Source organism: Labeo rohita, chromosome 1 (genome assembly GCF_022985175.1).
Source record: "Labeo rohita strain BAU-BD-2019 chromosome 1, IGBB_LRoh.1.0, whole genome shotgun sequence".
NCBI lineage: Eukaryota > Metazoa > Chordata > Actinopteri > Cypriniformes > Cyprinidae > Labeo > Labeo rohita.
Genome location: NC_066869.1, coordinates 47,023,899 through 47,286,398, shown reverse-complemented (window position 1 = coordinate 47,286,398; position 262,500 = coordinate 47,023,899). Strand labels below are relative to the sequence as shown.

The window sequence follows — 262,500 nt, the reverse complement described above, 5'->3', positions numbered from 1 at the left end:
AATAAATTAAGTTTGACTATAATTTTAATCTTCATCAAAGTTACTTTTATTAATTAATATTTATTAATTTAATATTAATATTTTTACTATAATTTCTCATTTTAAACTTCATCATGGTTACTTTTTTATGTTTTGCACAGAAACTGGTTGCAACTGGTTACTTCAAATAAATGCAAATACATTGAAAAATTGGGAATCTCCCATTGACATTGTTAATAGATCATCGTTACAACGTTACAACAATCTAATTGGCATTAGATACATGCGTACATACAAACATACATACATACCAGTTAAACTCTTGTGAACTCCAGTAAAACTTTTTCTTGTCTTTTCCTTGGCAAGCAGTGCAAGCAATTAGACAAAATGAATGACTAAATAAATAAGTAACTTGTATATCAGATCTTCATGTGCTAATGCCCATTTACCAGAACTGTTTTATAAACCATGTTATCGCATAGCCTTTCTGATTAGCTTAACTAAAACTTCAACACTTTTATTAGCTGCCTTGCAAGCACAACATTTCCTTCAAGAAATGCAGACTAGTTGTAACGTTTGCACCTTTTCAACCAAGGTGATTTTCACGCTATAGGTGAAAGTGCAGCTTGCAGCCTGGCATTATTCTTGTGTTCTACAGCGCAGGGCGACGCAAAAACGCTGACTTCTGATGCACGTAGTGCAAGTGAATATTGCAAATGAAGTCATTCTGCACACAATGTAGAGCTGCAGGGCATGTTAATGTGAATGTGAGAGGTGCTGATCCTGCTAAAGTCACTCTTGATGGGGTCACGCTTGAGTCAACAACAACAACCCTTCATCACGTGACCAGCACAAATGCACCGAAAAATTAAGGTTTTATTATAATCGGCTGGAGAAGATGCATTTCGAGGCACATCAATTGGGCATGTGTTTGCATAAATTATGATTTTTGTTTAATTTATTACGTTTTTTTTGTACATAAATGCATTTGCATTTGCGTGTCCCTCGACTTTGCTTTTAAGATTTGTCATCAAATATAGATTATATCAAGTCACTGATTCAATAAAGTGAATCATTTATGTGTTTGTTGATCCCCCACTGTGCAAATAAAATATTCCTACCAAATGTTTGTTTGCTGATTTCTAGATACTTCCCTGAAGTTGTAAAAGACGGCCTCACGAACCAGCTCAATAACCCGGAGGTGGAAGTGGACATCACCAGACCGGACACCTTCATCAGACAGCAGATCATGACCCTGCGAGTGATGACCAACAAGCTCCGAAACGCCTACAACGGCAAAGACGTCTACTTCCAGGACTCCAGTGAGTCACTTCACTTGAAAAATCTTTCTGCGTCAGTTCAGATCATGCATCTTGATGTGCAAATAAAGCCTAAAATGCTCAAAAATATCAATAAAAACTTACTACCGTATAGAGTTTTTTCACAAAATAAGACAAAGCATATATATGTATCAGCTTTAATCCACTTATAGAAACAACAAAAGCAGTCATGTCAAAAGTTTATGGTTTAATGACAAAAAGAAGTAAGTAATTAAGTATATTTATACATACAACTACTTACTACATACGTAATAAATATTTTATCATACAAAAAATAAAAAATAAAAAAATGCATACCAGTATATATTCAGTAAATCAACTGAACATTCAGGAAATAAATACGCAGAAATATTTAATTATAAAAAAAAAATAAATGAATAATAATAAAAATAATAATAATAATAATAATTGGAAAACATTCTAAACAAAAACTAAAAATCATTCTAACATTCTAAAAAAAAAAAAATAATAATAATAAATTAATTAATAAATAAATAAATATAAATTAAAAATATATTTTATATTATATATTCATAATTTATAATATATGAAGAATTTTAAATGTAAATGTGTTACAATTGCAATTGTTAACCCATTTGTCAACACACAGTAAGTTATTTTAAAAAAGGATTTTATTTACATTGATATCAGGATGGGCAAAAAACAAACAAACAAAATATTTTAGAAGTCCTATTACTATACATATTATATATTACACGTTTGTATTATTATATTATGTTAATTTACTTAATTTAATTATAATTTAATATTTAATACTTAAACTTATAAAGAGCTTAGTGATTGCATTTTATTTTATTACAATTATTTTTATATTATCAGTTGCTAAATTTTGTATGTTTAATTTTACATTTATTTTTAATGCTCTATTATTATTATTATTATTACTACTACATGTTTTTTATCAGATCATATGTATTTGTATTAATTTCATTATTTTTAATTTACTACTGATTTCTGAATTGATTTCTTGAATGATTATTAACTGGTCCCCATATAGAGTTGATTCCTCCTGATCAACTCAAACCCCAGCAAACATAAATGACACCTGAGTAAGTGAACATTTCCAAACCATCTTGCGTCAAATGTGACCCGACCCTCCGTTATCATAATTCAGCTTCCTGTTGGTGTGGCTCGCGGGCGGCTCTCTGTTTGTGACAGACGAGGGATCTCATTTCACTGACTCTGGCAGAGGGTCTAGACGCGAGTGACGCTTTCTGACGCCGTCGTGTGATTAATGGAGTCGGCGGGCGGCCTTTTGAGGGATGGGCTGGCCTCTTTACGGGGAATAACACATGCTGGAGAGCTTTTGCATCAGAAAAGGGTGTAAATGCGCATGCCGGTTCCGGCTTATTTTTATCCGTGCAATTGAATCTATTTTCATCTATGCATTATACCGTTAAGAAAGTCAGATCTAAAGTAGGTCGAAACTAAAATAAATGTCAATAACGGAGCCTATGGTGCATGACTTAAATACTAATGTGTCTCCTTGAGAACAGAGTGCGGTGCAGTGGGGAGATGAACTTGCTGACTTTTTCACCTTTGAGTTGTTTGTGTACCTCAATATTGCACTGAAAAGTAAACACAAACTCCTATAGGCTGTGAATTTTCCAACTTACAAAACTGAACAGAACTTGGACGTTAGATGTTAGATGTGAACTTATTTTTATATTATGTAAGTAATAACACTTGCAATGCCAAGGTCATGGGTTTGATTCACACACTGAATTTATTGGATATATCATTTCTTTTGTTGAATTTGTGTCTCAAAACATAATGCAAGTTGCTTTTCATAAAAGCCAAATGCATACAGTGTAAACGTTTTCCTTGTTTGATTGATATCAGGATGCACAATATATATATTTTATATTTTATATTATATATATTATATATATATATATATATATATATATATATATATATATTTTTTGTATATTAATTTATTTTTTGTTAGACTTTTTAATGCTCCTTTATATTTTTCCTTTTTATTTTATGCTTTATACTTCTAAAATATTTTAGATGTCCTACTACTACTATACATATTATATATTACACGTTTGTATTATGATGTTAATATTATATTTTAAATATACTTGATACTTTATTTATAAAGAGCTTAATGACTGCATTTTGATTAAAAAAAAAATATAGGTTGGAAAAAATGAATTAAAAATACATTGAAAATACAAAATTTAGTAATTGATAATGTGTAAATAATAATAATAATAATAAAAAGCAAACATTAAGCCCTTTATAACACACGTTAAGGACAAAAAATAGCAAAATTATAAAGGAATATGCAAAATCTAACAAAAAGCATCAAAAAATCTATAGAAAATAAAATAGACAATTTAGCAAGTGATATAAACAATAAAATACAACCATTAAGCTATTTATAAGTGTGTTTGGTATCATATATAATTAAAAAAAATAACATATTAATATAATAAACATAATAATAAAAAAAATGTAATATTTAATATAGGGGAACATGTTTTTATTTTTTTAAATAAAAGAATAAAATCTAACAAAAAGCTTCAAAATCAATAGAAAATACAATAAAAAATGTAGCAATTGATATAAACATTAAGCTATTTATAAATATGTGTTCAGTATTATACATAAAGTAAAATATTAATATAATAAACATTAATAGAAAATATATTTAATATAAAGGAACATGTTTTATTTTTTAAATATAAAGCATAAAATAAAAAATGTAAAAATGTCAAATTTAATGAAAGCATTAAAAATTGTAAATATAAAGCAATATAAAATGTATCAATTCATAAGATGTAAATAATTTTTAAAAATTCAAATGAAATCATTAATCTCTTTATAATGCATGTTCTGTATCATATAATTTAATCATATAATCAGATATTTAATCATCTAAAATTAAATATATATATATATAATATTTTTTATGTATTTTTTTATTAATTACGTTTTGCCCCATTTTTCTACATTTTTAAGCAAATTATTATGCAGACACATTAGTTAACATTTTTTTGTTATTCTCCAATTTTTAACTGTATTGAACTTGCACTTTTCAGTCAATTTAAATGCAGTTTGTTGTCATTTCTGTGCGTTTCTTTACGACAGGCGATGAGGAGAGCGGCTCGGGCAGCGGAAGCGGCTTCACCACAGAACCCGAAGTGGTCCATACGGAGCCGCCGATGCTGGAAGCAGACAAAAGCGACCCGCAGCCACCAACAGACGCGGCGGGCCACCAGCAAACGCTTTCGCTGCAGTTACTATTCGCTGTAACGGCCCTCACATGGCTGCTGCTGCTGCTGCGGTGGAGATAATGGCAGTAGGCGGCACGCGGCCACACGAACGTTTAAGACAGACGCAGCGTAGCTCGCGCTGTTAGCCTTTCCCTAACTGGACCGGACGTTTTCCAAAAAAAATATCAAAAGCCCATGAAAAAAAGGAGAGCAAGCTAGCTAGCTAGACGCGAGGAGAAGGAAGAGCGAGCGCAAACCTTTGCATCCTGCTTGTTCCAAAGAATGCTTGGTGCAATCAGAAGCCAACTGCTCTCATTTCTAAACAAAGTTAAAGGAAAAACAAACTTTTCGGATGAAAAGCGACCACCGTGCAAACGGGATCGCTTTACTTTTTCGGGAACGAATGGGAAAATATGAAAATCTATTTTTGTTTTCCTTTTATACTGCATAAAATGACAACAAAACACGCTTTTTTTGTTTGTTTTTTTTTAGTGTTTTCGCCCCTCCCGTCTTCATTGTACGATAAAAAGCAGACGTTATACAGAAAAAAAGTACGAATAAAAAATCTATATAAATCAACTTGTTTATGTACCACTGTGAGAATGCATGGGGAGGTCATGAGTAAATGTTTTTAACTGTGATTTTCACAATTTTAATGCTTTTACTCTTTGGTTGAAGTGTTTTTGTTGTTATTTTGCTAGGCTGATGGCGGTCATTTTGTAGGACTTCAGATGGTTTTAGGTGAGCGTGAAAGTCGAGTTTTACCGAGGGCTGCTCCTGCTTAATTCTAAATAAATGATCCATATCTTAATATATAATGGTTTTAGTTATAAAATGTTTTCTTACAGAGAAAGATTTATTTATATTTCTAATATAATTATATATTTTGGCTTTACCAGTTAGCAACTTTTATTCAAAAGCGCGTCTCTAACAAAATCTAACAAAATAGCTTGTTTTTTTGCTCTTTCAGTGCAAACCCATTAATTTATTTTACTTTTTTTTTCTTTTTAGATGCACCTGATACAGGCGGTTTTAAAATACATTTCTTATTGAATAAATCAGTTTCCTTTGCCCCGTACATAATTCTGATTTGGGATTATTTCGATAGTTTCGAAAGCCAGTGTTAAACCCGACTGATTCATGTTCCTTACGCTCATTTATATACTCATCATTGTAATCGATTATGTATGCACAACCCTCATGTACTTCATTTTTTCAGTTTTTGTATGTAGCTCACCATATCAGCATTTCATGTATATTTACATTTACAAAATTACTTTGTTGTGAATCAACGGGCCTAATTTGTGAAACTAAAGCAGATTACATTTTTAATCCAATTATAAACCATATATAAAAATGTCTGTTTTATAGAATGCAACATGCAAAATGTTTTTTTTTTTTTTTTTTTGCATTTGCATTTTAATTTGCATTGAATTTGCATTTTAAACCCATTTGGAGAACTGAAGCATTGCAGTGTAGCATTGCAGTGAATGGGTGCCGTAAGAATGAGAGTCCAAACAGCTGATAAAAACATCACAATAAGTAATCCACACCACTCCAGTCCATCAATTAACATCCTGTTAGGTGAAAACCTGAGTGTTTGTAAGAAAAAATAATGTTTTTAACTAATAACAATCCATAATAACGCTTCCTCCAGTGAAAAAGTAATTTTGTCTGAATCAGGAGAGAAATCTGCACAGATCAATCACTGTTCACAAATTAAAAAAACAGTCTAAAACAGTTCTAAACAAATATGATGTGAGAGGACAATAGAAAATTGACGGCATTTATGGATGAGGCGAAAACAACGTCTTAATGATAGATTTGTTTCCTTAAAAAAAGCAGCATTTGGCTTCTGATGGACTGGAGTGGTGTGGATTACTTGTGGATTATTGTGATGTTTTTATCAGCTGTTTGGACTCTCATTCTGACGGCACCCATTCACTTCAGAGGATCCATTGATGAGCAAGTGATGGAATGCTGCATTTCTCCAAATCGGATGAGGAAGCAAACTCATCCACAATTAGGATGTCCTGAGGGTGAGTACATTTCTGCAAACATTTATTTTTGGGCTAAATGATGCCTTTATTTTAAATTGCATTAAAGAAAAAAAAAAACATTGTTTTGCTAATGTTTCACAAACGAGGCCCGATGAGTTTTAGTCGCTATGAATGTTACAAGGGCACTTTCTTGGTTTGACTTGTATCTGTAGTTATGAATGTTCCCAATCCGTTGCAATTGAAATCCGATTTACACGTTGAGCAAACTGACAGAATTACCCGTTTTAATGGCTCAGACCTCCTGCTACGAATGCTGGCATGTGTTAATGTATCGTTTTATGACAGCCTCTCCAAACAAACCCGTGGTTTATGGAAGGACGCCGTGCATTCATCCAGAACCGCAAAGCTGTGCTTTATGTTGAAAGCCGCCTGCTAAAACACTCTTTTCATCATTGAAATGCAAAGATGCTAAAAGATCCTCTAACGTCCTCTCCTCGTAGATGCGTGAAGGTTGAATTGCAGCATCAGTGAGGACGTGTTGAATATAGACACACAAACTGCTTTGAAAATGAAATGTGGAAGTGGAAGAGAGAGAATGAGAAAGAGAGAGAGAGTCCGGTGATGCTCCGCTGCGTCTGGTTTCGAAGGCAGGACAGGTAGCAGAAGACGATGTGCTTTTTGCTCATGCCTGGGTACTTTTGTCTTCCCAGAGAGGTTCAGAAAGCACCTCGGTGGGTTTTGGAAATGAGAAATTCAGTGAGCCAAGAGAGAGGGCGCGTTGAGGAAAGGTCGAACACACAGCTGTGTCTTAAAGTCAACATGAAGTCAGATTTTGATCCCTATTCACTTTGTAACATCTTCCTAGCCCTTGCGCTGTGCTGAAAATCCTTACCTAATTTGCTATTCCCAGATCAAAAAGGACTGGCCTTTTAAATATTGCTTGTAAATCTGTCATGATGCTTTATTATTATCAAAACTTTCAGTTGGCACATCTTTATGAACTGACCGATTGAATGCCTCACTGATCTGAGCTCATGCACCTTAGTTTTTGAGTAAAAATTATGCACACATAATGCTTTTTTCACTCAAAAACTGAGGTGCATAAGATAATTTTTTCTTTAAGCAACATTTTTATAAATAAATTACTTTGTTGTGAATCAACGGGCCTAATTTGTGAAACTAAAGCAGATTACATTTTTAATCCAATTATAAACCATATATAAAAATGTCTGTTTTATAGAATGCAACATGCAAAATGTTTTTTTTTTTTTTTTTTGAATTTGATTTTAAACCCATTTGGAGAACTGAAGCATTGCAGTGTAGCATTGCAGTGAATGGGTGCCGTAAGAATGAGAGTCCAAACAGCTGATAAAAACATCACAATAAGTAATCCACACCACTCCAGTCCATCAATTAACATCCTGTTAGGTGAAAACCTGAGTGTTTGTAAGAAAAAATAATGTTTTTAATAGCATCAGCCTTTTCTACGTTTGATAGTCAAGCAACCTTTAAAATATACATCATATTAAAACATTTAAAAGCATTGCAAGCAACTCATACATGATGATCGTTAATGCATTAACTTTGGCAGCCCAAAGCTAAAACTAAACTGTGACCCTGGACCACAAAACCAGTCATAGTGGTCTTTTTTTTTTTTTAATTGAGATGTATGCATCATCTGACATTGTTGAATAAATAAGCTTTCCATTGGTGCATGGTTTGTTGAGATACAATTATTTGAAAATCTGCAATCTGAGGGTGCAAAAAAATCTAAATTTTGAGGAAATCACCTTTAAAGTTGTTCAAATGATGTTTTTAGCGATGCATATTAGTAATTAAAAATTACAATTTTTAAATATTTACGGTAGGAAATTTACAAAATATCTTCATGGAGCATGATGTTAATATCCTACTGATTTTTGGCATAAAAGAAAAATCTATCATTTTGACCCATACAATGTATTGTTGGCTGTTGCTTCAAATACGCCTGTGCAGCCATGCAACGTATGACTGGTTTTGTGGTCCAGGGTCACAATTGGGAAAAAGCTAAAACAAACAGTGAACTTTGATGAAAACTAAACTGATGAAACAATTCTGAAATAGATGCAAACCTGAAAAATGTTGCCTAACGAAAAAGTGAGCTCATGCACCTCAGTTTTTTTGATTGAAAAAGCATTATTTATGGATGACTTTGTCACTGTTCACACAAAAACTGAAGTGCATAAGCTCAGATAAACAATGCATGTGATCAATCAGTTCCAAAAAGAAATACAAAACCTGCGCTAACTGAAAGAAAACAAGTTGACAAAAAGATATATCCAAGTTTTGATCAAATTAATAAAATAGCGAGAAATTTATAAGCATTTTTTGTAGGCTGGTCATTTTTGACTGGAAATACCACAAGTATAGCAAGGTTGCTGTTAGTCCAATAATTTTTCTATGTTTGATAGTCAAGCAACATTTAAATATACAATGTATGAAAACATTTGAAACCATCGCAACTCATTATACATGATGATCGTTAATGCATTAACTTTGGCAGCCCAAAGCTGAAACTAAATTGTGACCCTGGACTACAAAACCAGTCATTAGGGTCAATTTTTTAAAATTGAAATTTATGCATCATCTGAAAGCTGAATAAATAAGCTTTCCATTGATATAAAGATAGGATAATATTTGTTTGAAGAATCTGAGGGTGCAAAAAAATCAAAATATTCGCAAATCACCTTTAAATTTGTTCAAATTAAGTTCTTAGAAATGCATATTACTAATCAAAAATTAAGTTTTAATATATTTACAGTAGGACATGTATAAAATATCTTCATGGAACATGATCTTTACTTAATGATTTTTTGGCATAAAAGAAAAATTGATCATTTTGACCCATACATTGTATTTTTGGCTATTGTTACAAATATGCCCATGCAACTTACGACTAATTATGTGGTCCAGGGTCACAACTGGGAAAAAGCTAAAACTAACAGTGAACATTGATGAAAACTAAACTGATGGAACAATTCTGAAATAGATGCAAACCTGAAAAATGTTGCCTAAAGAAAAAGTGAGCTTATGCATCTCAGTTTTTTTATTATTTCTAGATAATGTTGTCACTGTTCACAGAAAAACTGAAGTGTATGAGCTCAGATCAACAAAGTCAGTTCCCAAAAAGAAATACAAAACCTGTGGCTAATTGAAAGAATACAAGTTGACAAAAAGATGCATCCAATATTTGATAAAATTATACCATGGCAAAAAAAAAAAAAAATTACAAGTAATTTTTTTTTTTTTTTTTTTTTTTTTTTGTAGGCTGGGAACACCAAAAGCATAACAAGGTTATTGTTTGTTCAGTGCTTTAACATAAACTAGCATTTGCGGAAAAAAGAAAATTCTTTCCAGGTCAAAATGACCTGAACACAACATGAGGGCTAAATGAAATATTCATTTTAAAAACATGTTTTTTTTTTTTTTTCCACTCAAAGTGAACATTACAGAGGTAAAATGGGTAATTTTATGCTGACTTTAAGTGTTGGATATGAATGCAAAGGAAATGCGGACTGATTTCCAGAAGGTACAGTTGATTAATGCTTATCAAATGCCAAGCTAACTTTATTTTAAGAAAGTCAAAAGTGGTTGAGGGTCTCAAAAAGGCTGGTCGCTATATAGACGGCAAAAGGACGCGTTAGCGCAAAAACAGACGTTTTTTCCTACGTTTTCTCTTCCGTTGCCCGTTCTTGTGCGCTCCTGTCAGAATATGAAGACAAAGCATGTCATGTAAAACTTTTCCTAATAGCTTGCGTGTTTCTACTTGTGGTCTGAATGTATTTGGCTTTTCTCTATCGTGCGGAGATGATGTCGATTCAACGGTAACGCCTGTTTTATTGGTCTCGGAGGATGCGAAGACTAAGCCGTCCATCCGTCAAATGGATTTTATTTTTCATGTTTTAATGTGTTTGATGGATACCAGGAACCAGATCCAAGCACTCGGAGTGAATCTGTTTCTATAGTTTCGATTTCTTTTTTCACATTGCACTTTGAAATTGAGTTCCACATTTAGATCTTTATATGAGTGACGAAATGAGAAAAAAAGAAAAACGTTTACAAGTACAAGCCATGTCAAATACATGTTTGAAACACTTTAAGAAAAGATTGTGGTCTGAAAGTGAACATTGTTCCTACTGAAGCACGCTGCTTTGAGCTACTATAGGTGACGTTTTAAAGCAGCGTTTATGTCGTGCAAGCAGACATGCCTTACAGTTTGTTTGTTTTTTGTTTTTTTTAAAGAAAAAAGTACTAAATGGATTGCATATTTGGATTTTGTTACTCTCTCTTATATACGGACAAGTAATGAAGGGGTGCAAATAAACATTTTATATGAAAAAAAGACATTGGTTGTTATTTTATGTGTGTGCATGTAAGCTTTAATCACATGCATTTATGAAATGAAAGCTGGTAACACTCATGCAACCTTTATTTGAGCATGCATCGTTGCTCAAGCATCCAATCTGCAGATCAAAACTGATATCGATGTAAACGCTGATGCAAATTTAGTGAAGGAAACGAAATCAATCAGGCTTTAAGAAATAATTACATGCATAAGAAGTGTTTATGGTTTAATCCGAATGAAATTGCATTTTTAAAACTGCATCATAAAACTTGATTAAATTAAGGTTTGGTGAATGAGGGAGTCATCTAAACCAAATCACTTGATTTATTAGAAAGAAAAAAATCCGCCATTTGCTTGTTTGTTTTTGTGTGCATTTTTATTTTCAATATATTGCTTTGCAGCACCCAATCTTTCTCTCTCATTGCACACAGTTCACAACTGCTAAAATATAAATATTTGTGCTGCAGCACTGCAGATTCAGAAAACGCTGCCGTAACCACCTATTCAAGTTTTAATGAACCATTTCTCCTGAAACAATTTACTGGAAACCAACGGCCTCTGTTAATGTGGAAGAAACATTAGGACAAACCTTCAACTGCAAATTTGGATCAGATACGATTTATGCGCACAGGCACAAATTGATGCATTCATGCACATTACCTTTGCTGTGAGTAATTAGAAAACAGTTTTGCTTATGCACGTTCATTGTGGGAGCATTTCACTAAATTGTTCCTACAGTAGGTGCTGCTGAATACACCTAATTAGGCTGAAAAATGTTTTGCATTGGTAAACTCAATACCCAATAGGTCAGAAACCTAAACTATTATTTCAGATGACTAATTTGACAATAAACACTTAAAATAATCCCCAGCAGTTTGCAAATGATCTTTAAGATGCAGTATTGTAGGAATAATAGCTGTTTTTTTAGATCCATTTCATATGAGCATCTGCCACTGGATATTTCCCAATTCTCACTTATGATTTTCTAGTGTTTTGGGCTCAAGGAGGGATCATCTTATATTGAAGCTGCTTTCAAAACACAGATTTTTGTATTCAGTTGCGTAGGTGATATAAAAATGTGAATGCTTATGACACAAACTTCCCACAAAACCTGTCAAGAATATGTCAGGGTCAAATCAGACTTATAATACTGTAATCATTATTATTTTAACATTTCAATCCACCAAAATAAATTACATACAATAATAAACCCAAAGACACTTTACACTGTAAAATCTAATTAGTTGGGCTTACTTAAAAAAAAGCATGCAAACCGATTGCCTTAAAAAACTAAGTAAAGTGAAATAAGAATAGTATGTTGTAGTGACAAATGCTTAGTTAGTATAGTTTACTTACACGGGAGCTCTAGTAACTAAAAAAGAACTGTAGGGGGTACTTGATCATTTACTTTAGGCTTACACTTGACTTAGTATCGCTACTCACTGACTCCCAGAGTGCATTGCGGCATGAATAAATTATGCAATTGCTTTGTTTTACTGTTGTTGTTTTTATTTGCTAATTTTATTTACTGACTTGTGTCAGCAGTAACACAACAAAAAGAGAAAATAAAATAATATAATGGTTATTGTCACAATTAATAAAAATAAATAAAATTGAATTGTTACCATCGTTGTGATTCACATGCTGAATGTTGAAGTTTGTGACTTGAGCACATTATCACAAATATTTAAGGACTGTCTCAACCCAATAAAGTTTCTCAAGGTGTTTATGAAGAACAATAAAATTGTAAAAGATCATTAATAAATCTAAAAAATACATTAGCTAAAGAATTGGAAAGATTTAGCTGATCAAAATATCAGAACTTGAAGGTTACCTTCCAAAAGCAACCTACTTATTACTTTTCTTCCCTTGAAATCAAAAACTATGACTTCATGTTGCATTGCTGCATCAATAGGAATAAAATTATAATAAGAAAAGCAAAGTTCCAAGTGCCCAACCAAATGGAACATTAATCACTATAATGGTAAGTAAAAAAAATAAATAAATAAAATAAGACACACCAACAACATTTTACGAAAATCAACATCAATTTATGAAGTCAGCTTATGTGATGTTCTCTCAAATATATAGTTGTATTGAAACAACATTCAAGATGACTTTGGGAAATGAGTGAATGTAACTAGTGAAAAATAACTGCAGATTAACAATTGCCACCTCAAAAAAAAAAATTGCTTTTCTTCTTCTTCTGTTGTTATTTTGCAAATTAGCAACATATTAGTGCACTGCTGCCTTTCACTGGTTTATTAATGTCATTGGTTTCTTTGTGGCTACTTGAATATTTTAAGTAAGCATCACTCAAAGTAGTAAGTAAACTGTTTTACTCGCTTGAAAGTAGCTGTAACAATAAAACCTAGTAAGTATAGCAACTAAGTAAAGATAACTAATTAATTATATCTAAGTAAGGTAAACTATTGGATTTTACAGTGTAGCACAGGGAACACTAATCAATGTTGACTATAATGTTTTTTTTTTTTTGTTTTGTTTTTTTCCAGGAAAAAAAAAAAATATATATATATATATATATGTATACACTCAATAGTGGTAAACATTTTTTCCCATAGTTTAATCAAGAAACAGTAAAGTGCAAACCTAATAACAGTGCTATTTAATACAAGTAGCTTATTCTAAATGTTGACTTTTTTCATCTAATGTTAGCTTTTAAAATACACAGTGTATTATAGCATTTTGTACCATTGCAACTCATTTGACATGATAATTGTTAAAGCATTAACTTTGACATGCTAAAACTAAAAAAGAAAAATCTAAATATACTAAAAAAATTAGATAACACCAGAAAAGCTAAAACTAACAGTGAATATTACTGAGATTTACTGAAACTAAACTGATGGGACACTTCAAAAATAGACAGAAATTTATATTAAAAATGTAATACTTTACCAATTAACATTTAAAAAATAGACCATAATGAGAATAAAACTAAAATAATAAATAAATAATAATAAAACTAACAGTGAACATTAACTAATAAACTAAACTGATGTGACCACAGTAAATTAGATGTGATAATTCTTTAAACATTCAAAACTGTAATACTTTACCTAGTAACATTTATAAAATAAAAAAAATAAAACTTGAAATTATTAAATTAAAAAGTGTAATGTCAACTTTTTCTATATATATATTAAATAATAATAATAATAATAATAAAAACATATTGACTGTTAATGCATTGACTTTTGGATTTGCAGTCCAGAAATACTAAAATATCTAAAATAAAATCAATATACTGTACACTAAAAGGCTAAAACTAAATTAAAAAAAAAAAATAAATAAATATATAAATCAAAACTAATTCTTTACCAGTAACATAATTACACAATATATATAGTTATATGTTTGTTTGATTTTTAATGTTGCTTATAAGACAAATTTCACCTAAACCCCACAATAAGAATAAAGGAATTACTAAAAAAATAACAATACTTAGTATATGAGGATAACCAATAAGCCAGACCATTTTAAATACCCTAAAACAGCAATGCAAATTAATAAATGTTATACTTTTTACTGAAAAGACGTTTGTGCAAAGTAAAAGTGAAAATGTCAAAATGATCACTAATCAGGTCCCTTTTTTGAAGTTTTAATCATTTAACTCAAACTGAAGTTAAATGAAACTAAAGCCAATGACTCCGTGACCCCGTCGCCCGCGTCTCATTATTTCACAGAGCACGCCTCGGCTAATGACCTCACGGGTCATAAAAATCATCAGGTGCCAGAGACCATCTGAATATTTGATATGATAAATTGGAGTTCCAGTTGAATTATACAGAGCATTACACTGGAACACCCCGTTATGAAATATTGATGACATCATTTCCTTTTTTAACAGACCCCTCAAACGACTCGAATATTTTGCTCTTGTAATAAAATTCTGAACGCATAAGCTCTCATCCAAACCTTACTCAACAGCACTGTACTCCCGTATAGACATCTGTGTCGGCAGGTAGGCAGATCTCTTTTTTTTTAAAACAGAAATGCAGAAAGTCAATATCTCTCTTGACAGCAAAAATGTTGTTAGACATTAAAATAAATTGCTTAGAATCTAATGCATTATGTTGTTGCTGTAAGGCAACACAACTATGACTTAATCAGGAGTTACAGATACTTGGCAACCCGTTGGAGCTTTGCAGTCGTTTGATGATTCCCAGTGTGTTTCTGACTGCAATCTGTTTTCCCTCAATGATTTTCCGGGTTTAACATGTATGGCGTGCCAAGTCTATTGCCTTTCCTTTTTTAAAAAGCAGCCCCCATTCCAGTTCATTTATATTCCGACTTCATTTATTTAAGAGATAGTGGGCGGTAAAAATGGAAGGGCACAATATTAAGGATATTAAGGTCAGAATGTACAAAGTGAATGCGCTTTTTCATAATACCCTTCGTTTCTAGACTAATTGGGAATGGCCTTTGACTTACAGCTAATAGCACAGGGATATTGGAGACACACTAATTCCCATGGAAATAAGGGAACGTAATAAAATTAAATCTGAGTTTTCAATTTTCCAGTCCCATTAGAGTTTACAAACTAAATGGGTACATGCAGGCTAATGAATTTCAAAAATAAGTTGGAGAGAGGAATTTTAATACGGACGCTTTCCCACTGGAAGATCGTTCCACATAAACGTGGCCTTGTTTGATCGTACACGGAAAACAAGGTGGAGGTCAGACTGATTTGAAAGAGAGTACAATTTTTTTATTCGCAATTGAAAGCATGAACAAAAAGCCAAAACCTATGAAAGACTACCGGAAGAATCATCTGATGATATGTTAAAGATGTAAAATAAAGTAGTTACTGATTTGTAGTTACTTTTTACTGCACTGTGTTTACAATAAGAAAAGAAAATAAAAAATAAAAAATTAAATTAAATTAGTTGTCTAATAATTTTTTTGCCAGACTGTTTAGTGTTTAGCAATGCCAAGAACTTTAACAAGTTTTTCTATATTTATGTTTGATTTTCAAAGTATATACTGTGATTTGGGCTTTGCATTATTTGCCTCTTAAAATTGCATGAACTAACAATAAGCAATATAATTTTACAGCATTTATTAACCTTTATTAACTTTGCTAATAAAAATATTCAAGCTCATGTCTGTGCATTGATTAACAGGTATAATACAATTAAATAACAGGTATAATGTTTGATCTTAAAAATGTAAATGCTGAAAACAAAATGAACTAAGATTAATAAATTGGTAATACTTTACAATAAGGTTCATTAGTTAACATTACTTTATTTGATTAGTTAACAAGAACTAAGAATGAACAATACGTCTACAGCATTTATTAGTTGTAATAAATGTTAATTTCAGCATTTACTAATGCATTATTAAAATCACAAGTTGTGTTTGTTAACATTAGTTGAACTAACATTGCTTTATTTAATACATTATCTAATGTTAACAAATGACACCTTATTGTAAAGTGTTACCAAATAAAGTCTGTAGATGTATTGTTCATTGTTAGTTCAGGCTAACTAACTAAAGTTAACAAATGAAACCTTTTTATTTAAGTGTTAACAAATGTTAGAAATATAAACTCTGAAATATGCTGGGAACTTGCACAACATTGTTTGGATGACTCTATTTGGAAAGCTGAACAAACATATGGACAATTTTTGTTCTGTCTACTTTAGACAAAATAATAAACTGATTTCAGCTGTTTTATATTAGTTGAGAGGAGATGCCTGCAGTGTAATAATATGCAACAAAATATGAACAAAAAGTGTTTTGCAAAATCTTTGCCAGACTGTCAGCTGTTATGTTTAAGCATTCAAATATTATTTACAATGGAAAATAGCACAATATTAAAGCCTAGTGCACTCATTTTAACATCGCTAATTGCAGTAAATGTTATTAAAGCCAAAGCTGAATATGTAAAATGCACACTTTTGCTCAAGTTTTCCCTTTAAATATATGGCATGGTGAGTTCTTTAAACATGAGCTTGTCTCATCTTTTGATTTTTATTTGATTGGTTTTTACATTTTTTCCAAAGCATCTCTTCAGAGGATGTTAAATACGTTTAGGATGCCAAAGAAAGAAAAAAAAGAAAGAAACTAGAGTAGATGAGTTGGAAACCTCAGTAAATATCCTCTATAGAAATGACAATAAATCAGTAGCATTTGTGTCTTTTTACGTCCGTTTAATTGAAGTTTTTCATCACCTACCAATAATTTCTAGTCAGGTACAAAGAAACTACTTTTAAATGAAAACTTGAGTATTGAGAATGGCTATAGCAATTGGTTTTCTCTCTGAATGCAGGTACACATATGCTATTACAGTATACTTCTACAGAGGCTCCGAACCTGGCTGTAATCAGTATTCTGTATGCATGATTCAACTTTTTTGGAAAGTTTAGCTTTTCAGTGGCAAAAAGCTATCATCATCCTGTGAATGAAGCTGAATATGTATGCGAGAACCGGCTTTGGTGGCGAATTGAGAGGCGCTCTTGTTTCGAAAAGTGCTATTCGAATAGCAGTTGAAGACATTATGATGAGCTTTTTTTTTCCGAAGTGAGATATCCATAAGAGAATATTTCTCCCAAAAGTGATTCTATCATATACTCACGACGTTCACAATGATTTTCTTTCTTTTTAGCAGGATCTCCAACCTGCACTTTTCCATTACAGTGAAAGCAAATGCAGACTGAAGCTGTCAAACCCCAAAAAAGACAAAAAGGCACCATGTGGTTCATGCGACTCGTGCGCTGTAATTTTCTCCTCCGCCGTAGCCGTCAAATCTCATTTGTGCTTCTGTAAAACTTCCAGCACATAAATGGCTGCAACTTACCAAACTACAAACTTCTTATCAGCTAAAGTAGTTCAAGAACAATTCAATCTACTCTTGTGAGAAAATTGTGAGCTATTGCTTTAGTTCACCCAAAATGAAAACTTGCTGAAAATTTACTCACCCTAAGGCAATCCAAGATGTAGATGAGTTTGTTTCTGCATTAGATTTGCTCACCAATGGATCCTCTGCAGTGAATGGGTGCCATCAGAATGAAAGTCCAAACAGCTGATAAAAACATCCACAAGTAATCCACATCACATCAGTTAACATCTTATGAAGTGAAAAGCTGTGTTTGTAAGAAACAAATCCATCATTACAAATGCCAACCCATTGCTTAAAAAACACAAGCCCTCTATTTATATATCAATATTTCTCTGCTTTAGTGAGCAGTGTGTTTTCAGGCTTGCTCTCTATCAAAATAAGCTCCTGTATGTGAAAATGACCGATATATAATGATTATATGAGCAATATCACACTCATAGCAATGTGAAATGGCCGTATATTGGCAGTAGGTAATCACAGCGTGCTGATATACAGCCATATCGCATTGAATCATGTCAAAAGGTCAAGCAGAACGTAGGCGGGTTGTAGGAGAAAATAAGATGGAGTTTCTTCGCCATACTCAGTACACAGACGATGAACTTACACATGATTCGTAGTAGCAATGGGAAGTTTGGATCATTTTACTGACTCGGACCTTTGAGTCTCGTTCAGCAAAATGAACGAATCTTTTTTGAGCCATTTCGTTCATTTTAGCAAAATATAATTTCCCTAACACATCTACTGCTTACACAAACGTTGATCACACTACAAACGAGACAAAACTATAATGCTATAAGAAACAGAAAAGATTCATTCATTGTTTACCTGGGTCTTTAGTCTAAGATTAGCTCACCTCACCTCTTATCTGACAAGTTTTCGGGTTTGAGTCGTTCGTTCATCACGTGACAGCCTCATAAGATGAACGAACGACTCGAAAAACCCAAAGACTCGAAACAGGTGAAATAATTCCAGTACAGAACCTAATAGGATGTTGCGCATGCGCGACTGAACGAATCCCTCCCCGAGACGACTCGTTCTTCCCGAGTCACATTAAAGATTCGTTCAAAATGAAAGAATCGTTCAAGAACGACCCATCACTAGTTTGTAGCAGTGTGGACGTGCATCCCAGAGCCTGTGCTACACAAGCTTTTGTGCGGATTACTTACACACAGAATATGTGTTTTCGATTAAACTTACTTCATTTAAAAGTAGACATTTCAAGCTTTCTGTAGACATATCTCTGGTGTTTGTGTGTCATGTATTCGCTGAGTTTTAGTTCATTTTAGTGACGTATTTCAACTGGATATTCACGGAGACTGAGAAGACTGAAATGACACCCTGAATATTTTCTTTATTTACAAAAACCACGAACATTTGTTGATATGTTGAGCGTAACAAATAAAAGTAAACTTTCTACAGATTCAGGTGATGTATTACTGTTATGTGTCCAATTAAAATTGAGGGAGCAATTCAAGGTCTTTTTGCTGACATCTGGAAAATATGCGCGTGCTCCCGCCTGCGGGTTAGCCGACCCCAGGAGGTTAAAAAGTATAAAAAATTTTTTTTTTCGAAAAAACGACCAATTGTTTTGCTAGATAAGACCCTTCTTCCTCGGCTGGGATCATTTAGAGCCCCTTGAAGCTGCATTTAAACTACATTTTGAAAGTCGGGGCACCAGTGACGTCCATTATATGGAGAAAAATCCTGAAATGCAACCGAAGACAAAAAGACATGAACATCTTGGATGACAAGGGGGTGAGTCAATTATTGGTAAATTGTTGTTCTGGAAGTGGACTTCTCCTTTAATGCAGTAACCGTCCCTTTAAACTGAAGCCCTGTCTCTGTTTTATTTGCTGGTCCTCTGACCTTCTAGACAGGACGTCCCTGTGTTGACATCTGAAACATGCCACTGTTACTTTCACCTGTGTGAAACGTTTAACCCAGTTCACAGTCCTGACCCTCCAGTTCCCGCAGCCGCTCCTGAATGCCGTCCATTATTCCTGTCCCGTTCCCATGACAGACTCGCTGTGTGTCCCAAACCCCGCAGCTCTCCCTCACAGCAGCTCCCGCTGGATGAGAATCCACTGAAATCAGCTACAGGCAACGAGGAAAACCCCACGGAGCATCTGAACACTGAATACTAATGAACACCAGCGAACGTGATCGCAAAGAGAAATAAACTTGCTACAACTCTGAATAATTGGACAAAGTGACCAGTTTTTTAACATTAATTTAACATCATTAAAAAAAATCTTTTGGTGTAATTTATGCTATAAATTATGTGTATGTGTGTATGAAAAAAACAAAACAAAAAAACATTTTAATCAGAGAAGAAAATATATATTAGTAAGAAGAAATATATATTATATACAGACTATTTTTATATGAATTTTAATAACATAAAATTGGCTTCGGTGTAGTTAAGGCTATGAATTACAATCTTGTGTTAAGACAGCTATTATAATTTATTCTTTATTGATTATTTATTCATTAACACTCTATCTATCTATCTAATATATAAATATCATTATTATTAAAATATATTAAATAATAACATAATATAATATGATTCTAAATATAGTTATACATTTTATATCATAAATAATGATTAACATATATGAAATAATAATCATGTTTTTAAATAAATAATAAAAAATCAATAATACACAAAAACGATAAAAAAGATATAAATAAAAACAATAATACAGAAAAATAAATAAATAAATTTTATACAAAACATTTATTTATTTACACAAATTTAATTATTATTATATTATAAATATATTATATTTATATTTTTAAATAAAGTTTATTATATAAATAATAAATCTAAAAATAACATATGAAGTAATCATCATCATCTTGAATACATAAATAATAAAAAAAAAACAATGATACACAAAAATAATAAAATAAATAAATGAATAAATTTACAAACATGAAATAAGCATCATCATAAATACATAAATAATAGGAAAAAAAATATTTATAATAATAACAATAATACACTAAATAAATAAATAAATTCTTATACAAAACATTTATTTATTTACTTACACAATTTAAATTATTACAATTGTAAAATATTTTAATGACTGTATGGAGAAATAAATATTATAGTTATACATTTTATATCATAAATAATGCATGAATGATTATGTAATAATTATTATCATAAATATATAAATAAATAAAAAACAATAATACACAAAATCAATCAATAAATAAATTCTTATACAAAACATTTATTTATTTATCTATTTATTTATTTTTACACAATTTAAATGATTAAAAAATATTAGAAATATATATTATCGTTATACATTTTATATCATAAATAATGCTTAACATATATGAAATAATCATCATCATTATCTTGAATACATAGATAATACAAAAATCAATAACACCGAAATAATAAAATAAAAAATATTAATTAATAAAAAAAAACATTTTAAATAAATAATTAAATAAGTACATAAATAAATAAATACTTTTTTAATCCCAGCTGGAAAGATCCTTCCTTTAACCCAGTTTGAACTCTGCTGAAGTCAACGAGAGAAGGCTTTACAGCGACAAGTGCCAGAGGTCACGAGAGGTCAAGTCTTAAGCATGGTGTATTAAAACAATGAGTCTATAAAGCAGCAGCAACAGGAAAGCGAGGTGCGCTGCTAAATATAGAGTGGCCTTTGAAAGCTGTGGTTCAGCGATCGCTCAGTCTGAGAAACAGCAATTAAACTCTAGCCTGACAGGCCTGTCACGCTGAACTCTAGTCTGCCTCTGGCTCATTTCACCAGACGAGGAACTGCTACTTTTGAGGAACAAAAGAACTGGCATTAAACATACATGGAGGAGCGCAGATACTTATTTGGGTGTTAAAAACTGGATTAACATGTACATGTTCACAGCTGATGCTTTCTTATCAAAGTGTTTTTGACAGTCTGTTGGAAAGTCAGGTGTATAGCAGGTCGTGTGCATAAGTAATAAGATGTAAATATGAAACTTCAAGGTGTGAAGTTATTTTCAGAGAATATTGTAACATAATGCAGCCAAACTTTCTATTTAAGTTCACCGGCGAAAAAAGAATAAAAACACCTGTGGAAACTGTCACTCAGCTAATTAACACACTGCATGTTTTATTCTTCACTGTGGATATGTGGTTCTGACAGTCAGTTTGGGGTAAAGCGCGTCGCCTGGTTAATTGTGAACTCCACTGGGTAATTCATTTGCTTCTGCAGAAACACAATAGACGTTTCATGTAGAGCAAAATGTCAAAGGAACTGTACAGCAGGTCTCCAGCGACGCTGAATAATTATAGACGGAGACTTGTTGAGTTTTAATTGAGAAAGGGAAACACTGCTCTGATTCTTCTCACTTTTTCCAGCTGCTTACGTCAATCTACTAAAAAGATCATCTTAGCATATAAGGAATAAATACAGAAAGACATCATTCATTGCAATCAATATTATGTTTAATAATATTTACAATAAAACTACTTTAAATTAAATTATTAATATAATTCAAATAATTGAATAAATAAATTATAATATAAATATAAAAAATATATTATATAAAATTATATTATATATTATATAAAAATTAAATAATAAATTATTAATCTAAAATAATATATATATATATATATATATATATATAAAGGTGATTCTGAACTGATGCTACTTCTTTGTCTGCCATTGTGAACCGTGTGGAGGACAAATATTTCTCTAGAGATCTTTCCTCAAAGCAATTTGTATTGATTTTTCAACCACCAAAATATGGTACATATTTGTTAGTGAGCAAACTTCATTTGAAACCATTTTGAGTCATATACGTTATTTGTATGTTGTGAGGAATTGCTTACATTAGTTTGAAGCCTACCAGCAATATTTGTGCAATAGCAAAATATATCTACAGTAGATTTTCCTGTGCATCTATAACCAAATATTGCTGTTGTATCTTTTAATTTAGATTTTTATTACTACTCATTGTTAAAAAGTGTATTTTTTTTTAGTGTTTATAATCAGAAAATTGACTACTTCATGACAAATACTTAAATAAAAACTCTCTAAAAAGCAATTTGTATTGATTTTTTACCCACCAAAAATACGATTCATATGTTAGTGAGTAAACTTCATTTGAAACCATCATTTTGATTTATATTTGTATTTTATGAGAACCTGCTTATATTTGAGGTGTACAATGACTTGAGGCCTGTTATGATTATTTTTTTTTTAAAAAATTTAAATATATTCTTTTTAATATTTTCAATCAGAAAATGATACATTTTATGACATATACCTGAAATAAAAAAATATATATAATAAAATATAAATAAATATAAATAAAATATAATATATATATATTTATTTATTTTTAATTAATGATTAAATTAATTTATACAATTTAATTATAAAATTTAACTATAAAAATTACAAATATAAAAAACCATATAAATAAATAAATAAATAAATAAATAAATATATAATATATATATATATATATATATATATATATATATATATATTTAAATATAATATGTATTTATTGATTTTAATTAATTAATACAGTTTAAATGATTGAGAATATTAAAATATTTTAATGACTGCATGGAGAAATATATGTTATAGTTATACATTTTATATCATAAATAATGCTTAACATATATGCAATAATAATCATCATTATTCTAAATACATAAATAATTAAAAAAATCAATAACACATAACAAAAAAATAAACGTATATGAAATCATCATAATCATAAATACACCATATTTACTTATTTTATTTATACAAAACTTAATTAAATAAAAATAATTAAATAAAAATCTCCCCAAAGCAATTTGTATTATGAATAAAATTATTGATGTTATGACATATACTTAAAAAAAAAAGTAAATTGTGTTTATTCTTCACCCACCAAAAATTATTCATATTTGTTAGTGAGCAAACTTAATTTTAAACCATTTTCATTTATATTTATTTATAATATGAGATATAGCTTATATTTATTTGATGCTTACAATGATTTGATTTGATTAGTTTTATTTTAATTTTTTTCTTTTTCTTTCGTATTTCTGTTTTTAAGCTGTTTTGTTATTAAAATATCTTTATCTTTAATATTTACATACTTAATTAAAAATTTACGTACTTAAATTTAATAGGAAATTCTGTTTAAGCAATTTGTATTGATTTTTCACCAAAAATTATTATTATTATTAAATAATAATAATAATAATAAATAAAAGAAGTTTTTTAATGAAAAATATTAAACATTTATTAAATAAAAACATAATTATACTAAATTAGAATGTTTAATTGCATATTTGTAAAATGCCAAAAAAGCTCTCCTCTAATTATAATTCTTCAAAATGTCTTTTGCATTTTTGTTATTAAACCTAGTTTATGCAAGAAAGGTGAATTTAATTTTATAATGCATAAATGGAGATAAATAAATAAATATCTCCTCAGCCTATTTGTCAGTGATCTTTCAGTTCAGGCTCTTGCAGGTCTGGGCTTTGTGGTTTGAGCACAGTATCAGACTGCACTTTTCTGACTCCAGATATCCTGGGATTTGTTTAAGCCATTCTTTCAGTCCCGGGAGCCTCTATCAATGGCAGATCTACCGCAGCTTTGACTCCAATGATTCTCTCTAGCTCTGCTTTTCTCCTTCTTCATGTGTCTGTCATGTGGGACCGAGGCACATCCACCATCACGGCCATTTACTGCAGCTTCTGCTCTGCCATTTTACCTACTTTCACGTGATGCATGTGGCTTTATATGTGCCACTACACTCTTAAAAATAAAGGTGCTTTAAGAGGTTCTTCACAGCGATGCCATAGAAGAACCATTTTTGGTTCCACAAAGAACCATTCAGTCAAAGGTTCTTTAAAGAAACATCTCTTTCTTACATTTTTATAAACAGAAAGGTTCTTCAGGTGTTAAAGGTTCTTCTACTGTATGTCACCTTTATTTTTAAGAGTGTATGTTGTTCCAGCTCCATTTTGCATGCCAGGAGCTAGAATTATTATAGTTAACCAAAAACAAACAAACAAACAAAAACAAAAACAACCACAACAACAACAAAAAAATTTAAAATAAAATGTTATTTTTTATAGACTTAAAAGAGACTTTTGATAGACTATTTTAAATAGACTTAAAAACTAATACATTTTTATAGACTTAACTAATAAAGATGATAAAACTCTAACTCAAATTTATTTAGTTCAATTCCAAATTTCTACAAATTTTAATAGTATCTCAATAATATAATAACACAAGAATCTGGACTGAATTAATTGATTACTTTCTTAATCAATATTTTATGCTTCTTTTGTAATAATGTCTAAAAGATAAAAAAAGTGTAAAATTATGTAAGACAAACTTGTTTTAATATAAAGTTTGTGAACTTTAAAATCTTGAAATTTGTTCATTTTTATTTACTCCAGTAACGTTATTGGGAAAATCTCACAAAATGTTGTGATATTTATGATTAAAACAATAAAAAAACAACAAATAAACAAACAAACCAAAAACATTATGGTAAGTAAATAAATAAATAAATAAATAAATAAATAAATAAATTAGGCAGTCAGTTTGGGGTAAAATAATTAAGTTATTGAACAAAAATTAGTGTTATTTTAGTATATTTATTACTATAGCATTTATTATTTATTTACTATGTATTATTATTGCAAAAAATAATATTATATATTAATATTAATATTAATGTATATATAATGTATTTTTATTTTATTTGTATTATTTATTTTTCAAAAATAAATTTTATAAAAATTTGTTGATTTTTATTTCCTCCATTTACGTCATTAAGAAAAATCTCACAAAATTTGAAGCTATTTATTTATATATATATATATATATATATATATTTCGATTTTTATTTATTTACAGATTATTTTTATTTCAGATTTAGCTTTAGTAATTTTAGTATTAGACTAATTTTATCCAGTATTGGACTATTTTCTTTCTTTCTTTCTTTCTTTTTTTTTTTTACTGATGTTTCATTTCTTTTATTCATTCTTTGGACTGTCCAACATTTTCTTTACTCTTTAAGCTAAAAAGATGATTTTCTTGAGGCAAGACGCCTACTTTTGCATGGCCGGCTCAGTTTATTGGGCAGATCCAGTATCTGTGGGTAAATTGAGGCGTTTAACACGGTGGGAAAGCGACAGCAGGACAGCTCAATATTGATGGGCTTGTTTTTCATTCGCTCACACCTCTGAGGAAGCCGAACAGCTGGCGACTCCGGCCGAGAGGGACCGACTCGGGCTAATAATCGGCAAACAAAAGCAAGTTTCATTTTGATGGATGGGCCTGAGTTTGCAGCTTTTAGAAGTTACTGGGTCCGCCTTGTTCTGATGAGTAACTTTAATGCAGCCAGTCTGGGTGGAACCAAACCACTAAAGCCATGAGAAAAGAACCAGAGAGAAATGATTTCCACTAATATAGACACAGAGTCTGACTGGGCCTAAAATCCCCTGCATTTTTATCAATAGTATTATTTAATATTTATAGCACTTATTTTTGTGTCATATTCTTTTAACACCTTTAATGTGAAAATCACAGCTGTTTAACGCTCGTTTGCATCTGTTCGTGGGCTGTGAGACTGCATTTAATTGCTTTTTACCTTTATATCTGCTCCTGGTCATTCTGGCACAGAAGTGGAAATAAAGCACAGGAACAGGAAACAAAAGGAAAAACAGACTTGTTTCTTAAAGGTGTAACAACACCCACCAGACCGGAACTAATGCACAACAAACCAAACACCTCGACAAAATCACAACTCAGAGGAGGAGGATCAAAGAGGAACATGAGATTACCGTACCGCAGGAGGACAAGGATGAATTTAGCAGTCGTCGCTGAGCGCTGGCCATTTCTGACACGACTCCCACACCGAACTAACTGCAGCTTTACAGCACTGACTCTCAGCCACACACAGCAGGGCAATCTAGCAATCACAGCTCTGATATCCCAGCATCCTGTGCGTGATGCTCCATTAGCTGGTAGATCATCATTGACTACTAAAAAACTAGCTATCGTGCTCCAAAAACCAGCTTGAAGGTAACACTTGATTTAGTTGTTTTTGCACCTCAAAAATGTTGTTAATTAATATTTGTCTTGTTTTTTAGTATACACAAAAGTTTAAACATATTTTGTGAAATGTTGTAGCATTAAAAAAATGGCAAAACTATGATAAAATATGATACTAAATTAAACCAAGACAAACTCAGAATCCACGAGCCTCTCCCTTTTCAAACAAAACAGGTAGTTTTATGAATTTTTAGTGCATTACTAGAAGTAAACTTTGGATTTCAGTCTCAAATGTGCAGCTTGATTATGCTGTCAGCCCTCATTTTTCTAAGCAGAAACGTGTTGCCTTCACTCAACACACAACGCATGAATGTAAGAGCAAAATATTCCATATGTGATTTCCCAAAATGCCTTCAAAAAATGCATGCAGTTTTGCGATTCATATTTCTGTCTTCCAAATTGCAAATTCATTCAGCATGTCATTGCATTAGCTGTGTTTCCACACAATAACTTGCTGGAGTAACTGGTGCTGCTTCGCTACTCCTGCATTTCAATCACAACCAAGTCAAAACAGATGAGCTATAAACTCTCAAGCTGAAAAATTAATGCATTAAATTAAAAAGTATTAGAAAAAAGTTAGTGATACATGATTAAAAGACTAAAGACTAAAAGAGCACTAGAAAAATGAACTGGTTAGTTAGCTGATTAGTAATACATCACTAAATGTCAGTGATGTAGAAAAATAAACAACCGATTAGTGACATCAGTAAATAGCATCAGAAACAATTGGTTAGTGACGTCATTAGAAAGTCCTAGTAAAAGCAACTGTTTAGTGAAATCATAAAACTGTAATACATCAATAAATGTCACTAGAAAAGTAAACAAGTGGTTAGTGGCATCACTAAATGTCACTAGACAGCACTAGAAAAAACAACAACTGGTAAGTGACATCACTAAACATCATTTGAAAAATAAGCAACTAGTTGTCGACATCACCAGAAAAAACTACTGGTAAGTAACATCAATAGAAGGCACTAGAAAAAAAAACAACGGGTTAGTGAAACATAACTAAAATAAAAAAAGGTAAGAAACAACTGATTAGTCACATCACTAAAAGGAGCTAAAAAAATAAACAACTAGTTAGCGACAACCCTAGATGTCATTAGATAAAACAACTGGTTAGCGACATCACTAAGCAGTGCTAGAAAAAACAGCTGGTTAGTGACATCGCCAAACATCAATACAAAAATGGCTGGTTAGCAACATCCCCAGAAAAAAAAATGGTTAATGACATTACTAAAGGTCATTAGAAAAATAAACAGCTTGTTAGCGACATCACTAAACATCACTAGGAAAATAAACTGTTGGCTAGAGACATCACCAGACAGCACTAGACAAACAACTGGTGGTTAGTGACATCACTAGAATGTGCTAGGAAAAAAAAAAAAAAAAAAAACTGGTTAGTGAAATGTAACTAAAAAAGCACTGGAAAAACAACTGGTTAGTCACATCATGCTAGAAAAAACAACTGGTTAGTCACATCATGCTAGAAAAAACAACTGGTTAGTGACATCACTAAACATCACTAGAAGAATAAACAACTGGTTAGTGACATCCCTAAATGTCACTAGAAGAAAAAAAAAAAAAAACTGGTTAGCAACATCACTAGAAAAAACAAAAGTTAACAACCGGTTAGGGACAACACTAGAAAAAAAACAACAACTGGTTAGTGATATCACTAAATGTCACTAAAAGAATAAACAACTGGTTAGCAACATCACTAAACGTCACTAGAAAAAACAACTGGTTAGTGAAATGTAACTAAAAAAGCACTGGAAAAAACAACTGGATAGTCACATCATGCTAGAAAAAAACAACAGGTTAGTGACATCACTAAACATCACATCAAAAATAAACAACTGGTTAGTAACATAACCAGAAACAAAAACAACAAAAGTTGGGACAAGTGGTTAGGGACAACACTAGAAAAAAAAAAAAAACAACAACAACAAAAAAAAACAACTGGTTATTGACATCACTAGAAAAAAAACAACTGGTTAGGGACAACACTGCAAAAAATAACTGGTTATTAACATCACTAGAAAAACAGCTGGTTAGTGACATCATTAAACATCCATCAAAAATAAACAACTGGTTAGCAACATCACTAGAAAAAAACAACAAAAGTTAACAACCGGTTAGGGACAACACTAGAAAAAAAACAACAACTGGTTAGTGACATCACTAAATGTCACTAGAAGAATAAACAACTGGTTAGCGACATCACTAAACGTCACTAGAAAAAACAACTGGTTAGTGAAATGTAACTAAAAAAGCACTGGATAGTCACATCATGCTAGAAAAAAACAACAGGTTAGTGACATCACTAAACGTCACTAGAAAAAACAACTGGTTAGTGAAATGTAACTAAAAAAGCACTGGATAGTCACATCATGCTAGAAAAAAACAACAGGTTAGTGACATCACTAAACGTCACTAGAAAAAAACAACTGGTTAGTGACATCACTAAACATCATATCAAAAATAAACAACCGGTTACTAACATCACCAGAAAAAAACAACAAAAGTTAACAACTGGTTAGGGACAACATTACAAAAAACAATTGGTTATTGACATCACTAGAAAAAACAACTGGTTATTGACATCACTAAAAGGTGCTAGAAAAACAATTGTGCTGTGTTTCCCAAAAGCATCGTAAGCCTACACAACGCAAGAGCATTTAAAAAAGAGAAAAGAAAAAAAAAAGATCCATTTAATCCGTTCCATACCATTCCTGTATGTATTCAACAAACAGGTGGGCTGGAGACGTCTGGAAAAAGACCTGAAAAGCCCCAGAGGTCTGGAAGCAGACTACAGTTGAGTGTCTTTCCACGGATAAATCAGTGACAGTCAGGGAGGAGATGTATCAAATGCACACATGGGGAATTACACAACAACCTTGCAGACGGTGGGCTGTTACCGCCCTGCAGTTTGAGGCCCCTGGAGAGTCCCGCAAGAACCACGCTCGCCTCCTTATGACTTGAAATACATGCGAGGGCAGAAACTGCCGTCGAGTGTCTTGGGTCGAGTGAGCTTCGGTTGTTTGTCGTAAACAAGAGCAAGAATCTGAAAGTCTCAAGCTCATCCAGTCCGACCTTAATTCCTGAGAACAGGACAGAAATCCGCTGCTTGGCTCAACTTTCAGGCATAATGTCAAATAATCCTTCATTTCTGTTGAGTCATGCATTACGCCTCCGTGACTGCTGCCGTTGAAGGGAGAGATCAGGCAAAATTACAATTCTGTCAAAAAAGACAAAAAAAAAATATATTGTAAATTGTTACATTTTATCCGTATATCAAACGAAAAATTAAGTATAAAAAATACAAATAACTTTTAAAATGTTTAAATTAAAATTATATTTTGGTTTTCACTTCAAAAAATGTAATAGTATATTTAATATAAAATATGAAATATTTTTTTATGATCATTTTTAGAAGTTTAGACATTTTAATTAATTAAATACATTTTTCTTTTCTTGTTTTTCTCAGCTTTCATTTTTGAAATGATCAAATGGTTAGAAAACATGGAGGAACATTTTAAGATTTTTAAGATGATAAATCTCTGTAAATGCGTAGGACTGGAGGTGGATATGTTCCTCGTGAAGAAAAGCTGAAAACTTAAAATGGCTAAATGTGGGAATGGTTTTAAATGTATGTCACGAGTCTTCTGCTTTTTTCATCAAAAGTGCCACAGAGTGCATAAGTAATTTGAAGATCCCGAACACTGGTAGAAAAACTCAGAAGGAAAGATCTTTCACAGTCCTCTGAGGAGCCCTTTGAAGCTCTTCAAGAAAAGATAAAAAACTAGAGCGTCCTGAGATTTGGCAGTATATTAATGAGTTCAGTTGACCGTTTTGGGCACAGTTTTCATTGTCAGAAAGAGCTGAGAGATGAAATGAGTGATTCCGCTGTATTTATCTTCTCCTGGAGCTCTGAGACTGCATTACACAGGAAGGTGTGCATTTCATAGTCTAAAAGCCTCCTTCAGTGCTGTTCTGTAGGCAAACACTGGAGAAAACTGTCTAGAGTGATAAATGATGTATTTTGTCTGGTAGAGTCAACATGAAATGACATTAATAACACATTTTACTTCCATAATGTAACATATTTCTGATAGTCACGGAGAAATAATGATGAGAAGAACCTAATACTGTACCTCACAATTTGTCCACGTTTCTCAACAGTCAAGCTTTTTGTTCATACTGTTATTTGTTTGATAATACAATTCAGCTAGGGTGACAGCATTAAAACTGAGCATGAATTTATAATAAACATCACCGATAAAACGAGAAAGCCCATTTGGAAGCCCATTTTCCACAGAACAATTTATATATAGGTAAGTGTGACTTTTTGTCTCACAGTTCGGAAATTATTTCTCAGAATTGCTAGTTATAAACTCAGAAATGCGAGACAAATGCAGAATTACAAGACGTAAATTCAGAACTACAACCTCAGACAAACTCAGAATTGTGACAAAATCTGAATTACGAGACAAGCTCGGAATATTCAAATAATAGACTCAGAATTTGTGAGCTATCAATTCAGAATTGCAAGACAAACTCAGAATTACAAGACATAAATTCAGAATGGTGAGTTATCTCAGAAGATTGAGACAAACTCAGAATTGTGAGACTAATTCAGAATTATGAGATATAAACTCAGAATTACAAGTAATAAACTCAGAATTACGAGACAAACTCAGAATTACAAGACAAATTCAGATTTATGAGATACAAACTCAGTATTGTGAGTAATAAACTCAGAATTACGAGACAATGAGATATAAATTCAGATTTAAGAGACATAAATTCAGAATTAAAAGATATAAACTAAGAATTGCAAGTTTTAAACTCAGAATTGTAACAAATTCAGAATTGCGAGACAAACTCAGAATTACAAGTTCTAAATTCAGAATTAAGAGTTCTAAATTCAGAAATGTGAGACAAACTCCGAATTACAATATAAACTCAGAATTGCGAGGTATAAACTCAGAATTAAGAGTTCTAAACTCAGAATTGCAAAACAAACTCAGAATTATGAGACATAAACTCAGAATTGAGTTGTAATAAACTCAGAATTGCAAAACAAACTCAGAATTATGAGACAAGCTCAGAATATGCAAGTAATAAGCTCAGAATTACAAGTTATAAACTCAGAATTACGAGACAAACTCAGATTTATGAGACATAAATTCAGAATTGCAAGTTATAAACTCGAGATGTAAAAAAGTTTATATCTTGCAATCCTGACATTTTTCTCTGTATTCTGAGAATATATTAAAAAAGCAATCATATTTTCTTGCATTTAACTTCTCGTGGCAGATATTTAGTTTCATTATTTGTTTAATGTCACTCTGTAACCAAGAATAAATACATAGTAAATCAACACATCTTTATACATTTTGTTAAGGTGCGTCGTACGACATTTCAGATGAAAAGAAACAACAGTACATTTAAAAATGCTGAAAAGAAGGAGGTCATTTAGGTACATGGTACCGAGATGTATTTAAAAGCAGTACATGACATCAGAAATATTGCATCATTTCTATAAAAAAAAAAAGAAAAATGCTGATATGTGCAGTGCTCATTTCAGCTCACAACTATGTTTTGAATACACATCATTAAAGATTTAAATTAATGCATTTTTCTCTGAACGTGTTACTCTGAACCCTGTAGAAAAGACATGTTCAAGGCAGTAAAGTGTTGGCAGAATGTTTAGTAGCCTGTTACGTTTATGATAGAAACTCTTTGTGATTAAAAAGGTTTATGAAAGGACAGTTTTGTTTCTCATTTTGCACTCTCAGTTCTCAATGCATCCATTTCCATTCGAGAAAATCTCCTCGCTGGAGTTTCACCCTCAATGTTTTAAAAGCTGGCACGTTTTCTTTTCTTTCCAAGAAACAGTGTGAAAAGCAGTCTTGAGACTGGGGTTCAGACCCAGTTGGCTGCCGTTACCCTGACAACAGCGCAAACGCGCATATCGAGACCAGAGCCAGCGGGGCGGTTTGTGTTCCTCTCGCGCCAGAATTTGTCTGATCAAAGCCTTTGCTTTGTGGGTGATGATATCGGTGATTGTTGGTATTTTCCGGTGTCACTGCAAGAGAAAAGAGAGAAGAATGTAAGTCATTCCACCAGCGTCAACTAATCAGATGGATTTATTCAAAGCATGTGTTTTCATTGTGATGAGGAATGAGGATAACCAGATCAAAAACAAGTCAACATCACTATCAAGAGTTCCTGGGAAGCTCCTATTTTTGTGTCGTGATGAAATGATGAAAATGCACATGAACAACTGGTAATTCTGAAGAACAGCAATAAAGCTAGTCACAAAATAAACATTTATTCAGTTTGATGAGGCAACATGACTGGATAACTAAACTAGATTTTCCATCATTTTTTATTGTAGCAGCATACAAATGATGAAATATACAGATAAAGCACCAATCACACACCTGCTGTGCATAATTTAACCATTGTGTAGTTTGTTTCTTCATCAGATTTGGATAAATCTTGCACTGCATCACTTGCTCACCAAGAGATCATCTGCAGTGAATGGGTGCCGTCAGAATGAGAGTCCAAACAGCTCGTAAAAACATCACAATAATCCATAAGTAATCTACACCACTCCAGTCCATCGGTTAACATCTTGAAAAGCCAAAGGCTACGTGTTTGCAAGAAACAAACTCACCTCATCAAACTCAAAACATTGCTAAAACAAACTCACGAGCTATAAAATTGCAAGACAAGATCAAAATATTCGAATAATAAACTCAGAATTGCGAACTTGCAAGATATTAACTAAGAATTGTGATACCAACTCACAATTGCGAGTAATAAACTCAGAATTATGAGACAAACTCATAATTATGAGATATGAAGTCAGAATTACGAGTAATAAACTCAGAATTACAAGACAAACTCATAATTATGAGATATGAAGTCAGAATTATGAGATATAAACTCAGAATTGTGAGTAATAAACTCAGGATTACAAGACAAACTCAACTGCGAGATATAAAGTCAGAATTGTGAGTAATAAACTCAGAATTATGAGACAAACTCAGAATTATGAGATATAAACTCAGAATTACAAGACAAATTCAGAATTATGAGATATAAAGTCAGAATTACGAGACATAAATTCAGAATTATGAGATATAAAGTCAGAATTACGAGACAAATTCAGAATTATGAGATATAAACTCAGAATTACAAGACAAATTCAGAATTATGAGATATAAAGTCAGAATTACGAGACATAAATTCAGAATTATGAGATATAAAGTCAGAATTACGAGACAAATTCAGAATTATGAGATATAAACTCAGAATTGAGTTATAAACTCAGAATTGCAAGACAAACTTAGAATTATGAGACAAACTAAGAAATGCGAGTTATAAACTCTGAACTGTGATAAATTCAGAATTGCGAGACAAACTTAGAAATATGAGATATAAACTCAGATTTACGATATATAAACTAAGAATTGCGAGTTATAAACTGAATTGTGACAAATTCAGAATTGCGAGGCAAACTAAGAATTACGAGGCAAATTCAGAGTTACAAGACATGAACTCAGAATTGCAAGTAATAAACTCAGAATTACGAGTTCTATTTTAATTTTCTTTATTAGATTTTCTGCATGGAATATCAACTCAACAAATTACAAATTAATTTTATAATTTTATCCTTCCATGATATTACTAATACTACCTCAATGAACACTTCCCTCCCTCAACAACCTATAACTTTCAATGGGGATAAAAAAGACAAAATTACGAGTTCTAAACTCAGAATTGCGAGACATAAACTTATGGACTTGTATTCTGGACAGAAATGATCATTTTAAAATGTCTTGATGAATTTGTTTCTTATAAACATGCAATTTTTTCACTTAGGATGTTAGTTGTTGGACTGAGGTGGTGTGGATTATTTGTGGATTATTGTGATGTTTTTATCAGCTATTTGGACTATCTTTCTGACGGCACCCATTCGCTGCAGAGAATCCACTGGTGAGCAAGTGATGGAATGCTACATTTCTCCAAACCTATTGGAAGATACAAACTCATCTACATCGTGAATGGCCTAAGGGTAAATGCATTTAGCAAATTTTCATTTTCGAGTTGAGGCTCAAATAGAATCAAATGCTTTCCGATTGCATTTACGACATTACTGGCTTGCAAATAATCATAAATAATCACATTCCAACAAGGCTTGAAAGAAACATCACGCAATTTGTTAGTTGCAAGTTGAAACCATTTTTCAACAAAAATGATGTGTGTGATTTCAACATACATTCGGCGTGTCCAGTGGGGTTTTGAAATCTCATTCTAATGGATGTACATAACGGATGCTGTCATGTACATAACAAAGTGCACATGCATAGTTTCCCAGCGTTCTTGCCAGAGAAATTTCACGAGCCAAAAACTACAACCGTTTCTCGGTAGGATCCTGTTCTCAACAAAAGAGCTGTGAAATATTTCCAACCATTTTGTTTGTACATTGCACATATTTCTTAACAGTGAAGAATCATTCAAGAATTGCTCACATTTCTTGGCATTAGACTGCCTGGGAATATTTATGTTAGAATGTGCTTGGCGAAACATAATCCATTAATAACGTGGTACGAGTTTGGAAGGGACTATACATATTCAAAAAGCACAAGGAGTTACAAAAAAAAGCGTACGGCCTTTGCTGGGGTCAGCGAAAACCACTGACGCAATTCAAATCATGTTTGAGCTTTTGTCAAATAAATCAGTGTGGACTAAAATTAAGCAGATATCGATTCGCCGCTCCGATCTCCCCAGACGCCCATTTTAAAGGGCTGATCGGAGACACACGTGGGATATTTGGCAGCCCGCTGGTCCGACTCGAGACATCGATCCTCGTGCATCTTCAGAAGCGGCTCAGTGAGAAGTGCTCGCATCCGATGTGACACTTGTGAGGGAAAACATGCCAGTGGCGGCCGAGGTACAAATCCTGCCCATGCTGGGGCTCTTCAAAGTCCAGCGCAGCTTTGAGAACATGCAGAACAAACAAAGATGAACAGAAAGGGCCGAGCGTCTGATCTCCAGCACCGCTGATTCTGATAGATCTTCAAAACACAAGAACAAAAGCTGATACAGGATGTCTTTTTGTAAACCGACTATGGGATCTGATAAACAACAACCGCACATGCTTATGTCGACTTTAAAGGTGTTTTTGTCGTTTATGTTTGCAAATGAATTCCACAACTGTCAACTCTCCTTGAAAGTTAAAATAAATGCACTGTTACTGCAAATCAACTCTGAAGTGAACGGCTTACAAAATTAATAAATTAAATAAAATAAATGTGTTGAGTTTTTATTATTCTGTGACAGTACAGTTTATACAAGCTGCAGAATTTTATTGATCTATCTATCTATATTCTAGATTTTCTCTCAGCAGTTTATTTATATATATATATATATACATATATAAGTTCAAAGATAATACTACAAATGTAAATATTATATATATAAAAAAAACATTAATGTAAATTACATGTAATTATCTTTGATCAGATTATATGGAACTAGAAAACCACATTATATATAATATAAAAATATATTTAAATTTTTACTATAATATTATATTTATATATAATCTGGTAAAAAAAAAAAAAAACAACAACAACAAAAAAAAAAACACACAGTGGAAAAAATTAAATAATAATATTTAAAAGAAAAAAAATTGTAGATAATACTACAATAATAAATATTTTAAAAATGCAATGCATGTAATGCATTGTAATGTAATTTTCATTTATCATATTATATGGAATTAGAAAACTAGAATACCAGATTATATATATAATATAAATATATTTATATTTTTAATTACATGTAATGTTATATATATATATATATAAATATATAAATATTTGAAGATAATACTACAATAGTAAATATTACACAACAATATATATATATATATATATATATATAATTTTTTTTTTTTTTTTTTTTTTTACTCAACAATCCATGTAAAATGTAAAAAATAGAGGAGAGCACTCATCTTACATCTCTGGTTGATGTCAAGGGCTGTGTGTCCAATCAAACGTGGCAATATCTGAGCAAATGAATCTGTCACTCAGTTAAATTAGACAGATGTCAACATGGACGGGTTGCATGACGTGCTTTCATCCTCAAAGTGAAACACACACAATTACGGTTCTGCGTACAATTCTGAGACGTCGCGTGACGTCCGAAGCAAAACCACATGTTTGGCTTTGAATCCAACAATTAAGATCACAAATTTAAGCCAATCCCTGCAGTCTGTGATCTGATGCAGCATGCGTGACTGTTGCGCAGCTGTGTTGGTCATTACGCTTTGCGCTGCGAGCGCTGGCCTGATTCCTCCGTCCCTCCGGACCCGTGTCAGACCCCATTAGGGGGAGGAAGACAAGAGTGATGACCCGTCTCCTCCCATGCATCCCTGCTTCCCTCCGTCTCGGCGCACGCGGCGCAGGAATGCCGATGATTGGCAGGCGTAATCTGTGAGCTCCCGCTGATTACTTTCTGGACACGGACAGAATGCATATCAGGCCGAGGGTAAAGACAAACGCGCTCAGACGAGGCCGGGGAAGCCAATAACGACAAATGGATCTCGGTGGCTGGTTAAAGGGCTCAATCAATAGCTTTCCAATTAGAATTTAGCCCAGGAGTCTGAAAGAATGGCCCATGTGATCGCATTTAATCAACCATTAATCAATTAAAGTCACATTTACATTTGTGCATTCTAAAGGGACGAAATGCATGTCTTGAAGACACACTGGGCCGCAGTCCACTTTGTTAACTACTTTGGACTAATTACAATGAACATTTTAACATTTTTCCTGAATGTTGCAAAAAGTGACATTCGTGCAAGAAAACAATAGTATTTAACAAGATTTTTGCAGTTGGATTAGCTAAACTTTGTCTAAACTACTACTACCACTAACAATGAATTATTATTAATACTAAATAATTATTATAATGATTATGATTATTACATTTAACATCTTTTATGATTATTATTCTGGCTAAATAATTATTAAAAAAATGATTATGAAATAAAATTATTAATATAATTAATTAATAATAACAGCATGATTATGATTATAATTATTAAATTTAATTATTAATATTATAAAGTTATTTAATAACAGCAACAACCACAGCAAATTTTATTATTAATAGTAAATAATTAAAAAGAAAAACAGCAACAACTGTTTTGATAAATACTAAATAATGACTATCAAATGTAATTATTAATGATCAATAATAACACATTTAATATAATATAATATATTATAATATAATTTATTAATATTAATAATATATTTTAAGTATTATACTAAATAACTGCCAATAAGAAGAGAAAGAAAAACAACATATCTTATGATTAATTAATAAATTAATAAATGAAAATATAAGTAATTATTTATTTATATAAATTATTATATTCATATTTGACAAATTATTATATTTAATACATTTTTACATTTAACAATGAATTAAATAAAAAAAATATGAATATTAATAAATACTAAACAAAATAATTAAATAAAATAAATACTACTTTAATACTAAATAACTGATAAAAAATAGAACCACAACAAATGTTCTAATGATTACTAAAGCCAAATAATTATTAAATAATGACCATCAAATATATTAATGTTATAAATACATATATAATAATATTAATAATAATAGTAGATTTTAAGTATTATTATTAATACTAAATAATTAGCAATAAGATAAGAAAGAAGAAAAACAAAAATATTTTGCGATTAATTATTGTTAGTAAATTAAAATATATTTAATTATTTATATAAATTATTATATTTAATATATTTTTATATTAAACAATTAATTAAATTACAGAGATTAATTATTATGAATATTAATACTAAACCAAAAAATAAAATAAATGATAATTCAATGATAATTCATATACTAATAATTAATAAAAAGAACAGCAACAACTGTTTTAATGATACTAAATAATTATTAAATAATGACTATCAAATGCAATTATTAATATAATAATAATTTACATATAATATGAACGATAATAGATTTCATTAAGTATTATTATTACTAAACAATTATGAACATAATTAAGAAAAACTGAAAATAATTAAGAAAAATTGTATGATAAATTATTGTTAATAAATTAAAATATATGTAATTATTTATATAAATTATTATATTTAATTATTATATAATGACTATCAAATGTAATTTTTAATATAATAAATGTACATAATAATAATAATAGATTTCATTAAGTATTATTAATATAACAATATAACAATAATCAATAAGAAGAGGAAAAACAACATTTTATGATTAATTATTAGCTTACTAATAAATTTAAATATATGTAATTTTTTTATATAAATTATTATTTTTATATTTTATATTATATATATATATTTTATATTTAACAAATCATTATTATGAACAACTATTAGGAATATTAACAAACACTAAAAATAATCAAATTAAATAAATACTAAACTAATACTAATCTAATTCTCCCTTGACATATTCACTTCGAACACATCTCATAAAGTAGTAAATTATCATAAAAAAAATAAAAATAAAAAAAAAAATTCAGAAACTATGACACAACGGTCAGTGAACAAACAAACTGTTTTGCTGTGCTTCTGTACTGATACCGTCGTCTCTGTTTATGGTTAGAGCTTGAACCTGTTGTCCTTTTAGCTCCAGCTGTTTCTCCAGTCTCTTCAGGGACAGAAACGCAAAAGCACGTGTCTGTGTCGGCCTAAACAAATGCTATAAAACGAGCATTAGCGCCAGAAGAGGCTCAGATAATGCAGCAAAGACAAAGTTGGAGGCTGATGTAAAATCAATGCAAGTTAAATCTCTCGGACCTCAGAGAACAATGATCAATAACACAACAACCGGGAGGAAAAAGAGCAGAATAAAGAGGCAGTCGTGGGTGGGGACAGAGGAAGTGAGCTGTGTCTCGCCTCACGCTTCGTGCCAATTGAGTTTACACACCCAAACACAAAAACATGCATGCAAACCTTTCATTCGAAATTTAAACAGAAAATGCATTAATGCACTCAAGTGTTTTGATCCACACATGCTTAACTGTTCATAAATTACATCAATGTCATCTAAAAACAGCATGTCCGGTTATTTCATGGGAGCAAAGTAAACGTTTCCAGCCCTGCAACTATAATCTCAAAAATGTCTTTATTGACGATGAAATTATTCATATGTTCTCCATTAAAAAACGTGCCAGAAATGGAATCTCTTGGTGTGAAACGGAAAGAAACTCCACAACTGTGAACATTTAGATACGCACAAGCCATTGAGCCAAATGAACAAAACACAAAGGGCAACATTTTTCCAAAAATCAAGCTCCTTATCGGAGAAGGAAATCATTTATGACCCATTTCATTTTAAGGGTGTGGAGGCATCCAGATTCATGTTAGCACTTTAAGTAAAAAAAAAAAAAAAATCATAATATTATTATATTATATAAATTAATTGTATAAATAATTTAATCTAATAATTATTCAACATTTATTACCAATAATATAATATATGTAATATATTGTATATTTTATATATAATAATAATGATGATAATAATAATAATAAAAATTTAAACTAAAATATTTAAATAAACAAATAAATGAATAAATAAATAAATAAATAAATAAAAAGAATTAAATATGACTACATTTATGAGCCAAACGAACAAAAAACAAAGGGCAAAATTTTTCCAGAAATCATGCTCCTTAGTGGAGAAGGAAATCATTTATGACCCATTTCATTTTAAGGGTGTGAAAGCATCCAGATTCATGTTAGCAATTTAAGTTAAAAAAAAAAAAAAAAAAAAAAAAAAAAACAAACAAAAAACAAAAAAAAAACAAAAAAATATATATATATATATATATATATTTTTTTTTATATAAAATCATTTTTTATATAAAATCATTGTATAATTGTATAAATAATTTAATCAAATAATTTTTCCACATTTATTACTGATAATATATATGCATATAATAATACATGTAATATCTAATATATTTTATACATATAATAATAATAATAATAATAATAATAATAATAATAATAATAATGTAATTAAAACAAATATTAATAAAATATTTACAAAACTAAATAAATAAACTATAAAATAAAATATATTTAAGTCATTTTACAGTACATTTTATAATTGTATAGTGTAATAAAATACAATAAATACTAAACAAAATATATGTCTTGATTTTTATGTACATTTTTGTCAAAATAATTGCCCTCTGTTGTATTTTATTTTTCCGTACGTCACTTTGTCTAGAAGCATCTCCTAAATAAATAAATGTAACATTAAGTTTATTTTCGTTGAATGTTAACATTTGTTTTGGCAATGCAAAAGAATCAAAAACAAACAAAATCTGAGTGTGTATCTTAAGAACACAGATGGTAGTGAAATGCTTTGGGAATCAGCAGTGCTGTTCTCTTAAGGTCAGAGGAATCAGTGACTGTGAGCTCAGCTGGAGAAAACACTCGCAGCACTTCCATTCAGACGCCAAACGCTATGGTGGAAAAGCTGAAAGCTGAAGTTTAGTCTGTGAGTCACTTCACTCTTTTGTGACGTCCACATGTCACTCAAAACTATACATAAATTGGTGTAAAAGAGTTAAATTATACATTTTATGTATTAAATAACTTTATGTATTTATTTAATACTATTTATATATATATATATTTTTTTCAGTTATATAATCAGAGCTTTCAATGGTTTTCAATGAAGATCAAATTTTACACAGGTTTATTAAAAGATTAAAAAATAAAATAAAATCATAAAATAAAATAAATAAAATAAGCAAGCAAGCATACTTATGGAGTAAATGGGAGTAAAAAAGTTACTTTTACTATGTATTGTTTTATATATTTATAATTATTTCAAACTGAATCAGAGAATCAGCATCAGTTTTCTTCTTTTATCATTTTTATTTATTTATTTATATTTTTAATTGTATATAAAATCTTACACAGTGGAAATAAATAAATGAATAAGTAAATAAATAAATAAATAAATAGTGGCATGAGTTTTTAATAATTTTACTATATATATATATATATATATTTTTTTTTTTTATTTTATTTTTTTTTTTTAAAGGGTTAATAAATAAATAAATTTGACCCTGGACTACAAAACCAGTTGTAACTAGCATGTGTATATCTGTGGCAAAAAAATACACTGTATGAGTCAAAATGATCGATTCTTTTATGCCAAAAATCAACAGGAAAATAAGTAAAGAACATGCTCCATGAAGATATTTAGTACATTTCCTACTGTAAATATAATATAATTTTTTTTTTTTTTGTATTAGTAATATGCATTGCTAAGAACAACTTTAAAGGTGATTTTCTCAATATTTAGATTTTTTTGTACCCTCACATTCCAGATTCTTAAATAGTTTTATCTCGGCCAAATATCGTCCTATTCTAACAAACCATACATCAATGGCTTATTTATTTATTCAGCTTTCAGATGATATGAAATCTCAGTTTCAAAAACCGTACCCTTATGAATGTTTGTGTGGTGACAAATGAATGAATGAATGAATGAATGAATGAATAACTTTCCAAAAATCTTGGGTTGGTATGAACACAAACATACCAAAGTTTTAATAAAGTAACCATAGTAACTGACATTTGAATAGAAACCATGGTTACTACGATCAATTATTGTAAGGCTTCAGTCTCATGGGCAGAAAGTGCCAGATTTTCAAAGTTGCATCTCTACTGCAGGATACCGCCGAGAACACAGCTCAGTTATACATCTATTAATTAGAAAGTATGTAACAAGCTTAAATATTTACCATCAACCATATCAGCTGCTAGAAAACAACACGCCAACCTACATTCCGCAGACTGAGGCTTGTTAATGAAGACAGCAAACACGAGGAGACGACAGAAAGAAAGGGGAGCGGTGGAGCGCCGCGCGTTTCGCTGGAGGAGGGAGTGGAGATGAAGCCATGCAGATCAAGGCCACCTGAGAGCCTCCCACTCGCCCACTCCACGGCCTCTGGAGCCCTGCTCTGTTCATTCGCACGGCCCTCGCCTCTGTCAAGTAGCGCTGGCACGCCGATGCGCTTCGTCTCCTGTGCGTGCTGCGATTCTGCTAATTCTGCTCCAGAGGTTTTGTGTTGACGCGTCGTTTACTGTAACGGGTATGAACGGAGGTTAAAATGGACGGCTAATGCTTTCCACTTGTGGCCGTGCCTTAAACTCAACAAAAAATCATCCTATTAACACCTACAATACACCTTCATGGTGTATTGTAAAAAAAGAAATTAGGAATTAGAATAAAATTAACATATTTTTATCAAAAATAAAACATAATAAACAGAAAATATAAAATTATATTAAAAATATTTTTATTTAAAATAAATAAATAAATAAATAAAATAAAATAAATAATAACAATAAAAAACTCCTAAAAATGAGCAATTTACTAAATGTCCTAAAATTACTTAAACTAAAGTAAAAATACAGTAATATTAAAAATATATTTTTATAAATATATAAAAAAAACAAACAAAATAAATAAAAAAAGAAGAAAAAGAAAATATAAATTACTGAAACTAAAACGAACAAAAATACATTCATATTAAAAATATTTTTAAATAAACACATAAATAAAAAAATAAAAAATATAGTAATACATAAATCACCTTTTTACCACCTATAATAATTATAAAAACTTACTAAATGTACTAAAATTACTAAAACTAAAATATATTTTTATAAATATATTTAAACAAGAAACAAGAAAACAATTAACATAATAACAGAAAATGAAAAATTACTGAAACTAAAACTAACAAAAATACAGTAATATTAAAAATATTTTTAATAAAAATATAAATATAAAAATAAATAAAAAATTATAAATATAGTAGAAACAAAGTATAACAATAAGAAATCATCCTGTTAAAACCTTTAATACACCTTTATGTTTATTAAATTGTGTATTTTAAAAAAAATGCCTAAAATTTAATAAAATGCCTAAAATTAAAATTCAAAAATACAGTTATGTTAAAACATAAAAAATATATATATTTATAAATACATAAACATAATATAAACATAAAAAATAACAAAAATGATGAACACATAAACTTATTAAAAATGTATTACCGAAAACTGAAAATATATAAATAAAAGCTCATTCAAAATTTTACAAAATACTATTATATTATACAAACAATATTAAAATAATAATGTGTGAAAAATCATTATTTAATAACTTGCCTTCCTCCAAAATGACTAATATAACTAATTTTTACCAAATAACTAGAAAACATTGCTAAAACATTTCCTATATGAATCCATATTATTTGTATTAATGCATATGTTTCCAAGCTAAAAGACACTTAAACTTCCATTCGATTCATTTCTGCTCCATGGTGTGTTGTCATACCATTTACCGTCAAAACGAGGTAAAAATGGACAGTTTCTCAGTCTGTTAGTTGATAGCTAATGCTTACCACTTGTGGTCGTTCTTTAAACTCATCATGAAACAACTCTATTAACACCTGTAATACACCTTCACGCTCTTATTAGCCACTTTCACACCACAAACCTGTGAAACTGCAGTAAAAACAACAGACTCTTTTGCGGTAATTGCAACACATCTGTTTTTCACACTGGCAGCAGCTTTACGTCTTTTTTCCGTATCGCCACTCTTCACACATCAGCATCACAACGCCGTTAAAACAAATGTGATGCCATTCGGAGGAAATGATCTTTAAATGCTTAAATGCTTAAACAGCTGTGCCACAAATATATTGGCCCAGCTGAAGAATCTCACACTGTTCAAGAAATATTTTCAAGACTAATTTCTTTATTCGCTGGCATGTAGAGAAGTGCTTCCGTTTCAGCATCTGATACAAGACGGCAAAAATAATATAAAATTTACAGAAAATGCTCTGTGTGATCGTTTAGATGTTGTTAACTAAAACGGAAACTATTAATTTCCATTAATGAAACAAAAAAACAAAAACAAAACAAAACAAATTGAAATAAAGCTGAAGTAAAATAAATAATAAATATTCGATTAAATATATAAAAATGTAAAAATTAGAATTTCTTAAAATGAGTATTAAAATAACTAAAACAAAAATAGAATAATATTAAAAAAAGGCAAACAAAAATGGTAAACATAATACAAACGAAATATAAATGACAAAACCACATTGCAAAAGCTTAAAAGCTTAAAATTAAAAACTAAAAAGATAAAAAAGCTAATTTGAATATTAATAAATATTATTAGTATAAACTATGAAGAACACTCCTCCCTTTTCACTTTTGAAAATGTCATTAATTAAAATAAAGCTAAAATAATATAATAAATAGAATATGAAAACGCAAAAGATAAATAATAAATAAATAAATAAAAACAAAGTAGTAAAATTACTAAAACAAAAATAAAAAAGCAATAACAAAAATTATTTTTATAAATATAGAAATGGAAAAAAAACATAAAAACATCATATAAACAAAATATAACAATAAAAATGACAAAAACATTACAAAAATACTAAAGCTTAAAATTAAAAACTAAAAAGACCAAAAAATTCAAACATTAATAAATATTTTTATGAAGAACACTACAATGATGTGTGAGAATAATTAACAATCAAACAATTAAACAAACTTAACTTTAAAAAAACATTTTATAACTTTAAAATAAACAGATAAATAAATGAATGAATAAATAAATACAACAAACAAGTAAATTCCCTTGGCATCTAATTGAAATAAAATACATTGAAGCAGTAAAATTACTAAAATAAAATGATATGAATAATTAGAATTAAATAACTTGCCTCCAAAAATGACATCACTAACCCCTCCCTTTCCCCTTTTGACAATGTCATTAATTGAAATAAAGCTGAAATAAAATAAACAATAAATATATATAATAAATAGAATATGAAAACGCAAAAGATAGAAAATAAATAAATAAATAAATAAATGTTCCCTTGGCAGCTAACTGAAATAAGCATTGTAAAAAGTAGTAAAAGGAATGCAATAACATAATATTTTATATATATATAAAGAGAGAGAGAGAGAGAGAGAGAGAGAGATAAAAAAAAAACATAATATAAACAAAATATAACAATACAAAAATGACAAAACCATATTACAAAATTACTAAAACTGAAAATAAAAAAAAAAAAAAAAAAAAAAAAAAAAAAAAAACTGACAAGAGACAAATAAAGGCTAACTCAAAATATTAATATCTACTACTAATTTGTATAAATAATACTAAAATAATGAGTGAAAAATCACTCATTATGTGTGAAATGAGCAAAAAATGTTCCCACTTTTTATAGTCTAGCCATTTCTTAATGTATAAAATTAAACATTCTTTTTTACTCTAAAAAGAAAGTCACATTAAACATGCAAAATGGCAAATGTTTCACATTTCCTATAATTATAAATAATTCCTTTACCCTTCATAAATATTCTATGTCATGTCCACAGTTTAGGCAATACTTTTTCATTAACCGGTTCGTTCATGTGTAAGAAATCCCTATTAACAAACACAACTACTCAAATACTTATACGAATCCATATTTTTTGTATAAAAGCCTATGTCTTCACACTTAAACTGACTGCATAAATATATCATGAAGAGCGGAAGGATGAATGATGCAACTCGCATGCAACAACAGACGTTCACACTGTATGGAAGCACCTATATTTGCTTGTAATGATGCGGTCGGTCACATGTTGCCAGGTCATTTGTAGTTTAAGCAGCAAAACAAAGGCGAACCGTACAATATTGATATTCCAAATACGATCTCCGCACTTTCAGCGACACGATCTGTCACGACGGCCACATTAGCAATATGGCTTTCTGCTGCTCAGGAAGTAAAGTAGGCTAGAGGTTTTCCAAAAAAACAATCCGGGCTGAATAAATACCCGGCTGCAACATGATTTTATTCAGGCGAGGTAGAGGCCGAGAGACGTGACACACATACCGCTCCGCAAGGCCATTACATCACTGTCAATCACGCGGCCCGCGCAGCCACGTTAGTCCTGACCTTGCTGATGAATATGAGAAAAATGAGCGAACTTCCAGCGTTTGATAGATGATTGAAGGGACACATCATTCACGCGGTTCTCCACTCGTGCCAGCGCAGTTTAACACGGGTCGCGTTCGCCTGAGGGAAGCGCTGAAAGGCTGTATTCAAATCCTACAGCGTGCCTCGTTTTCCCTAGGACAACATTAGTCCAGGCCCGCTGCTTGGAAATTGGAAAATCTTGGAAATTATAGACATCTGCTTACACGGACATCACAACAAGAGTCAATTTTATGAGTCAATTTCAATACAATTTCAGCTAACAACTACAAACGCAACAAGGTAACTAAACTCAATGACTCCTGCGTGCGAAATTATTGCTTACAACATGAGACATTTAAGTAGTTTTAGTGGCGATAAAACAGACACTTTAGTTGATTGAACTTTTTCACTTCTCTACAAAGACAAACAAGAAATGCAAACGATGTGCATTAGGTGTGCAGTCACAGTGCGTGATGGGAAATGTAGTCTTCGGTAAGTCTTAGGTAAGGAAAATGCCTTTTAATATATTTGAAGACTTTTTCATTTTAAAAACAGTATAAAAAAGATCAGCTTAATAAAACTGAGAAAATTTAATAAAAATGAGCAAATGAAGATTTAAATTTCAAGATGAATAGATATTTATATAAATAAATAAAAAACGTTTTGTTTTGTATTTTAGTATTCAGTGATTAAAAGCAACAATTTTAGCATGAATGGAATTAGGGCTGAAGACTTAATTTAAGTGAATAAATAAATAAATAAATGTAAAATATCTAAATAAATGTAAAAAAAAAAAAAAAATTATGTTAGCGTTAAATAAAAGTGAGTAATTATTTAAATATTTAGTCATTAAAAACAACCAAATCAATTCAGTATTAAATGGGATTCGGTTCAATTAAGATCAAAGCAAAACAAAACAAAATAACTATTACAAGTGAAATTAACAAATGAACATTTATATAAATAAAAATATATACAAAGATATAAATATAAAAAATGGGGAAAAAATCTCAATAAACAAACAAACAAACAAACAAACAAAAAAAAATCTTGTTAAAAGTTAAGTTATAGTTAATATAATATGTAGTGATTAAAACAACAAAATCAAATAAATAAATATATTTTTTATTAAAAAAAAATGAAAAAAAAAACAACAACCATCAAACAAAAAAAATAAAATAATAATAATAATAATAAATAAATAAATGAAATAAAAAAAGAACATTTAAATTAAATAAATAAATATAAAAAACGTATATAAAAAATCTAAATAAAAATTAATGAGATTAGGATCAATTAAGATCAATGCAAAGCAAAATATATACATTACAAGTAAAATTAACAAATGAACAAATTCATTCAATACATTCAATTAAAATATATATATAGGAAAAAAAATCTCAATAAACAAGTAAAAAAAAAGTTGTCAAATAAGTTAAGTTAAAAGGTAAGTTACAGTTAAATAAAGTTTGCTATTTTTTAAAATATCCAGTGATTCAGTGATTAAAACAACAAAATCAAATAAGTTAATTAAATTAAAATTTATACATATAAATTTCTACATTTTAAATTTTATATCTTTCCTTCATGTCTATAACATTTTGAAAGCTACATTTTAATACCTTTTTAGAACATTTTAATATTTTGTTTCTGGAAAAGTTTATCATTGTTCAATCAATCAATTAAAATTGTTCAATATTGACATAAAACTCACTTTCTATGCTGCCAGAAGGGAACATTCTGGAAGGAACAACGTTGTACATCATGCATCAAAAATGCATGACAATCAGTCAAATACTGAGAACACAAACACATACATTCAACAACTACAATTATTACAAGTATTTTTCTACTATTTCAGGACATGAGACACGCCTACACCTACTTGGCAAATGACCAGCTCTAAAGAAAAAGGTTTCCCCAATGAAAACTGCGACATTCAAGTGCACTCATCTCTTAAACGCAATCATTCTGACATGACTTCAAGTGTCTATGGGGGTCTAAAAGCCCGACAGCAGAAAAAAGCAGCTCTGAAAGACTCCGTGTTGGAAGGCCACGATAAAAACAAGGACCTTCAAAGGCTCTGACCCTCCCAAAAGTGGGGAAGAGCAGGAAGGTTGAGTGGTAGAGGAAAGCAGAGACGTTGCATCTTTCATGAGATGTGCTTCCTGGCAGAAGTAATCCAGGTCAAACCAGATTGACTTCCCCTGATACCGGCGCTGGCAACCCCTCCTAATCAAAAATCACATCGGACTGCAACCATCTGGGTTCAGCAGCTCCCAGCGCTCTCGTTCAGATCAACTCAACACAAAGGAACAACGCATTCATTTGTTGAAATAAAAACACCTGTGCACGCATCTAATCAATTGCTATTGCACTTTTTTCTGCACGCAGACAGAATCCAAAGGTTGAGCGTTTACACACCTGCGGTTTGCTCTGAAAGGCGCATGACTTTTTTTTCAGTATTATCAACTTTCATTTTGTTTTTAGAACCATATTAAATTACTTTTAGTTTTTCCCAAATTCAGTTTTTTTATGGGGGTATTTTTTGTTTTCTGGATTCCATTTCAGTAGTTACATTTTGGTAATCAAAAAGCATGTCTAATTAATAAAAATCTTGCAAAAAAAAATAATCATTTTTGAGACCAATGAAATTGGTTTTATTTTTTCCCAAATTCCGTTTTTCTTTTCTTTCGTTGTTTTCAATTTATCAACAATTTATTTATAGTTCATCAAAAATGACAGTTTTAGGACATGGAATCTATTTATTCTTTCCATATTTTTTTTTCTGTTTTCGTGATTAAATTAAATTTTGAAAATTAAAAAACATTAATGTCTAATAAAATGTCTAATAGTTGAAATTATTAAAGTCATACAATTTAACAACACATTCCTTCATTTGAATAATTTCATCATTAATTAAACAGCATGTGCAATTAATTTAAATCATGAAACATAAAATCTAACAAAAATTTATGTATTAAAGTTTATTAAAAAATATATTTTTAGGATGTTATGAAACCTGTTTTATTTTCCCAAAATTCTGTGTTTGTTCTAATTTTAGTGGTTTCAAGCATGTTTAATCAATTAAAATAATACAACTTTTACTATTTATTTATGTATGTATGTATGTATGAAAACACTAACAATTTAATCTTTTAAAATATAATAAATAAAAAATGTAACTTTTTTCTTTTAATTTTTGGCAAACAAAATGCTGCACAACAGAGGCTTACTGTTAAAGTTAAAACATTGGGGAAATGTTTTTTGATATTCCTGAAAGAAAAAAGTCCTGCTAATTACATTATCATGATTATTATTACTTTGAGAAGTACATTCTACTGCAATTCTGTTTTCTACATCACAGAAACGATAAAACCCGACTAACCGTGCAAAAAGTAAAAGTAAGTTTCTCTCATCACGATCCTGAGAAATACACGAGAAGCATGAAACGGCTTTTATAAAACTGCAACTCACAACAAAAGTTGAGCGTGTCTGCGAGTGTTTCATGCCGGACTGCTCTCTGAACTTCAGACGAGCAAGACGCTACTTTGGTCTTCTAAGACTTTCAGATGGTGAAACATGAAGTAAAAACTGACTACATGCACAGCTACACGAGAACTATTACAAACCCAGCGAGCACTAGAAGTGCAGCAAGTCAGAAAAGTGAAATTCTGTCATCATTTACTCAACCTCAAGTTGGTTCTGTATTGCATTTCTTTCTTCAGAAGGCATTCTGAAGAACACCCAGGTCCAAAAAAACATGTTTTTGTGAAGAAAGAAATTGTTATTTTAGTATAATTTAGAATATCATGATGTTTTCTATTTTCATATTAATTTTAGTAAAAGTTTTAGTCATTATTGTCCAGTACACGTCCAGTACAGTTTGAACACTTCATTACAGTCTCCTCTGGTCTCACATCAGAAGTGAACGTAGTTCCACCCCGAAAGATATTCATCAGCTCATTAGCATATCAGGCCTCAGCGGGATTTTTTCGCCTAAAATCACATTTGCATAATGAATGAAGGTTCTCCCATTTACTCTGTTCTTTTTCTTGTTAACCTCTCATTAACCTTTTTGTTAAACAGTCTTGGCACTCGGATCATGCCGAGACTTGTCCCAAATTCATCAAACAACGGGGCGGGTTTCTTATTCGCCTCATTAGGCTGAAATCGCTATTAAAGTTCAGTCTAATGTACTCCGGACTGATGGGAAACCGTTGGGTAAAATCGACCCGAATGTCTAGATTTATTTTCCCAAAATCCGGAAAACATTTTGTTTTTACAGGAAACCGCTCCATCAAGCATCAAAACATAAACAGCGATCGTGCCGCAGATCTCAGCTGTAATCTACTGGGTTTTAATAAACACAAGCCACTTCTTACACCTAACGCTTTGCCGTTCCAGCAAAGTTATATTTTGTGCGAGAAACGGCGTCATTTTTTATTTACTCGAACCTGATTTATTTATCTTCGCTCACCAAGTAGTCTCTCATCCTCACTCCATCTCCAGCACCAGCAAAATATCAAAAGCCTGCAATTCTGTTTCATCCTCGTAAGTTACAAAGTTGTGAATTTTAATGACGGGCAATTTCCAAGCTGCCTCGTCCGTAATGAACCCATCAGACGGTGGGCTGTAAACGCTCTCCGCTGTGTTATTTTGAGGGAAACAAACAGGACGCTTGTGCAAACAACTAAAAGCAACTAAATATGGTCTAGCTCATCTATTTCAGCTCAAATAGTTGAACGTCTGTAATGAATGTTTCATATTGTCTCTGCTGCTTTTTGAACACTTACTAAAAGTCATGAATAGATGAAAGAAATGTATGACTAACAGAAAAGTTTAAAAAGCCTTTAAGCACACAATGACGTGCAGTCTTACATATATCTATGAAGAAATGCATGTAAAAATACGGCCCTGTGTACTGTGTTAATATGAAGGAGTTTTCAATATTGATTGTTTTACCTGTATTTTGAATTATGCACTGTGCTGCGTTTTAGGGTTGAAAGAAATGTCTGAAAACTTAGCAACTAATTTAATAAATAAATTAAATATACATTTATTAATATTTATTATGTATATAAATAATATATATGTAGATATATTTAACTATTTATTTATTACTTACCAAAAAAAAAAAAAAAAAAAAATAATATAATAAACCTTTTCCCCATGACTATCTATTAAATGGATGAAAATAATCAGTGCTGCTTAGTCTTATAATATTTTGGCACCACAATTAAAGTTTGGCATATTTTCCTCCATGAAAATGAACGTAACTTTGATGCCAGGGCATTGTTAGGTGGTTGCTAGGATGTAATGTATGATGTTGCAACCACCTAGCAACACCCTGCCACTGTTGCAACACCATTCATTACAGCCTAGCAACCACCCAGCAATGCCCTGTCACTGTTGCAGCTTGCAACACCATACATTACACCCTAGGAATCACCTAGCAACAACCTTTCACTGTTCAACACCATTCATTACACCCTAGCAACCGCCTAGCAATGCCCTGTCATTGTTGCAGTTTGCAACACCATACATTACACCCTAGCAACCACCTAGCAAGACCCTGCTACTGTTGCAACACCATTCATTACACTCTAGCAACAACATAGCAACATCCTGACACTGTGGCAACACCATACATTACACCCTAGCAACCACCTAGCAACACCCTGCTACTGTTGCAGCTTGCAACACCATACATTACACCCTAGCAACACCCTTTCATTGTTGCAGCTTGCAACACCATACATTACATCCTAGCAACCACCTAGCAAAACCCTGCCAATGTAGCAACACCTTACATTACACCCTAGCAACCACCTAGCAACACCCTGCTACTGTTGCAGCTTGCAACACCATACATTACACCCTAGCAACACCCTTTCATTGTTGCAGCTTGCAACACCATACAATACACCCTAGCAACCACCTAGCAACACCCTGCCACTGTTGCAGCTTGCAACACCATACATAAATAACTCTTACATCTGCATTTAAATCAGTATTTTTAACTGTAATATATTAATTATTAATGCATTCAGAATCTCTTTTAACAAAATAAATACAAAAACAAACATTTTTCACAAGCAAAGGGCCAAACTGAATAAAACATACTGCTAACTGTTTTCAGTATATTTTTAAGAAAAACAAGATTTGTAAGAAAAACAAATAATATAATATAATATAATATAATAATGCTTCAAACATCGCAAGTTTTCCCCTTTCACTAATAAACTATTTACTGGTTGACGCATTTCTACCATCACATTTCATCCCATCCAGTCTGAACAGCCTCACACAAACACACACACACACACACACACACACAATCATATATTACTCGCACACTCTTGGAAATCCTCCTGACATTTTTGTGTTTATATACGCTTCTTTTCAGGGTCCGCAGCCGGTTTTTAGAGAGCTTGTAAACTGAAAATCCAGGCGGCCATGTTCCTGATAGCTGCCAGAGCTCTGCCTGTTATAAATAGTTGAGCTTGGTCTTCATGTAGCGCTGCCCTACAAGAGGGAATTTCAGAAGCACATAATTTGATTCATGACATTCCTTGAGAGGCCATTTATGGTGTGAGAAAGGTACGGGCCGGACCCGAGAGCTCTCGCTTTGAAGTCTGCGCAGATAGCAAATGAATTCCATATGATACAAAATCCATCCCATGCCCTCAAGTCTGACCATTTTAGGCCATGAGTGCCAGAACAAGAACTGCTGAGAGCTGCAGCGCTGCTTCATTAGTATCCAGCAGAACTGGTGTTAAAAACCATGAAAGTGCAGTGCAGAGTTACAGTGAATGATGAAGTAAGTGCTACAGATTCGGAAGAATGATCTGAGACATATCTAGAGACATACATGCAGGCAACCACCAAAAAACCAACCACAACACCCTAGCAACCTTTTTGCAACCACCCAGAAGTTAGCAGAGACATCCTAGCCAGATACCAGATACCAATGTCCTGCACCCTGTTACACCCTAGCAACCACCTAGCAATGTCCTGGCACTGTTGCAGCATCCTAGCAACCATCTAACAACTCCCTGAGACTGTTGCAACTGCAACACCATACATTACATCCTAGCATCCACCTAGCAATGACCTGGAAATGTTTCAACACCATACATTACACCCTAGTAACATCCTGGCATTGTTGCATCCTGGAACACCGTACATTACATCCTAGCAACCAAATAACTCCCTGGCACTGCTGCAACACCATACATTACACCCTAGCAACCACGTAGCAATGCCCTGGCACCGTTGCAACACCATACATTACACACTAGCAACCTCCTAGCAACGCTCTTTCATTGTTGCAGCTTGCAAAACAATACATTACACCCTAGCAACCGCGTACCAACACCCTGGGACTGTTGCAACATTACACATTACACCCTAGCAAAGCCCTGGCATTGTTGCAACTTGCAACACCATACATTACACTCTAGCAACCATGTAGCAATGCTCAGGAAGTGTTACAACACCATATATAACACTCTAGCAACCACATATCAACGCTCTGGAACTTTTGCAACACTATACATTACACCTTAGCATCAATCTAGCAATATCCTGATACAGTTGCAACATCTTTCATTACACCCTAGCCACCACCTAGCAACACTCTGGAACTGTTGCAACACCATACATTACACCTTAGCATCAATCTAGCAATACCCTGACACTTTTGCAACACCTCACATTACACCCAAGCAACCACCTAGCAACAACATGTCATTGTTGCATCTTGCAACACCATACATTACACCCTAGCAACCACCTAGCAATGCCCTGTCATCGTCATTGTTGCAGCCTGCAACACCATACATTATACCCTAGCAACCACCTAGCAACACCCTACCACTGTTGCAAAATCATACATTACACCCTAGCAATCACCTAGCAATGGCATGTCATTGATGCATCTAGCAACACCATATATTACATCCTAGCAATCATCTAGCAGCACCCTGGCACTGTTGCAACACCTTACATCACACCCTAGCAACCACCTAGCAATGATCTGTCATTTTTGCATCTTGCAACACCATACACTACACCCAAGCAACCACCTAGCAACCACACACTCCCTAGAATAGTAGCAAAACCTTACACAAAAACACATTTGGCATGCTGACATGTGTAGCGGCAAGCTGCCAGAACCTTTTAAGTGTGCATAATTAGGCAATCCAAAAATAACCATGTCAGGCACACATAAAATCACTAATAAACTTGGTTGTTTAAAAACAGCTTTTTATTATATATGATTTAAGTAAACAAATTATATTTACTGATAAAGGAGACTAAGGGAGGCTGATTTAACTTCATTGTTTGCAGCCAAAACACTTTAACTACAATTACAAAGTAATTAAAGCGCACAATTATTTCAGAAAATGTGAAATCTATTTATTTTGCTTTGGTACTATAGTTAGGTTTGCTTCTACATAAAACATTAAATAGATTAAAACAATTAGCGCTCAGTAATGTTTTAGCAACACAATTTATATTAGCTATACATTTTCCCTTCAAAACATATGAGTTTGACTATTTTATTCTATTCTATTCTATAATTTTTATATATTGCTACAAAAGCAAAACAGACATATTAACACTCGAAATACTAAAGTGACTACATCTATTTTGGTGTTAAAAAAATAACTGACTTAAAAAAAGAAAAACTTTTAATGCCTTCAGTGCCTCTTAACACAATAACACAAAATAATACATAAAAGATGTTTTCCGCAAGCAAAGGGCCAAACTGAATAAACAGACTGCTATTTGTTTTCAATATATTCGTAAGCAAGTAAAAATTTCTCCACCGCTGGCACTAAAATGCAGACTTGAAAACAGCATCTAGTGGAGGTCTGTGGGGTTTTGGGTGTCATTTCTGATCTATAAGGAGAACAGAAGAATGAAATCCCCTCTTTTACTCTCCTTCACCCTGTGCCTGATTAAAGACAGAAAAAAAATGAGACAGAGGGAGAGAATCCTTTCTCTTCCTGCTATATGAAGAGCGCAGATCAAGGAAATCTGCTCCATTATCTGACTGAATCAAAGAGAAGGAGCACGGGCTTGTGTTTGGAAGAATACAGAGGAAAAAGTCTGTAAAGAAAAGAGACGAACAGAAGAAAGGCACGCTGTACTGTAACAGGGTCAAAGGTTTTCTATAACGCAAAGAAAAGACTCCGAATTCTAGAAATCCATTACAGAGCTGGACAGCATACGTGTTTGGTTTTTGAACAGCCGCGATCCTTCAAGAAATCCTTCAGAATTGCATTCTTTAAGAAAACGTCTTTAAGAAGAAAAATGTATAGTTGAAAACATCATGCAATGTTCAGATGCTACTGAGGAATCACATGAGATGTTTGACGTCATCCTGACAAAATCAGTCAGAAATAAAGGGACATTATGATGGGAAATTGTTTGCTCCACGCGATGCACCTGCTCTACGGCTTCATGCTCCTCTGATATTATGACGATGCTAAACAATCTCCAAATCTAATGAGTCTCATGAGGCAGCAGCCAATACCATTCCAGATCTCCAGCAGTGTTAATCAGCTGGAAACAGACCTAGTTGGTTAAAGGCTTTGTTTGATTTCCGTAAATTCAGGCCGGTCCATATTAAAGATGATTCATCAAATCATAACATATATATATTAAATTTTTGGGTCTTTTAGATGTGCATAATTTATATTTATACATTTATACATTTTCCAATCTAGAGTAATTAATTTTTTTGTTAATTTTTATGTTTGTTTTTTTTTATGTAGCGATTCGTTTTTTGTTTTGTTTTGTTTGATGAGCTCTATCCGTGCAAACTTTTTACATTATACATTTTAAAATTTATTTATTTATTATTATTATTCATTTACATTTTAAATTTTAAATTTAAGCCATTATTTCCTGTAAACAACCCCTTCTGCTGCATTTAAACATCATTCACATATGGGTTCAACTAATTAACAATATATATATATATATATATATATATATAATAAATATATGTATATTTCTTAAATTCCAATAATTTAATTTAATTTAATTTATAGGGTGTAATGTATGGTATGGCAAATAACAAATTATTTATTTCTAACAATGTTTTTATTTCTAAAATTTCTATTTTTTAAAAAAATAATTTTTCTGGATTTCATTTTAACGGTTATTTTTATTTTATTTGTTTGAATAAAATATATTTGAAAAGTTTTTCAGTAAATTTTAAGTTTGTGGACCTAATTTTGTTAATTATTATAATCAGTTTTTGGGTCGTTTAGATGTTTAAAATGAACTTTGAATAGTTAATTTTTGTGACTCCTTTTTTCCTTTTTTTTTTTTTTTTTTTTTTTTTTTTCTTTTTGATGAGCTCTATCTGTGTTAGCAAGTTCTTAAGCACTTGTCCTTTTTTGCATCATACTATTTCGACTTTTTGCAATTCACATCTTGATGCTCGGAAAACCAGAACTGTCAACTAAAACATGCCGCTAATTGGAAGCTACTCAAACGTGACTTATTACATTGTTTAGTAACTTAAGTAAAACTCTTTTTCTAGTGGCACGTCTGTAAATTCCAGTTTCATCAGGCATAAAATCCAAACAGCGCGAGAAAAGCAAATTTCCTGTCTCAGGCGCAGGGATGCGAGACGGCGGGGCAGATGGCAGCGGGTTGACGAGACCACTTAGGTGCGAAGTTAAAACCACAATGCTTTCGTTTACAAACTCGGCACAAGCGAGAAGGTGCCACAAAATGAGCTTCGGGAAGCTGGCCGTGTGATGTTTAATTAATGCAGCACTGTCAAGCTTGTTTCGCTGCTCGTCTCATTCAGTATGGATGAACGCGGGGCGCTTTTGCTGTTGCAATGCACACATGTGCATGCGGTATGAAAGATCAAATGCGTTTTAAAGGGGAAACATACTTTAAGATGCGATTTTAGCGCTGAAACGTGACTAATGAGGGGCTGTAATCTGTACGTTTGGCATGTCGAACATTTTGGCGTGTAGAAAAAGCAACAACGCCCTTGATTATTTGTGGTTTTTCAAGAGCGAGTGGTAAAAATGTGAGTTCAGGCTATTTCAAATATTTATAAATGGGAATGTATTACAAGATAAACACTTCTGTTAAAGATTAATGTGCGTGTGTGTGTCGTTAGGGACTGGACGAGCGCTTCACCATCTGGTCTTAGTCATCTCTGGGGACTTCTGGAAGTGTCCGTGGCGTGCTTGTGTGGATTACAAAACGGACTAGTCATGGTTACAAGGGCCTGGTCCTGTAAACACACTGAGATGCACAAAAACTGCTGCTAATAGACTAAACAGAGCACAAGGACGGCACTGTGTCCAACACAGCTCTAATATTTGCTGAACGCTGGCCGGCTAATGTAAGCCGCTGTCGAAGCCCAGCACAAGATGATATCGAATCTGTTCACTCTTTGGAGATTCGTTCCTTCTCACAGCAGAAAATAACAAAATATTCTGAAGGAATTTGGAAAGTATATTCAGAACATCAAAGAAATGCATTAAATGCATGCATTTATAAAAATACCAATAAATGCATGCAATAATGAAATGCAGAAGTTTAATATAAATATATATTTGGCCACATTATACAAAATAATGTTTTTTGATTCATTACTTTTCATAGCAGAAAATACCAAAATATTCTTAAGAAATAATATTCAGAATATAATAACAAGAAATGCATTAAATGCATGCATTAATAAAAATACCAATAAATGCATGCAATAATAAAATACGGACTTTAACATTAATATATATTTATCCAAACTACATGATATAACAATGCCTTAGGTGAGATAACAGATTTTGAAAGAGTTTGGAGAATATATTCAGGACACAATGACAAGAAATGCATTAAATGCATAGATTAATTTTAAAAAATACCAATAAATGCATGCAATAATAAAATACTGACGTTTAATATAAATATATATATTTAGCCACATTACATGAAATAAGAAATTTTTAGATGAAAAAAAAAAAAGTAAAAATATTTTTAAAAAAAAATAAAAACATGATAACAATACAAAAACATGAGTTATCTGTTTTTGCAAATAAACTCTTAATTTGTTGTTTTACTTATTTATTGTTTATTTTTTCGATTGTATTTTCAATTATTTTAGTTAAACTAGTTGAAAATGAGGAATGTTGCCTTGGCAGTTAGCTGAAATAAAATGTCTGATTTTGTTTTAGATTTTATTTCATATCAGTTCATGTTTACTTAATGCAATGAAAATATTTTTATAAAAAGATAATTTGTTTGCGTTTTAACTTTTGGCATTTCTTTTTGAAACAAAGTGTGTGTTCACACACTGTTCACTTTATTTAAACAAATACAAATAATAAAAAGTGGAAAACCCCCCAATAAACACATGCATAAATAAATCCAGACTCTAAATTCAGATCAATAGGCATTACCAAAGAACCTAGTTATCCTCTCTATCTCGTACAGTGGTGCGGGTCGCTAGTGACGAATCACAATTACATCTTAACGGGCTGGCATGTATATTCCTGCAGACGATCGATGTGCGAGCATCAGTGAATGGCACCTTTAATCTTGAGCTCAGTGAAGTCAATAGGATTGGGTGAAGCTGCAGTGATTAAGTGATGGTCTGGCCACTGATCCAGCCTCCTCTAAAGAGAGCCAGAGCGAGTGCAAGTGCCTGTTCAATCTGTCACAGACCCAAAGCATCCCATACATCACAGCTCATCACAAGCGCCTCGTAAATGTGCTTTTGCTCAGTGGGTAACACTTCGAACAGCACCAGTATTAAGGTCAGGTGGTGAGTTCAAACGGTACTCAATGAACAGTATATAATATTAAAGTTAATTATATGCTGTATTAAAAAGAAATAAATAAATTAATAATTTCACTTAAATAAATAATTGAAATATATATATTATAGGCTGTTCACTAAGTATACAGAGAAAAGTTAGACCTTAGAAATACTCAAGACATTTCAAAAATATATTCAGAATTTAAATATATATTTAGCCACACTATGTGAACTAAAATACTGTTAGCTGAGATAATGGAGTCCGTTCTTGTGTTTTGTCTAAAGCCAACTAAGAATAATGTTTGCACCACATGAATATCGTCCACGGCACACTGATCTAGTATTATTCTTTCTTTTCCGTGCCTGGTTTGCTTTAATGACAGCGTCTGATGACTGTGTTAGATTAAATAAATGGCTCAGTGTTCTCAGCAAGCCAACAGCAGCATTATTAAGCTGCCTACCTGTGTTATGATGATGGATCTCAGCTAAAGTCAGCGCGCCCGCCACGCCACGCCATACAACACACATCCAGAACATGTCTGCGAGGACCATCAGCATGAAGAAATGAAAAAGAAACCGAGAGTGTCGAGAACAACAGGGAGGCGAGATGATGATAACAGCGAGCAATGAAATCAGCTGCTACACTTCATTAAAATAGTCATATTCTACACTTTAAATATCTTTTTAGGTTAATACGTTTTTATTTTACATTAAGCAACTGGCATGCTTTCAGGCCTATGAATTAAGCTCCTAAAGTCTTATTTTAGTATCCAGGGCTTTTGTGACTGAAAACTACTGCGTGCGACTATGAAAAGATATTTGGGTGCGACTGACCCGATCAGCATATTTGTGTTTGCGCTGAGGGGAGCTTCAAAGGTTTCTACGCATTTTTTTTTCAACTTTGAGTGATGTATCACAGACATATCTCACAAATCCATTCATAAACAAAGTGTAGAGAGAGTGTAAATAAGAGATTGATTGTGCAGCGTAGAGAGCTTTGTTGATTATAATGGAATTTGTGAGATCGCAATGAACTAAGATGAGTGACAGTTTTTAGTGATTTTTAAGGTGAGTTTGTAAATGAAATATTGATTTAATACAACAGTTAAATAAACAAGAAGTTAATATTAAGTGACTGACATTGTCTGACTATAACGCTATCGCCTGATTTTGCTCTATTGCATCGTCAAAAATAGTCTGAAACAAGTCACAACTTAGCCGCTGCGCATCTCCATTCAAACACTGCGGTGTTTCATTTATGCTTTTAAACAAATCAAATGAGTTGATTCAATTTCCTATTCATAAAGACAGTCACTAGCTTTATTCCTGAATAAATCAGCCGTTCGAACGAATCAAATGAACGAATGATTCAGTAATTCTACAGTAAACCTACTGGCAGTTTTAGTTTAATTTTTAAAGTATCTTTTCAGTTATTTAAATCATTTAATAGTTTTGTATTCAAATTTTCTATTTAAAACATTAATCTCAACATGAATTTATGAATTCGACTGCACTCATGCCACCTCTGAGCTTTATTAAACATATGAAAATACACCTACAAGCCAAGTTTGTGTTCTTCTGTGCCACCTCTGTAGTACAAATTAATTTTAATACTGATTTCATTTGACTGGTAACTTATTCTTATTCTTATTCTTATTTTGATGTTTTAATTAGAAATTGTAAAAAGCTTAAAAATTATAATTATTTAAAAAAAAAATGTGACATAAAAGATGACATGCTTTTTATAAAGTTAGAAAAATGCCATTACAAAGATAAAAACAAAATTCCCCTGTAAATTACTTTAAGTAGTCAAATATCACCCCGTAATGGAAAGGCTCATTTTTGATCAGATCTTTTGATTATTGATTAGAACCATACTATTATTTTTTGACATACTATTTAGTTTTTGTTAATATTTTGAATATTTTTTATATTTATTTTAATTGTTATTTTTTTGTCAGTCTGTATAGTTTTTTATTAATTTGTTTTTAATAATTAATTATTTCCGTTTCCATTTATTTTAGTACTAAAAATCTAAATGAAAATGAGAAATGTTTTTTTTTTTTTTTTTTTTTTAATTTAAAGTAATGGATTTTTTCATAGTTTAATTTTAGATGATAACCCTGCTACACTGTAAAAATTATTTTTTTAGAGTTGTAAATAAAACTAAGAATTATTGGAGAACATTTGACAAGAAAATACTATTTCAGTCTTTCTACATTAAAATTTCAGGTTTAATTCAATGTGTTGCTTGCCATGAAATTAACTAGCAATTTCTAAGTGAAACTTTATTTAGTGTACTGTAACTTTAAAACAGAGAATACAGAAAAAAAAAAAAAAACTTGAATATTGTGGAATATTATTGCAATTTAATATAACTGTTTTCTACTTCAATATACTTTAAAATGTAATTTATTTCTGTGATCAAGACTGAATTTTCAGCATCATTACTGCAGTCATCAGTGTCACATGATCTTTCAGAAATCATTCTAATATGCTGATTTATTATTAATGTTGGAAACAGTCGTGCTGATTTTTTTTGCAACTCTTTTATTGCAATATAAGTCTTGACTATCAATTTGTATCAATTTATCACATCCTTGCTGAATAAAAGCATTCATTTCTTACCCCATATTGATACAAAATATTTCTATTTTTAATTAAGTGCTGTTTATTTTATTTAATGTTTTCTTTCAATGTTGTAAATAAAACTAAAGATTAGTAGTACATTAGAAGTTACATTTTACAAGAAAATACTATTTTAAATGTTTTATTTTATGTCTATTTTATGTTTAATTCTGTGCTACTTGCCAATTTTTTGTGAAATTTACTAGTGATTTTTTGGAGTGAAATTATTTTTAGAGTACTGTAAGTTTAAGACATATGTAAATGATTTCTGTTATGATTTGCAAACTAATTTGTATTAGTGTATTTCACACATGCTGCATTGTGAATGTTGTCAAACTGCCGCACCTGACCTTGTTCATTTCAAAAGAGAAAAGAAAAATACAGTTCTCTGTACATTAGTATATTGCAAGATGTAGTACATACACACAAAAGTTAAAGTTGTGTACAAGAAACATGAGAACTTTGATACCTGATGGAAATTGTTCCTAATGAGATACGCGTCACACGGCAGCAGCGCTCGCATCAGAAAATGACAAAAAAAAAACAACGATGTCAAGTGTGGCATGACATTTGACAAGAAAAATCATAGGTGAACATTTATGAAGCTCAGTGGAACGTGTCAAACTTTATGAAAAGTGCTAACAAGCTCACTCATAAAACACCTGAATGCTTTTTTTGCATCTAATTAATTTGTCACTTCACGGCTGTCATACCACTTCATTTGTCACCTATCAACCTGTATCCCAAAAGAGAGCCATTACAGAAGTTACGACGCTCATAATAAACAGGAATGACGGTGAATCTCATCTGCACGAGTGTTTCAGTGCACAAGAGAAAATCTAATAGTTCATTACGGTTAGAAACATTATAATTGTGATTTTCCTACAGAAACTTAAGCTCAGTTCTCTTGCTCGATATCAAGGCGTTGTTGATGTTCAAATGTGGGTGGACGTCTTCAACTTTCTGACAGAAAGTAGTAGAAGATGGGAACGAGCCTTACGTAAACATCTCCAATTGAGATACATGCTTATTACAGCAAGGTATCAGTAGAAAGGTCATTTAGACCAAAGGAGAGACAAAACAGTCAAAGACGAAAGCTCAACGTTAGTGCAGAAGAAAAAATAGAGGCCGTAGAGCAGAGAAGTGGGTGATGTAATTAATGTGGGATGCAAACAGAGAAAGAATATGAGAGCGAGAGCTGTGGGTGGAAGAAAAGAAGAATAGATGAAGAGAAGAATGAGATTCAGGAGGAGGAGAGAGAGCACATATTGTAATTCTGGATCATAATTATCTGTACATCTGTGTACAAGGTGCCTACGTGTTTTTATCAAGTATGAATACAGTTTCCATGTATAAGATTGTTTTTTTCAGAGTGTCTAAATGTGTTTCTGTCAACTTTTGAATGTTTATGTGTTTGCAATCAGCACAATTACTACTGTTAACTCTTTCCCTGCCATTGACAGATTTTTCATGTTTTTAAAGAAGCCTGTTCTGCTCATTAAGGCTGTATTTATTAAATTAAAAATACAGAAAAGAAAAATAATATTGTGAAATATTATTACAATTTAAAATAATAGTTTTCTATTTTAATATACTTTAAAATATAGTTTATTTCTGTGATCAAAGCTGAATTTTCAGCATCATTACTCCAGTCTTCAGTGTCACATGATCCTTCAGAGATCATTCTAATATGCTGAATTATCATAAAAATAATAATTTTTATGATAATTTTTCAACAATTTCTTTAGCATTTATTCAAGAAATGTGTTTTCATTTCTTAAAAAAAAAAAAAAAAAAAAAATTAAATGTTGTTCTTTTTAGCCTTTTATTCTTCAAAAAATTCTGAAAAAAAAAAAAAAAAAAAAAACTATCACAGGTTTCAAAAAATATTAAGCATCACAACTGTTTCCAACATTGATAATAAATCGGCATATTAGAATGTTTCCGAACGATCATGTGACACTGAAGACTGGAGTAAAGATGCTGAAAATTCAGCTTTGCATCACAGAAATAAATTGCATTTTAAAGTACATTACAACAGAAAATCATTATTTTAAATTGCAATAATATTTCACAATATTACTGTTTTTTCTGGATTTTTCATTAAATAAACTGTGCCTTGAAGAGCAAATGTGGCTTCTTTATATTCCATATAGTTTACATTCAATACAAAATATTCAGTCTAACATTGAAATTCCCCTGAGCCTTTGCTCAGCTAAACGTGGTAAGGAAAAATCTAACAGATCCAATCTAATCTTTCTCACATCACTTTTGGAAATGTCAGGCTGGCACTAGTGTGGAGGTATCCTGCCAGAATGGCCATGCTCTTTGAGTTTTCTTATCTGCAAATCAAAGCAGCGGTGAATAGTTGAGTTAAATCCATTGGCCTTGCCATAGTCAGTTTTCTCGCGCACGATGAACTGAGTTTGCGGCTGATAGGAGCAATTAATCAAAAAGCCTCCAGAGCTGAGGCGACGTGAGTATAGTAATAAAACAGTCAATGCACGCACATCAACAGTCTGTAATGAGATTGTTTTGAGCGCATTCCTGCCCGATTTAGGATCTGATCTAGTGGCCAGTGCTCTATCTCTCTCTAGGGTTCATTTATTCCCTTAAAAACCAACGTGCTTCATCTACTACTAGCAATCCCACTAAACTAATTCCATTAACTTCATATCTGATTTTACACTTCAGATTTGGATGTAATTACGCTTGAATCAATACAAAATTAGCGTTTTGGTTCAGAAAGGTGCGACCAGAAAACATTGAGGTGCTTACAGACTGTCAATCATTTGTGAGTTCAATTTGACAACACATATAAAGAAAGCCGAATGAGAAGCACTTCATTCAAGTTAAACGTCACGTTCAGCATTAACACTTTGCTTTTATGCAGCATTTCAACAGATGAGAAGGCAATAATGAATTTGCTACTTTTAGCTCCACTAGCGAAAATATGTCCAAAACAGAACTATTCTCGAATGAATCAGCATTTTTTCAACTAATCAGCTGAACGAATGATTCAATGACTAGGATGATCCCTGGTTTAGTTCATGAATAAAGTATCATTTTGAAACAAATCAGTTGAATGAATGATTCAGCGACACGCTTATTAAGATGGCTACTTGTTCAGTTCCTGAATGGATTATAACTTTGGAACAAATCAGTTTAATGAAAGATTCAATGACTCTCTTAATAAGAAGGTAATTTTTTTAGTCAATAAGTTAATGTTCGTTTTAAAACAAATCGGATGACCAAATGATTCAATGACTCACTTCTTTAGATAGTTACTTGTTCAGTTCCTGAATGGATTATCACTTTGAAACAAAACAACTGAAGGAATGATTCAATAACTTACTTATTAAGATGGTAATTTGTTTAGTTAATGAATCAATTATTGTTTTGAAACAAATCAGTTGAATGAATGATTTAATGACTCTCTTATTAGGATGATAATTTGTTTAGATAAGAGATAATAAACAAATTATCATTTTTAAACAAATCGGTTGAACGAATGATTCAATGACTCACTTATTAAGATGGTTACTTGTTTAGTTCCAGAATTAATTTTCGCTTTAAAACAAATCGGCTGAACGAATTATTCAATGATGCACTTATTAAGATGGTCACTTGTTTAGTTTCTCAATGAATTATTGCTTTGCAATAAATCAGATGAACGAATGACTCAATAACTCACTTATTAAGATGGTAACTTGTTTAGTTCCTGAATTATCATTTTTAAAACAAATCGGTTGATCGAATGATTCAGTGACTCACTTATTAAGATGGTCACTTGTTTAGTTCCTGAATTAATTTTTGCTTTAAAACAAATCGGCTGAATGAATTATTCAATGATGCACTTACTAAGATGGTCACTTGTTTGGTTTCTGAATGAATTATTGCTTTGCAATAAATCAGATGAACGAATGATTCAATAACTCACTTATTAAAACACTCACTTGTTTAGTTTCTGAATGAATTATAGTTTTGAAACAAATTGGTTGAACTAATGATTCAATGACTCACTTATTAAGATGGTCACTTGTTTAGCTCCTGAATTAATTTTCGCTTTAAAACAAATTGGTTGAACAAGTGATTCAATGACTCATTTATTAAGACGGTCATTGTTTAGTTCTTGAATAAACTATTGTTTTGAAACAAACTGGTTGAACAAATGATTCAATGAATCACTTGTGGGATATCGCATTACAAAAAAAAACAAAAAACACTGAATGAAAATGCGTACATGTGCATAATTTTTAAAAATGTGCATGAAAAATGTATGTGCTCAACTGAGTCAGATGGTGTTTTAAACAAATAAGTTGAGTGAATGATTCACTCATGAAAGCAGTTACTTTGCTGCCACCTACTGGCGTATCAGTGTCAACTGCACAAAGTACCAGTAGGTCAGGATTTTTAGAAATAATTTTCTTAATAATTTTAGATTGTTATAAAAAAATCAGTTTATACCTCTGAAAATATTTATTAAATATTTTAAAGCTGATTATAAGCAGGGAAATCTAATCTAAAGATTTTACTAATTAGCATGAATTTAAATATCACCGTTTAAAAAGCTTCTGCTATTTTCATGTGTTCAGACATCCAAATCTAATACCATAATGAAAGTTTGAAACCATAACGGAAGTTTACTGTAGAAATTACTTTCAGCATCCTGTTGTGTGTCACACGTCAATAACCTGCTAACATATTTGTAATATTAGCATATGCTCATATAAATAAACAGGTACCTATCAGCAGGTACCATATGTACTGAAATTTGTGACAACAGCTTATAGCAGAATATATCTGGCAAAGCCTGATGAAACTGCAAGGAAGGTTTACTTCATTAACGCACTGTTGACAAAGTTTAACAAGATGCCGCTAGACTATAACGCTAATGTTTGCTACAGTTTGATGGACGGTTGTGTTGTCAGATAAGAGAATTCAATTAATTAAAAACAGAAAAAAATTGACAAAAACAAAGGAAGAACGTTTTATAAAAATATTACTTATGCATGAATTTAATAATATGAATATTACTTATGCAACTTAAAAAAAAAAAAAACAATTGATAAAAAAAAATGACAAAACACAACAGAAAGGCTAAAACTTAGTAAAATTAAAAATATAAAAACTAAAAATGACATGCAAAAATAAAAACTAATTTAAAATATGACTAAAAACTATAATAGTATCTCTGTACTAAATGAAAACTGCAAGTACAAACATGCACTGGTCCACCTAATCACAATGCACAATTATGTATATAAACACATTTCTAATTCATATAAATGTTGCATTATCACGAAATATCATGGTTAAATTTGCCTCTAGACCCGAGCAAACGGCGAACCCTCCCTACCGCCGAGGCCAAACACATGAATAGACGAGTGAATGGATGTGTGACACTAATCTGCGTCTGTTTAATGTCTCTGAGAGCACCAGCGGCACCCGTTGTAGGCTCATAATGAAGGGTCAAACTCAAGCCGCGCGTTACAATCCGGCTGATTGGGAGATGGCAAGTTGGAAATTGTTGCCATGGATCAATGCTGGAGCAATCTGTGAAAGGAGAGCAGTGGAATAGCTCTGCTACTAATCAATGGCTATTCATTTTCAGCCACCGCACAGCCTCGGATGAGACATTTAATAGTGCGTGGTCAGATAATTACCACCTCCAATTAAGATCTGGTGACAGGAAGGGATAAATGAAGACCATACTCGATTGACTTTAATGGAGAGACACGCCACGCACCGATCGCCATCATGTAAATGGCTGCCATTGTCACGTCCTCCACTGAAGCATGGATGCTCTCTAATCAACTTGGATGGAAATGTTCAACTTTTAAAGCGTCGGTCGGGAAGTGCAGCAAATGGGAAACTTTCTCAAACCCAGTGATCTGCAGTGTTAGCATCACAGAGGTACTACCATAGGTTTTTGTTAGTATTTTATTAATCATTTTAGTTAAAATGTTGTTAATGTGTAGTATTTTTTTATTCTTTTTATTGTTTTATTAGTTTTAATTATTTTTGTATTATTTTTTTTAGTACTTAGAGTTAAACTAATTGACAATGAGAAACGTTGGCTTTGCAACTTGCACCTATTTTAAATGATTTAATTGTAATATTTTCTGTTCTCATTTAAAGTAGTTTTAGTAAGATTTAGTAAGATTTTTATTAGGTTTACTTAGTTTGTCTATATAGTACTGTTCATTCATTTTATTTTATTATTTTTAGTTTTAGTTATTTTAGTACTTCAAGTTAAACTGAACAAAAATGAGAATTTTTGTATTAGGTTTACTTAGTTTGTCTATATAGCATTTATTTGATTTAATTTGATTTTAGTTTATTTTTCAAGTTTTAGTTTACTGAGTTTTTGTTTTTGAATTTAAATAAGAAATTTTAAACAATAAAAAAAAGACAAAATATACAACCAAATTACTGAAATTAACTAAAATTTAAAATACAAAATCGAAAAAGTGAAAACTAATTTTAAATATTAAATTAAAATATTAATAAAAACATTTCTTATTTTTCATGTAGTTTAACTTTCTGTACTAAAATAACCAAAACTTAAATAAAAAATTATAAAAACCATAAAATATACATTTTTTTTTTTCATTTAGTTTTTGTAATTTTGTTTTTGTCATTTATGTTCATCTTTTATGTGTCTATATAATATTTATTATTTTTTTATATTATTTTATTGGTTTTAGTATATTTAACTTTAGTTATTTTAGCAACTAATTTTAGGTTAAACTAAATGACAATGAGAAATATTGGCTTGGCAAATTGCACTTATTTTGAATACAATTTTATTTTAATATTTTCTCTTTTCATTGTAATTTCGTAGTTTTGGTTTTAGTTATTTTGTCGTGTTTTTGTCATTTTAAGGTTTTTTTGTATCAATGATATCATATACCTATAACTATACCATTATAGCTTTTGTTAATATGTTGAATTAGAATGTATTTTATAGATTTTATTTTTATTTTATATTTTTCACTTTAAGTTAAAGTTTGAGTATTTTGTTGTGTGTGTGTTTTAATAAGGTACTATTCATTCATTCATTCAGTTATTTATTTACTTATTTATTTATTTAGTTTATTAGTTTTGGTTAATTAAGAATTTCAAGTTAAACTAAACAAAAATTACAATGTTGGCTTGACAGTTAGATTTGTACAGGGATTTTTCATCTGTAGTAGGCCACAAAAACAAGAACAACATTCAGACAACATTTTTATGATTTATAATTTGGCTGCTCAAATACTGTTTTCAGACACCTGTGCACAAAAATATGACATTTTAAATAAAATGCAATGTTTTCCATTTCATGCACTCTTAGTCTTTCATAAATGTCTCTGTCTACAAAACCATTTTGGTTCCCATTGACTTCCATTATATTGACAAAAACTCTAAATATGCAAGTTCAGTAGGTGTTAAGACACAGGCTATAATGAGTAAGTTCTACTCCAGTAAATGTAAAGTCTACCTGTATTTACGTCTTTATTTATTTACTTATTTTAGCTTTAAAAGTTTTGTGGTTTTCAGTTAAATGAATCCTGGCAGCCGCTAAATTTGCTTGCATCCCTTTTAAGAAAAGCCAAAGAGGTAAAAGTAATTCTTGGCTACTTTCTGTGAATGCAAACAACAGGTTTTCTGTCTGAATGAGGACTCGCTTTAGCTTCACTCATTTACGTTGACTGTAACTCAAACGCTTACAGGCGTCTGTGCCAAATTCCCCACAGATGAGTGCCAGAAAGCACGCTGCTATACTGTAAAAATACATCTGATTTAATCTCGACTGCATGGCGTTTTAATTAAAACACTTTTAATGATGTAGTTCTTCAACTCTGCGCATTTCACAAGCTCCTTCCAAAAATAAACTTGGGTGAATCACACACTTGTTTGCATTACTATGAATGTCAAAAAGTGTGAAACCCTAAGTCACAAAAATTACGACTTAGGATCTCATAATAATGAACACTGTAAATATATAAATTATATAAAAAATATTTAAAAAAAAATAATAATTCTGTCTCCTAGAAGAGGTTCCTTCAGAAATCTGAGAATCTAACCAGGTTGTGTTAAATGCCTGCATGTTCTTTTTTAACCATTAAATCATTTTTGAGTATGAACGCCAAATCATGAGCGCTTTATTTCTGAGCCTATAAAACAGCAAATCTTGCATTCTAACAGTCTACAGCTCTGAAAAAATAATATTACAGAAAGTTTTATTTACAGTACGTGACCTCCCTTCTGTTTGTTAAGCAATTATATAAGAAAAACTGTTTAATATTATTTCTTGGCCGTGTTTGGAGTACTTGGCAGACGTCTGACAGCCAGAAAAGCGTGGAGTATTAAAGGAATTTCCAGCTAATCTCAAAGGGAAAGTTCACCAAAAATGAAAAATTATACATTATTATTTGCATTATCTGATCCCAATCCACTGCTTTTTTTTTTAAAATTAAATGAAAATCCTAAAACTAAACTAAATTAAATTAAATCCAGTGTCCTATACTATAAATAAAAGCAATGAATCTTAAAATCTTAAAGTTAATCCTACACTATAAATAAAGGCAAACAATCTTTAAATCAAGTTCAAAGGATGAATTTAATTTCATTTAATTTTAACTGAATTTCTTCGCCTTCATTTATAGTTTTAATTTAATTAAATTTAACACTTGTTATATTATTATATTATACTAGTATATTATTACTATATTTAGTATCTATCACTATTCTGGATAAAATAAAATAAAATAAAAATACTATAAATAAAGGGTGAAATTCCTAAAACTAAATTAATTATTAATTAAATTAATTAAATTATTATTATTTTATTTAATATAATAGTAATAATTATTATTATTATTTATATTGGCTTTATAATAGGATAAATTTAATTTAATTTAATTTAGTTTAATTTAGTTTCTTTGCCTTCATTTATAGTTTTAATCTAATTACATTATTATTTATGTAAATAATTATTTGCACTATTTATGTTATTATATTATACTACAATATTGCATTCTGGATAAAATAAAATTGTATTAAATTGTATATAATTTTATTAAAATTTAAAATTGTATAAAATAAAATAAAATAAGGAAAAAAAAACAAAAAAAAAAACATTATAATAAAATTAATTAATTATATGATGAAGGCAAATAATCCGGAAATTAAATTAAATGAATCCTTTAAACTAAATAAAATTAAACTAAATTAAAACTAAAATTAAAAATTAAAAATTAAAATAGAACAACGATTTTTACATTGAACTGACTTGATCCTGAGATTTGCAGCTCTCTGAAGAGGAAAATAAGCAGCGAATAACAATAAAATGTATTTGTATTACATGACTTCAACATAAATTGAATATAGTGCACAAGCTGTATTGACTAATTTATGAAACTTTATGGTACTTTTTGCATTGTTTTGAAGAAAGCCTCCGTCCTCACTCATTGCGAGTGAATGGAAAAGAACGAGCAGCACATCTTCATTCTCTGGTAAACGAATGGTTTAAAGACATTTGCGTGTTTGTTTGAACTCTCCCACCCAACGGCACTAAGTTATGATAACAAAGAAAAACAATTCATCCGCCACACAACGCCTCAGCACAAAGCAAACATCTGTTTCAAGTATGCGTTTTACAGCCCTCTCGTTTCAGCTCGTGCTACAGATCCGGCTCTCACGTGCCATCTGAATGGAATAAACAGAATCTATGGCTGAATTACGTCTCCTCCGAGGATAAACTGTTACTATTGGGCTCCAAGCACTCTCCTGTGGTCATTCCTTTATGTCAGGCCCATTAAACTGAAATTGTGAGTTTACGATCGCTGACTGTAAGACAAAACTTTCTCCTATAGCTGTGATATGACCCATGGGAGACATCTGCTCAACCTTAACTCTTGTACAAGACTTGATATCGCGCCAGCTTTCCATTTCTGTTTACATATACCTTACATTCCATGTTGAACTTCCCACACATACCGTGTAATGCAAATCGCACGGCGGATTTCTGCCGGTTTAACAGCAGGTGTAACGGACGGCTTCGCTGACACACATAGGCTGGTTTTAGCACGCTTTTGCCGATCGCATTTTCGGCTCCTGCGCCTGCCGGAGTCGCAGTATGAAACATATGAGAATTATTACTGAACAGCGTTGAAAGAAAAGCATCTGCCCTGAGAATCAAACGTGAAATGGGATGGATGCATGTGTCAAAACAATCATGCTGCTATTGTACTTGCCTTTACTATGTCTAATGCTTTTAAGATAAGTCTAATTGTATATCGTATGCGTAAGGATGGAAAACAGTGGCATGCTGACAAAACACCCTGATAAGAGTAGAAATAGGTAGCACATATAAATACTGGGTAATAAAGTCACTTTTTAATGATGATGGTGATGATGATGATGATTATTATATTTTTTAAATACATTTTTAAATATTTTGTTTTAGAAAATAATATTTTTAGCAATTAATTATATTTTTAATTACATTTTAAATATTTGATTTTAGAAAATAATGTTTTTTTATGATTAAAAAAAATTAATACTGTGGGTTATTTATTCATGTATTATTTATTATTCATTTTATATGCATTTTATTTTAGAAAATAATATTTTAGCAATTTTTTAATTACTAATATTTTGTTTATTATTATTATTATTATTACTATTATTATTTGTACCATTCCGAAGTGAATAATGCATGGAATGCTGGATCAGTGTTATTTTAGTATTATTTGTACTACTACACTATAGTAGCATTTATTAATATTTTAAAAAGCTTTTATTTTCATATTATTCATTTTATTTTTTGTTTTATGTTTTAGTAAATCTGTAGTGTAATTTTGATATTCAATTGCTTTTTGTTAATATTTCTATTTATTTTTATTGTAATATAAAACAATATTTTTATTAAATATTTTATTTTATAGTAGTATTTATACCACTACATTATTACTATTTTATAGTTTCTAATCATATTCTGTATAGCATTTATTTTTCTATGTTCAGTTTTCACTTAAATTTTAGTTTACATTTTAATAATTTTGTTATGTTAATGTTAATATTTTATGTTTTATTTTGCTTTTATTACTATTTTTATTTATTTTTATGTCAGTTATATTTTTAAATATCTATTATTTTTTATCAAAAGCTTTTTAAAAAGTAATAATATAAATATTTATATTGGTTTTTTTTTCACTGTCAAATAATAATAATAATAATAAATAATAAATAATAATAATGCACGCAATGCTACCTAGGATTAGTGTTCTTACTAAATAATTTGTTACTATACTATACTAAGTATTAACTAATATTTTTAATAACTTTTTTATTTCCAAATAATTAAAAAAAAATCAATTATTTTATTATTATTATTAATTTTATTTATTTATTTAGTTTTTACATGTGTTTATATTGTATTTTTACATTTAATTTTGTTATTGAAATGAAAATTAAGCTAAACAAAAATGTAGTATTTAATTTAAAGTTAACATAAAATTCCAAATTTTTAATTTTATGTTAACATCATTCATAGCATGTGTTTTTCCTCTGCATTTCTCAATGTAAATATATTTAATTTTCAGATGTACCTTGGAATAACAGTCGCATCAAGTTAATTAAGAGATTTTTCCCACGGCTTCCTGATTTTGGCACTTTCATTTGAACCAAGTCTCAAGTTCTCCTGTGAATTATTGCATGTTTCATATATCATCCGTTTTAACGCTCCTACGATTCTGAGACCAGAAACCCGTGCAATCTTCACAAAACACATATGCTTTCTATTTTTACTCTGTAACATTTCCCGTCGTAGTCTGACAGCTTTTTCATTATTTAGCTTGTATGATAAGTGTGAAATACACACTGTCATCCCTCCGGCTACACCTTGGTGTGAGGAGCCTCCGGTGCAGACGGCAGAGAAAAAACACAGTTCTCTAAAAACGCAGGTTAGATTAAGAGGTTGTCGGGTCGTGATAATACAGACGTGGTTGCGCTCGTGAGGCCGGATGACTGACAGCTGCAGGCCGAACGGATGAACGCCGCTGAATGTTGCTGCTCTGACAGCTTTTAAACAAGAGGACTTGGGGAAGTCTAGACGGCCGTCTGGACAAAGCTCACCATGGAAACACTCTGACTGACAGACATAGTTATTTACATTCTGTTCAACTCTTATTGAAAGTTTGAAATACTGAAAGTTTAAAATAACTTTGAAAAGCCAGAAGTTTGAAGAATTTATTTGAAGTACATCAAATAAACTGTTTTTAACATGTTCTGTTAATAAAACCATGTTTCTAACATGATTTAAGATGTTTTTAGCATGTTTTAACATTGCTAATGTAGTATGGCGTGATTTAACATGTTTAACATATTGTTAACATGCTTTAGCATGATTTAGCATATTCCTAACATATTTTAACATGGTTCTAGCATGAATTAGCATGTAGCTAACCTGTTTTAACACACTGGTGGCATGTTTTAAGGTTTTAGCATGATGTTGATAAAATGTTTTTAGATGTTTAGCATGTTGTTAACACATTGCTAATATATTTTCACATGTTGCTAGCATAAATTAACATGTTTTATCATGTTGCTAAAATGTTTTTACATGTTTATCATCTTGCTTGCATGTTTTAACACGTTTGCTAGCATGTTTTAGCATGTTTTAACATCGCTAACGTAGTATGACAAGATTTAACTTTTAACATATTGTTATCATGTTTTAGCATGTTGCTAGCATGATTTAGCACATCCCTAACATGTTTTTACATGTTTCTAGCATGAATTAGCATGTAGCTAACCTGTTTTAACACATTTCTAACATGTTTTAAATTTTTTAACATTATTGACCATGTTGATAAAATGTTTTTATGTTTAGCATGTTGTTAACCTGTTTTAACACACTGCTAGCATGTTGTTAACATGTAACATAACATGATTTAACATGTTTTAACATGTTTCTAGCATGAATTAGCATGTACCTAACCTGTTTTAACACATTTGCTAGCATGTTTTAGCATGTTTTAACATTTTTTGTAACATGTTAGCATGCTTTAACATGTTTTTAACATGTTTTAACTTTGTTAACGTAGTATGACAAGATTTAACGTTTACCATATTGTTAACATGTTTTAGCATGCTGCTAGCATGATTTAGCACATTCCTAACATGCTTTAACATGTTTTAACACACTGAACATGTTGCTAGCATTATTTAACACATTTGTACCATGTTTAACATGTTGCTAGTATGATTTAGCACATTGTTAACATGTTCTAACATGTTTCTAGCACTAATGAACACATTATTAACATTTTTTGTAACATGTTAGCATGCTTTAACATGTTTTTAACATGTTTTAACTTTGTTAACATTTAACATGACATGATTTAACACATTTTAACATGTTTAACATTTTGCTAGCATAAATTAGCATGTAACATAACATGATTCAACACATTTGTAACGTTTAACATGTTTTAACATGTTTTAACATTGTTAACATGACATGATTTCATGTTTAAGATGTTGCTAAATACTTTAACATGTTGCTAGCATTTAATAGCACTTGCTAACATTTTAACGTTAACATGAATTAAAACATCGCTAACATGTTTTAACATGATTTAGCATGTTGCTAAAATTACTCAACATGTTGCTAAAATGATTTAACACAAAGTTGCATAAAGTGATTTACCATATTTAACATGTTGCTGGCATGTTTTAACGTGTTTTAGTATGATTTAAAGTTGCTAAAATGTTTTAACATGTTGTTCGCATGTTTTAACATTTTAGCATATTTTAACATGTTTAATATGTTGCTAGCATTTTGTAACATGTTTTAGCATGATTTAACATGCTGCTAAAATGTTTTAACATGTTTTTTGCATGTTTTAACGTGTTTTAGCATGATTTAACATGTTACTAAAATGTTTTAAGTTGCTGGCATGATTTAATCAATTATGATTTGACAGCTTAAATACACTATAAGTTTTGTACAAAAGTTTTTAACCCCCTCAATTAAAAAAACGTATTGGGCTTTTTGTAGTTTTGATCCTCTGGTTTACAAAAACCACAAGTCAGATCAGTCTGAGGCCTGATCCGAGTTTGGCGGTTGTAGCTTGAAAACTTGGAGGAGATACTGACTAAATTTAGCTTGTTTAAATAGGATTTCAGTATGTTGGCTTTGTCAGTGTTTTCACTCCTTTTCTTGAGTGACGTGATTCAGAAGCTGAATGCGTTTGTTCTTGACTCATTCTCAATTCAGCATTCAGTCTTTCTGGAACTTGACGACTAACCAAACTAAATGGCTGAGTTTCAGTCGAACGTAAAAGTTCAACATGGACACATCAAAGTTAGGCATTAACCAAAAAAATAAATTCTTTCATGAATAAATGAACTGAAAAGTCAACTTTCACAAAAACATAAAGCCACAACAGTAAGTGAGGGAGCAGAATATAGATGCGGCGAGTCTCACGCTCTCTCGTTTGTGAAGAGCACAGCATGACACCTCATCAAAATCTCACTGCTGTTACTGCCAACTTTCTTTACATTTTGCTGTTTTATTCCAAAATCCTCAAGAAAAAAAAAACACATATAAATGATATAAATAAATAAATAACTCAAGTCATCACATGAGAAACCTGTCAAACGGAAAAGTTTGACTATCACTGGATGAATACTAAAACTATTTCATCACGTCGCTGCAGCAGACCAGAAAGAGTCGACAGCTGTGCTGTTTATACACACCTTGTTGTTTTGACCTATCAGCCTTAGGATTTAAGCAATTAAAAAATGAATCCTTTTTTAGCAAACACGACTATGCTGATATGTTCATAATGCTGCAAAGAACATATCATAGTGTATATGTGCTGTTTTCAACAACCAAACAAACAAAATAACTTAAGGGTTTTAATGCATTTCTCTCTCTCTCTCTCTTGAATGACAGTGAGATTATTAGTGTGTGCATTCTACATTAAAACAAAGTACGTTTATTTTATATTTGTTAATATGTACATTTTTTAGGTGCATTTATTTATTTTATAATATTTATTTATTTAGCATTAAAATAAAATGTTACCTGTAGTAATATTGCTTTCATTCAAAACAGAGAAAAATGCATTACATCATTCTCAATTGAAACAAAGTAAATGTATTTTATTTTAATAAAAATAAATAAGCATTTTTTTTAACAAATATTTTATTATAATTGTTTTATTTATTTTTAAAATAAAAAAATAAATATATTTTTTGTCATTCAAGAAAGAGAAAAATGCATTAAAAGGCTTCTTAACTGAAATAAAATAAATTTAGTTTTAAATAAAAAAAATAATATTTTATTATTTTTATAATTCATATTTTATATTTATATTTAAACCTACATTGTTTTAATGTACTATGGATACCTTTAAAAAATCTTAAAAAATATTTTTTATATGATTACATTTTATTTTTTTAACACTGCATTTATTTATTTATACTAAAAACTACTGTTTTAGTAAATTATGCACTCCTATAATCTCACTGTCATTCAAGACAAATGCATCAAAACCCTTAATTCCTAAAAATATATTATTTTTATATTACTTTTAAACACTGCATTTATTTATTTCTGTACTACGCACACCTATAAAAAAAACTTTAAAATAGTTTTATTTGATTAAATTAGAGTTTTAAACACTGCATTTATTTATTTATTAATACTAACAAATCTACTTTGTTTTAATGTATTATGCACACCTATAATCTCACTGTCATTCAAGACAGAGAAAAATGCAACAAAATCCTTCTTAATTCTTAAAAAAGATATTATTTTTAAACACTGCATTAATTAATCAATTAATTAATTTATTTATTTTATACTTATTTTTAAATTAAAACAACTACTTTGTTTTAATGTATTATGCACACCTATAATCTCACTGTCATTCAAGTCAGAGAGAGAAAAATGCACTAAAACCCATCTTAAATCTTAAAAATATATATTTTATTTTATTATTTTATTTTTAAAAACTGCATTTATTTATTTATAATTTTTCTATATGATTATCTACATATTTACAAAATAAAAATATATTTACAAATTTATGTATTATGCACAACTATAGCAATTTTGCTGTAAAGAGAAAAATGCAATAAACACTTCTTAATTAATGTTATAAACACCTTTAGTACTGAATGCAAAGCTTACACGCAAGTCTAAAAGTCTTTGTAAGGTAAAGTGCACATGAATCCATCTCGCACCGAAGCGAGAAAATCACTCGAACCTGCACATGCAATAAGGTCACAAGGTCAAGCGCCGGTTAAAGGTCTCAGACGTTGACGACAAACACCCAAACCTTCTCAATGTCCGCATGACTGGATCGAAAAAGAGACCTTTTGACAGAAGGGTTCAAACTCATGGGTCATGTTAAACTGCAGAAGAGGAAACATCTTCAGATTCCTTCAAATAGACATAAAAACAGTCTGAATATCATTGCATTAGATGCAAAATACACAACATTACACTTAACAAAAGAAACTTCTTTTATCAAATGTTCTGCATGTAAATCTTTTTTAATACTGTTATCTAATGCAACGACATTTGTTGATTTTAAGTGTCTCGAATGCATTTGATTGGTGCATGCAAACATGAAAGACGTCCACGCATACAAATGCGCCTCTAAACCGTCCCGTATCGCCGTCAAGGGCTCTGGAAAGCCATTCGGTTTCCAGCTGAGTGAGTTAAGCTGAAGAGAAACCCAGCGAGCGATATCAACATTCAGCTCATGTACAGTAGCTTCCCACAGTTTTATTCACAGGATTTGGCTATCCAAGCAGAATTTCCATGTTTCTCCTCCAGCCGTAGCCGTGCATTATGAGGAGACCGTTATGAACAGACCGGCAGATTAAACAAATCTCTTTACGCATTACCGTGAGGCCTGGCACCGAGCATTTATTTTACCTCTCGAGCAAAAAAAAATTAACTAAATATTCGCAATTGTACGTGCATCTCTCCAGATTACGCTGTGGCGAACAACGCGTGCGATTTAAACTCAATTAGCATGGTAAGCTTGTGCAAGAGCCGCCTCGCAAAATGGGCCAGCGCGTATGATCGCATTTCTAATTACTCATTAGTCTTGACTGTTTGGAGCAGATGAATCACAGCGCCATTATGCATGCTGAACAGATTCGATGGAGGGAAATATCATGATGAAATCTTCTTCCTAGCATTTTTGGCATGAAATGAGCGTCGGATTATGGACACTTTATCCGCTGCGAGTCCCACGTGAGAGAAGACGGCCCTGAGTAATGTAATCCTGCCACAGAAAGAGTCCAAAAGCAAAATGCTGACACTCTTTAAACAGACAAAAAAACATTGCTTTTTTTAATAAATGTACTTGCTGCTTTTAATACAGTGTATTTAATTATTTATAATGGGATTTGGATAAACAGAATGACACAATCTTTCCATGTTATTCTGAGTTTCCAATCCAAAATATTTTATTTTCAAACTGTGCAACAAATGCTTTAGTTAATCTGAGCGTTTTTTTTTTTTTTTTTTTTTTTTTTTTTGACTGTAAGAGGTGATGCAAAACAAGAAATGCTGTGAATCTCATTGGACTTCAACATGGTTATTATGGAAATAAATAAATAAATAAATAAATAAAGAGGTTAGCTGAAATAAAATAACCTTTAACTGAAATAAAATAAAATATTTTAACTAAATAAATAAATAAAAGTTACTTGAAATAAAAACCTTCAACTGAAATAAATAAAAGTTAATTGAAATAAAATAACCTTCAACTGAAATAAATAAATAAATAAATTCAGCTTATCACCAACCCAACCCAAAACAACCTTTAACTGAAATAAAATATTTTAATTCAATAAATAAATAAAACTTACTTAAAATAAAAAGCCTTCAACAGAAATAAATAAATAAATAAAAGTTAATTGAAATAAAATGAGTTAACTGAAATAAAATGTTTTAAATAAATAAATAAATAAATACAAATAAATAAAAGTTACTTGAAATAAAAACCTTCAACTGACATAAATAAATAAAAGTTATTTGAAATAAAATAACCTAAAACTGAAATAAATAAATAAATAAATAAATAAATAAATAAATAATTAACCCAACATTTCTCATTTCATTTAGTTTAACTTACTAAAATATAAGTAAAAATATTAAAATAAATAAAACTTAATGTGACAACTTAATGATATCTGGTAACTGTCTTAATGGTATCATTCAGGTTATTCAGATTCAGAAATAAATAAATAAATAAATAAATAAATAAATAAATAAAAGCAAAAACATTACATAATAAGTATTATTTTTTAGTATTTTAGTAAAGTATTATTTCTCCCAAAAAATATTGCATTTTCAATGTGAGAAACACTAAACATTTAATAATAGTCTAAGAAAACCTGGTTATTGATCTATGCAGCATTTTGCAATATTTGCATTGCATATATTTAAAAGAAAAGAAAAGAAAAGAAAAAATTGTAAGAAATAAAAAATAATTTATAAAAATAAAAATATAAATAAAATAAATATGTTTATGTTTAAATCGATTTATATAAGTTAATAAAAGAAAATATGTATTAAATAAACATCAAATTTAAATGAACAAAAAAACAAAATAAAACAAACTGTTAAAATAAAATAAAGATATATTTCAATCCATTCCACATGTCTTGTGCATAACCACATAGAAAATGTAGTGTAACTCTAATAACTATTTCTACCCAAAGTGTAATGGTCTCATCTTGACAAAAACAAATAAATAAATAAAATAATCATAACAACAACAACAACAATAATAATAATAATAATAATACAAATAATAAAATAGAAATAATAAAAAGTACATTAATAAAAAATAAGAACATTACATAAACAAAATGTAAATTATTAAAATAAAATAAAATAATATGTAATTATATTAAATAAAATAAACTATTAAAATAAAATCAAACAAAAATCCCATTTCATTTCATTCCACACACCTTAGACAAACACATAGTTTAACTCTGAAAAGCTACTTCTAGCCGAAATGTAATTGCTTCATCTCGAGAAAAACAAAAAAGCAGGAAAATGTGCTGATAAAAGTTGTTTTCTTGAGAGCATTCTTCTGACCCTTCTCAAACTTCACAAATTAAAACTCAGCCAGAAGCAGCCCGCAGCTGACCTTCCCGTTCCATTATCTCCACTGTCTCACAAAGGACAGGAGGTGATAAGTTGTTTACTGTAAGGGTCCGGAGGGATAACAGGGTCCCGGCCTGAGGAAGCGCGGCGGCCGTGCCGTTACTGAGCTGAGTGCTTTTTCGCAGCGCGGTCGCTGGATGTGAGATTTTATGCCTGGTGTGGCAGGGAGAGTCGGCCAACGACAGACACTGTCATTTGGGTTCAGTTATTGAGTCGCTGCACATTCAAGGGCAAACTGAAGTTAGATAAGTGAAGTGAGAGTTCACCAAACACACACATAAAACATCGACCAACAGCCGCTGATAGCTCTGCACCCAAGTCAACCACTTCTCCAACACCACATTTAGGTCTTGGACAAAGAAACAAACTATTAAAAGGTGTTGACAAAGACGTCATGTTACTGCTATACACTACATTATATTGACTTATTACGTTAGTATTAACTTTATTGATATTTTATATTTTTAATTTTAGTTCTAGGTTTAGTAATTTTGTTGTATATTTTGTTTTGTTTTCATTTTTATGATACTTTTTATAAATTTTATTTTCATTTTTAGTTATATTAGCCCATTAAGTATGTGTGTGTATATAGTATATATTTTAGTATATTTATTTTAATATTTTTTAAATAAATTAATACATTTTTTTATGACTAGCTTTATGATGTATTTGATATGATGTATATGATATATTATTCTCTCTCTATACATAGTAAACACATATATTTTACATACAGCAATTTACATTTATTTAATCAAGCAAAATGTATTAATGTAATGAAATAAAATATACACAATTTAATATAGAATAAATATATTACATAATAAAATATTATTAATTAATAATTAATTAATTAATGTTACATTTAACAGTGTACACATATATGTAATCTATCCAAAATATTATATAATAAATTATTATAATTTAAAATAAATTATATAATAAATATATTAGCTTGCATAAATTACAACACACAAGCAAATTCACTTTCTTTTAATTGACTGAAAGCACAATTACTCTTGTCTAAACGACGGTCTCATCTCACCAAAAGCCTCTAGTGAAGCAAATCAGCCGTCACGTATGTCCACGTGTTGAAGTGTACACAGACATCTAACGGCGCGTGCGATGATGAATCGAAGTCCTGCCGCACTGACCACAGGGAGGGAAGGACAGGTGTGGGCGTATTAGATCTTAATGGGACCTGCAGCCGCTCGGGGAATTGACTTATTTGGCTGTTGGCAGAGGGGCTGACGTATCGCCGTCACCGCGGCTGATTATAGAAGCGCTCAGCAGAATGATGTGTGCTTGGCCTTTTCATGCTTCATTAACAAAATCAGGCAACCTGCCACATGCACGCCGCAGCTCATTAAGTCAGTGAGGGGAATAATGTTGAATGCAAAGTCTGGGAGAAACCGCAGAGCTGGCCATTAATAAGAGAGCGGGAGAATACGGACTGGACCGTCGGCAACTATTTACATGCTTATTTATGAATGCAAACTCATATGTGGGGTTAGAGATCACAACAAACCTCTGAGGAGAGGCTCTGCTGCTTTTCAGAGAGATCAAACTTACCATTTTTGCTTGGCCGACAATATAGGAGAAAAAAAAATCCACTGAAGGAGGAAACACAGGTGTGTTGGCACTTAGCAACCGCACAACAATTCCTTAGCAACCATTCAGAACACCCTAGCAACAACACAGTAATTCCTTGGCAACCACCCAGACTGACCTAGCAATCAGCCACAATGGCATAGCAACCACACAGCAACATATTAAAAGCACTCAGAACTGTTAGTAACCACATAGCAATGGCCTAGCAACCATCCAGCAAATCCTAGCAACCAAATAGTAATATGCTATAAGCACTCAGAACACCTTAGTTGCTACATAAAAACACCCTAGCAAACAACCAGAAGTCCTAGAAACCACACAGAAAAGTTACAACTTATAAGCACTATGAATACCATTGCAGCACCCTAGCAACCATCCATAAAGTCCAATCAACCACATAGAAACAAGCAATAACCCTATATACACAAATATCCCTAGTAACCACATAGCAACATGTTACAACTACTCAGAATACCATAGTAACTGTATAGCAACGCCCTAGCAATCACTCTGAACGTCCTAGCAACAACACAGTAATATGATACAAGCACTCAGAACATCTTAGTAACTACTGTACATAGCAATACCCTAGCAACCACCCAAATGATTCTAACAACTACAAAGAAACACGATAAAGGCATTTAGAATACCCTAACCACACAGCAATTTCTTAGCAACTACCCAGAATACCCTAGCAACCACATGGTAATTCCTTAGCAACCACTAGACTGCACTAGCATCCACATAGCAATTCCCTACCAACCACTAGACTGCCCTAGCAACCACCCACAATGGCATAGCAACACCCTAGCAACTACCCTGAAAGTCCTAGAAATCACAGACACATGATAAAAGTATGCAAATTACAATAGCAACCACTGAATTTGCCCTAGCAACCGCATAACATGTTACAGGTACTGAAAATACCACATCAACTGCATAGCAACACCCTAGCAACCACCCTGAAAGTCCTAGCAACCACAGAAACATGCTAAAGGTACACAAATTATCTAGCAACCATTTAAAATGTCATAGCAACTACATTTCAACATGTCACAAGTACTCAGAATTTCCACTGCAACTACATAGCAATGCCCTAGCAACCACCCTGAAAGTCCTAGCAACCACATAGAAACATGCTAAAAGTACACAAATTATCTAGCAACCATTTAAAATGTCATAGCAACTACATTTCAACATGTCACAAGTACTCTGAATACCTCTGCAACTACATAGCAATGCCCTAGCAACCACCCTGAAAGTCCTAGCAACCACACAGTAACATGTTAAAAAGCACACAGATTACCCTAACAGCTGTATTGAATGCTCTAGCAACCACATTACAACATATTACAAGTACTCAAAATACCACATCAAATGCATAGCAACACCCTAGCAACCACCCTGAAAGTCCTAGCAACCACATAAACGGGTACACAGATTACCCTTGCAACCATCTAGAATGCCCTAGTAACCAAACTGAAACATGTCAAAAGTACTCAGAATACCACAGCAACTGCATAGCAATGTCCTAGCAACCACCCTGAAAGTCCTAGAAATCATATACAACGTATGCAAATTACCCTAGCAACCACATTACAACATGTTACAAGTACTCAGAATACCACAGCAGCTGCATAGCAACGCCCTAGCAACCACATAGAAACATGCTAAAAGTATGAATTACCCTAGCAACCACTCAGAATGCCCCAGCAACCACATAGAAACATGTTACAAGTACTCAAAATACCACAGCAACTGCATAGCAATGCCCTAGCAACCACCTTGAAAGTTTGAGCAACCACATAGTAACATGCTACAAGTGTTTAGAAAAAACCATAGCAACCAATTAATTTTTTTTGATAAATGCTAAGCTTGTTTTTTTTTTTTTTTTTTTTTTTTTTTTTTTTTTCCTGAAAACTCAAAAATAAACCATAAACCATTAAAAAGTCCTGCTTTATTTCATGTGACACATAATCAACAGAAAACTAGTAATTATTGATAATTAATGAAATCAGGCTTTCTATGTATAAACACACAGATATATGCATCTAAACATGTAATTTTCATAATTTTACATTTGTGTTAACTACATGTAAATGACCAAAACAATGATCAACAAAGTAAGTAATTCTGTCATCTTTGACACGGTGAGCTGAAATTCTCCTCATTACCCTGATAAACGGATGTTAACGGCGGCTTTCACAAAGTTTACGGCGGTTCAGAGCGATAAACTCCACCGACGGCTCTCGAGAGGATAAATTCTCCATTAGCGGCTGGGAAACGTCAGGTAAATTGAACGTAACAGATCAATAAGCGGCGCGTGTATTAAAAAAACCCTAAGATTCAACGTTATGAGCCAAAGATGAAGCACCTGAGACGTCCTTCAGACAAAAGAGATCAGGACAGAACATTCACCTATTATACTGTGTGTGAGTCTGAAGAAATCCAATCAATGATGTCAGGATAAATCAAAAGAATAAAAACAACAGGATTTTCTGTCTTTTATTATAAATTGGACTTTTGCTTTGTGTCGTGTCTAATACATGAAAATAAATCAAAAGTAACAGATAGTTAGAGAATAAAAGTAAGAAATGTAATAAGAAATGTTGTTGACAAAGTGTATAAACATACAGCCTTGAATGATGAATAATTTCAGTTTCATTCAGAATTGAACATCTAATGCTACAATGTATTTTTTAATGTTGTCTTCTCCCTTTAAATACTTTGGTCAGGTCAAGAATGAAACAATTTTATATTATTTATTTGAAAGGGAAAGATGTGTTTCATTTCTATCCTTGTATTGTTCAACTGGTTAAGGTTGATAAGCAATTAGTAATGAGTGATACAGTACTTTTTAAAGAGAGTAATTAGTACTGTAAGTAATTAATTAGTGTTTTAGAGTAATTTACAGTGTACTGAGCATGGTACAACACAGAAAAGTATGAGCATATTTATGAGTGCAATATTGCAATAAATTACATACTGCAGGTGAGTATTTATAATAAACACTTTTCAATATTTCACATTTCAGTCAATTTCTCTGCTATTTGCGTTTATATAGAGAGATCACGTCTGAGAGAATGAGATGAGATTTAATATTCTGCTTTCATTTGCAACATTCAGTTGCACTGACACATCTCATGTCTACATATCTTCATATTTCCAACACCCTTCAGGCATCTGCTGGAAACTTACATGGTTATTGAGTGACCGCAAGCATTGTGGAAATGAACATTTAATCAGACTGAGGTTTGAAACTGGACGGGGTGTTTAAGAGAGTGGAGAGTGTGATGAAGAACTGTTATGAACGAATGCCAAAGAATATTAGATGATATTTCAGAAACCACAGATACACAACAATTGTGGTATCGGCTAATTGATTATCATAAATAACACTGCACAATGCATCACTGGAAAGCCATATTTAATAAGCAAGAGTCGGTTAGCTGGCAGATGCTGTAACTATGCCTAGCATTTCCTCCACTGGCAGCTATTAAAAAGTGAAAAGTATTAACAATATTCTATTTTAAAGCATTTTCTTTTAATTAGCACACATAAAATGACACTACTACCTCTGTAAAACAATCTGACAGAGGTCTTTACATGTCTGTTTAACAGAAACCTTGGAGCTCTCTGTCTGTCAATCATTTTTGCTTAATTAGGTATTCTGGAAATGATTGGCTAACACATTTGTGAAGGTACTTTGACATACACTATGTTTTGGGCTTCAGTCTAGCATAAACTAACCAAACCTCTGCCAAAAAAAAAAAAAAAAAAGTTTTCAATTATTAAAATAATTTTTAAAAGAGGAACGTATAAGATTAAATTAATCTTGTATGAAAGAGGGATAAACGCATAATTTCCCAGCAGCAGTGACACACAGAGACAGCATCAGCGTTTGGGTTCCCAACATGAAGCACTTTATTTTTCTGCAGGGTGCCATAACTCATGACACACTCGGAGCTATAATGCCTGCAAATGGCCACACTAATGGCTGCCGTATCTGTGTTTGTATCCTGGACAAGTCGAGAGTAAATAAGAGAGTGTTTAGACACTCAACACTGATTTCATGTTTGACAGGGTTTTGAAAGAAGTCACTCAAAATGGGACGGTGAACCCTTAATTTACCTTAAAAAAAAGCCAGTTTGACTGGGGAAATTGTGGTTTAGTTGTTTGGATCGGCATTAAGCTGGAGTTTGTGGGTTTATTTGGGCTTTGCAACAGCTGTGAGCGAGTCTGCTCACCCGTAGAGTCTCAGTCATTCATATTTATGGGTCTGAACTCTGGCAGGTTTCCAGCTGTTCACTTTCAATAGCTGAGATACCATAATTGATTTAAAAGATTTCATGTGAGATCAATAAGAAATTGATTCAAATACATTTACAATAGATATACTAAATAGCTATGATAGGGACAATTCACCAAAAAATAAGGGATGATTTGAGGGACATAAACAACGAAATGATGATGATGGATGGATGGATGCATGGATGGACGGACAGACGATGAACGGATGATGGATGGATGGATGAATGGATGGATGGGCGAAATGATGGATGGATGGATAAATAGACAAATGGATGGATGCATAGATGGACGGATGATGGATGGATGCATGGATGGACAAAATGATGATGGATGGATGGACGGATAGATGGCTGGATGGATGGATGATGGATGGATGGATGCATGGATGGACAGAATGATGATGGATGGATGGATGGATGGATGGATGAAATGATGATGGATAGATGGATGGATGCATTGGTGGATGGACGGATGATGAATAGATGGATAGATGGACAAATGGATAGATGCATAAATAGACTAAATGATGGATGGATGAAATGATAATGGATGGATGATGGACGAAATGATAATGGATGGATGCACTGGTGGATGGACAGATGATGGATGCATGGATGCATGGATGGACAAAATGATGATGGATGGATGGACGGATAGATGGCTGGATGGATGGATATGGATGGATGGATGCATGGATGGACAGAATGATGATGGATGGATGGATGGATGCATTGGTGGATGGACGGATGATGAATAGATGGATAGATGGACAAATGATAGATGCATAGATAGACGAAATGATGGATGGATGGATGAATGGAAGGATGAAATGATAATGTATGGATGATGGACGAAATGATAATGGATGGATGCACTGGTGGATGGACAGATGATGGATGCATGGATGGATGGATAGATAGATGGAGGATGGATGGATGGACAGATCAAACAATAGGGGGATAGAATAATAGAATGAACAAAGAATGGGTGGATGGATGGAATATTATATATACTGTATAATGTATATAATATATAATATAAATGTATAATGGTTGAATGGATGGCCAGATGGATAGATGGATGGACAGAACAACAGATGAATAGATGAACTGTTGCTAAACAACAGGTTTTTTTAAAATAAAAAATGCAAATGATTAATTTGAATCAATAAATAGTTTTTTTAAGCAGCTCATTAAAATGAACCATCTGAGCGAATCGGCTTGCTTAAATGAATCAGTCTTCCTATTCTAGTAGAGCGCATTTGATTATTCAAACCTCAGATCGCTTGGTTACAAAGCTGCATGCATAATACAATGTGACATAAAAACATCACATCAGTGTAACAATTTGTCACACGAAACTGATTCTTGTTGAACTTGGGGTCTGAGAGCATGAATGAAAATACTTCTGTTGTCATTATTTAACACCAGAAGTTGTCCTTACAAATTATGATCAGCATAGTAATGAGTGTGAATTACTTGAGTTTGAAAAATGCTGTTTCTTCCCTGAACAAAATGATCATGTTCTGCAGCAAGAAAATCTAATAATCCGTACAAAGAGCCACATGATCGTTTTATTTTGATTAGAAACTTAAAAATAATGCAGAAACGTAGTTAACCTAGTACTGTCACTACATTTAGTTGTTTATAGTTTATAGAGCACAATGAGGGCGGCTCTGACAGCTAGTGAACAATCTGAGAGCGTCTCTCGAACATCTCATCAGTGATGCATAAGGATGCGTCCACCTCCAGATCCTGCTTGATTTGAAGTATCTATAAGTAATATTTTGTTGATGACAGTCCTGGTCCTATGAGGAGCTTCCCCACTATGATTCACTGAGCATCAGGGCGCTCCGACGAGGATCATTATCGTTCATTTTCATCATTCTGTGACACGACGGGTCATTTTCGGCAGGCCTCTTCAGAGCGGAGCATTAGTTAAACAAGCACAATGGCGGTGCTTCATCTGTACGTCCCCCTCGTTATCAGACGACTGGATGTGAATGTTATTTTAATTCCTGCATTGCTTAAGATTCCCTCTCCCTACCAGCTGTGACCACCGACGGCTGCGGTAATATACAGAGCTTCTTGATGTCACACAGCCAGCAGGTTTTCACCACGACGCCTCATTTAGACGAGCCGCGTGTCGTCTGGACCGCTTGGCCTCTTTTTGATTCATTAGCAGGCAGATCAAACTTTTAAAGCTCCGCTTTCGGTCGTATCTGATTTTGAGGGGCACCATTAACAAAAGAGCATCTATGCAGTCACAGTGAATAATGCATTAAACTTTCTGTTTCTGCAGAATGCCAATTAGACCTGCTTTTGAACTCTACTTGGATGAGAAAAAAAACATCTTTACAACATTGGAATGGAATTTATGTATAGTTCTGTTTATGGTTCATCAGTGACTCTGATTCTGACATGTCATCAGACTTACCAGTGTTATGCGCCTTTCAAGATTGAATTGAGAATGTCTTTCACATTTTGGTTAAATTATTCAATTTGAATTTAATTTGAACAAAAAAAAAAAGAAGAAGAAAGAAGAAGCAATACCTGAAAAAGGCCATTATTAACCAGAAAAGCAAAGTTTGTCAAGTTTGTCTTTGAATGTTAGCGTGATAAAGCCTTATTTTTGAAAGTTTACATTGAGTTACGAATGGTAGAATGTTAAATAAAACAAGAGAACAAAAGATAAAAATACCAAATGGTAGAATAAAAGATAGAATTAACGACGGATAGAATGATAGATTGAAAGATACAACAACACAGACAGAACAACAGATAATGAACAGCGGAATGAATGATAACTAACAAAAGAACTAGAGATGCAAGTAACAAAATAGATAGAATGAACAAACAATAGATAGAACAATAGAATGATAAATAGATAGATAGATATAGATAGATAGATAGATAAAACAATAGAACGATAGACAAAACGATAGAACGATACAACAACAAAGCGATAGCTAGAATGATAGACAGATATAGATAGAATGAACAAACAGATAGAATGATAGATAGATAGACAAATAGATAGATAGATAGACAAAACGATAGAACAATGCAATGAGAGAACGATGGATATAATGATAGATAATAGATAGACAGATACAGATAGATAGAATGAACAAACAGATAGAACGATAGAACAATAGATAGACAGATAGATAGACAAAACGATAGAACGATGCAACGACAGAACGATAGATAGAATGATAGATTATAGATAGACAGATATAGATAGATAGAATGAACAAACAGATAGAACGATAGAATGATAGATAGATAGATAGATAGATAGATAGATAGATAGATAGATAGACAAAACGATGCAATGACAGAACGATAGAAAGAATGATAGATAATAGATAGACACATAGATAGAATGAACAAAAAGATAGAACGACAAAACGATAGATAGATAGACAAAACGATAGAATAGATAGAATAAACAAAGATAGAATGACAGAATGAAAGAATGATGAAACGATAGACAGATAGATAGATAGATAGATAGATAGAATGATAAATAGATAAATAGATAGAATGAACAAAGACAGAACGACAGAACGATAGATAGACAGATAGATAGATGATAGAACAACAGAACGATATAACGATAGATGATAGAACGACAGAACGATCGAACGATAGAATGATAGACAGATAGATAGATAGACAGATAGATAGATATAGATAGATAGACAAAACGATAGAACGATACAACCACAGAACAACAGAACGATGGATAGAATGACAGATACACCGTCACTACTAACAAACACCGTCTATTGTTCGTTTGCAATAAATGCCATTTTATCTTTTAAAGAGCTGGTGTACCAGTGTTGTTTTTGTTTTGTATGGTTGTTAGGCTATAAAGTTAGAGCTAATTATTGCTAAGGGATGCTTCTTTAAAACCACTACACAACAGTTCCCATCTCAGCGACACTGCCTGCTGTTTTTCTGCAAGCAATCGGTTCTACAGCACCTCTCACTCTACATAACCACTGATGAGCAGCGTATCATGAGCCTCCAATGCCATAATTGGCCACTGAAGTGCCCCAAAAGCACCCCGGTCCATTAAAGGACCCATTTAAATACAACAGGATCATTACAGCTCATCAGGTGCGAAAGATCACCTTCAAGCGATAGCTCTGAATGAAGAGCCGGGGGGCGATATCATGTAATCCCGTCCTGAGACAGGCTATTAATTAACAAGTGCTCACCGAGGGACCAGCCTGCACTTCCTCTCATTGTGTCTCCTTACTGGAGATCGATGCAAATCCCTGCCGATACGTCTCGCTGACGCCTTTTGTTTTCCATACTAAGCACGCAGCGTCTGGATTCGCTGCCAAACACGAGAGAGCGCGCAGGTGACATTGACAAGGAGCTGGGTGACGCGTCCTTTTGTGCGGAGACTCCGGCGCACTGAGCCAGAATCACACGTCTTGCATCTGTTAATATTTTATTTATTACTCTCACGCTGAGGGAAGACAACGTTGGCGTTTGTTTCTGTTGCATTTCTTTATTTCCCCTCGATGTGAACCGCTAAAGCTCGGTCCAGGTGCTCACACATGTCTTTCAGGGTGACAGCGCAGGAGCTCAATACTAATCAAAAGTTTGTCTAAACTGAGTCATTTGAATCTGGTGGGTTTTAAGCATCACCAGCCAATGGTTTTAAGTGACAGGTGAGTATCGGCAAGACTGATTTTTTTTCTCCTGTGTTCTTTATTTTCTTTCTTGTACCTCAGCAGCTTTAGGGTTTGAGAGATCGAAGCAGACCAAAAACTACTGAATATTTCAATACTTCAGCAACTCCTGCTGAACAACAAACCATTTTAACTTCAACTGCACCACAACACATTGTCCTGATTAAATGATCAAATGTACAGCAGATTGTGTTTGTCTGTCAGATCTGAACTGGAAGACAGACTGAGATTTACAGAAAACTCTTTTTCTTTTTTTTATGCATTTTAAAGTGATTTGTGCATCTAAAATCACTGGTAATGATAGATAGATAGATAGATAGATAGATAGATAGATAGATAGATAGATAGATAGATAGATATGACATCAGAATTCCTACACCCTAGCAACCACCTAGAACATCTTAACAATGACTCAAAACATTACAGCAACCGCCTAGCAACCAACCAAGACACAATAGCAACCACCCAACAAACAATTTGCAAGCAACCACTTTTAAATGTCCTAAAACCACACAGAAAACCCTAGCAACCACCCAAAATGCCATAGCAACCACTTAGCAACGTCTAGATACTGTCTAGCAACCACTCTGCAATGCCCTAGCAACCATCTAAATCACCATAGCAACCATCTTGCAAACCATTTGCAAGCAACCACATTTAAATGTCATAAAAAAACACCCAGAAAACCCTAGCAACCACCCAAAACACCATAGCAACCACCTAGCAACACCTAGATACTGTCTAGCAACCACTTTGCAATGTCCTAGCAACCACCAAAACACCATAGCAACCACTTAGCAACACTTAGATACTGTCTAGCAACCACTTTGCAATGTCCTAGCAACCACCAAAACGCCATAGCACCAACCTAGCAAACAATTTGCAAGCAACCACATTTAAATGTCCTAAAACCACCCAGAAAACCTTAGTAAGTACCCAAAACACCATAGAAATCATCTAGCAACACCTACATACTGTCTAGCAACCACTTTGCAATGTCCTAGCAACCATTCAAATCACCATAGCAACCACCCAACAAACAATTACAAAAAAGCAAGCAACCACTTTTAAATGTCCTAAAACCACCTGGAAAACCACCAGAGCAACCACCTAGCTACGCACAGCAACCACTTTGCCACGTCCTAACAGCCACTCAAAACACCATAGCAACCACCTAGTAAACAATTTGCAAGCAACGGCTTTTAAAGATTTATTTTTTCGCATTTTACAACGGCGCTGTACGTCGGAGCGCAACGGCTTTTAAATGTTCTAACAATCACCCAGAAAACCCTAGCAACCATCCAAAACACCATAGCAACGCCAAGATACTTTCTAGCAATCACTTTGAAATTTCCTGGCAACCACCCAATGAACAATTTGCAAGCAACTACTTTTAAATGTTCTGACAACCACCCAAAAAACCTTAGCAACCACCAAGCACACCATCACAACCACCTAGCAACCACTCAAAACACCAAAGCAACAACCTAGCAAACAATTAGCAATCAACCACTTTTAAACCATAAAAAACACCCAGAAAATCCTAGCAATCACCTAGTAGCAATGCCTAGATATTGTCTAGCAACACCTACTAACCACTTTGCAATGTCTGAGATCCCACTGAACACCCTAGCCACATGACAGCAAGTTTTGCACAGGCAAGCAACATGATTTCATCATGCATTACTGCATTACCTGAAAATAAACAAAAGCATTACAATCTTGCTTATAATAACAGTATCTTGTTTTAATGATATTTAATGCACATATATTTACTAGAAATCAGGATGAAGACTTGCCACTTTGACTCTGTCACATAAGCAGTTGTTGTTTTGTCTCAGTATCTAGATCCAAACACAAAGCGCCACTGCTGACTGTGAGCCCCATCTGCGTGACTTATCGACAGTCGTACTGGCCGCCGCATCGACAGCTCAAGCGTGACGTGGTTTTGGACGGAGTACTGTCCAGAGGATGAGCAGGAGAGATGGTGATAAATGAGCGCGTCGTCACAGCGTCCCATGAATTATGAGAGGGGCATGAGGCGGCGCTGACACACCACGGCAGATTGACAGGAGGAAAAGGAAACACCGGCGTGATGCGACGACGCGTTTAGATGACCCGGAACGCCCCATCCAGACAAAAAGCGCGGGGCGATTAATCAGACGAGCATACGGGAGATAGAGGAGGTTTGGAGAGAGAAGCACGCGGCCCTTGAGCTTGATTTAGCGGGGCCACGGGTCAGAGATCCAATCCCCTCCGGAAGATGAAGTAATTACCAGATGGCCACTTTGATTTGTTCCACTTTTTTACAACCACGTTATTCGTGATTGCATAATTCATTTGGAGGAGGGAGGAAATGTCTGGAAAAATGTTTCTATACGCTTGACCCTAATTCCGCCTCTTAATTACACTCTGATATCAAGCGGCAATGAAAGTCTGATCTAATTCTGCCGTCCATTCAAACGTCGGATGTGGTATTTCCTACTTGTTATCTCTGACTTATGATGGTCAAACGATGATGTACACAGGAACAAAGTGACTTGCATTTGATTAGCAGGTCTACAAGTTAACAAAAGGACATTGTTTACTGTATCAAAGGAATAGTTCAGCCAAAAATGAGCAGAATAAGAGTCCAAACAGCTGATAAAAACATCACAATAATCCACAACTAACCTGGACTGGAGTGATGTGGATTACTTGTGGACTATTGTGATGTTTTTATCAGCTGTTTGGACTCTTATTCTGACGGCACCCATTCACTGCAGAGGATCCATTGGTGAGCAAGTGATGGAATGCTACATTTCTCCAAATCTGATAAAGAAACAAACTCATCTACATCTTGGATGGTCTGAGGGTGAATAAATTGTCAGCAAATCTTCATTAATGTTCAAACATTAACTGATTTCCTCTTCCATGGTGCGTCCAAGGCTCAATTTTCCAAATCCTTGAGATTACTACTTACATATAGTGACTATTCTTCTCCTCTCAGATGCTCCATTCCCTGAACCCCAGCATCCGTCCTCATCATCACAGTCTCCGCTGTATCCGTCTCCACTTCCGGTCTCGATTTGGTCCAGGGTGCCGAGCTTTGGGATTGACTTGCCCTGCAACAGCTGGAACACATACAAGACACTGATTTTAGTATTTCATTATTTATTTTCATTGCTTTTAATCAGATTTCAAACCACATGAAAGTGGGGTCCGTAATTCATCTGGTTTCATGTGCTTCTTTTGCTGTTCAGACCACAAACAACTAACCAGATTTGAGTTTTTACAAAAAGAAAAATAAATAATGAAATTAAATTAAAAAATGGTACTGTATCAGTTTCTGGCTGATACTCAAGGCTTTTGAATTATTATTATTATTATTTATCAATATTGGATATTTAATTATGCAAGCTAATTTCCTTTATTTTTGCTTTTTGAGTACTCATTAGGTTATCCATTTTTATACTGTACATTATAATGCTGTGATGCAAAAATAAATAAATAAATAAAAATAATTTTTAGAATAGTTAGTGATCGGGTATGATGTATTATTGGCAACGTATAGGTCAAAATTATCGATTTTTCTTTTATGCCAAAGATCTTGTTCCATGAAGATATTTTGTAAATTTCCTACTGTAAATATGTCAAAACTTAATTTCTGATTAGTAATATACAAAGGTGATTTTCTCAGTCTTTACATTTTTTGCACCCTCAGTTTCCAGATTTTAAATATTTGTATCTCAGCCAAATATTGTCCTATCCTAACAAACCATACACCAATAGATTTTATTCAGCTTTCAGATGATGTATAAATCTCAATTAAAAAAAATAAATAAATAAAAAATACCCCTATTACTGATTTGTGAAGATTGGACATAAGCCAGTACAACCTATTGAACAAACTGCACATTTATCTTTCAAGGCCTGGTTTTCATTGACATACACTCAAACAGGATGAGAAATAAAGGTTCATTTTGAGTCCAGACGCTATGAGTGTTCAACCTTCAATGACCAAGTTAAAAATATACTGTAAGAACACAAAACATGCATTCTCAATTGATATTATCCAAAACCATTCAAACAGACATGCATTTCCAGATACATAAAGCTTTTAATGGAAACATTTGCAAACTGAACAATTAGTTTTTAGTATCAACTGTGGATATGTTCAGCATTCAAACAATACCCACAGCAGCACAACTCCATCCCCTGAGATCCGTGCCTGGATATGATATCCTTCAATTACCAGAACTAACTTTTGCAGAGCTAGGACGGGTTAGCATCAATTACAAACTCTGAGTGCACTTGAGCCATATCCGCTCAGGGTGCAGGAACATTTAATTATCTCATTGAAATGCAAGACAGCCTCTCAGATATTGAAAGCGCTTTGTATTTATCAGGTAGAGCGCATTGGGCCGTTGCAATTGTCTGTGGTAATTAGCAGCTGTAGTGGCTCAATATCTGCCGATTAAGTGGCTGAACTAATGGATCAGCAGAGCCATGATGGATGAGTGACTGCGACTCACACGCTTAGAGGTCACACGGAATCGACACGGAAATCTACAATCAAAAATGAAGCCACTGGCGAATGGAGGACTATGATTTAGAATGGCATAATTAACATGCATAGATGACCCACTACATTTGGCAACATGTGCAATGCATTCAACTTAATAAACAACAAAATTGCTAAAGAAACACACTAAATAACCATTTTTATTTCTGGAATTGTAACTAGATGCCATTTAGAAAAGATATTAAGTTTCTTTACCTATTTCCTCTTTAAACATACTGTCAAAAATGACAGCGTTTTAAATTAATTTAAAAATTGTACACTATTTTATTTGGCAGCAAAATTGGCTTAAATGCAAAATAACCATATTTATTTCTGAAATGATATCTACATATCACTCACAATTTCCACTTTCTTGAACCATTATTTAATCAGACTGCCAAAAATTACAAGATTTGTAAACAAAATTTTGATTAAAAATGTAAAAGGCATGACATTTGGATGCCTTTTTACATGCAACATGCAACATATTGATGATATGTTACAGAAATTTATTTTGATTGGAATCAGATTTCAAACCACATAAGAAAGTGGTTTGCATCAGGTTTGTGAAAAAAAATAAAAAATAAAAAAATAATGAAAAATTTTTGCTAGTCAGAACACAAACTACTAAACAGATTTAAGTTAAATAAACCTAAATCAATAATTAAATAAATAAATAATTAGGGATACACAAAATAAAAGTATATTTCAAAAGTAAAATATATATATATATATATATATGTATATATATATATATATATATACACATTAAAAAAAATAATAATAATTTTTTTTTTTAAAAATTGTACACTTTTTTGAGTGCAAAAATGGCTTGAAAATGCAAAATAACCATAATTATTTCCAAAATTATACCTACATATCATTCAGAAGTCACAATTTCCACTTTCTTATACCAATTATGTAATCAGACTGCTAAAAAAAGTGGTTTGCATCAGGTTTGTAAACAAACAAACAAAAAAGGATTTCTTTTGCTAGTCAGACCACAAACTACCAAATAGATTTAAGTTAGATAAACCTAAATAAATAAATAAATAAATAAAGAGGGATACATAATATAAAAGTGCTATATTTAAATATTAAAAAACGATTTTAAACTTAATTTAAAAATTAACTATTTTATTTGACTGCAAAAATTGGCTTAGAAATGTGAAATAACCATATTTATTTCTAAAATTATATCTACATGTTATTCAGAAGTGATATTAATCACAATTTCCACTTTCCACAAACAAAATTTGATTAAAAACGCAAAAGGCATTACACCTGGAATGCATTAGCATATGGTAGTATTCCATTCTAAACACAGTCAATGAATAAAACAATGTCTTTTTTATTGAGCAAACATATTAATTCAGTTTATTTTACATGTATTTCATTTACTTGCTTCCATTTCACTTTGATAAAATGGTTTCTTCAAAACGACCTCAGTCTATTCCCATTGTACGGTATGTGTCCTTTACTATAAAAAGTGTTTTGAATGTTTCTCCCGAGGCACGCAGGCAGAAAAAAGAAATAATACAAAAACAGCAGAATGCTTCAAATGCATAAATTACTTTCAGTCAGGCCTGTAGCAAATATATGTTACCCTTCTGTAATTTTCTTTCCGACCGTAGCCAGAAAGCCTGAAGCACGGAAGGCCTTTATCTCGCCGAGGTAAAAATGTTCCGTCTCTTATCTGTAGAATGACCACGTTCTCCTCTAACGGTGAGGTGCATTGTTCCTCTAGGAATCCTCAATGTTCCTCCACGGTTTGATTGACCGCCCGAGGTTAGTCGGCTACCTGCAGTGGATGAAACTTCAAAATCTAGCTCCGGTGCAACTTTTCAAACACACAACACGTTTGAAATGGCAAAAAAAACAGGAAAATGACCTGCTGTAGTAGAACAATCATCTTAATCTGAATGCATCTATTTAGCTGGCAGGCAAACCTCTTCAGTTCATTATTGCTTCTAACCAGAGGCAAAGAAATAATCTGAAAAGTGTGCATAATGCAGCATTTACCAGCTTGGCTCATGAATATTAATTATGTGATCTAAGGTAGCACTTACTGATCTACTGAAAAGATGCTTGAAAACCTCTGAAATCTCATTTTCTCATTACGGTTCACTGCAGAGCACGACTCTGTCTAATGCGGTAGGTATGACAGGCATGCTGGTCACTGAGTTTATTTAAACACAGTAATCATCTGTAATCATCTCCATAAATATCAGGAATGAAACGATTCTCGTGTTTATTAGTAACCAAAACATCACGTTCACGCTATGAAACTCCTCCATTCCGTTCGTCTTTGAGATGACTTTTTGAGTTTCTGAAGAACTTGTTAAAAAAGACTAGAAACGATTTGAAGACCTGAAAGTGAAAATGATATCTCTGGAGAAGCACTGCTTAAAGACTGTCATCTTGTGTGAAGATTATGTGAATTCCAGCTACATTTCTAAGTGGTCTGGTTATCTTCCAAGAAATGCCTTTGCTTTTGGCATCACAACATTTGTGTCACTGAAACATCAACGGCAACATCAAAAAGAGGACAAGATCAAAGTTCAGCCATGAACCTTTTAGCAGCACATACATGACCAACACAAACAAGATAATGAGGCTTGTTTATGTATACCATATAAGCAGTTCAACGAATATGCATTATATAAGCTTATTTTTCTATGGACATTATGATTTTATAACAATCTTCCGTTATTAAACTAAAGGAGAAAAAGAAGAAAAAAAAATTTCTCATGTGGAGGAAACCATGAAAAGTTTATTGTCCAATCCAGCAAAAAATGAATGGGAAAGACGTTAAAAGAACAGTTCACCTAAATGTTCTAATCAATTACGAACTATTTAATGTCATTTAAACCTAAGATGATTTTTCTTTTTCTGCAGAAAGTATAGCAGGACGTCAGTACAATGAATGGGAATGGGAGTGTGAACTGTCAATCTCCACTACATAAACAGACCATAAAAGCAATTTAACACCCAGAAATATGCAACCTGTGTGCTATATAACAATATATGCTATATAGTGTATTCTATAAGCTTCAATTAGTGTATGTTTTTCTGTAGGTTAAATAGGTTTCACCAGTAGGTGGTGGCAAGTGATGATCTTTATGAGTGAATCTTTGGTTTACCGACTGAACTGATTCATTCAAATGGATGATTCACTTAGGATTCACACTTAAGAGTCATGGAATCACTCCCTTGTTAAAAACAAGTGACTGTCTAAATGAGTGCAACATTGATTCATTCAGAATTCAAACAAAAGACTTACTTTATGATTGAGTCACTGAATCACTCCCTCATCTGATACATTCAAAACACCGATTCATTCAAGATTCAAACAAAAGACTGTCTTTATGATTTAGTCGTTGAATCATTCCCTTGACTGATGTTTAAAACAGTGAGTCATTCACTAAAAAAAAAAAAAAAAAAAAACAAGTGACTGTCTTTATGGGTGCAACATTGATTCATTAGCTCACCTGATTCATTCAAAACACTGATTCATTCAGGATTTAAACAAAAGACTGTCTTTATAATTGAGTCATTGAATTACTCCCTCAACTGATATGTTCAAAACAGTGATTCATTCAGAAACAAAACAAGTGAGTGTCTTCATGACTGAATCACTCCCTCAACTGATATGTTCAAAACAGTGATTCATTCACCAAACACACACACACACACACACACACACAAACACAAAAACTGACTGTCTTTATGGGTGCAACACTGATACATTCAAATCACTGATTCATTAACGATTCAAACAAATGACTGTCTTCATTACTGAGTCATTAAATCATTGTTTTAAAGATATTTTCATAACAGTGATTCATTCAGGAACAAAACAGGTGAGTGTGTTTATGATTGAGTCAGTGAATCACTCCCTCAACATATATATTTAAAACAGTGATTCATTCACAAAAAAAAAAAAAAAAAAAAAAAAAAAAAAACAAAAAAAAAAAAAAAACAAGTGACTGTCTAAATGGGTGCAACATTGATTCATGAGCTCATCTGATTCATTCAAAACACTGATTCATTCAGGATTTAAACAAAAGACTGTCTTTATAATTGAGTCATTGAATTACTCCCTCAACTGATATGTTCAAAACAGTGATTCATTCAGAAACAAAACAAGCGAGTGTCTTCATGATTGAGTCACTGAATCACTCCCTCAACTGATATGTTCAAAACAGTGATTCATTCACCAAAACACACACACACACACACACACACACAAACAAAAAAACTGACTGTCTTTATGGGTGCAACACTGATACATTCAAATCACTGATTCATTAAGGATTCAAACAAATGACTGCCTTCATTACGGAGTCATTAAATCATTGTTTTAAAGATATTTTCATAACAGTGATTCATTCAGGAACAAAACAGGTGAGTGTGTTTATGATTGAGTCAGTGAATCACTCCCTCAACATATATATTTAAAACAGTGATTCATTCACAAAAAAAAAAAAAAAAAAAAAAACAAGTGACTGTCTAAATGGGTGCAACACTGATTCATTCACTCATCTGATTCATTCAAAACACTGATTCATTCAGGATTTAAACAAAAGACTGAATGATTGAGTCATTGAATCACTCCCTCAGCTGATATGTCCAAAACCGTGATTCATCAAGTGATTGTCTTTGTGGGTGCAACACCGATTCGTTCGCGTTACAGATTCGTTCAAAACACTGATTCATTTTATCTTTATGATTGAGTTAATTGATTATTTTGTCCTTTTCAAGCACTAAAACCTAAAATTTGAGTTCTAATATTCTTTTCATGATCAAATCAGTTTTACATAGATAAAATGAAATGTATTTTCAATTGAACATCCTGTTTTACGTGGTACAGCATCACATTAAAGTAGTAAAATGGGGTGCAAACATTGCTTTATGTGCAGGAGTGTGTTTCAGTTTCAGTATGCATGTGTATGTGCATAAAAAGAGAACAGAAAGCTAGATATTCTTGTCAAATAGCAATGAGCCAGTCTGATTAATCTATCAATTCATGCATAAGTGTACATGACCCTCAAATAATATAATTGACCAACGATTACACAAACACACAGGACATTGATTTTGAACTCTTTCTCGCCAAATGGAGACTGATGGAGAATATCTCTGTCATTATTTGAGCTAAAGGACCCAGGAAGAATAAAGGAGAGTGAAGGACAGTGGAAGAACTAGTTGAGACGCTCAATTGAGATTCAAACAAAAGTAAAAGTAATGCCTCTCTCTTTTCTCATGAAGCAAAAAAAAAAAAAAAATCCAATTCTTCTCTTCTTAGCTCTTGAGGCAGGGCTTAAATTTCTTTTTAGATTTGACGTCTGACTCAGATCTTTATGAAAACAGAACTGCACATCATGAAACGCTCAGAAGGGTTCTATACGTGTGTTCTATAATTCAGCATCCTTGTACAGCCTATTGTGTAGTATTGAGCGGTGCACTAATGCAAGTCCTGCACAACCCTACGGCCTGCCTTACTACAAAGTACTGTGGTAGTACCATGATACAGTGATAGGTTCACATGGTATTACTATGATACTTTTGAAATACTGAAATGCAGGCATCATTGCTTTTACACGGAACTACAACGTAAACATGGTAGTACCACAGTAAACAAAAAATGGTTGGGATGAATTACATTTGTGTTATGGAGAAACTTTACAACAGGCTTAAATATTAATGAAAATTATTTAATGTAAGCCAATTATTAATTATTGCTGAAATATTTGACTTTTACACATTAAAAAATACTATAATTAAATATTTGTACATTTATACTTAACAACTAACTAAATATAAGAGTTTATTGAGGCAAAAGTCATAGTCAGTAGTGAGAATTGGATTTTTAAATATCAAATAAATTTCAGTGTTATATCAATTAAAATGCAAAACAATTAACAGTTCAATTTTATTTGAAAAAATATAAAAATAATAACAAATATTTGAAATCCTAAATCAAAATTTGTGTGCCAAAAAAACATCAACAAGTCTCATTTTGGGGGGAGGGGAAGGAAAAAAACAGATTTTCCTAATGTAAAAATAATAAAAACAAATTTGCTATTAACTGAGATGCTGGCTTCTTCTCTTGAGTGGAATCATAATATTTTAATGTATTATTAATGAGGCATTAAAATCTGCTCCAGAGTAGTAGTCGGACCAAAAAAGAAGCTATTTGTCTTCATTTTAAGTCAAAGATGGTGGACGGTGCTGAACCAACAATCCCTGCAGATATAAATAATTGGAGTTTAAGGACAACATCTATGAAAAAAACAGCGTCACTTTAAGTACTATCTAATAACATACTGAAGAACAGAGTGACATTTTCCTTAAATATGATAATAAAACCTTCCAGGTCTTCTAGTATTACTGGGCTTGTAAACAAGTTAAGGCCTACAAATTTCTACCACCTTGGCCTTGACCATGCGCCCTAACATACACTTTGTAGGCCTTCGTTTGACATTTACTGTCACTAAAGCTGCTATTAGCGGGCGGTGCATGGGATGCTCTTTGTAGCCTTAATAACAGGCTGAAAATGACGAAAGGCCACCATTGACTGTCAGTCATGAAGGGCACGATGGCAAATCGCCCCTCGAATGCCTTTAAACTGCCAGCGACTGTTTGCAACTGTTTCCACATCCTGCTAATTTTACCATGAGTATCTTTCTCACGCAAAACATGAAAAATCTATGGATTTTCAGGAATGTTTGCACAACAACGATGCACTGTAAAATGCTTTTCCTTTGCGTTTTTCAAATGTTTGGAGCACAGACAATCCCTGTTCATGCACGTTCACGAAAATGACTAAAAACGCTGTATTATGCACGCAAGGCCAGTAGTTGGCGATGTCACGTAGTAAAGAAATTTGGGCATGACTATGGACTGAACACAAAATATGCATGCATACATCACAGTTTTCACAAATTGGTGTTTTTATAGTGTTTATAGATAACATATGTGACCCTGAACCACAAAACCAGTCAATAAGGGTGATTTTTTTTAAAATTAAGATTTATACATCATCTGAAAGCTGAATAAATAAGGCCAATATTTGTCCGAGATACAACTATTTGAAAATCTGGAATCTGAGGGTGCAAAAAAATCAAAATATTGACAAAATCACCTTTAAAGTCGTCCAAATTAAGTTCTTAGCAATGCCTATTACTAATCAAAAATTAAGTTTTGATATATTTACCGTAGAAAATTTACAAAATATCCTCATTGAACATGATCTTTACTTAATATCCTAATGATTTTTAGCATAAAAGAAAAATCGATAATTTTGACCAATACAATATATTTCTGCTATTGCTACAAATATACCTTTGCTACTTAAGACGGTTAATTTGTGTCATCCAGGGTCACATATAGACAAAATAATGGCATTGTTTTCAAAAACTTCAAAAGCAATTTCAGGCATCCAAACTGCCGTTGTTGTTTAAATGAACAGCAAAAATGCATAAAAACAGTGTTGTGTAAACACCCCTTTAGACCTAAAAACACTTAAAAACCACATCAGATACCTTTAATATCTCATATATGTGACCCTGGACCACAAAACCAGTCTTAAGTAACAGGGGTATATTTGTAGCAATAGCCAAAAATACATTGTATGGGTCAAAATTATGGATTTTTCTTTTAAAAATCATTAGGATATTAAGTAAAGATCATGTTACATAAAGATATTTTGTAAATTTCCTATCGTAAATACATCAAAACTTTACAACTTTAAAAGCGATTTTCTCAATACTTCTCAATACAATAAGATTTTCAAATAGTTGTATCTCCATCCATTACCATTTGTCGATTTTTCACCAAAGACATTTTGGAGAAACATCTGAGACAAAAAGAAGCATAACTGAGATCCATTAGGCCATGAAAACACAACTTCTGAGTTGAGATTTGACTAGAAACATTGACATGTTTCTCTTTTTATGTTCTTCAAAACATCTCATAACACAACAATTTTCTTCTCCAAGCACAGTGCATGTTTATTTGGCATCCAAAACGTGATTTATAATTTCACGAAATGGCTTAATTTATTAGTCTTTGTTCTTCATGAGAACAGACTAAAACTAAACACAGCTGCACCAATAAACGTTTGGCAAACCAGCAATGGGAGATTGCATAAATGTTTGTCTTATTTCGACGGAATAACTTATAAAGAACATTATGAAAAACTTGTTTCATTGTCTTCGTTGGCTATATATCAGCCTGAATAGCTCAAGCAGACTTTAATAAGTAAGAGCACAGATCGGGTGAGATGATATATAATTGTTTTCGCAACCCAACAACACGAGAGCACCTTTTGACCCAGCGCGTGTCAATCAAAGACCTAATCTCCACCCGTTTCCCCAAGGCACGAAACAAAGCTGCTTTTATTTGACAGAGGTTGATTGCGGCGGGCAGCTTTGGGAAAGCGCTCGGGTCTGACGCGGCTGACGGCTGATTTATCGTACAGTCTGACAAGCCTATTAGCCCTGCGTCTGTAAATGAAAGAGCTTCGTCAGAGCCTTAATTATAATGCTGGCCGCAGGTACATTGATTTGTTCCACAGGGTGGAGAGAGAGTTCAGAACGATCCCAACATAAAGTACACCATACAAACTACAGGTCAGCTGCTGCATTCGATTCAGATTCAGATTAGTTTTGAAGGAAGATATTGACTAGAAGTGAAATTACATACCTTGAAAGTGAACAGGCTTTAGATTGACACAACGGTGCCTGGTCATCATTATCTCCTCTAATAAGAATAACATATTTCTTCAGATATTTCTTCACTAGAATGTAGAGATATGCACTGACTTTCAGTAACACTATATATGATGTATATAATGCTTGTATGTCATTTAACATACATAAAGCACGGTACTGCTTTACCGCGTCTGAGAAATCCAGAAGCGCTGTTGGCTGATTTGTGACGTCATGATCATTTTATTTATTAACTTGGCGCCGAGTGAGAACATTGAGTTTTGGCATGACATTAGAGCAAATCTTTACTCTACAGAAAGTTTGTTCTTCCAAATCCAGTCTTTAGGGCCGACTGTCCACACTGAGAGATCCAATCGGATTGTGTGTTCAGGACGTGTCTCATTTGCTGGTCGCTGTAGTAATGATGCACACTCGAGCACGCTGCCAAGTGAGTTTTCCTCTATAAAATAAAGAAAGCTGACAGAAAGCTGGACATTTGTTGTCTTCTCGTGTGCATTATGGCTTCAAAGCGTGGTGGAAAAGGGCTTACACGAACAAACAGAAACATGTCTCCAGAAACCGGATTTCAAATCATTGTCAAATGTGGATTAGCTTGAATTTGGCACCCAATTCTGACACAATCACAAGAACATCACGATTTGAATGGCTAAAAAAAAAAAAAAAATTTTAAATAACACACACCTGGTTTGGATTGGGCTTGTAAAAATCATGGTTCATGCAATTTTCAATTTATTCAAAATGTAAACAAGAAAAATATATGATTGGATATTCCCAATTATTGCTGTTTTTATTAAGACTATGACAAAATAAATAGATTAATTAATAAATACATAAACACATAATCAATCAATTAATAAATGAATCAGAGTCATCCAATCCATTTGACTGAATTAATTGAACATTAATTCAACTTTTCTTTTTTTTTTTTTAATAAGGAATCAATACATCCAACAATCTTCCAATATATTTGAATGAATGAATAAAAAAATCCAAACATGAATGAATCAACTGAACAATCATCCAACTACCCAAATGAATGCATCTATGAATCAAAACAACCACTGAACCCATTTTAATGGAATCAACTGAACAATCATTCAACTATCTAAATGAACGATTCTATGACTCAAACAACATCCAATCCATTTGAATAAATGAATTAAACATCCATTTAACTTTCCAAATGAATGAATCAATGAATCAAAACACATGCAATTCATCTGAATTAATGAATCAAACTACTATCCAATCAGTTGAGTGATTTAATTAATTATCCAACTATCCAAATAATTTAGTCAATGAATCAAACAACCATCTAATCCATTTGAATGAATCACCTAAACAATCATCCTGTGATCTAAATGAATGAATCAAACAATCAATCCATTTGAATGAACAAACTGAACAACCACCCAACTACCCAAATGAATGAATCTCTGAATCAAACAATCATCAAATCCATTTGAATTAATCAATTGAACAAACATTCAACTATCTAAACGAATGAATCTATGAATCAAACAGCATCCAATCCATTTGAATAAATGGATTAAACAACAATCCAACCTTCCAAATGAATAGATCAATGAATCAAACAACCATGCAATTCATTTAAATTAATGAATCAAACAGCCATCCAATCATTTGACTAAATTAATTGAACAATTATCAAACTATCAAATAAATGAATCAAACAAATATCCAATCATTTGACTAAATTTATTGAACAATCGTTTAACCACCCACATGAATGAATCCATGAATTAAACAACCATCCAATCCATCTGAATGAGTCAACTTAACAATCATCAAACTATCTAAATGAATAAATCTATGAATCAAACAACACCCAATCCATTTGAATCGATGAATCAAACACCCATGCAACCTTCCAAATGAATGAATCAAACAATCATCCAATCCATTTGAACGAATAAATCAAACAACCATCTAATTTATTTGAATAATGAATCAAACAACCATTCAATCAGTTAGTAATCATCCAACTACCCGAATGAATGATTCAGTGAATCAAACAATCACCTAATCAATTGAAGGAATGAATCAAACATCTATCCAATCATTTGACTGAAAGAACTGAACAAACATCCATCCATCCAAATGAATGAATGAATCAAACAATCACCCAATCCATTTAAATGAATGAATTGAACATTCATCCGACCTTCTAAAATAAACAATGAATCAATCAACCAAAAATCCATATGAACGAATGAATGACACAAATGGATCAGTAATAAATGGATCAGTCAAACAAACAAATGACTGAATAAACCATACAAACAACAAACCAACCAACAGGATCGATGGATCAACGAAAGAATCAATTAGTGTTTTATACAGAAGTGTAACAAAATATGGGCAGGCTTTTATTACCACTAATTAAATTTACCACACTGTAAATCAACACTAGAGAACTCTAGTCTATACACTTGGCAGTGGCTATGGCTTTTCTGTGGGACAGTTCTCCATAACCTCTAAAGCCAATTCAGACATTTAGATTGCTCCTTTACTTCTCAGAAGAGCTTGATTTTCTTCGCCGGCACCTCATCAGGTCGGCCAATGGGATTTTTCTGCACCTGAAGCCAGAGCTCACGGCAATCTGGCGACAGGGTTGAGGAAAAGGAAAAAGAGAAGCAGCATAAAGAGTTTTGTGACAAATATTTAAAAAAGTGTCCTTTAAAGGCCAGCAATGATGGGACATTTGAGAATGCTATCTTCTGCAGGCACTGGCCGCTCACAGCTGCAATGAAGTAATCTAAATGCATTCCTCTTGTGATGCGCTACACTTTGAGCGGGCCTTTCATGGGGCTTATAGAAATGTCGGCTGTGTCAAAATGATCAATAACCCCATTAGCTAAGCCAAAGAGCTCTCCGAAGAGGACGTGCACCTCACAGGGCGCACGTATATGACGATTCCGGTAGGGCATGGGCTGGGATGTTTGCTGCAATGCAACCGGCCAATTAAAACTCCCAGCACAGTTGCATCCGACTCCCTCGAGGAGGCTAAATAAATGGACGAAACGTGGATCACTTTATCTTACTGTCAAGGTCTTACCTTTTACAAGAATTTTTACGAAGAGTTTGTCTATTGATGCATCAACAAATTTTGCAATATTGATTGCATCCAGCTATCAGCAACTAAATGTTTGCTTAAATAAGATCAACCGAACCTGAAAAACCTGCACTTTATTATTGTTTTAATGCAGAATCATTACATTTGTGACATCTGTAAATTGTCGGTGACACCATTCTTGTCACATTTACATCAGTGCAACAATTTATAAGGTTCCCATATTTTCTGACCAGCAGATTTTCATGATTAGAATAAGAATATTTGAAAAAAAAAAAATAAAATAAAATAAAATAAAAAGATTTGAATTTCTATAAACGTGTGTATATCTCAGTGATATTGCCCATTTTCTAGATGTTTTTCATGATTTTTCCCAGACCTGTAAATCACACTTTTATAATTACCATGTGTATATAGTGTGCAGAGTAAAACGTTTCCTATAATATAATAATATATTAGAAATATACACTACTGTGCAAAAGTTTGAAGTTTTTTTTCCCTCTCTTCTGCTCACCGAGGATATATTTATTTGATCAAAAATTTGGTAAAATCAGTAATATTGTGAAATATTATTACAATTTAAATTAACTATTTTCTATTTTAATATATTGTAAAATGTAATTTATTCCTGTGATGCAAAGCTGAATTTTCAGCATCATTACTTAAGTCTTCAGTGTCACATGATCCTTCAAAAATCATATTTATTAGGCTGATTTGCTGCTCAAGGAACATTTTTGATTATCATCAGTACTGCTGAATATTTTTGTGAAAACAAATAAAATAAATAAATAAATAAAATATTTTGTATAAAATAAAATAAAATAAAATAAAATAAAATAAAATAAAATAAAATAAAATAAAATAAAATAAAATAAAATAAAATAAAATAAAATAAAATAAAATAAAAACTGATGTCCTTAAATGAAAGGATTGGTATAAAATAAAATAAATAAAATAAAATAAAATAAAATAAAATAAAATAAAATAAAATAAAATAAAACAGAACAGTAGTTCAAGTTTGAAAAGAAAATCAGTTAGTGCCAGCATAAAATCTCATTCTCATAGTTCTGCTGTTTCTGCTGGAGCATTATTTCCTTACTATGTGTGTGCTTATCTATCTGTATTTATGTCTAAGAGAGGTAGAATAATATAAAAAGCACCACAGCGCAGTAAATCACGGTGTCTGAGTCATGATCTGTGCATTATCTCGTCTGCATGAGCTTTCACGATGCATTAAACCAGATCTACAATCCCAGATAGATAAGAAAGAGACAGAGCTGCCCTTTACATAAGCGCTAATGCAAGCAAACGGGGCCTTTCCGGTGTGTAAAACACAGTCACGTATCTCCTATATCACCCAGGGTCTCAGGGGGCCGCTATCTGTCATGTCCAGCCCCACCTTTGACAGCAAACAACAGCTGGAGAGACACGATTTTAAAGCCACATCGCCGCCCCTCTTTTTCGGCATATCTCATGAGATCTCGCTGCTTTCTCTGGTGTAATTAACAACGTGGAAGCCCGGGACTCCTGGCTGCTTATCTAGCAGGTCCTCGGGGCAAACGCAGGCCGGACGGGACGCCTCCAGGATTAGGCTGATTTGTGTAGGAAGCAGATTCACCTCCAGGGAAGCCAGGCGTGACCTCGCAACACAGCGCAAATGCAAATATAGGCCACCGGCGTTTGGGGTAACGGGGCTGACAGTGCATGAAACTGATGGCCGCTTTGGGACATGAGGGATCAAGGACCTTTTTTGAGATGTTTTTTGTTTTTTTTGTTTTTTGGAGGTGTACGAATTAAACAGCTGTGAAAGGAGAAACGAGGAATCCAGAAGCAAATAGATTCGGCACATGTGGGACTAAAAATGATTTGTACTTTCACAGAAACAGTTTACAAACATATTTGTGTAGTCGCAGATCAGTAAGTTTAAACTGCTAAATTATTTAATAAATAATTCTAATTTTTAAAATTAAAAATATTTTTCTTTGATAAGAATACTAATTTTAATATTATATAATGTTAAAAATGATGTAATATTAAATAGTGACAAAAAATTAATGAATCTCAAGTTAATTTTACCCCAAAATTATTTTCGAAATAAGGAACATATATTATTTATCTCACAATTCAATGTTTTTTTTTCTCTCTTGCAATTCTGAGTTCTGAGAAGAAAATTCTAAGAAGAAAAGTCAGAATTCTGAGACAAAGTTGCAATTACCTAAAAAAAAAAAGTATTGCGAAATCAGAATTCAGAGTAAAAAAAAAAAAAAAAAATAGTCAGAATTGTAAGACATAAACTCAAAATTTCTAGAAAGTAATTTTAGTAATTGTGGATTTCAAGATAAAAAGTCACAATAATTTTTTTTATATTTATTATTATTATTATTATTATTTTTATTACTAATTTAATTTTTAAATCTATCTATCTACCTATCTACATATATACAAAAATTTACAAACAAATACAAATAAAATTTAAAATAAATATACATTTAAAAATTATATTTTAATATATATTCTGTGGTGGAAACAGTTTCTTTAATACACTCATTAATAATAATAATAAAGTTTGTGGTCACAGGTTTCAAATCACTGGCATCATCAATCCACTTAAAAATGAGTTAAAATACACAAAAATTGCAGGTTCGGCATGCTAATACACATTCTCAAATACAAAAAAAAAAAAAAAAAAAAAAAAAAGAATTGTGAAATGCGAGATTGAAAGTCACAATTCATTTTTGTGTATTATTATTATTAATTTGATTTAATTTTTAAATTGTAAATATATGTTTTTTTTAATATATATTCCATGGTGGAAACTATTCTATAATATGCCCATTAATAATAATAAATAATAACAATAATAATAATAATTATTATTATTATTATTAATTAGTGAACATGTTTTTTATTAAAATAATACAATTTAATGGAAAATATGCATTGTATTGTATTAACATGCATTCAATTAAAGTTTGTGGTCATAGGTTTCAAACTACTGACATCATCAGTCTACTTAAAAAATAGTTAAAATACACAGAAACTGCAAGTTCAGCATGCTAATTCCACATTCTCAAATATACAAAAAAAACTGGATATGAGCAGTGACTGATAAAAAAAAAAAAAAAAGTCAGATTAATGTCACAGTCGATAAGCTTTCCCTGCTCCCGTAAATGTGTCATTAAACATTTATGATTTGTGAAAAATGGCCTCACTAAATCTAAATGGCAACAGAGGAGGTAAACACCATAAAAGCGTCCTGGTACACAAATAAATAGCTGACACATTTTCCGATGCGCAGATGTCTTCAAAGCGGCTTCGCTAACAAGACGAACGCAGTCATATTTGGAAATACCGCCTGATTTGTTTAGACTGAAACTGTATTTGATGAAGCGACTGTCGTTTGCTTTTCCTCAGGTGCATGAAAGTTCATTAACAAACCGTTTACCGGAGTCAGACTAAATGACGCGTGAATCAACACGTCTTATCAAAGTCACACAGACGCAGGATTAAACCGGACGACGTAAAACCAGAAGCTTGACGTGTTTGTTCATTCAAAGATTATGAGCGTAAATCATTTTTATGCTGAACTAGTGACACAATCTCAGCCAATGAAACGTTTCTTGTAGAACAGTGGGGGGACTTTAGACCAATGAGATCACACGGTGGGCGGGGCTAATTATCGTTTCGGATTCAGAACATTACATACATGGATTCCAGAATGAAACATTGTTTTGAATCAGCTCCAAAATTTCTTCTTCCGTGTTCCACAGAGGAAAGAAAGCAATACAAGTTATAAGAGTGAACTATTTCTTTAAGGTTAATTCTCTTCACTGTACCGAAGGATCTTGTTGTTTAGAGGCACGCGGGACTCCAGATGGTCTTCCCTGTGTCCCAAAAACAAGGTCATGTAGCACTGATTGACTGAAGACAGCTGTCTGGCCCTTATTTACCTCACGGGACACAAACACACAGACTTTCACTTTCTGGGCTCATAGAGTCGTCATCATCAGCCCTAGTCCTGAGAGAAAAGGTCACGCTGACCGTCAAGGTGTCCGCGGTGTGTACAAATCACCATCAGCAGTCTAATAAGCACATAAACATTCGCACAGCCGCCTGAATCCCAATGTGAACAGCGAGAAATTTAGACGCTGAGGTCATTCATGAGTGTTTTTGTAATTACGTGCGGGCCCTTGTGTGAGCCCACTTATATCCTGTGATTAATTCAGAATCAATTAATTCAAACTAGGTCACACAAATGTGATTTGAGATTGGTACACTGTCATATATATATATATATATATATATATATATATGTATATGTATGTATATATATACGTATATTTATAGCATTTTGTACATTTATTTACATTAATATTTATATCATAAACCACATTCATATTATTTAATAATTTAAATTTATATAACTATATAAACAATTCTCTTGTATAATTATTACTAATATTTGACATTTATTTTATTTATATAATGTATAATTTATTAATATTATGCAATCTAATTGATATTATTTTATATTTCAGAAACATTTAATATTATTATTATAAAACAGTCTATTTATATTTATATAATTATATATAATAATAACCTTATATAATAAATTATCTATAAATTTGTATTATTTAAAATAATGCAATATATAATTAATATAATATGTATTATAATAATTTATATTACTTTTCATATTTTAGACATGCATTTAACATAAATATTTAAATTATAATAAAAATATTGATATTTATAGAATAATATAAACAAGTCTCTTATATGATTACTATTATAATGTTATATATTATATAATACTCTCATTATAAATCTGCATTAGTTTTCATTTTTATTTATTTATTTTATATATGCATTTAATATTATTTATAATAAACAACATTTATATTAATAATAGATTACAATATTACATAATAATATAAACAAATGTGTGTATATATTATTATTATATATTATAATAATTAATATAAATACGCAGTTTAATTCATAATATTTTTTATATTATAGAAACATTTAATATTATTATATTATAATAAAGAAAATGTTTTTATATTTATATAATGATAAAAATAATTATATAATTACTATTAATATTATATAATAACCTCTCTATAAATTTGTATTATTTATATAACAATGCAATATATAATAACAATTAATATAACATGTATTATAATAATTTATTTTATCATATTTTAGAAATACATATATTATTTAAATTATAATAAAAAAACTTATTTATAGAATAACAAATAATTATCTTATATAATTAGTATTATAACATAGAACACATTATATAATATCTCACTATAAATTAGCATTATGTAGGTAATAATGTAATATATAATAATTATTGATATGTATTATGATAATTTAATATAATTATTTAAAACTATTTTTATTTAAAATAAAATTATTTAAAATAATTATAATAGAATTATAACATTACAATATTTATTTTAGAAATGCATTTAATAGTATTATTTATGCTATAATTATATTTTCACAAAATAATACTCTTTCACAAAATAATAGGCCTTTCGCATAGTTTAATTTCATTTTATTTCAAAAGAATGAATGGATTGCAGATAAACTACACTTATCATCTTTATATTAATGTACCTGTACAGTCTATGAAATAGTATTGACATTTTACTCCAAGGTACTTAAGAATACCATGGTATACTATTATGTTAAAGACCATGCTGAGATAATACCATGGTCCCACATTCTTCAAGAATCATGTTGCTCAGACTTCATTGTGTGTGTGTGTGTGTATCGTGGTCTCCATCGGTCCTCACATGAGCTGTGAAAAGCGATTGCGGTCCGTACAGACCTAGTTATCTCTGCTTCAGTTGCACGACTTTGGACGGCGCTCTCCCGAACCGAAGCCAATGTTCTGTCAGCACGGACGTCGCTGGAACGGCCCAGCTGCCAATCAGAATCCAGCATCTGCCATCCAGCCGACTGTGCCAAGCCTTGATCTCTGGCAGGCCGGCGCTCACTTGATGAAACTCAATAAAATTGATCCAGAATAAATGAACAGGGGTAAGCAGCCAGAGAAAGATCGCTCACTCCGCTCACCTGTGACAGCCGTGACCTGCCACATCTGTCCTTCTCTTTTGCTTGCTCGCTTTTTTTTTTTCGGAATCTCTTTCTAAATTGCTTGTAGTCTCTTCTTCACCTTCTTTGTTGTTGCTGTATTTTTCTCTTTTCAAAACAGAGGCGTATACCCTGTCTCACACACACACACACACAAACTAAAGGAAATAATACACAGCGAGCGGCTCATTATCGCAAAATAAACCCAGGCGCGAAGCAGAGGTTAAAAACAGTCCCTGCATTTTCTTGCGCTGCTTAAATCTGTTTTGAACACAGGAACACATCTTATGCAAACACCCCCTGAGAAAACCACCCGATCGGGGTCAGATGAACCCAAAACCAGTCTAATTATACTGGGCTTCCCTACGACCGATTAGTTGGCTAGTTTTGCACATTCCTAATACGGGTCACATTTAAAAGGTCAACCTCACAACCAAACTGAATGTGAGCACAGAATCAGAATCAAGCACTGGTGTTTTTGTGGTGTGAACCTGAGCTTTTCAGTCATGAGTTTTTTGCAGCCTGAATTTCTTAAAACTGTGTTGTTTTGTAGTTAAAATCCAACATTAGTCATTACCTATAAATATTTTAGTGCATATTAATTTAATATGCAGTAAGTATTCAATTATAAAGGCAAAAATTATGCAGTAACCAATATGTTTGTGTACTGTACATTTATCAGAAGGATCTCGTTTACAGAAACTTGGATTTTGGTAAAATGTTCCCTGAGACTGCATGTCACACCTGACACAACATGATAAACTGCATTAATTAAGCTCTCGTACTTATACATATTTATGTAAAAAACAAGGGCAATGGAGGTCCAGGATGCATAAGGTTATTGCAAACTATAGTTTGTAAATGGACACTAAGACACTGGAAGATTTAATTTGGAATAAAACTGGAAGTTTTATTTAAGTCATTAAAAATCAAATCAATCATTTGATAAATAAATAAACAGAAATTCAAGGATTATAACTCAGTTCTAAGTGTAAAATTTTATAAATGCAAAGTTTGTCAAGACAGACGGATGGACAGATTATAGATAGACGGAAGATAGAACGATAGAATGATAGACAGATAGACAGACAGACAGACAGATAGATAAATAGATAGATAGATAGATAGATAGATAGTAAGATAGATGAACGGACAGATGGAAGATGGATGGACAGATAGACAGACAGACATAAAATGGATGGATGGATGGATGGATGGATGGATGGATGAATGAATGGATAAATGGATGGACAGATGGACAGACAGATGGAAAATAGATGGATGGATCGATGGATGAACAGAAGATGGATAGATGGAAGGGCAGACACAAGACGGATAGATGGGTGGATGGAAAATGGATGGACAGATGGACAGACAGATGGAAAATAGATGGATGGATGGACAGACAGACAGAAGATGGATGGATGGATGGATGGATGGATGGATGGATGGACGGATGGATGGATGGATGGACGGACAAACAGATGGAAGATGGATGGATGGAAGAACAGATAGAAAATGAATGGATGGAAGGACAGACAGAAGATGGATGGATGGATGAATGGATGGACAGATGGACAGACAGATGGAAAACAGACAGATGGATGGATGGATGGATGGACAAACAGAAGATGAATGGACGGACAGACAGACAGACCTAATTAGATGGATGGACAGATGGACGGACGCATGGAAAATAGATAAGACACATGGATGGAGAGGAATGGATGGATGGATGGATGGATGGATGGACAGATGGATAGAAGATGGATGAATGGATGGACAGATAGACAGACAGATGGAAAATAGATAAGACAGATGGATGGATGGATGGAAAATAGATAAGATGGATGGATGGATGGATGGATGGATGGACAGATGGACAGACAGCTGGAAAATAGATAAGATGGATGGATGGATGGATGGATGGACAGATGGATGGATGAATGACAGACAGAAAATAGACATGGATGGATGGATGGATGAATGGATGGATAGATGGACAGACAGATGGAAAACAGACAGATGGATGGATGGACAAACAGAAAACGGATGGACAGACAGACGGACAGACCTAATTAGATGGATGGACAGACGGATGGAAAATAGACAGATGGATGGATGGATGGATGGATAGACGGATGGACAGACGGAAGATGAATGGACAGACAGATGGATAGAAGATGGACGAATGGATGGACAGACAGATGGAGCATAGATAAGACAGATGGATGGATGGATGGATGGATGGATGGATGGATAAACGGACGGACAGATGGATGGAAGATGGATAAATGGATGGACAGATTGACAGACAGTTGAAAAATAGATAAGACAGATGGATAAATGGATGGATGGACAGATGGACAGACAGAAAATAGATAGACATGAATGGATGGATGGATGGACAGACAGACAGACAGAAGATGGTACAGATCAGCGCTGTTGTGAGGACTATCAGGAGCTGTTTTATCACATGTCACTGACACCATCGTCTCTGTCAAATGAACAACAGCGTCTGTAACATTCACTGAAGTTTTTACTTTGAAAACAGTCTTAATCGGGTCTTGGGTGCGTGACAGCGGCACTGCGTTTCCATGGAAACCAACACACGGCAAACAAAGACGCTGTCTGATTCAAAGATAGCAAAATCAAGAGTCCAAGCTCTGAAATTAACTCTCAATCAATTTGATTGGAGCCTGGCCTTGTTAAACCGCAGCGATCACTCAAACATCCACAAGTACCTTGTTCAACGTCTACTTGAGGACCCTCTGTGACCTCTGACCCCAGCCTTAGGAAGTGCTCCTACGGGCTTCTCCGCTAACCAGCTCGATGAATCAAGCGCAGCCTCACACTTCCAGCCCGACACGCTCTGACATCTTAATTGCTTTTCTGTGTGTGCATTGAAGAGTGCGAGGCGTTCAGCAAATGAAGATTTGTTTGGGTTTGAGTAGAGCGACTGGGAATGGGCAGGTATCAATAATTCACCAACAAACAGGCTGGTGAGGCTGCATGTCAATGAACGGTAAATAATTCAACCCGTGGGTGATGGGAGGTTGATGGCGAGTTAGTTCAATGCAGAAACACTGGCCGGAAAGAGCTGATGGACTGTTATGATGATCTGAAATGCATTCGATGAAAGGAAACAGAAGATGTGATAATTATTGACTGTAACGCAGAAGACATGAACAAAAGGACGCAATAAAGAAAGCAGAATTTTCTCCATTTGTAAGTTGCTTTAGATAAAAGCTTCTACAAAATGAAGAAAAGTGCACTAATAATACATTCAGTAATCAGAAAAACCTACACTGTTGTATGGATTTTTCAAAATGTTTAATATTTTTAATGTTTTATGCTCAAGGATGCATTTACTTGATTAAAAATTCAGTAAAATATTTTGACAATTTAAAATGACTGTTTTCCATTTTAATGTGTTTTGGCAAAACTGGATTTTTTTTTTTTTGACTTTATATTATTTAAATGTTTTATTTAATTATTAAAAACATGCTGTTTAATCGTTTTTGTTGTTGTTGTTGTTTTAAATCACGATTTTCATGATTCTTTTATGAACAGAAGGTTCAACTAAGCAACATTTATTTGAAACAGAAATCACTAAATCATTTTCACTTTCAAACATACATATTTGTTCATTGATTAATTCATTTACCATTTCCTCAAATTACATATTTAGGTCAATAGATGGTGATAAATGAGCATCTTGTATGTGTTAGGAGTCAATGAATCATTGATTCATTAATTGATTCAGTGGCTAAATTCAGAACACTGTAGCATACTACACTATTATTCTTCTTATTATATGTCAGAAATAATAAGAGTAGAAAGCTAGTATGCTATTCTGAATCCAACAAGTATCTACAAATATTTTAAGGGACTTATAGAATGATTCATTGTCTCAAAACATACAGAGATGATTCATCTCCGACGAATGGATGGATTCAGTCTGAAGCTAAAAAAAAAAAAAAAAACCTGAGTCTGTCACCGTCATAAGGTCCGAATACTGCAAAACGGATCATGTGACCATATGTTTACACCTTTTAGCTGAGGTGAATCTCTTTGCGAAGCTACTAGTCCTCAGGAGGCGTCTTTGACCAGGGCTGGAGTTAAATCGATGGTTCCACACAGGGGCAAGAGTTGAGTCATTCAAATGAGAGAAATTGATTGGTTACCATTTCCATTTCCATATAAATGAGAGCAGTTATCGGGGCGTCCACTTGTCTGAGTTTCCTGACAGCTCTAACTTTGTTGAACTCATTTTTTGGACAGTCTCCAGTCTAGAAGAGAAAGCGTGATACATGCACGAAATAATAAATTAGCCAGTTATTATGTGGGAAATTACACTGAGAAGCTTGGAAAGCCTTGTACTGAGTTTCAAGGAGTGTGAAAATGCTTTGCTTCTTAGGTCTACAATCTTCAGTGTTTGCACAGTAGTACTGAAAGCACAATTGCATATAAGCTAAATATTTATGGAAGCTTCTGACTAGGAATAATTTAGGAATATTATGACAGAACGACTAGATTACAACAATGAGCTCATGTTTTACCTTTTAGATATATACGGTTGTTCTGAATCCTACACTTGTTTGTATTTTAAAAGATAGAACATTATGTGTATGAATGACTTCTTAGTAAATAAACCACATAAAAAAAGAACTCATAAAAAAACAATAAAATATCTATTTATAAAAATCAGATTTTTCAGGTTGCTGTATTAGGATTTTTGTATCGTTTTGACTAATAATGTAATATATATATATTTTTTTTAGATATATATTTTATTTTACATTTTATAATATAAAATTATAAAGATAATACAGAATAAATGATAATACTTATATACCTAAATAAATAATGCATATAAACATACTATTACTATTCATGCCATAGAAAGAAATGTTAAAAAAAAAATAGTAATATTAATATAAATGTAATCATTAACGCAAGAGATTCTTTTGAATCGATTCAATGAATGATTCAATGACTCACTCCCTTGTTCCCACTGACAAAATACAGCACTAATGTGATTAAATTATAAAATGTATATTAGTAAATAGTTTAAAAATACATACAAATGAGAACATAAATTGCAATACATAAACGTATGCATAAAACTTTTTTTTTTTAAACAAATTTTTTTTTGTGGACCACCCTGTATCATATAAGCTAAAATAAATGTCAGATTTTCCAGTTTAGTGCAATTTTTTTATATATTGACTCTGACTGATGTTAGATACTGCTTCTGAATATTTATTATTTACATATTTAAATGCAATTTTATTTATTTGCTGCACAATAAAATAAAATAACATAATATAATTGCACTGGAATACACTATCAAAATGCATGATCTTGATGTCTCTAGCATCATCATTAACCAATTCAGCTTCAGTAACACAGAAACAGTACTTCTATGCTATTGTTTATAATCTGCTGATGTTATATTTTGTTGTATCATAAAATTAAGCTGTGGGTCCATCATATTACACAGAGACAGAGGTACTGAGTAATTACTACACCTCAAGAATGAGATATATGCACTCAGATCCACACAAAACCGCAGCTGACACTTCACACCTCATTGTTTGATCCCTCACTGATCCCAGCGCAGTATGAGCTACAGCCATATGACAGCAAACACGCTTTAGCATGCATGTATCTAATGCACATATCTGACAAAGAGCTCTATGGATCTGCTGCACTGACACATCACAGATGGTGTGGATCAGGCTGCAATGCCAGCGCAGGTCAACAGAGACGACCTCAGCCTCTGCTCAGCCTGCTGGGAAGTCTGAGCCACAGATGAGCTCCAAGATGCTAAATTAAGATGCGTTGAAAGACTCGACATATTCAAGCCCTCTAAGGAATGAGCAACTTCTATATGCATGCATAAAGTTTCCCCGTTTCATAAACGAAAGGGCTGCGAGAGAGAATAAGAGGCAGAACATGAGAGAAATCGAGACGATCTCAGAAAGGAACCGAGACACAAAGAAAGAGAAGCAGACAGGCGAGAAGAAGATACACACATAACAGACAGAGAGAGGGTATGACTTGCATGGTGATTCGCTGCAAAATTCAGAAGTAACAACAAAAGTGCTCTGCAAAAATATTTTTAAAGGTGAAGTGTGTCATTTCTGCACCGCTAGTGGTGCAAAACTGAACTGCGGAGAACAAAAAAATAAATGACACCAAACAGGTGTCCAATCAGTTCCAACATTATTTTGTTGAACATCCCGTTTCACTTTGAAATACGTCATACTGAACAAGTTAAACGCAAATGCATCCTAAAGAAAAAAAAAAAAAAAGACTCGCAACTGTGCAACTCACAAAAAGTAAAAATTGCACGAAAATTAAGAATGTTGACTTTTTTTCTTGGAATTTACGTCTCATAATCTGTTTTTTTAGGGAAGTCAGTTTCCACCATTAAATCAAAAATAACAATAATAATAAAATAAATAATTTATTGCGACTTTTTTATCTCACAATTCAGACTTTTTTTCTCAGAATTGTGAGATATAAACTCGTAATTGTGAGTTTATATTGTGAGATATATTGTAAGATATAAACATGCAATTCTGACTTTTTTTCTCAGAATTGTCAGATAAAAACTCACAAACTTGACTTTTTTCTCGCAATTCTGACTTTTTTTTTTCTTCACGCAATTCTGACTTTTTTCTCAGAATTGCATTATATGAACTGGCAATTGTGAGAAATAAAGTTAGAATTGCGAGATAAAAAACTCGTAATTCGGACTTTTTTCTTGTAATTCTGACTTTTCATGCATATCTGACTTTTTTCTCAGTGCTGTGAGATAAAAATTAATAATTCAGATTTTCACACATTTTTTTCATCAGAATTGTCAAATAAAAACTTGCAATTCTGACTTTTTTTCTCGTAATTCTGACTTTTTCTACGCAATTCTGACTTTACGCAAATCGGACTTTTTCTCAGTACTGTGAAATAAAAAATAATAATTTAATATAAAAATAAAATTTTTTTTTTTTTTTACCTTTTTTCACTGTAAGATAAAAAGTCCAATTATAAAGTCCAGTTTTGAGGGAAAAAAAGACTGATCAAAATTGCAAGATATAAACTCACATTTCTGAGAAAAAAAAGTCACAATTGTATGTTTTTTATTACTCGATTCTGAGAAAAAATGTCAGATTTACAAGTTTGTATCATGCAATTCTGAGAGAAAAAAAAGGTCAGAATTTGCAGTTGTAGTTTTTTTCCCCGCCAAAAAATGAAGAAAAAAAAATGTAATTGTGAATTTTTCATCTCACAATGAACTTTTTTCCCCACAACTGTGCATTTATATCTTAAAAATTTCTTATATTTCTTATTTTCTGATATTTCTTCTCAAATTGCAAATTTACATCTTATAATTCTGCGTCTCAACAATTCAGATTTTTTTCTTTCAATTTTTGCAGGAAAAAGGTCAGTTACGAGATAAAAGGTCAAAATTACTATTTATTATGATTATTATTATTATTTTATCAAGTAGCAGAAACAAGCTTCCATACCAATGATATATGAACAAACCCCTGCGTAAAAATCTTCAGAATACAGACAGAAATAAAAAGGTAATGTTTGGTATATGTAAGTGCTGTTAAAGTGGAGAAAAAAAAACTCATTTTAAAAACTGAAATCCACAGATGCAAACAGATAAAGTGTATTTTGCATGTTTTCATTCCACTAGTCACATAGTTCAAATAGCCCTAAATCCCAAAATTGACTAATGCACTTCCTGTAGTCTTTTCCCCACAAAGCAACTGCACGCTTCACCTTTATGAAAGAGGCTGGACCTGAAACGGGAAAGTAATTTTTGGACAAAGTAAAGTAAAGCATTGGTGCTGAACTGACCCCTCACGGACCAGAGCTAAAGCCCTGCATTACAAGAACATTTTTGAAGGCATCATGGCTTGAAAAAGAAACCATGGGCTTCTTTTCCTAAGTCTGCGGGCCGAGCTGAAGGAGAGAAGCTCATTAGCCTGATGCTCTGGGCAAACTGAAGCTGCAGGGTGGCTTTCTGCCACAGGCAAGTTGTATTGAAAGCTTGTGTCGGCTTTGGGCCGCTCGGTATCATGGGTAATGGTTAGCCCAGAATATTGACACCATTATCCCACTGCATTCACTCATTGATTCACTACGATTCTCCCTGAAGCCTAGCATATTGGAGTAAAAAAGCTCTTTTGGAGATGTACTATGGTAATACCACAGTATTCTCTAAAATACGTTTGAATATCATAATAATACAAGACCATGGAACCCTTAAAATAATACAAAATAACACAGTGGTACAGTGATGGTAATACTACGATACTTTAAAATGATACTGAAATGGTTTTTACCGTGGTATTGTTAAAATACCACAGTAGTACCATGGTACTTTTTGGTACAGTAAGTATTGTTTGTCCTTTCTGTTGTTTTGTGTAGAGTACTGTGGTGATATACCATGGTACAGTGATGGTATGGTAATACTGTGTTACCTTTACTTACCATGGTACCAAAGTTTATATACCATGGTATTTACATAGTAAAGTAATATAACATCCAACACTCATTTCCAAAAAAGAATCAAAAATACCATGGTGGTACCGGTGTTATATTAGTAACACTAAGATGCTATTATTAATTGAGTTTTTATTAATATTTTGAGATGCTATTATTAATGGAGTTTTTATTAATATTTTGAATTTGTTTTATATTTAGTTTAAGTTAAATTAAAATTAAGGTTTTGTTTTGTGCTATTGTATATATTTTAAAATATAATCTTAAAATATATATTAAAAACAATATATTTTATAAAATATTATATAAATTAATTTATAAAATATTTGCATTTATTTTAAATAAAATAATACATTTACTTTTAATCAAATGTATTATTATAATTTTAATTGTATTATTTGTACTGCAATATTTTTTTAATGTCTACTGTATGTTTTTTTTTTATTTCAGTGTTAGTTATACATTTCAGTGTAGTTATAAATATTTAATATTTTTTATTTAAAAATATAAATTATATTCATAAAATATTTGTATTTATTTTAAATAAAATATAATACATTTACTTTTTATTTTATCTATTGTATTATTATTATTTTAATTGTATTATTTTTATTGTAATATATATTTTTTAAATGTCTACTGAGTATAGTTTTTATTATTTTTTGTTTCAGTATTTTCGATTTTATCATTTATTAATTTTTAAATATTTAATTTAATTTGAGTGCCATGGCATCCCCACACTACTCTTTCCACACCAGTGAATGTCTGATCTGCTGAAGACGACTCACGCTGCTCTCCTGAATGAGTTTTTCTTTCCGTCAATGGCACAAATCCTAGTAAGAGTCCGTAAGTGTCCAATTCAACACAATTTAATTCCTAACACCCAATCAAAATGTTCCACCAGCCCGTAATCGGATATCATCACATTTAAAAAAGTCATTGCGTCCCCCTCGAACGGTCCATTTCCACAACAGGAGGACGTTTCTCTGACTCACTCATCAAGGGCCAAATTGCTCTGGACATTGAGTCCCGCTGGATCTGTCAGAAGACCAGTGGCTTCACGCTGAGATTCCCAGCAAATGTCCTCTTCGTGTTCCAGTCATCATCAGCATTAAGGAGTACACTTTGTCGTGTTATCAGAGACGACGACGACGGCACCCCGGGCCACAAAATGATTGTGACTCCACAAAGAAAGACTGAAGTGAACCTGCTGTGAGGAAACGTCTGAAGGCCTTCTCTAAAGGTCTCTTTCAATCTCTCACCCTCTTTTTCCTCCATCAGCACCTCGAGACCATCAAGATACGGCAAGATGGCCTTGATAACGAGGAGAAATATTACAAGAGACAGAAAAGAGCTGATCCTTAAAGCTGATGTAATTTCAATCAACTCCTTAGAGGTGTGCAATTTTTCAGTGCTACAATACTTTATCTTTATCCCAGTTTAATGTGACGACTTTAAATTAAAAATATTTGTACTTTGACTTCTTGCACTTTAAATTCAAATTTTCGCTTTAAATGTATACAGTATATGAATTGCATATAAAATTTCCACCCATTTGGATTACACCAAGGTTATTATAGTCAACTAAAAATAAGATTGTTAAATCATATTTAATCATAAATGTAACCCTGGACCACAAAACCAGTCATATATTTTTTTTTAAAAATTGAGATTTATACATTATATGGCTTGTTAGGACAGGACAATATTTGGCGGAGATACAACTATTTGAAAATCTGGAATCCGAGGGTGCAAAAAAAACCTCAAAATATTGAGAAAATCATGTTTTTAGCAACACATATTACTAATCAAAAATTCAGTTTTGATATATTTACAGTAGAAAATTTACAAAATATCTTTATGGAACATGACCTTTACTTAATATCCTAATGATTTTTGGCATAAAAGAAAAATCGATCATTTAGACCCATACAATGTATTGTTGGCTATTGCTACAAATATACCTGTGCTACTTCAGACACGGTCACAAATAATATGCCAAAGCAACATTTCTCCTTTTCATTCAGTTTAACTTGGTTTACTAAAATAAACTAAAATGGAAATAAAGCTCAATAAAAACAAATAAAATAAAAATTTACAAAAATAATTTTAATATTTAAAATAAATAAATAAATAAATAAATAAATAAATAAATAAATATTACAAATGCATTTTTAAACATGTTAAAAATTATAAAAATAAATAAATATTTTTAAAATTGCACCCATCTAATCTTGAATAAAATCATATTTACAAAATGCATTTATTTAAATTGCATCTGTTCATTGTGAAAATTACATTTATTCAGTACAAACATGGTTAAAATATGGCTTGGTGGAACAAGCAATGCTTAATTAGTTAAAAATGCATAAGATTGAAACAAATTGTTGGATTTATTGATGATGAATATATAAGTCCGCTCGCTGTTTATTTAAGACGCATTCAGCTTGTGCAAAAAAAATAATAATAATTCTGACCTGTTTTATTTATGCATGACTCAAAAATGCATCACATTAAGTTGTGTTAGTTTGTGTTACAACTGTGTAATCCAAATGGATGCAAATTTTACATGCAACTCAAATCTAAATCATTTTTAGGCTGGTGGTTGATAACAATCCACCAGAACCTCACAGAGGTCAGATATTGGTTTTTTTGAAGTGTATGAATTTGTGTTCCCAAAAAAAGTGTATGAAAAGCAAAGAAGGCGATAACACCTTGTACGAAATGTTTCTCAAGATCAGAACATGCTGGACTACTTCTGACAGATCAAGACCCAACTGTATTTTATCTCGAAGCACATCCAGCAGGAAGAAAAGAAACGCGCTCTATTCCAGCAGGCAGGACGCGGCTGCTCCAGGACGGTAAAACATCATTGATTTGGCCAGCGGGTGGAACAGGGATAGAATAAATGCGAACGTGTTAAGGCTGAAAATGGATTTTTAAATATGTATTCATTGATTTCCTGGTCTCTAAGTGTTCCGCTGTGACGTGTTATTTCGCAAAACAGAGGGATATGAAAAGAAGCATAAACTAATTTGCCTTCAATCGTATTAATTAAAGCAAAACATTCAAGCGTGAGTCAGCGTTTGAGCGTTTACCGTCCTCCAAACAGAGAGTGATGACAATAATAATCACATCAATGCAGACGTTTGTTTGTTCAGGGAACGTCGGTGCTTTTGGCTCTGCAGGTTAGACAGTGACGTTTATTCATCCATACAAAAGTAGAGTTTTCCACTTACAGCTTTTGAGTCATTATTGAGAATCGCACACGCAAAAGCACAAATGACATTCATCATAAAAAGTGAATGCGAATGCATTTGCATTTATGCATTTGGCAGATGCTGGTATTCAGTGATTTGCATTGTATCCAAGGTGTATAATATATCAGAACATGCATTTACCACAATTCAAATCCATGACCTTGGTGTTGCTGACGCTAGCAACATTAGGGTCAAGGGTTCAATTCCCAGGGAATGCATGAGCTAAACTAATGCGTAACATGCATTGTGGGTCACTTTGGATAAGAGCATCTGCCAAATGTAAATGCACTGCAAAATGAGTTTATGCTTCAACAAAGAAATACTGGTTTTCCCTTTGAATTAAGAAGAAATAGTTCACTCCACAATGAAAATTTGCTGAATATTTACTCACTCACAGGCCATCCAAGATGTAGATGAGTTTGTTTCTTCATCAGATTTAAAGAAAATGTAGCATTGCATCACTTGCTCACCAATGGATGCTCTGAGGTGAATGGGTGCCGTCAGAATGAGAGTCCAAACAGCTGATAAAAACATCACAAGAAATTCATACCACTCCAGTACATCAATTAACATCTTGAGGAGCCAAAAGCAGCATGTTTGTAAGAAACAAATCTATTATTAAGACTTTTTTTAAATAATCCAAGTTTTCATCCTAAAAGTGTACGTATGCACAAAAGCTAGATTTTGCTTGCACAAAAGTTTTCAGATTTATAAAACCATGCGTATGCCAGAACCTGTGCAAAAATCCCTTTATAAATCCCAGTCAGGGGAAGATTATGCGTACGTGCATCTCCACCCCGTCTCCTCCCCCGAAATCACCATATATGGAGCTTACAACGCCTAGTTTTACTATGCATAACCTAATTTGCATATACTTTCCATGCATATTCCCATCCATGTGACACCATCGTCAAAGCTACATTAAGGAAATTAGAGATACGGACTATAAATGCCATTTGTGCCAGACACATGAATTTTTATTGCTAAAAATAATGTTTTAGAATAAATGCCTATATCAAAAAAAACATAAAAACAAAAGTATTTAAAATGGTTCTCATAAATATTTTAAAATAGAGTTGATCTCATTCTTTTCCACTGGCCAAATAGCCTATTTCAATTGTTTTAAACAATTCAAATCAAACTAAATGTATACAGTTTTGGCTGATAAGGTGAACATCTTTTAGCTATTTTTTGTGGAAACAGACAGGCCTATATTTATTGCAGTAAACGTGCAAATCGTACCGGTTTCTTCCAGTTGTATCCTTCAAACACTGGAATTTTTTCATAATGTTGTAGAGATGCCTTCACACGACATCAGCCCATTTTGTGCGTACACAACACTTATAAAAGAGACCCCTGGTCTGAATCAGGAGAGAAATATGCACAGATCAAGCAGCCAACAAATATATTTTAACAAATATATGGGTGGATTTTGATGTGAGAGACAGCAGGTGATGGACTTTTTCACTGGAGGAAGCGTCATTATAGACTCTGGATTCATATTTTGGCTGGAAACAACAGTTAAAAGTTAAAAATGCTTTAATTATGGGTTCGTTTCTTACAAACATGCATTTTTGGCTTTTCAAGATGTTAACTGATGGACTGGAGTTGTGTGGATTACTTGTGGATTATTGTGATGTTTTTATCAGCTGTTTGGACTCTCAATCTGACGGCACCCATTCGCTGCAGTGAATCCATCGGTGAGCAAGTGATGCAATGCTGCATTTTTTCAAATGTGATGAAGAAACAAACTCATCTACATCTTGGATGACCTGAGGGTAAGTAAATTTTCAGCAAATCTTCCTTTTTGGGTGAACTATTTCTTTAACTTGAGCTTGATATGTTTTGAACGTGATATGTTTTGTTTTCTGAAAAATGCATCAGTGTTAAGTGAGTTTATGCTTAAAACAAATGTGAATGATGTTTGGTTTAAGTTCTCTTTTCGCCCAGTACAGCTCATAAAACAGGCTGCTATGAAATCCTGTGACAGATTACAGTAATAGGTAATACAAGGGATGACATTTTAAAATAAACAACTACATAAATCGCACATAATGCAATGTGGCATGTGTGTTACTCCCTTCGTGAGTGAAATACACCATCCATCTGCAGCACGAAATACGATTAAAACACCAGTAGTGTGATTAAAACCACAGTGCACATATTTTAGTGTGATTATGGTTACTGTGCTTATTATGAGCATAATAACATTAACAATCACAGTATTCTGTTTACACAAGCTCCATCTTAATCACAGTACAGCCTTGATCGCATTATACGGGTGCATGCAAATATAGCCAATGATTAAAAAAATGGAAATAAGAGAAGACTAGGGTATGAATGCTTAGATGTGAAACCACAATCTAAAAGTCACCAGAATGTGATGCAAAAAGAGATTAGCAATAGCAATTCCCCTTTTTGTATGGTTTTAATTAATAATAAAAAGCCTGGTTACAAAAAAAAAAAAAAAAAAAAAAATATATATATATATATATATATATATATATATATATATATATAAAAGTCTTTGTCAATATATATATATATATATATATATATACATTGACAAAGAGGTTTTTTTTTAAGTTAACGCACCAAAATAACTAAAACTAAATAAACTAAAACTAAAAACTTAAAAGTAAAAAAAAAAAAAAAAAGTTTAAAAAAGTTACAAAAAAAATACAAAAGTTTTTTATAAAAAAGTAATTATTCAAAAATAATAAAAACGTTTATTTGCAAAAGCTGATAACTTCCCTTTTTTACATACATTTTCAAAAAACATGTTTTTATTGTGTTTTATTTTGTTAGTTTTTATATTTGTTTTAGGTTTTTTTTATAGTTACTGAAACCAAAATTTTTGATGCGATTAATCATGATAAATAAATAAATATATAAAAAAATATATATATATATATATATATATATATATATATATATATATATATATTTTTTTTTATATATATATATATATATATATATATATATAAATATCCTAGTTTCCAGGACATTTTTGTTTTTGTTAAGTTCAAGCACCAAAAAACTAAAAACTTAAAACTAATAAAAAAATATATAAATTATAATAGTACATTAATGATACTAAAATAACACATTGACCACTGAAATTCTATGAGTTTTCCTATCTTTGGGAACTACTGTTTTTTTCAATTGCTAAATTATTTATACACTTATTTTACACTTTCAATACACTTATTTCAATGTATTAAAGAATTAATGGACATTATGAACGTATTTATTTATTTGCAACATATGTTTTCATATTGATGTTATATACTGGAAACCAGAATTTCAAAATATTTTCACAACTGTCAGAACCATTCACACCAGCAAAAAAAAAAAAAAAAAAGTCTCTATCACATCTCTTACAAGCATGCTAACACGTTTTAAACACACGACGGAGAGTTTCACACACGCATGAGCGGAGCTAATGAGATCGGCTCTGATGTGCTGGCATGAAAACACAGCCACTCATGAAACAGGATTGCGTGGGACATCAAGGAGCTCGTTACATTGTTTCATTGGACGTTATTTTTCCTGGCCGGGCTCACCTGATTGATGTGCTTCAGTTTATCAATGACTTGACTGATCACCGGGTCGGCCTCCTTCACTTTGACTTCGGGGTTTTCAGCCTGGGCTTTAATCCCGTTGCCAACCACTCGGAGAGTGTAGCTGCAAAGACAAAAAAGGGTGAAGAATGAGAGACGGTTGTTCGTGGTGAGTGGGTGTCGTTTTTTTGGATTCCTTTCCAATTTTTCAGCGCAAAGGCGATTGAAGCTTTTGTTGTTGGCTTGATGAGGAAGGCCTTACATGAACCAACTACATTTATCAGCACAACAAAGAAAAAGGCGTAAAGACTCCCTGAAAAAACCCACAAGGGCCCGAAATGGGACGAATAACTCAAGCCACACTAAAAAGCGATAGGACTCCAGGCTGAGAGACAGATTGGGGTTTATGTGGGGCAGAATGGATGGGTGCCGCGATGGGCCGCAGATAAGACGCACTAGTGCAGAGCGAGCGCCGCTGACAAATGACATGAAATATTACAATTCTTTATGGGTGAATTCGTTTTACACCAATGGTAAAATCAGCCCGTCCTGTTGAGACTCACCTTGAGAAGGACACATAAAAAGTAAAGTCTTCAAACAGTGAGGAAAAATATTGGAATGAATAGGAAATTGCGCAGCGGGTTCAGGTAATCGACTTTATTTACAGGCAGTAAAAGTGTCTTTATGAAACTGAAAAACTCTTCAGCAATCCTTGTAAGAAACTGGGCCTGAGCTTTTTAAATAAACTTACTAAAGCCTATAAAGTGAACATTTTTAGTTGAAGTGGAAATTATAAATATATATATATATATCTTAAATATATTCTTTCTAATACATTTATTTGTATTATTTAGCATTACAAATAACAAATTATACAGTAACAGTAGTAACATTAAATGTAATATTACACACATAATTAAAAACATTATTATTAGTAGTAGTAGTAGTATTAACATTATAATGAATAAATCTCAAATTACTACTACTACTAATAATAATTATAATATAATTTATTATAATGTTTATCATAATTATTATTGTTTTATTATTATTACTATTAAATTATGTGTGATATTACATTTAATAACATTATACTAATACTTATAATAACACCAATAATAATAATAATTTTAATTATGTGTGTACTATTAATAAAATAATGATTGTACAACAAAGACATATCAAATGAATAATATTAATAATAATAATTATTATTATTTCCATTGTTATTGTTATTTGATATTTATTTGTTATAATGTTACTACTACTTCTAATAATAATAATTATTATTATTATTATTATTATTATTCATATTATTATTATTATTGTTGTTGTTGTTATAAGTAGTAATAACAAAAAAACATACATTATGTATAATATAGAAAATAATATCTATATCATATTACAATTAATAACATTATTGTTATTATTATTATTATTATTATTATTATTATTATTATTATTATTATTATTATTATTATTATTAAATTATGTGTGATATTACATTTAATAACACCACAAATAAATATCAAATAATAATAATAATAATAATAATAATAATAATAATAATAATAATAATAACCATAATAATAGTAATATTAATAATAACAATAATAATAATAATTTTTATTATTTAATATTTATTTGTATTACTATTATTATGGTTATTAGAAGGGTATTATGTATCATATTACAACTGATAATAATAATAATAATAATAATAATAATAATAATAATAATAATAATAACAGTTCTATTATTAACTATTATTATTATTATTATTATTATTATTAACATTCTTACTATTATTGCCAATCCCTCTTATTGTAAAAACTAAACTAAATACTATGGCACTCCTTGAAGTACACTGGAGTGCCATGCAAATACTGTTGTTTATGAATATGATATAATTTAGTACAGTAGCCAATATCAAAGTAGCATGAAACCTAAACACCAGACTAAAACTGCGGAAATAAAGGACACAAACAAACACATAGAAAAAACATGCATCTCATGTCATGCTAAGCCTCAAGTCGCGAGCTTGTAGTTTCACCTCAGCGTGCGTCTGATCGGGTTGATGTGAGACAAAAGCGCTGAGCGTCTCCTCTGCTGCTTTGATTCCAGCTTAAGGCATGAGAGGTGTGTGTTCAGTCACTGACACATACTCATCTCAACACACTCAAACCCGAGAGAAAGACGCGCACTTCACTGGAATGCAAATGCTCCAGAAATATACCGCTACGTCTCGCTGTGGGTTTTGTGCTCTTTTCAGGCTCAGAGACAAATTGATTTAAGAGGTTCGAGTGGAAAAAAATTAGGATTGAAATACAACAACAGATGAAATACTGACTTTTCAATCCTTCATTTCAAAAACCACCATCTTCATGAAGGTATAAAAACATCTCAGCTCACAGTTCATCATCAGCCTAAAATCAGTGATGGAATGGAAAATGAATACAGTGATTATGGTATTTACAACCACTCAGAACACCTTAGCAACCGCATAGCAACACACTACAATTACTGAAAACACCTTAGCTACTGCATAGCAACACACTACAATCACTCAAAACACCCTAACAACTGCATAGCAACACACTACAATTACTAGAAACACCTTGGCAGCACAATAAAATCACCCTGAACACAATAGTAACCACACAGAAACATATCAAAATCACTCAGATCACCTTAGCAACTACAATCGCCTTAGCAATTGCATGGCAACACACTAAAATCACTCAAAGTAACTTAGCAACCGCACAGAAACAACAAAATTACTTAGAGCAACTTAGCGATTGCATAGCAACACACTAAAATCACTCAGAACACTTTAGCAACCACAAAGAAACACAATAAAATCCTTCTAAACACCTTAGCAATCAAAGAAACACAATGACATCACACCTTAGCAACACTTTAAAATCACTCAGAGCACCTTAGCGACTACATGGCAACACACAGAAATTAATCCAAACACCTTAGAAACACTCTAAAATCACTCAAAGAACCTTAGTAACCACACAGAAACACTAAAATCACTCCAAACACCTAAGCAACCACAAAGAAATACAATAAAATCACACCTTAGCAACACTTTAAAATCACTTAGAACACCTTAGCAACTGTATGGCAACACACAAAAATCACTCCGAACACTTTAGTGACCGCACAGAAACACAATAAACTCACTCTGAAAACCTTAGCAACCACACAGTAACGCTAAAATAACTCTGAATACCTTAGCAACCACAAAGAAACACAATGAAATCACTCTGAACACCATAGCAACATTTTAAAATCACTAAGAACACCATAGCAACTGCTTGGCAACACACAAAAATCACTCCAAACACTTTAGTGACTGCATAGAAACATTAAAATCACTCCGAACACCTTAGTAACCACATAGCAACACATTAAAATCACTCAAAGCAACTTGGTAACGACATAGAAACACTAAACTCACTCCAAAGACCTTAGCAACTGCATAGCAACACACTAAAAACACTCAGAACAATTTGGCAACCACACAGAAACACAAAAATCACTCAGAGCACCTTAGCAACCACATGGCAACACACTAAAATCAATCAGAACACCTTAGCAACCGCATAGAAACACATGAAAATTACTATGAACACCTTAGCAACCATATGGCAACACACCAAACTCAATCAAAACACCTTAGCAACCACATAGAAACACTAAAATTACGCAGAGCACCTTAGCAACCACATGGCAACACACTAAACTCAATCAAAACACCTTAACAACCACATAGAAACACTAAAATCACTCTGAGCACCTTAGCAACTGCATGGCAACACACTAAAATCACTCAGAACACCTCAGTAACCACATCACAACGTACTAAAATCCAACAGAACACCTCAGCAACCGTATTAAAACACTAAAAATCAATCACAACACCCTAGCAACCACACAGAAACACTATAATCACTTAAAGGACCTTAACATCTACCATAACAACACCTTAGAAACTGCATGACAACATGCCAAAATCACTCAGAAAACCCTAGCAACCAAACAGAAACCTCTACATAAATAAATACCAATATCGTAGTATTTTTGTAAGCCAAATAAACAGTCAGTCTCTAAGACACTGCTAAAACACTGGCATTTTATGTATTTTTAACATTTTGGTAGTTTATTTTCATTGTTTAAAAAAACAACAACAACATCACCATGGTACTTATTTGTGAGCTGCAATGAAGAGCCATCAAACTGTTCTGCTGTGCAGATCAAGGACTTTGGTAAGCAGACGGAGTATGATATTTCTCTCTCTGACACAGTCTAATGCTTTTAAGGCTCTCGATTAACGCTCGTCTCTGTCTGACTTGATTAATACAGACTCATCAACACGCAGGTCACTCACAAACACGCTGCTAAGCACACTTCAAAAAAAATCTGCCAGGACGCCTGCACGCGCTCTCAAAAGAACAGCAGCCACGACTGGAGAGCGGATGTGTGCGGCGCACTCGCTCGCTCCATTTAAAAGGCATCTATCACTGTGCCACGGGCCGCTCCGCAGACGATTCACTAATATTTCATAACACGCTCACGGAAGACTCTCGCAGGGCAACGCGTGGCCGGGAAACACGGAGCTGCTTTTTTATAGGTGTCGACTGATAAAAACGACTAACACGCGCAACGCTCCTCCATACATGAACGTGCCATCCGCTGACTGTGAAAACACTCGCTTTTGCAAAAGAGAAAATAGATCAGAGATGGCATTTATCTGCTAAGGACTGACAGACAGCATTCGGAGGTTCTTCCAGCAAACTCGCTCCATCACGACGCTCTTCAATCGCTCTTTTGGTGTGTGCGGATCCTTCGGCGGCAGAGATGGATAATTTCAAGAAAGTGTTTTTTTATCCACAGCCTATGAATGATGGGATGGTGTGGGTGTGCATACATATGAGCAGGATTGTCTTTTTAAAGAAATCAATCATAAAACTTTACAAATTTACACTGCGGCGGCGCACAACGGCTCATTACGCATTTTACTGCTCAACAAACCACCCACCAAACGATCCGCGTAATGAGAAATGTAACTGCGGCTGACATAAGAGGCATATCACAATCAAAACCATTTCATTTGCCTCAAATAAAACACAAGCTATACGCTCGTACGGCCAAGACAGACAATGTAGAGTTTTAGAAAACTATAACTGCACTCACAAAAACTTAGCCCTGCGTAAAAAAAATAAATAAATACAAAGAAAAATAAAAAATAGCCAGTAGATGTATAAGACAGCAGACAAGAATTGAATATTATATTTTTATTATATCAAAAACATATATTATATAAATTATTATATACATGTGAAATCTATATATATCCAAGTGGACTGGCAAACATAAAGAAATATAAATTACTTTTTAAAAAATATGTTGTTTTTGTACAAACTTGTTTTGTAAATATAATATTAAAATATAATAATAATAATAATTCTTAATGCAAGGAAAATTAATGATTACTGTTTTTCTTCTAATTATAACATTAAAATTTATAATACTTATTATTATTATTATTATTATTATTATTATTATTATTATTACTATCATCGCTTGCAATTGCAAGATAAAATAATATTGTTTTTTAACTAATATTAAAATATAATAATAATCATAAATAATAACAACAATGACAACAACAACAACGACAACAACACCACCACCACCAACAATAATAATATAATAAGAAGAATAATTATTATAATTATTATTATATTATCTTGCAATGGGCAGTAATTATTATTATTATTATTATTATTGTTGTTGTTGTTGTTGTTGTTGTTGTTGTTGTTGTTGTTGTTGTTGTTGTTGTTGTTGTTGTTGTTGTTGTTGTTGTTGTTGTTGTTCTTCTTCTTCTTCTTCTTCTTCTTCTTCTTCTTCTTATTATTATTATTATTATTATTATTATTGTTATTATTATTATTATTATTATTATTATTGTTATTATTATTGCTGCCCATTGCAAGATGAAACAATTGTTTTTTTTTTCGAAATGTAAAAATGTAATATAATAATAATTAACAATTAATTATTTTAGTATTATTTTAATGTATTAATAATAATAATAATAATAATAATAATAATTATTATTATTATTATAATTAGCAAGACAAAATAATAATTACAGTTTTTCTTCTAATTATAATATAAAATTTTCTTCTTATCACTTGCAATTGCAAGATTAAATAATTATTGTTTTTTTTTCAAAATGTAAAAATGTACTATAATAATTTATTAATAATAAATTATTTTAATATATTATTTTAATTAATGATAATAATAATACTTATTATTATTATTACTTGCAAGATAAAATACTATGTTTTATAATATTAAAATATAATAATAATCATTATCATCATCATCATCATCATCATCATCTGCAGGATGAAATGAATTTTGAAATTGTAAAAATGTAATATAATAATTTTGTAATAATGCATTTTTTTATATATTTATTTATATAAGTTTATTATTATCATTATTATTATTAATGCTTGCAATTTTTTAAATTATAATATTAAAATATAATAATAATAATAATAATAATAACAATTACCTCAGACATGGTAAAATCACTGCAACACAGGGTGTCGAGTGGCTTTAATAGTGTATTACACAAGAGGCCAGCGCTGGTGAGAGATCCACACACAAGATCTATAATTGCAGAATTGTATAAGAGTTGAATCAGCGCTGCAATTCAGGAGTTGGAGACTTCGCAGAAAGCTGCCGTTACAGCAGGAGACTCTGCTCCATCTGCAGCCACATTCCCTTTCACAGCTGTGCCACTATTACGCATTTTGGACACTCCAGATGTGCTTTCAAATATTTTTTAGACAACCGCTTCCCTTTGATACAAGACAGCGTCGTGTGGAGCTTGTAATAAGGTGAACCGGGGAAGCTCTACTTTATTTTGCGTATCCGGATGTTGGTTGGACTCTGAATCACCTCCTTATTTGAGCTTTTCTAAACTGGGTCTGGATGCTCTGATGTACCTTTCACTACCCGATAATTGGGTGCAATCGTTTTGTAACATTTTTATAATTTATGCACCTATTTTATTTCATCTCTAACATCTTTCTGATAGTTTGTGGTCTTCATTTTCACCACTGTTCTTCAGATTCACACACTGAATAATGATCTGTGGGGTTTTTATGCTGAAATTGTGGTAGTTATCATAATGACTCAAAGGTACAGGAGAATTGAGAGGCAATTGTGTCCAAATGAAGGGAAATGGTTTTTCATTTGTGGAAACATAATGAGTCTGCAATACAGAGACTCATTCACCATTCGCCTTTTTATATCGGGGAACAAAATTTCAGAATAGGGTTTTTGTCATTTATGAAATACAAATGCACAATCACTACTCTATATATTGCATATCTGATAATCAGTTAGAAAGCTATAATGTTTCGAGTTTTCCGAGTAAAAACAGAGGTTCCTTTTCTTGAACTCTAAACTTGAAATATGAGTTTACAGTTATGAAATACTAAGCTATTTTTTTTTTTTTTTTTTTTTTAACATCACAACCTAAAAAGGAATTATTGATTCAGTCTTTTGACGAATAATGCAATCTAGGGCGATATACAAAGGTTAGCATATCAAAATAGAGGTTATTTACATATACTATAGTCTTAAATGAAATAACAGTTTTTAGCTTTTAGCTTTCAGTTTTAGCTTTCAGGTCATGACAGTGCACTCTTAAAAAGCTGCTAAAACAAGGAAAAATAAAGTATTATTATTATTATTATTATTATTATTTTATTATATATATTTTCATTAATAAAGTAAAATAAAATAAATAATTTTAGCGTTTAAAATTGATTAAAGGTCTTTTTCTTCCAAGTCTAAAACTAAAACTCGGAAAAGCTGAAACAAACAAACAAACAAAGTAAATAAACACATAATGTATATTATTATTATTATTAATTTATTTTAAACTATATTTTTATTTTTTTTTCTTTAAAATTGAAATTAATTTAGTAATTGAACTAATTTTAGCATTTCAAATTGATTAAAGTTAATGAAAAATATAAAATTTAGAGTCTTTTTCTTCCAAGTGTAAAACTAAAACTCAAAAAGCTGAAATAAATAAAAAAATTACATTAAAAAAATAAAATTAATAAATCTTCTTCTTATTATTTAGTTTAAATTTTATATATATATATATATATATATATATATATATATATAAGAGGTTTTTTTCCAAGTCTAAAACTAAAACAAGTATTATTTTTATTTTTTATTATTATATTTGTATTATTTTCCATTAAATAATTTCCATAATTAAAATGTATTTACTAATTAAATTACTTTTAGCATTTAAAATTGATTAAAGTTAAGAGCCTTTTTCTTCCAAGTATAAAACTAAAACTCAGAACAGCTAAAATATATAAATAAATAAAAATAAATAAATGTTACATTTATTAATGTTTGCATTCAAAATGTATCAAAGTTACTGAAAAATGTCACAATTTAGAGACTTTCTCTTCCAAATTTAACACTAAAACTCAGAAAAGCTCAAAGAAATAAATAAATTAGTTAATAAAAATTTCACCCTTCCAAGTGTTTCTCTCCCAAGTCTTAAACTAAAACTCAGAAAAGCTGATGAAGACTTAATATTAAATAATGAAGACTTATTATTGCTATTACTTCAATTAATTTTTGCATTTAAAATGTATCAAAGTTTTATCTTAATCATCTAATGTCTCTCGCTATTACAAAACCTGAAGCTGAAATGAGCAAGCAGCAAATCTCGGTCCACAGCTGAAACAAACTTATTTCAAAAACAAAAATCATTATGCCTCAACTTCCAGTTTCAATAAGAAACACGCCAACACACCAAGGAAATCTGTGCCAGTGCGTAGGCCAACAGGACTAATACACCCAACAAACCACCTGTGAACTCAATGACAAATCTCAGCTCGCAAGCGCTCAAAATCACATCAGGCCCTTTTTCTGGGGACGCGATCGGTGTGATTGGCGAGAATGAAGATGAAGGAATAATGATTTGTGCCCGTTTTGGTGTGATTGCAGAATTGAGAGAGAAATCAGGCGAATCACTCCAGCAGCTGTTTCCTCATCATCTCTCCTCGTCTGTAACGTCTCGAGAGCCCCCCGGGTCTCCTCAAGAAATACAACCATCTAAATGTATCCGTGTTCTTGGGCGTAAATTCGACGAGACAGCGGTGTTAATTAAAAGAAATAACGGCTGAGATTGAATGCAATTGCTGTGAAAGGAAACGGGACGGGAGTTCGGGAGTCAGACGTCTCGTGCGGCGCGCAAATGCTGCAAAACGTCTCGCCTCCGTCGCGAAGCATGACCACCACCCCGGAGCTCAATGCCAACAACAAAACAAACATGAATATGATGATTAAATACATAATTACAGTCACTCTTTGATGCACTGCGCTTTGCATTACAAAAAAAAAAAAGCTTTATCTGCATTTTGACTTGTTTTTCAGTACAAAAAATCTTCAGAACAAGATAAATATGCTTGAGAAGCAAAACTGGAATATTTATCTTGAATTAAGTTTATTTCTCTTGGAAATAATTACGTGTAATCTTCACTAAACTGCCTTGTCTTCTTTGAAGTCGATATCGTTGCAATTTTTCTGTACAAGTATTTTTGATAAGAAGCAGTGGCACAACATATCAAGACTTCAGAGAGTAAATCTAAGTGTTGATTTCCTGTTTTAAGTATTATTTCAGAATTTCAGGAATGAAGTTTATTTCACTTTGCAAGTGATTTTTATCTTATTTTAAGTGTAATCCTCACTACATTTACGACATTTGCTTTAAACAGGAAAAACAGCAACAACAACAGCAAAAAGATTTAATATTTTATTTTTCTTCACAAGTATCTTGAATTAGTTTTTTTATTTGTTTTAATATTAGTAGCAGTAGTAGTAGTTTTTTTAAGGTAAGATCTTCACTAAATTTACTGTAATTTATACTTAAAACAGGGGGAAAAAACATAAAGACTTAAAGATTTATTCTCTGGTGTCTTAATATTTTATGTGATTTTTATTCACAGGTATCTTTTAAATCAATTTAATTTATGCTTAAGACAGGAGAAAACTTAAGACTTAAAACTTACAGATTTATTTTCATTTTTATTTACAGGTATCTTAAATTAAGTTTATTTATTTATTTGTTTATTTACATATTTTCTTTACAAGTATATTTATCTTAAATTAAATTCTTTTGGCAAATTATTTATTCTTATTTTAAGTATAATCTTTACTAGATTTATCACATTTGCTTTAAACAGGAAAAAACAACAACAACAAATTAAGATTTATTCTCTGATTTCTTAATATTTTACTAGATTTTTCTTCACAAGTATCTTGAATTAGTTTACTTATTATTATTATTATTATTATTATATTAGTTGTTTTTTAAGGTAAGATCTTCACTACATTTACTGTTATTTACAGGGGTAAAAAATTATGACTTAAAACTTAAAGATTTATTCTCTGAAGTCTTAATATTTTATGAGATTTTTATTCACAGGTATCTTGAATTAAGTTTGTTTATTTATTTGTTTATTAAGTAAATCAAAGATGGAGAAAAAAATAAGACTTAAAACTTATTTTAAAAGTATTTTACAAAAACTTATTTTATAAAAGTATTTTACAAAATTTTTATTCACAGGTATCTCGAATTAAGTGTATTTATTTATATTTGTATGTATGTATTTATCTATTTATTTATTTATTTACAAGTATATTTATCTTAAATTAAGTTTATTTCTTTTGGCACTTCACTAAATTTACTGTAATTTATGCTTAAAACAGGGGGGGAAAACACACAACTTAAAACTTAAAGATTTATTCTTAAGTCTTAATATTTAATGAGGTTTTTATTCACAGGTATCTTGAATTAAGTTTGTTTATTTGTTTGTTTATTTATTAAGTAAAATCTTCACTAAACCTATTTAATTTATGCTGAAGACGGAGAAAAAAAACAGACTTAAAATGTAAAGATTTATTTTACAAGATTTTTATTCACAGGTATCTTGAATTAGTTGATTTATTTATTTATTTTCTTTACGAGTATATTTATCTTAAATCAAGTCTTATTTCTTTTGGCATTTTTTTTTTATTATTATTATTTATTAAGTGTAATCTTCACTAAATATACTTTGTTTAAAACAATTTCAAAATGTATTCTCTGAGGACTTCATATATTATGCAAGTTTTCTTTATACTATACATCTTGAATTAAGTTTATTTCACTTGTCAAACGATTTTTTGTTTTATTTTTAAGTGTAACCTGCACTACATTTTCAGTTAAAACTGGAAAAACCAAAAGATTTATTCTCTTAAGTCTTAATATCTTATGCAAACTTTTCTTCAAATTTAATTTGAATTGAAGTTTATTTCTTACGGCAAATGATTTGTGTCTTATTTTAAGTATAATCTTATAAAAGTGTAATCTTTTAAAATAAATGTACTCAAATTTATGCTTTAAACTGGAAAAACAAGAACAATTCTCTGAAGTCTTACCATCTTATGTAATTTTTCTTCACCAATATCTTGAATTAAGTTTATTTCTTTTGGCAAATTATTTTTGCCTTATTTCAAGTGAAATCTTCACTAATTTTACTTTAACGCACACTTAAAGCAGCAAAAACAACAAGGAAAAACAAACTTCAACAACGATTTATTTAAGTATGCAATTTGTCTCCACAACTGATCTCACTTTCATGATTTTTGAATGTTGTTGAGGGAAATTTTTTTTTAATATTTTTGCAGCATAAAGAGAGCGAGACTTGAACAAAAGCCACGTAATCATCCATTAAACTGCAGCTCCTGCGTTCCAATCAATGAAACCCCCCGAGCCATAAACGCCCATCGATCTGTGCCAGGGGCAAAGTGTGGCATTAGCCAACAGGCATGGGCATCCTGGGAAGCAAGGCTTTCTGGGCATTCTGTGTTTTTGAAAAGGTCAATATCTATTGTGTATAATCCTTACTCGGCTACTCCAGCAACCAAAGGCAATGACGACTCGGCTGCTGCTTCAACATCGTAACCTGCTGTGGAAACCACAACACAACACAACTGCAGACAGAGCTGAAGGGAGGATTTTATATTGAGGTCAGCAATAAAAATAAAGGTCTTTCTTAATAATATATAATATCTATTATGGCTGCTTTACACTATTTACAAGTGAGAACAGTGGGGAAAAAATGCAGTGTAATGCTTTAAAAAAAAGGACAATATATTAGCATATTAATAACAACAACTAATTTATTTTTAATAAATTCATTTCATTTTACAGCTATTTTACTTTGACTTCAAATGAATCTTAAATTGTAATGTACTGTAACATTTAAATTGTAATTCAAAAGTTATTTAAAATCCATAATTATCAGTTTATTTTTACACATTTTAAAAGAAATTTCACTTTATTATATAATGTATTTATCTATTTTGAAATAAAAAAGGAATATAAACTTTTTTTTTTTTTCAGGAAAACATAAACAAACATACTTAATAAAAAATATTTACTCAAATAAATCATTAGAAGTACTTCTTTAGCATGCAGTATAACTATGATATAAACGTAATTCTACCATGAATGTGAGACTTGTTCATCAATCAAAAATCTTTTTTTAACTAGCTTCATTAAAAAAAAAAAAAAAAAAACAGCATAAAATGAAAAAAAAAATAAAATAAATGTGAGACTTATCATTTATTAACTGATTTTCATTTTGTTAATTTATTTTAATTTAGAATTAATTTTTGTTATTTATAATCAGCATAATATTGTTGTTGAATGTTTAGCAAAATATAAAAAATACTTAATTAAATAAATAATAAATTAAATAAATAATGAACATTTTTTTTCATGCAATATATTGTAAAACTAATTTCACCATGAATGTGAGACTTATATAGTATAAAATATTTTTGTTGAATTTTCAGCCAAATATAAACAGAATACTTAATTAAAAAATCTTAACCTACCTAATAATTAAAAAATGATTGAAAACATCATGAGATACATTGCAACCGTGATATAAAATGATTTTTTTTTTTTTTTTAGAAAAATATAAACACAAAATACTTAAAAATACTTGAAAAAAAAAAAAAAAAAAAAAATTATATATATATATATATATATATATATATATATACATATATACGTATATATGCAATATATTTTAATGGTGATATAAAATTCATTTCATTTATTTATGTATTTATTTATTTATTTTCCCATATGATTAAACAAGAGAATACAAACAGTATAAAATATTTTGTTGCATTTTCAAAATATAAAAAGAATACTTCATTAAACAAAATCTTAATAATAATTCAAATAAACTATTAAAAATATCATGCAATTCATAGTAACCGTGATATAAAATGAATTCCACCATAATATAATATTTTATGATAACATCCACCTACAACTTCAAGTTCTTTTTTTATAACAGAAACTCTACAGAAAACCAATCCTCTGAGGTCCTGCACATGTTTAGAAGTAATACAATAGAAGTGTGTACTTATTTTTTTCAGTAACAGCATATTGCAGTTTACAAGCAGCCGATCCCCTACAAATCACTGGGTCTTAACGTTTACTTGCGAGAATACAAAGACACAGATATTATCTGATTTCTCGGCTGTTATGTGGCCGTTCAGCTCAGGAAAAACTCTTTTCATTGATGCTGATCTATCAGCGCCGTCTCCTTGGCCATTTCCCAGTACAATTACATGAAGCTGAAATATAGCAGCACAACACAGCCATCAAAAACCCCAAGCCGTGGCGAAAAAGCATGTAGATTAATAACCCTCTTAAGAGCTTCGACTGGCTAAAATTATAAAATGTCTCCATAATGATATGAAAGCTGCTATTTCATTACTAAGCCCAGAATATTTAGGCTAAGTTCTTGCCTTCCTAATTTGTATTGGCGACTCTGTACAAAAGAAGAATGAATCTGTGACTTGATTAATTCGCTTTCAAAAAGGCAAAGTCAAAACCCAGAGGCCTGAAATTGAATCTGCACTACCATAACCATACGTATTCTCATAAACAACTTGCTATTATCTAGAACAGTGCTACTGTAACGGGGGCCAGCGGGTAAGTGTTGTGCAAGTAAACCTCACTCCCCTGATCTCAAGAGACGCACTAGCGACTGACACTAGGGGTTGCAGCCTTTAGCTTCCTTGTTAGTGCGTCCGCCTCCCATGCCGGAGACCCGGGTTCGAGACCCGCTTGGAGCGGTGTGCGAGTAGGACCCGGGTAGAGGGGTTACACTACAGTATGCCATTCTTTATTAAAGTAGCAATATGCAGGATCCAAAATTAAGTCAACAAGAGACAAATATGAATAAAAGATTCGGTGAGCAAATAAACCATGGCTATTTAATCATAAAACTACATTTATGGTTAAAATCAAATTGCATTGTGATGGAGATTTTTCAGTTATTCTTTCTGCATGCTACTTTGCACGCAACCCCCTTTATGAGTGAATCACTGAGTCATTCACTCAAATGATTCATTTAAAAACAATGACTGACTCATTCAGGAAAAAAAATCATGCAACGGTCTACACGATTTGTTCAAACCACTGATTCAGTCAGGAACAACGCAAGTGTATATGACAAAATCAAGTAATTTGCTCAAATGATTCATTCAAAAACACTGATTAATTCATTCATGAACAAATCTATATGAGAAAAATCAATGAATCATTTACTTAAAGGACTCATTCTAAACACTCATTCAGGAACAAACAAAAAATGATTCGTTCAAACTAACTAGCACTCACTAACGATTCGTTCAAAACAGTGATTCATTCAGGAACAAAACAAGTGTATAAGAGAAAATCAGTGAGTCATTTGTTCAAACGATTACTTCAAAAACACTCATTCATTCAGTAACAAATCTATATGAGAAAATCAATGAGTCACTCACTCGAATGATTCGTTCAAAACTGATTTAGTCAGGAACAAAATAAGTGTATATGAGATAATGTATGAGTTTTTCGCTTAAACAATTACTTCAAAAACAATGATTCATTCAGTAACTAATCTACAGCATATGGGAAAAAAAAAAAATCAACGGATCACTCAAACGATTTGTTCAAAACAGTGATTCGTTCAGGAACAAATCTTTATGAGAAAATCAATGATTCACTTACTCAAACAATTCACTCAAAACGGTGAATCATTCAGGAAAAAAAACAAGTGTAAATAAGAAAATCTGCGAGCCAATTGCTCAAACGATTACTTCAAATACAATGATTCATTCAGTAACTAATCTACAGTATATAAATCAATGAGTCACTCACTCAAACGATTTATGTGTATATGAGAGTCTTTCGCTCAAAAGATTACTTTAAAAACTATTCATTCAGCGACAAATCTATATGAAAAAATGAATGAGTCACTCAAACGATTCATTTAAAACAGTGATTCATTCAGGAACAAAAACACTGATTTAGGTTCAAAAACACTGATTTAGGAACAAAAGTTAACTTAAAACTTTGTTTTAAAACAGTAATTCACACAGACAAGACATTTGCTCAAACGAGTCATTCAAAAACACCGATTACTCCATTAAGGAACAAATCAATATGAGAAAATCAATGAGTACCCTGGTAACACATCTGTATGTGTGTATTGTGTTTTTGTACTGCCTTAGCGTTACTGTTTAATATTAAGATTCATTCACTAAACCGATTCGCTTCAAAAGCACTGATTCTTTCACTACAAAACTCTATCTGTATTTATCGTGTTACATATAAAACGAATCATGATAACTGATTTTCAAACTGCAAAAGTAACAGTGACACTTTTCTTAGAAAACACTAACAGCAGATACATACAGAGCAAAAAAAAAAAAAAAATACTGTTGTTTTGTTCAGAGAATCAAACAAACAGCTCGACACCTCCAATAACATTCATCTGACAGAAATCGAAGTAAACAGAAGTGATTGTGCTTTTCTTTATGCTCTGTTCCTTCCTATCTTTGTCATTTGTGTTGTTTTTCTGACCCTCAATTTGCACTGTCAGAAATGTTTTATCATTCCGTTTTCGCTGACCCTCGTTCTCTGTTTCCTGTCTAGCTGAACAGACACTAAACGACTGCTTGCTTTAGGCCTGGCGGGACGTGAACTTCCCTGATCTCTTCTCCAGCTCTTCCAACAGAAGCGGCACACTGACAGGCGAATGAGACCCTCCGCAGCGCGTCCAAGGGTAAAAGGTGACTTACGAGTGCCAATCATCACAACACGCCGGTCTACAGGAACGACAGACAATCTACGAGGTGCCGAAAGCAACCCGCGGAGAAGAAACACCTACTGTTCGAGCGCGCGGGAGCTCACGTCGTGCGTAATGAGCGTTTCGGGTTTCGAGGGCAAGCGGATCCTGACTGACGTCGCGTTTTAAAGGAAACGGTCTACGGATTGAGCACAAATAAAATTGTCACGCCACACGAGCTCTCTCCGAGCCGCTATCAAGCAGATATAATAGACATCACATTCGGGTTCTATCGCTTGCAGCGAACCGGTCCCTCGCCGCTCGCCGTTATGTACGCCGGTTCACCGCCATTCTCCGTTTTGATTTTATGCCCCGATCATACATCTTTCCCTGCTCCCAGAATTGCACTCCACGTATTGATTCCAAGTCAATTTTATAGTCCAGTGGTCTCGGGGCTCGACTGCCTGGTTCGCCCTGTCTGCTGTCCGTATTTATGTTTCCACATGGCATCTCGACGGAGTCATTTTCACGTGGACAATCACGGAAGAGTGCTTCCGTTACCACGGAAACGCACTCGCACAAGTGCTCTTCATTAGACGCCGATAACACCCCCTTGCAGCCGCCGGTCGTCGAGTGGCTCGGCGGGAATATACTTACTACTTACTTATGCATTGAATTTGTGACACAACAATGTTTATTCAAAACGGCGAGCCGGGAGATTTCTGGACCCGGATAAACATCTTCATGGCATCATTAGGCACCGTGGATCTTATTTGATTCTTGCCTGGTGAATCATTTTTCAAAGACTGCATCTGCAGGACAATGCTGATTACCACAAGAGAAAGTTTTGTGTTTTTCTCTCTTTTTTTTTACTTGTTTGTGCCTTCACTTCCGCTCTTGAAACTGGGCCTTATCTGAATATTGCTCTTTTATGCTCACTAAAGCTGCACTTATTTACTCAGAAATACAGTAAAAACAGTAATATTCTGAAATATTATTACAATTTAAAATCACTGATTTCTCTTTGAAAATATTTAAAAATGTAATTTATGCAATCAAATCTACATTTTCAGCATCATTACTCAGTCTTCAGTGTCACATGATCCTTCAAGAATACTTTTATTCTCACCATGTTTGCAGTTATTTGATCAAAAATGCAGTAAAAACAGAACTGTTTTGATATATTACTACAATTTAAAATAAGTGATTTCCGTGTGAATTTATACTAAAATGTAATTTAATTCTATGATGCAAAGCTGAATTTTCAGCATCATTACTCCAGTCTTCAGTTTAACATTATCCTTCAAGATTTAAATTATCGCCATGGTTGCATTTATTTGATTAAAAATGCAGAAAAAACAGCAATATTCTGAAATATTATTACAATAAAATAAAATAAGTGGTTTCCATTTGGATATACTCTAAAATGTAATTTATTTCTATGATCATTACTCCAGTCTTCAGTGTCACACAGTCCTTTAAGAAGTCTTTTATTATCGCCATGGCTGCATTTATTTGATTAAAAAAATCCAGCAAAAAATAAGAATATTCTGAAATATAATTACAATTTAATGCAAGTAGTTTCAATTTGAATATACTGTAAAATGTAATTTATTTCTATGATTCAAAGCTGAATTTTCAGCATCATTACTCCAGTCTTCAGTGTCACATGATCCTTCAAGAAGACTTTCATTCTCACCATAGCTGCATTTATTTGATTAAAAATGCAGTAAAAACAGCAATATTCTGAAATATTATTAAAATTTCATGTAAGTGGTTTCCATCTAAATATATAGTACAATATAATTTATTTCTGAGGTTCAAAGCTGAATTTTCAGCATTGTTACTCCAGTCTTCAGTGTCACATGATCTTTAAAAAAGACTTTTATTCTCGCCATGGCTGCATTTATTTGGTTAAAAATGCAGTAAAAACAGCAATATTCTGAAACATCATTACAATTTAAAATAAGTGGTTTCCATTTGGATATACTCTAAAGTGTAATTTATTTCTATGATGCAAAGCTGAATTTTCTGCATCATTACTCCAGTCTTCAGTGACACATGATCCTTTAGAAATCATTTTAACATGCTGATTTGCTGTTCAAGAAATGTTTCTGATCATTCTAAAAGTTGAAAACAGTTCTTTTTCAGGATTCTTTGAACAGAAAGTTCAAAAGAACAGCATTTATTTAAAACAGAAATATTTTATAACATCATAAATGTCTTTACTGCCACTTTTGATCAATTTAATGCATCCTTGCAGAAGAAAAGTTAAGTTGTTGCAAAAGAATCTTATTGACCTTAAACTATTGAAATACACTGTATTTTTGTAGTATCTAGATTATTTTCTTATCTAATTAATGTCTAAAACGCAGTCAGTCGAGCTTAACATTAATTAAGTTAATGATCAGACCAAATTATGACATAAAACTACCTGAAATATTTCCGTTCGGCTAATGTAACAGAAGTCTTTGGTGCAGATTGCTTCATGTCACAAAAACCATCTATAATAGTTTTCTGTTTACTTCTGTGCGGTCTCATTCACTCATGCAGCCGCAGACGGCCTTGGGCGCTCGTGTTCAATCTCTGATATGATTCAAGGGCTGCCTTGTCTTCATTTAAGATGCTTCAATATCATCTGAGGGTCCCTCTGCGGTGGCCCGTCTGTCTGGATGAGGACACACAGTCTCTGACCTCTTCAGGCTTTCAGACCTGCGGCAGCGCCAGACTGTCAATGAAACAGGGAATCCACGGTATACCCAAACAGTTCCTAGTCCAACTACCAGCCGCATGTTTCCTCTGAGGACCGCGGCTACCAGTGCGAGACGGCGTGAGACAGAAAATAAGGTGGAAAATGAAATTTGTTATTACTTCTCTAAGCAATCAGACTTACAATTTTGGACCAGCAGGCGATAAAACAAGCTAAAAAAATATGTTAGACTTCATTTAAGGAGGGACCTGAGATGCACCTGGATTTGAGAGTTGATTATTTTGACTCAGATGTGCTCAGAAACAATGTCCCAAAGACACAGGACACCCTAGCAACCCCAGAATACCCTAGCAACCACCCCCAAGACTGTAGCAACTATTTTGCATGGGCAAACATGCAACCAGTTTTTGGTAGTTTGTGTATGTACATAAACAGATTAACATTTAAAAAAAAAAATGTAAATGTTATTGTTAACTTTTATTATAAAATTATCAATATAATTTTTTACATTTTAAATAAATGTTATATTTAAAATATTTATTTAAAAAATATATAAATTAAAAAAACTTTATATATATATATATATATATATACATATATATATACTTTTTTTGGGGAAAATTTTTAACTTGGCAACCAACAGAAAATAAGGTAAAAAAAAAAGAAAAAAAGTTGAAAGTAAAGCTGAAGTAAAATGGCTAAAACTGATAAAAAATAGATAGATACATGGACAGACAGATCGATAGATTCGATAGATAGGCAGATAGATCGACAGATAGATAGATAGATAGATAGATAGATTGAGTTATATTTATACAATTATTAATATAAAACATTTTAGATAAAATTGTAAAGTAAAAATATATTTAACAAATGTATAAAATATATATATATATATATATATATATTAGGAAAATTTAAACTTGGCAACCAACTGAAATAAAATAAGCTAAAGTTAAAGTAGTAAAACGAAAAAACAAAATAAAATAAAATAAAATAAAAAATAAAAAATAAAATAAATAATAAATAAAATATTTTCAAGACTAATACACATAAAAAATATATATTATTACTAAAAGTTACTAAAACTTAATTCAATATTAATTTTAAAATATAAAAAATACATATAACAACTATATATGGAATTTTTTTACTTATTTGACTATCATGTCACATATATTTTAGCAAGAATACTTTTTTGTAATTAAAAAGCTGCAATAATAATTTCCAAAAAAAAAAATAACATAACATAAAATAATTACTAATTTAAATACTAGTACCGCTCAATAAATTATGAATTAAAACCATCTTATTCTAATATAAAAACCAACTTAATCAGCTTGTGCCAAAACCAGTTTTTGCAACCAAGAGGGATGATCAGATGTCAAAAATGCTCAGCAAAGATCGGAGCGATCCTTTGTTATTCCACACCAAACATCAATACCGCACAAGGAGTTAAGACAACATCTCCGGATCTCCGGCGAGTGTCCCGCAATTATTTCCTCCATCTCACTGGTACAGATCATAGCACCGCCAGTCTCTATGCATCTGTATTCTGTTTGATCCAATTTATGGAGTTGGGCTGAAAGGACAGCGTCTGAAACAAGAATCACAGTGGATTGCTCTACTCCACTTTATCTACTTCAGTGAAATTACTTCGGCATCAGATAGAACCTCGGACTGGAAGAGGAATGACAAAAACGGGGAGGAAAAATGAGCAAGAGAAAGAACGAGAAAAATGCTTGCTTTCGGGAAACAGTATGGCGTCATCCCAATTTTAAGGTTATCTGATGCTCTTTCTTTGGTCCAAGCCGCCAGGGAACAGACGCAGGAGCTTTTCTTCGCTGTGTGTTATTCCGATGGCCACTGATTGACGGGGAACAATCAGCAGGGACACGGGATATTTTGGCAGTGATGTCTATCCGTCTTATCACAACATGCATATGGATGAGAACGACTCTCGAGCGTTTTTTTTTTTTTTTTTTTTTTTTTGCTTTCAACAATGAAAGCCACATTAAATATTGAAGATAACAAAACTGAAATCCCGTAGAGTGTAACAGATTGTATGAGTACGATTCCAGAATTGGTACGTGCTAATTTATTCATCGCATCGTGGTAGTGGTAGAATATCTTTCCTTGGCTTTGAGGATTTATTTTGATTTGACCAGAACATTTAGATTTTATCCTGATATTATCTGTGATAAAAAATATAAATAAATAAATAAATAAAATACACAAAAAAACCCCACAAAAATCCAAATACATTATAAACAAAATCATCACTAAAATACTTTAGTATCACAATTCGTAACAAAAAATTGCTGCAATAATTGTTTGCAAAAATACACATATGTTTAGTATAATTTTAACATTTAAATATCTGTACTATACATAAGTAAAATTAAACTTAAAGGAAACTTAGGATTTTACATAAAAGAAATATTCATTTATATGAATATTTAGCATTAAAATTGCTGCAATAAAATTTGCAAAAAATATATAATATATATTCACTACAATGTTAATATTTAAATATCTTTACTGTCTCAACAAATTATGAATGAAAAATATTTAGTACTAAATATTATTTGCAAAATATACTTGTATAAAATATTTGGTACAATCTTAATATTTAAATATGTACTTTATGTAGGTAAAATAAAATTTAAAAGGATTTTACATTGAAATGTAAAAAAAAATCTATATTTTGTTCTTTCAGCAATAAAATTTGGTGCAATAAAGTTTGCAAAAAATATATATTTGGTACAATATTAATATTTAAATATCTTTACTGTCTAGACAAATTATGAACTAAAAAATAAAAATAAAGTATAATAGTTAAACAACTATAAATATAAATATATTGAAAGAAAAATTATCTACAGTATATATAATAATAATAATAATAATAATTTAAAAAAATATATATATATATATATATATATATATATATATGATAGATAGATAGATAGGTAGATGTTATGCCCGTTAAATGAAATGAATGAAAGAAAATAGCTGAAATACCAATTTGCAAATAAAAAGAGGTTATGTCAAAAGTACTATTAATATGTTTACATGTGCATCTTCAGGATCTCTGGGATCTCGGACATAAAGTAAGCCAAATCAAGTCGGCAGAACACAAGAGTTAATCGAGTATCACAGTGTGGAGTACAAGTCTCCCTCACACAGTACGAAGCAAATAAATTAGCATTCTGGATTTGTCCACTGATACTGAATGTAATTTTCCAGTGGGCTAGTTTGAGAGAGGTCCCGAAGTTAATGAATCAAACAACGAGCTGTTTGTGCCTTGATCAAACTCAACAGCGCTTCTCAAGGGCGACTCTGACTGTTTAGAGTAGCTTACTAACATACTACTCTAGAATTTGAAGAGTATGCAGTGTATATACTATGCACTGTATGCGCTGTATGATCATTCAGGTGGTGAACCAGCCAGAGCATCTTAGCAACCACCCAGAACCTCCCAACAACACCCTAGCAACCATTCAGAAGACCTTATCAATCACCTTACACCAACTAATCATCTATGTATTTGGATTTGGGTTTATTATGGGCAACACCACTTTTTCCGAAAGTCAATTTGGTTGTAGAATGAGGTTTTCATTCCCATAAATGACTGAACTGTGTGTGTACAGAACAGGATTAAGCACTAAAAGATGAAGTGACAATGATTTTGCATGTGGCCAACACAAAGTGTTTATGCTGCACAGTGTTCAGAAAGGAGTATTCCAGCACCGTATGCTGAACATAGACAATATGTGTGGCCTTCTTCAGAGAGGCTGTCAGAGAAAAAGTGCACAAAAAGAAATTCTTCTTTTATCTGCTCTGCTTTGCAGTGTGTCTTGAGATCAGCCAGAGATTACTGGAAGCTGCAGAGCTAGAAACAAGAAGAAAAGAGTATGACAAATGCAGCGCAGATAACCACGCTATCTAAAAAATAAGATCCTACGAGGACAAACAGGTAGTTAAAATACCTCTGGGAGAAGAACAATCACCAATGAGATTTCTTTAATAACAGAATTTTTTCTTCTCAACAGCAATGAGACCAAACTGAGGTCGAATGGAGAATTCTGTGCTTTGTTTCCTAACACAAATAAGACATAACGTCCTTAGCAACACCCTTGAAACCCCATAGCAACCACCTAGCAACCAGCCAGAGCATCTTAGCAACCACCCAGAACCTCCCAACAACACCCTAGCAACCATTCAGAAGACCTTATCAATCACCTTACACCAACTAAGCTGTAAAAGCTTTTAGCAACAGCCTAGAACCTAACTTACACCTTAGCAACACCCTAGCAACCATATACCCTAACAAACATTTAGACCACCTTATCAAAACCTCTTAGCATCCACCCAACAGCTGCCTAGAAACTATTTTAAAACTTAGCTGTCTACTCAGAACACCTTAGCGACCACTCAGAACATCCTAGCAACGCCCTAGCAACCAAGACCTTCTCAACCACCCATGTAGCAACAACCAAACCATCTAAAACTTTTATCAACCACCATTCAACTGCCTAGAAACAATTCTAAACCTGAAAGACCTTATCAACCACCTAGCAACAACTAATCTATCAAAACATCCAGCAAATCCCTAGAAACTATTTTACACCTTAGCAACATCATAGAAACCTATTAGAACATCTTAGCAACTACCTAGCAACCACCCGAACATGGCAGCACTTATCTAGCAACATCCTAACAACCATTCAGAAGACCTTATCAACCAACTAGCAACAACTAATCTACCAAAAACATCCAGCACCTCCCTAGAAACTATTTTACACCTTAGCAACATCCTAGAAACCTCTTATAACAACTCAGAAACTACCTAGCAACACTCTAAAACATGCTACAAATTCTCTGGCAACACCCTAACAACCATTCAAAAGACCTTATGAACCAGCAACAACTATAATATCCAAAACATCCAACAGCTGCCTAGAAACTATTTTACACCTTAGCAACATCCTAGCAACCATCCAAAATATGCCAGCTATTATCTATCAACATTCTAACAACAATTCAGAAGACCTTATCAACAACTTGGCAACAACTAATCTATCCAAAGCATCCAGCATGCCTGGAGTCTATTTTACACCTATGTAACATCTTAGAAACCCGTCAGAACACCTTAGCAACTACCTAGCAACCAACAGCGATTATCTAGCAACACCCCAACAACCATTCAAAAGACCTTATCGACCACCTAGCAACAACTACTCTTTCCAAAACTTCTAGCGACTGCCTAGAAACAATTTTACATCTTAGCAACATCCTAAAAACCTCTCAGATCACCTTAGCAACTACATAGCAACCACCCAATACATGACAGCAATTATCTAGCAACACCTTAACAACCATTCAGAAGACCTTATCAACCACCTAACAACAACTAATCTATCCAAAACATCCAGTAACTGCCTAGAAACGGTTTTACACCTTAGTAACATCCTAGAAACTTCTTAGAACACCTTAGCAATGACTTAGCAACCAACAGTGATCATCTAGCAACACCCTAACAACCATTCAGAAGACCTTATCAACACTCAGCAACAACTAATCTATCCAAAACATCCTGCAACTGCCTAGAAACCATTTTACACCTTAGCAACATCCTAGAAACCTCTCAGAACACCTTAGCAAATACCTAGCAACTAACAGCAATTACCTAGCAACACCCTAACCCAGAAGGTTAATTCAGAAGACCTTAATAACCATTTAGCAACAACTGATCGATCCAGAACTTTTTAGCAACTGCCTAGAAACCATTTTACACCTTAGCAACACCCTAGCAACCAGGCAAAACATCTTTTAAAACACCTTAGCAACACCTAAAACTGCCTAGCAACCACACATGCTCAAGTATTCAAACTACAGGTCTACATGTCCTTCAGACTTTAAGGTTTAAATTTCTCTTTTATTCTCCACTCCTTTAAATGCTCTCAAAAACCATAAAACTTCCAGAGTCTTCAGCCCACCAGTATATTCAATCCGTGTGCATTTTTGTTTCCGTTTCTATTGCTCATTTTCACTGTAATGTGTCAAGGTTTTGCTTTAGAAAGGCTGTATTATGCTGGCCAATAAATAAGGATTGTGGCCGTCAGTCTGCACGGCTTGGCAAACAGAAACACGTGTTTGCGCTCTCGTACCTCTCTGCTCACCGCCTCGTTTATCTTGGCTGTCAGGTAAAGGGCAACGGACGAAAAGGTGAAACTTTCTCTCTCTTTCTCCCAACTACTTATTAAATAAGCCTGCTGTCCTGAAGACCACACACAACTTCTTTGAAAGTGACGTACAGTTCGCCCCACATGCATACAGACAAACACAAACTCTTCATGCACATTTAATCATTTCCTTTTAGATACACGCTTGACAGATATGTGGAAACAAGCTGTTCTTGACTATGTAGGACATCCTCGTTTGCGTCAAACGCAAAGTTTTAAACTCCCCGAGACACTGGAGGATGCATGTCATCGCAAGCATAGATAATGAGTCATTATTACATTTTGAAAACTGTCATACTTTGAACAATCACATGCGCAACAAGTAAATAAAAATGCATGATTTGAAGGAATGCTCTGGATTCAAAACAAAATCAGTCAACTGCATCTGTGACACACTGATAATTACTGTCAGTTTAAAAGCAAGCAAAAAAATTATTTGAAAAAAAAAATATCATTTGTAGTGTTAAAAAAAACATTCCACATAGTAACACCCATCATCCAATCACAAACACCTTAGCAACCATTTAGAGGACTTAGCAACAATCAAACTACCTACACTTTTCTAAAACATGCATAGCAAGCAGGGTGATGACTGCTTGTCACATAAACTGTCTTGCCAACTAACTGAAATGAGTGTTAAAGTCAAAATAAATTAAACCTAAATAATATATACAATTATATTAAAGCTAATAATCACGCACACACTATTTTTTTTCTTATTTCCTAATTTAAGAAGTAAAGAATATTCTATATGAAAAGACTTCTAAATGTTATCTTTTTTTTTATTAATTTAAATTCTTTTAAAATGAATTTAAATTAAATTATTTGTAAATAAAATTAAATATAAAAAAGCTTATTCAAAATATACTGTATATAAAAACTATAATACAATAACACTAATACTTTCAAAAGTGAATAAAGTACTGTTTTGTTCCTATTATTTTCTTTTTTTTTTTTTTTTTTTTTTTTTAATAATTTAAATTGTTAGCCAGAAGCACTAAAATTACTGGACATAAATAAAAGGCAAAACAGAATAAAATCAAATAAAATCAAATAAAATCAAATAAAATAAAAGCACATCGAAATTATTTAAGAAAAACACTAAAATAAAAACTGAAATTATACAAAAACTAATTAAAAAAATACTGTGTATGAAAACTAAATAATATAACTCTGACACTTTCAAAGGTGAATAAAGTACAATTTTTTTTGTTGCAAATTATTTTTTCGTATTATTTTGTAGCTAAAAATATTTAATATTCTTGAAAAGATTCCTGAATGTTCTTTTCTTTCTTTTTTTTAATACCTTAAATTCTTTCAAAGTCGTTATAAATAACCTCTTAAATGTAGGTTAGCCTAAAGCACTAAAATTACTAAAAATAAATAAAACGTAAAACTTAATAATCTTAAACTGAAAATAAAATAAAATAGCACATCAAAATCATTAAAAAAAAATACTAAAATAAAAACTGAAAATATAAAAAAGCTAATTCAAAATATACTGTATATAAAAACAAAATAAAATAAAGCACTACTTTTTTTCTTATTCTCTGATTAAAGAAATAAAAAAATATTTCATGTGCTTGAAAAAAAAAAAACTTTTTTTTTAAAATTCTTGAAAAAAAGAAGTATTAAATTCATTGTAAATCCTCTCTTAAAGGCAGGATAGCCTAAAGCTTCGTTTAAATCCTCATAGGTAAGATGTTTAAGGAATTCATTAACATACTGATACTAAATATTAACAAAAATGTATAAATGATAAAATAACACAGATAATTTCAAAAGTGTGTATTTTATCTATCATCTACTCCGCTGCAATGCGAGTGCATTGCTGTAAGCACAACTTTTGCTTTTTACAATAGATAACTGATAATTAACAGCATGTCAGCTTGTATTTCTCACGGCCCATTCTTTTAACCTCTCCTACTGCAACACAACTCGACATTCCAAGATACGAAATGCTGAGTGCAGACGTCTAAATATGAGTTTTCATTGTTTACTGTTCACTGAAACTGAATAACTCGGGGCGATACTCTCATAATTGAAGAACACATTTTAGTCTCATTCAGCAGTTAATGAAGGTTGCACAGGAAGAGCACACTGCCGTCAGAGCAATGATGTGTACATTATGATAGCCACGGGCAGACGCTCCAAACTAGCAGTTTTATGAATTTATTCAATGCATTTTGCTTGAATAAAAGGTCCAAACAAACAGGCCTCAAGAGGAGCGGTGCGAGTTTAAAGGTGACGGCACTATGTTTAACGCTTGATTTACGCCTGAGCTTTTAATTAGATGATTGCAGCGCTCGTGTGACGGGACACATAACACATGGTCTTACGGATACTGCAGTTAATTACTAAGAGGTTATTCATCTTCAATGCCCTCAGACTGCTGAAGCCCAGCATTGAATACATAATCGCACAATTGGCTCGATGAAAAATGACGCCGCGGTGTTATTCCATGTGATGCAATGGCTGGGAGAAGGTGTCGAGACAAATGACACTACGCGGCGATTTTGACGCGGCTCCCACACAGATCAAATAAAATCCATCCAAATGTGTGTACATTTCTTGAATCAGAGCTAAATTAATGGGAAACGCTTCAACTGGAGTCCATCCGCATGACCAATGATTTTATTAACAGAACTGAACCTGAATCCTTCATATGTTCTTAAAGGGATACGTCACCCCAAAATGAAAATTTGCTATTAATTTACTTACCCTCAGGCTATCCAAGATGGTTTTCTTTGGCTGAAACCATATCAGGCAACACAATGAATACCCATGGCACCTGATCGGTCTGTGCAAGAAACTGAACATTATTTACAACACTATTACCTGTAACCTAGAGTCTTGGGCAAATGGGAAAATCTGATTCTTTTCCTGGTTCTTTCAGACAATTCGTTTCAATGAACTGATTTAGTTCACTTGTAAATAATGTTTATTTTTATGCACAGACTGATCATTTCGCTTCTTAAGACCTTAATATATTGTCAGGAGGCACAGGGATTCATTTTGTGTTTCCAGACATGCTTTTTTAATTCTCAAAAACAGCCGCTGACTTGCATTTTAAGTGATCATCAAGCGCTTTAAAGTGAATGAACTTAGCAAGTTTTTGGAGAGGGTTTTAGCATGTTTTTAAACTCATCCTCTTAAAGCAGCACAAAACCATCAGAACACACTTCTGTGGCAAATCTGAAAAGACCCAAAAAATATTACTGTTATGTGAAATAAATATAAATAAATTAATCAATATTTTGAAATTCATCATTAAAATATGTTTACCTCTGAACTAAATATTTAACAAATTTAAATAAAAATATACTAATATACTAAACATAAAAATATATAAATAATCATTTTGCACAAGCTATTTTTTTACTGTATAAAATTAAACCTAACTAAACCACTGTATAATGTGGTTTAATTAGTAGAATATTTGTAAATAATTATTTAACTATTATAATTTAAATAATTATTTAAAAAAAATAATTTACATTTTAAAACATTTAAAAAACGTACATATTATTTTTACCAATTATATTTTATATTAAATACAAATATTAAATATTGCTCTATTCTATTTTGATATTCATACAATAAATATTTATAAATAATTATTTAAAATTATTTACCAATTTTTTTTTTTTATTCCTACACTTTTTATATTAAATAACAGCATGGCTGAAAGGTCTGAACAACTGTAAAAAAAAATAAAGATAAATAAATGAGTGAATAAATGAATAAATGAATGAATAAATGAATGAAGGGGCTGGTAAATAAATTAAATATTTCTTAAAAAAATATAAATATTTTTACTGTATTAAATTAAACCAAAATGTGATCAGCCTCATAAAAAAAACCTAGTCTGAATTTTATTTATATTTTTGTTTTTGTTTTTTTAATTCATACACTTTTTATATTAAATAATGGCATGACTGAAAAATCTGATCAACTGTAAATAAATAAATAAATAAATAAAGGGATTGGTGAAGAAACTAAAATGTCCAGTTCTTCTGAAGTTCACAACATTCCTCTTGACTAGAGGGCTGCATTTTACTATTTTAAAAAACAGCAATATAATACTCCTGTATAACGTCATTGTGGTCATCTTGGTGTGGTTTTGGGTGTAGATGAGCAGCTGATAATGTTAGGTCTCCATATTTCCTCCTCAAAAACAGTGTCAAGTTTCTTTATTTTGGAGGAAGGGCAGTGGAATAGTCTACCATCAGTGTTCATTTTATCTGTGGGAATGTGGGTGTGATGTGCAGCGTTCGGTCTGATGCTGAAGTGCTGAGTGAAATGAACCCACAGTTGTAGGTCAGAGTCGACGGGCCACAAGGTCCACCGTCGTATATTGAAAGTGAACTTTCTATTACTTGAGTCTGAGAAAAGGGTAGTGTAGAGCGGATACAGAAACACAAACAAAAACCCACACATTCACACACCTAACCAGAATCAAAAACTGCTCCTCGTTGTATAAATAAATAAATAAAAGACTGTAATGAATAATGACAGTCCATTAATGGTACTTTAACATTTTTTCCAGGACACCTTAGGACCTCCATAAGAGTCCTTCTCCACTAATATATCATTATTATATAATAAATATTGCAATTTCTCATTTTAATTTGTGGTTGCAGCCTAGATCAAATATGAAAGAAAATAAATAAACAGCACACCTTTCTATTCTTGGTTGCACTCAAAGAAACAAAATGACTCACGTCACTGAGTCAGTCAGAATGCTCACTCGAATGAATATCTGAATCACTCACTGAAACACAAGACTTATTTTGTTATATCAAAATTGTAATGAACCCGAGAACTATGTGTAAAATACATAAATAATATTCAGTAAGTTAGTTAGTGGTTGTTTAAAAATACAGAAATAATTTCTGTTGGCCATAGCTAGAGTTATTTCTATCTTGACTCAAAGCACACATAAGCTGTGGTTCAGCACTGGTACTCGAAAGGACCTGTCCAAAACACAACAAACACTCTTTTCCTCCACCTCAAGTAGAAAAACCATGAAAAGCGCTTTTCCTGTCCTCTCGTTCTTTCATCAACACAGCTGCTCCGCGGTCAGAGCATCAGTTAATCTGGTTTTCACATCCGTGTGCGGATCGATCGCGGCTCGGATCACCTGTGGCTTCATTTGGCCTTGCGTGACAGCTTTTGAGCTGCTCTAAATCAAACACAACCACACACACACACACACACAAAGAGAGAGAGAGAGAGGTCTAGATCAACCCAAGCAGCAGTTCTTCATCTGGACCACTGGACTGAATTAACCCGCTTTAAAAAGGTGGACAAATTACTATCTAAAAACAGGGCCTCGACACTGTAAAAAACATTACTCACATCTGTCAATGCAGTAACCACAACAATGTACTACTTTCAATAAAATGTTCAAAAAATGACTCATTTGTGAATCGGACCTAGATCTGAACCGTTTGCCTGTTCAGTTTCTTGCAAAGACTGATCTTTTCACTTCATAAGACCACAATATATCATCAGGAGCCATGGATATGCAGTGTTTTAAAATTGGGTCTGTTACTTAAAGGAGAAGCCCACTTCCAGAACAACAATTCACGAATAATTTACTCACCCCCTTGTCATCCAAGATGTTCATGTCTTTCTGTCTTCAGTCGTGAAGAAATTATGGTCTTTCGTTGGTGCCCCTATTTTGAACTTCCAAAACTTAGTTTAGTTTAAATGCAGCTTCAAAGGGCTCTAAACGATCCCAGCTGAGGAAAAAGGGTCTTATCTAACAAAACAATCAGCCATTTTTTTCAAAAAAAAAAAAAAGTATACTTTTTAAGCACAAAAGCTTGTGTAGCACAGGCTCTGGGATGTGCGTTCACGTACTATTGAATCATGTCGAAAGGTCACGCGTTCCGCTGAATTAGGTGGAACTACAGACCCAGTGTTTACAAAGCGAACACGCAAAGACTAAGAAAGTGCAAGTAAGTCAAACGCTGTTTACAAACAAAAAGGTACAATGATGTCGGACGATTCTGAAGTTGCAGGAGAAAATAACATGGAGTTTTCGACATACTCTACCTTTTTGAGCCGGAGTACACAGACGATGATTCGAAGACGTGATTCGTAGTAGTGATGGGAAGTTCGGATCATTTTATCGACTCTGACCTTCAAGTCTCGTTCAGCAAAATGAACGAATCTTTTTTCGAGTAATTTCGTTCATTTTAGCAAAATCAGCATCACGTGACAGCCCCAAAAGATGAAAAAAAACAACTCGAAAAACCTGAAGACTCGAAACAGGTGAACTAATTCCAGTACAGAATGTAATAGGATGTTGTGCATGCGCAACTGAATGAATCACTCTCCGAGACGACTCGTTCTTCCCGAGTCACATTAAAGATTCGTTCAAAATAAACGAATCGTTCAAGAACGACCCGTGGACGTGCATCCCAGAGCCTGTGCTATGCAAGCTTTTGTGCTTAAAAAGTATACAAATTTTTATTTTTCGAAAACAATGACCTATCGTTTCGCTAGATAAGACCCTTCTTCCCCGGCTGGGATCGTTCAGAGCCCTTTGAAGCCTCATTTAAACTACATTTTTTTTACAGTTCAAAATTGGGGCACCAATGAAGTCCATTATATGAAGAAAAATCCTGAAATGCTTTCCTCAAAAACATGGTTTTGTTTACTACACAAATACTGAAGCACACGTGAGGCTCACTGTGATTGAACACATGAACTTCATCTCCAGAGCTGCTGTGAGAGTCATTTCATGTGAATTTATGAATTTCATTTATGAAAACTACCATTATATCATACTGTATACACACAGAAACTTCACGGCAACCTGTCAACCCTTCATGATTTGCTCATCAGATTTTTGTTTTGGCAGCATACTAGTAGGAACGTGGCAATTATTTACAATTAATAAAAAAACAACTTTCCCAGCTATCAGAGAATGTTCACAGAATGTTCTCACAAGGTTCTCTCAACGTTATGAAGAAACATTTAAGTAACATTAATAGAATGTTCGTTCAAAGTTCTAAAAATGTTACATCATGTATACATCATTCAGAGAACCTTAGCACTTTCTCTAATATTTGCATACTGAAGAAAAAAACTGATTTTATAAAGAGCTTATTTTTACAGTATTGATTTGCATATAAAGGCACTTATTGTAATTAAAATAATGTATCATATTCACAAAAAGGCCTTTTCCACTGCATTTGATGCATTACAATGTTCATTTAGACCGTGTTTAAGGAGCGTGTTCGTTTTGTCCTCTCTATGCGCTCTCACACTGAGGTGATGCAGTGTTTTACCGCAGTATCTCCACACCTGATTTTACCATCTGCTTTTCTGCACGCCGGCAGATGGTATTTATGTCGAATTTCACAGAATAAAACGCTCGCACCAAAATATGCAATTAATATCCGTGTTCAGCAGACTGCATGGAGGTACTGCACATCTTTAATACTCCAATAATTGATGAGCAGCTACTGTGGATTCTGCTTAGGCTTCATCAATATGGCCCCTACAGTAAGCATATAAGGACAAACCCGAGGAAACGACTGCGATTTGCCCTCGGCCACAGCGTCTCCTTGTCAAACTAAGATTTAATGCAGACATTCCTGGTCTGGGACCGAGAAACATGAGGTCACGTCTGTTGAACGTCCAAGCATCTTTACACACTGACGTGTGAGGACTGAGAGCGGCGGAGTCGCAGATACGTGAAACAATGTGAATTACTTGACCTTAAACATTTCCCATTTGGATTCCCGCCTCGGAATAACCTCAGGCCGCTGTTTCTGAAGAAACTTTCACCTGTGAATGAATGTTTGTGAATCGTCTCTGCTGATAAAGCTCCCGAAAAGTACCTGCGCTGTCTTGCGTAACTAGTCTCCTGTTTGGTCCGATAATAATGCCTGTTTTAATGCATCATTTGGAGTTGTGAACGTGTTGAATGCACAGATGAGAGACAGACGGAGAGAGAGAGATGGCGAAATGAAATCATGAAATGAACACAGCTCCACCATTTGGCCAAGATTAAGCACTACAACTAAACATTACCTACACAAGAGCAACCAAATTACACTTTTGGACTTCATAATATTTAATAATAATAATAATAATAATAATTATTATTATTATTATTATTATTACAAAAAATAATATAATATCATTTACAATTTTGGGGTCATAATATTATAAAACTCTTGGACCTCATTATATTAATAATTTTATATAGTAAAAATAGTAATAATAATAATTATTATTATTATTATTATTATTAAGTAAGAAAAGTAAAAATATAATTAAAAAATCTGGGGGCACTTAATTTTTTTAAAAAAGAAATTAATATTTTTTTTAATCAAGGATGCCTTAAATTATTATTATTATTATTAAAAAATAAAAATAAAAATATAACTTAAAAATTTGGGCTCACTAAAGGTTTTTAAAAGAAATTAATAATTTTATTAATCAAGGATGCCTTAAATTGATAAATTGTGACAGTAATTTATAATGTTACAAAAGATTTCTATTTCAAATGCTGTTCTTTTGAACTTTCTATTCATCAAAGTATCAAAAAAAAAAAAAAAAAAAAAAAAAAATCCACAAAAATATTAATCAGCACAACTGTTTTCAACATTGATAATAATCAGAAATGTTTCTTGAGCATCAATACAGCACATTAGACTGGAGCGATGATGCTGAAAATTCAGCTTTGCATCACAGAAATAAATTATATTTTAGAATTCATTCAAATGGAAACCACTTACATTAAATTTTAATAATATTTCAGAATATTGCTGTTTTTACAGCATTTTTAATCAAATAAATGTAGCCATGGCGAAAATAAGTCTTCATTTGACACTCAAGACTGGAATAATGATGCTGAAAATTCAGCTTTGATCACAGAAATAAATTACAATTTACAACATATTCAAATAGAAAACAGTTATTTTAAATTGGAATAATATTTCACAATATTACTGATTTTTTCAGAATTTTTGATAATAAATACAGCCTTGGTGAGCAGAAGAGTCTTTTAAGCAGTAGTGAAGTAGTGGGTTTAGGACCCATTCTTGTTTTTATAAATACAATAAGCTTTATTTTATGCCTCTGCCTGGCAAAAAGATAATTTTATACTTTCTATTTCCAATTAAAGGCAGAAAGTACTTGAAGGAGGCGCACTTACTAAAATTGACTACAAAACTTACTTACACAATTGACTAAAACTTTGCATACACCCTTGATATGAATCATCAATACCCTTGGATCACTTTCCTGGAAAAGACTGTGAATCATAAATGTTCACATCTACTAAAAATACCAACCAGTTTGATAATTATAAACATTAACACGATTACAAGATGCATTAGTGCCACCTAGTGTCCAAAAATTTACTAATAGTACTACTTTTTTTTTTGCAAATGTTTGCTATGCATTCATCCCAGTTGCAACTAATCAAATGCATTAGCCTGCATGGGCAAATATGGGACTACGGCATCCCTCGTCAGAGTAAATGGGTCGATGAGGCCTGGGAAAGGTAATCGGGGGTAACGGCACTCCCCATCGTCCCACCACAGCGCAGCGCTCCGCCCGGAGGAAACGGGAGCTCGAGGAGCCGAGGGAGAGCTGGGCGCTGGAGTGCGGTGTCTGTGGAAGAGTGAGTCATTAATCCTGGAAGTGGATGTGGTCGCCCACATGCTAGCGGTAATAATTTATGCTAAACAGAGTGAAGAGGAGAAATGGGACGGCGTAGCAGAGGTCATACTCATTAACAATGCCTTTTGTGTTACAAAATAAAGCCTTCAAAATATGAAGTAAAAGGTTATGTGTGCTCATTCTTATTTTATGGGGGTGATTTTAGACGCCTTAAAGGAATAGATGACACTAAATGGAAATGCTGTCATCATTTACTCACCTGCTGGTCATTACACTAACTGTAGTTTAGACTTGAGTCACAGTGGGAGGTAAGATTATTAAAAAAAATATATATATTAATAATTATTTAAACTATGCCTTGATGTTTGAACCCAAGGCAATTAAATAACTCAAAAATACTACTGGAAATAAAGGCAAGTAAGTAAGTAAATAAATAAATAAATAAATTCAATAAACTCATAAATACTATAATTTAACTATATGTTTGATAATTACTTTTAATAAAAGCACTATCAATGCTTTTAATAAAGTATACAAAAAATGTAATAATAACAATAATAATAATGACAATAACAGGTTGATACTTCATGACATTTCTTTGAAGAAGGTATTACACAAATGAAAGAAGAAGAAGAACTATCATATTTATTTATTTTGGAGAAGGTATTTAAATAAATAATAATAATAATAGTTATTATTATTATTATTATTATTATTATTATTATTATTATTATTATTATTAATTATTATTATTTATTACTGAACTGTAAGGTTGATCTTAAGGTTGATCTTTTTCATTTTTATAAAACCTTCTCTAAAAAATAAAATTAAAATTAAAAAAGTAAAATAAAAAAAAAACGGATGTTCTTAAATAAGACTATAAGTATTATTATGTTATTATGATGCAAAATAAAATAAAATTAAATTAAATTAAATTAATTATGATTATTATGATGCAAAATAAAATAAAATAAAAATAAAAACTGATGTTCTTCAATGAGATGACTGGTATTGTCAGTTATTAAGACGCTAAAATAAAATAAAATAAAATAAAATAAAATAAAATAAAATAAAATAAAATAAAATAAAATAAAATAAAATAAAGTTCTTAAGATAAATTAGTTATGATCAAATAAAATAATATAAAATAAAATAAAAAAATAAAATAAAAACTGATGTTCTTAAAGAGGATTGGTACTGTCAGTTATTATGATGCTAAAATAAAAAATAATAATAATAAAATAAAATAAAACTGAAATAACATTACTTTTCTTTGGAGAAGGCATTATAAAAATAAAATAAAAGATGAAATTTACTAGAGAGAGAGAGAGAGAGAGAGAGACAGATTATATTTTCTGATATATATATATATATAGCTAAAGTAGAGCACTGTTTATCTGCTTATTATTTTCACTAATTCAGTCAATAGGAGTATAAAACGGATCAAAACATACTAAACAAAACCTAAATACTATGAAAACAAAAGCAGACCATGGTGAGAGGTGAAAATGGCCACACGGGTTAAAGAAAGAACTCCTCACACATATATATGTCAGTATGATTTCATTGCTGCTCTACACAATAACCTAGAATTTGCTCTCCGTTCCTGTTCCGAATACAAGACGCTCCCAGGAGCTCTGAACTCTCCCTCAAGCACCTTGATATTCCTCAGCGCGTGTATGTGTATATCACCACAGGAAATTCAATTTCAGCTTCTGGGGTGAAATGAAACATCACTGAGGGCCGCGGGCGAACAGAGCCGAGGGAAAGTGATCGACGTGTTGACTGGCGGCGGAAGTTTCCGGAAGAACAGATTCCGGTTTCTTTTCATCCAGTTTGTCAGGCTGGAGTTCACCACAGTCCTGTCATCCTAGCGGTGTGCGAAACTGGTTAAAATAGTCAATATGTCCATCGTAAAAGTAGCATAATGATGCAGAACTGTAGTTTTTCTAACCAGAATGGTTCAATGAGACATTTATTTATTAAAAGCGCAAAGACGGACGACGTGCCGCTGCGCCAACAGAACATCCAAATGTGTTTCAAACGCACATCGATCTCAAGGTCAGACAGCTTATTAACCTAACACATGAATGTAGCAGTTTGACTAAATTTTAATGGCCTAATTTATAAATAACTATAAATAAACATTTGGGGAAAGCGAAACGATTGCGGGAAATGGGCGGGAAGGGGGATTGCAGCACCGAGTGTAATCATCATGAATAAAACATGGCGATCTTGTTGATTTTGTGTGTGTGTGTTTGTGTGTGTGGATCGTCTGGGCAGGAATTATAATTTTGCTCATCAAACACAAACGTCTTCAGCTGCAAACAAGCCACAAACAAAACAGACTAGAAGTCTAACTTTAGTATTGAGCACTGCTAAACATGAAACAATTCAACACAACTCAACATCAGGAATAGAACTCCACTAATAGCATTTAGCACTTAGCAATTGCAGTAACAGTTTTTATTAGACTTCTAATACATAGCTTTAATATAGTAAGTAAAGTAATTATTAAAATTATTAAATAAGAGGATTGGTATTGTTGACAATTAAGATGCCAAATGAATGAATGAATGAATGAATAAATAAATAAATAAATGCTCTGACATAGCAAGTAATAGAAAAATAGAGGATTGGTATTGTCAAAAATAAAAAATCTAAAAATTAAATAAAATTTAATAAAATAATGTTCTTATGAGCATAATATAGTACGAAAAATATTAAATAAGAGCTTGAAAAGAGGTCTGAAAATGTCAGTTAGTTTGATTGATTGATTAATTAATTAACAATGCCCTGATATAGTAAGCAAAAAATTAAATAAGAGAATTAGTAATGTCAGTTATTATGATGCAAAAATAAAATAAAATAAAATGAATTAAATGACTTAAAATCAATTAAAATAAAATGAAATAAAATAACTGATGTCCTTATGGGCAGGTATATAAAATAATAAATAAGAGCGTGAAAAGACGCCTGAAAATGCAAGTTATAGCAAATAAATAAATAAATAAATAAATAAATCAAATCTTGATATAGTAAGCAAAAATAAAAATAAAAATAAGAGGATTGGTATTGGCATTAGTTATTATGATGCACAAATTAAAAATAAAATAAAATAAAATAAAATAAAATAAAATAAAATAAAATAAAATAAAATAAAATAAAATAAAATAAAAATAAAAAATATTAGGACTGGCAATGTCAGAAATAAACCAATCAATCAATCCTGATGGTCCTAATATAATAAGAAAAATTATTAAATAAGGTGAATATGAATGAATGAATGAATGAATGAATGAATGAAGGTCCTAATATAGTAGGTAAATACTAATCAAGAGGACTAGTAATGTCAGTTTTTATGATGCTAAATAAAATGAATGAATGAAGGAAAGAAGGAAGGAAGGAAGGAAAGAAAGAATAAACAAAGTGATGTACACATGACTATCTGTAAATAAAGAACATTTTTATTCATGCTTGATTTCAAACTGACCCGCTTCCTTCCAGACCCACAAAATGGATTTAAAGCCTTCATATCCATTAAATCCTCCATCAGAGCCGTCTGTAGTCTGCAAACGCCCAAAGCAAATGTTTGTACACTTGACCACTACAGGAGTAAGTTACTGTGATTCTCTCTCCTGTAATGCACACGTCTCAGAAGGACAAAGCCTGTCAGGACACCCTGCTGGGACAGCAGCCGTCCTGCTGACAAAGGTCCATGTCAGCCGGAGGAAAGGTCTGCCAGAATCTTTTCTCAGAAGCTGAGCACAAGGAACATGAAATGTTCTTGAAACCAGATCCTGAGTTTACAGTTTTCACTTTCATCACAAATAACTCCGTAAGATCCATAGAAGCGTTTAGTTGGTGACTGGAGGCTACTCAAGGCAATATGACTGCAAGGCAATAAAACACATTTCCAAGCATTGAGAAAAAAACACTCAGAATGCCCTAAAAATGCTGTAGACATCATACTAGAAGTGCACTAAAAACACTCTGCATAGCAACACCCTAGCAACCACTCAGAGCAGCCCACCATCAAAGCAGCTAGTTTCTGCACAGCCAATCACAACACTCATGTTTTCTTCAGAAAATGTAAAAATGTCATTGAATTTTGCAAGTTTGCAAACCAAATCCACAGCCTACTTTTACCAAAGCTAAAATATGCAGCAGCTGCAAGGTTAACTTGAAATTGCAGGTTGGTGATTAATAATTGTTTTCTATTAACAGTAGCATGTATTAATATTCTACAAGGTCACATTATACCTGAATCGTTTGTCATTTTCCACTTTAGAGATACATACAGACAAAACCTCTTTATCTTTATGAGTCCAGGAAAGGCATACATAATTAATACAAGACAGTATCTTGGGAAAAAAAAAAAAAAAAAAAAACACTAATTATATTGTGCATAAAGGAAATTAACCTTATTTTTATGATCATTAAAATGTTTTGCCACTACTGTGGGAGTGGGAACATGGATTTTTGTTTTCCTTTTTTAATTGTTATTGTGTACTACTTTTGAATTACTACAATAAATAAATAAATAAATAAATAAATTATTTTTATTAGCTTTATTAATTAATTTAATATATAATATTAGAATAATATATAATATAATTTATTATTAAATGTAATATCTTTTTTACATTTAAAGTAATCATTTATTTATCTTTTTTTGAGTTTCAGAAAATTGACTGATTGATAAATAAATAAATACATTTTATAAATTTTATTATTTTTTTTATTATTGAATATTTTTAATTTAACATATAATGATAATAATAATTTCTTTTTTATTTAAATGAAAAATAATAATTAATTTATCATTTAATATTTTGAGTTTTTATCTTTAGCTTATGATAAAAATTAATTATAATCACAAACAAACCATACTACACAAAATACTCAAAATCCATTTAAATAAATCAATCAATAAATAATAAATAAATATAGAAATAATACATTTATTATTTTTAATTTATTCATAATAATTATAATAATAATAATAATAATTTATTATTTAATTAAATGTATTTTTTTTATTTAAATTATAAATGATCATTAATTTATCATTTAATATTTTAAAGTTATTTAAAGTTTCAGAAACTTTATGCATAGTCCATAACGTGAAAAACTACCTTTGGCTTATTACAAACATGAATTATAATCACAAGCAAACTGTACTACACAAAATATTAAAAATCCATTTAATATATATATATATATATATATATATATATATATATATATATATATTTGATTAATTTAATATTTTGAATTTAGAAATTAAAAATAATAATACTAATAATAATTTATTATATAATTCATTTTTTATTTACATTTAAAATAATAATTAATTTATCATTTAATATTTTGAGTTTAGAAATTGTATGCATTTTTCACAAAGCGAAAAATTATCTGTGGCTTACCATAAACATGAATTATAATCGCAACAAGCAAATCGTACCACACAAAAAGCTCAGAATTCATTTAAATAAATATATAAAATACGATACATAAATAAATACCATATTTGACCCCAGTTTGAGGTGAAATTTGACCCAGACATGTTTTCATGGCAACTGTTTTCAAACTAATCCTTCTGTTTTCATGACATCCCTAATGAGTGAACTTTCTTTAAAAAACATTAAGGTCACACTTTCACCTTTCGTTCTGCATCTGCTCTTATTTATCAAAGCTACAGCTTAGTCGTTCATCCTAATTGCCGGTGGTCATTTTGCCCTGCTCTCAGACATGCACCGTGGCCCTTTTAAAGTGACCAGGACCCAGTCGGCTCGTTTCAGGCCCGAATGGCCTTGCTAAATCAGTCTGTCGCCCTCCATCCTGTTTTATTTGTCCTTTTTATCCCTGTGCGCTGGCAGACGTGGGGCCCGGGGCTTCACGGTTATTTATCACCGTTACCTCCGGTGGGCCGAGCGCTAAAAGCGGTGGCCTCAGGTACGATGGAGGATGAGGCTGCCGTACATAAGTAGACCACTGTGACAAAGTCAGTATGGAGGAAGACAAGTGGGCCATTTACCGCAGTAAAACAAAGATCGCTATATTCCTCTGTAGTATTAAAGAAATCGGATTCATCAGTGAAAGTACTACAGACTTATAAAACATTTTTGACCTTATTCATGTATTTTATTCCAGGCTTACCCTTAAAAATACTACAATAATACCATGGTAAAGTCATGTTCATGTTATTTCAGCTTAATACTTAATTATTACCACAATGTACTAAATAACTTCAATGAATACTACGGTAGTGCCTAAATTTGAAAACCATGATTCTTGGATTAAAAACATCTTCAATGTCTTTTTTTTTTTTTAAGAGAGTATTTTGATTGTTTGTTTTATTTAAAATGGTTTAAATTATAAATATATTTAAAAATAAAAAAAAGATTTAAAACAATAAAAAATATATATTTATTTATTTATTTTGCATTGTGACATTACCTACTTTAATATCTTCAAGTTTTTACTAATTTTTTAAATATTTTTATAGTACCATCTTTAAAAGTAAAAAAAATTATAATTGTTGTTACTATTTGACAGTACACTGTTTTGTGTTTAATTATTTTAAAAGTAATTTTATAATTAGATTTTAACCCTTTTTTAATTATTTTAAATGATTTAAATAATAAAAAATATATTAAAATAAAAATGTATTTAAAAACAATTAAAAATTAATTTAATTATTTTTTACTTTAATTTTTTTGTTTTTATTACTGTAATGAAAAATGCATTGTGGAAATTTGTATTTTATATACATACACACAAATGTAAAAAATGTAAAAATAAAAAAATGTAATAAAAATAAAAATATTTAAAAACAATAAAAATGAATTTGCTTATTTATTTGTTTTACATTTTGACATTAATTTGTAATCATTTTTATTTTTATACTACCATCTTAAAAATAAAAATGGTCTATATAATTATTTTTATTATTATTATTTGACAGTACATTGTTTTAATTTTTTTTACTTTAATTTCATAAAGTTTTCAAAGAAATGTATTGTGGAAAATTGTATTTTATATACATGCACACACACACACACCTTTTTTATTATTTAAGCATAATAACTGTTTTATATTTTTTATATTGCCAGCTTAAAAGTAAAAATTACTTTCTATATAATTAATGTTATTATTATTTAACCGTACTTTGTTTTGGTTTATTTTTTCTGAAACAAATGTTTAGCAATTAGCTGCATAGCTGTGATTACTCTTTTTTTTACTGTCTTGTTTATTTAAATGAGGTGAAAATCAGTCGTAATTTACATACAATTTCGAGAGTGCACCCTTATTTATTTTAATAAATAACAAGCTGATCAATCCTGCCCCAAAATCAATCAAATTATCATTTAAAATGCAAAAACAACAGATTTAATCAATAAGCAAATAATACTTTGCTGCGGTTGCCTAATTTCCACTAAAAGCAGCAGTTTATTTTAAAACCTCAGTGTCCACTAGAGGGTGCCTCAGGCGGTAATTACCATCCGTCTCCGCCTCACCTCGTCCCGTCAGCATTTACTGGTGGACGATAACCTGTCCCGCCTCACCTCTCCTCTTGAAATATGGTCCCACCTGCCATCTGGCAGAGCTGACAGCGGATGACGGTTAGGAGGAAATACCACCGGCGATGAATTTATGGGAGTGCTGAGGCGCTGACAGGCCAGGTGAGATAGCAGAGCGACGAGACGGATTGGATGAGGGGGGAGGAGACGAGAGGAGAGGGAAACGGGAAGATGCTGCGGCTCCACGAACAGCTGGTCTGTCACTTATAAAGCTGTTTATGGTGAGCAGGAAAAACGCCAACAGAGACCAACAGCATAAAACTCATTAATTACACAGGCGGAAACCTCACACCAGTCCGTCTCCATACAGACTCCTGTGCAACAATGGGCGGCCATAGATTCATTTTCATTTAACTTCAAGGTTAAATTTTCTATAAAAGAAAGTGTTCAGACCATTTGTTAGACCATAACAGAAATGCCAATGGTCAACAAAATAAAAGGAGTAATAATAATAATAATAATAATAATAATAATAATAATAATAATAATTTAGAATTATTGTTTTCTTTTAATATATAAAATACAATATTTTGTTCTACTAAATATTACTTTTTTAATATTATTGGGTTTATGATGTTTTTTATATTATATAATAATTTTTATATTATTATCAGAATAATAAAAAAGTAATAATAACAATAAAATTATTATTATTATTATTATATAAATGATTTATCCTTATTTTATTATTATTATTATTATTGAACTTTTCTAACCATAATTAAACAGCTACAGGCTAATAGTTTGCCTCAGAAAAAAAAAAAAAAAAATCTAAATGAACAAAACATTCACTGTGAAATGGTCTATATTTTATAATAATAATAAAAAAAAAAGATATAAACATAAATAATAATATCTAAATTATTTTATTATTTAGATATTATCAACACTTTATTATTATTGGGTAAACATAATGCTACATATTTTAAATTTTTCCTTTATTTTTTTCGTTTTATTAATAATTATATTAAAAACAAGCAGTATTTTATGAATTATTGTATTATTATTTATAAAACAGTTTATCTGTATTATAATAAAATTGCCTGAATAAAAAATAATACTAAAAAAAAAAATAATAATAATTATAATAATTATTTATTTATATAATTAATTATTTATTATTATTATTATTATTATTATTATTATTATTATTACTATTATAATAATAATTACAATTATTATTATTATTATTAATATTATTATTATATAGATGATTTATTATTATTATTATTATTATTAACTTTCCTAATCATAATTAAACAGCTACATGCTAATAGTTTGCCTCAGAAAAAAAAAAACAAAAAAAAAAAAAACATACGAAACAAACAAAACATTTACTGTGAAACTGTCTATATTGCATAATAAAATAATATATATTTTTATATAAACAATAATTTATTAATTATTTTATGGTTTATATATTATTACCACTTTATTATTATTAGGTAAATATGATATATTTTCACTTTTTACTTTTAGTTTCTCGTTTTATTAATAATTATATTAAAAAAGTTAAACAAATCTGATCTGAATAAAGAGATATTACTTCATGATTAGATTATTTTTACCCCGTTTATACTAAGTAAAAATATTCCATTAAGTATCTTAATTAATCTGAGCATAAATAAATAAATAAATAGCTTGCATGTGTAATACTGGAATTATGCAAAATTTCTCAAATTTAGATTTTAGATTGTGCATTAAAACAGCTAGTCAAGTTAAGGCAGAAAAGGTTTCAGTCTATGCTGATCTATCCTTCCTAAAAATACAGCATACTAATCAGAATAAAGAGCAAAAACTGAATCTCTTCAACGACACACCAGATCTACACACATTTCTGTTCGTACAGTAGGTACAGTACAGTACATCATTCAGCAGACACAGTTATCCAAAACAACTAAAAGTACACTTATTATAGGTAAGGCACCCAGAACTAGCATGAGCTTCAGTGTCTTAATCTTAATGGTTCATGGCTCAAATCTTTAGAGATTTCACCAAGAACAGGGATTTAAACAGGGATTTAATTGTGAAGAAATCACAAATAAGAGAAACAGTGATGCATTAATATATAATCTTCAAAAAAAAATCGTAAACAGCAAGTACAGACACGTGTACAAGCAACTCCTTGTGGAAAAAAATCTTGGTCATTATCCACACCTAAAGAAAGCTGACAGAACGAAAGCTTTGTGATTTATGCGACGCTTACGGACGTGATGATGAATAATTGCAGCTACGGGCAGAAGAAACAAGAGGCAGAAGATGTGCGGAAGATTTGAGACGTTTACCTGGCCACATCTGCTCCGTTCCAGCAGTCCAGTCCGTCTCCAGAGGCCAGATCGCTCACACACAGCTGGTCGGCCAGGCCGCCGTAGAATGCGCGGTACAGACGCAGACTGTTGATGAACTCTCTGGAGACACACAGAGGAGTGTTTCACTGTCTGTCCAGCAGATGGAGCACTAACACAGCTGCTCCACACTCATGACCACAGCTGTGTTTGAGCTCTGGAAACACATGCAGCTTTGAAAACTTTCATTAAAAGAAAATCTTCAAATTACTACAGCTGTCATGGACGTAATATTGCAAGAATGTGCAATTCATGTGTTAATAATACTAATAATATTAATAATCTTTATTTTCTATACCACTTTTTAAATGTTACTTCTCAAAAGTGCATTGCACTAACAAATAAATCATCAAAATACACCATATAAAAAATATAAAATAAGCTAAATAGGAAACATGCATTCAAAAGACTTTAATTTAAAAAAATAATATAAAATTCATATAAAAAAGTAAAAGGCAAGATTTAAAAATCTTAAGAGATTATGCTGTTATGCTGTTTATGTGAATATATGAAATATAAACATAATAAACAATTCATTTTACTGGTCTTAAAACAGTTTGTTTTGTTTTATTCAATTTTTTCTAAAGGACCCCCAAACATTTTACATTTATATTTTGTATATTTTCTTAATCTTGTATCCCGTTTTTAAATGATAATTATTATTGAGGAAAATTGAATACTAATATATAAAATATATATTTTTAAATATCATATGTATAAAGACGTACAATATTGAATACTGAATATTAAATTAAAATATTTTTTCTTTATGATACAAAAACCAATATTATACATTTATATTACATATTAATGTTTTTTATAATACTGATGTTATTAATATTAATATTCGAAATACTATTATACACATAGTTTGTAATTATTTTTAATCATTACTTAAAAATACCATATTACTATATATAATCATTAGGTACAATTACAAATTTATACTGCTGTTATTTTAAATACATTATTATTAATTATATATACAAAAATACCAATTTATACTGTATTTATATTATTAAAAATTAAACAAAAAAGTACATTTTTAATAATAATAATAATAATAATTAATTAATAAGTAATATTAATGTAATATAATGTTAATATTAATGTCATGCTGTTTTCTAAATAATATAATACATTATTACGACATCATTTATGTAGTTATTATCATTAATAATACTACTAATAATAATGTAAATATTATTTTATTGTTATTATAATATTTGTTACTAATATTGGGATCTTTTTAAAATACTATTTTACACATTTTTAATTATTAATTTAAAATGTCATATTAATATATAAAATGTTATTACTAATTATTTATGTACAGATGCAAATTTGTACTGCATTTATTTTGTTAAATATGTTTTTCCTTTATATTATTAATAATTATATATGCAAAAAGACCAGTATATACTATACTTATATTATTATAAATGCATACAAGGCCAAAATACATCTTACATAATATTTAATATTAATAATAAAATAATATTCATGTCATTAACATTAAGACTTGCTGTTTTCTAAATATTATTAGTAAATAATATTTATGTAATAAATCATTATCAGTAATAATAATAATAATTATTATTATGCTATAAAAATTATATTTTCAAAATACTATCATACAAAATAATAATAAATTAAAATTGTAATATGTTGTAAAATTGTAAATATTACTTACATATGTACAAAGTTATATTATACAGAATGTATTATACATTTCTAAGAGAAAGAAAATATAATAATAATAATAATAATAATAAATAATTTATTATGTTTTATACAATTATATTCTAAATATTGATAAATTAAACTATTCTATTAATATGTAGAATATTATTAATTATATATGTCCACAGTATTTACTAGATATTTCTATGGGAAAGAAAAAAATATTACATAATATTAAATATTAATGGTAGCAATATTAAAATACACGGTTTACAAAACAAATAATTCGATTTTAAAATCCAATGCTATTTGCAAAACATGTTTTGGTCATAACATAACATCCTACTATCCCTGTTATAGTTAGTTTCAATGGCTTTATTATTCTAAATTGTAAAAATGATCATCATAGAAAAGATGAGTAGATGCATCCAGAGCCTTGGCTGCAGTATACGGCATGTGTTGACGTTAGCAGATGTTTTCCAGCCTTACTTCCTCCTGTTGCTGAGCGTGTCTTCTGTGCTTCTGACCGCTCCTTTCAGAGGAATGGAGTCTCGTCCGGCGCCGCCGTGCTGAACGCTGCTCACCTGCTCCGGCTGCTGTCTGCTGGGGTGACCGCACACCCTGCGCACCTGCACGAACCACACAATTACCAACATATCCACACACATACTCGCTATTACAAACGCTAACAAGATATTTAACAGTGGCTGAAGCTCAGGGCTGTAACACTTGCACTTTTGCAGGTCAAAAGGGGTCGATGTGCCTGTGGTAACACTGTCAACCACTAGGTGATGCTGTTTATTAACTCATGTGGCAACAGTATTCAAAAGGCTGTGAAGGTAAGAGAAATAGAGAGCAATTTTTTTTACACGACTAGAGGAAAGTGAAATTTTAAAGGAAAGAGTTGGTCAGAGCACAAGTTTATATGTTGTGAAGTTTGAAAAGAAGAAATGCGACTGACTCATACGCTGTTTACTGGATATACTGACTCATTTACTCAGTCAGTCGTCTCAGCATCAGATGGCACGTCCATGTATTGTTCACAGACTGTCTGGTTTGGAAACAAAAACGGCAGATCTGCACCATCTGAAGCCAAGTTGTTTGAAAAACACCAGTTCCAATCTGACTTTTCTCCTACATGCATTATTTATTTATTTACTTGTCATTTTGATAAAATAACGAAATATTTCTTAATATATAATATATAGATAAATTATACTTATAAACTGACCAATTTATATTTATTACAGTAACATGTTTACAGAAAAAAAAACAGCAGATCTGCAACTTTTGAAGCTGAGAAGTTGACTTTTCTACACAATTTTCAGGATTTGACCACATATTAATTTAATTTAAAATACTATTATATTCAATAATGATTGTTAATATTGATTTGTATAATACAATGCAATTATAGAAAACATGTCAACATGAAAACATGTAAAAAAAAAACAAAAAACACCTCTTTAACATTAACAAATGTTATAATAATAAATTAAATTGAGTGTATATATAAAATAAAGTGTCATATTATAATATTATATATATATATATATATATATATATATATATATATATACGTAATTAATAAGTTGTTGTTTTTTAAATAATATAAATTACTATTAACCAAATATCAATATTAAATGTAATACTAAATTACATTTTCAAAAAATTATCTATTTTTTTTAAATATTACTTTTTTTCTCATTTTATTTATTTCATTTTTTTACAAAATAATATCTAAAATATAATTAATATCTGTAAAAAGAGCAATTTATATATTAACCACTTTAATATCAATATTACATATAATATTAATTTAAATTAATATTAACAGATGTTTTCAAAATCTTAACTAAATTTTTTTACAAAATACTATATAAAATATATACTTAATGGGTGATGTAGATATTTTTATAGCTCTTATACAGCTATGACCATCAACCACTGACATCACCTTATTAGAGCCTTGATTTAGATCCAGATTCTGATCCACACCCAACCCCTGCAGATCAAGTGTCAGTCAATCGCTGACAAATCCATGCGGTTTAAAAGCTTATTTCTACACACACACACACACACACACTCAGAGATGCTCCATCTGCAAACTTTCACGTTTCAACAGCACCACAATAATATCTGAAAACACGTGTTTTGGTTCCCACAGAAGCCCAGTATGACTGCAGGCGTCCAGCACACATCAGCGTGGCTGGTCGTCCCTCTGCAGCTGCCCACACTCAGAGTATTTTGGGAATGTTCTGGGCGCTCCGGCTGCAGCATGGCATGTGTGACTGCGAGCAACTCATGTTCAGGCCCTACCGCATTCCACGCCATCCAAACAGTAGTTACACCACTGCTATAAAATTCTCAAGGCATGAAAACTGCAAAAATGCAAAGGTCAGTGTTTGGGTTTGAAAGGAAAATGTTGCTCGTTCACCTAATTCTGAGCGCAAGGTTTTTCGACGTGCCACAGCCATAAAAGTAAACAATGAGCCTTCAGGATTTTGCTTTGCAAGTCAAATGCTGCCGTCAAGTCCTGTCAGAATGTTGTACTTTGTGAAAAACAGAAATTAATATGTAATTGGCCAATGCATTAGTTTACTCCAGCCAAAATCACTTACAACATAAACAGGGTTTTCCTGGAGAACAAAACCAGTCATAATGGTCATTTTTTCGAAATTGAGATTTATACATCTTCTGAAAGCCGGGTAAGTAAACTTTTTGTTGATGTATGGGTTGTTAGGATAGGACAACATTTGGGATACAAGATACAAGATACGAGAAATTAACTATTTGAAAAGAAGAAACCTGAGGGTACAAAAAAAAACAAAAAAAATTTAGAAAATTGCCTTTAAAGTTGTCCAAGTGAAGTTCTTGCAATGCATATTACCAATTAAACAATAAGTTTTGACATATTTATGGTAGGAAATTTACAAAATACTGAAGCCTGATTATAATATAATTATATATTTTTTTACATTTTATTTGTAGAACGCAAACTTTTGACCATGTTTTTCATTGTTATGAGATATCTGATATGATATATATATATATATATATATATATATATATATATATATATATATATATATATATATATCTTTTTTTTTATTGTTATTATTATGCCATTTTTTTGTCTTCTGCCATTTTCATCACACTAATATTTTTCCTTTTTACCATACTTTTCATTTTTTCCTGATATGTATATGTAAAAAATAATACTTTTATTTAGCAATAATGCATTAAATTTAGAAAAGTGCCAAAACGAACAACTTAAACTTTCCAAAAGTTTCTGAAAATTTCACAATTTTTCCAAATGTTGCCTAAAATCTGGAAGTTTCTGGAAATTTTTAGATATTTTCCACCCTTTTGGATCCCTAAAAAATAAAATAAAATGACTGACACAATAATATATATATTATTTGTTTTATTTTGTTTGTCTTCTGGCTGACTACACTGAAGCAATTCTGCCAGTGATAAAATGTTTGTTTGTTTTTTTTATAGACCATTTCGCTAGATGTAAACATACTGGTCCCGATACACTTCCTTTTTCTTTTTTTTTTAACTTTACACAAACATCACAAAAAAATACAACCAACATAACATTTGACTGGATGAAAATGTTACATTAGCACCTTTAAGATGTATTTGTATATGTGAAATAAAAAAAAAAAAAAAAAAAAAAAAACAGGAAGAGCTTCTGGACCAGTGTTGTTTACATCTAGCGAAATGGTCTATACATATAAAATTAGTTACTATAGCATTTAATGACCAATAAAATGTCAAAATGTTTATTGTTAAATAAATATTTTTACTTAGAACATCTAAAATGCTTTGAAATTAGCCTTAGCATGACAAAAATTTTGCCTAATTTAAAAATGGTCAAAATTTACATTTTATTTTCTCTAAAAAAAAGTCCATCCAAGAAATCCGCCTACATATAAACAAACATCCATTTTGCCCAGGGAATGCATGAACTGAAAAAGTTGCATCAGATAAAAGCATCTGCCAAATCCATAAAAGTAAACAGTGAAAGACAACAAACCTGCATTTCAGATGACACTTTTATCCAAAGTGATAGCTCATTAAAGTGACAAATGAGACCAAATATCATTTGCTCAAAAGTAAGTGATGGTTTATGCATAATCACTTCTGTACAATCATTTTTTGTTTACCAACCCTGTTCAGCAAACCACCTCACAAATATCCCACGTACCTGTGTAGAAAGCTGCGGCGCGATCCTCTGCGCGTGGGCCACTGCGTCCCTCACCAGCCCGTGAACTCCCAGAAGCACTTGCTCCAGGTCCTGCGCCCCGTGCATGCGGGTGGAGAGCGTCTCTAACGAGCGCACAAACTCCCTCCAGTGGGCGTCCACTTCGGCCAGGCTGGCGAGACACCCTCGCATCACGTTGAGGCAGTAGCCCATGCAGGGCTTGCTGGCGGTGAGACCCTGGCAGTGCGGGCAGTAGCTCATCCTCAGCAGACCGCGTCTGCACTCTCGGCTGAGCTGAATGTGGTCGGTCGTATTGATGACCTCGACGCCCAAGTGTAGCGCCTGGAGGAACACCCGGCTGGGCAGCGAGGCGCGGGAGATGTGCCCGGCGAGCCGACCAGGAGCTCCGCCGAACGGCGCCAAATCCCGACAGGTTGCGCGAAGGCACTCGGCGTAGGGCGCAGACAAGCGGGACAAATCCGGCTCGACCAGCCGCTCGTATACCAGGGGGAAAAGAGCGTCGAAAAAGCGCTGCGAAGCTTCTTCCAGACTGAGTTCGGAGCCCAAGACGAAGAGATCCACGTCTGTGAAAAACTCCCCGACGGGAGCCGCCGCGGGACCGGCCAGATCACGGTACGTGTGCAGGAGGACGGCGTGAGTGTGATTTTCTGCCTGACGGACCAGGGAGTCCACGGTTTCTGGAAGAAAGAAACAAAATTAGATGTGAGAGACGGTTCAAAGGAAACTTGTTACATTCAAAACATTTCATGTTGACTTGCAATGTTTAGAAATGAATAAAACAGAATTTTTGAATATACACTACAACTGAGCAGTTTAGGAAATAATACTTTTAAGCAAAAATGCATTAAATCAATTAAAAAAGCGCCAAAAGTTTCCCTAAAAATCTGGGAAGTTTCTGGAAATTTTGGATATTTTCCACCCTTTTGGAACCATAAAAATAAAATAAAATAGTTTTGATATTTTTTATTTGGAAAACACAAACCTAGCATCACATTAAGTGTATATTAAATGTTATGGAATCTAATGTTACAGAATGTTCTTTTGAACATTCTATTCATCAAAGAATGCTGAAACAAAACATATCACATATAAAGCAGCATAACTGTTTCAACACTGATAATCAAAAATGTTTCCTGAGCAGCAAATCACCATATTCGAATGATTTCGGAAGGCTCATGTGACACTAAAGACTGGAGTAATGATGCTGAAAATTTGGCTTTGATCATAGAAATAAATTACATTTTAAAATATATTCATATAGAAAACGGATATTAAAAAATTAATTTTATCATCAAATAAATACAGCCCCGGTGAGCAGAAAAACTTCTTTCAAACTTCAAAACTTTTGAACAGTAGTCTACCTTCGACATTTGCATAGAAATGTCATAAAACTAGTGCCATTTTTGCAATGTTCTCTCTGGTTAGTGCTTTGAGCGTGTAAAAGCCCACACCACAGAAACGAGTCCCTCGTTTGAAAGCAGCAGAGCAGAGAATGCCTTTTCCTGCAGGCGAACCCAATATGAAATGCTTTTTTATCTGTGTGCAACGAGATCTAAAGCGCTTCCTCAGTCCAGAGAGAGAGAAATAAAAAAAGTGGATAACAAGACGCACAGAGCTTGAAGATACAAGGGTGCAATGATGCCTTGAAGCGCTCTCCATATCTCTGCATTTAAAGAGCGCATTGAAAGATCATCTGTCTATTTTATTATTCCCTATTATCTGTGTTGATGATGCCCAAAAACATCTTTGTGCACATTCTCCCAACACTCAGCGCTAATTCATATCTGATGCTTAAACAATAACTCAGAGAACATTATGTTGGGAATGACTCATAGCTATTGTAGTTTTAATGGACTTCATTCCTCCGGTTTTAATTGTTTATGGTTTCTTGTTGTTTTGAATATTCTATTCATCAAAGAACGTTGAAGCAAAATGTATCATATATGAAGCAGCACAACTGTTCTCAACATCGATAATAATTAGAAATGTTTCTTGAACAGCAAATCAGAATGACACTAAAGACTGGAGTAATGATGCTGAAAATTCAGCTTTTTAACAAGTTTTTCAAATTAGAATAATATTTCACATTTTTACAGTTTTTACTGTATTTTTAATCATATAAATGCAGCCTTGGTGAGCAGAAGAGACCAAAAGATATTGCCAAAAAAGATTTCAGACTTGTACACTTGAGGCCAACAATATTTCTGAATTAAATCTTTCGGTTTTGATGCCAGCCAATGAAGTATAATAAAGACATTTTACAATCTGAGGACCCCTGGGAGGATATTTCAACATAAAGAGTGCAAACACAAGCCTTCAACGTGAAGGACCACGAGGAAGACTGAGAGTAAGACTAAAGCAGGGCCAGATAAGCAGAAATAACCTGATGCAGGTTACAGGATCAGCGCGGCAGGACGTCCAATTTCCTGCTGAAGTCTTTTTCCCTGTGAATGACGCGCGACTTGCAGAGTTAGCAATATCCTCACAGTGTTTTTTACGAGCCCTGAAAACTACCTGAAGGACAACAGAACCTCAGTCGGCACAGCACGACCTCCTGTGTGTCCTCATTAATGCCTGAACAATTCTTCTAAGTGGGAATACTGTAAAACGAGTCTCAGTTTCTCCCAAGGTTTCCCCCTCATTATACCAAAACCTCTTTGTCATTTTTTTCCCCCCTATATAAGGCTACTATGGAACAAAGTGTATTCTTTAAAGAGCTAAACAAATAAAGAGCACATAAAATCACTTATAAACATAAAATCACAACAGGCAAACTGTATCACACAAAATGCTGAAAAAAAATGTTTTAAGTATATTTTATTTATTAATTTATTTATTACAAATTTAAAAAAATGCATATTTGTATTTTAATTAATTAAAAAAAAAACAGTTTTAGACAAATTAAATATAGCTTGCTTAAAAATATTTATGCTAGGATTTACAATATTATGCAACAAAAAAGTATATAGAATAATATTTAATGTAATGTTTGATTTAGGGATGCACTGATTTTTTTTACCGATACCGATTTTAACAAACAACTACTGGCCGATTCCGGTACCGATATTGGTCTGTAAAAAAAAAAAAATTATTATTACTGTTCCAAAACAGGTTTGAGTAGAAGAAACACCAGTTACCAACATTATTATTATTATTATTTTTATTATTATTATTATTACTCAAAAAGAAAAAAAAAAAAAAAAGAAACACCAAGAGGGTCTCAATCTGGTAGCCTTAGTCATAGCAAATACAGCATTATCTTTTCTAGATTTTGACCAACTGTATTAAACAAAAGTAAAAACTGTCAATGCTTTTTTTCAAGATATTTAAAAATGTTTGTAGCATAGATTAAAAAAAACAACTATATATTGTACAGATTTTATTTAGTTTTGGCCAGTATTTTGCCCAGAGAAAAACATTAGATTATGCAACAGACATGCAACTCATTGTCTCCATGCAGTTAATTAATAAACCATCAGTATCGACCCTTTTCATGCTATTTCCGATATTGGTCGATAAATATCATTTCATTATCATTTATTAATATCATTAATAAATGATAATGATAATAAATAACATTTTGATAATTAAAAAAGAAATTACATAAATAGGCTGATGGTCAGACCCTCATTCGTACTCTATATCCCTTCCATCAACTCAACAAATCCAACTTTTCTCTTTGGCACTTGAGAAGTGTAAATGTTGGACCCTGATTGTAGTTTTGCACTCATTACATTGTTGCCATGTTATCCGTGGCGTGATTCCCTTTAACTGTGTCTGACTACAGTTTTGGATTTGCTATAGAGATCTGTCAGGGTAAGACGTGTGAGGGCAACTGGGGAAGTATTGAGCGGAAGGGCGAGAGGTTGCCCTAAAACCGCCGTACAGAGAAATATGTCAGTCTGAGAGCCGAGCACATCATGTGCCTATCATGGGTTGTGGTGTAAGTGTGTGATGAGGGCGAGACGAGTACCAGGGCAGAGAAAGAGAGATCAGAGAGGGTAAAGGAGGGTGTTTTTTTGTCCTTTAAAGAACTATTTTTTAAAAATAAATAAAACCAATGCATCTCCATCCCTTGAAACATCCAGTACGAACCAAGACCTTGGTGTTATTTTATCTTCCCTGACAATAATCCATAAGTACACTTCAGCGCTAGAGAGCCACTCAATCCCCTCGACCGGTGACTGAATTACTGGCTCCATCATGAGACATTCTCAACACCACTCTTCGAAAATAAAGCTTCTTTATGTAAGTTCCATATATAGGTTTTTAACATTTCTGTGATCAGTTAAAATAATCTTTTTTTTTTTCTTACTGTGTCAACACTAATAATCGCAAGAACCTTTTTCCACTATTAAGTGTAATTCCACATTCTTAAAAAAATAAAAGTTCTTTAATGGCATCCATAGTTTAAAATAATCCATGGAACACTTTTAGTTTTTAATTTGACCTGAAAGAGATACTTAATAATTTCTTTAAAAATAATTAAAATAAAATAAAGAAATATTTTATTGCATTTTTATTGGATTTTATTTTATTCTGATTTTTTAAATTATTATTTTATTTTATTAGATCAGAAATAATAATTATAATTTCTAAGACTCTAAGGTTATGTATGAAATTAATTTATTTTATTTTTAATATTTTATTTTATTCTATTTTTTTTTTGTTCAGAAATAATACACTTTTTTTAAAAATGTGCAAGGTGAAAAAGTTTACTTCAGAAATAAGTAATGTTTTATTGTATTTTATCTTATCATTTTATTATTGAATTTATTTTGCCAGATCAGAACCAACATAGCTATTCAAACCAACATAACTATTACTCCTAATTAAAAATGACTCTCAAAATTAATGTATTTTACTTCAGAAATAAGCAATTTTATTTATTTTTTATTTTATTTTATTTTATTTTATTTTATTTTATTTTATTTATTTATTTAACTTTTTTTTTTTCAGTTCATTTTTGACCTGGGTAAGTATGGCATATATGCATATAGTATATAGGTTATGTATGAAATTATCAAGAAATGAAATAAGTAATGATTTATTTTATTTTAGCTTATTTTATTTTGTAATTGTTTCATTTTATTTTTATTTTTTTAGATCAGAAATAATAATTCACTTTTTTTTCTAAAGATTATAAGGTTATGTATGAAATTAGCAATATCAATAAAAATAAAAAATAAAAAAAGCTTTTTTTAAAATATAGTTTGTGAGCAACTATGTAGGTAAAATAAATTAATTTTGATTAAAGACTTGATTAAAAACCTTTTTGTGTGTGTGAAAAATGTTTTTTTTCCCCACTATTAGAAACTATTGTGATATGGAAAGGCTCCAAACTCAAAAATAAAAGCTTTTTAATGGCATCAGTGGTTCCATTAAGAGCATTTGACATCCATAGGACACTTCAAAATAAAGGTCTCATAAAATGGTTTTGCTTTAATCTAACAGAACCATCAATGCCAACAAATAACTTTTATTTTGAGTCAATCTTTCCATTACACTAAAGGTTCTTCATAGTGAGAGAATTTAGTTTAGAATAATAAAATGCTCCTCACACTAAGAAAAAAAAGCAGTCTGGAAACCAAACATGGCTCTTCTTCAGCATCACTGAAAAAAAAGCGTTTTGGGAACCTTTATTTTTTTTTAAGTGTGGATATTAAAGGTTCTTCATGGAACCATTGATGCCAGTAAATAACCTTTATTTTAAGCATGTACTACTCTGAACTAGTATCCCTCGTGGTGGCAAAGACAAAAAGAGCACAAATCTGTGGGTGTCGGGCAGTGATTTGTGTGAGAGGATTAGACGCATTCGATACGTTTGGTCTTGGCCGACTACTGAGGGTTCACAGGGATTAGACACAGCTGATTAAGAGCTGGCTGGCTGAGGGAGGTCACCGAAGATTGTTTACCACCGAGCGTTAATGAATCCTCCTTACTAGACCGCAGAAAGACAGTATGTCTGAGCATGTGTGTGTATAAAGATTGACGTCTTTAGGAGCTAAACGAGAAGATTAGTGAGTTCGCTGTCAGGAGGTGACTAGAGGAGAAGCCATTATGTGCTCCGTGGATATTTGCCTCATTTAGTGGCTCGTTACGCGCTGTAGTCAAGGAGAACCAAACTCGCAGGACACGCCGAGTGGCTATTTCCAAGAAATTCATTGCACTCGTGGTTAATCCAGAGTCAAAACCTCATGCGACCACCCTTAAAAAGGTAACATGGTTTCCCACACTCTTTGGCCAATGACTTTCTGAGCGTTTTCGGGTCATTTACGACATTTCCAGTCACATGTAGGTCCCCTTACTGTAGACATTTATTCATTTGTTTGTTCATTTATTAATTGATTCATTCATTCATGAGTAAATAAATTAATGGATGGTTGGATAAAAATCAATTCCAGGTTAATTTTTCATGTACAGGTTTTTAACTTTTTCTTTCTTGTAGAAATGTAATCTTTTTAATAAAGAAAGAAAGAAAGAAGAAAAATAAAAGATTTGTTCATAAGTAAAAAATAAATAAATAAATAAAAATAAAAAATCAAGATAAAATAAATATGCATAAATAAAATAAATATACATACATATTTCCAGGCCTAAAAATAAACTTTTTTTATTATTATTTTATATATAAGAAATCTGATCTATATTTAAATATTTTAAATATTTTAAAGATCTATAACTGGAGTACAACTTACTAAAGAAAGACTTACTGTTTAAAAAAATAAAAAAATAAATAAAAAATAAAAATAAATAAAATAAAATAAAATAAAATAAAATAAATTGTAACTATTTCATGTTGTTTAGAGGTTTTTACAAATTATATACTTTTTTATTATTATTTTATGTATTAAAATGATCTATATTTATATATTACATGCATACGTACATTTCCAGGCCTGAAAATATACTTATTTTTATTATTATTTTATACATAAAACATTTGATCTATATTTAAATATTTTCATAAGACCTATAATTGAAGTACAACTTACTAAAGTAAGACTTTATAAAATAAAATAAAATAAAATAAAATATTTTTAACAATTTCAGGTTAGATTTACAGGTTTTTACAAATTATTTTATATATAATAAAAAACAGATCTAATAGATAAATAATATCTATATATTTAATAAGATCCATAATAAGAGTACTACTTATTTAAGGAATACTAATTGTTGACATTTATAAATATTTAATGTCCAGGTCTGAAGTTTGTTTAACAATTTCAGGTTAGAGTTATAGGTTTATAAAAATCATTTATAGATAATACAGTTACAAGTCATTTCTAGCTGAGTAAATATTTGGGAACTGAGCACAAAAAAAAATCACACAGTTCATTATAGAAATTATAGAATATTTCAATAATTGAAAAAGCACAACTTCAGAACTCCAACTGCTTGAAACCAAAAAAAAAGCCTGAGCACAACTAGAAAAAAATCTACTTCTTTCTTTAGGTTTTCTATTACCATGTAACCCTGTAACATGGTGCATGTCAAAAAAAAAAATCAACATGATCAACATAACACGGAATATATTCTTAATGAACACCAATGACTCCATCCGTTCCTTTGCCTTCATCTTATACGTTCGCTTTCCCGAGGCAAACTATTAGCATGACAGCAGGATAACCGAAACTGAGAGACCTTGAACATTTGCCCTGAAGCCTGGCCGATGGCTCCAACATTTTCTGCTGATGTCTTCACGAGGGGACGCCTCAGGGAAACCCCCGAAGAGTTACGGCATAGATCAAACCAAATCCTGACAAAAGTGCTAACTCATCAGAATCGAGACGAAGAGAGCGTGGCGAGCACACCTGCGATTCGTGACGGGTAAAACCCTGGCATTTCCTTCATTCGGAGCAAGAGGAGGACAGGAAAGGCAGGAGGGAGAGGAGATTGGTGTCACCTCAGATTGGAACCATATGAGTGCTTCATAGCGGGACGCTAAACAAGAAAAGCCCGCGAGAAAGACTCAAGGACGACTACGCTATGAGCTGTGAGTTTCAGCAACTTCAGCAGGAAGCATCTCAAGCGTGAATATCACAGGGCTATTTTTCATTAGCCGTCCGCTGGGAGCCACAGAAAACGCCACAACTATTTACTAAACAGCATTCTTATTCTTTCCGCGCGGTTCGATATAAATCCAGGGCCAAATTAAGAGCTGGCATCACTGATGATCCCAACTGTGAAATTAAAGTTTGCCAACTTTTAGCTGTTAAATAAGAATCTGGGGATTTATTTTAAAGACCCAATGAAATAAAAATTAAAGTTTTATAACATTAAATCCATATATTCTAGCTCCAAGAGCATTTATGTGCTGACATACAGGCATGGGCACAGTTCATATAGAATTACTTAAAAAATATATATATATATATATATATATATATATATGTAAATTATGTATAGTCTTTTCTGCTCACCAAGCGTGCATTTATTTGATCCAAAGTACAGTAAAACCAATTTTTAAACATTTTTACTATGTAAAATAACTGCTTTCTATTTGAATATATTCGAAAATTTAATTTATTCCTGTGATTTCAAAGCTGAATTTCATTACTCCAGTCACATGATCCTTCAGAAATCATTCTAATATTCTGATTTACTGCTTAAAAATCATTTATTATTATTATTAGTATTGTTGTTGTTGAAAACAGCTAAGTAGATTTTTTTCAGGTTTCTCTGATGAACAGAAAGTTCAGAAAAACAGCATTTATTTTAAATAGAAATCTTTTGTAACATTATAAATGTCTTTATCATTACTTTAGATCCATTTAAAGCATCCTTCCTAAATAAAAGTATTCTTTTCTGTAATTTATTTTCCAAAAAAAAGGTGAATATAGTTTATAATGTTACAAAAGCTTTTTATTTCAGTTAAATGCTGATCTTTCGATCTTTCTATTTTGATATATTGATAATTATAAAATTAAATGTTTCTAGAACATCAAATCACCATATTATATTGATTTCTGAAGGATCATGTGACACTGAAGACTGGAGTAATGATGCTGATAATGTAGCTTTAATCACAGGAATAAATTAAATTTAAAATATATTTAAATTGTAAAAACATTTCACAATATTACTGTTTTGCTGTATTTTGGATCAAATAAATGCAGGCTTGGTGAGCAGAAGATAATTCCTTAAAAAACATTAAAAATCTTAATGTTCAAAAACGTTTGACTGGTAGTGTATATAATTACAGTTTTATTTCATTTTATTGTCTTAAAAAAAAAAAAAAAAAACCTCCATAAGTATGGAACAAAATTAAGTAAAAAAGTTGACAAAAACTTTGAGCTTACATATTTAAAATGTATTATACTGTGTTATAATAAACATAAAATAAATTATCGTATTTACTATTTTTGAGGTACATTAATTTATTTACTTGAATTTATATACATGTATTTACATGAATTTATATATTGAATATTTATATATGTATTATATAAAGTAAGCTTATTTAATATTATATTGTTATTTTATTATTAATATATAATATATAATATAGTATTATATTATAGCTTATAATATAATGTTATATTATATTATTCCAAACAGAATGTTACTCAGCAACAATAATTTTTTATTAGAACTTCAATCATCCCAGTTTTTCAGGCTCTCATGACAGTATTATATGATTCATACAGTTCAAGCTCTAACAAACATCAGAGAGGCTTTTTACGACACACTCACTTCACTGAGGTTTCAAAGGTCATTAAAAAACCCTTGATGTTTTCTGACAGGCATCCGCAGTTATACATATTTCAAACCACAAATGGGGGCGAGATCGAGAAGAACACCACGACTGTGTGTGATTTTAACCTCACTATGTTTTGTGCCTTTGCTGAAAGGGAAGAGGATATAATATGTGTGTCTTGAGCTGGGAAACATTCATTTACTAAAAAAAAAATCCTGAAAATGTACTCACTCTCAGGTCATCCAAGATGCACATGAGTTTGTTTCTTCATCAGATTTAGAGAAATGTAGCACTGCATCAGTTGCTCACCAACGGATCCTCTGCAGTGAATGGGTGCCGTCAGAATGAGAGTCCAAACAGCTGATAAAAACATCACAATAATCCACATGCAATCCACACCACTCCATTCCATCAATTAATGTCTTAAGTAGTAAAAAGCTGAGATTATGGACTCATAATTTAGCCGGAAGCAATCATCTCAAGTTAAAACATCTTAATGATGGATTACTTTCTTACAAACAAACAGCTTTTGGCTTCTCAAGATGTTAACTGATGGACCGGAGTGGTGTGGACTACTTGTTCATTATTGTGATGTTTTTATTAGCTGTTTTGGGCTCTCATTCTGACGGCACCCATTCACTGCACTGAGGATCTATTAATGAGCAAGTGATGTAATGTTACATTTTACCAATTTGCATTGCTTGCATAAAGCACATGTTGTACTATTGTTCCGAATTAGTCATCTGCTCATCATTAAACTGTTTGGCTTCTTGTAGTTCTGCCTCTTAATGCTAGCGATACATTTTGTCAAGTGCTTTTTTTGATCTTCTAATGCAGAGTACACGTCCCAAACGGGACTGATCTTTACAGGTGGCCTTTAGTAGAAGAACAATGCATCAATGCTCAGACTGGCGCATGAATACTGCATGAGCTGCCCTAATGCATTGTTCATCAGATAAAGGGCACAACCACAGCAAAGACACCAAACATCTTTACTCCGCGCTCTCGTACAGACAGCTGACGTGATGTGTGTAAGGCCTCGCTACCGGGTAGGGTAATGCGACTATGATGGGGACCTTCAAAGGACATAAAGACATTTCTAAACACCGCAAAACCAGGTGGAAACTTGATTTCTTTTTGCAAACAACATGTAAGTAGGCCTATTTAAGATCAGGCCTGTGGTTTAATGTCAAAGGAAATAAACGTTACAAGCGAGACAAGCAAGGTTACTGGTTTCTCTTTGTTCGACAACTTGTTTTACAACATTTATGTCAATAAAGCACCATTCACAACTTATTTTATTGCATTTACACGTGAAAAAGATAGGAGGAGATATAGGAGACTTAATTTTATGCTTTAGGATTGGATCCTAAAGCTTCGCATTTTATGTCTATTAATTTGATCTTATTTTTATATTTAATTGCATATTATGGTATTTTTACTTGTTTTAATATGAATAACTTGGCGCTTAATGCAATGCTTTTTATTTTAAAAACAACACGTATTATTATTATTATTACTATTATTATTATTATTTGAAAAACAGGTAACAAAAAACTTTTTGTATTAAAAAAATTAGCTAAGTAAATTCTAAATAAAACAATTAAAATAGGTACATTTTAAACAAATAGTGTAATTACAATAATTTTAATTTAATAATTATAATTATGAAATTATTAAGTTTATTATGACTATTATAATTATTGTTATTATTATTAAAAATAAATAAATTTAAAAGCATGCATTTTATGCATACTAATTTTTATCTTATTTTTATTATAAGCTGGGTTTTATATTTAATTGCATATTGTGGAATGTTTACTTGTTTTAATATGAATAACTTGGCGCCTAATGCAATGCTTTTTATTTTAAAAACATGTACTATTATTATTATTATTATTTTTATTACTATTATTATTAAGGTTTAAAAAACAAGTAACAAAAAACTTTTTTGCATTAAAAAAAACTAAAAGCTAAGTAAATAAAATAATAATCCAAACAAAAAAAAAATAAAAAGAGGTACATTTTAAACACACAGTATAATTATAATAATGAAATTATTAAAGTTATTAAATAACTTATTTAGTTTTTATTATTGCTATATTATTATTATTATTATTATTTAGAAATAGAAAAAGTTAAAAAGCACGCACTTTATGTATACTAATTTTTATCTTACTTTTATTATAAACTGGGTTTTATATTTAATCACATATATCATGGTATTTTTACTTGTTTTTATATGAAGAACTTGGTGTTTAATGTAATGCTTTTATTTTAAATTATTTTGAACTTTATTTCTTGTTTGAAATGTGCTATACAAATAACATTACTATTGTTTATTATTATTATTATTATTATTATTATTATTAATTATTCAGATTTAAAAAACAAAATAAAAAGTTTTTTTTAATAAAAAAAAGTTTAAAATACTAAGTAAATAAATATTACAATTATAATACATTTTGTAAAAGTGTATTTATTACTGTTATTATTATTTTAAAAATAAAAAAGTTTAAAAGTAAAAATATAAAATAAAAACAGCTTTTTTTCTTTACTAATGTGCACTACAAATTGTTCACAACAAGACAAAGTGTGTGCATTAAGAAAGTATAGAAGGTTAATTCTGATTTGTTGACTTTAATGTCAAAATAAGTAAACATTACAGACAGGCGGGCCTTGTTGCGGCTCTTCTTTTAACGACAACATGTTTTACAAGTCTTAATCTAGATAACTCAACCGCTTTCACATACGCGTCCACGTCCTACAACATTCAATTAGCTGTAGTGACGTACGGCCCATCCGAGACGCATTGTTCTCGCAGCTGTTTCGCCTGACATCTTTGTCCATCGTGCCACAATCAGGAATGCATTTCATCCTATTTGGTGCGGCTCCTCCCTCCTGTATGAATCTGCTCGGCTGCTAAAAGGCTCTCCCAGGCCCCATTCTCATCCCTCCACCCATAATTGCAGCATTACTCATTTTCAATAATGCTAAGTAATCCACTTAGCCATGACAGCATATTATTTAATTCAGCTATGAAGCATGGCACGGCTCGCAGGACTAGTAAGTTTCTGCGGTGGTCTCCAGTTCTGCTGGTGGGAAATGACGCTGTAATATGAAATAGCTATGCTTATGTACATGCTATAGTTCAGAATTGCTAAGATAAATAAATAAATATTCTGATTTATTTATTTATTCATATTTAATGTATTCATTAAGTAAAGCATAAATGGAATTAAAAAGTTTGTGAATTAAATTAAAATTAACAAATACTACCCGGTTGGGATAAAAAAACTCAAAAAAAAAAAAAAAAAGAATCTTTCTAATGTAAATATTTTTACTTTTTGATATAATAATAATTATATAAATATATATATATAATTGTAAAGCTTTTGCTTTGTGCAAATGGCTACAATTCTTTACAAAAAATATTTAGTTTTTTTTAATATACATTTTTGCAATGAAATTTGTAATTAAAGTTAATTAAAACAAATATATATATTTTAAAACTGAAAAAGAAAAAAATACTTATTTAAATATTAAAAGTTTAATATATTTATGATATTTTATATAAAGAGAAAAAGACAAAGCACAGATATTAGAATAAATAATTTAATAAACTTTTATTTAAAAAAATACATCTATTTTAAATATATTTCAAATAATTTAAGTTATTTTAACACACACACACACACACATACACACACACACACACACACACACATATATATATATATATATATATATATATAAATATATTTCCCTAATAAATTACATATAAAATAATAATAATAATAATAAATGTAAAGCTGTTGCTTTGTGCAGATGTTTACAATTTTCAACAAATAATATTTAGTACATAATTTAATTGTAAAAGTTTTTTTATATATACATTTTTATACATTATACATTTTTGTAATAAACTTTGTAATAAAAAAAACAAAAATAAATCTAAATTAAAAAAAAAAATTGTCATAAAAATAAAAGTAAATAAAAAAAAAAACTAAACTAAAAAACTAAAAAAAAAGTTAAATATTAAAATATTTTATAGTTTAAAGTATTTTAATATAAATATACGTTATTAAATATTTGTAAATAACGTATTTGTAGAAAAACCTAAATAGACTTGGACTTTCGATTAACCTTAATTTCATAGAGTTAAATGGAACTAATCCTTTACAGCTACAGAAGTTCTAATTGTGCTTATATGAAATCACGGTCCTCGTCACATCGTTCTGGCAGAGCCAAGCTTATATGGCAAACGCGAGTCAGCCTGACGACGCTCTGATTAACGAGGCGTCACTAAAGGTGCTTCTGTAATCGCCCGCCCTGAAACCAGACCTCTTGTGTGAAGAAAGAAGCAGCTTTGTACGTCTTGCCTGCTATGTTTGTTTGAGTTGGACCAACACTTGTTCACTGGCAGCGTTTCTGTTTGCTTCTCTCACAAGGGTTCGACTGCAGAGGAGAAGCTTTTGGCAAAGAGTTTCCTTCACAACCTCTGCAAACACGGCTGCGAATACGCCATCCTAACTGAAGTGCAAAAAAGAACGGGATAACAGAAAGGTGGCATGGGTTTTATTTGGGCCGCAGTGAAAAACTTACATACGTCTGATGATGAAATGCTGGTACCTTTCACCCTTATTAAGTGCAGCGGATGAGGCACATGTTGGCGGTTTTATAGGGGCCAGGGTTACGTCTGGGACAGGCGCTTTCATAAGCTGTGTTACATCAGTGTCTGATTTATATGAAGCATGAATTGCAATAAGTGAAGCTGTGGGCAAAGCAAATAATTCAAGCTCTAGTAGGATCACATGTCAGTGTTAAAGAGTTCAAGTCACCAAAACGGGTCAGTATGAAACACTGAAAAATACAAAAATAATTAAAATAGAAAAAACAGCAAAATAGAAAAAAATATGTTAGTAGAATTAAAAAATAATTTATAATTTGAAATACTTAAATATATTTTAAATATACATTATTAAATATTAAATAGGATTAAGCAAAGCATAATGGAAAGAAATAAAATTTTTTGAATTAAACTAAAATTCACAAATACTGACCCTGAATGAAACCTAAAAACTAAACTAAAATAAAATAAACTAAGCTAATCAACTAAAAAATAAATTAAATTAAATTAAATTAAATTAAATTAAATTAAATTAAATTAAATTATTAATAATAAAAAAGTGTCACATTGCATATCTTAGAAAAAAGCGAACGATTATTTCTGATCTGAAAAAATAAAATAAATAAAACGTATAATAAAATAAAGTAAAATCATGAATTATTTCTGAAGTAAATATTTAGGAAAAAGTGAATTATTTCTATAACAGAATAAAATAAATAAAATATATTAAAAAAAAATTCTGAAAAAAATATTTTCACTTCCATATCTTAGAAAAAAAGTGAATTATTATTTCTGATCTAATAAAATAAATAAAATAAAATAATTACTTATTTCTGAAGTAAATATTTTCACTTTGCATATCTTAGAATAATGTGAATTATTTATTATTTCTGATCTAAAAATGAATAAAATAAAATGTTTAAAAAAACATTACAAAATAAAATAAAATAAAATAAAAGTATTACTTATTTCTTAGGTAAATATTTTCACCTCACTTATCTGATAAAAAAAGTGAATTATTATTTCTGATCTAAAAATAAGTAAATAAAAAATAAAATAACAGTACTATTTATTTCTTAAGTAAATATTTTCACCTTACATATCTTAGAAAAAGTGAATTATTATTTCTGATCTAAAAAAATTAAATAAACAAAATAAAATCAAATATTACAAAATAAAATAAAATCATTACTTATTTCTGAAATAAACATTTTCACCTTGCATGTCTTAGAAAAAATGAATTATTATTTCTAATCTAAAAATAAATAAAATATATACATTTTTTAATATTACAAAATAAAATAAAATCATTCCTTATTTCTGAAGTAAATAAGTAAATAAGCATAGATGCTATTAGAATAAATAATTCAGGACTTTTTTAAAACCATTTTTTTTTATTATTTGACTACATATTTTATTTAAATCTATATTTTCAAATATTAAAATATTAGAACTAAACATTTGTCCACCAGGGGGAGTTCCATGTGCTTGCATATCTAATGAATATTGATGTTTAGTTGTGTTTTCTCAGGCAAACATCTGTGCAAACCTCTAATATGTAGTGAATAACTCATAACTTCATACTACAGACATGAAAGATTTCTCAAATAGTTACTTTACTCATCAGATGCACCATTTTCACCCTCAATTTTTAATTGTATTTATATTTGCCTAACGCGCTTATTTATATATGAGGAGTAATGTCACACACAATATTTACAAACAAAAGCTTTCAAGTGGGTTTTGTTCCAACCATGTTTACAAGAATTATTAAATATTTTGTCTACATGACTCTTTGACCCTTTGTAGTTAAAAAGGCCAGCATTTCAAGACAGAATGTCATAAAGGCTCTAAAACACAAACACAACAGCACTGAAAAGAATAACTGCACCAAAAATATAAAATTCTGTCATCATTTACTCTCCTGAAAGCTGATTTTCTAGCACAAACACTTGGAATAAAGCGCACAAGACGTTTCATAAGGGTTTTGAATGACATGAGATGAAGTAAATGCAGACAGCTTTCATTTTTTGGGTGAAATGCTTTTTTCCACCAAAGGCAGAATCCAAACAGGGTCTCTAAGATTTGTCACAGCCACTAAAAAGCCATTCCGAGTGAGAAAGAAGCTCCTCTAAGTCACGTCTGCCCACACGCCGACGCTTCAAATCATTGTCGGTATTGATTTTCTCCCATCATAACAGATCAGCGGTGTGGCACCAATTAGCGGCCAGTGAGTGCCGTGTTATGAGGTCACAACTCAGTGCTGCTCTCGCCCACCAGCGAAACTGGGCACTGAGCCATCAACAACGCACCCACACACACCTAACCAGCATCTGATCGCTCAGAGGTTGCTCTTTCTGTGTTGAGGAGACGTGAAAGTGTTTCCATTTACAGTGTGTTTCATTTAAAGGGATAGTTCACCTAAAATGCAATTACCCTCAGGCCATCTGAGATGTGGGTGACTTTTCTTTTTTTTTTCAGTAGAACAATAAAGAAGATTTTTAGCTGAAACCGTGGTCCTTGTTGATTCATACTATAGTCAATGGCTGCTGGCACTTTGAGAGTCAAAAAAGCATTAACAGGCAACACTACATTAATACCTCGTAGCTCTTGACAATATATTGAGGTGCTATGAAACAAAACGACTGGTTTGTGCAAGAAACTGAACATTATTTACAACATTATTACATGTAGAGCCTCAGCTAGAGCTGCACAATTCTGGAAACAATTCTGGAAACAATTCTGCTCACACCGCCCCTCTCTTCTCTCTGTATAGTGACGAGCTGTGCTCTGAGAGATTGTTTACGTCAGCCGCTAAACTTGCTAACTAGCACGTTATTAGGAAAGGTGATTGCAGGTATTAATAAAAACCTTATACTCACTTCTGCTGTAAGTGAAGTTGGATCACGAATGATTTGTGCAAACATAGACGCATTTATGTAGATCGGGAGGAACATTTCCTTCACAAACAAACGTAATCCACTGCATCTTCAGCGGCTCAGATGTCGGGAGTAAATGACGACCACTATGTTCATTATTACATCCAGCAACACAACACCTCAATCACTCAATCGCAGATATTCTTGTCTAATTTTCATCCCTGCTCCGGCATTGAAACAATGGAGGTCGGACTGTTACAGCTGATCTGAGGTAAGACGCTCATGTCAATCAACTATCAGGGAAGCGGCCTCTGTTGGTGTGACGCCACAACGACAGGCATCTGAGAACGGCTCAATTTGAAAAAGAGGATATTATTTTTACAGATTAATTAAAAACCACTGCATGGGTAGATGTGTACATACACTGCCAACACACATTAATGTTCAAACAACATGTAAAAGTGAACTTTGCATCCGATGACCCCTTCAAGTAAATATTTTCACCTCACACATCTTAGAAAAAAGTTAATTGTAATTTCTAATAAAATAAAGTAAACGATTACTTATTACTGAAGTAAATATTTTCACCTTGCATATCTTAGGAACAAAAAAACAAATAAGATTTCTAATATAAAAAATAACATGAAATACAATACATTATAATATAACATTAAAAAAATAAAATAAAACCATTATTATTATTTCTGAAGTAAATCAGAAAATCAGTACATTTAACCTTGCATATCTTAGAAAAGATGTGATTATTATTTCTGATCTAAAAAATATAATAAAATAAATAAAATTAAATTAAATATTTTAAAAAATAAAAATAAATCTTTGTTTCTGAAGTGAATTTTTTTACCTTGCATATATTAGAAAAAAAGTTAGTTATTATTTCTAAATAAAATTAAATCAAAAACTTAATTATTATTTAATAAAATAAAAAATAAAATACAATATTACAAAATAAAGCAAATTTTAAATCATTACTTATTTCTAAAGTAAATATTTTCACCTCACATATCTTATAAAAAAGTGAATATATATATACATTCAATGAGGATTATTGAATCAAGACTACGATCTTTTAACGATCAATTGTCCAGCTCTAGCCTCAGGCAAACGGTCCGGAGTGATGTCCAGTTCACGAACGAGTCATTCCTTTGAACCGGTTCGTTTGAGTAGTTGATTCAGTTCCAATCGTCTGAAACTCAATCAAAACTCACTTTCAGACGCCTGACAGTCACTCCGACTCAAAATGAGCCAAAATACCTGCGTATCTGATCCTGTGATGAATGAATCATTCAGCGCTCCAGTTCCTCCAACCGTCACTCAACTGAGGAATCAGTTCCGACTCGGACTGAAGCCCAAAGAGCCGCTGATATGCGCATGCGTGAACCGAACACTTGAACATTTTATGGTTTCCAATTGTTTATGTGGAAAACATGAGCTGATAAAGACTAACTTATTCATTTCATATGCTTTAGACATGAAACATCCACGTTTCATATCATTATAAGTTGCTTTAATAATATATTTGGCTATATGTTACGTCATTGCGTGATTACGTAAACAAACTAGTGAACTGAATCAGTTCACTGAAACTGTCTGAAAGGACCAGTTCATGGAAAAGAATCAGACTTCAGGCTCTGGATTACATGTAATAATGTTTAGTTTTTTGCACAGAGTGATCATTTGGCTTCATAAGACCTTGATATATTCGTCAGGAGCCACAGATATTAATTTTGTGTTGCCTGTATATGCTTTTTTGACTTTCAAAGTGCTGGTAGCCATTGACTTGCATTGTATGAATCACCAAAGACCACACTTTCAGCTAAAAATCTCCTTTACTGTTCTACTAAAGAAAAAAAGTCATCTTGAATGCCCTGAGAGTGAGTAAATTAACAGCAGGTTTTCATTTTTGGTTAAACTTTCTCTTTAAATATCAACTTTGTCAAATATGTTTCTCTTGAATTTCCTCCTAAGACAGTCTGCGATGCTCTTTTCCTACAGATCTCACATCTCAAGCTCTGTTTAGAAACCGAGCAGAACACGTTTTGATGAATAAAGGGAGAAAAAGAGTTAAATGAGTGAATTAGTCTCATACTTGTTTGGTTTGACATCTGATGGGAGGGGAATTCACAGCTATCAATGGCGTGATTGTGCGGCGATGCTGCTGTGAAACTCGATAAGCGAGATGGGCCTCGTGCGACAGCTTAATTTCTGACAACTTCTGCTTACGGTGGGATTGCTAGAAAAAATAACCGTATTGTGGAAGTATTGTCAAAACATGTTTGAAAAATGACGTTGAAAATCTCCCCCACATGAAGCACATTGCTCATACTAATCAAAGCACAGCCAGGTCAATAAATCTCCTCGTGTGGACGTGTGTGAGATTGTGTGAACATTAAATCACTACAGCACCATGGAAGTGCCATGATTTTTGGACATTACATGGCATGGTCTCAGCGGTAGAAGTATAACAGTAGACGGTCCAACCGTATCACTTGGTTCACTTCCATCAATTTCAAATAAGACGTAGCGCCTTTATAATATACAGTAATATAATGAAAAAAATATTATAATATGTAAAATAATACAATGTATATGACCCACCACTACTTACCATATACATACAGTGATATATATATATATATATATATATATATATACATACATATATTACAATCATTAAATATTTAATTCAACAAGCATATATTTCTGCAACAAAAATATGAAATTAATATTGTAAAAAATATATTTAAAATATGATAATGTAATAATATTATATTTGTATTAATAATTATATATAATAAATATTTTACCAACAAAAATATATTAAAATTATTTTAAAAAAGATCTAAAACAGTCTTTAAAAAATTAGCGAAAATAATATAATGTATAATGAAATATATTTTTATAGATTTTTTGTCAAAAACCCATCCCTACTTAATATAATATAATATAATATAATTGTACAATATGTACACTACAAAGTACAGTACAAATATATAAAAAAAATATAAAAATATATACATTTCATGGTATAAATATAATATATATATATATATATATATATATATATTATAATTATTAAATATTTAATTCACCAAATGAAGTATATATTTCTGCAACAAAAAATTCAAAATTAATTTTACAAAAAACATTGTAATATAATAAGAAATATGATAATATAGTAATTTAAATATTTCTTATTATATATAATAACTATTTCACCAACAAAAATATATTACATTATTTAAATTAAGATATATTTTTTTAAATATAATAATTCAAATAATAGAATATATAATGTCATATATTTTATATAGTCAAAAACCAATCCCTACTTTACACCTCCATACGTCAGGCTAAAAAATAATATAATATAATATAATATAACATCAATTACTGACCCCTACATATTGTACAATATAAATAACCATGTTTTTTTTTTTTTTTTTTTGTTTTTTTATCATATCATAATATAATTATTTCTTTTAAGAATTTAATTAACCAAATTCTCCAAAAATATGTTCATATTAATTATTTTATAACTTATATAATCACTTAAATACTATAATTAAAATAATATAATTATTAATAATACTATAATATTTGGATCAAATTAGTACAGTACCGCATAAATACCACTGTTTAAAAATATATATGGCTTAATCACAGTATAGTATAATGATACAGTATGTATGGCATATGCCAAAACACGTTTTCACGTATTTTGTAAAAATATCACTGAATTACCATCTGATGTCATTATTGCTCCATGTTAAAATGCCAGTGCATAAAAATAAATAACACGCTGTGTACCGGCATTACTTAAAAGTGTATCAGTGTATCAAAACTAGAGCGTAAACCATTTTTGAGAAGATTTCTTTGAGTTAATTTGACATTTGACTCTGAAAGTCTACAAGTATTAAAGTAGCAAAGACGTGACTCACTTTGTGACTCACACAAACCACATGCTTCAATATACAATGTTGTGGTACACAAGTATATGATACAAACAGAAAAATATGGTACAATTCTGACTCACGCAGACAGGCAAACAAAGAGCGCTGTGCCCAGACATGCTGCAGCTTTAGTGTCACCTTCCCAAAGCCTCCAGCTCCTTTCCATTTCGTTCCCCAAAACAGCGGCCCACAAAGGCAACAGAAGAGCGAGGAGACAATAGTGTCTATTCTCTTTCTTTTCTCTTCGGCTCACCGTGAGAGCAGACATGCCGCCTGTCACAATGCCACTTCGCTCTTGCCAATCTCCACGTCCATTTCTAACATCGTCGTGTGATTCGCCGCTCGTCCCGGGACGGCCTAATCTGCGCTGAAAGGGTCCGAGCTCCGAGGGAGGCCCCTCATTGTTACTGCGTTTAGACAGAGTTCAAAGCGCTTCTTGTGCCACCTGGCCATCTACGATGTTGAGGAACATAAAGATGACTCTTATTGGCCTGATTCAGACTATCTGAATGGCCTCGGACCACAAGAAAAGCCAGCGGTGACATGAGATACCGTTGAGACCCAGAGGAGACGTGAGTGATCGTCTCTGCAGCTGGGATCAACCTGTATTAAAACACTCAGACCACAGTAAGGAAAAAAATATATTGTACGCAAGTATACAAATGCAGATGTGTATAAATATATAAAGAGAAAGAGAATGAGAGAAATAAAGAAGAAGGAAATAAAAATAATGACAATTATATTTTAGAATTTTATGAGCACATTTATTTTAAACGTAAATGTTCTTTTTAAAAAAAAATCAAAAATTCTACATAAAATATTTTAAATATGTTTTTAAAATGCTGCTGGAAATAAAAATGTAAATTGTAAAATGTAAAAATGTAAATGAAATATAAAAAAGAACAAATAATAATTTTTATTTTTTTATTTTATAAACATTTATTTTGAATCTAAATATTCTTTATAAAATAAAACACAAATTCTGCATAAAATATTTTAAATATGTTTTAAAATATCGTTTTTTTATATGAAACTAGAAATGTGAATGCATTCTATATAAAAAAGAAAAAAAATCTTGTAAAAATAAAAAAACGCTAATGTAAATGTTCTATATGAAAAAAAATAAAATGTATTTTATTTAAGCTTTTAAAATAAAAATGCTGTTGAAGTGAGCAATGTTAATGTGTTTTATATAAAAAATATAATAAATGTAAAAAACTTGGCTATGAATGTGTTCTATATAAAATAAAATGTATTTTTAATATGCTTTTAAAAATATAAAATGTTGAAACTAGTAATGTAAAAAAGAATAAAAAATCTAAAAATATATATAAACAAAAAAAATAAATTAATAAAAAAATATGCTGGTAATATGAAGGTGTATAAAATAAAATAAAATAAAATAAAATAAAATAAAATAAAATAAAATAAAATAAAATAAAATAAAATAAAATAAAATAAAATAAAATAAATCTATTATAATATCCAAAGAGCAGCCACAGGTTTAATATAACTATATTTAAAAAGTGAATGAGTTCTATATAAAATAAACTGTATTTTTAATATGTTTTTAAAAATATTAAACTTTGAACCTAGTAAATGTAAACACATTCCATACAACATAAAGAATTTTAAAAAAATGAAACATTAAATATAAAAAATATGCTAAGAGTGTGAATAAAATAAAATAAAATAAAATAAAATAAAATAAAATAAAATAAAATAAAATAAAATAAAATAAAATAAAATAAAATAAAATACTATTATCACATGGCAAACAGCAGCCAACCCGGAACACTCTTTGGATGAGCTATATAATAAAAATTATATATAATAATAATAATAATAATAATAATAATGATAATAATAATAAAAACTTGGCTAAATATTTAAAACAATATTATATATAATATTATATAACCAATTTCAAACATGAATGAGTTCTACAGAAAATAAAATGTATTTTTATAAAATGTTGAAACTAGTAAGTTTATAGAAATTAATTTATGTAAAAACTAGTGTCTATCCTTTTGCTTTGTCCACTGTTTAATAAAAGCCATAAGCTATTTTTTGCATGACTTGAAAATGTGATTAATGACGCAATGCAGACGCTCTTAAATCCGTACAAAAGAGCCCAGACACTCATGAGCCGCTGTAAAGAGAATCCAGACAAATGTGATTACAGGTATCTTTCAGGTAAGACATTAGCTCAATTCATCAGTGTTACTCATGAGACGAAACATAGCGTACAAATGCTCACAAGGAAAAAATAAGGACGTATAACAATCTGACAGCAGTAGTCAAGTAGAATTAAATTAGCCTAACCTACTTAAGCCGAGAAGAGAAACAGGCGAGGGGAGATAAACTATTTAAAGACAGTGAAGCCGGCCTGAATGCGAGGGTCTCTTTCCAGCTAAATGACACCGGGGTCGGCATATGAATCTTTAACAGTGAGGGAATTAACCTACACTGTTACAAATAAAGGTCAACGCAAAGAAGCCACTGCTTATTAAGAACCAGTTTTGTCTGTATGTGGTTCTTTGCAGATTAAAAGCAATTCTATCATCAGTTCTTCAGATCATTATGATGGTTAAAGGCATTAACTATGAAAAAAACAAGCGCTCCTTAGTTCTTTTAAGTAATAGCAGATGATTTTCTACCTACTTAAAAAGTACTGAAAAGGTTCTCCAAATACAGTCAACATGAAATCCAAATTAATCCAATTTTTGCTACTTTCATGTTGTTTAAAACCTGTTGCCATTTCTTTCTTCTGTGAAATACAAAAACAATGTATTTTGAAGAACATTAAAGTCTAAACACTGGACCCCACTGACATGGAAACTGGAATATGAACAGTAAAATGAACATGTCTTAAAAAAAAAAAAAAAAAAAAAAAAAAAAATCAAATAAAGTAAAAATATATTGTATAATATATAATAAAATATATAATACAATATTTAAATGTAAAATAAAATAATAAAATATATAAAATTATATAACAAAACTAAATATAATATTATAAATAAATTACATAATTATATAAATTCTAAATAAAATTAAGTTAAAATCAGAATATGAAATATCAAAATATTAAATACAATTAAATAAAACAAAATAAAGTACGTAAAAAATAGAATAATATAAAATTACATAAATCATAATAATATAAAAAATAAAAAATAAATAAAACTAAATAATAAAATAAAATAAAACTAAATATAAATAAAATGAATACAAATTAAACAAAAAAATCTAATAAATTGAAGTAAAATAAATGAATACCAAATAAATTAAGTAAAACAAAAATTCTAATTAAACAAATAAAAATAAAATAATCTAAAATGAAATAATACAAAAAAAACTAATAAATAATAATAATAAATAAATATATAATAATAATAAAATAATAATATAAAAAACAAATACAATAACACTAAATAATAAAATAAAACAAAACAACAACACAAAAAATAAAAAATGTTGAAGTAAAATAAATTAATTAAATTAAATAATACAAGAAATCAAATACAACAAAATAAAAAATTAAAACAAAATAAAGTTATTTTAAAAATAGAAAAAAATATAATTAAACAACAAATAAAATAAAACAAAACAAAATTAAATTAAATTAATAAGAAATAAAATAATCTAAAATAAAGTCAATCATAATAATATACAAATAAAATAAAAAAATTTAAAATAAAATAAAACTAAAGACTAAATAATAAAATAAAACAAAAATATAAATAAAATTACTAAAAAAGTCAAATAAGTTAAAATAAGTAAATAAGCAAAATAAATTAATATCAAACCAATTAATTAAATAAAACACAAAAAAACTCTAATATAACAAAAAAATAAATAAAGCTAATAAAAAATAAAATATTAAAAAAATCAAAATAATGTAAAATATAAGTAAACAACAAATGATAAAAATAAATAAAATAACTACTGAAATAGATGGAAAAGCTCAAGGTAAACTTGATCTAAAGAATCCAAAGTCCAAAGTCATATCAAATCATAATTTTTTTGTTTGTTTGTTTGTTTTTTTTTTTTTAACCTTTTCTAAATGAACATAATATGTAATTTTGTTTGTGAACATCACGTTAACTTTAAAACACTTTTCGCACTTTTACCTCACCCTCCTTTGGCCCTGTCAATTTAAGACAGATCTGGCTGGATGTATAAAGACCCTTCTCGCCAAAGACACGCCACTCAAGGTCTCCGCTACAAATGCAGCTTTCCAAACCATTCACCAAACGTCCATTTCCTTCTTAAGGGAGTGGTATCACAGCTAGTGAGTGGTTAGTATATTTTTTTGGGGTTATGTTGGTTTTGGAGACAGCTTAGTAGAAAAAGGGAAGCCTAAGCAAACATCTCCATTATCACCCGCTTGAGAGAAACTGCTCCTGCCGTCCAAAAAAAACACAGTGGTCCTGCCAGCGCTGGCCAGAACATGACCGAACGCAAATACCAGCCATACCTGGAGCTGCGACCGCACTGACCCAGCCTGCAACTGAAACGCATTCAAACTAACAGACCAAACACACAGGAAACGAAAGAGGACCAAAAATTTGATAAATGTAATGGTTCCTGGCAGCTCTGAGTGGGTTTTTAGGGTGTTCTGGCCCATTTTATCACCTGTCAAGCATAGAAATCTTAGTTGCTCAGGAAACTGCACGAATGTACAAACGGTACGAGACGCATTACAAGCTGAACAGTGATGCTTACAAAATAAAACAATATTAAAGCTACTCCAATATTAGCAAGACCTCCAATATTTTTTTTGGCCACAAATGTTTATAAATAGCATATGTAAATGTTTTGTAATTAAAATATAATTAAATAAAATTATATTAAATTAATAATGATTACTATAATAATAATTGTTATTACAGAATTTTTTTTAAATGAATATTAAAATAAAAATAAAATAAAAATCTAGAAAATAAATAAAACAATTAAGTAAAATAAAATTAAATAAAACAAATTAAACAACAAACAAAAATCTAAATAAATAAAAATAAATAAAGTAATATAAAATAATAAAAATATATAAAAATGATATTATGCTTGTAATGTGAATGTGTTCTATAAAATAAAATATTTAATTAAAATTAACTATAATTATGACAATTGCTATTTAATTAAAACTACCTATAATTATAACAATTGCTATTATACAGAAATTAAAAAATATTAAAAAATATATTCAAATAAAAAATAAAATAAAATTTTAGAAAATAAAGTGAAATTAAGTAAATAAACTAAATAAACAAAATAAATAGATAAAGTAATATAAAATAATAAAAATATATAAAAATATATTATGCTAGGTAATGTGAATGTGTTCTATAAAATAAAATAAATTTAACTATAACAATTGCTATTAAATACAATGAAAAATAAAATACAATTTTAGACATTTTAAATAAAGTACGATTAAGTAAAATAAAATAAACTAAAACATAAACAACAAACAAAAATAAACAAAAATTAATAAATAAAGTAACATAAAAAATGTAAAAATAATAAAAAATACATTAAAAATATATTATGCTAGTAATGTGAATGTGTTCTTTAAAATAAAATAAAATATTTAATTAAAATGAACTATAATTAGAACTGTTGCTATTTTACAGAAATACAACAGTATTTACCCACATATATAAAATATATAATATATATATGCACAAGTTTAGCATATATATAGAATAAATAAATGTAAAAAATAATACAATTATTATATTCATATATATACACACACAGACACAATAATCTTTCTATCTGTGTATGCTACTTGAAAACAACAAAAATACAGATTAAGAATAAGATTTTTCGCAGCGTTAACCAGACGTCACAGCACATAAACAAAGAAATCTGCACACAAGCATTACAGTGTCAAACGATCAGACATTACCAATATATGACGCACTCCCACTCAAGTTTATACCAAACACAAAGCGTGCAAACAAATGTTACAAAAGTTCAACATAAACACAAAACTCGACTTTCTGGCCGCCAGCTGCACTTCAACTCCAGTTTGGTAATCAAAAGAGTCTTTGCATGTACACCTCTGCAATGAACAAGGAAAAAAGAAAGAAAAACTGCAAAAACAACCCCGCTGGTGTGAGGTGTCCTGTGATGTGTGGGCTGTATAAACAGAAATCAGGATGAATTTGGCGAGGCTGATCTGGTAGGGGTTGGTTGTGAAATACACTCAGCACCATGATTGCTGTTAAACCATCAAACTCACTCCCCGGGCTCTCATATCTGTGCATGAATGTGTCTCAATGTCCCTTCCAGCAGCTCTGACTTGCTCTGCCTAAATGACTCACTGTTTAGTCAAAGAGAGAGCAGACCAACACAAAATGCCTTTTTGTTGCTTGTAGACGTGTTTCACCTCACCAGCGTAAAGAAGGTAAAGTCAGGTGAGCAAAAAGAGGAAAGAGGGTGTTGTGCACTGCAAATTTGGCTGAAAGTTTTTTTAATGAGGGTTTTTATATATTTTATACTTACATATTTTATATCTTCAAATTCGTGGCCCAAAAAAGCACACAAATCAAAGTGTCAAAATATGCATGTTAACCACTGTAACACTCATTTGTATGTAACCTCTTAATAAGACTTTCAAGTCCAGTAATAGACTTAAATAAAATAATAAATAAAATGAAAAATCAAGCAAAAATAAAATAATCAACAATCAACAAATAAAACAAAATTAAAATAAAATACAATTAACTAAAATAAACTAAAATAATAAATTAAATGGCAAACAATAAATAAATAAAGTAAAATAAATTAATAAAAACTAAAAATATACTCTGCTAGTAATTTGAATGTTTTATAAAATAAAAAATAAAATAAAATAAATAAAAAAGTACAATTAAATAAAATAAAATAAATAATAAACAATAAATAAATAATAGTAAAAAAAAATATATATATATATAAAAAGAATAGTCTGCTAGTAATGTAAATGTTCTATCACATAAAATAAAATAAAAAGTTTTTAATATATCACATTAATGTATTTTAACTGTATGTATTTTTATTTACAACTTTCACTGTGTATTAAGTCAGTTGGTGTGTTGCATTATGTATGTTAGTATAAATTCAAGTATGCCACAAACAGAAGTATTTAAAAAATAAATGTAAATAAATTAAAAAAAATACTTTACTTTAAAGTGTTGATAAATCTACAAATAAAAATTATTAAAATAAAATAATATAATAAAAATAAAAAAAATAAATAAATAAAATTAAGTAAAATAAAATCAAATAAATAAAAATAAATCAAATAACAAACAATATAAATTCAAGTACACCACAAACTATTTGAAAATTAAATTTAAATAATTTTTTTTAAAATACTTTACGTTTAAATGTTGTCAAATATACAAATAAACATTACTAAAATAAAATAATATAATAGAAAGAAAGAAAGAAAGAAAGAAAGAAAGAAAGAAAGAAAGAAAGAAAATAATAAAAAAAATAAAATTTAGATAATAAAATAAAAATAAATTAGAATAAAACAAAATGAAACTAAATTTTAGAAAATAAAATAAAAAAGCACAATTAAGTAAAATAAAATGAATAAAAAAATTTAAGTAAACAAAAATAAAATCAATAAATTAACAATTGATTAACAATAAATATAAATATATGAAAAATAATATTATTTTCTGCTAGTAATGTGAATGTGTTTAATAAATAAAATAAAATAAAATAAAATAAAATAAATCTATCAGGTAGGTAAATGATAAAAGAATGAAACAGAATTTTCTTTTTTTGTGTGTGAACTATCCCTTAAAGATACATTCCTGGTCTTTTTGTGAATGATTCATCATCAGTGCTCAGTATTATAAAAGCAATAACAGATTATAAAAGCAATTACAAACATCTCTAAATCAAACCATATTGGCTTCCTGACTTCCTTTGGTTTTTGACAGTCATGCCACAGGAAAAGCTTTTACTTTCGTTTAGAAAACTGAAATAGCATATTTCCCTACATTTCTTCAGACTTCAAAATGGAAATGCTAGTTTGCAAAGTCTTTTTCCCAAGTTGCCCATGTTGTTTGTTTGGTGTCCAAATCCTTATCTAGGAATGTTTCCTACAGTTAAACAGCATTTAGGTCACAGGAGAACTGTTTTAATGGTTACAAATATGCAATTTTATCTTTTTAAAGATAATCTTACACAAGCATAACATCACCCACAAAACTGATCTGACTGATCTCTGTGCCAATTTTTTTAGCGATAGCAGTTGGCATTTTAATATTTTATCAGCTTCACAAACCCACTATCCTGTCACAGACGTTTAGAACCCAAAATTGCAATGCAGTTTTGCCATGGAGTCAAGTTAATATTAACTAATAACCTCAAAAAGAAAAAAAAGTAAAGCAATGTTCCCTTGGAATAACAAGCACTGAGGAATCCAATAAGATGTGAATGTGTACTCAAGTTAATAAGGTCAAATTTGCCTTCATGTTGACTTTAATGAAGAGTAGGGACATCAAACAGAGTTGCAGAAGCAAAGAAAACAAAAAAGTCACAATCTGTGTGGGCATTTCTAATGCTACTTGACTGGTCGGTGTTTCTTCGATCGGATGCACATCAACATATTCAGCCACGGGTTGCAGCACGGCAGTAAATCAGCCCAGACTCCACCGAGAACAGAAAAACAATAAAGCCTCTAAAAAACCTCTTGAGAGCTTTCAAAGCTCCCTCAGTGTTTGACTTCTGCAGTCCACAATAAACAAACTCAAACGCACAGGTATGCTGCTGCTCAGATCGCAGATAAAGTCATATTATCTGTGCAGTGGATCAGGCATGGAAAAAAACATGTGCTCTCACCCTCCTACGAATGGTTGATCCTCTTGCAAAAGAGAAAAAAACAACACCAAAAAGTGCAAATGTTAATACTTTGGCTCTGGACTAGCTAGTGAGCTTAACAAAGAACTAAATGCAACATTAATATTACAAAGTTTGGACCGACTTCAAGTCCAAGATGGTTTTAGATAGCAATGCCGGTCTGGCACTGGAATATGCTTGTTAACTAGTCATTGCTGCATGTATTCTAGATTGACCAGTGTAACTGTAATGCATGACCAGCTAAAAACCATCATGAAATGTCAAGCTGGATTCAAATTTGTGTCGCCCAAAAAAGCACAAAACTCATGCATGTTAAGTACAACACTAATACAAGCTTTAATATATTACATTAATATTTAATTTATAGTTTAATATATTACATGAATGCCTTTTAATTGCACGTATTCTTTTATTTACAACTTTCATTGTGTATTAATTCGGCTGACGTGTTGCATTATGTATGACAGCATTAATTCAAGCATGCCACATAAACAGAAGTATTTAAAAATTGAACTGAAATAAAATAAAAAATACAAATAAAAAAACAATATAACAAAAGTAAAAAATAATTTGAAATCATATAAAATAAAATAATAAAATAAATACATAAAATTAAATAACATTTAGAAAATAAAAAAACAATAATTAGAATAAAATAAAATAAAATTTTAGAAAATAAAAAAATAGAATTAAAAAAATAGAAAATATTTTTTTATTAAAACAATAAAAAATAGAAAATAAATAAAACAGAATTTTAGAAAATAAAATGAAATAAAATATATAATAAAATAATTAAATTAAAATAACTTAAATTAAATTAAATTAAAAATAAAATGAAATAAATAAAATAAAATAACACTTTGTTGAGTCATGACACACAAAGAAAGAATGTGACATGGAAATCCTCTGAAACATAAAAACCACCCAAAAAAACGATTCAGTACTTAATTCTCATTAAACTATCACATAATGTATTCAGTTAAAATAAAATAAAACAAAATAAAATAAAATAAAATAAGATAAAATAAAATATAAAACGCCCGCAAAATCAATTCAGTTAATAAAATAAAATAAAATAAAAAACTGTCGTGTCACAACATACAAAGAGACACAGTGCCACGGAAATCCTTTGAAACAAGATAAAAAATGCCCACAAAACCTATTCGGTGATGTGCAGGAAAACATCACTATTGCACAGCTATAAAGACACATACAGCAGCAGTCCAGTGGTGCTCCTGCTCTCCTGAATGATGCTCTGGTGCAAAACACGTGAATAGATGATGTTATCTTTCCTTTCTAAACTCCTTACATCCTTATAATTCACCGTACAGGACAATAGCCCAGCACTGTCTACCGTACATGAGAACTTCAAAGCTTCATGGTGAGATGCAGGACATTTGTTGACGTTGTGCTGATGGCACCGTACTGTTGATGGAGAGGGTCACGTGCGGCGTGATAAAGGGTGAACCATGTGTGCTGTATTTGTAAAGAGGTCTACCCTGAAGTCATAAAAAGGCTGGGCAAGGCTGATTTAGCCCGATAAACCCCAAGTCTTGTCCAAGAGCCAAAGCAAAGGCTTACAGGTTCAAAGAGAATCTTGATAAATGATTAAAAAGACTCAAACTCCTTACAGCTTTCAGAGGCATTACAGCTCCCAGATGGCGCCGGAGCAACAATGGGAAAGAGGAGGAACGCTCGGCCCGTGGCCAGTGAAGCACGAGGTTTATCATTTGCTGTCCTATTCATGTAGCCATTCTCACACCTTGTCTGTACAACCTTTGACCTCTTATGCCACTCCATATTTGGATCTTACTGTTTTTGACTCGACAATAGTTTAACCCTCACAGATGCAAAGCATTAGCTTTTTTTTTTGTATATATAATTTGTGTTTTGGAGTTAATGTTGGAAAAATGTGTTTTCAAGGTTGCAAAATGTGTGAGAGAAATTTACAATAAAATATTAAACAGCAACATTCGAAAATTAACATTTGAAACATTTAAACATTTGAAAATTAATTTAACATTTGAAAAATAATTGTCTTAAATGTATGCATATTAGCATATTTATTTATATACCTGACAATTTTAATTATGTTTATTTATTTATTGTTTTTTTGCAATTTCTAATTAAAATTGTGAATTAAGAAAAAAAAAACTGAAAATGACTGAACAGCAACATTCCAAAATAATATATATATATATATATATATATATATATATATATATATATATATATATATATATATAAAACATATAAAAAATGCACACAATAATATATAATTACTTCAATTTTTAAAATGTAAAATTTTAAATTGTTTTAAAATAATTATTTTTTGGGACAATCGTCTTAAATGTATGCATTGCATATTAGCATATTTATATACGTGACAATTTAATTTATTTGTATTTTTTTATTTATTTATTTGTTTTTCTAATTTCTAATTACTAAACCAAATGTTGTGAATTAAGAAACAATATACATGTGATTAACGCAGAAATTGAAAATGGTTAAACAGCAACATTCAGAAATAATATCTATAAAATATATATTAAAAATACATAAAATAATGTATGATTAGTTTAATTTTAAAATTTACATTTTGTTTTACAATAATAACTTTTTTGGAAAACTGTCTTAAATTTATGCATATTAGCATATTTATTTAACAATTGTATTTATTTATTTATTTATTTTTCCTATTTCTAATTACTAAACAAAATGTTGTGAATTAAGAAAAATATATGTGATTAATGCAAAAATGTAAAAATGGTTGAACAGCAACATTCAAAAATAATATATATAAAATATATAATTATATATATATATATATATATATATATATATATATATATATATATATATATATATGTATGTATATATGTAATTATTTAATTTGGAAAATTAATTTTAAATTGTTTTTTTTAAATAATTACTTTTTTGGAAAAATTGTCTTAAATTATATATGTGGCAATTTTATTTATTTTTTTTTTATTTAATTTTTCTTTTTTCTTTTTTTTCTTTTTTTTGCCATTTCTAATTACAAAACAAAAAATGTAAATTAAGGAAAATATGTGGTTAATTCTGAAATTTGAAAATGGTTAAACAGCACCATTCAAAAATAATATATAAAAACTATAATTAAAATACATAAAATAAATATTAAATTAATTTAAAATTGTTTAAACAATTACTTTTTTGGAAAACTGTCTTAAATTGTATCTTTATAATTTATTTAAGCATATTTAGTTATATACCTGACAATTTTACTTACTTACTTACTTATTTGCAATTTCTAATTAATGAACATAAAATGTTGTAAATTAAGAAGAAAAAAAGAACAAAACAAAATTATATATATATATATTCATATATATATATATATATATATATATATATATATATATATGTAAAATTTATTTAAATATATTAGGATTTTGAAAGAAAGAAAGAAAGAAAGAAAGAAAGAAAGAAAGAAAGAAAGATTTCTGAAAATTACAAGACTTCCAGAGACAGGAAAAACGAATCAGCACCTGAAACTCAGTGAAGGAAAGCGCAGGAATGTTTAGACAATCAGAACATCAACACAGCACAGGTTAGGAAGGACCCGGAGCTCCTCTGTAATTGCTCAGTAATATCCATTTGTCACTCAGGGCCGGATGCTCTAATGGTATACGACAGCAATTATGTTGTTATATCTTCAATATGCCCAAGACCTGGAGGAAGCATCTGAGTAATGGAGCCACAGAGAGAAAGAAAGAGAGGTCAACAGAAGGAGAGAGTTTTATAGATTATCATACCATTGCAAGAAAGACAATAATCCCCAGAAAAAGGAGAGCTTCATCCACAAAAAGCTAACTATATGGGTTTAAAATGACACGAGGGCGAGTGAACGATGACTCTGAGCCAGCGATGACCTTATATAATGACGATAAAATACCCACATAAAATGCTACAGCTAGACAGACAAGTCATAAAGGCACTTCACTGTTAGTAAAAGAGCAATAATAGACCTAAAATAATGCTTTCCCTCTCTTTAAACAGACACACGCACATATTTTATGGCAAACCACAATCTAGTCTGGGAAACCCCAGAAACTGAAGAGGATAAAACGACGGAGGACTTGATCAATGAGAATTCATTTAGCCAAACGGAGACGTGGAAAATGAAGATGAAAGCAGCAGGTTCAAGAGTGTGTCCCGTCAGATCACTTCTTCAATGAACAGCCTCTTGAAGTGCTTTGTTATTTAATACAATTCAACGCTAGCGTGCCTGACGGCTACGAATGCTTCACTGACCTCAGCTTGCACAGAAATGCACTTCATGCATAAATCAACAAAACTCGAATGTTTTATTTCAACCTTCCTAGACTTAATTTCACTGGCAAATATAAAAAGCAAACAATCATGGATGTTTTACGAATGTGCGCCAGGACAGAACTTCATTCTCATGGCAGACTGCACTGTAAAATAAACATTCTGCAAAACAGCACTTGAAAAGGGACAGCAAAACATAGTTCATCAGGGGCAAAAATAAGAAAATCAGGCCAAGGAGAGATGCAGGAGGAGCCAAAGGTCAGTTTTGTAAAGCAACTAGCTAAAAAGTAGCAAACCAAGCAACAGTAGCTTCAAGTGTCTCCAGTATCAAACTGTTTACAATTTAAAGATTCAGTTCACAAAAAGATGATTCTTTTAAATTCCTGAACTACTTAGGATCACTATGATTTCAAGTGTTGTATTATTCAATAGTAACACTATTTTTTAATGTTTCTGAAGACTCTTCTGCTCACCAAAGCTGCATTTATGTGTTTAAAAATATGTGACATTTTTTTTTTGTTTATGTATTTTTAACTATTTATTTATTTATTTATCTTTTTTTTTTCCAATTTTGAATTACTAAATGTAAAATGCTGTGGATTAAAAAAAAAAAACGTCAATAATGCAAAGATTTGAAAATGGTTAAACAGCAACACTCAAAAAAATATAATAGATATTGAAAAAACATTATATATATATATATATATATATATACATATATAATTAGTTTAACTTTGAAAGTTAATTTAAAATTGTTACAAATTTAAAATTGTTTAAAGTCTTAAATTCATGCATGACAATTTTGACAATTTTATTTATTTATTTTAACTATCTATTCATTAATTTTATTTTCAAGGCTGCATTTATGTGTTTAAAAATACAGTAAACATAGCAATAATGTGAAATATTATTCTGATTTAAAATAACTATTTTCTATCTAAATATATTTTAAAATATCATTTATTTCTGTGACGCAAAGCTGAATTTTAGCATCATTACTCCAGTCTTCAGTGTCACATGATCCTTCAGAAATTATTGTAGAACAGAAACATTTCTGATTATTAAAAAACTACATTTTTTCTGTATTATTTTATAAACATAAAATTAAAAACAGAATTCGTTTGAAATAGAAACATTATAATGTCTTTACAGTCACTTTTGATTAATTTGATGCATCCTTGCTGATTAAAAGTATAAATTTCTTGGACAAAAAATAAAAAATAAACTCACTGACCGCAAATTTTTCAACTCTCAATGAACTTTTCTCTGATCCAAAAACATCTCCCTCAGGGCCCAATAAAGAAAACACTGATTTAGGATCTTGAACTTCATTGTTTGTAACTTAAACCTCCAAGAGTTTACATTTCTTTAAACAGCAGTACAACATAAACCACCAGAGCTGTTTTTCTCATGCGCAGCTCACATTTCAGACTCGCAACTCAAGCTCTTCCTAAATTACTAACACTTCCCATGTTTGCAAGCAATCAGCCACCGAGTTGGTGTCTTTTGTTTGCCTGTGGTATAATTATGGGGTCATTATGCCAAATGTCTTCGGGGACATAGAGGAAGGGGTTGGATAGTTGCACAAACCATATCCTGCTTTTGAAGATGCTAAAACCAGACACATTCAGACATAAAACCACAGGAGTAACACTGTGTTGCTATTTATGCCCGCCGTCCCAGTTGGGAGTTTATTTGAGAGCGAAATCCTGATGCAGCCATTCATGAAGAGAAGAAAAACGACCAGAAAGGGAATTCCTGACAGCTTATTACACATACAAAGTCATGGATGAGATCTCATTAACATCCTAATTGCTTTCTCGCGTAGTAGCGTTTGCCATGAAACAGCATTTGCAATAGTGTTGTCAAAAATATTGATTTTTTTTTATACTTCATGATGGATACCTAACAAAATACACATTTAACAACTTATTTTCACCTCATAATGTCAGTCGAGTGTTTGGAAACCTCCTTTTGCGATCTGATGTGGCTTCATATCATAGAATGAGGGCCAAACTACATTCGTTTATACATGCTATGTTGATTAGCGTTGCTTTATAAATCGACTTTATTCTTATGAAAATACCCGAGAATGGCTTGAAGAACATAGATTAAGTCATATATTGCTGCTCTTCTCTGCTTTTTGTATTCATGCTTTATCAGTTATAGCATTTCTATCTTCTTTTTCTTCAGTTACAGCGATAGCTAGATGCTTTAGTGCATATGAGTGATTTTCTGGATTTTATTAGCAGCGTTACTTCTGTGTAGGCATATTTGGAGTTTCTGCACAAGAGCGCCCTCTAGCTTACAGTATGAACGAAACATTACATGTGTTTATAGTGCCGCATAATGCTCATACCACCATAATTTGTGGAAAACAGGAAAAAATAATACTTCTCTCTAAAGAAATTTTAAGTAAACGTATGCAAATCCATAAGTTTTTCTCCAGCGTACTTCAAGTTTTTTCTTACCAATTTCATTAGGGTAAAATATACCTCATTGTCATGTTGTGGCCTGGTTATATTTATCTTTCAATAAAAAATAAAAAATGTTATGCCCTTAATGTCGTGGCAGTACCATTGAAAATGGTATACAGTTATTTTTCAAGGTATTGTATCGCATTTAGAAATGCCAGTATTGTAACAACACTAATTTGCATCCGTTTTATTTTTGTAATGTGACATTTCTGAGTGGCCATACTGTAATAGGAAAATTAAAATAACACATAATTGACAGACAAATTTCCACAACGTGGACAATAAAGTTACTGAGCTGAACATGTCAAGTACAACTTTTTTCTTTCTGAGTGTCTGTGTCAGTTTCTCCCTCTCTCTGTTTCTCTCAATGGAAAAGAATGCAGTCTTTGCTGAAACCTGTCATTTACTGCGCGGCTGCTGAAAACAGTCTGGACTCTTTCACCCCATTTATGTCTACGGCCTCTAAATCTATGGAAAAGCTTGCATTTCAACACACTGAAATATCCAGACAGGAAAATATGCATAAATCTCAGCCTGACAGTATCTTTTAGGTTAATGATACACGGGGCAACTTTTTGCGCAATTTTGCCAGGCAACTTTTTTTTTTTTTTTTGAGCAATTTTGCTTGGCCACTTTTCCATTGAGAATGGGTAACAAATTTCTATCTGGATACTTCAGATCAGTCGTTGCCCTGTGTATCATCAGCCTTAAGCCGCGGTCACACTAGACTTCTAGCATGCAAAATTCTGTCGGATAACGTAACGGTCGTGATATGATGTCATGCTCTGCAGCGTCTTTTAAAAAGTTTAATTCAACATATGACAAATAATATTACATCTAAAATGGAAAACATACAATCTACTACACTTTTCCGCAACGCTGCAGTTTTAAATTTATGTTCTTTTCATCCAGCTAGTGGTCATGCTGTGATGTATCGATCTGCTGTTGGTCACACGGTGTCACGTGAAGCGAATTTGCAGGTCAGAGTTCATCAAGCTTGAACTTTGAAACGTGTGACCGCCCCTTTACAGTTTGTCCATCGAGCCAAGATCACCATAGCAACCATAGCAACCAACTAGAAACAATCTAGTAACCCAGAACACACCAGAAACTGTCTACACCGTAAAAAAAAAAAAAAAAAAAAACACAATTTGTTGAGTCAACTTAAAATAATTTGTTACCCTGCAGCCTTAAAGTTTTACGTTCAGTCAACTCAAGTTTAGTCAACCTGAAATGTCATCTAAGTGAAAACGTAGATATTTGAATTGACTAAACAGTAGAACATCTTGAAACCTCCTTAGCAACACCCTAGCAACAGCAGAACTTCTTGAAACCACCTTAGCAACACTCTAGTAAGAGCAAAACTTTTTTGAAACGTTCTTAAAACTGCCTTAGCAACACTGTAGCAACACCAGAACTTCTTGAAACCAATTTAGCAACAGCACAACTTCTTGAAACCACCTTAGCAGCACTAGAACTTCTTGAAACCACCTTAGCTACACCTGTGTAACAGCTGAACTTCTTGAAACCACCTTAGCAACACCAGAACTTCTTAAAGCCACCTTAGCAACACCCATGTAACACCAGAGCATATTGAAACCACCTTAGCAACACCCTAGCAACCCCAAAACTTCTTGAAACCAATTTAGCAACACCAGAACTTCTTGAAACTACCTTAGCAACACACTAGTAACACTAGAACTTCATGAAACCAACTTAACAACTCCCTAGCAGCAGCAGAACTTCTTGAAACCAACTTAGCAACACCACAACTTCTTGAAACTAACTTAGCAACATCAGGACTTTTTGAAACCACCTTAGCAACATCACAGCAACACTCCAAAACTCCTTAGCAACCCCCAAACACTCAAGAACATCCTAGCAACCCCTTACCATTGCAACCATCCACAACAGTCATTCTACCATGAAAATGGGAGATTTTGTTCCTGCATCTTTAAGTAATGTTCTCTGTTATGCATGCAATTTTTTTTTCCCCAGAGGTCAATGTGTGTCGAAAGCCAAGTGCTTTGTCGCCCGTGTCTCACACTAGAGGTCTGGTTTGTGGTCAAACAGTGGCAGTAATGAGTGCACCACACTTAAACAGGGCTATTAGAAGAGGCTCTGAAAGGGGTGCGAGTCAAACGCACAAACACGAGGGTGTTATTAGTGGCCCTACGAACACAAGTCATGACACAGACATTACTGTGTGAAATCTGTGCTGCTTTCTAGCAGCCAGCTGATTTACTGCTTTGCTGATGGATCAGCGCTGATAAGGATTTATTGGAAACCTGCCAACTGAATTGAATACACAAAAGCATTTATTTCTTTGAAGTGTACTATTAATATCCTTAGCTAATGTCCTCAAACATGCTGATTTCCTATGCACATAGAAGCTGCTTATCCTCACTTGAGAGGAAGCTTAAACATTTGAATACTGTCAATTAATCTTTGGAAGACTTAAATGTTATAGATCATTTACGATGACCTAATATGTTCAGGGATTTTACATAAACATGCTAATAATAGTGTGCTGATAATCATACGGGAATCAATCATCTCTTTCTATTAAAACAATATGACAATCCAAACAATTAACAAAAACGTAAAGTTTGATCAATGTGTATAAGATATTACCAAACTCATAATATTTGGACTTTTATTCTTGCTAGACATTGTTAGAGCTACATTAAAGTTAAAAAATAATTAAACACATACACACACACACGATTAAATAAATTGTATAAAAATATTCTATAAAACAACTTAATTTACAATAAAAAGTGCATAATAAAAAAATCTAATTATTTTTAATAGTAAAAAAAATGTCTGTATATTTGTATTCAAAGAAATTAATACTTTTATTCAGAAAGGATACATTAAACTGATCAACTTAAACAAATAAATGCTGTTCTTTTGAACTTTCTGTTTAAACAATCTGGAAAAAATGTATCACTGTTTCCACAAAAAAATACAATGAAATTAAATAAATAGGCCGCTGTTTTCCATGCTTTTTAATCAAAATGATTTTTAAGCAATAAATCAGAATATTAGAATGATTTCTGAAGGACCATGTGACATGAAGACCGGAGTAACACTGAAAATTCAGTGTTGCATTACAGGAATAAATTACATTTTAACATATATTCATAGAGAAAGCAGCTATTTTGAATTGTAATATTATTTCAAAATATTACTGTTTTTACAGCATTTTTAATCAAATAAATGCAGCCATGGTTAGCATAAGAGACTTCTTGAAGGATCATGTTACACTGAAGACTGGAGTAATGATGCTGAAAATTAAGCTTTGCATCACTGGAATAAATTATATTTTAATATACATTTACAGAGAAAGCAGTTATTTTGAATTGTAATAATATTTTGGAATATTACTATTTTTACTGTATTTTTTTTTGGCAAATAAATACAGCCTTGTCGAGCATACAAAGACTTCTTTTAAGAACATTAAAAATATATTCCTTATCCCAAACGTTTGACCGGTAGTTTATATAAATAGAGTAAATGAGAAACTAACATTGTAATCATAATAGGGGTTATCTGTGACAGCATCGGCAGTAATAACTACAAGATGGATCACTTCCTGAGTTACAGTATGTTCACTTTCTATCTCCATCTAACTCACGACACACTGTTTATAACTATACCCACTTATGCAGTTCCTTAGAGTAAAAACATTATTTGACATGCATTTGATTTCAGTTCAATTGCATGGTGAAAAGAACAATACTAGACCAAAAACAAAAGCAGACTGGATGCTCTTATCCAGAATATTAATGACAACTCAAGGATTTCAATCTCAAGAAAAGAGCTCTTGAACAAATCTACCAGTTAACAGATTGGAGCGAATCAAATTCAGAGGCTGTCGACAAACAATGAGACATCCATACGCATGCATCTGCTCATCTCCAGTGTTTGTTTACTTGCCAAATATTTGCAGTTTAAGACCCTTAACGGCACACAGAATGAGCCAGTGTCAGGTTTCAATGTCACAAGCACCCAAAATCCCTGGCTAATTCTGTGCAAAGCACAAGTTTTAATAGGATGGATGGTGAATGGCACTTCAGCAGGGCATGAGGGCCACTCGGCCTGGTGCAGCACCAACCTCTGATTCATGGTTTAAAGGAGACAAAAATGCACCGAAGACCACACAGCAACGGAAACGGGACAAAAGCATGTCTTTGCCCTCTAACTAGAGTCCTTTACCAGGAAGCCGTCTCAAACAGAGCCATTCTGTTTTCATTAAGCTGCCTTTGTTACCCGCTCCAGCGACAGGTTCTGATTAGTGAACGGCTGGGGACGGAGAGGTTGGTCTAGGTCATTCGCCTGAAGTCAACAGTAAATCACAGGCTGGATTCATGTGAGAGGAACGCAATGGACCGCGCTCCAAATGCAACGATGCCACCGGTGTCCTGTTGGGAAATCGAGAACATATGCATGGAAAAATCATATAAAATTAGGGCTAATGCAACTCTACAATGGTATTTTTGTGCGACATGAACGGCACCTCAAATTATATGTTTGTTTTCAAAGTCTTGAATGCAATTATTAATAAAATAAGAGATCAAAGTATCATTAGAGATCACCTAGAAATCAATAGCAACACCCTGGTAACATCATAGAGCTGTGGCGGTGCATATTGCATGAACAAACACAGGAGTTTTCTTCAAAAAAAATTATTTACACTAGCAAAAGTTTATAACAATTAAGATTTTTTTTATGTTTTTCAAAGATGTCTGTATGATTACAATTTTAAATAACAGTTTTCTATGTTAAAATATATTAATATATATTGCATGCACAAGGACAACAGTTTTCTTCAAAAAAAGAAAAAGTTATTTGCACTAGCCAAAGTTAAGAATAATTAAGATTTGTTAATGTTCTTCAAAGGTGTCTCTTCTGCTCACCACAGCTGCATTTATTTAATCAAAAATACAATAAAAACAGTAATACTGTAAAATATTATTAAAATTTTAAATAACTGTTTTCTGTTGAATGAACAAGCACAACAGTTCTCTTCAAAAATGTAAAATAAGTTATTTACACACTAACAAAAGTTTAGAATAATTAGACGTCTCTTCTGCTCACCAAAGCTGCATGTATTTAATTAAAAATACAATAAAAACAGTAAAATTGTGAAAATTGTGAAACAGTATTCCAATTTAAAATAACTGTTTTCTATGTTAATATATATGAATATGCAATTTATTTCTGTGATGCAAAGCTGAATTTTCAGCATCAATTATTATGGGTGGGTAGGCTACTCAGTTATTAATAATGGTTCGTATTATCAGTGTTGAAAACAAAACTGCTTAATATTTTTGTAAATGTTCTTGCTGCTTAATATTGTGATATTGTTTTGGATTTCTTTCTTTCTTTACAAACTCTTTATGTATGATTAATTCAGATCTAACTCACCTACTTTAAATTCAAAGGTTTTGAGTTGATTTTTAACACAACTGCTTGGAAAGAACTTGACATTAAACCAAAAGGTGGAAAAAACCTTCTTTCTAAAATGCGCATCTGTGGTTCTTGGACAACAGGTTGAAAGATGCAAAGTCTGTCAATTTATTCAACTGTCACCGGCCCATTTTTGCCCATAAAACGCGTTATATGCATGACTTGTATTCCAGAATGTCTCCTGGTTAACTTGCATTGCGGTCTCTTAATTCCTCTTTGTGATTCAGGAAGTCATCTTGGCAGGATCGAACGTCCCTCCGTGCCTTCCATGCTTATGTGGCCATAAGCGTTTGCAGTGTGGAAAACGGGACTTTTTGACTGATTGTTCTCAATAGCGGGAAGATACAATGCCATGTGGGTGGTAGAGTACGCTGTGATGGGCTGAATGTAGAACGTTTATGTCACAAATTGACATTCCCTGGAGACAGTGGAAGATGTGGTCGGAATCTCTTTATCTGACATTTAGAGTAACAAGTGATTTGATGTGTTTGATTGCACGACCTTGCTATGCTGCTTACTGCCAGCCTCTTATGCTCACAAAGTCTGCATTTATTTGATAAAAAAATACAGTAATATTGTGAAATATTGCAATTTAAAAAATAAACAAATAGATGCTAAAATAAACAAATAAATGAATACATAAATCTGGCACCTGCTTGCACAACCGGCTGACATAATTCTAGGCATTTCTTGGTGATTTCTCAAGAAATTTGATTTAAAAAAAAAATCATATATACAAAAATAAATAATTGTATGAACTTGGAAATTGAAATCATGTATATATGAAGAGCTCATTTGCAAAAACAGATACATTTTTAACAACTTTCAAAAATCATGTGTTTTAATTATTCATTCCAATTAATCTCAGTCAAAAACTGCATTTGGGTTATTTTGATATAAAGTAAAAATAACTAAAAACTACAGCTAACTAACACAATAAAAACATGATAACAATAAAAAACATGATTTTTTAATAAACCTGAGTTTTCTGTTTTTGCAAATAAACTCTATATGAACAGTAAAATTGTGTTTTTGATAGTTTTTATTGGTGTAGAAGTTACTTTAAGTCTCCATTATTGCACAATAGACTATTATCTGCATGCAGTGAGTCTGTTTTGTTGCTCTGTGCTTGTTAAAGGTTTAATTTTCTTCACTGACGCAGTGAGGGTGATGAATCACAGCCTTGTCTCCATCTGCATCAGATAAAAATGCATAATTGAAGGGCTTGTGTGTAACAAATGAGCACATTAGTCCTTCATTTCATCCCGTCCTCCCCGGTGTGATGTGAACATTGTCTGTATGAGCTATTGGTGATTAAATTAAGACTGCAGGTCTGGGGTCAGTGCACTACCGATTGACCTATCTTGTCTTTCGGTGTACCTGTCATCATCATTACAGTACACAGACATCTGCATCTGATAGCTTTGGCTTATCGCTGTGAAATATGGAGAGGGAGTTTGAAAGTAATTGTTTTGTTTAAGATTATTAAGTTTTACATTGGTGCATGACTTATTTTTATGTAATTTGTTTTCAGGCCATGATTTGCTGAACTTCATAATCACTGGAGAAATGTAGCATTTCATCACTTGCTTATTAATGGATGCTCTGCAGTGAATGGGTGCCGTCAGAATGAGAGTCCAAACAGCTGATAAAAAACATCACAATAATCTTCAAGTAACCCACACCACTCCAGAACATCAGTTAACATCTTGAGAAGCCAAAAACTGCATGTTTGTAAGAAACAAATCCATCTTTAAGACGTTTTAACTTTAAATAATTACTTTTGGCCAAATTATTAAAAACATGTTAATGAAGGATTTGTTTCTTACAAACACACATCTTTTTTACTTCTCAAGATGTTAATTGATGGACTGGAATGGTGTGGATTACTGGATTATTGTGATGTTTGTCTCATTCTGACGGCACCCATTCACTGCATTGGTAAGCAAGTGACGTAACGGATCATAATTATTCCTTAAGAAGTTTCCATGCTTTTTTTTGGCTTTCTAGGAGAAAAAAAATTACATAGAAGCTCTCATTTGTGATTCTTTTGTCACTTTGAACAAACGCATCTGCCAAATGTAAATGTAAATAATTAAGATGCACTGCAAAACATGAGTTTACGCTTCAACAAAGAAATACTAGTTTTCCCTTTAAATTAAGAAGGAATAGTTCACCCCACAATGAAAATTTACTGAATATTTATTCACTGTCAGGCCATACAAGATGTAGATGAGTTTGTTTCTTCATCCGATTTGGAAAAATGTAGCATCACATCACTAGTTCACCAATGAATCCTGAATGGGTGCCGTCAGAATGAGAGTCCAAACATCTTATAAAAACATCACAATAATCCACAAGTAATCCACACCACTCCAGTCCATCATTTAACATCTTGAGAAGAAAAAATCTGCATGTTTGTAAGAAACAAATCCATCTTTAAGACGTTTTAACTTTAATCATTGCCTCTGGCCAAATTATATTATATTATAGTCCTTTATCCATAACGTTGCTTCCTCCAATGAAGAAGTCCATTTCTTGTTGTGCTCTCACATCAAAATCCACCCACATATTTTTTTAGAATTGTTCTGGCTTGTAAACATTGCTTGTGGATAATTATGGACAATGGAAGCAATGGTTTGAAGTTAAAAACAACTTAATGATGGATTTGTTTCTTACAAACATATATCTTTTCACTTCACAAGATGTTAATTGATGGGCTGGATTGTTGTGGATTACTTGTGGATTATTGTGATGTTTTTACCAGCTGCTTGGATTCTCATTCTGATGGCACCCATTCACTGCACTGGTAAATGAGTGATGTAATGGGTCATAATTTGGGGTGAATTATTCCTTAAGAAGTTTCCATGCAATCTTTTTGCTTTCTAGGAGAAAAAAAAAACAAAAAAAAACAAAACATAAAACCTCTAATTTGTGATATCTTTCCAATGTGTACGGGAAAAGGAGTATTTCACATTTCAGCAGACTAGCAAACCACAAAACATTAATATATTTGCAGTAACTCTAGCAGAAAATTTTCATAACTCCCAAAACGATGATTCAAACACTTTCAAAGTGATTCACTTTGAATCGAACTGAACAAGCCAGAGGCCTCCGCTCAAATTCAGCTCATTTTCCTCCTCAACTCTGAAAAGTATGCCTACTCGAATACTTTCAACAAGTGGCTTCCAGGTATATTTTGCTCACTCAACAGTGCAATTTCCTTCTCACTAGTGAGGCGCTCTTAAGAAAAACTTCTTGCCCTCTTATCCCAGAACAGATTGCCGTTTTCGGCATCACCTGCATGTGCATTTCACAATATCAGCTCTCCATTGAAGCAGAGCTCACTTTGATGTTATTTGGCAATGTTGGGAAAGCAAAAAAAACATAAATAAGGAGAAAATAAAAGGTGGAATAAGTTTAGCCGACAGCCTTTTCAACAAGCAACCTTCAGCTGACAGAGAGGCCACGACTCCAGCTCCACAGGAGTGTGTTTGTCTTTAACCTGGGGCCGTAAAGCGTCTTTGCGTCAAAAGTGCAAATATGCTGCTGCCCGCTGAGAGAGACGCCGGTCAACTCTCTTTCTTTTGCTTTGAGAGAGGTTTGCCATCATGCCATGGCAACCACAACTATTAATCTTACTGAGTAGGAATAAACCACCGACCAAAGATCTGCAACCAGTAATTCAAAAGACGACAAACAACAAAGTACAAAATCACCATCAATATGATAGAAAAGATTGTATTTCATTTTATAATCAATATTAAAGAAAAGGTGTTTTGCATAAAGAAAATAAGCCATATTGTCAAAGCATTTGCATTGCGATTTAATAAAAGTTTTTTTTGTTTGTTTTTTTTTATAAATATATAAAATATTAAAAAGTAATATTTAAATGTATAAATAGAAATGGAACATTGGAGTTTATAACATGTTTACATATTTGAAGAGTTTCTTTGCAAAAACAGTTTTCAAAAATCATGTTTTTCACTGTGTATTCTAATTCATCTCAATCAAACTGGAGTTGGGTTATTTTGATTAAGTAAAAATAACAAAAAAAAATACAGCTAATTAACACAATAAAACAATTACACCTGATAACATAATAAAAAATGTGATTTTTGAAAAAAAAAAAAAATAGTTATCAGTTTTGCAAATAAACTCTTCATTTATAAAAATGTATAAAATTACATATTCTTTAAATTATTAAATAAAAAATTACTTGAATCTACATATATAAACACTGAAATAATATGTATATATTTAAAATAAATAGATTTTCATTTTGTAATTTAAAGAATTTCTGTAATTTTTATAAATACATAATTTAAATAAATAAACAAAACATTATATTGTATTATAACATATATACAGTGAGGTCAATAAGTATTTGATCACCCTGTGATTTTGCAAGTTCTCTTACTTAGAAATCATGGAGGGGTCTACAATTTTCAGCATAGGTGCATTTCCACTGTGAGAGACAGAATCTAAAAATAAAAATCCAGAAATCACATTGTATGATTTTTTAACAATTTATTTGTGAATTACTGTGTCAAATAAGTATTTGATCACTTGCTTATCAGCCAGATTTCTGACCCTCAAAGACCTGTTATTTAGCTTTTAAATAGTCCAGCTACACTCTGCTAATGATTCTAAATTAGTAGCACCTGTTTGAGGTCGTTAGCTGTCATAAAGACACCCGTGCACCCCACAATCAGCCAAAGTCTAAGTAGCAACATGGGCAAAACCAAAGAGCTGTCAAAAGACACAAGAGACAAAATTGTAGACCTTCACAAAGCTGGAAAGGGCTACGGGGCAATTGCCAAGCAGCTTGGTGAAAAAGAACAACTGTTGGAGCAATTGTCAGAAAATGGAAGAGGCTAATGATGACTGTCAATGTCCCTCGGACTGGGGCCCCACGGAAGATCTCTCCTCGTGGGGTATCAATGATGCTAAGAATGGTGAAGAATCAGCCCAGAACTACACGGGAGGAGCTGGTCAATGCCGTGAAGAGAGCTGGGACCATCGTTTCCAAGGCTACTATCAGTAATACACTAAGACATCATGGTTTAAAATCTTGCATCGCACGGAAGGTTCCCCTGCTTAAGTCAGCCCATGTCCAGGCCCGTCTGAAGTTTGCCAGGGACCATCTGGATGATCCAGAGGAGTCATGGGAGAAAGTCCTGTGGTCAGATGAGACCAAAATAGAACTTTTTGGTCTTAACTCCATTCGCCGTGTTTGGAGGAAAATGAATGATGAGTATCATCCCAATAATACCATACCTACAGTGAAGCATGGGGCTGGAAGCATCATGCTCTGGGGGTGTTTTTCTGCACAGGGGACAGGACGACTGCACTGTATTAAGGAGAGGATGAACGGGGCCATGTATTGTGACATATTGGGAAAAAACCTCCTTCCCTCAGTCAGAGCATTAAAGATGGGTCGTGGCTGGGTCTTCCAACATGACAATGACCCAAAGCACACAGCCAGGAAAACCAAAGAGTGGCTCCGTAAGAAGCATATCAAAGTTCTGGAGTGGCCTAGCCAGTCTCCAGACCTAAATCCAATAGCAAATCTTTGGAGGGAGCTGAAACTCCGTGTTGCTCAGCGACAGCCCCGACACCTGACAGATCTAGAGAAGATCTGTATGGAGGAGTGGGCCAAAATCCCTCCTGCAGTGTGTGCAAACCTGGTGAAGAACTACAGGAACCGTTTGACCTCTGTAATTGTTAACAAAGGCTTCTGTACCAAATATTAAAATTTTTTTGACTCAAGTGATCAAATACTTATTTGACACAGTAATTCACAAATAAATTGTTAAAAAATCATACAATGTGATTTCTGGATTTTTATTTTTAGATTCTGTCTCTCACAGTGGAAATGCACCTATGCTGAAAATTGTAGACCCCTCCATGATTTCTAAGTAAGAGAACTTGCAAAATCACAGGGTGATCAAATACTTATTGACCTCACTGTATGTTATGTGGTAATATATTCTTAATATTTATGAACATATTATGTGCATTTTTATACTTTTTATAAATATATAAAAATTAAAACGTCAAAATTAAAAACTCTACAATTCAATTTCTGCACTGTAAACCCAAACAGTATAACTAACTTATAATGTAAAGTACCTGGTACTCAAAATGTGCCAAAAAGTTTAGCTAACTATTATTTTTCAGTTTACACAACATCTATCAGAGTTTTAAGTTAACAGTAATTTTTAGTTTTAGTTTTTACAACTACACTAAAGTTATGAGTTTAGGGAACTTGAAAAATAGATTCAACCATAATCAAATATTTTAATGTCAAACATACGCCCTCTAGTGGCGTCTTTTTTTTTACGAAAAAGTGACGTCATCGCTGAACGTGCACTCAGGCGTGTTTCAAACAGATGCACAGAAGTTCGCGCTCTATTTGGATGTCTACAAACATATGCAAGTATTCAGCTGTTTCAAATAATGTTGCCGTCTATTTATAGTTGGTATCGGCTACACTCACACCATCCACGCTCGTTAGGTTTTCTAGTTAATGTGTACAGTTTTTCAGAATATTTAGAATAGAGCTACCAGTTAAAAGTGTACAAGCATATCTAAATTTCTCTAACGTTAGGATATTAAATGATGCAGCGCACATGAACATTTTTAAACATATTAAGTCGTGTATTCTTTCTATACGTGAAGTCAGCTGCAGGTTATCTGGTGAAAGTGCGTGTTCTATCTTTTTTCTTTGTGTTATGGATAGTTTTCTTCGACGATTTGATGCATAAAAGTAGTCTGAACTTAACAGGCCTGTCCGGTCCATCTGTCCACGCTGTTCCCGCAGTTTCAGTTCCCAAGGTGAGACACGAACATTTTTGTAACATAATCCTTACACGAACATAGATTTTGTTTAATGAAATTTCCCCGTTGACGCTAAATGTTTACGTAAATCTGAAGTTAAAGGTTATTTCATTGGCATTATGTTTTTAGGATTGTCACTGCCTGTTAAAATTCAACATTTTTTAAGAAATACCAAATAAGGTTGTCTTTTGTTTTGAAAGAATATTACAAAAAAAAAAAAGGATATTAAATGATGCAGTACATATGCAGTCTTACAGTTTGGACTTTCTGAAAATGTGTGTATTTTTGTATAGGTGGAGTCAGCTGCAGATCATTTGATGAAAATTAGTTTTCTTTGTGTTATCTTTTCTTCGACCTTTTGATGCATAAAACTAGTTTGAACTTCACAGGCCTATTGAGTCCACGTTGTTCCTATTGCAGTTCCTAAGGTGAGACACACATTCTTGCAAATATAATTCTATTACAAAATATAAAAATTTGTAAAAAAATAAATAAATAAATAAATAAAATACTGAATTAAATGTTTATTTATTGCATCTGAAGTTTAGGTTTAATTTCAACTTTTTTTTTTTTTTTTTTTTTTTTTTTTTAGGATCTCTGCTGAGCAAGTTGAAAGTTACAGTTACAAAAATTGGGACAACTTCCAGGTAAATTTGTCTTAGATTTTTGTTTGGTGAATTAGAGGGATGGCTTGGGACTGTAAGCTGTGTACAGCCTCATTTCAATCCAGAACACACTTGCTCACACACATTCAATTGCAGCATAGTCATTATTCAAAAGTTAGTCCATCACCAGTGAAAGAGATCCTTGGATGCTGGCCAGCTCTACGTTTGGAATCACAGATATAATAAACTCTAATTGTGTGTTTAAAAAATGTATTTAATATATTCAGTCGGTTTGTGACATGCTTTTCTTGTCTTCTGTTTCAGGTATGTGCTGAATTTCAGCGCATTACCAACCAGAATTTAACAAACACATTTTACGCAGAGCTAGACCGCCACAGTTTTCGCCTGATGACTTTATATCGACAGAGAGCAGCGAAGACTGGAAAAACTGCTGATGCACTTTTATGACTTAAAGGTATTATCATGGTATTATTGTTGTTTAATGCTTCAACAGACATTGTTTTGACTGTATATACTGAATATTATCACTTGATCCAAATATATAAGTCTAACTATGACTTGGATTTATCATGTACTAAGTGATGAGTAAACATTTTCTGAATTTTTTGTATTTAATTTAGAACAGTGGTTCTCAAACCTTTCCTGGAGGACCCCCTGCCCTGCACATTTTGTATATCTCCCTGATCAGACACACCCAATTTAGTTCTTGCAGTTTCTACAACAAGCTGATGAATGGAATCATGTGTGTAGATGAGGGAGACATACAAAATTTGCAGTGCAGGGGGTCCTCCAGGACAGGTTTGAGAACCGTTGATTTAAAATACATAAAAAAAAAACTTTTAAAGGGATCGTTCACAGAAAAATGAAAATTCTGTCATGAATTACTTGCTCGTTGTTCCAAATCTGTATAACTTACTATACTTTGTTTCGATGAACACAGAGGAAGACATTTGGAAGAATGCTGGTAGTCAATGGGGTCCAATAATTGTTTGGTTATAAACATTCTTCTCAATATCATCATGTGTTCATCAGAACAAAGACATTTATACAGATTTGGAACAACTTAAAGGTGAGTAAATGATGACACAATTTTTATTTTTGGATGAACTGTCCCTTTAAGAGTTTTATCTATGCCTTGATCAACTTTTTGGCATTCATTCTGTGTCAAGTTAGCATTGTTTGGTTTTGTGCTGGCTAAAACGTGTGTGTTCCACTTTTAACATTGTTTTCAATGTGAACTTTAAGGATCAACATGATGTACACACAAGGCGAACAACAGCGCTCTGTGCACTTCCTGTGTATCTGAGAGAGACACACCTCAAAATTCTTTAAAATATGCACGGTAAGTCACTTATTCTGCATATTTCTTAGGATTATATTTCAGCATTTTTTTTTCACACTGGTAAGATAGCATTTGGTAATTGTGTTTCAATACTTTTTACATCCAGATTGAAGATGATTCAGAAGAGCCAGATGTTGATTCATCAGTTGCCCTTTTGACAGTCATCCGAGAACTCCCAGACATTGCAGTTCGGTACAATACAGAGAAGATTTTGATCATCCTTGAGAATGGAGTTGTCATAACAAACCTTCAGAGACTCTGATGCTTTCCTTTTGATGTTTGGCTTAATCTATGCATTGGATCTCTCATATCCAAAAGAGATGGCCAACACGTTTGAGTTTATTTAGAAGGTTCTTTTGGGTCTTGATGATGGCAAACTTAAGCCAAGGGTGCTGGCTCTAAAGAATGACTTGCTGATTCATGCCAGGTATGCCTTTTTTTGTTGCACAGAACTGTGGTCACAGTTTTTGTTGGCATAATGGCTGTTAAGGTAATATTTTAATGTAATTTATTTGAGCTGGTGTGCCTTTTTATTGCACAGAACTGTTTTAATGTCTCATGTTTTATAATAAATTTTTGTACTTTGTTTAATGATTTCAGATTTGTAATTTGTACTGTTAAGTTGTAAAATGTAGATATTTGAGTACAGGAAACTTAAAAAAAACAAGGCAATCAGTTGCCACAAAATATTTAAGTAACATTACTACTACAATTTAAGTTATGTAAATTATATAATTTGATTTAATAACACTTAAAGCTCCTTAAACTAAGTTTAGATCAATTAAAAATTTTGATATATATTTGAGGGATATTTTAATTAAGTGAAATAATTAAAGTTGTCAGTACTCAAAACTTTGAGTTGCACTAAAGTAAAGATGAACAAAACACTAAATATATATTTTGATTTAAATTAATGTTTGTTTATAATTTACAGGTACTCAAAGTAAGTAGCTATATGCTTACTGATGATATTTAAGTTTGCAAACTTAAAAAAATAGCGGCAATCAGTTGCCTCAATTTTTTTAAGTTAGTAGAACTTATCCGGGTTTACAGTGTGTGCATATCTTCACATATTACATATTTAAATTTTTAACATATTTATTATAAATGTTTATAACAAATGTTTAATATTTTTAAAGAAAGTGAGTAAAATATAAACATACAAAAATGTTATAAAGTTCCATTTCTATGTATATATTCACATATTTAATTTTTAACATATTTGAATAAACAAAGTTGCTTTTTTTTAACAATGCCACCATGTAAATATGGGAAACAAATATCAGAAGACATATGAATAACAGGTAGTTAATATATTCTTAATATTTATGACTATATTGTATATGTAAATTTGTATATTTTTTTGTATACAAAAATGTTATAAGGTCAATTTCTATGTATATATTTACATATTACAAATTATTTTTTTCAACATTTTAATAAACTTGCTTAATTTTCATAAGTAATGTCATGATGTAAATATTAACAAAAAAAAAAAAAACATCAGAAGACATATGCATAACAGGTGGATAATATAGGCTGCTCCCAATATTTAGCACTATATTATTTATGTAATTTTTTATACTTTTTTAAATAAATAAACAAAAATGTTATCAACTCTAAAGGTTAATTTTAAAGAAACATATTACAAATGACATTTTTTTAACATATTTTTAATAACAAACTTGCTTATTTTTTATATATTATATATTTTTTAATATATTCCTTATATTTATGACTATATTATTTATGTACATTTTTATACTTTTTTTATGAATATACGAAATGTTAACTCTAAAGGTTAATTTCAATGTATATATTTACATATTACATATGCAGTTACATTTCTATATAATAAACAAACTTGCTTTTTTATAATGTTGCCATGCAAATATATTTATTTTAATATCTAACACATACACAAGAACAAACAGCACACTATTATAGAGGACATTTTACACAACTACATTAACAACTGTGCAAACATACGGCCCTCACTGTACACACACGACTGCATGATTTACAATGAGGAAGTAGAACACGGCCTAAAATGCAAACAAGTCTTGTAGGTTAGCAGACCATCACCTTGTGGTTAAATTCTCACAGTATGCAGTGGTTGAAAACCAATTCCTAGCAATCTAATCTTCCCAGCATATAGACTGAATAAATATCCAACTGAGACTTGAAGTTTAATTAGGAAAAGGTGCAGATTTGTTTCAAAGACAAAACTATTCATGTTTCTCAAAAACAAACCGCATCATAACTTGGGTTCATAAAAATGGTAGCAAACTCACATTTCACTGGAGCACACAAATCAAAGCAAGTGAAACAAGATGTGGCAGTAATTTCTGCAGTGCTGCACTGTATTGACTGTGGGGATGTGCTCCAAACACCCAAATGACAGAAACCACATGCATTGTTAAAGACATTAAAACACATGGAAAAAGTGACAGGATGGGAAGGACTGGGAAGCAGGACTTTTATACTCATAGCCGAACATTATTCAATGCATTAATAATGCATTATGCATTATTCCTATTTCTCACAGTATGTGAGATATCTGTTTCACAACAACAGCGCTGAGTATCGCAGGCAAGCGGTAATAGCTAGTTAGACAGAAGGAGGCTGGGACTGGGCCCTGTAATATGGGCCTAATCTCATAAAATGAGTCTTGTGATTAGACACCATCAGGGATCTCCCTGAGTCTACACCCAACAAAATGTGCAAAATGTTTTTAAGTACTATGGTAACTGCCACCTGAATACCATTCTCCCAAATGATGTGATATAACAGGTCACGAACTGAGATAAAAAGGCTCCTAAACCGCAAGAGAAATAAGGCGAGATGGTTTGGTTTAATGATACAGTCTCGATTGCGAGGGAAACTCTCACACTAATGTTGTGTACCAATGTCGGCAGTAAACAGAAGCGTGTCTACACCTGCATTTGAACTGTCTGTCACAAGTCAGAAATGCAAGCGCAATGCAGAGGAGAGGAAAGACAACAGGATCATTTTTACCATTGTGAAGCCGTGAATAGGGCTGTTTACCCAAACTGAACGCTGTTGTCTTGAAACAGATATGAAAACAAGGGATGAAAGGCACAGTTATACATATTCTGTGAGAGAACTTGAAGCACAATATATCAGTAACCATACTGATATCAGCAATATTCTTTGACCAGATTGGTTTAATATTGTAAGCAGATAATAGTATTTTTTTCTGATTTTTCTTGTATATTTTATGATTTTTTGTTTTGTTTTTATATTAATATATTTATATTATATAAAATTACATAATATAAAAAATATAAATTCACCTAAGTTAGACAATTTTATACAATTGTAAAACATTATTATCATTTTTTTTAATAAATTGTATATTTTTTTACATAATGTACATAATATATATACAATGTAATTTTAGATTTTCTATATATTTATAATTAATTCATTTCACAAGTTAAAAAGGTTTTTTTGTAAGTTATAAAAATGTTACATAAAAAAATGTTCTTGTATATTTTATGAATTTTTGTTTACAATATATTTGTATTATATAAAAATACATAATATAAAAAATATAAATTCACCTAAGTTAGATAATTTTATACAATTCTAAAGCAATAAAACATTTTTACATATTTTTTTTAAAAATTAAATTGTACATTTTATACATAATATACATAATATATACACAATGTAATTTTTAAATTTTTATATATATTTATAATTAATTCATTTCACATGTTAAAATGTTTTTTTATAATTTATTAAAATGTTACTTAAAAATTATGTGTGTGTAAAATAGTAAAATGTTTTTGTATATTTTATGATTTTGTATATTTTATGATTTTTATTTTATTGATTTTATATATTAATTTGTTATATATGAATATATGTAGATTATATAAAAATTGCATAATATAATTTAATATTATTAATATTATATTACAAAAAATATTAATTTAATAAGTAAGATAATTTTTCTAATAATAAATTATTTTTATATATTTTAAATTTTTTTATTGTAAAGTTTAATTCAGGAAATGCTGTCCTATACAACAAGGAAATTACTATATATAGAGAGAGAGAGAGAGAGAGAGAGAGAGAGAGAGAGAGAGAGAGAGAGAGAGAGAGAGAGAGAGAGAGAGAGAGAGAGAGAGAGAGAGAGAGAGAGAGAGAGAGAGAGAGAGAGAGAGAGAGGTGCTTCATGATGCCATAAGAACCTTTTTTGTCTAAATGGTTCCGTTTTTTTGCAAAAACAGATAACTCCATTTTTATTTACTTCCAGAAATCATGTTTTTTTTATTGTGCATTACAAGAACTATCAATTCAAACTGCACTTTAAGTAATAATACTAACTAATAACAAATACAGTTAACGCACAAAAAAAGTAGATGACTCCACAGTTCATGTTTCAGAGTAAAAAAAGAAACACTCATTTTATCTTTGTTATCTCATCAGCTGACAATTTAGATGCCTGACGTTGTTGTTGTGATCATAGATATATATACATACTGTATCTATGGCTGTGATCATAGACTATATGGTTGAGATTACATTCAGTTTTCCCTCACCATTGTAACGTGCTGGTTTTGCAAGATTCCATGAAAATGTTTCAGTTTTTATTTTCCTTTTATGCCCTGAAGAAGATAAAACAGGTTCATCAAGTTAGTCACAATTATCCATTCTCGATCACTTTTAGTCAGCTTTGACGAAATTCCTTTCATCTAGCACGTCTTTTCAAAGTGACTGGCAGCCAACACTGTTGTCACCTGACCTGAATACAGCGTGCTGATTTGCTAAAATGGACTTATCGGCTTCTGTTCAGAAAACAACAAGAGTGCTTGTTGGCTTCTGCAGTAAAAGCAAGTGGCAACCTCCCGCTCTCTCTATTGAATCCAACACGGAAGTGACTTAAACTGAATTTTATCTACTCGCCGCTAGAAACTGGCTCCAAAAGGGAGTCAATCCCATAGACTCCCCATGTTAAAATGCCCAACTTTACAGCAGAAAAAATATGTCTACAGCCTGGTACAAAACGTGGTTTTGGTCTATATAGCTAATTTTGCCCTTCATGTCAACTGTGAATTTTTCAGGGGGGTGAATTTTTTTATAACTCATCCATTTAAATTATATTAAGCCTTAAATTTCTGCATAATTTAGGGCATGGCCACTTGAGTGACAGGTGGCTAGGTGGGCGTGGTTTCAGCAGCTAGCTCCACCCACGTCCCACCTCTTTGCCCATTTTCGATTATCCGGGAGTGACGTGCAGTAACGCGATTCCAAAACGGCGACAACCAACTCCCGCCCAGATTTTCAAAAATGCTCATCAGAAACCTACGGATGACGTCACGGACACTACGTCCATATTTTTTACAGTCTAAGAGTAAAAGGTGAAATCACAATGCCTTGAAAGTGGACAATACCAGCTTTTTTGACAAAGTGTTTATTTTTTTTTAATGGCGCTTATCGGTTTTTGCAAATAAACTCTTCATAAAGAACCATTAGATTATAAAAAGGTAAGAAAGAGATGGTTCTTTAAGGAACCTTTGACTGAATGGTTCTTTGTGGACCAAAAATGGTTCCCCTTCAGTCGTACTCTATAAGGACGTCTATAGGGACGTAACGTCTCCGTTCTCTCCTTCAGGGAACGAGTGTTACAGACGTAACCAAGACGTTCTTCTATTGCATTGCTGTGAAGAACCTTTTAAAGCACCATTATTAAGAGTGAATATATATTTAGTGAATATATTAGATTTTCTATAAATGTATAATTATTTCACAAGTTATTTTTTTTATCATTTTATCAAAAATTCCAACGTTTAATTTAAAAAAAATCGAGCTTCACAAAGGGACAACAAAACTGGGTTATGATCTGATCTCTTTTGACGGATCGGTTTGACAGTTTATTTTCAGATTCATAAAATTCTTATCAGCAATCAAATACAAAAACCTTTTTCTTTGCTGCAGTGTTGCTATATTTAGTGCATTTGCCTTTTGTCTAGGTCGATATAGATTTGTAATATTGACTATTGCAATGGTAATCCAATATAATGACTGACTATTAGTGTCGACCAATGAAGTATGTAAAAAAATCAGACATGATGAAGCATCACCTCACTCACTCTCAAAGTCAACATAAAAAGTGATACTTCACTTTTCATGTAATGGAGACTCTTAATCTTCACTCTCTTGGCACATCTGCAGCAATCCAAGATCTCAACACACTCACAGTGAACCGGCCCATCGTGAGTCGCTACACACTGACTAACCACCTTTGTGAAACCCGAAACTGAGCCTCTGCTGAGAATTCGTGGTAGGCGACAGAGAGGTTTTTGTCAGGAGCAGTGCATCTTCTTGCATCAGCACTTACAGGAGATTACAGGTTATCCAGGTTTGTCATTTGGTTCATATGAAGGATACCCTCCTCCGCAAAGGTGCGTAGGCTCCAGAGACCTCATATTATGAAGCCGTGAAGGGTTTCATTAAGGCCTCAAAACAAGCATCTTGCTGTACAGCTCATCAAGGAAGCCATTAATTCACAAACCCTAAATGAACACTGGTCGACCTGAAATGTACCAAAACGACAGGCCTTGGAGAGCCACCAGGGAGCTAAATCATATTGTGGGTCTCTGGGAAAAGTATACACTAACAATGCTTTACGGTACCATGCCTGGAAACAAACTGATCTCATACCAAACAAGAGCACCACAAACTGCCAGGTGGAAAGCGACTGAGGTTTTAGATAAACACTTGAGATTTCGAACTACTGATAAGCTTAGAAACACACATAAGAGAACTGAGGAACCACCTGCTAAGCATTGCAGACAATAAACCAGTGCTAGTTTCCAAAACCAATGAACCAACCTTGAAAAGTGGCTACATTGCGTGAGATGAGGAACTTCAGACTAGAGCTGGATATCTGGAGGAGGTTCTGGATGTCCCGTCGTGCCGCCACCTGATAACGCTCCTCCATCTTCTTGGTGCAGCATGTTTGATTCTTTGAAGAACAAACCTGAAGGTCTGAACCTGTTGACATGAAGGTTGGGATTGTTAATAAAGGTGGATATGTACTTCTCCATCTAGGAAAAAGTACATTTTCTGTCAACAGTGACACTTCTTCTTCACCTAAACAATTATAAAGAAAATAAAATGAAAATTTTCATAAAAAAAAAAAATAAAATTGTATTATTACATTATTTTATATAGACTACCAGTCAAAAGTTTTTGAACAGTAAGATTTTTTATATTTTTTTAAATAATTCTCTTTTGCTCACCAAGCCTGCATTTATTTGATCCAAAAGCAGTAATACTGTGAAATATTTTTACTATTTTAAAAAAAATGCTTGCTTTTTGAATTTTCTATTTTAAAATGTAATTTATTCCTGTGAAAGCTGATCAGCATCATTACTGCAGTTTTCAGTGTCACATGATCCTTCAGTAATCATTCTAATATGCTGATTTTCAAGAAACATTTTTAATTATTATTATCAATATTTAAAACAGTCAACTTTTTTTTCAGGATTCTTTGATGAATAGAAAGATCTAAAGATCAGCATTTATCTAAAATAAAAAAAAAGCTTTTGGAACATAGCTTGGAGTCAGGTTTTTTTTTTTTTTTTGGAAAAGAAATTATAGAGATTGTTACTTTTATTTAGCAACAATGCTTTAAATTGATCAAAAGTGATGATAAAGACATTTATAATGTCACAAAAGATTTCTATTTCAGATAAATGCTGTTCTTCTGAACTTTTCATCAAAGAAACCTGAAAAAATTCTACTCAGTTGTTTTCAACATCATCATAATAATAATAACAATAATTATTATTATTATTATTATTATTATTATTATTATTATACATGGTTTTTGAGCAGCAAATCAGAATATTAGAATGATTTCTGAAGGATCTGGAGTAATGATGCTAAAAATTCAGCTTTGAAATCACAGAAATAAATTACATTTTAAAATATGTTCAAATAGAAAACAGTTATTTTAAACAGTAAATATATTTCAGAATGTTACTGTTTTTTTCTGTAGTTTGGATCAAAAAAATAACACACAGTTGTACTTTTAGTATACTAAACTGGTATATTTAAAGTCTTAGTTGGAACAACTAATTTTGTACTTAATGCACAGTCCAACTAAAGATATACTTCAAATATACTAAGTATATTTGATTGTGCTAAAGTGGAACCATTGCAAGTATAGTTAAATACACTTTAAATATTTTGCATTTAAAGACTGATATTATTTAAAGATCATACAGTCCTCATCAATAGTGACATTAAAACATTGTGCATTGTGCACAAGTAGTACTCCAAATTAAGTTTAATTACATTTTTTGTACTTTAATTTACTCTTTATATTTTTTATTTAAAAAAAAAGAACTTGCTATTTGTGCTGCATTAGACTAGGACTTGTCCCAGCACTTACATATTGTTGCTCTTTTGTATGTTTGATTGCTTCTATTGTCCTCATTTGTAAGTCACTTTGGATAAAAGCATCTGCTAACTGACTAAATGTGAATGTATATGTAATGTAAAAGCATAGCAACTTCCCGGCAGTCAGTTAAGACTGCACTGTGGCAGTATGGACAAACAGCTCAATTTTTGGAAACAATATATATTTCCATTTACAAACCCACTCATGTTAAAGACCATTATCAGCCAGTACCCCCACCAGCTGGTCATGAAACTTCACGTTTGTGCAAGCCACAGCAGGCCGGTAGGGTGGGGAGGATGAAAGAGCTGATATCTCTAGCCATCAAAAATCTTATCCCACTGAGATCCGACGAAAAACTTTCCATCACTACAAACTTTTTCTCTCTCCCCCAAAAAAGGTCATTGCAAATGACAGCACCTCAGGGGGGCTACAGCACACGGGACGTGCCGAGACGAGCCAAGTGTTGCTAAAGACACTATCACCACGCCGCAACGTGATGTTTTGAGTTCCTGAGCAAGATGCAAAGGAGATGGCGTGAGGAAAGGAATTCATCTCTGTCTCGCTACAGCGAAATGAAAGCGCCCCAGGAAGTGTTTATTTCTCACTCAAAACCCGTTAGACGTTTCAGTTCTCATCACCTGAGAGAATAAATCCACCCAACTGTGAACTTCCCACCCTCCCTTTTCACCCCGGTTTCACATGATTCAACAGGCTGTGAGATTTAGAAATTGTTGAAGACGACTCAAGAAGGGACTCCCTGTAGGTCATCCGACAGATACAGATACACCTCCTTGCTGACACGTTGCTTCTTGTACAATTTGTATCATTTTTAAAGTGAAGTGTTGATGAAAGTGCATTCAGTTTTATCCAAAATGGCTAAACATAAATCTGACTGTTTTTTTTACGCTGATTGTTGTACTGGCAGTGCACAAATGAAATATACAAACAGTGTTAACAAAAACAAATGCATGTGTTAAAGCAACAATGGCATTTTAGCTTGCTTCAACAAGTCTTTAAACTTGACTCGTATTTCACAAGACTCATACCCAAGCCAGTTCTATCGAATGAAATGCTGCACCAGGTGCGCTACTGAGCAAGTTTACTACAACAGAAAAGCCACATACAGTTGTTTGCAAAAGTCTGGGAACCCCTTGCAGAATCTGTGAAAATGTAATTAATTTTAACAAAATAAGAGAGGTCATACAAAATGCATGTTATTTTTTTTATTTAGTACTGTCCTGAGTAAGATATTTTTACATAAAAGATGTTTACATATAGTTGATAAGACAAAAAAAAAAAAAAAGCTGAAATTATTAAAATAACCCCCTGCAAAAGTTTGCGAACTCCTGGTTCTTAATACTGTGTGTGGTTACCGGGGGATGAAAACTTTTGGAATTTGAAGATCAAAGTAAACTGTACTTAATTTGTCTTCTGGGAAACATGCAAGTATCTTCTGTTGCTTCTGAAGGACAGTACTAAATGGGGGAAAAAAATACTTCAACAAAATAAGGAAAAAATTGGACATCTGCATTCTGTCAAAAGTTTTCACCACCCTGGCTCTTAATGCATTGTGTTTCCTTCTGAAGCATCAGTGAGTGTTTGAACCTTTTTTTTAATAGATGTGTTTGAGTCCCTCAATTGTCCCCAGTGTGAAAAGATGGATCTCAAAATCATACAGTCACTGCTGGAAAGGAATCAAATATGCAGAAGATGCTGGAAAACTGAAGAATCTGCAGGACCTGGAGGATTTTTCTGAAGAACAGTACTCAGTTTAACTGCTCAGATGGACTCATGAACAACCATCATGAAACAAAAAAACGCAGTAGATCATCCAGGTAACCACACACAGCATCAAGAACCAAGGGTTCCCAAACTTTTGCAGGGGGTTATTTTAAAAATGTTAGCTATTTTTATGTCTTGTGGACTATATGTAAGCATCTTTCATGTATAAAATCATACTCAGGACAGTACTAAATAAAAAATAACATGCATTTTGTATGACCTCTCTTATTTTGTTAAAATTATTCACATTTTTACAGATTCTGCAAGGGGTTCCAAAACTTTTGCAAAAAAATATATAGAGCTGGTTATGTGATTCAAATGTCAAAATATATTAGTTGTGCAAGGAACTACATGAGAATACATCCTTACATGGACAGATTATTGATTAATAATCATAATTTGTTTAAAAAAGAATTTCATTTCAGGTGGAAACTGCAGTGAATTGTACATAAGCTATGTTTTTGGAGTTTTTCCAATGTTGACAACTCTCCTGCTACATCCCATTGCTTAAATAAAAGAGAAAATACTCTCAAGTTCATGCTTCTTTGAAGCCTCTTACACCCCCAGAGCTTTCTTACAAGAAGGCATTACGAAGGAATTACCACAAAACCCCAAGACTGATCAAATCAAAACAAATGCAACGTAAGGCTTGGGTTTTTATTTTGCTAGCAGCGACATGCAAGTCTGTTTCTGGGGTATGAGCGAAGCAATGAAAAGTGTGATTTGGAAAAGACATTTACAAGCTTCACTGACAAGAAAAATGTCTGGAAAGCATGCCAATGCTCGATTAATGCTAACTTACAGACTTAAGCATCTCTGAGGAACTGTTTAAATGTCAACACGACTATTTTTAAATCTTTTATTTACCCAGCCACCAACTATGGTGGTCAGTTTATTATTTGATGCTTTGGGACTTAAGCTTTCACACGGGTCATGTTGTGCAGGATATAATTGGCCTGAAAATCATTGGACATCAGACAGTTTGCATTGCTCCTAACATCCAAGACTGGAAGCAGATAGAAGAAAATTAGCACTGAGAAAACAGCAATAAAAGTCTGTCCTTCAAGATGCTTTACCTTCCATTACATTTTAATAAAACCCAAGGGGTCAGGAATGCTTCGAACATATTGCTTTATCAAATAAAACCTGAAGGAAAAAATTAAGCAGAATGCAAGTCGAACACAGAGAGTCAAACAAATCTGCTTAATGAACATCTTCAACAAGGTCAGACTTGGTCTGTAATGATTTACATTACAGTCTCTGCACATTTCTCATAAGCATTAAAGAGAAAGCATAAAATCATGCACCTGCTTTTGCAGATTGACGTCAAAAGTTTTCATACACCTTGCAGAATCTGCAAAATGTTAATTATTTTACCAAAATAAAAGGGATCATACAAAATGCATGTTATTTTTATTTAGTACTGACCTGAATAAGATAATATCTTACATAAAATGCATTTACATATAGTCCACAAGAGAAAATAATAGTTGATTTTTTTTTTTTTTTTTAAATGACCCTTTTCAAAAGTTTAGATACACTTGATTCTTAATACTGTGTTGTTACCTCAATGATCCACAGCTGTTTTTTGTTTAGTGATAGCTGTTTAGTGATAGTCCCTTGTTTGTCCTGAACAGTTAAACTGCCTGCTGTTCTTCAGAAAAATTCTTCAGGTACCACAAATTCTTTGGTTTTTCAGCATTTGTATGTATTTGAACCCTTTCCAACAATGATTGTGTGATTTTGAGATCCATCTTTTCACACTGAAGACAACTGAGGGACTCATATACAATTATTAAAGAAGGTTTAAACGCTTATTTATGCATCAGAAGGAAAAGTATTATCATATGTAAGTATTATCTGTAGCTTCTGAAGGGGAGTACTAAATGAAAAAATATATACATTTAGGAAAAATAAGAAAAATGTACACATCTTCATTCTGTTCAAAAGTTTTCACCCCCTGGCTCTTAATGCATCATGTTTCCTTCTGAAGCATCAGTGAGCGTTTGAACCTTCTGTAATAGTTGCATATGAGTCCCTTAGTTTGAAAAGGTGGATCTCAAAATCACAGTCATTGCTGAAAACCAAACAATTTGTGGTACCTGAAGGATTTTTTTGAAGAACAGCAGACAGTTTAACTGTTCAGGACAAACAAGGGACTCCTGAACAACTATCACTAAACAAAAAACACATCTGTGGATCATTGAGGTAACAACACAGTATTAAGAATCAAGTGTATGTAAACAGGTTTGTTTTTTTTGTTTTTTTATAAATTCAACTATTATTTTATCTCGTGGACTATATGTAAACATATTTTGTGGAAAATATCTTATTAAGTCAGTGCTAAATAAAAAAAATAACATGCATTTTGTATAATCCCTCTTATTTTGGTAAAATAATTAACATTTTGCAGATTCCGCAAGGGGTATGTAAACTTTTGACTTCAACTGCATACGCATTTAAATTCAACACATAAGCCTATCAATGTTTTCTCTAAATCTGTGATCAAATTTAGGCAAAATTAAATCTACTAAACTCAAAGAAAGCCAACCTAAATCCACATTAATTGCTCAATTTAAACAGCTATTTTCCAAAAGGAACATTAGCAAAAGACCAAACAAAATCAAAGAGGGCACCCTTCTTTTAAGCAAAATGACACTTGACCTTGTTGCCCTTGTCAAGACATTAACTTGTGCACTTCTGCATTTAAAAGAGGCTGTTAAATGTAGAGAATACATTATGCTCAGATTCTAAGTCAACTGCTATAATTAAAGTTAATTACCTGATCTGTATTTAAAGAATGCTTCATAAAACTAAATCAGAAAACTGTAAATTTTAACAGCTCCCGTGCAGTGCCAACCAAAATCTTTTGAATTCAGGATGAGCAATGAATATAAACACCAAGTTTTTGGTTGCCAGCAAACCACACAACCCCTAGCTCTAAATTCCTGTAAAACTCTAAAACGAACCTCTTCCAAGCAGCACTTTGAAGTGAGCTCCATTTGATGACCTCTGTGGGAAACCGTGTACAAGCTGTTCTCCTCAAGCCACTTAGCATCCATTAACACAGCAAAGTTTGTCAAACTGGTTAGAGGTTGCCTTTTCCCTCAGATATAAGCAGATAGAGACTATCAATATCCATAGTTTCAGATCACAAGAGCGACAGCAAAATGGGACGATTATCCAAACAACCTGACGAAGACCATTTCAGAGGATCGGAGGTCGCAAACCCAACCATCCTCAGAGATATACATGACAGCTGTTTAAACCAAACAGAGCATCTTCTCGTGACTAATTACAGCTGTATTTTGCAGTCAAGTGGTACCAGTTAGTTTCTGACCCTGTATACTTGATCTCAAGGAGTGATTTGAGAAAGCAGCGTACTGATTTTAAATCTCAGCTTGAGGCTGAATACATGCCAAGTGAACCACTTTGAACTGCAGGGTTTGATGACTGAATGAGTTATGTTTAATCTCAACCCACAAATTCATCTTTTTGTAAACTGATTTGTTTTTGCTAGATGTGAAAAGCAAAAGATTACACAAAAAATATTTCCAAGGGACCCTTTATCTCAATTTCCTGTCAAGTCGTGTACAAATCCTGTAAACTTAAAAGCACCGACTATGCATAATCTTCCAGCCAACTTAAGATGTTCTACTTCCAAATTCTTTTAGTATAAGTGTGTTTTTCGTGAAAGTACTGACAATCTTTAGTCTTAAGTCTTTAGGGGGAAGCGAAACAACTTTAAGCGGTTAACTGCTGTATGAGACACCATTCATTACCAGAGTTTATTTGAAAAGTAATGCCAGTCAGTGCAAACAGACAGCCTTTGAGTCGACGATTATTACCTCAAACTTCTAAAGCCGGTAAACGCGCCCCGCGGCTACGAAGCGTCTTGAAAGCGGCATTTGAAGTTCATATATCAAGCGATGAAATATTTAGGGTGAATATCGCGAGGTTAATAAACCTATTCAAATCTTTCACATGTTGGATGTGTGGAAACATATTAACGGTTTCCCAACTGAGGTGACAACAGGTTACCCACTGAATTCAAGTTCGTTTATTTACGTTTCCGCATCAAGAATGATTTTCAGTTCTTCCTTTACGATACAGAAAAACAAATGTGTAAAACTCCAACCTATGTTCTAAATCTTTGGTATGAAAAATCTAACATCGTGAAGTGATTGTTCGGGGAATGTTATATTTTAGATGAGCATCGGTGGTGGTAAAAAGGAAAAAAAATGAATAGGTTACTTAACTTTGACACAAATCACAGCCATGTCAAATTCAATAGATCTTACCTGTTCTCGGTGTTTCAGGTATTGATTTTACAGGTCCGATTTCCTTCAATTGAAAAACTTTACGCACTTCATCGCAGTTCATTAAAGTCCCCCGACACAGATCGATGAAAACCGCAAAAAACGCATAAACCAGAACCGCACGCATCCCCATCTCCATCTCCAGAAGAGTTTGTCCGTTGGAGTCAAAAACTAAAAACGCGGGAGTTGTTTAGGTCTCAGAAAACTTGCTTGGTTAAAACAGCAGTGAGTTTAGATGAAGAAAAATATATTTAAGAGACATGTCACAGCGGAGGGTTTCGCGCAGGACCTTCAAAAAGAGCGCAATGAGTGTGTTGGTGAAAGACGGAGCTGTCAAGAGAATGGGCGGAATCATTCGTGTAGTCAGACTGCAAAGAGAAGAGCCTCTTTAATACACCATCTACACGACTGACGAAGCGGACAACTACTGCTAGTCTACATATCAACAGCTTTTTGAACCCTAATAAGATAAAACTCTGGCAGTCTTAATAGTTTGTGTTCTTCTACGAGTCAGACACTTATTATTTTACAATACATTTTACGATTAGTCCGATTACCTAAACAAATCGCTGCTGCGTGAGGGGGTAACCATAGCAACAGCCGATTGCCGTTAGGACGATATACCGACGTTACTGTATAGTTACAGATTACAAATACAACATAATTGTAACCAAATTATTATTATTTTTATCCCGTGTTGGTGCCCTTCAACATGCCCACTATACGTCTATATTGGTTTGCCTTACATGTAGGTAAAAATAAAGGCTTCAAAATGTAAAGCTATAATTAAATAGCGTGCTAATAGTATAAACCACACTGGAAATAGAAACATTACTGAGAACAGAGAAAAAAAAAAAAAAAAAAAAAAAAAAAAAAAAAAAAACCCTTTCTACAGAGAAGTGCGAGCATAGAGTCTCTCAAACAGGTTGCAATAGAGCCATCTCTTGGACAAATACTGAAACTACAGGCATCATAACAATCGAGTTCAATCACTCTGGTTTGACTTTGAAATCAAGTTAACGTAACCCTGGACCACAAAACCAGTCATAAGGGTCATTTTTTTATTTTTTTTTTTTTAACTGAGATTTATACATCATCTGATACATCAAAGCTGATGTAAAAAAAGCTTTTCATTGATGTATGGTTTGTTAGGATAGGACAATATTTTAATCTGAGAGTGCCAAAAAATCAAATATTGAGAAAATCGCATTTAAAGTCGTCCAAGTGAAGTTCTTAGTAATGCATATTACTAAAAAAAATATTTTTTGATATATGTATGGTAGGAAACTTACAAAATATCTTCATGGAATATGATCTTTATTGAATATCCTAATGATTTTTGGCATACCAGAAAAACCGATTATTTAGACCCATACAATGTATTTTTGGCTATTGCTACAAATACGCCCATGCTACTTAAGCCTGGTTTTGTGGTCCAGGGTAACACAGAGCACTAATATTTTTTTTATACTTTTTTTTTTTATGATCACGTGTTTGTACTTCTGAAAAAATAATCTTAAGAATTTTTCCAGGAGAAATGATCACCCATACCTCACTGTTCAAAAACAGGACTTATTATAAAGCATACAGACAACACTCATGAGATATACTGATCAAACAGATTGAAAGGCTTTGAATACTCACAGATCCATTGCACTGCCCTATGTATAAACTTCAAATAGACAATTTTCTCTTTAAAATTAACAAGCTACTCATCTTTACAGTGGGCTACACAAAACCTCCCTACATTCCACTGCACAGTAGCTGGATACCATGGTAATATTCCAGTAGAAAGAATTTCAGATGGATATGCACAATCGAATAATTGTTAGTTTGGATTAAGAGGCTGTTTTTTTTTCTAATTTTTCATCTCACAACACATAAACAAGACATAAATAAGAAATTAAGATCACCCCTCTGCATTAAGCATGTTCACTAAGAGGGATACTAGATAACTTGGCTCAGTCTGCATTTTTATAATTGGATTAAAGCAAATGAACAGCTGACAGACAGCATTGAATTTCTGTTCATGTCGGTCCAGTAAAACCATCTGGATCCATTGAATATGGTACAAAACGAACAAAAGGTCACCTCTTTAGAACAAAGTCAATTCTCTTGCACACAGGAAAGCACTACTAAAGTCACTTCTACACTACTAACCCCATTACATAAAGAAATGTGGTTAACAATTACCAGTACAAATGTCTCACATATTGTAAGGATGAGAATAGTTAGTGAACATATTAAAGAACTGATAAAAACAAGGCATTGCTCCTCTTAATGTTTTATTGAAAAACTTTGCATTTAAAAAAATATATATATATTAAATGTCAAAAAAAAAGCAAATTTAGGATTTCATTTAAACTTTTTTTTTTTTTTTTTTTTTTTAATAATGATGCACGAATGGGGAACTTCCAAAAACAAACCAAACCCTACTTGTGGGGTACAATCTCCACAATCCTCTACAGGCCGGGACAAGTGCAATACCTTCCAAACACACAGCATTGCGACCAATCCCAACCTGTGCAGAAAGGGACCAAACGGCTCCAGAAGCGGTTCTCGGACGTGAGCTGCCACTGTCAGTTTTGCATGGATTTGCACAGCGCACAGTCTTAAAAGCTGAATGCAAACCAGCAAAACTGACCGGGGTCCAGCAAAGTTACAAAACGGCACAGAGACCTCAGGAATTTGTTCGCGAGAGTCTTCGGATCCCAGACGCATTTAGCTAGAAGTACTTCAAGTGCTCACACTGCAGTAGATGACAGAAATACTACCTGCACTATAAGCACTTTAGCACTGCTGAAACTCTAACACAATGGTAACACAGGCAGGTTTACTTAAAAGAGGGGGCAAAAAATAAAAAAATAAGATGAACCACCTCTTTTCAGATTTCAAATCAGAATTTGGGAAACGTGGAGAAGCAGCAGGCCACCATCAGTTTTGCATAGATTTGCACAACTCCTGTTTTCTTGTAGTGCAACTATGCAAAACTAGCAGAGAACTGCACCAAAAAAAAGAAAGGAAGAATTAATTCACATTTTACACAGATGAAAGTCACAGTCCCTCGTGCCAGAAGGAGCACTTAGGGCAGTAGGTGCTAGTCTACTTCACTATCTGCACTAGATGCACCTTAGCACAAAGCCGTTAGGTAGGGTGTCTCGGTGAAGGGAGGGAAAAGGCAATGGTCAAGTGTATTGCTAGAAGTGCCTCCACTGCAGTAGATATTCCATAATACTACCTGCACTGTAAGCACTTTGACAATACATTGACTTCCACACCAAGAATGGACGAAAGCCTCCAAAGAACTTGCGGGCAACTACTCCCATCTTTCTTGAGGTCACTGAGAGGGGGGAAGGGGAGAAATATTTGAGTTAGTTCATTGCCCACATTAGAATTCATATGCAAAAGAGAAAGATAGTAAATGGGATTGACTTTCTGTACTACAAAAGCGAGGGCCTCATGGCAAAGCACATGTCACACGGGCACTGCGGTACAATTCACATCCAACTTTGACGGTGTATCGCTCTCCAAAAAAGCCAACTCCACCAAACCACCATTACCTACTTCGCTCCCTCCGTTTCGAAGGTGCATTTCACTATCTATTTCCAAGTTATGAGAACTAGAGTTGAGCGAGTGAATGAATTGCGCAGCCTGCGGACCGCGCCGTCGGTCTGTGAGGCGCATGCGCAGTGAGGCGCTCCCCGATCACCCCTCCCCCCAACCCGAAACAATCTGCACTAACATGGCGCCGTTGAGTTCATGAACCGGATCATTCCTCGCTTAAAAACTACTGTATCAGACAACAACTAATAAGCTTAATGTGCCACAGAGGTAGAAACAAGAAAACGGGGCCGGGGAATAAAGCGGCGCGTTGGTGCTTTCGCGTTCTGCCGATGTTGAGGACAGCGATAGCCGCTAATGCTAAGCTAACTGGCTAGGATTGTGGCTTAAACGTGCAGTCAAAAATGTGAAAACAACGAAATGTCTTAACGTGAACAAACAAGGCGCTCATGGTGTCTGCACGAAGCGTTTCCTGAGTGAAACTAGCCGGTTAACAGTTGAACTCCGACGGCTAGCGCTGGCTAGCTCCATCCATTCCCCATTAAAACAACTCTTGATAAAAACCAACAAGCGCTCATTGTGTGGCTAATTAACTTTAAGAATTTTAACACCGCTCCACACGTATCCCTGAAAGCCTAAAGCAGAAAGTGGTCGCGAAAAACGGGGATGTTTTTGTCCAGCGCGCCGTTGCTAAGTTAGCGCGGCCTACGCGTCCCCCCATGTGCTACTGCTTTGTTCTGGAGGCACTTTAACTCGCACGCTCAACAGAACGAGAAAACATCACTCTCCAAGTCCAAAAACAACTTAATTCGCCTCCGACTACGCGAACGCGTGTTTACGAGGCGAATTGAGGCGTGTAGCGGAGGCGTGCGGTGAAATAAAATAGTTGGTAGTTGCATTGCAGCAAGCGTGCTTTTCAAATCTCCCACATTCTCCCCAACTATGGAGGTGGAGAGGACTACCATGCGCCACTTACTACATTGTTTGTATCACCATCGTTGTCGCTCGCAATAGCGGAGTTACGAAATCGTGCGCGGAAATCATCTCGTACGTGTTTAAGCGGGAAAACGCGATGGAGTTTGTGAGACTAGAAGCCAGGGAAAATTAACAACAGGTTCCTAGTCAATAACGCACAGTAAGACACTCACCAGTGAAATCCACCATCTTCACTCACTTGCCGTTTACTGCCACCGCTCTGGACAAATCTGCGAAACTGGTGCGTAAACTTAAAAGTAGACCGCGATCGAATGAAACGCACGCGGCGCGCATCCAACGCGAAGTGAAACTTCTGCTAAAACGACTTTCTTAATCATAGTAAAATTGCAAAAGTGGCGCGAACGCGACCTGCCTTGAACCATGTGGGTGAATGAAGGGCGGCTCCCGTTGAACGTAAATATCTACAACCCCCAACTCCTTCATTAGCATAAATAAACTACTTCCGATCTTTAGCCCTCCAACCAATCGAAAAGAAAGCATTGGCTTAGGGGGGGAAAAAAAAACGAACAGGCACGGACTCTTTAGATGTCCTTATTAGTCGTGCAATAAATAATAATCATCATAATAAAATGAAAAGCCAAAAAGTGACGTGAGCTGCAATTGCAGTTCAGCTGAAATATTTTAATTTAAATCATAATAATAAAGTATAAGCATAAAGTTTGTGGAGTAACACATACAGACTATATGTTATTAAAATATATTATTTATTAAAAATCAAAAGTTGGTTCACTTAGAAGTTTAATTTAAAAAGTGTTATTAAATCTGCAATTTTGAAGTAGATTAAAATAATAAAACACTGTAATAATTATTTACAATGTTTATAATTATAATTTTTTCGATGAAAATCACTGGCTATTTGTAAATGCACAATTTTCAAAGAGGAAATTGAAATATATTTTTTTATAAACTTTATTTTTATGTTTTTAACAACTAACATACATACACAACATTACATTTTTTTTAAGTAAATCATAAAAAGATAATATGTGACCCTGGACCATAAAACCAGTCCATTTTTTGTAATTGAGATTATCATCTGAAAGATGAATAAATAAGCATCGAGGTATGGTTTGTCAGAATAGGATATTATTTGGCCGAGAACTATTTGAAAATCTAGAATCTGAGGATGCAAAAATCAAAATACTGAGAAAGTCACCTTTAAAATTGTCTAAATAAAATGCTTAGCAATGCGTATTTCTAAACAAAAATTAAGTTTTAATATATTTATGCTAGGAAATGTATAAAATATCTAATTGGAACATGATCTTTACTTAATATCCTAATTATTTTTGGCATAAATTTTGACCCATACAATGTATATTTGCCTATTGCTACAAATATACCCATGTAACTTATGACTGGTTTTGTGGTCCAGGGTCACAGCTATTTATTAGAAATCAAAAGTTGGTGTTGAAACCATTTTCACTCAGAAGTTTAATAATATTTTAATAATATTTTTCAAAGAAAAAAACAATTACTTTTCAAAGAAATTGGTTACAAATAAAATATACAACTTCTAATGCTTTTTATATGTTTCGATTTTTGTAAAAGTGAATCATAAAAAGATGTAATGTTGCTTTTTTTTATACATCTTTATTTGCAGTTGATACATAAATACATTCATAACATAAAATTAGAAAGCATTGCATTAAATTACATGAGCATCTTTGTTCAATGAGTAAGGAATTCACAACTTGCATAAGCTATACACCATTAAAAAAAAAGTAAGCATAATATTTGGTATATGTGACTCTGGACCACAAAACCACTCATAAGGGTAAATTTTTTGAAATTGAGATTTATATATCATCTGAAAGCTGAATAAATAAGCTTGCCATTGGTGTATGGTTTGTTAGGATAGGACAATATTTGACAATCAGGAATCTGAGGGTGCAAAAAAATCAGAATATTGAGAAAATCGCCTTTAAAGTTGTCCAAATGAAGTTCTTAGCAATGCATATTACTAATCAAAAATTAAGTTTTAATATCTTTATGGTAGGAGGTTTACACAATATATATTTATGGAACATGATCGTTACTTAATATCCAAATGATTTTTGGCATAAAAGAAAAATCTGTATTTTTGGCTATTGCTACAAATATATCCATGCCACTTAAGACTGTTTTTGTGGTACAGGGTCACATATGTACTGTTCCTCTTCTTTTTATACCCTTATGAAAAAAATTAAAATCATTGCATTAAATCAGATGAGTGAGGAAGCTGTTATATAATTCACAATTTGCATATACACAATTTTTTACAAAAATGTTAGCATAATATATGCAAACCTACATTAGAGATTTTTTCTGTACCATCATGTTTTCAGTAAATTGTAAACATTTGCAAATGACATGCAAAGAGAGAAAGAATAAGCAAACTACATGATGCGCATCTATGCCGTATTGTTTAAACATAATGTGTTGGTGTTAACTAGGTGGAATTCCTTTTGATCAAGCAGAAAATGTGCATGTTTTCCTCTTTGTTCCTCACAAAGTCTTCAGACGGCCAGAGTTGGAGTGAGCTACGGGCAGGTCTTGTGCTTGATCGCTGGCTTGTAACCTTCCCAACCCCCATTCCAATTCAGGACTTTGAGAACAGGCTCTTTTGCTCAATGGGGGCAGATTTCAGGCCTCACATGGACGTGGGGGTCACATTCGGCTTAAGGCTGCCTCTTGGTCAACACCCCGTTCCCCTGTGTCTCCGGACAAAGGATGCAATTCCATTTTGGAGGGAGGGAAGGAGGGAGGATATGATGAAGCTCAGAGACCTGGAGAAAAGAGAAGAGAAAAAATCAGTTGTGAGAATTGATATAGAACGTCAAAAAAATACAAGTAGGGGGAGAAGAAAGAGAAATCGTAGATAATTTCAGCCATTTTTGAAGACTGCATCAAAGAGCAAGAGAAAAAGGAGGATGAAGAAGGAAGTTCATTCTTCAAGAAGGAAGAATGGCGGACAAGCAGGAAGAGGAACCATCCTGTTTCTTTGCTTTTTTTTTTTTTTTTCTTCTGTTTGCCTTTTCTCTCTCACTGTATCTTCTTCCTTATCTCTCTCTCTCTTTCCCTCTCTCTGTCTCTTCCTCTCTTAAAATGGCAGCAGACTCCTCCCACTTTAGGGGGCCAGGCGAAATTTTTTGTTTGTCTTGAAAAAGCAAGGCCAGGAATTGTCACTGTTGGTGACCTGAGGTCAAGCAGACTCACTTCTCTCTACCGCCGTCCATTCAGCCGGGAAATCTCAAACACGAACACCCTGCGTCGCCTTTGATTGAGAAATTTTTAAAAAATGTTAAAAATGTGTATACAAACTGTAAACAGTTGTTGAATGTTTTATTTAAATGTTATTTATTTATTTTAGTTAATGTTCTGAGAGTTTAATGTGGTTTTATTTATCATTATATAAACTTCTTTGGCAGTGCATCTCCGAAAATAAAAGATTAGATTTGTTGAAACTGTATAAAAATTTTATTAAAAACTAAGTGAGCATCGGTAACAAAAAAATTTATTATTATATCACTGTTTTATAATTATAATTTTATAAGTGTTTTAATTCATTTTAAATGTTCTTAAATTCCTTGTTTTTGTTGTTGTGATTATTTGTTTATGATTATTTTAATGATTATTTTATGATTAATGACAGATTTTTATTACAAAGAAAGTAGAAGGACTGAAGTAGTACACTCTAAAAAATTCTGTAAAAATAGGGCATGATGTCTTTTTTCCGGGTGTTTTACATGCATTTTTAATTTTACTTTGCACTGCACTGTGTTTTAGAGTAACAAATGTCTAGTAAATTAATGGATAATGAACTACCACTACATTTTCTGTTATTTTATGGAAATATTTCTAACGGTTTATTTACTTTTAAAACTTCTGTAATCTTTTTTTACACGGTAGGAACTTTTGTATTGATTCATTTTAGCATTAGAAATGAAGCTGCTTTTCATAAAACCTTAAACTATATAAAATAAAAACATGCACTGGATTCTTCCAGATGTAAATGGAAAAACAGCAAAATTATGGAGCGTTTCATTGGTCTTACAAGTCTCTGCCAAACCACTTCAAATATATTTTGCGAGTAGTTGTAAATACATGGCAGTGATGTTTCCTCAGTGTTCACAAAATATCATTCTTTTATTTATGTTCATATTTTATTATTAACATATGCAACATTTTGTGATTGGAATTTGGTTTAAATTACTGGTGCTACTTTTTATCTATTTTTGTTCTATTTTAGTCAATGTTTTAAAGCTTTCATACCGTAAACAAGTCAGGATGTATTTATTGTGAGTATTCTTAAAAAAAATACATAAACATTTAATTCTGGAGTTATATGTGTTACAAAACCTTAATTCGTTGTTGTCAGGTAAGCAAAACAATTGTGTCATGTTGCAACATCTGCGTTAACTGGTTTTATTTGAATCAAAATGATTGTTCAGTATTGAATCAACATTGAGTTCTTGTGTTGCACTGATGTTTTCGTGGAGGGTAAAGGAAGTTTTGCGGTTTGAACTTGTTTCTAGGGATGTCTAACTGTGTTGTGTTGTTTGTTTATCTTTGAAAGAAAAAGTCTTTAGAACAAAAGCTCTCTCTCTCTCTCTTTTCTCTTTTCCTTTTCCTGAAAATGCTGGTTAATGTTATCACATTGGACCAAAACAGTTTTTTCTCACACAACAGCTTACCAAAAAATCAATAATTTTACTTCTGGGGATTTTTCCTCTTACCTTGTACAAAATATTGCTTGTCAATCTCTCATTATGCTATTATAACGAAATCTTTTGTTTTCTTTTTTAGTTAGCACAGGTTTTGTATTTCTTTTTGAAACTGATTAACCATTTGCCTCATTGATCTGAGCTTATTCACCAGTTTTTAAATGAGCATTTCCAGATCTATCCCCCCTTTTTTTTTTTTTTTTCAATTTAAATGCTCAAATTTAAAAAGAAATACAAAACCTGTATTAACTGTAATAAAGATTTAATGATAATATAGCCTAGTTAGTATAATGAAGATTTAAAAGCGTGTTTTTAAAAAACAGTTTTTTTTTTTAAATTTCTGTATTAAATTAAATTTTTTGTATTAAAATTAGGTATAAAATTAGGTAACAGATTTTCAGCACAGCACACATATAATCACTTAATTGTTCATTCACAAATTCTCTTATCTTAAATTTTTCCAGTACATCAACATGAAAATACAGTCAAATCTAACACTTCACATATCTGAATGCCACTGCATTAAATAATAAAAAGCATCTGTATGTCTCAAATGCTTCATGATCTTTTCTTTTTAATGTTACGGCTGTTCATCATTTTGACTTAATGTTTTTGAATCAGCTGGTGTTTTAATGAATGTAATTTCTCCTCAAGTTCATATAGTAGACATATGTCCTAGTAGACAAACTTTTGTTTTATACTTTCAAACTGTACTGTACTTCTTTTTGTCAAATGCTTTTTATTAAAAAGTTTCTTCTTTACCATAAACGTCACTTGGTGTGATGTTTTATCTAATGCAATTACATTTAGACATTTTAAACCCACTGTATCATATCTGATATGCAAGTTTACAAGGACTCTAAATGATCAACCTGATCAAAATTCTGCCGTACACAAATCTACTTCATGTCTTTTAGTATAATTGTAAAAACACCTACCTTCAGCTAGAGGTTCATGTGTCTTTTTGCTGTGAAATCTGATTTTTATAAAGTATTAACGTAAGAATAACTTTAATATTAGTAGTATTATAACTTTTGAGGAACATTTATTTGTTCATCTCTTAATCATTGTATTGCACTTCATTATATGTTTTGACAGAGCTTTGATCATAAAACTAAGCATTTATCATACAATAGAGACAATCAGACAATATTGAGAGATATGTGACAACTGATATTTATATGCATTTTATGTAAGTAGTCTGTTATGTCTACTTTTATAAATATCTCACTGATTTACTGCATGCATCAGAATTTTATCTTACTTTTTGGTCATATAAATTTATCATCTGCACCAAAATAAATATATAATAATTTGGGGCTCATAATTAAATTGAGGTGTTTTTTCCCTTCCTCAAGTATGAGCTCCATATTCATGCTTTATCAAATGAGCCATAAAAGGCTGATGTATCAAATATTATGCTTAAAATAAATAAATAAAATTTAGATTAAATTTAGATTATTTAGATTATTTTTTTTTTCTTTTTCCCCCCCTTTTTTAAAATAATTTTATTCTCACATTTCTGACTTGTTTCTAATGAAGGTTAGTGAATGTTCTCTCAGTCTAAACTCCCACCATCCCACCTCAATCTCTGTGTCAGTTTTGTATTTTAAACTCAACAGTGAGCTGGTCAGTTTTTATCACTTTTAAGCCAATGAAAAACCAAACCTTATCAGCGGTTTCCAGATGATTTTCAGCCTTTAACATTTCAGAACTGAGGAGCACTTTGCGATCAAACATGTTTTTGAACACCATAAGCAGGTCCTTTGAGAAACAACGTCATCAGCCATCAATGTCAGAAACACTACAGTCCGTTACAGAGGACTACAGGAACCAGACGCTTTCCAGAAATGCAACTTTAGATTGATCCCATGATTCTCCCACGAATCAAACTTAACATTAAAATAGGAAGATAATTAATGAAAACCAATTATAAACAGTTTATCAGTGCATCATAAACAAACATACAGAATTCATGCTTAAAACGACAGCATTATTTTACAAAATTGCATTGACTTTTACATGATTTCTTTACTAAACTATACATGATTTACTAAAATGGTTAAACCTTCATTATCTCTACTAGATTTTGATTTTGGTCAGAGGAACATTTAACAATTTGAAGGGAAAATAATACACTGATTTTTAATTTATTATTATTATTTTACATATACAGCATCTAGAGGCCAGTTGTTCAAAAGTAACCTGATCAGATTGGATCAAAGCTTGAAAATGGGTTGTTCAAAAGAAAAAAGGGATTCTGAAATGGGATTAGATCACAAAATCCAGTCTTGGTCTTGATCTGGATCAAATCAGCAGTTTGTGTTTTTCAAAAAGTTTTTAGACTGGGACACCTTTGATCGAGGAAAAAACAGGAAATAAATCAGGATTATGATTTCAGGAAAAAAAATGTAATACAATTTTATAATAATCAACATTTGTAACATGTAATATAAACCCAAACAGCTGTCAATATCAAACAAAACAGTGTGTGTGTTTTTTTTTTTTAATCACTGTTTTTAAACTACAATGGCACAATCATCAGAGATTGATTATTTTTCCATAATGGCCCCAAGACATCAACAAAACATGAGAACTAATATGCTCAAAGATAATAATCTCATAATTTGATCTCATTGTGTTGTCCTTTATTTGTCAATTTCAAATTCTTAGTACTCAAGGAAGCGACTGCCATTCTTAATTAATTTACAATAGATGAAACTGGGGTTAGTTGGGGTTAATGTTTTTTTTCACTATATTGAAGCTTAAAATTATATATATATATATTGTGCATCGAATTCTTTTTATACATTCACAGACAAAAACATAGGAATCATCTGAAATATATAAAGTACAAACAAACAAGTAAACAAACCATAACAAGTATGTACTTAAAATATAAACAATTATTTTAATATCACTTTTAATCAATTAAATAGTTTATGTTTTTGTTTTTTTTGTTTTTTTAGAAACATTTAAAAAGTAAAATGTTTATAATTATGAAGATGGCATACAACAAATGAATTTTACAATCCATATAATCCAGACCTGCCAAATATCCTTGTCCTAACTACAGAATTAAACCTTTCAGTTAAAATGTGTGACCCTGGACCACAATACCAGTCTTAAGTAGCACGGGTATATTTGTAGCAATAGCCAAAAATACATTGTATGTGTCAAAGTTATCGAATTTGTCTTTTATGACAAAAATTATTAAATATCATGTTCCATAAATTTCCAACTGTAAATATATTAAAACTTAATATTTAATTGGTAATATGCATTGCTAAGAACTTCAGTTGGACAACTTTAAAGGTGATTTTCTCAATATTTTGAAGTTGTTGCAACCTCAGATTCCAGATTTTCAAATTGTATCTCGGCCAAATATTGTCATATCATAACAAATCATACATCAATGGAAAGCCTAATTATTAGTTTTGTGGTCCAAGGTCACATATGCAATAATAAAACTGATAATATAGTATTGAAATTTTAGTTTGGAGAACAAAATTTACAAAAATCTCTGTTTTGAACAAGGCGTTTCAAATCAACACCGATAGAAAGCAAATACTGCACGCTAGACTCTAAATTTTAGTAACGTTGTGTTATCTTATAATTAGCCCAGAAAACCGATCCTCTTCTGTTTTATAAAAGGTTGTGAAATACAAACGAAATAACGAAGCAGCTTTGTGCAAATATGAGTTGCACTTATTTGGAAATCTTTTGGCTGGATTTCATGTAAGGAAGCGATGATTAATCATTTTACTGAATTATCTTACTGACACCCAGCGGTACATTACGGTACGACACTAACGAACACACATTCGACATGTATTTATTGCATATACTGTAAATACAGTATGCAGACATTTTCAGGCATTGAAAAGGTGCATTGAATAAATTTGTCTTGAGTTGCTATAAAGACGTTTTTTTTTTTTTTTTAAATATTTAGCATAAAAGTTTTCCAATGTTATCCGGCTGCAAACATTGTTTGGGCTAATCGGAAACTTTATTTTAGGGGTGCAAACTCCACATTAAATAATCATTATCAAAGCTTTAACTGTAATTTAAGTAATACTAAGTTATTTAGCAAATGTCTTTTGTATTTATAAAATCTGACACTGAATATTACACTGCGATCGATGATTGTACAGATTTGCTGTTGAAACAGCCTATTTGAAATCCAAATATAATATTATAAAATATAATATCTAAAAGCCAAATATATCATAATATTTTATTCCTATGCTCCTAAAATGTCTCTGAATGCATGAACTAGGAAATTAAACTCCAAGTAACATAATAGCCTGCTAAATAAAGAGTTAAAATCTTAAATCTCAAACTAATCAAGCACAAAAATACACGCATAAAATGGTGCTGCTGATATACGAGAAATGTATTGTTTTTTGGCTCCCTCTTCTGGTCAGTAAAGGGTACTGAAGTCTAAAAGATTCTGAATGACACCCATTTATCAGCTCTTTTAACAATTTATCAAATATGCAACCAATGATCAATTAATACGTATTTTGGAAACACTTTACAATATTTGCATTATTAACACATTATTATCCTGTCCCATTAATCTTGAATCATTTTGCTTTTATGAACATTCACCATCTTACTGAAAATATTATTATTTTACTAAACTGTGGAAAAGCAGATATGACCAAACTTTTGATTGGTAGTGTATATAATGAGTATGTGATGTATATAATCATTCTGCCATGTTTCATGTTCTGTGTATGGTTTATATGCACTATCTTTGACTATGACTTCAAACTCAGATTGAAAATGATTTTAACTCATGCGCTATACATGTTAGATGCCTGTTTCTGCAGCAGCAGCCTTAATAAGCGAGATGGAGGGCTTGGCATTAGGGAAAAAGAATGATAAATTGTCTGGAGCTTTGGCTTATTTGCCTCAATTTATTTCATTTAGACAGATTTACCATAGCATGCTGCTGTACCAGCATCTAAATCAATATCTATCATCTCACAAACTAGGAGGTTTTTCTCACAGGGGGACTGTAGCAGCTGTAGGGTGACAAACACTTTGCATCTTGTGTATCTCACCTCAGCTATTTCTCCAATGATCATCAATCTCACAAGTTTACTTGTCACTGGTACTATAGTAAAGTATCGTCAGACAATAAAAGAGTAGTATTTACATGCCACCCCAAGGTAGTGGTAAGTGGTACCAGTCCAAAAAAAGGCCTATTTTTTTAACTCAATGCTGCACTGGCAAAGTAATGGGTCCGTTTCCTGAGGAATGCATGAACTAATTAAATGTGTACCTTGAATGCACTGTGTGTCGCGTTGGATAAAAGCATCTGCCAAATGCATTGATGTATATTAAATAAACATCTCTTTTTTTTTTTTTTTTTTTTTCTAGAGAGAAAACTGATTCCGGTCGATTTTAACTTATCTCTGATTTTTGAAGTGCCCACCACATACATTATTTTTTTCTCTGAAGAGCACATAAAAACTCAAGATAAGATGGGTATCTTTGGATAGCAGGTTGGTAACATGTATAACAAGAGGCGTTTGATCATTATCATATAATCCTCAGCAGATATCCTTATATCTTCAAGTGCCTTCAAGTGTTCACTTTGAAGTCCATAAGGAGACTTTTCAGCAGTCCTGCTGTGTGTTATTAGATACCTGTGCTGTATATTTATATATTTATATATAAATATATGTATATATAAATGGTAGTGTGTGCAATAATACAAAAGATAAAACATTAATATTGCAAAATTTTATTACAATATAAAATAATGGTTTTTATTTTGATATACTTTCAAATATAATTTATTTCTTTGATGCAAAGTTGAATTTTCATCAGCTATTACTCCTCTTAAATGTCACATGATCCTTCAGAAATCATTCTAATATGCTGATTATTATTATTATTATTATTAATATTAATATTATTATTATTATCAATGTTGGCAACAGTTGTGCTGCTAAATATTTATTCTTTTTTTTTTTTTTTTTGGAACCTGTGATATTACGAATAAAAAGTTTAAAAGAACAGCATGTAACCAAAATATAAATCTCTTCTCTTTTTTTTAAATAAATAAATACATAAATAAATGTAACACATCCTTGCTAAATAAAAATATGAATTTCTTCATCAATTTATTTCAAATAAATAAATAATTAAAAATAAAATAAGCTAGAATAGAACAGAATAGAATAGAATAGAACAGAATAGAATAGAATAGAATAAAAGAAAGAAGAAAGAAAAAAAAGAAAGAATAAAAATTGTACTGTAAAGATTTCTGTTTGAAATAAATGCTGTTCTTTTGAACTTTTTATCAGCTTTGATCATGGGAATTAATGAGATTTTAATGTATATTAAAATATAAAAAAATTATTTTACATTTTAATATATTAAGAAAATAATATATTAATATTCTGTATTTTTGATCAAATAAACTCAGCCTTGATTAGCATACAAAACTTCTTTAAAAAACTTTCTTTCTAAATCTATATATTTAAAAATATTTATAAATACACACACACAACTTTTTCTATTGTTTTACAAAATATAAACTTTTTTTTTTTTTTGCAATATGATGTAATCAAATGCATCTGTTGCAACAGGACAATATGAAATAATAATAATAATAATAATAATAATAATAATGATAGTAAATTTTACATGTAA

The 262,500-nt window shown here is 31.9% G+C and overlaps 2 protein-coding genes and 1 long non-coding RNA gene across 5 annotated transcripts in view; 2 read left to right on the top strand and 1 right to left on the bottom strand.

Annotated features, from left to right (window-relative positions):
• gpc6a (glypican 6a) overlaps positions 1–10,036 on the top strand; it is a 265,587-nt gene extending 255,551 nt beyond the window's left edge. For all 3 annotated transcript variants that reach the window (XM_051108184.1, XM_051108192.1, XM_051108199.1), the window contains 2 exons: positions 1,126–1,301; positions 4,443–10,036. In XM_051108184.1, coding sequence (XP_050964141.1) covers positions 1,126–1,301; positions 4,443–4,648 — 382 coding nt within the window. In that variant the 3' untranslated portion in view covers positions 4,649–10,036. The remainder of the gene's footprint in view (positions 1–1,125; positions 1,302–4,442) is intronic.
• Positions 10,037–32,254: 22,218 nt separating this feature from the next.
• On the bottom strand, positions 32,255–246,955 carry gpc5a (glypican 5a). The gene is made up of 8 exons (XM_051120702.1): positions 246,548–246,955; positions 238,889–239,050; positions 180,870–181,564; positions 177,143–177,282; positions 174,911–175,033; positions 130,178–130,298; positions 95,296–95,446; positions 32,255–33,023 (listed from the first exon to the last, which is right to left on the bottom strand). Exons 1-8 carry the CDS (start codon positions 246,702–246,704, stop codon positions 32,881–32,883), a joined length of 1,692 nt encoding a protein of 563 aa, XP_050976659.1. The 5' UTR covers positions 246,705–246,955; the 3' UTR covers positions 32,255–32,880.
• Positions 229,836–231,989, top strand: LOC127171812 (uncharacterized). Its single transcript, XR_007828566.1, has 5 exons — positions 229,836–230,050; positions 230,347–230,481; positions 230,646–230,700; positions 230,983–231,133; positions 231,925–231,989. It is a non-coding gene; the product is annotated as an uncharacterized LOC127171812 (long non-coding RNA).
• Positions 246,956–262,500: the final 15,545 nt, after the last annotated feature.

Excerpts from the sequence above, each read along its gene's own strand:
- gpc5a (XM_051120702.1), bottom strand. The coding sequence starts at position 246,704 with ATGGAGATGGGGATGCGTGCGGTTCTGGTTTATGCGTTTTTTGCGGTT. Across the intron at positions 239,051-246,547 it reads ACCTGAAACACCGAGAACAG|GTTCAGACCTTCAGGTTTGT; the intron begins GTAAGATCTATT and ends TCATGTCAACAG. Across the intron at positions 175,034-177,142 it reads ACGCTCAGCAACAGGAGGAA|AGAGTTCATCAACAGTCTGC; the intron begins GTAAGGCTGGAA and ends GTGTGTCTCCAG.